This window comes from Corvus cornix, chromosome Z, assembly GCF_000738735.6.
Source record: "Corvus cornix cornix isolate S_Up_H32 chromosome Z, ASM73873v5, whole genome shotgun sequence".
NCBI lineage: Eukaryota > Metazoa > Chordata > Aves > Passeriformes > Corvidae > Corvus > Corvus cornix.
The window spans coordinates 12,425,531-12,713,888 of NC_046357.1; the positions used below are offsets into that span (position 1 = coordinate 12,425,531).

The 288,358-nt window shown below is 38.9% G+C and overlaps 6 protein-coding genes and 2 long non-coding RNA genes across 14 annotated transcripts in view; 6 read left to right on the top strand and 2 right to left on the bottom strand.

The window, feature by feature from the left end:
• Window positions 1-579: 579 nt before the first annotated feature.
• SLC1A3 (solute carrier family 1 member 3) lies at window positions 580-62,453 on the bottom strand. The gene is made up of 10 exons (XM_010395169.4): window positions 62,281-62,453; window positions 60,270-60,544; window positions 42,915-43,052; window positions 17,176-17,380; window positions 15,729-15,771; window positions 8,468-8,763; window positions 6,200-6,433; window positions 4,035-4,229; window positions 2,510-2,644; window positions 580-1,252 (listed from the first exon to the last, which is right to left on the bottom strand). The coding sequence occupies exons 2-10, from the start codon at window positions 60,448-60,450 to the stop codon at window positions 1,048-1,050; spliced, it is 1,632 nt and encodes a 543-aa protein (XP_010393471.1). The 5' UTR covers window positions 60,451-60,544; window positions 62,281-62,453; the 3' UTR covers window positions 580-1,047.
• Window positions 1,246-6,302, top strand: LOC120411506. Its single transcript, XR_005603842.1, has 2 exons — window positions 1,246-1,339; window positions 4,665-6,302. It is a non-coding gene; the product is annotated as an uncharacterized LOC120411506 (long non-coding RNA).
• LOC104686610 lies at window positions 10,795-132,669 on the top strand. 2 transcript variants are annotated; one of them, XR_002044583.2, is made up of 13 exons: window positions 10,795-10,950; window positions 11,790-11,897; window positions 37,403-37,476; window positions 38,123-38,186; window positions 39,493-39,580; window positions 75,409-75,516; window positions 80,546-80,649; window positions 88,532-88,638; window positions 90,652-90,773; window positions 100,493-100,632; window positions 123,485-123,797; window positions 124,220-124,348; window positions 129,635-132,669. It is a non-coding gene; the product is annotated as an uncharacterized LOC104686610 (long non-coding RNA). The 2 variants fall into 2 exon arrangements; XR_002044582.2 differs by lacking the exons at window positions 75,409-75,516; window positions 80,546-80,649.
• Window positions 132,670-154,301: 21,632 nt separating this feature from the next.
• Window positions 154,302-185,037, top strand: RANBP3L (RAN binding protein 3 like). 3 transcript variants are annotated; one of them, XM_010395165.4, is made up of 16 exons: window positions 154,302-154,757; window positions 163,901-163,959; window positions 164,220-164,256; window positions 164,856-164,933; window positions 165,953-166,027; window positions 167,821-167,895; window positions 168,542-168,666; window positions 169,179-169,282; window positions 171,906-172,026; window positions 173,430-173,529; window positions 174,645-174,775; window positions 175,703-175,823; window positions 176,368-176,510; window positions 177,877-178,069; window positions 182,107-182,171; window positions 182,522-185,037. In XM_010395165.4, exons 1-15 carry the CDS (start codon window positions 154,505-154,507, stop codon window positions 182,151-182,153), a joined length of 1,662 nt encoding a protein of 553 aa, XP_010393467.1. In that variant the 5' UTR covers window positions 154,302-154,504; the 3' UTR covers window positions 182,154-182,171; window positions 182,522-185,037. The 3 variants fall into 3 exon arrangements, with proteins under 3 accessions (XP_010393467.1, XP_010393469.1, XP_010393470.1); XM_010395167.4 differs by lacking the exon at window positions 182,107-182,171; XM_010395168.4 differs by lacking the exons at window positions 182,107-182,171; window positions 182,522-185,037 and adding an exon at window positions 181,194-182,100.
• A 6,672-nt stretch (window positions 185,038-191,709) lies between these two features.
• NADK2 (NAD kinase 2, mitochondrial) lies at window positions 191,710-224,345 on the top strand. 2 transcript variants are annotated; one of them, XM_039567552.1, is made up of 12 exons: window positions 191,710-192,192; window positions 207,775-207,863; window positions 208,216-208,304; window positions 209,809-209,890; window positions 211,205-211,288; window positions 213,538-213,674; window positions 214,469-214,547; window positions 216,716-216,859; window positions 218,958-219,013; window positions 219,097-219,150; window positions 219,604-219,727; window positions 221,563-224,345. In XM_039567552.1, the coding sequence occupies exons 1-12, from the start codon at window positions 191,845-191,847 to the stop codon at window positions 221,699-221,701; spliced, it is 1,425 nt and encodes a 474-aa protein (XP_039423486.1). In that variant the 5' UTR covers window positions 191,710-191,844; the 3' UTR covers window positions 221,702-224,345. The 2 variants fall into 2 exon arrangements, with proteins under 2 accessions (XP_039423486.1, XP_039423487.1); XM_039567553.1 differs by having other exon boundaries at window positions 216,764-216,859.
• Window positions 224,346-224,879: 534 nt separating this feature from the next.
• Window positions 224,880-237,582, bottom strand: SKP2 (S-phase kinase associated protein 2). 2 transcript variants are annotated; one of them, XM_039567555.1, is made up of 10 exons: window positions 237,489-237,582; window positions 236,498-236,754; window positions 234,831-234,942; window positions 234,412-234,555; window positions 233,780-233,914; window positions 232,464-232,562; window positions 230,866-230,993; window positions 229,216-229,267; window positions 227,958-228,065; window positions 225,172-226,836 (listed from the first exon to the last, which is right to left on the bottom strand). In XM_039567555.1, the coding sequence occupies exons 1-10, from the start codon at window positions 237,494-237,496 to the stop codon at window positions 226,626-226,628; spliced, it is 1,254 nt and encodes a 417-aa protein (XP_039423489.1). In that variant the 5' UTR covers window positions 237,497-237,582; the 3' UTR covers window positions 225,172-226,625. The 2 variants fall into 2 exon arrangements, with proteins under 2 accessions (XP_039423488.1, XP_039423489.1); XM_039567554.1 differs by lacking the exon at window positions 237,489-237,582 and having other exon boundaries at window positions 224,880-226,836; window positions 236,498-237,041.
• A 77-nt stretch (window positions 237,583-237,659) lies between these two features.
• On the top strand, window positions 237,660-264,019 carry LMBRD2 (LMBR1 domain containing 2). The gene is made up of 18 exons (XM_039567551.1): window positions 237,660-237,810; window positions 244,307-244,533; window positions 244,972-245,051; window positions 247,188-247,283; window positions 248,099-248,266; window positions 249,086-249,296; window positions 250,740-250,814; window positions 251,156-251,269; window positions 251,844-252,027; window positions 252,350-252,531; window positions 253,326-253,459; window positions 253,666-253,771; window positions 254,450-254,547; window positions 256,342-256,445; window positions 258,692-258,738; window positions 259,879-259,981; window positions 261,182-261,311; window positions 263,788-264,019. Exons 2-18 carry the CDS (start codon window positions 244,360-244,362, stop codon window positions 263,846-263,848), a joined length of 2,067 nt encoding a protein of 688 aa, XP_039423485.1. The 5' UTR covers window positions 237,660-237,810; window positions 244,307-244,359; the 3' UTR covers window positions 263,849-264,019.
• A 22,723-nt stretch (window positions 264,020-286,742) lies between these two features.
• Window positions 286,743-288,358, top strand: part of CAPSL (calcyphosine like) — a 10,620-nt gene continuing 9,004 nt past the window's right edge. Inside the window, exon 1 of one of the 2 annotated variants that reach the window (XM_010395160.3) lies at window positions 286,743-286,990. The gene's annotated coding sequence lies outside the window, so the exon portion shown is untranslated. The remainder of the gene's footprint in view (window positions 286,991-288,358) is intronic. The other variant, XM_010395159.4, reaches the window with a different exon arrangement.

Below are 288,358 nucleotides of genomic sequence, written 5' to 3' on the forward strand. Positions count from 1 at the left end.
AGTGGATCAAGAATTTGGGATGTTTCCAATCAGAAAACCTCTGCTGGTCTCAGGAATTCAGATTCAGAATCCAGCCCATTTAGGATCTGAACATCTCACCCTCTGCACCTTCTGCAGAAGGCTGGCATTGCCTTCTTACAATTGCTTATTAAGTAGCTCATTAGTGCATCCAAAGTGTGCAAATTTTTTTATCCAGACACGGATGACGACACAGCTTCTGTCCCAGACCAGGGCCTTGCTCTTACAAACACTTACACACACAGATTGTTTAACTGGGTTGTGATGTTGAAATTAAGGGAGCAAATCCAGATTGGAAATACATACATGCATATGTAAATGTTTGAGAGCCAGTGGGAGCCAACTAGGCTAAATTTTATAAAGATCAGCTGAAACTAATTTGAAAAACTGTCTAGATAAAATAACTTTCTCAGAAATATTTCATCTCAGCTGGTAAAAGTGCTGATTTGGGGGTATTTTCTTTATTTATATATCTTCCCCCTTTTTATCCCCTCAATTAATCTCCTGCTTTTTGTTGTCCTGCTAGTATTTGAACAATAATATAACACTAGAGAAAGAAAATCAGATAAAATAGCAAAAGTCCTGTTAATTTACTTAGCTGGATGCAATTATCAAGTTAGAAGTGTTGATTGTGTGTTTATAGATGTTTAGTATGTTGCAACAGGTGTTTAAAAAAATAAAACCATTTTCAGGCTCTGTTATCTTTTTTGCTTTCCAGTTCATAAAAAAAAAAAGAAAAAAAAAAAGATTCACAGGACTGAGTAACATATACACAATCTCTTTTTTTATCCCCAGTTAGCATATGTCTAGCAGGACCAGTGTTGTTGCCTGTTAATTTTTTTTTAAGTGGGAAGCCAACATGTACCATGATCACTGCTAGTTTGGAATATATTTTCATTAATTCTTTCCAGTGCGAGCATAAAGGGAGAAATCAAGGAATAGTTGAAGCTGGTGAATTCAAGATATAAATTGCCGGAAAAAGTGTGTGTTTTCTCACACTTGTAGCATTGAACTCACGCTTTCTCTAGCCTACATCTTGGTTTCACTATCTACTGGTTTCTCATTCTCATTTTCTTGCGAGATCAGTTGGTATGGTTTCTTCATTTCATTCTCCTCTATCACAGAATTACCCATTTCAGCATCCCTGTTCTTCAGCTCATGCCGTGATAAATGTTCAACAATTCCTGCTCCAATGGAGTCTCCCAAGACGTTGGTAGTGGTACGGAGACGATCCCTAAGGAAAAAGTAGTGAGTTAATTTCATCCCTTGCTCAAGGAAGCATGCAGACTAGCTGCTAAATTGGCCCTTAAGCAGCCACTAGGTGAGTCACCTGTTTTATGTGCATTCACTTATCTGAACTGTTAATACCACGATTTCTTCTATGGAAATTAACAAATATAGTGGGATGTGGAGTCACAAAATATGTTAATACTCTTAGCAACTTCACAGCAAGAAACAGTCACATGATGAGGATGGCAAAGGGAGCTTATGGCTTCTTGGATGCATTTTGATGTTCTTGGGTATCAAGAGCAAGAGTATCCTCTGAACATGTAAGCCAGCAAGAATCTACCTTGTTAGGTTTGTTTGTCTGCTGACCACAAACTATGATGTGTAATTTAGGGTGGAATTGTGCAGGAATTACTCAAATTAAACTACAAAAATTCATCCCTCTCAGAGGGCTCTGCCCAGGAGATGCAGGAGGCATCTTGACGAGGAGTGACTGGCAGCGTCAGTAGGTAAGCAGCTACATCAGGTGGTTAGATAATAACTTGAAGACATTATGATCTGATAACAACACAGGCAACTTCTTTCAAGGAACAGTTGAGAAGACTGAAGGGTAAAAGCCCCGAAAAAGCTAAATAATAAGTGTTAATTGAAATAGGGGCTGGAGGGACCCTTCCTTTGGTTTATTTCCTGGACCTAGGGGAATATCTATATATCTATATATCTATATATCTATATATCTATATATCTATATCTAAAGGTGTATGTCTACAGATAGATGAATGGAAAAACTGAGGGGCAATACTTTATGGTGGCAGTAACACAATTATTTTTCATTTCTGTGTTCATGGGGTAGACAGATGAGCCTTTCCTCGGTTAGATAGTCAGCAAGGCTGCAATGAATTGGTTGGATCTGATCCAATTCTGAGCCTGATTGATTGAAAAGTTTTCATTGCCATCCTACAAAAAATAAAAGACTAAAGCAATTCTTTGCTTATTTAATTGCAGTGTATCTGAAAGATTTCTTAGTATCCTAACAATACAGGTTTCTAAGTAAACTTTTTACATGCAAAAGGAACCATCATTAAGCAATGCCCTTCATCATCTGCTCTAAGAAAATACCTTAATAGCAAGAAATAGTGATTCTTTTTAGTATTTGTATCCAACTTCCCTCTACAGCAAAACATTGTATTATAGCCAGAATGCCCCAGGCTATTTCACTGCTAAATATGGTCTAAGCCTTTAGCGACTCCATAAAAATACTTACAAGAACCAGTCCACTGCAATGATAAGAGTGATATCATCTGTAGGCAAACCTACTGATGTGAGCACGATGACCATGGTGACCAGTCCAGCTTGAGGAATGCCTGCAGCCCCAATACTGGCAGCTGTAGCAGTGATGCTGTGCAAAGAGATGGCAAGAGCAATTAACAGTAAAAAAGCCTCTCCTTATCATCTGTCAAACTTTAAAATCAGATGTAAAACAAGAAGGTATTTGCTTAGTAGTAAATAAAGACATGAGCCTAGTCCCTTATCTGAACACCCTATAGCTGCAGGGGAGTATGACTCTTGATTCGAAGTGTTTCAGTAAACCTTTATCCAGAAACCTTGAAACATGATTTTGTTAGGTGGTAAAATCCATACTAGATGCCAAGGGCCAGACAAAAACATTTAAGTTACATGTCCCCACCCATTGAGAAAACTCACTCCACAAGCTCAAACACGTTAAAAGAAAAAGCTGAGGAGGTAGTTCTGTCCTGGCAGATCTAACACAAGAACTTCTGCTCTCTGTCCATCTCACTGTAACTTCATGCCAGGTGAAGTCTCTGTCCTCCAGCAGTTGGCGTTCTGCCATCAGAAAACAGAAAACTGCCAGAAAACCTGAGTCATACAGTCGACTGACTTAGTAAAAATATGCTTGTTCACACCCGGTTTAGGAAGATTTTGTTTTCTCAGGTGGTTTTTCAGGGAGCAGCTCTAGTAATAATGAGTATGAAACAATTGCCTCAGAGGGTGAAGGCAGAGCTTTGCCTTATGTTAATGAATATTGAAATAAACTGGAGGGTTTTATGGAGAGAAGAACTGTATATGAACTTTCAGTGTTGCTGAGTGGTAGGTATGTGTCTTTGTCCCACAGTGCCCTCATGTCTCCTTGCTGACTTTCCTTTCTGCACATGTACCCATCACCCTTTTTCCTTAAACCGTGATAAACATACTGAAATTAAAGCAGATCAGTTATCATTGAATGCTAACTAGTGAGTTGTTTGCTGTTCTATTTCAAACAAGAAGGCTTGTGTGCTTGAAAACATACCTGTCTTCACCACTTCTATCAGCTGATGCAATAAAAATGTATTACTGCTCCTTACACAGCTAGCTCTGTTTGTATCCTGACACCTGGAAAACACTACCTCTCCTAGCAGTAACATTGTGACGATTTTATGCTTCAGCTTTGTACATGCATTATAAACTACCTGATACTCATTATAGGACTGTAGGTCCCAATAGCTGCATGAGTTCTTAAGAAAGAAAAATTTGAAATGAATTAAAACCTGTTCTTGTTGTCTTTATTAAGTGCAGTAATGGGTGTGTCATGTTACAGTTTTGTTAAAAAAATTATCTGAAGGACTATACATGCTGGGGGTCCTTTTGTGTGCAGAAGATGTAGAGGTAATCTGATACTGTAACAGTTCTTGTTTTTAGCTCTAGATACTTATGTTTAATCCCACATAAACCAGCAAGGGGTCATCACAAAGGTCCTTTTTATCAAATGTAGGTAACAGTGGTTTCCATACCTGATTGTGATAATCTGCCCAAAGTTCAGATCAAAGTTGTTGACCTGTGCAATGAAAATTGCAGCCAAAGCCTCATATAAAGCAGTTCCATCCATATTAATTGTAGCACCAACTGGGAGTACAAATCTTGTAACTCGTTTGTCTACTCCATTTATTTCTTCCAGACACTTAAATGTAACAGGTAGTGTTGCAGAACTGAAACAAAAAGAAAGAGGATAATATACGATATAAGTTCTACAGGGAGGGAAAGAGAGGAGTGTCACACATTATAATGACAAGAGAGACTGTTCTGTCTTAGTTTTTATGTGATCTACCAGAACAATTTTTAAATGCAAATCATGAATTTAAGCATTTCTAATGATGAGGGTTCTCCTAATGCTCTTAGAAACTTTTTCCAGCTGTTAGTTACTGCCATTTTCTATGTAATCCCTAGTCTGAAAATGTCTAAATTCAGTGTTATGACACAAGGTTCTTCTGCCAGGCACAGGGATCTATTTAAAATTCCTGCTTCTCACTTTTGAGTCATGGAGCTGTGATTGAATCATCCCTAAACGTTGTTTCCTTGAAGGTATACAGAATGGGCTATTCAAACCTTCAGTAAAAAGCATGTTTTCTCTTATTTATTTGCAGGCTTCCCTGGAAACAGCAATTTGATAAATGGTTGCATTATTTTTGCACCTCTGGGTTAACACCACTAGGCAGCTAAGCACCACACAGCCACTCGCTTGCCTCCACACCTAGATGGGATAGGCAAAACCGAAAGGAACAGTAAAAACAAGAATATGGAAGGGTTGAGAATAAAAATGTTTAATAAGTGAGGGAGAAGTTTGGAAGAAGAGCAGAAGAAAACGAAACAATGCAAGTGATACATAAGCACCACTCACCACCTCCCACAGATAGACCAGTGGCCAGCAAGTTCTGAAGTAATAGATGGCCAGCCTTCCTAAAGTCCTCTTTCCCCTTTCATTGCCGAGCATGATGTATGTGGCATGGAATATCTCTTTACCTAGTTTGGTTCATCTGCCTGGCTGTGTTCCCTCCCAGCCCACTGTGAACTCCTCAACTCACTTTGGGGGCAGAGTGAGAGGCAAAGAAGGTCCTGATACTGTGCAAATACTGTTCAGCAACAGCTAAAATGTCAGTGTGTGATCATTGTTGCTTTGGCCACAAATCTAAAACATGTCACTATATGAGCTGCTATGAAGAAAGTTAACTCTGTCCAAGCCAGGCCTGTATCTCTGCATCTGATCTCACCAAAGTAAAGAGGTTTTTCAAGACACAGCAAATCAGGTTACTTGATCCCAGTGAAACCTTCATTACTAACTACTTAACAGACTTTGTAGTCTTTGAAAACTCTATCAGTATCTATAAAATACTGGCAAAAAATAAAGAGGCACTGTGGAATATTGTGTTAGAAAAATATCTTTGCTGACTGTCATCTTACGGTTGAATTTTAAATGGTTTTTAAATCCACTTGCAGTACAGTATGCTGTCTTGCATCAGCCTAGGTTTTTACTTCAAAATAATCTCAAACACCAAGGACTCAAATTTAGCATTACAGAATCTCCAACTGAAATCCCCCATCTGTAGGAGACATTTTTAAAATCTATTAAAATGGAAGCTGTTTTACAAAAGGTCAAATGGTATAGAAACATACACTTTATCGTAATAATGTTTCCTTCTGTCACACATGCAAACAGTTTTTTAAATTCCTATGACATATCTATGACCATCTCCAAAGAGAAAAAGTGACATTTCTGTTGTGGGTTCTGTATCCATAATTTTCTATCAGGATTTTGGGCACAGAATGTCAGCTGCCGATAGGAATCCCCTCTGGACTTTTCTTTGCTGCTCCATTAGGCCATGCATATCCTTTTCCAGCTCTATCCTTCATTATCAAGCCATTACAAACTACTTAAAATAGCAAACACCAAGATTGACCAAAGTTACAACGGTTCTGGCCATACAGTCTGCATCACCAAACAGAATAACTTCATCCTGTTCAGGGTTTCTTACAGAAAACAGAGTTCAAGTCAGTATCAGAGAGCAGCAGAACTGAAATACAGTGCCCAAGTGAATACAGAGTTCACCAAACATTAGGCAAAATTGTTTCTTAAACCAGTAATACTATAAAAACAATATGGCTTTAAGATACTGTTTTATACCTGGAAGATGTTCCCAAAGCTGTGACTAATGCTTGGATTAAGCCTCCAATAAATACCCATGGATTCTTACGAGTGATCACAAAGTAGAGAAGAGGTAGGACAATGACAGCATGAATTAGCAAACCGATGATAACTGTTACAGTATACATGGCAAGCTGACCACCGATCACACCCATATCTTCCATCTCAACAATTTTTCCAGCAATCAAGAAGAGAATTCCAAGTGGAGCATACCTGCAAACAAGAAATCAAAATAGGATTACAAAACAAAGTAGAGATTTGGTCCCCCATCCATACTGTTTGTGTTTATATGCATAAATGCAGAATTTCACTGTTAGGATGCTCCTCTTCAGAAGCAGTTCAAGAACTTTTCAACTCTGAACAGCTCAACCTGGATTAAACCACAGCAGTGAATGTTTCTGGTGGGATTCAATGGATTCAACATCTGGTAAGGATTTCAAGATGTATAAAATCTTGAAATAGCATCACCTTTTAGACAGGCAGGGAAATGAACTCTCCTTGGAATTCAGGTGTAGTTTAAAAGCTATTTTAGCCAATTCTGTTACAATTCTGCCTGTGTGAATGAAGACTCTACCAACATATGTGTAGACTATGCCAAGCACCCAGTTCTATTCTAGTGCTGTTTCCCATGCTGTTGGGGAAGGAACCTGCACATAAGTCTGATAACTTCTGAAGGTTTCAAGCGGCTTCTGATGCCCAAGATATTTAGATTTTTATATTTTCCATATATTCGTAGCTTTGTAGATTGCTAAAGCATGGTTGTAGCTTTTAGTATTTTTCCTATCTTTCTTCCCTACATTTAGGAGCAAGAAGCTTACCTCATTAAAGCATTCCTAAATATTGTTCAGTCTTATTCCAAGAAGACAACCAACTACAAGGATGCTCTGTTTTCCAACCAGAATCTGGACCAGATATAACAACAGTGGGGTAAAAGAAACCTCTGGACTTCTTTTAGTGGGGCAGGACCCCAGGAGTTATTACCTAGCCAACTAACCTGTTAATTGAACGGTGTATGATAGGTATACTAATTGACTAACCTTATAAAAATTGTGTATACCAAGTGTGATTTTTGCCATATTGTGTACCTGAAAGGTTTCAACTAGAGGTTTGTTTTTATATTCACTCTAATGTTGTTGGGAAGATCTCTTCTATTTTCCAGGCATCACTTCTGGCTGTGTTACATTCCATCCAGTGGGGCACTGAATAAATATATTCATCAGCACGAAGAAATCTGTATGACAAATGTTGGCTGCATTGTGGGACAGCAGCACAGATGGGATGAACTGGTTTTCCCTATCAGGAAGCACAGCTAGAGGTGAAAAAAGAGCTGGTGCTGGGCATAAAACTTGAACATAATTCTGCTGCAGCACTGCTTTAGGTACAGCCTTATTACTATAAATGTTCACTTGTCTTCTCACGGTAAGATACCACAGAACAGAATCTATTCACTGTATCTCAGCTCCCCTTTACGCCATCACGTCCATGCAGAAATTTATCTGAATCCTCTGCTTTATAATTTTAAATGTGCTTGTGAAGGAGAAAAGATTTTAGTTATTGGAGTTCATATCTAGTGTTTGCTCCTGGATAGACTCTTCGAGTTGATTTGGTTTTTTTCTGTAGTAAAGAAGGCAAGAAGACGTTACTTCTTTTCATAGTTAACCTTCTACCTGGAGAATAATGAAAAGAATTTGAAAAGATTTCATACCTTGAGGGAAAAGGTATTTATTTTATTTACCTAATGAACACGATAAAGAAAGCAGGAAAATTATGTGTATGTGTGAGCAGTGCAGCTACAATGCAAGGACATATGGATACACCCCACAACTACAGGAACTAGCTGTGCTGGAAAATTATGATAACGAGGTTTTGCTGTGTAGAAATAAGATTATGGGAGAGGTTTGTTGGTTTTCTTTAATGAATTCAGATTAAGATATAATGAAACTTCAACATCTTACGCTGTGATTGCTATCTTTATGAAGACATATAATACCTCTGTAAAAGGGTAGAAACTTCTGCCATAGACCCTGATTCTTCTCATGTCAAAAGCAAAACCCACTGAAAGAGCTGGTGTGTTTGGGCAAATTATTGTCACAGAGAGTTACAGCTCTAGAGCTCACTCATGAAAAAAGCTACAAGGTAGATACAATCTTATTGTCTGACTTTCCGCCAAACAGTGCCCAGTGCCGAACTGTGATGAAAAAATATTGTTTAGTAGCTTAGAAAGGAATTTATCGAAGAGGCACTTACCACATGATTAGAGCTACCAATCTCATGATAGCCTCATTAAGGCTATCAAAGAAGTCTTTCAATGCCTGACCTTGCTCCCTCATGCTCCCAATCACCAGGCCAAAGCTGATTGAGAACACCACCAAGCCAAGGGCATTCACTCCGTTCACAGAACCTGGAACAGGAACTATTTCCTCTTTCATTCGGGTGAGAGCTTCCATTGCTTCTGACACGTTGCTGATTATGGAAGTCACCGTGGATGTGTCATTGGATGGAATAGTTACTTTAAACTTTCTCTTTTCATAATTGGTTTTGAACTGTTAAAACAAAAATAAAAGAAAGATAGAAATTCGGTGAATCATAGCAAACAAAGTTACTGTTTTTATTATTATTAAATCATCACAATTTAAATAAGTTATTTACTATTGTAGGACATTTGAATTTTTTGCTTAATATTTTTAGGTAAAATGTGCTATGATGAAAATTTGGATTTCCTGAAAGCAACAAAAATTCGTAATAACTTCTAACACTAAATGTTTAGTTTCAGCTTCTAGAAATCATTTTCTCATAAACAGGCCAAAGTCATCTGCAAAAGATTCAGATTTGTCATGCTCCTGTATCTGGTAATAAAACTATTGATTCTTAGTTTGTGTTTTATATAAATTGCTATTTTTCCCTGCAACAAAATTCCAACCTTTTATAGTCTTTTTTTGGCTAGTGAAAAATATTTTTTTGTGCTCTGTAGTTTCTTTATTTCTTCATCTTTTTATATTAAAAAAAATTAGACTGAAGCTAACTTGAATACAGCATACCTCTTTTTTCCTTTGTTATGGCAAAGTCATTAGTTTACTCTGCAGTACAAGTCACCACACTTCTTAATTAAGGAAATGATTATACTTCAAATGGTTCCATTATGGAACAGACAAATGGATTTCTAAATATCAATATGGTCCTAAATGTGTGCTTTGAAAACCAGTCTTTCACCCCCTAATGTTTTCCCAAAGAGAAATTTACATCCCAAATATTTCTATCTGGGCTCAAAAAGCCCTGCTGTCCTGTCCAAAGCATAAAGCATGCTGAATATCACTAGTATAATGTTTCTTATGTATCTCAGGATGCTAATTAGTCCATTAAAGCAGCAGCACACTGGCATCAAGGTTTGGATTTTTATTGTTTCGGAGCTACCAAGAAAAGAGAACTATGTCCCCAAGTTTAAGTATCACTACTGATATCTGGAGACTGTTGAACACTTCAGAAGTACTTGAGTGAAATGAATTAATTATGACCAGGATGGGAAACCTAAGTATCATCATCTTTCAACACTAGTCTGATTTGATGTTGCTTTCTGCACCTCAATAGTTTCATGCACCCCTTCCAAAATATTTGAGGTATCCCTCCAAAGGCTCTAAGTTTTTCAGAATGTCAAATAAAACCTGCTGCAGGATACTTATAGAAAGTTTCTGAATAATATGTAGCAGAACAAACCTACATGAAGGTCAGATACTCTCGAGTCTTGAATAAAATTTGTTAAAATCTTTTACAATTTGGGCTGTGCAGAATTCAGCTGAGAGCACTATGAGCAGTTGGCTGACATGGAAAAGCCCACTACCACTGCCTCACCAACTCACATCCAAACTGTGATAGTTCTTGTTTGATCTCTTAGTGAGATAATTCTACTTTTCAAAGTGGCAGAAATCTTACCAAGCAAAAAAAGTCACCATTTTTTGGGTAAAACCTGTGGAGGTGAATCAGTTCTCACTGACTGACAGGGAAGAACCAGGGAAGGTGGGATGGGGTTATCTCTTTAAGTAACAGAGTGTAAATGGAAATGTAATATAATGTGCTCACTGAAGTGCTTTTTATTCTGTCTTGTCAGCAATGTTAAAATACCGCCTAACACTTTACACCAAACACAAAGATTCTTGCCTTCAAAAACCTGTGTTAGAAAGAATTTGACATGGTAATATGAATAGGCCTTAATTTTGGGCTCATTCTTTAATTTTGTTGCAGCAGGAACATGCTTTTAATTCTGTGTTATTTAAGTTTCTTTAGAAATATAATGTGGATTTTAGGAACTCACTCAGCAAAGTCCTTTTCCATTTCGTCTACTATACTGGGCCACAGAGATGTAGGTCTTACCTGATCGCTCACCTTATTCACCAGACTTAAGTATTCAGAAATATTGCTAGGGAGAATAGTCTTTATGGAACCCCTGCTAGAGCAGTGGAGAAACATCTTATTTAGAGTGTGATTCAAAATGATAAGCTAAGCAATGGGAAGCAGAGCAACTTTATTTGCTCTGGAATATTTACTTGAGCTGCTCTTACTTTCGTTATAGCTGGCTCAGCCCCAGGACATCCCTGTGGATATGCCTTCTGTGGATCTTACGCCCAAAGTTGTCTATCAAAAGTAATGAGAAGTTTCCTGGTGAAGCAAAAGAAATCAAGGAAGACCAGATACAGGAAACACAAGGGATGTATCTACTAAGGAAAACAGTGTAGAGTGTAGGTTGAGCTTTATTCTTAGTATTGCTTTTTTAAATTACATTAAAGGCAAAACACCACCACAAAACGTATTTTCTGTGTGTGAAATGGTGAAAAAGCCAACTGCTTATAGGAAGTGACTGGATGAAGAACCACCTTCAAAATGTTAGAGAGTGTTTTGAAATAGATGAGTTAATAGCAGGGTTGATTATTTCTGCTGTGCAGAGTAACTGGTGGCAAGAAATAATTTTTTGAGTTTTTATAACATTCCTATTTTCATCAGATCTCTATCTCAGTGGCAATCAGAGTTACCAGCTTTTAATGTAGCTCAAACTGACAGTTTAATATCACATTTTGATTTGGCTGATTCCTGTTCCTTTGCAACTTTCAGAAATAGAAGAAATTAGACAAAATAAAACTGCTAATTGTAGGCTTAAGGGTCTCAGGAGAGAGACCAGAGGTCCATTCACTGATAATATGTGATGGGCTAGGCAACATCACTGAAGTCCTGTCATTTCTGAGGATACTTGGAGCATTATGTCTCCAGGAAGAGGTATTTTTGCCCAGTAAGATTTTAGATGCAAAATACTCATAATTTTTCCTTAAGTTCATGTATCGAGAACAGTTGAGGAGCAAGATAAGTGATATTTGAATGCATTAATTTGAACAGCTTTCTATAAAAAATCGTCTGCAAGTGAAATGCAAAAATAATGCATTTTTACAAGACATGGTGGTAATGAACAACTGGAAAATTAATTTTAATTAACTTAGCACACTATGAAATAGACAATATAGTTGCTGTATTGAATAATGCATTGAATCAGTTGTTTACGCTTTCATTATTATTTTGTTTTTATTAGTGATTCAAGATACACATAGTCATTTGACTTGGATCTATTGAAGGACTTCAAGGATGAAACATTGTAATCTGGCAGCAGCACATCCTGGTGGCTTATCTTGCTGAAAAGGTAACTATTCTGGAAATTCATAATTCACTGTCATAATTTACTCTGAGATAATGTAATTAGTACTGTCTTTGCTAAGTCTGTATGATGATGCTGCATTTAGACAATACTGACTTTAAAAGCAACAAGTTTGCTTAAATGCAACCCTAAAAATTTAAAAGAAATTAAGACAGAGATATTCCATCTTAAGTGGTTTTTTTCTTTGTTTTCCATATGGATATGTGCAAAAGCATTCTAAATTTTCTGCCTAAGAGCTGATGACACAAGCCATAATATATATTAACTAGCCCAAATTATCATGAGGAATAGACACCATATATTGGTAGTATTAATTTCTGGATGTATGATTAACACTTCCAATTCCTTTGATAATGACGAGTTCAGGAAAGAATATGTAGTCAAAAATATCTCAGAAGGAATGCAGTTCTTTAAGCTTCAGCTGGCATCAAGTTCTACCTATTCACTCCAGAATGACCCTCCCCAAATTTTTAGATTGATTCTGTCTCTTAATTCCACAAGTTTGCTTGCGTTTCTTCTGCTCTTTGATAGACCCCCAGAGCACAGCACAAAGAACAAGTAGCTAAGAAGCAGTATCTGCTTAATAAGGAGACTGCTCACTACTGCTCAGCCCCAGGCTAGACATAATTTCTTAATTTAGCAAAGAAAGAAAAACTAAGAGATAGTGGCCAGAGCAGCAAGGTAAACCCAAAGATTTCTTCAGATATCCTTAAACTGGGGGTGAATGCAGGGGCATTGAGAAAATTTTGAACAAAGTAATCTAATTTTAGGTATATGTGGAGTATCTAGTTGCAGTCAATATATTCAGATTCTCTCGTTACTCATAAAAGTCACGAAAACCTCAAATGATCTGTGCATAGTGAAGGTCATATGGAAATATAACCACAAGTCATATGGAAATCACCAGCACCAGAAGACATGTTATTTAGATTAATAATCTGCTGTTTAAGAATCAGCCTGAGAAGGCTGAGGTACTCAATGAGTTCTCTGTCTTGGTCTTCATTGTCTGGCAGTCAGGCTTTCCATCTCTCAAGTCCCTGAATGTTCAGGTGGAATTTGGAGGAGCAAAGTCCCTCCTGCTGTAAGCAAAGGCTTGGAATCACCTGATGAAACTGAATGGAGGTCTATTGGACATGACAAATGCATCCCAGGGTCCTGAGGGAAGCAAACCACTCTCCATCATACTTGAAAATTCTTGTCAGTCAAGTGTCAAGATGAAAAAATCTACTGGGAAATAAAATGTGCAAAGAAGGAGGATGAGGAGGAGTAAAAGAAAGGGGAGGCAGCTTTGCCTCACAGTCTAGTTGGAAAGAAACACTAAACGGAATCCAAAGGACTAATCTGAAAGGAGAACAGTAGGAAATATAGGAAGATATTTCCTGGATAGGTCCTAAGGTTCCAGTCTCCCTTCTGGACTCTTCATCTCCCAGCAGCAATCCTGTAAAAGCTTTCCCAACTCCTCCTAACAGCACTCCTGCTTTGGTTATGCTCCTCACGCAGTTTCATTTCTTTTCACACCTTCCAGTGAGTTCCAGTATAAACTAGGAAAGAAACCTGCCTAAAGATGCTGTGAGACAGAATGTGCACATCTGATCTATCCAAAGATGTGATTTAAATGTTCAGTGCATATTCCAGTGATTATTTTCAGGTGTGTAAAGCTGTGGGTCAGTATTACACTGTTGAGTGTGGACAGCTACGGGTAGTTTTGTGTGTTTTGTGTTTGGGCATCAAACACAGTGTTACAGAAACAGATTTGTGCCAGATGGATCATTCTTGTTCATAAATCTTCTGAGAAATGCATGACCGAATGGATGGAACTTTCTTTTTGAAAAGAAAGTTACGGGGTCGGATATAAAAAATCATCTGGATACCTATTAATATTACACATACTTGCAAGTTCAGATCTTAATTTAATGAATCTACTACCACAAAATAACTTTTAGATAAAAATCTAGGGTTTGGTACCAAGTTGAAAAAGTAATAGTATGACAAATTTAAAATCCTGGTACTTCACTAATCCTGGTACTTTTCAGTTGCTGCTGAAAGTCAGTAAAAGCTTTCACTAAATATGTCCTGGATTTTTGAATTGTTTTCTAGAAACCCCTTAAGAAGTAAAGCACATGAGAAATACAATAAATTTAATGTTAACAGAATCTACAGGACATCTTTAATTAAGAACATGGGTTTAGAACTGCTAGTCACTGAGCCAAGTTTCCTGTTGCTATGGAATACTTTATCAAAAGAATTTTTTAATCTGTATTGGAAAACTGCTGAAGTGTTCCTATAACTCCTAAATGAAGATGCTTTCAGGAATTCAACTTTTAAGTAACGTAGGGTTAAAAACTACTAATTTCCAGTTCAAATTCAGGAATAGTGATTTCATCTTCTTTTTGTATGTTTTTATCTTATTTACCTCCATACAAACTATGTTTCAGAAACCTTTGTGGTTTTTCTAATTTGTTTGCTTTATGTACTTTTCATTTTTGTTTATTATGAAGTCTTTACTTTTTCCTTTAAGGCATTTATATACTTCAATACAACTGAGATCAAATGAATGGCTTGTTATCTGCTTAAATAATTTCCCAAATCTTTTTGAAACTGCAATCTGGAAGGCACTTTGATTGCTCTCAAGACCTCTAGATAATAACTTCCAAATTTGAGAGATTTATGAAGAATACTTGCTGCTACGTCTATAACTTTATGCCCTAATTATTTCACTACTTTGAGATAAAGATCATATCATTCCTGTACTTTATTACATTAAATTCTTTGAATCTATTTCTAGTTTAGATATAGAGGTTTTCATTTCTGTACTGCTCTTCTGCATCAGTGTACTGAGTTCATCAACATCCTTGCTGAAGACAGAGGCATGGCATTTGTTAGTCTTGGACCTGGGTCTAGTTTGCTTTTTTAATTTTAATCTAGAAATCTTTAATGCAGAAAGTCACTCCTTTTTATTGGTTTCTGTTTATATAACTAGAGAGAATGTTACAATTTCTTTTCAATTCTTCTGCAAGATGTAACTCAGCTGGCTTTGGTAAGTTTATACTTTATGCTCTTCTTGACCTTCACATTTCAGCTTTTTTTATTGCTACAGCAGTAGCTGGTAAGTAATATCAGTTCAAGATCGTCTGTGAGGTCAACGTGAAGCAATTAGATTATGGAAACATACATTCTAGGTTTCACTGAATCTATAATGTCTTCCTTTAAAAAAAAAGAATGTAACTAGTTATTGTTATTTTCTCTGTAGGACAGCTGAGGTTAAGACCAAGCTAACAATAGAGGCTTTTGAGAAGCAATATAAAAACGTACTCCTATGGACTTCTACCACAGGTGACAGGAAGTTCTTAATTTGCCTTTTTTTTGATAATGTCCACAAATTTTTTTCTTCTCTTTCGAACCTTTTTGTCACATGACATTCTTGAAATTCTTCCAGTCTTTGCACAGATGGTGAATATCTCAGTATCTCCCAGTTTAACATAACACTGTTTTAGAAAGGCAAATCCTGAGTTCATTTTAATGAACCTTGCTGTCAACATCTGAATTTGACATTTTGAAAAAAATAATTTTTTGACTTGCCAAGCCTGGTTTTCTTCACTTCTCATAGTAAATATTGTTGTCTCAATATGATTGAAAACAGAGCATAGATTTGATTAGTTTAGTTCAGGAGTTTTTGAGACAGCTGGCAGCATATATAAGTTATGTTTCTGCTGTAAGTGGTATTAACAAGAATGTGATATTCCTAAGGCAAATGTGGTTACATTTAATTTCTTACCTCTTCATGTTTTATTTGGAAACAAAAAAAAATATTTTTACCTGTTTAAAGCAAGCTTCCACCAGATTTGGAGGGAACATATTTCTGTGAAAGAGAAAGAAAGTAACATGAGAAGCAATAATAAGCTAATAATTCCTTTAGTAAGGACACAGCTAATAAAAGAATTGACCAGCTAATTTTTGAAGGAATCCTAAGACAAATATGTGATAACATATACAGTGAGTAGACCGTTGCACATAGCATTGGCCTGGTTAGCTTTACTGGGATGAAAATTAGGATTGGATGGTTCCTGGCAATTGGAATCTCTGTATTTGTATTGTATCGCAAGTCCGGTTATGGAGCAGTACATTAACTAAATTACTAAATGTACAAAGCTCTATGGGACAAGACTCACTTTTAATTTTGTACTTATTAATGCTTTATGAATCTAGATTAATAAATAATTTAATAATACTTAATGTATTTTGAGTTCTCAAATAGTTTTTGCTCTTATGTAGCCTAGTACTTCATGATATTTATCACTTGATTATTATTTATCACTTGATTTGTTGTGACTAAACCCCAAATCTTTCTGATGTTTGAATATTCTATAATAATAATAATACATACATACACGTGTGTGTACATTTGTTGCAGATGGGGGTTTGTTTCTTTGTTTTCTTTGATTTGTGCATTTCTGAGGGATTTAGAAGCAGCCTAATTGAATAAATCTTGAGGAATCTGAGCACAGACCTCTTAATGGAGGTTACTGTAGTCCCCCTTCCTGGCAGCATGATCCTTGGAGGCCTTTCTCTGTGTCTCTGGATTCTCCAAATGGGTTAGCGGAACAAAAAACTTTGGTGGTTTTACCTGTGGAAAAGCTCCTGAGTTCAAAACCTCAGCTTCCCTACTCCCTAGAATACTTCTGTGGCATACTATCTCTATAGAAGAGTTATTGCAGAGTCTCTGAGCAAGGAGAAAACAAGGTTTTCTGTGCCCTCTATTTCAAGCATGTTACTTGCCTGTTCCTGGAAGTTATTTCCCATTCATATAATTGAATAAATTGAGTAGATGCACCCAGATTGGTGGCTACAAATCAAAATTAAAACGAGTAACTAAATCAGGGGTTCAAGTGAAGTGAGAAAACTGTTGCAAGTTAGAAGAAAAGTGGAGGAATTTGGTAGTAAGGTCTGTGCTTTGGAAGAAGGAAAAAAGACCCATGCAGATAGCAAAACAGAGGTCTTTCTTTTGTGCATGAAAGAAAGAAAGAATCGGTCTTTCTTTCAGTATTAAAAGCAGTTTCTTCCCCTGCAACAGCTTGATTTGGAAATAAATCCGTGTATCCTTTTGTAGCACTGTAAGGGTTAGAGATATTGATATCACACAGTTGAAAGAAATTTGGCAACTTTATGCAGTCACTGTTTAAAATTCTCTACATTTTTTCTCTGTGAATCTAAATATTACCATCATAGCTATTGGTACAGAAAATGTGCAATATCATAGCCATACCTGATTAAATCAAGAAAGGCATCTGCTGCTGTCACTTGCACAATTTTGCCTTCTCTGTGCATGTTTTCCTTTGTACCTTTCCCGGGGTGGATGATGACCACAATGATTATGCCAATCAGTACAGCAATGATAGTAGTGCTCATGTAGTAGACTACTGCTCGGACTCCCATCTTCCCTGAGGCTTTACTATCCAGGGCAGCAATTCCTAGTAAATTTAAGCACAACAACATGCAACTGATATAGTTGTGAGTAAAGGGTATGACCTAAGCATAATGAAAATAGTTCTGTGGGAAGAGTTTTGATGACCAGGACACTTAAAGCTACCCAAGGCAAGATGTCCCTCTTTTGCAGCTCATTCTGTCACTGTCTTCCCACTCCACCCCTAGTTACATAATTTTCTATAACAAGAGTTACAGCTTTCTGTGCTTTCTTAACACTTCATTAAATGCAAAGATCATTGGTCTGATGCAGTGTGGCACTCCCTATATATTCCAGTGAGACAATTCATGCTTTCTGATTAGTGTAGTTACAACAGTCTGAAAAATGTGCTGCACATAATTTGTAAGATAGAAAATAGAGTACTCTTGAGTGATGTTGATGATTGCTACAATTAATATATATGAACAGTTTTCTTTAATCCCCAATGGGCTACCTCAGTTTACCTCTGTCCCAAGCCACGGGACTTTAAAACAGATTAAATGCTGCTAACCTGTTTCGGAAAATCCTTACCATAAAGGTATGAATAAACCTTTATTGCCTCCCATAAACTTGCAGGGCTTGCAACATTAATCCTAATTCTTGGCTCTGTTTGGATCTACTGTGAATATTAGGGTGCTCCCTATGGCATCTTCTATAGTATTTTTTTCATGAGATTGCACTGATGAATAGCTGCAATATGTTTTTTAAAAGAAGGTGCCGTTCTGTCAGGGAAAGAGTTCTGAGTCTCTGAGAAGGAACGTCTCATGAGGACTGTCAGAAATGGAAATGCTCTTTCTCTTTCCAGCAGTCGCAGCTACGTCTTGCTAGTTCTTCTCCTCAAAATGTCCCACTGTTCCTTCTCCTCAATATTTGCCCATACTCCATCTGGAGGCCTGTGCCATCTGTCTCAAACCAGGGCTCAGGCTTCTTGTTGCAATCAAGCTTTCAAAGTGCTAAATGAAAAAAGGAGTTTTGAAAGGATCTTTTAGCTTTATTATTTCCTCCTATATGGAATTGCCTAACCCATACTTCCATGGACTGCCTACACATTTATATAGATGCCGCCTTTGAACATATAAAAAAATTTGACCACCTTCTGTTCTGGCTGTCTGTCTCAGAGGAGAAAGCATTTAGAATAAGGCAAGAGGACTGCAGGAATATAAATAATATGGAAATATAAAATTTGAATCATTGCCTGGCAAAACTAAATGTTCTTCAAATCATTGTAGATAGAACATCTTTCTGTCTGTCTTCTAAAGGAGGAGATACATTCTATTGGAGCTACAGTGAAAGTACTCTAGTCCCTGATGCAGCAGAGATCAAGGATGTGTCCCAGGCTCTAATCAAATCTTCAAAGTATTACACCAATCACATGCTTCATACTTACCCTTTCAGTTCACCTTTCTTCATTTTCTGCCCTTTTGGCAGAAATCATTAGAGCCAGTAAGATTCATACACACAAAAGGAATTCCATCACTAGATTCACACACTAAATTTCTTGGCTTATGTGTGCCATTGTAGTGGAAGGAAAAATGTTATTGGTACAGCAAGAAACTGAACATGGAAATCCAACATTTGAAGCATTTGATCCTTCATTTCTCTACTCAGATTTTCCACCTGCAAAACTGTATTATAATTTTCATGGTAAGTTTACATTTATGTTCTGAAATTCTGTGAGGAAGATGGTAAACACTAGCAAGTAACAAAGAGCTTTCTTAACTTTACAAATGGGAAGTCCTGTAGCCCTCTTACTCATGAATGGAAGATTGGTTATTTTTTTGGAGTCCACAAGTAAGGTAAATATAAAATAATGCAAATATGGTTAGCCAAGGCAAGAAATAATGTTAATAATTTTTTGAGAATTTCAGATCTGCTATTGAATTGTACAGCATTTATCTCAGACAGCATTTATTACAAATTTTATTTTTAAAGTATGAATAAGAAACTTAAAACATAACTTAGAAAGTGAAAAATGAATGTTCACATATTAGTCAGTCAATTTAATTTTTGTATGTGTTAATTGGGGTTTTTTAAATGTTCTTTTTCTTTCTCAAGTAACAACAAAGGTCTATCTATTTTTTCATTTTGCATAAGACCATTTTTATACTTTTTTTACAACATGAGCAAACCTATACAGTTTGGTAGGAATGTTTGGAAATGCAGAGATTTTGAATCAGTTGGTTCCCAGCATTCTGCCCTTTACAGATAATAGATTCAACACCAGATGCTAAGCACTGTCAGTCTTAGAGGATTTCCCGCCATACCTGCCTGTGCTTTAACCAAACCTGACAGTTTATTTGTACTTCACCCTTGAGTCTCCTATACTCCAGAAATCACTAAGAGTCAGTGTAGGGCATACCTTACCAGTAAAGATTGCTGTTTTGAAGGATTAGATTTTGTGATCCTGTTTTTTTCTTGGACTGATTCTGGGACTGAGTGGTGAACCATGTGAAAGTGGTATGTCAGGGAAGCAAGAGTCATGCTCTTGTCTTTGTAAGCTGCTTTCCAGCCTGGTCTCCTGGTGTGTACTCTGGCTGGGACTACATGGCTCCTTATTTTAGGTCACTCAGTCTCATTCCTGCTCTTGCTATCATATAAATTATTTCTCAGCTTTAACACAGGGACAGCAATTCCTTTCTTCTTGAGCTGTAGCTGCTCATGGCACATATAGCAGAAAGCATTCAAAGCAGAAGGATGACAGGCCTAAGTATGAACAAAAGCTGTATGAGGAGGAAGCAAGTGCTCACCTCTGAGAGCCCTTACTGGGGACTTTCTGGGTCGTCTCCCCTCCCACTGCAATTATTGGGAACTCAGAGAACTGCAAAAGTTTCCAGCATACCAGCAACAACAGTTGCCTAAAATAATATTTTAAATCTGTTTTTAAAGAATGAGAAAATGAAAGGGGCTGTTTTCTTTGCATTTTAAGATGTTGACAAGATTTCTTAGAACTGAATGGGACTCTGGAAAGGTCTCCAAAGCTTTCATGTGTCATAAAGCATTGTATCCTCAGTGTGTCTTTTCACAGTCAGCCAGCAAAACCCCCATTGTCCTGCAGGAGATGTATGTGCCCCTTTCATCCTGCTCGCTGCTCTCTCCTCCACACGCTACTGGCTCCAGCACCTCTGACTCCTCTCTTCCTCTCCCTCCCCTTCCCCAGGGGGCCTGGGAAACTTTGCTGTGCCACCAGTCCCCACGCACAGGGATGCCTTGAAGTTGTCAAGGTGATCTGGAGCAGAGCCCCCGTAATTTCTCCTAGCGTGTGCACTCACACAACATGAATGGGAATGATTTTTTAAGTATTGATGGGGAAGGAGGGAGGCCGGGGAGAAGGAAGGGAAGAAAAGACAGAAAGGGGTAGGCCTAAATCTGTAAAACTGCAAGCAAACCCAAGCCTTCAGCCCTGTCTTCTTCCTTCACCTACCCCTTCCCTCTCTTGAGAAATACCACTGTGTATAAAATAAAGACATGACAAGGAGTTCTCCAGAGTGTCACAAAGCAAAATGCTACGTTGTTCTTTAACAAAGATGTTAAGAGAAGAAATGAAAATATTTTAAAATATAGGAAAGGCAAGGAGAAGGTAAATATATAATTACAAGAGGAGAAAGAGAGAGAAAAGATAAAGAGAAAAGGAGAAAAAAAGTCTAGTTAGGATGACTTTAAAAATTCTGAGTTGCTAATCTGGTAGCTCCGATTGCTCACCTGACTTGATTACTGTTCAGTAAATTGGCATGAGCTATTGATTCTATGAATCTTCATGAAATAGCTACTATATTGTGACTAATTTTGTGTCAATTACATTGTACTTATGATTTTATATTACACAGAATTCTAAAATTTACCAAATCTAGACTTGTTGCTGTTTTTAATTTTCTAGATCTTGAAAGCATGCTGCACATAATCCATGTGTAATCTTGGACTATACTAGGGCACACTAATGTGGAGGGGTGGTACTACACTCCTGGAAGATCAAACGTAAAATAAACTGAGCATGTTTTCTTTAGATAATGCTTAAGTAAATAGCAGCTTTGAATCTGCTTGTTCAAGAATAAGTCCCAAGGAATTGTTTTAAAAGCTGAAATGTAAAACCTATGCAAAAAGTCCTACAGCTTCAGAACACTTTCTCCCTTTAATTAGCACAACTGAAGAAAATGATTTTTTCAGAACACTCCAATGTTCTCAGTGAGCTATTTCAGTCTGAGATTTGAGTTTATGCCTGATTTTCCTATTACACTAGTTAAGAGTTTATACCTGAAGGTTTGGGTTTTTTTGAAAGAAGGAATATACATATTACACAATCAGATGCACAATGCATTTTTCCCACAACAGTAGCTGGTCAGCAGCTGGTATGACTGTAGCCCTATTTCTGCGTGTAAACTCCTAGTCAGCAAAGCTTACATTGGCTTATATTTGGCCCCAGCATTAATCACTAACTAACAAATGAGAGCCCATAAATATCAATTTTAAAATAGAATATATTTTCTTACACTCCAGAGTAAAGAGCAACCCTCTGAGGAAAAATAGTCATTATATAGTGTTGATTCTAGTACTTTTGGTGATTTTATCTTTCCTCAGAGCAAGCAAGACTGTCACTGGGAGTAGAGGGTGTGCAAGTGAGCATATGCATTTATGCATGACTGTAATTTCAGTTTGAAAACTGTTAAAGTGCTCAGCTACTGCTTATCATATTGAAAGTCCCTGCTTCGGAGTATTTTTCTGCCCTTTAAGAACCTTTGAAAAAACTATGTGTTTGCTTTCCTACACTAAAATTCTTGTGGTTTTAAGCTTTTTCCCCTGATGTTTTAAAATTTTTGTTTCTTTAAAATCCCTTTTGATGTATAATGATGACCATTTGAAATAAAGAACAGTTCAGCTGCGGCTTAAGTGACCATCTAGGCCAATTTGACTTCAGGGCTGACCAAAAATTAAAGTTATTAAAGGCGTTGACCTCTTTGACACTGACAGGTTGGGGTTATTGGCCACCTCTCTGGGAAGGCAGTTCCAGTGTGCTACCTCCACCTCTGGAAAGAAATGTTTCTTAAGATCCAGTCTGAATCTTTCCTGATATAGTTTGAACCATTCCCACTGGTTCTGTAACTTGATCCAGGGAGGAGAGATCAGCATCACCCTCTCCCCATCCTGTCCTCAGGAAGCTGCAGAGAGCAGTGAGGTCACCCCTCAGCCTCCGTTTCTCCAAACTGGACAAGCCCAAAGTCCTCAGCTGCTCCTCACAGAATAGTGGTAATTCTGCTCAGTAGAGGAGAGACTCTGTGCTCAGAGCCCTAGTGCAGGCTCTTGACTGAGGTTCCCATCTGTGGGCACAGGACCGAACACCTCCAGGTCAGGATTCTGCCGAGATGCAGCAATATGTTGATAAAAATGCATAAAATAATCCAGCAGTTCTGACGATGTAGAACAAACTGTCCATTCTGGTCCTTATACATATTGACTTACTGAAACAAAAAAAAGAGGATTTCTATGACCGCGATTAATTCTTTCCTTATTCAGCATGTTACAGCTGAATTAATGGCACTTCCTTGTCAGTGGAGAGATTTTTATATAAATTCCCTGTGGATGTTTTATACTTAGTCTTTAAATACAAAACATTAGGAACGGAACATCTTTTTATTCCTAATTATTTTCCTGTTTACTTTTTACGGTCTCTTCATTAGGAAATTGCAGTTGCTTGTTAAGGACTCCTATGGTGGAACAGCAATAATGGCAACTGTTGACTCAGGAGTGTTGCCCTAATTTTGTTTCTTTAAGGTTGTCTTTCACTCTCCTAATGAAGCAGTCTCAAATGGGCTACTCCCACCCCCTACATCCACTAAGCGCTGTGTGATGAGTAAACTCACAGTGTGAGACCATGAGAACAATCCCTTTTGTGTATGTTGATGAGGATTTGTGAACATGAATAACACTGTGCAAGGTCACAGTAAAATATGCTGACAGAAAATTTGTAAGGAAAAGCAAGTTAGGTAAAGACAGTGGAGGTATTGCCCAAGTTTAATTAACATGATTAAGCTCTAAAGCTTTATTCTAATTGCAGCTGAACATGTTCTCTGGGTTGCTGAGCATTCCCAGAAAACAGAAGTTAAATTTAGGCTTTGACAATTGAGCCTTTCACAAGATCAGGTACAAATTTTATCCAAATTCTAGATTATGATTTTTATTAACAGTAACAGTAAAATAACGTTTTCAAAGAACTGTAAGTATTGGTGAAGTTAATTAATGCTGTATCAATACAGATAATGACTTCCTGGAGCCACATAAATTGCATGTCTGAAATATAGCCCTGTATGCCTTTTTACATGAACTGATGAGACAAGTTTCTCCCAAATCTCAATTTAACTTATCTTTGCTTAAATATGAATGTTTAGAAAATGAAATTAGATATTATATTATTTTTCTCCAGTTCTGTTAAGATATCTGGGCAAATATCTCAGAGGAAAATTAGCAGTTGTATTTGAACCAAAATTATGTGACCGTGATTAAGCCAAGCTGACTACTGAAACCCACGGCTGAGATATAGTAATGCAATTCAAAGAGCCAATTAAATGTCTAAGAGTGGCTCCTAAATGACTACCCTTGCCCCACAGTTTTTTAATCCTGCCCCATCCTTGCCACCAGAAAACTACCAACTTTGGGTCTTGTAGGGGTAGTTGTTTCTGACAGTTTGTCATTTTGAATCATCCCAGAATTGTGTCATGTGAACCCCAGAATTTTACACGAGAAGCAGAAGGAAAGAATGTTTAGGGCAGAAAACTAGCAAACACCTCCTGGTTTAGCTACAGTTTAGTCCTTAGAAGGAGAATTTTTGTGAAACCATGGCACAATAACACCTGAACATCGAGTGATGTAAATGGAAGGGGCCCAAATAATCTCTTGTGGCTTTACAGTGATTTTTACCTTTCAGTTAACCATGAATAGTGAAAGACCATTCTGTTGTGGTTCATCACTGATAGTGCTCTTTCAGTAGAATAGCTTACTTTATGAAACTTATTCTTTGGTGTCAGTGCATTTTAATTGTTATAAAAAATATGACAGTGATCCATGCTGGAAAGTATTTTCTGGGACATCAAGTTTAGCCTTCTGATACAGCAGGGAAATATAGTCTAAAGTATTGGTTAAAAATTTACTAAGCTTGAGGTTTAAACCGACAGCAATTTTTATCCTAACAATTTCCATGTTTGGGTATTCCGCTGCCTTGCTCTCATCTTAGTTTGCTTGTTTCAGTGCACAAATAATTTGATTGGTTAATGGCTCAATGTCCAGATGAGATCAGTGATGAGTGAGGTCCCTCAGGAATCTGTGGGGGGATCAGCACTGTTTGATATCTTCATCAATGATGCAGACAGTGGGATTGAGTGTACCCTCAGCAGGTTTGCAGATGACACCAAGGAGAGAGGTGTTTGACCTGCCTGAGGGACTGGATGCCATCCAGAGGGACCTGGACAACCTCAAGGAGTGGGTCCATGGGAGCACCATGAGGTTTAATAAGACCAAGTGCTGGTGCTGCACCTGGGTCAGGGCAACCCCTGATATCAGCACAGGCTGGGCATGAACAGAACAAGAGCAGCCCTGCCCAGAAGGACTTGGGGGTGCTGTGGGTGAGAGGCTGGACATGAGCCAGCAAAAGAAGCATAACCAGCAGGTCAAGAGAGGTGATTTTCCCCCTCCACTCTGCTCTCATGAAACCCACCTGTGGGGGGGTTGGAGCACTGCATCCACCTGTTGCGTCCTCAGCACAAGAAAGACGTGGCGCTGTTAGACCAGGTCCAGAGGCCACAAAGGTATTGGAGGGATGGACCACCTCCTGTTTGAGGACAAGCTGAGAGAGTTGGGGTTGTTCAGTCTGGAGAGCAGAAGGCTGTGGGGAGACCATTTAGCACCTTCTAGAACATGAAGAAGGCCTGTAAGAAAGATGGGGACTAACTTTTTAGTAGAGTCTGTTGTTACAGGACAAGTGGTAATAGTTTTAAAGAGATTGAGACTGAACATAAAGAATAACTTTTTTAAAATGAGGGAGTTGAAACACTCTCAGCCAGAGAGTTGGTGGCTCTCCTGTCTGTGGAAACTGTCAAGGTCAGGCTGGAGAGGGCTCTGAGCACCCTGATCTAGCTGAAGCAGTCCCAGCTGATTGCAAGGTGTTGGACTAGATGACTTTAAAGGTCCATTCCAACGCAAAATGTTCTGTGTTTCTTCCCTTTAAATTCTTCTCTCTGTCAGTATGAGTCACTGAGGGCAAGGAAGAATTTCATAAACCACCCCACACTCTGCTTGTTGTTGCTAAAATATTTATAAACACCTCCTGGTAAAATGAAGTAAGTCAATATGGTACACTTGGTGCATCTACTGAATGTCAGTGATGCTTACATTACTACATGAAAACTCCTGCAGGATTACGCTCTTCTGTTCTGAAAAGTAGAGTTGGCTTGCAATGTAACAGGATACATTTGAAGAGCCAGTAGGAAAGTACATTTCCTGAAACACATCTGCCTCAGAAGGACCCTGCTGTGGGGCTGTTGAGATACTCATTTAACTCTTCGCATTATTCTGTCTTTTCCTCACAGTATTGGAATGTGACAAACAATATGCTTTTTGAAGGGAAACTAGGGAGTAATTTATCTTCTTTATGTGTGTTAAGCAGAGCAGGAGGGAGATGCAAGCAGGGATTCACAGCAAGCCATGGAGCAGTGATTAGTAACAGCTGACAGTCTCAAACCAAGACTCTCTTTCTTTGGTTACCTCATTGTAATAACAGAGTACAAAGAACCGACTGTCTTCAAGCCAAGAATCAGAGACCCAGGAACACAGAAATTTTTTTTTTTGGTAACAAAACACTACTGCTACCTGCACAGCGGAATTCTAAAAAGACATCCTTTTATGTCCAGACACTTGGACTAAGCTTTCCTGGAAATGGGATTCTTATGTTGAGCATAAAGCTGATTATTTTCTTTATATGGAGGGAAAGAAATAACTATATTTGTTTATGAAAAGGCATAATGTAGTGTGGTAAATTATTTCAGTTCAATCAGGGAACAAGTTTATTTTGGTAGCTGATAAGCCAAAGCACATTAAATTAGTTTAAATCCTAAAGCGCATGTTGTTGCAAGACTGAAATAAATATGCTAGTAGTTGTAAGACTTTTATCCTATTCCCAGAGGATGAAATAATAGTCTTCATTTATTCTGACTATGTTGCCAAAAATACTTTCATGCTTTAAGCATGAAATGCACTGCATCCTATCAAGATACAAGCGATACAGTTACATTTACCTTCTGGATGGTGTTGAGCACACTACTCAGTGGTCCATAAAAATCCATAATGCAATTTCTCAAAACACATGTGCAAACTTTCAATTTGGTAAAATGCTGGTCTGAGTTTTGGCAGGCTGTGCCTGGAGTTCTTCACAGACATGTTTTTGTATGTGCAGCACTTATTAAACAACATTCCACAAATGTACGGTGCTTCTGTTATCTGGCTGGCTCTATACAGTGCGGCAAAGCTGTAAACTATTTACTATACTAAATCACTTGGGATGCACATTAGTTGCTACTGAAAAAATAATGGGAGATTAGAGGTGTCCGTAAGGGAACAGTAGCTAGTAGTGCAGTCTAGTGCAAAAAATAATCTTCTTTTACATCTTGAATATGTAACAAGTGCCTGAAGAGACACTTATATGAATTAATTTTATAGAGTTCATGCAGCAACCATCGTTTGGAAGGAAGCTTTGCTCAGTTGGATTCGTGACTTGATACATACTTGAACCAATAGTAGTGTGTGACTAATGGATCTGGCAACAACCTGGCCTTTGGATTTCTGCTTGGATTTTTAATTCTAGCACAATTTTTAAAACCTTAAGATCATTCCTTGTTAATTCAGCAATGCTAAGAAAATTTGGAAACAGAGTAACATTGCCTTCAGGTATGTATAGTGAGACTTCCTTTTTTGGGTAATCTGAAGTTGCACTAGTAACTGTTCACTCACTGAAGAACCCTCCATGTTTTCTGTTGTTGCAGTAGCTACTATCTATTCTTGCACCAGTTTATTAATAATCGCAATAGCTCTGCTTTGTTGTTGTTGGTTTTTTTAAATAAATCTTGTCAGCAATACAACACTGATTTGTGCATCTGTGTCCAACTTAAAAGTTCTAAGTGTTCCTTTTGCTTTCAATCTGGCAGTTCATTCATCCGCTGCTGTTTTACTCACTGATCTTCCATGAGCTGCTCATGGAGCTAGTGCTTTCCTTTTGTCTGTGTTGCACACACTCTGCTGGTGTTTACATGTCCTCATAATCCTTTTAGTTTATTACATTCCTCCCCATGTGCCATGCTTTTTTTTCAGTTTGTTCTATTTTGCAGCACTATGTATGATTACATGTGCTGTTCTTGATGGATTCACACTTCGTTTGCTGACTTTTCTCCTTTCACACTTCAAGTATAATTTTAACTTCCACCAAGTTGAGGTGCTATCTGCATCATAGCAACATAAATCTCTTTGAGTGAAACTCCATTGTGCCACTGCTATTTTGCTCTCCATAGCAATAAGTTATCTGAGTTACCTCTCTATGACAGGGATCTTGGTATAACATCTTCTCAGTCTGGGGAGGTTTGTCCTGAAAGACATTATGCCCAAGTGTGTACTGACATTCATGCAGGACCTCATATAGTGATGCCTCAGTTCCCCTGAGAGTTCAGGCACAAATAAGATGCACCACTACACAATATCTATCCGTGTCAAAAGGAAATACACAGAGCTCTTTCATGCATCTAAGTCATTATTTGAACTAGAAACTGCAGAGCAATAACTAATCAGACAATACAGACTACGTTTTGGATTCTTATTTTTAAAGAATCACAAGAACTTGCATTTGGTAAATCATCCACATAAAGTTTTTTATCAAAAACTGAATCCTGTGTTGATAAAGAATCTAGAAACAATCTGAGACTTCCTTTATCACATATAACCAAGTCTATTTAAAGAGAATGGGATCTGATGCAGAAATTATTTGAAAAAAATTGTATAGACATTATTAAATTTATGAACTAATAGCATTTTAAAACCCCACTTATAATCCATTAGCTAATACATTAAATAATAAACGAGAATATCTTAATGCATAACATGATAACATTTTCCCTTTTTCTAATAGGAGTAAATCAGAACTTAATTACACTCAAAATTCCCCCCAAGAATTTAACGAGTAACAATCAAATCAAGTTTAAGAAAAAAATAGTTTCTATTTGTGAATTTAAGGTCCTCTGGTAATATGCTATACGAATACTAAGGAGTCATTACTTTAGCTGCAGTTAGTCTATTGTGTTTTAAATTGTCATTATAATTTGGTGGGGCTTTTTCACGATTCAGTAATGATGTTAAGGCTCTTCTGAGAACTCATTAAGAAAGTGTGGAATTGGAGTTTCATGTGAACAGGCTTTTGTTTTCTTTCTTTTCTCTCTTTTGTTTCAATGACCTCTTGAACTTTGGGCCACTGATTCAGTTACAGCCTTGCAACATCAAAGATGTACCTTTTTTTTCTTTGTATTTCTTCACCTTACAGACTTGTAGGAAGCAAAGGAAAGAAGTTAATACTTTCTCTGGAATGCCTGACAGTAGCAATCAGTACTTTTTAATAATATTATTAAACTTTTTTCAGGATGCTGCAGTGCTAAGTACAGCTGAAGCAGAGGGTTTGGCTTCCACAATTCAAGCGCTATACAGTTGCCATCTGGGCATTATCTGGTTGTTGGCAAGATTCAGAATATGAATTTCTGTGAGAGGTCAGAGGTATCAAAGAAAATTAATAGCTGATTTCAAACTAAACAGGTGAAAGAGAAAAGAGAGTTTTTAAAAATTACTCTTATTACTGGACTGTGATGTTCTGTAGAACAGAAAACTAGCCTATTTTTTTTTTAACAAACTAGTTATCATCCTATCTTGAATTTGAAAGATTTATTTTCTTAATGGATGATGGTCCTTTGCACAGGTTCATTAGCCATGAGACAGATGTTAGCCAGACTTAGTAAGCATATGTTCTCTAACTTGGTTTTCAGACTTTGGGGAATTAGGACATACTGAAATTTTAAAATCTGGACAAAGCTAGTTTTCAGTGCAAGAATGTATTCATTAATGAAATAGCCATTCATTAGATGAACTCTTGACCAAAACCTACTTTCTCCCTAGCTCTGAAAAGAAACTACATTCACTGGAGAAGCTCAGATATTATCTAAGTATTCAGAAATAACTTAGAAGTGGGTGGGAAACAACAGAATAAAGTATTTAGCTTTTCATGTGAGTAAAGAGAAAATTCTAGTACTGAGAGAGCTGTTTATGAAGGAAAGAAACAGAATTATTTTTTTAACTGTGGTGCAGATAGTATATTTCTAGTGCTATGCTGTACTTATTTTTTTCTTATCTACCACCAGTAAGGAGCTACTTGTATCATTGTCTGAGAATGAAGAAACACATTTACCTGAAAAAGAGTTAATCCTGTTTAAGTATACAATTATAACAAACCAAAGTCTGATTCTGAAAATGTGATGAACTGAGGCATCTAAATAAATATTTGTGTTAATGTACTTAGTCCAAAAACTTCTTCACAACTTGTGTGCACTTGAAGCCCTTCAATCTCTTCAGTGAAGTAAAGATGAATATTGCTGGAAGATTAGTACCAGATCTGATCAATCAGGAACCAGAAGTCATGTTCTCCAAATACTGGAATATGGTAAACCCCAAAATTTTTTCAAACAAATGCTCTTTGTTGAGTGACTCTTGAGTTTTCTGAATATAGTTAGGATCTATTTGTGAGATTCTTTTTACAACCAGGAGGTCTGGAGTTTAGTTTGCTTTGATTTTTGACTTCCAGAGATGATGTTTCTTTAAGAACAGCATTAAGATCTGAAAGCTTCTGTTGGCACAAATGTTAAATTTTCTTTATTTGCATGTTAATCCCTCAGTATTAGAACTGAATTGCTATTCAGCTGTGAGACACTGTAAAGGACTATCTTTTCTTTTCTGCATGATAGTTCTTTTTCCTTTTTTTTTTTCTTTTTTTTGCACAAGTCTCTGTATTCCAATAGTTTTTACTTGTCTTTGTAGATTGTCATTAGTATATCTTCTTTTGATAGACTCCTGCAGAGAAAAAGGTCTTTTCAAGATACTGTTGATAGAAGGAATACACAGAACTTCTGTATCTGGTGACCCAATGAACCAAAATTTATGAGCTTGCTGTTCCAGGTGATTTTCTTGCTAGTTTGCAATGTATGACTGTGCCCACACTACCTGGAGCTGAAAGTTTGGGAAGTACCAAACTGCTTTTTTTTACTAAGTGTGCAAACCTCTGAGGAATCAGTGTTTGTACTGCTTGGACATATCCCTCTTTCCTTTGGAAGTGCAATGTGCGTTTGTCCAAGATCAAAAACACTAAAAATGCAAGCTCTGTTGACCTGAGAAACAGACAGACAACTCAAGAAAGGACTACCTTGAGGACAGGTAAAGACCTGTAAAATTTCTTTTTCTCCATTTCTGGAATCCAGATGGCACTTGCTGCCTTGCAGAGAGTAATAGATTGGAGTTTAGGTAAATTTATGTAGCTTTGCTGCAGTGTGTATCAGTGGCATCATTCAGTCAAATCAAGTCAGATCTCTCTGGGAAGAGAGAGAATCAAAGGAAAAAGGCCTTGTGACATGGAGAAATGTGCCATCAGGGAGGGCCAAGTGAGTTACCTGATGCAGTGCATAAAAGTGGCAGAGTCTGCCCAGACTTAGTCCAAACTGCTGCTTTCTGGCATAAGCCACCATCACAAAACCCCACTCCTTTCTGGGACTGGTGTTATGTCACAAGAGTTTTTCATCAAACTTCAGCAGTGTAACAGCTGAACCCTAGACTCACCTGTGAGATGAAAAAAAGATCTGACTGTGTGAGTCTGAAAATGTTTACACCAAGATACTTTCCACCCAATTAAAAAAGACTGTCAATTCTGTGAGGAGATTCTAGGCTGCGGCAAATATTTTGCCATGTTCGTGACTGTCTCAGGCATTCATTCGGAGACAACATGGCAACAAAGAAATAAGGAAAAGATATTCTACCCTGTGCTGCCATGTCTCTGTGAAAGGTTAACAACCATAAAAATGAACTTTGAACTAGAAAGCAATCCTATCGATAAGGTCAGCTCTTATATATTTGCAATGATTATCTTTTGAGAAATTCTCCACACCATATACAACAGTATCATTTATATTTTGTTGCGTTCATTCCTTAAGATCTGGGTATAGAATATATTCAGGAACAACCTGTAAGTAAAGAAAAAAATAATGCACTACCAGGAGTGTCTGGATGAAAAGAATTCTAGCAGATGCAGGAACTGCTTTGTGACTCTCTGACATATAACTCAAATCCCAGATATTGCTAGTCCTTAGTTATATCTGTAGTCTCAACAAATTTTTAGAAATTTTTGTTCTGAATATTTCCGTTTTCTCCTTCTTATTCTCCACCATTGAGAGCTGTGACATGTGGCTGGAATATTAGGATGAACAATTGTCTGGGAAGCCTTCCTCCTCTTCCAGACAATCCAACATCTTACTGGAATCCAGACCCAAGGCTTGAGTCATGTAGGTCCTGTAGTCCACAGCGACTCTCCTCATTTTCCATTGCTCAGAATTCAGGTGGAATTTCCACCAATGCTGTCAAGACACTGGCTTTCAGCACCTCTGCCTCCAGTAATGATGATAATGATGGATCTGCCTTACAGAAGTTTATAATCCAGATACATGTCTGAAGGAGAGTAGGTAGGAGATACAGCAATTAGCTTTGAGAATTAAGTGGAAATAATATGTTATAGGTCAACAACTATCCATCATCAAAAAACAGAAAAAAAATTCAGAGCGAAAACAAGGTTAGAGACGATAGTATCACAGAACCTTGTTTCTGAAAGTGACAACCTTCTGCGTGTTCTACAATGACCTGTGTAGCTGATGCAGTTATTCAGAAAGTACTTCGTACTTTGTCACATTTCACAGTGCTGAAGAAACAATGATACATGTTAATTCTTCTGCTGTGCAAGTACTTCCAGTAATGTTCCTGGTGTTCCCAAAATCCAGCCTGAGGAACTTTCTTCATTAGATTCTTCCAGTTTTCACAAACAGTTACAGCAAAGGCAGACTGACAAGGAAGAAAATAAGATAGAATTGTGCTGTATTTGCATGTCGGAAATGAGGATGCAGATCATGGTGTTCAAGGAAGAGCTAGGGGGATGAAAGGAGTAGGAAAGTGTAAGCTGATAAAGCTGGAAAGGAACCTTTGTGTACCTAACTATGTGGAACTCTTCACAATCTTCTGGCTGTTTTTTGTCACATTTTGATAGTGGCTCTTACACTGTTGCTATTTGTAAATTTCCCTAGAGTGGGACAATTAAGAGCTGTTGATATTGTTGTGCTTATTTCTTTCCCTCTTCCTTGACCTATGTCTTGCTTTAGCTCTTTTATTTTGAAGTCTAATTTCATGCCAATGGAGTGAGTTAATGTCTGTTGACAAGTGAGATGATTCTTAAATCCTGGAATGGTTTTTCCCTTGGTTTTGAACTGGTTCTTGAAGAGCTGTGTGTCAGAAAGAAAGCTGAAACTGTAGACAGTAGTCAATGCCTCAGAGTAATTTGTCAGTGAAATCTTAGCAAGTGAAAACAGAGAGATCCCGTCAATCTGATATGAAATTCTAAAGAAAGCGAAACCAACACAAAACTGGGAAATAAATTAATCCGATGATCTGCCAACTCGTTTGTCTTCACATTTATCTGACAATAGGTTCTTCTGAAAGACTGTGAGGAACATAAAAAGATAGAGTTAATTGCCCTTGTTTGCCCTCCCTGCAACTAGGGAGCAGTGGGATCTAGGGCCTTGCTAAATTGCTAGTTCCACAAATTTAATAGCCAGTGATTACTGTATCTGTGAAGCCTCTAACTTTAGTTTCAAACTATAAACTTCTGGCTTGTGGTGCTATACAACATGATTGAATTTTGTCTTGTGTGAAGAAGTACTTCCTTTTCTTTGATATAAATGCATGCTCTTGTTATTTCAATGGACACGCTATTTTTCCTATATTATGAAAAATATTTAGGATATATAAATATAAGTAGTTACTCCATCTTACCCTCTACAAAGGATTCATGATTTCTGTGGACTTTTGCAGCAACTTCTGTGGTTGTATCTTTATTAAGCCAAAAAATGAAGTCTGCTTAATTCCTCCTTGTGTTTTACTAGAACTTAATTCCAGTAATAAGCTCTGTCACCCTCTCTGGACTGTTCACAGTGAGTCTGAGAACTCTTGCCTGTACTAGTGCCCATCCGAGAACTTGTGATTAGGTGTGCTATAGGTGTAGCCTGTTCCCCTTTCCCAGGTGTACTACTTTGCACTTGGCACCATCCTAGTTCACCTGTCATGTTATCACAGACTCATTCATTATTGAAGACATACAATGTCTTCATTTTACAGTTTCAATCTGCAATATCCTGAACAAAATGCTTGTCCTAATTCTCAAAAGGCTGAGAGTTGGTTTTGCGTTTTGGGCATTTTACTGTACAAAATGTAAAACCAAGTCTTTTCCATTTTCAAACTAATCTAGCTGGTTTTACATTTTGTAGTATTTTTGAGTTTTTTCATTTTCAGGTCTGCTGTTTTTCTGTAACCAACACATATTTGTATTAAACTCAAAAAAGTGTTTTGAGTTTTCCTTAATATATTTTCAGTCCTTCTGCCCTCCACTAAAATGTTAAGAAGGAGACTGTGGTTTTACAATGGTCCACCAGTGCTCAGGCAAGATGCTTTAATTCTTATGTGTTCGTTCAACAGTTTTTGATTTTTGTTTTGTCAGGAAGCAAAGTATTGATGTTATGCACTTGAACTAAGACATAAAAGCAAAACTAAATCTTTGTGGGTGGGAGGTTGCTCCCTATTGTCAATTCAGCTGGAATCGCATGCAGAATGCAAACTGAATAAAAGTATAACAACCTGTTACTCAATACTTTGGGCAGCAGCTGGAGTTATACTTGCAATGAAGTTTAAATCAGCCTTCAGTTAAGGACCACTAGCAAAATTGAATTATTTTAGAGGAGTTTTCTAGTTTCACTATCTTTAGTTATTGCAGACTTTGTTCTTGAACACCCCTGCTGCTTGTGCACTGCTGCTCACAGAGCCTAAGACTTCAAAAACCACACTGCTGTGTATTTTCTGCTTTTGGATGCTCTTTGTCTTCTTAAGTTTTCTTTTTTATGGTATAATCAAATGTTATCTTATACAGACTGTCATTTTATGCAGGAATTTAATCTCTGCTGCTATTGCATTTTAATTCTTAGTCAGATCTGACTAAGAATTCACTTAGAATTGTTCTCTTATGCTCTTGTGAAGATAGATTTCTGTGTATCCCCTATTGCCAAATTGCTTCAGAAATGGTTCAGAAATAATGAGTTATAATTTAATTTTATGAACCTTTCTGAAGTCCTTGCTTTTAGTATTGGCACAGATTAAGATACATAGCAGTTTTTGAGGAAGAGGTTCCACCCAAAGATATATTTTTTGTACAAATACTCATGACATTTCATTATGATTTTCTAACATCCATGCCTTGCAAAATGCTGGGTATAGTTTGTTTCCTAACTGATTATCAGCATGCTCAGAATCTGCACATCATTTCTTCTGTGTTTTGACATGAAAGTTGATGTTTCTAGGTGCTGAATGCTTCCTAAACTACCTGGTTTCCTTCTTCTTTTTTTTTTTTAATGTAGCTGCCTGCTATTTAAACTCAGTTTTTTAACTTTGAAAATATTTGTCCAAAATATTTCAGAAATGCGTGGCATAATTACGAAACATATATTGCCCACATTCCCTTAAAGGCTGTGGAATATAACAGTATAAAAAGGTTCCAATTTCTTCACCTTTGAGTGCCTATACAAATAATTATTTTTGAAAGTTATATGCCAGACCTTTTTTTTACACAGAAATACAGGTACTGAAGGGAAGGTCTTTATAATAGTTATGTTACTGTTTTGTGTTTGTATATTTTTAGCTGCCGTTGGCCTGAATCTACCATAAAGATTCTAGTCTGAGGTGAATTGTTTCTGAACATGGATCAATATTTGTAATGTTTCTTCAATTGGCCAAACCCAACAGGTTATTCTGTTTACAAGATAACTGGATCCCTACTAACTTAGCAATTTATATGCCCACATTTTAAGAGGGTCTCTATTTTGGACACACACAAATATAGCATGAGTTTTCCTTTATTTGGGTGAAAAAGTAGGTGGATGTTCAAATTAAATAACTGTGTCATCCAGTTATGTAAATTGCATATGCAAATACCTACATGAATGCATGAACTCATGTGTGCATGAAATGTACAAGTGCATAAAATTAAAGCTGCTGTGCGATTCAGCTTTTACAATGTCGACATGCTTATAAAGCTTTGGGTGGGAGAAGGGAGAGGGAAGAGTTGCCTAAAAAGAAGGTAAGTTACTTTTAAAATAATATTTTATTTATTAAAAGAAAGTCATAAATGAAAAAATAATACACTCCTGGGATGTCCATGGATTGGTTACTCATAGAGGCTTAATACTACTCATAGAGGCTTAATACTACTCATAGAGGCTTAATCTACAGGATTCCTCTGCAGAGAGATCCTAATACAAGCACATAGACAGCTCAAATGCACTGACAATCTAGGGAGTGCTTTGTTCAGAGAGAATTTGTTAATTCTTTCCCCTATAACTGGAGTCAGCTGAGATCAGTGTAAAACTTTTTATTGACTTGGTGACTATTTATTATTCTGACTTCTAAAATTCTTTCTTTAGACCTTGCCAAAATCAGAATTTTGGGAAAATCAGAAAATATGCCAATTTTTAGAATTTGGAAAATGGATTCATTGCTCTGGTTCAGCTAAACTGACCAAACAACTGCTTAACTGCTTGGATTTTGTGTATGAACTGTATGAACTGAATCAGGAACACTGTGTTTCTTAAACTTTTCTTAAACATAGCAGCGTAAGACTGAATTTTATTAATGCTTTCACCTTCCAGCTTAACTGTAAGTAGTAAGAGGTTTCAGAGGCACTGGTTATCTGTCTGTTCTGGCAGAATGGATTAAAGGGAATTACTGCTAGGTCTCTCCTTTTCTTTTTTTCCTGAGATAACGATAACTGGCTCCACAGGTCTGTTCTGCCTGAATGAGAGACTTTCCATCTGTTGAAATTACCATAAATATTGTAGCTGATAGGAGACAGCACCTGGGACCTTGTAGTAGGTGACAGCCTTTTTTCCACAGTACACTTCTCAGCCAGTAGACAGGAGAACACAGGAGCTACTTAGAAGCTTCAAGCACTACTGATTCACAAACCTAGACACATGTTGGTTTCACAGCCTCTTTTTTGAAGAGGTAATGCACAAGTCTCTTTATGCCAGACACCTCTGTTGTGCTCTGATGTGAGGGGTTAAGAGAGTAAAAGAGAAATTCTGGCTCTTTATGTTTACTGCTACTAATTTAATATGTTAATAAAGGAGATTGCCATTGCCAAAATGAAAAAAACTACTAGAGGATAGGGGTTTGATATGATTGATAGCATTTGCATCTAGTTACACTTGATGGATTGTTTACTGTCTCATTTCAATGTTAGAAAGGCAAATACAAAACTTAATTTCTTAACTGTAATAACATTAGACTGTTTTCTAGAATTATGTCTTTACAGAAGGCAGTGTACATCTGCTATCTGGATGTGGGAGGCTGAGCCATTGTATCACAGTCCCCTGTCATACAACCTAGTTTAAATCCTAAATATATATAACTAAAATAGCTATATGCATCTGCTGAGTTTTCCATCACATGTAGTCATATTCTTTTCTGCCTAGTAGCTATAAAAAAACCCCAAACAACACTTCACCAGCACTACATCTGAAGGAAGAAAAAAAGCAGAGATACAAAAGGAAAACATGATTTGCCTAAGGTTACACAACATCTCACAACACTGACTTTCCACATTTTGCATCCACAGGTAGCACTGGGAAAAAACTGCCTTTCTGCAATTGAATATGTTAATGTCCAGATGCTGCATTTTTCCTGACTTAGGTAAGGGAGTGACCTGGAGAATACCTCAAGTTCAGTTGTTTGAACATTACAGTTGTTTCATTGTAGGCAATTTTAAGCAACTGCAGCTACAACTTGTCTGTTAGTTGTGAACCCTGAGAGTGCTTTGTTATATTACTTGAGTGACTTTGCGTGCCTTTATTTTATCTCATTGAGGGGATAGCCTTTATTCCTTACTGAATGCTTTTAGCAAGCACCGTTCATTGCATTCCTTCGATAGCTGAAATCAAAAGCATCGTATGCACATCTGAGGCTAGTTAGGAAGCATCCATTCATGGAAATTCCCGCTTTCTGCTCTTTGTCAATACTTTCTATAGTTTTTGTGGCAGTAACTACTATGAACATTTTGATAAAGTTTCGGGGCAAAACCTTATGTCTCTGAGTCTGCCCCAAGCAAAATCACTTGTGTCTCCTGCAGTACTCAGTGTTGTCAACAGTTATTGAAACCCCATAGAGGCAGGGAAGCTTCTGTGTCTTCCAGAACCCATTAGCAAAAGTTACGTTATTATTTGAATTAGAAAGAGGAGTGAATATAAACAAAGACATTATGCAATCTGCATGTTAAAATGCTCTTCCTCTTTGAAGTAAATCTTCTCTGCTCATCCTTTTACACTGTTTTTCCATACAGCCTTCTTTTTTTGGAAGGAGACTCACCATCTGTGTTTGTACAGAATCTTGCACACAAAATCCTGGTAAGTGGTTAAGACTCATTTGCACCACGTTAGTGTTACTCCCATCAACAGTTTGGACAAGCGGTATTGTCTAGTGCACAGTGTGTTGTATTGGTATTCACAAATGGAATCTTTGCTTGATTCTATAATTGCTGTGTAATCCTTGGTGAGCCAGCAGACCTCAGTTTCACTGTTTCTATACTCCTATTCTCCTTCACTATCTGGATGTGTGTTACTAAATAAACTGTAGACTTAATGTCTCTGCAATGTGCAGGAAAAATTAGTGTCAGGCCTTGAATGGGCTTTTAATGCTTTGTTACAATTTACCAGACAAAGATATTTGAAAGAATAGCACAGAATTTAATCCCTGTTCACTTGCATTTAAAAATAGTGGTCTCTGTAAAAACTAAATTCCAAGCTCTCACAATTTTGTGGAAGGAAAAGCAACCTGTCTGTTAAACTGAACTGTGACTAGAATTGTGAAAATATTTGCACATAACCCTTATAAAATTTCTCTAGCTTTAATATTTCTCATAAATGTTATGTTCAAACTGTGCTCTTTATAAAGACTGGCTGTGAATCTTTCTTGTGGAAGGGATTTCAGGAAATAAATGTTTTTGTTAGGAAAAGATACTTCATTGTGACAACATTATATTCAGTGAATACCTGAAACTCACAGAAAAAAAATTGTGGGCTAGTTTTAAGGACTGGAATTTCAATTTCATTATCATCTTGCTATAACAGCTCAAAAAATACTAATGCATAGTACTCTTATTGCTGATGCAATTTTCTCCAGCTTTGCCAATTTCATGATGAGTTGAATTGTTATCATATGCATACATATTTATTTTATATACCTTTTAGGGACAATGTGTGTTTTAAAATAACTGTGTCAATTTTAATGTCAGATGCTTCAAGCTGTAAAGAAATGAGAAAGCATAAAATATTTTTTCTTGTATAACTGCTGCAAATTCAAAACAGAGCAAAATTTTCAGTCCTCTGTTTGTATAAGAATTCATATTTAAATTAATATTAAAGACTTGGCAATAATACAATCCAAATGGGAATTTAATCTATTTATTTGGTTATTTATATTGCCTCTCATACACCATGTTTTAATTTTGCTTTTGACTTTATATGAGATCCCAATTGGGAATGCTGACTTAGGAGTTCTCTCATTTTAAAGACTGTAGACAATAAAGCCCAACAGCTGAATTTATGTCTAGACCACAAAAATAAATAATAGACATGCATATAATCATATTTTCCTATAAACATTAAAAGATAGTGAATGGTATGCAAGTAACCTCCATTTTCTCCCAAGTAGATGTTAGTACATGCCTGGTAACACACACATCAGAAGATAGAATCTCATGGAGAAAGCTGCATACCTGCTTGAACCGTGTGCAATGATGGTAAGTCATAAGGCAAAGGTGACTAAAAGCCTCTGAATGATCCTACATTGCTTCTTTCATTAAATACAAAAACAAGGGGTAAAGAAATATTACTAGGTTGACTTCACCTTGGATAGTTTATTTTCCTGAGGTCTGTGAATAACCATCAGAACTGTTCACCTGTATAGCAGAAGTCTTCATTTTCACAATTTATCTTTTATTAATATAATAGTCCATTAACTATTAGTTTGATTTTATTCTTATTTCTTTGACATTCACAAAATTCGCAAGGGAATGTAACCATCCCCAGCCTATTTCTAATACCACAGAGACCATAGGTTATGGTTTTGCCACAGTTACATCCATCACTCTTGCATAAATACAAAAGGAAACCCAGAATATCATGTCTAGGAGACACAGCAAAGTATTATTCAAATAATTGACAATTGGAAGAAGCAAGTATGTTATCAGCATGAAGACCTGGAGGAGTCACTTCTAAATTAGTTAAGAGGCATCCACTATGCTTTGCCAAACAAAATACAGGAAATAAGGGATTTGGCTTAAGGATACTGAATGGTCTTAAGACTGACTTGAGAAGTATTAGACTTTTATCCAATTAATTATATAATGTGTAAAAAAAGAATCCAACCATACATCAAATGGCACAGTAGTACACCTATATAGGTTATATTTAATTATTATTTAGATATTCAGTAATGCCTGTATGTTCATTTGTGTATGAGAGTTCTGCAGCAAAAACGTAAAAACATCCCTTTTAAAAAACAGTTTGTATGCTAAATGAGGTATTGTTCAGGGTAGAAAACAGGTTTTTTTCCACAGTTTTTAGAATAAACTTGGAAAAGTATTTTATTCCCATGAAAAAGGGCATAGTCTTGCTGTACTGAATGATTTTAAAAAAGAAATTATATCTGCTATTAGTGAATTGCATTGAGTTTTCTTTGATTGTTCCCTACCCAACTCAAGAAGTTTAAAATGTTGTTATTCACCTTGAAAATTACTGTCTCTACTTCAAAGGGAAACTCTAAGTATAATCCATTTAATATTACAAGGCACTTGTATGATAATAGGACAAATCTTACCGATGGATAAGATTTCTCTTTGCCAAATGCCTGTCTATAATAAAGGAATTGATTGTTACGGAAAAAAAGGCTTAAAAAAGGATAAAGGGTTTTAAAGGGAAAGAAAAAACACATCAAAAAGAGGGGTATTGTTTGAATCCAGAGAATGAAGATTCTTTTCAGAATAGGATTACTTGGAAACTTTTTTTTCTGATGTTTCACAAAATCTCTACTGAGACCTGGTGACACAGCAAATGAACTTGTTTTATCAAAAGTCCAGCTCCTTGTGATGCTTGTGAGTCTCTAAGGTAATTTCCTGATCTTTACCTGTGTTTCTACTTAGATTGTTAAAAATCATTCAAATCCTCGTATAGGGTGATCTACCTAGTTTCCTAATTTACCTTGAGCTCTCTGAGAGAACCAGTATGATTGCAGAGTTATAAGGAATTGAGAATTCAACAGTTAAATTCTCCTGCAAGAATTCATCCTGCAAAATTGAGCAGCAGTGCCAGTCTCAGTTGGCATCGAAAAAGGGTAAAAGTCTCTCCTTTGCTACTTTTAATGGTTCTTCTATCAGTGTCCCGCCAACCCAGGGAGTTCTACAGGTGAAAGGGACAAGAAGATGGGAGAAAGTATGACATGTAACAGAATTATGCCCTGGTTGGGAATAAAACCTGCCATCATTTCCCCTACAAAACTTACAAATCACTCCCTAGTTTCAGGGTTCATTTAATTTTCAGTATCCATATAATGTGTGTGTACAGAAACAAACTTCACTTTTTCTTTGGAATATGAGAAGGCAAACAGTTTTGTTACTGTGAATACCCTAGTTTCCTGCTGTTGCATTAACACCTTATACTCATACACACACTTTTGGTTTCTGTGAAGATATGAGTCTGTGCTCATTTGCATTTTTAAGAGATCTTAATATTAACATATTTGACAATCAATTAAATAGAAAACAACTTATAGTCTCTGGATCCTCTGTCAATCAAGGTAGTGTATTTGCTGTTTTAGATCCTAGGACTGCACGGTGGGTGATTTTGATTAAGTTCTCCAAGCTGATTTGTTGATAGACTAAAATCCATGCCTTCTTTTCTTCAGGTAATTGATAAAATAAATACATCACAGATACATCCTGAACATTCATAACAAATCTGAGAGGTCTTCCATGAACCTTGGGTGGAATGCCAAGGCATATATGATCATAAGAAATTAAATATATCACTAGTTAGAGGAACAACTTGGTAAAGAGTGCTCAAAGCTTAATAGAGTTGCTGACCAGAAGATAACGAAACAGAACTGATGGAATTAAGTTTCTTCCAAACTTTCCATTCTATCCCATCTATCACCAATAGACATGGACTCATTGGAGTGGGTCCAGAGGAAGTCGTGAAAATGATCAGAGGGCTGAAGTACCTCTCTCATGAGGACAGGCTGAGAGCATTGGGGTTGCTCAGCCTGGAAGAGAAGGTTCCAGGGAGACCTTAGAACACCTTCCAGTACCTGAAGGGCCTATAAGAGGGCTTGTAGTGATAGAAGAGGAGATGGCTTAAACTAAAAGAAGGTGGGTTTAGATTAGATCTCAGGAATAAAATCTTTACTAAGTGTGATGGGGCACTGGCAGAGGTTGCCCAGAGAAGCTGCGCATGCCCCATCCCTGGCAGTGTTCAAGAACAGGTTGGATGTGGCTCTGAGCAATCTGGTCTACTGGAAGGTGTCCCTGCCCGTGGCAGGACGGTTGGAACCAGATGCCCTTTAAGGCCCCTTCCAACCCAAGCCATTCTATGATAGGATTCCATTTTTTCTAATCTGTTGCTGGAACACGAGGAGGCAGACAGATGTTTTACATATCTGTGGTTACAGGCATGTGTTATTGCCCACAATAAACAGTTTCAACTTTCTTGGGTTTTGGCAGTGTGTTTTTGAGATATGTTATCTTTGATAACAATAGGACATTGCGGAGGAAATATCTGTTCAGAAAGTAAGGGAAGAGAGTGGAGTACAGAGTCAGTTTCATAGCAGCCACATATAGTAACTTGTACAGTTAGTCTGTCTTGGAATTCAGAAAAACATCTTTCAGTTTCTCTGTGTATTAATTCAAATGTCTTATTACATTGTCTCTAAACCAGCAATAGCAATGCAGTGTCCTTCTGCAGGTAATAGCACTTATAGGATATAGAATGGTTACTTTTTAGATTTTGGTGTGTGCATCTTTATAAAATTATTTAAAAGAAGAGAAAAATATGGGTGTGTTTTGTTTTGTTTTTGTTTACCTGTGACTAAACTGGAGACAATTAGTGGCAGGACCAGCATCTGCAGCATTCTCATGAGTAGTTCTCCTGGAAACGAAAAGTACTTCACTTCCCGATAGCTCATCTTATATGATCGAAGAGAAAATCCCAGGATTACACCTGAAGGGAGGAAAAAGATATCATTACTCGGTCTTTTAAAGTAGTAGTAACATCTGAACATGACCATCTGTAGAGTACTTACTTGACATATCTAATTGTAACAGTTTTTACTACACTGATTTACTTTCTCCAGTATCATCTACTACTATGAGTAGTCCTAATGAAAACTTGAAATTATTGTCATGGTTTCGGAACAGTGTTCCCAATTTAGTGCTCCCAGTGAAACACTGCAAACCATGGGTAGCTTGCTCAGTTCCCTGCTCCCTCCCCTGTGGTGGGATAGAGAGGAGAACTGGAGGCACAACATGTAGACATCATGCCTTGAGATAAGAACAATTACTAGAGACAGCAATGAAATAAGAAAAAGAACAGTAATAATTTTAATAACAAAGTGTACAAGAGGCGAACGATTCACACACAAGTGCTCACCATGCAGAAATCCCCAACGTGCTCCAAGACCCGGAAGGGGCCCCTTCCCCTCGCCCCAAAAATGATGTTGGGTGGTATAGAATAACGTCTGGGTCCTAGCCAAGACCCCTCCTGGCTACTGCAAAAACTAACCCTCTCCTGGCCAGAATCAGAACAGTTATTCAGAAGGATTTTTGTGCTGCTATTTTTTAAAATCAGGATTACTGTCAAAGGTATATATCTTGAGTGCTAATGAAAAGGAAACAATCCCAGCTACTGTGGCCAAGTGTCTTGAATTCTGGGATTTTGACTGTAGTCATATACACAATGCATACACATACTAACTAGCAGTCTTCAGAAGTCTTGTCCGTGCCTGTTTACTCTGTGGGGCCTGGTCCTGCAGATGTGCTTCAGATTGAAAGGGATAACCAGGACAGACATATTTGAGAATCCCTTTGTGGTTTGGTCTTTTTGTAGTCAAAAAGAAGTGGGAGGTAAGCAGCTCCGCACACGCTTACCTTCAGGAATACTGATACTTGCAAAGAAGAAGATGATCAGCATTGGAAGGCCTTACTGGATAATTAAGTGGTGGGTTTCAATGCCTGAGGGACAGGAGCAAGGGAATGCCTGGATCCATTTATCTTGCGGGGAACAGATAAATGATGCTTGAAATACATTTACAAATGGAAGCCTTAGATGGGCTGACGTGTGGCAGCCTAAATTTCCCAGCTACAACTTTGAAGATTTTGCCCTGTACTTGCCACCAGCAGCTTTGTTTGCATATTTATTTAGTTACTTGGTCAGCTGGCATGACTAGTTGCAATTTGCAATTGTTAAATGGCTTGGCGCCTGTCTGATGTAGGTCTTCTATACCCAGCCAAATAACTCATGGCTTTATCTGGAACACATTAACCATACAGATGGTGAAACGCAACTATCTCTCCGTTCATGACTCCATGGTCTTCCCAGCTGTCTAGGACTGGCATTTTGGTTAACTGTGACTGTGTAGAAAGCTGGATCAGAATTTATTTTACTGGGTCAATTTTTAGCCAGGTCAATTCCTTGAGGCAACTATTTTGTATGGCTACACAGGTATTGGTATTTCACTGATAGAAATGCACTTTGGCGAAGACTGGGATTGCCCTTTTTGAAAGATAGGCAGACTCAGATTTCCTAAAATGTTTTATGAAACTGCTCCTCAGTAATAGGCAGCAGAGCATTCTAGCTCAATTCTAGATCTTGTTAGAACTTTAGTACATCCTGAAAGAGCTGTAACATTCAACAGTTTTGACAACTCTAGTTCCAATTCTTAATCACTTTGTGGTTTTGCTTTAATTTAAAGATTTTTTGATTGGTAGTTCCGTAGAGTGGATAATGTCTTCATGTCAAATTTTGCTAGCTAAAATATGCTGTCATGCCTCCTACACTAGATTATTGACATATGCTGGTGAAAGAAAACAGCTGTGACTCTCAATTCAGTGACCTCTGCTTGTCTTATCATGATTTAGGGACTTCAGCAGGTTGGTTAAGCTAGAGGAGTTGAGAAATATCTTGCACAGAACAGAAAATAGAACAGTATTACAGGACAGGGAGAAAAGTGATTAAAATGCAAATGGCACCAAGCATAGAGTTCACATTATGGAAGAGAGTGGCAGGACTGGAAGGCATTTAGTTTAGTCTCATTTATGTTCAGGTAGCTAAAGTGCATTTTGCATAAGTTGTTATTTTTTAGGTAAAATTACATCATAAAATGCGTAGAAGAAGGGCATCTGAATTACTCTTGTTTAAGAGACCTGCCTAAGAGTTTCTCTTCTTTTCAACAAAGTTTTAAGTTCTGCTGCTGAGATACTCATTATTTTCTTTTTGTATGAGAAACACATTTCTCAGATATAAAGAATCCATCTGGATCTTTTGTTTCTGCACTTAATGAGCACTACATTTTGACAACTGGGTAACAAGCAAATAGAGCTAGACCGGTTTCTTACTTAGGCCACAGTCCTGCAATTAGTTCCACATGAATTAATCCCTGCACTAGTACAAAGCCTCACTGGGGTTGGTAAGGGTTTCTGAGGCTGCTATAAGAACTAGTCCTTATGCTATGCTATAGGGGCTTGATTATCTGTTCCACTGCCATCCAAGCAGTACATCCAAGTGACCTAAGTTGGCTGTTTGAATGAATATTATTGGTAGTGAGAGTGAGTTTTTGAAGTGCCATGTAAACCTGTTGAGCCAAAAATTATTGGTTATCCTAACATGCTCTATGCATAATTACAGGGTTGCCCAGCACTGCAGTTTACAGAAGGAATTTCTGCAATGTGAAAAAAATGTGCCCTGGTAGTGCATTATGTTGAAATGGGTCAACACACAACAGCTACTAATTCTTCAGCCTCAATCTTAGCACTGCTATTGATTTGTATGCAGTCATGTCCGAGACATGAGAACTTTTCTCTGACTCAGTTTACCTGCTTGAAATATAGACACAGTAGCAGTTGTTTCACAGATATTTCTGAAAATTGATTGTATTCACACAGTCGTCTTAGTAGCTCAAGAAGAAATTTAAGCAAATTATTTCCTTTTTGTAGCGTTTGATAATCAATGCAGAGCAGCATGATTTTACCAGTCCCTCTCGATCTTAGAATAAATTAAGATTGAACTTCATTTTCTGTTCCGAGTTTGAATAACTAGATAGTGGGTATAATATCCCATCTGATAAAGTTGAATTAACAAAATTCTTGAAACAGTAAAGTTAAATTTGGCAAGGTAGCTTTGTCTTCTTTGAATTAGCTTCTTGGAACCAACATTCACAGGCTTGAAATAGTGAGATAGCAGCATATAATGATGATTTAAAAATAGGAGCAATGACAAAGCATCAAAATAAAGTCCTGAACCAAGGCCTTGCGGGAGGCACTAAACCTTTGGGAGGTGTGCAGTATTCCATCAACTATCTGCTTTGTGTGTGGCAGGAGTTTTAGTGCTTAGTACCGTTCATGACCAAGACTGGGAAGGCTAAATATTGGAAGCGGTTTTTCTCAGTAAAAGTTTCAAGTTTCAGGTTAATTCTGAAAATTGTAATGAGACAAAGCCTTGTGTGAAACAAGCTCTCACAACCTGTTGTGCAGGTTTCTGTCTACCCTTTGTAACAGAAAAAATCAGCTAATCAACACTATCAGAGCCTGACTTCTCAAATGGTTAATAGTGTACCATTTTTGCACTGCAGGAAAGAGTAGATTTATCAACAGAATTTAGGCTTTTTCTGGACAAAAATTAGTAGTGCCTGTTTAACTTAACAAGCTGAATTCTATACGTATGTACAGTGTATAACAGAAACATTGTTAAATAATGTACACAGTTCATAATGAAAAAGCAAATCAGTTTAGAGTTATAAATGGGTTTTTGAGCTATTCTTGTCAGTGATACAGTTAAGTTTATGGAAAAATTTATTTGTAGATAATCCTGATGACAATCAGAACAATCTAACAAGATAAACCATTTTATTGCATTGATTTTATACCAGTGTAGATGTTCAAAATAAAATTCAATATGTATGACTACAGTGAAGAGAGTATTTAAAACTTGCAAGGAGCAGAAGGTGAAAATAATTCTGGCAGTTAGGGTAATGGCATGGAAATTGCAAAATTGTAGGTATGTTTTGGAATTCCTTATTCCAAAAATAGGAACACACTGATGAATGGCCTACAGTCTTCAGTTCTAGATGCTGGGTACCAGAAAGGAAAAAATAAAGCCTTCGTGTCAGGCTTTAAAAACTATGGATATACTTGTATGTCTAAGAAACACACAACCTTCCATGAAAAATGTCTTAAACGGATTAACATCAAAGTGTGATGAAGTAAGCAATAAAATCAGGGTCTGAAGTAGCAAGACAAAAATTGTTCTGTAATATTTTTTGGAACAGATATGTTATGGAGATAGCTGGTTTTTAAAAAAAAAAAAAATTTCACACAATTTCCTTAATTGAATTTGAAAATGAGGTTCAAAATCGTCCTTGGATAAAATGAAGTCCTCAATTGTGTCACAAAAATGCCCTGGTGTCACAATAGTGGAGGCTCCTTCACATGACTCTTTGTGTTGCATATATGAAATGGGTGGCAGACCTACCTATGAGTTTAAACAACACATCAATTAAAAAAACCCCCGAACCATAACTCTTAGAAGAAGGAAGATGGGACTTTACTTACATCTAAACATTCATGCAAGAACTTTAGGGAAGCTTAAGTCTATACTTCTGGCCCACTTAGAAGAATTATATATAAAAAATTAATAAAGAGAAAGTATTGCCTTTTTCATTACTTCAAATAATTCATTATTTTAAGACTAAGTTATTGAAATGAAATCTTATGAGCTTCTGGTCTCTATCTTATTTCAGAATCACACAGGAATTAAGACCATACAATTATTTCAAACTTACATTTTTTACAATGCCCACACTCTCTGCTGTGTTTTCAAGCAAGCAGTACAAAATTCTGACAGTTGCCATTCTCAATTGACCAAATATCACTTAAACATATTTCAAGAGGAAATTACTATGTGTTATATCAATGATGGGGCAAGAAGTGCTTTTTCTTTATCAATGCTTGCCAGTTCAATCAGAACACACCACTGAGAGTTATATACACTTCTGCTTTTTACTGTAAATCTCAGAACACTATAAAATGAGGTCCATATCAATACCCTTTTCTTTAGTATATGAGGTACAGAATTACCTTTGCTTTTTCAGCAGGAAATAGAAAACTTCAAAAATAATTGGAAAAAAGAATACCTTACACTGAGTTAAAGGCTGTTCTAGACTAACAGCTGTTAATGGTCCAGTTCCAGAAAATCTTGTAACCAGCAAGCAGATAACATTTTGTTCTATAACAACAATTGGGCAAGAGCCATGAAGGGAATCAAGCTTCTACCAGTTTAATGGGGCATTGTATATTTTTGTTAGCTGCGCAGCCATTTCATTCCTGTGTTCCTGCAGAGCTCTGGAATGACTGCTTTTGTTCTTTGGGTCATTTGTTTCTGGTTAATTTACCATTTTGTTCTGACACCTTTCTTCTAACAGCCAGTTTCAGATAAGTCTACAACTGTATTTACTTGAGACAAACAGGTAAATTACTTCTCTAGTGATAAGAAATACTTCAAGTTGCCGACAAAATCCATTTCTTAATTTCTTTCCTTGCTTGCCACAAGAATCACACAATTTGCTCAGCATGACTTTGATTTTCATAGTTTTTGTTTCGTAATTTTATATTGAATCTTCACCCCCTGGTATATCTGATATATCACCCCTCCTTCCTTACTTTCTGGTTTTTCTTATGTAGGTAGGAAGGTATGTTCCCTTTGAAACTATTTTGTTGAACATAAATACCAGGTTTTAACTGCATTATGACATTGTAGCAGAGAGCTTAAGGACCTGTGCTCCAAGCTACTCTATTAGAATCTTTATTAAGGTGGAATATGGGTTAATTTGAACACAAGCAGCTACCTCTCCTTTGCCTGAGACATACTGTGAGAGGAGTCACGGGAGAAATAGTGTGGAAGAGCTAGATATCCTAGACATGACTGGGATCTGGAAAAGATCTGGGATCTGCAAAAAGGGACATGTCCAGAGAAAAGCAAGTGTATAGCAAAGTAAGAGTCACGTTGATGTCAGAGAATTGCCCACTGGACCAGAAGAGAAGTCCTTGTGTTACCTTTGCTCAGGGGCCACAGGAGTGCCATGGTGCTCACAGCTGTGCTGGGGAGATACAGAGCCACAGCCCTGCAGACACAGTACCTCAAGAACACCTGCTCCCTGAACTTGGCCCCAAGGGTTTGCTTTATCCTGTAAGAGAGATTATTTTCCCAGAAGACCCATACCAGGCTTTTAACACCAGTATTCAGTTACAATTTGCAAAGACGCAGAGGCATTTTATAATAAATGTGTATTGGGGGCATTCAGAGCTAGATTTACAGATGTACATGGGCACTTAATTCCCAACTCAAAATTAGTAAAACACTCTGCCTGCCACCTTCTGCCCCACTCTGGAGGAGCCTGAATTCCCAAAACAAATTCACAGCTACGGCTGGGCACTTGCATGATGCTTTTGCTTGCAGCCACAGAATCTTCTTGGATTTTGTGGCCAGAAGGCATGCAAGTGGAAAGGAGAGTCTGAAGCTGTAAGAACTGATGTAACTAAGCAATGAGTAAAGCCACAATTGGATCAGATACTGCCTAAAATGGACACCAAATCTGAGGCTATAACAGCTTCTGAGTGTTGTTAAAAAGGCTTTTTAGAAATCATTGGAATTTGTCCTTTGCTATTTCTTTGCCCTAGTGTTAGACATACACTTTTTCCCTTTTGTCTCTAGTTGTTTGGCTCATTTGCCTGTCTTCCCCAATTAGGAGGTAATTTTCTTCCTTTGAGAACATGTCCAAAAAATTGGTCTCTTTTTATCCAACTTCAACTTCTCTGTTTGCCTTTAAATGTTTTAATTTTTTTTTTCACTTGTTTTCCTTGAACTGTTTCTGTATTTATCCCTTGTTTGTCATCTCTGATTTCTCTCCTTTTTCTTTTTTTCAAATTTTATTTTTAAGACAAGTAATTGCAGGGCATTAGTAGAGGATTTGGAACGAAGAGGAGTTTTCACTGCTGGCACTGAAGCAGACTGTTCTTAATGGAATAGGGACATTATTCCTGATTTCATCCTCAGACAAGAGACTTCATTGAAAGACAAACTATGCCTAGTTTATGTACTCTTGTTAGTCTCTGAACTACATTAAAAAATACTTTTGATGCAAAAAATAACAAAGAATTCCATGAAAATATAGGAATAATTTCTTACTATGCATATACAAAAGCTCAGGCATTCACAATATATGTCAGATTCTATTTTATAAAGTAGTATTTAGTGTTATGGTACTACTTGGTACTTTACAAAGTTACTATAATAACTATTTCTTTTATGCCTGCTTTACTTTGCTGCTTCACATTCTTGACTAAAGTTTTTTTTAAAAGTTGTATTTACTCCCACAAAATATAGATCAAAACAGATAAAAAGCTGTGCTCTGAAAGTTTATAGGGTACATTTCCTGCCTTTACATTTCTTTCTTTCCTGTTTTTCCTCAGCTGGAAGCTGACACCTTACCAGCACTGAATTTTACTTTTCCCTACTATGGTTTCAGCTGCCCATCCATGTTATTTTGTCTTTTTTACAGTATAGTAGCACTAAGGACTCGCAGACAGTGAGACTGAGATCACTCGGGTCCAAGAACTTTGTGCAAACATGCACAGAAAACAGAGCTCTACTCTGAGGAACTTCTGGTGTAGCTTGACAGAGACCTTGAAGTTAGATATGGAGAGCTGCTTTTGTTTTTTTAATTCTGGCTTGCACACACACTACAGAGAGTTCATTTTAAGTTGGACTGTCTCGATATGCAGTTTTGTATCATCATTAGCAGGACATTCAAATTATGCAGTTATATCTCTATGGAACTAGTCCAACTCTTAATTCCTACAAAAACACCTGTTAATTTAGCTTAGTGCTGATAGTCTAAATCTGTAAATGACTTGTTTGACACTGAGGTTTAAGTATTTTGTTGAATCAAGATATGCCCATGCCAGACCTATTTGGATCATGGAACGTATCACATGGCAGACTTTGTTAAAAGATTTCAAAGGATCTTTTTTGTCCAGTATTTTGCTGAGAAAAACAACCTGGATAGACTGAGAGGGAACATTTCCTGTTGTAGAATACAAGACTTTTGCCAAATCAGGTGTAAGCTTTACCCTAACACCTCTTTTAATGTTTGATTTGTTGTTCAGTGAATTCTTTCCATAAGAAAATTGGGTCCATGGCTTAAATTCATGGAATCATGTTACCATCTTTTTAAAAGATAACTAGGATGCTTTCAGTCCCTAGATGTTTGATTATGAGCCACTTCATCCCTAAAATCCTCAGTATGGCTGTGAAACTATTCCCAAATAGAACCTTTCATCTATTTCTTTACTTGCCAACAGCCTCTTACAACACATGAATTTCAAGAAATGTTTTATTTCAGTTGATTAAAAAGAGATATCATGCCTTACTTCTTGTGAGTTAACTCATCTGAAAGATATGTTGTAGCACAGATGATTAATTTACATGTAGTCTCTGTATAGGTAATGACACCTCTCTTCTCACTGTTAGGAGTTATTCAGAGTGGTAGAATTTTCCTATCTTAAAGGTCACAAAAATGGCAAATGGAAATTTGCACCTGGAATAATACTTAATTACACAGTAAGCACCTGAGTCCAAACTGTGACCTTTAAAGTCCCTCCAGATAAAAAAAGCTTAGTTCTGGAAATCTATAAAGTTAATGGGCACTGCTCGATTTGATTTGGAAAACTCCTCAGTTCTCACCATTCTGCTTGTGTTTTTCTCAGAACTGTCATGACCCAAACACCTATTTGCCTAATTCCAGGCTAAGTCCTGAGGGACTAACAAATAAACACAACTGTCACACAGAATGCGCACAATTATCTGGACTTGGGATACCCTGTGTCCCTGTTCTTGCTCCCAGGTTCATTTCACAGCCTGGGGCTTCCTGTTATAGGTGAGCATTTTAGTCATTAGGTTAAACACAATGCTGCGTTTTGCTCTCTCGGCATATGTATTTGTCTTTAGAAGCCTTGCGTTTCCCTCTGCCCAATAACACAGCTTCGAAAGGAATGGTGGAATTCCCTCTTCCTGTAACTTGCCTTTTGAGAGGAAAAGAATAACATAACTCCTCAAGTGCTGCTGACACCATTCCCAAGGTGAGGACTCTCTGGCTTCTGGATCTCCACTGGGTGAAAATGTCTGGCATGGTCCTGACTCAGAAAGGAGTGGGAGTAAGAATGCAAACCTGTTTGTTTGTTTGTCTGTCTGTGTATCTCCTGGCAAGTTTTAGGCAGTTACATGCTTAGGTTGTGGACTCGTGTGGTTATCCTGTTCAGTCTCCTAGATCTAGCGCATGCAAAGGCACAGAGCTCTGAGATTTGGTTTCCATACGTAGCTTTCTTTGCTTGCATTTTAGGCTTTGAAGGACTTGATTGCACATTCATGTCTGTTTAATGTATGGATTCTCAAGTCAAAAAATTTTTTAAAGACATCAGAATATATGTAGTAGACTTATTTGTCCACTACCTTTGGTCAGTATTCCTAGAATTCTCTGATTATTGGTGGTGTAATACAAAGGTAATTCTACTCTTTTTTTTTTCATTTATCCCTTGTGCATGGTAAAACCAAAGCATTTTAGTAAATGCCAGTTTGAGGGGCCAGATTATGTTGCAGTGTAAATAATGCTTAAAACTTCAGCCCCATCTTTTATAGACTTTATTTTGGATAAATTAATTTTCAGTTATGCCAAGTTACAGTAAAACGTGAAAAACAAGCACACACTTTGTAACTCTCAAGCCATTTCTATTTATGGTCTTCTATCCATGCCAATAGAAAATATACACATGTCAAATTTCAAGCAATATATTGCATTTTTTTTTAATGTAGAGAATTGAACAAGAATTTAAAAGGTGACTATAACTGGTGTTATAAGAAAGGACATGGGAGAACAACCAGGGAATATGAGTAGCAGTAATATTTTGTTGCTGTCCTGACTCTCCTGGTATCCTTCTGGTTTTCTTTGCCTCTTTTCCAGCATTTACTTATTTTCCTTTTCACTGTTGTACAGCTCATCAAACCTATTATTTGACTTTTTGATTTTAAAACATCTCACGAAATCTATAGTCAAAATAAATTCCTCTTGTATGGATTTTAAGTGGTTACACACACTGTGATTTCATTGTGTTGATTGAAAGTGCAAACACTATCAATACAGGTTCAAGTCTGATGGGTCGATATAATAAATACAATAATCCATATTTTAGCAAAATTTCTCTGAAATAATTTCCATTTATTCTTTTGCTGTCTTCCATACTTTCTTCCTCACTCCAACCACATTTGTTGTATCCATAACTAATTTAAAACTTCTTGGTGAGGAACCTAGCTGTTCTCTAATATACTTTGTAGACACCATAGCATATTCTATGAACAACAGAGATGGAGAAATTAGTATGGGAGGGGGAAATTTCTTAGCTCCTTACTAAGTATTTTTTTATCATCACTTGCATTTCCTCATTGCTCAAAAGCTGCAGTTAAACTGAATTGTAAATATGCTGCAAAAAACCCTATTACGAAATATGCTAAATCCCATCAAATTATAGAACCATCAAGGCTGGAAAAGACCTCTAAGATCACTGGCCTGTAAGATCTCAAGTCCAACCTTTAACTCAGCACTGCCAAGTCCACCACTAAACCACATCCCTAAGTGCCACATCTATACATCTTTTAAATATCTCCCGGGGTGATGACTCCATTGCTTCCCAGGGCAGACTGTTTCAGTGTTTGACAACCCTTTCAAATGAAAAAATTTTTCCTGGTATCTGAACTGAACATCCTCTGGCACAATTTCAGGCCTTTTCCTCTTGTCCTGTCCTGTGTTACCTGGAAGAAGGGGCTGATCCCCACCTGGCTACACCCTCCTTTCAGGGAATTGTAGAGAGTGATAAGGTCTCCCCTGAGCCTCCTCTTCTCCAGGCTAAAAACCATCAGCTCATTCAGCTGCTCCTCACAGGCCTTGTGCTTCAGACTCTTCACCAGCTCCATTGTCTGTCTCTGGACTCGCTCCAGCACCTCAGTGTCTGCCTTGTTGTAAGTTTACTTACCATAAGGTTACTGGGTTGTAATCGAAAATGAAATGAAATACAAAATCTTAAGGAAATGCACAGTAAACAAAAGGAATTGGGAGGATGGTTGGAGGATTTACACAACTAATGTGACTATATGTATTATTTATATTATTTTGGTGGTTCCAAAATGTCTGATTTTCCTTTAACAAGGCATTAAAAAATAAAGTCAGTATGTCTCAGCTACTGATCTAGAAGTCTGTGCTACAGTAGGGTACAAATTATCCCGATGCATGCATTTATTTTTTTGTAGCAGCCTTGTTAACATCTAAGATATGTAGCCCATTTGTTTATTTCTCTTTGATATTGGATTTATTTGTACAGTTTTTCAAATGTGCTTAAAAAGATAAGGATTTTGTAAAACCATTTTTTTCTATGGTATAACATTAATCCCTTGAACCTTTCAGATGCCTGGCTATTTCAAGAAATTGTGTGAGAAGTTTAAGCCAAATGAATGAAATTTTCAGGAATTCATGAACAACTGAACATACCATCTTCAACCACACCTTCATTGCGGCCAGCTTAAAAGCATTTAATCTCCAATGACAGCTTGTTCTAGCTTTACAAGTGCTAGTAAGGATCTAACAATTTTAAATATTTACTCAGCATACAAATCATTGGCATCTTGCTTATGGTTTTGTGCTGCTTTTCACAAAATATATAGTCCCTGTCCACTGAAAAATGGAAAGGGTTGGCAAGCCCTAAAACTAGTTTATTTCATGTTGAAATGTCTTTTCAGTCCCCTTTCAGGGTCACCACAAAAGTTTTCTTGAGAATCTTTGAGATAACTACTGTTTCAATTATAACATATCTTCTCCTAGCATGATGGCCATACTCTAATGGCATTCAGAGAATTTTCTTGTAAACTCTCTGAGAAACTACATCCTAAATGTCTCACGCAGTTACTGCCATGCATTTTGCCTAGGATAGCCTTAAAATAGGATAGCCTTTTAAGAAGCAGTATTACATAAATACAATTATTTTTAACTTCTAGAGATAATTTTGAGAATCTCAACTGCCTTCTGACAATCTGTATGAAAAGTGCAGTGAATGTATGTTTCTCTGGACTGTTTTATGACCATCCAGACATACTATTTTTGAACACCACTTATCAAGTCCACTGATTAGACAATTTAGAGCGTTAGGATAGAAGTAAGTCAATATTTGGCAGATTTTGCATTTTTGCTGTGCATTTATGCACAGCTGCTCTCTCCAGAATGCTTAATTGTTATTCACAAGGTAGCCAAGTTTATTGTTGTTACTCTGTGCCATGTATGGCAGTCCAACAATCATTGCTGTTTCATTTCAGTAACAGCAGAATGAATGGTAAGAAATGTGGATTGTGATAATGTATTAACATTATTTTATTTTGCAAGTAACTGTTAAACTAGAATACTGTTCATATTTCACAGTCTTTTACCACTGTCTTCTTAATAGCAGAGTTAAACTTCTTTGGATTTCTCTACATTTTCTTCCTTTTGAAAAGAATCATCTCTTCTGAAGTTTTAAGTGTCACTCTGAGTTTTATGGTGTCTGTTTATGTTTTTTTCTCCTTCCGAAATTATAACTATTTTATACTAAAAAAAAAAAAGGTTTTGATAGCAAATATTTCAGAGTATTACTTAGGAAGGTTTCTTCACTCAAGTGAGAAATCAATTGCACTAGGTAGATTCTTTAGGAGAGCTCTGAGACAGACAGCCTCTGAGTTCAGCATAAAAATAATTTCTCCTTTGCTTTAGCCAACCATCTTGATTTTCTTGCATATAACTTATTTTTTTTCTTTGTATAATCTCTCCCTTTATATTTTAATATATTCTTTCACCTAAAACTCAGGTCCCCCAACTGTTTCTCCTTCAGTGATGGGTCCTCACTTTGTTCTCCTGCAAATTTTACCAAGGCTGCCTTAGAATTGTCACAGTGTTTAATGTCAATATACAGTGGGGTCAAATACCCTTCTCTGGGTACATCAGCCTCACCCTTAAGTAGATACAGAGATCTGCTAATAGCAGAAAAGATGTTGCTTCAACATTCCTTTTTGTGGGCATTATCCCAAGTTTTGTCTACCTGCATATCACAGACTTGTAGCTCTTAAGTCTTTAAACTGTTGTTCAGACAGGGAGTGTTGCAGAGATAGGAGAATCTGCTTCTCTGCACATCTTTTCACTGTTCAGATACTGTAAGGGCCTTGTGGGTTTTTTGCTTTCTGTGTCATGAAGGATCCTTTCAAGGCTTTATTCATCTCTATGATTTTTTTCTTCAGGGACAAGGTGCATTGACAAGGCCTTCATCTCACCTGTCTTCTTCCTGTACTTTTAACTAGATTTTTTGTAAACATGCTGGGAAGTTTTGGAATCTTCCACAAAGTGCATGCTGTTGCAGAATAGAGGTTGTATGGGCTTATCTACATTTCACACCTATTGTGAGATTGCTGGCAATTACAGAAGCCTGGCTTCAAAGACACAGCCAGGGCTGCATTCCCTCTTCCCTTTGGGGAAACAGGTAGTCAGAAAACAGAATTGGCTCCATCCCCTCCCCCTTGAATGTGCCAGCAGACAACTGCAACATACACCTCTGGCAAAAGGATTTTAGCTAGCTAATTGGAGCTTAATATTCAGAAACTGCTTTTCATAGCACTTGCTTCACAACCTGACTCTATTTCACTGAGCCCCTCAATTAAAACAACATTTCTCTGCAGACAGCTTCTGAGGATCTTTGCTCAGCATCTCTCTGCATCTCGGTCTTTCCTTCAAGCTCAGAACCCACAGGAGATTCTTTGACATTTAGAGTCCTGTTGGAGTCTGAGTTCCTGCGCCATTTTTCAGAAAATGGGATGTAACAATGAAGACATGCTGATAAAGGATGATGATTCTAAGTACTGTGGGAGAGAGGGCACTGCCTGAGATCTTGCTGGTAATTTGGCTAGCACTTCAAAGTTTGTGAGACTTCTGATTTTCCATGAGCAACCATGATCCCTACCCTACCTTAAATTGCTCCTGGCCATCGGGATATTCTCAATTTGCCCGTGGTCAGCCTCACAAATTTGTCTCACATGATTGTTCTCATCTATTGGGTCTTGACAAGATTGACTGCAGAAAACTAATTTATAATATCTTTATGTGTACAAGAAGAATGTGAAAAATTGTATCATAATTCACTTACTAACTATGTTTTTCTTAAAGTTTCTTGAAGGGCTTGGAAAAAGCTTAAATTTCACTAAAAATAAAAACAATGATTATGACAATGTGTTAGACAGCCCCTACCTATGCAGAAGGTGTAATCTGAAGGACATTACATGCATTTTTTTAGGAAATAGAGAATAGTTCTAAGTATTTCTCAATATGAATTATAGCTTCTTGCAACTTCATCAATAGGTTTTTAATGAGTAATTGGCTTGGTATTGTAGCAGCTAGTGAATTTAGTTTAGAATTCAGTTTAGAATCAGAGCAACAACAGAGGTTAGTGTAAAGGCTATATTTCACCTTGCCATGTGAATGCCAGAAGAACCTCATTCTGTTTGCAAAATATCCGTATACATCAGAAAGAACTTCATGTTGTAGTTACCCATTTCATAACAAAGTGCAACACAGACACAAGCCCAAATCCCCATTATAAAGTACAGTACTGGAACTAAGATCCTACGCGCTTAACCTCTACCAGAATCAATCCTCCTTAGCAAAGAAATAGGAAATGCTCTATTAAAAAAGGCTTTTTCATGTCTATCCCTTGATAAAAGAGGTGTGAAAGAAATGTGTCTGAAGAAACGTTGCTCTCTCTGAGTAAAATCTTCCTTTTCTTGGGTTTGGTCTCTATGAAAACTTCTGGACTGACAGCTCTAAAAAATGTCAGATTACAGAGCATTAAGCGTTATTTCTTGTAAAAGATTCAACCCTGGCCTGAATACAGTTTGGTTTCCACCTGGACTCACATCTAAGCATCTCAAATGGGAGAGACAGTAGTGCTAATTGGTGGGTTAATTCTGCAACATTGATTACTGTCTGCTAGGAAAGGGATCAAGCCTACCATCTGGTTTTCCACAGATCACCAAACAACTAAGTGATTATAACAACTTAGTCCTTGCCAAGCTAGACAGACGGAGTTCAACCAGTGAGTGTTTTCCAAACTCTTGAGCCATCTGTTCCCTACTTCTGGGTATTTCCACAACAGCAAAAAACTCTCAAAAGCCCCAAATCTTACATTTTTATGAGGTATTAACCATGAAATTACTGTTTTAATCATACATATGTACCGCAAAATTTCACCACAAATAATAAATGTAAGAAAACTTTTGAGCATTCTTTGGTAGTAATGAGACTTTTTCTTCCACATGTTACACTGAATATGTCTACAGGTTCATGAGCAGAACTGGAGCAGCCAGCTCATCCTAGGCTGCACATTTTCTTTAGTTCTCCAACTTGTGTTTCAGTGTCTACTGATCCTCTGCCATTACTGTAGGTGGTAGTGGAGAAGTGGGCAGAGTGTCACCAGTTATCCAAAGTTAATTGGAACCATCAATAACTGCAAAAACACTTGTGCAGTCTACATTTCATTTCCCACATTGACAAGTTTGTGGGAACCACACTGGAGGTAGATGATAGAGAAAAAATTGCAAAAACAGAAAAATTTGTCACATGCTGTATAGAAAAGTAAAAACCAAAGAACTGCATTCTTTGAGGTTGGATAGTGTTTCAAAACTTCCTTAATTTGCTCTCCCTTTTCTGACCATTGTAGATAAAACACCTAATTTTTAACCCCTGATATTAATAGGTCTTCTACACTGAGAAAATCCTTAATTAGGAATTAAAACCACTTACTATCAAGTACTGTTTATAAATATCAGAAACTGACATTACTGCTTTAGCAACAAAGTACTTTATTTTACCAATAGGCAAATTAATATAAATGTCTCCCAGCAAAAGACCGTCAAACCTGAAATTAATTTAAAGTAACACTGCTGATGTGGCATCAAGCAACAATCATGTCAAAACCCTAAAATTTCAATTCCTGAAGAGCTGTAGAAACACAGCAAGCAGATCTGTACAGAGCACTATTATGAAGGACATTAGGCCCTACATAAGCAAAGGATATATACCATTATCTTTAGGTCCTTACATATGGTTTTTCATCATCATGAGCAGATTCACAATTTTATATTTTAAACTAGTGAGAAAAGTGAAAGCCATACAGTAAAGCCATAAAGTTCTTGCTCACCCTGTAAAGAGTGGTTATTTCATGAAACATGGAGCCACTTTGAAAATCTCTAGTTAAAGAAAAATTATCATAAGTGATCATGTAATCATTTAAAGTAAAACTAGTTTTAAAAAATTGCATGTTTTTCTCATCAAGTTCTCTTTCCAATGCTAATTCAAAGTATGTAGCAATATTTTGAATTTACATTTTGGTGCATTCCAAATTTAAAGGCTGTTTGCTGTACTGGATTCCTCCCCATATACTCTTAAAAGGCATTTAATCAGGTGCTATCTTTCAGTCCTTTGAATAAGTAACATTGCCATTGTTGCCCAAATTGCATCTGAAAGATGCTTGTGTAAGATTGTGAGTGACTGAGAGAGAATGAACTTAGATTTGCATTTATCAAGGGAAAACTGGAAAGATTGAGGCTCTATTTATTATATGCCTTTGCTTAGAAATATCTCTTCATTTCATTCATTGCTAATTTCTATTCATCATTGCAAGGTGTTCATTTTTTGATACTTTAGGTAAATAAAAGTTACTTCCTGAGCATTTTGCTGCACCTGGCTTTGGTTGGAAAAGATACAATTGAAAACACTCAATTCAGTTATTTTATCTGAATCTTTAAGAGAAGAATTCATAAAACAGCCATTCTGGTTGGTTTTTTTCAGCAAAATTTTTCTTATGAATAACTAGAATAATTTAATGGCTCTTCCTTAAACTTCATGCAGCTGTCAAAGCCAAAACTCTCCAAGCCAGAACATTCTTATCAGTGCAGAAGAATTTGGGAACTCATTTGTAATGCAAATCACCCAGTCACATCGTCATTGTCAAATGCACTTGAGAACAGAATATTCCTATTGAACGAATTACTCACCAAGAATCACAGCAACGACAGTGAAGAGCACAAAGGCATTCCTCATTAAATAACTTTTAACATCGTCCTTTGTTATGCTCTGCACTTTTTTTTTTGCCAAAAGTGTACGTTTCCGGACTCCTTGTTGAATTCGTTCCATCCTACTTCCAGGTTTTGGATCTTCTCCGTTACCTTTAGTCATTTATCTTGCTGAAAGCTTTCTTTTATAATTAACTTCTGTCAGTATCCCTTCAGAAAAGTGGAGGACTCTTTTCAGTGGGAGGCACTGGAGAAACCTGCAAGACAAGAAGTATCAAACATTGCAGTAAGATTTTAGAGGAATGATTAGCTATGTATTTACATAGAAGAAAATACTCTTCGTGTTTCAGTAAAACTTGTATTTTTCGTAATATCTAACCAGTTTTTGATGCAAAGCCTCTGTGTCTTTGAAAGAAGGATTATATGGACTGATCAGATAAATGTCCTGTGCCTTCAGAGATTAACCTGTACTGTTGTCATGCTGTAAAACCCAGGAGAAACTTTTTAAAATATTTGCTATTGATATACAAATGTAAAATCAGTACAAATCATAGCAACTTAAGGCATTATAACATTTAAAACTGTCAGGCTTGCTTTCGTTCTTTTTATCAGGCCATTGTTATTTGAAAAAAAAAATCTAGCTCACCTTCACATTATGCATTGAAGAAAAATATTTTGCTCAAACTGAAACATTTAACTTGTTCTACAGTTCACATTTTTAAAAATGATTGAATGCATTGGCTCAAATCCTTCTTTTCATGTGGAAAAAGGCAGCAGCAATAGTTTATTTATCCCTCAACCACTTTTTAGAAGATATGCCTTTACAATTTTATGTTGATAACATTCATCTTTTAGCTGTATAAACTACTCCAAGCACATCTGTAAAACATTAGAAGTAATATCCCACTTTACTTGTTTCTTCAGACTGTAATACCAACTCACATTGCAGAGTAATGTTTAGCTTGTCCTGACAGCAATTATAAGCATATATCATAGAATCACAGAACATACTAAATTGGAAGGGACACATCAGGATCATTGAGTCCAAATCCTGGCCCTGTGCAGGACAACCCAAGAATCACACCATGTCTGATTTTAAGAAATTACACACTGAATCAACCTTAAACTGTTCTAATATTAAATGTTTTTCATTACGATGTTACCTTTTACTTTAGTTGGTAGTTTGGTTTTTTTTTGTTTTGATGACTGCTGGGTATGAGTTTGTTTAATAATGAAGCCTCCTCAAAGGTATTTTCCAGACTGAGAATCCCATTTTCTGAAGTCTTAGTTAATATACACTGGCATGGCTTTTAAAGAAATTAGAAATGAATAAATGGATAAAGTTAGGTGCTTCTGCTGAAATTTGTCTTTGTTTATAGGCAGTTCAACTCTAACATCTAATTTTCAACAAATTTAGTGCGAAAACAACTTTTTTCTTTTTAGGACGCACCTAAAATATAAATACACAGGGGTTTCAGCCAGGATGTTTTAAACAAAATCGCACGCTGTAACAAGTTTATTTTGGTAGATTTTGATCACTGCTTTTACCATATGTTTCAAGACTGGCACTTTAGCGCAATATCCTCCCTGAATTTCAACAGAACACTGTAAACTTTGCTGCATTACGGAGTGGAAACATTCTGAGACCGAGCTAAATATTTAAATTACTAGGTGGTCTACCGTGGACAAGACTGCTGTGTGGAAGCAGGATTTTTTTTTTTTTTTTCCTGACCGATTAATGTAAGCATTTTGTAAAAAAAAAAAAAAAAGGGAAAAAAAAAAAAAAGGAAAAAAAAAAAATGAGATCGTTCACAGTGCCTTTCTTTCCAGGATGTTTAATGCAGCTAATCTGTCCTGTGCAATTTACATCAAGATCAAGAAAGAATATGGGTGCAGCCCAAAGGATCATTACATTAATTAAGACACAAAGGCAGAGAGTGAAAAATGAACACTTCGCACTTAAACCCGCACGGGAAGGACAGGATGGACTCACCTCTTCGGACCTTCCGTACTTTTAGCGTACTTTTAGGAGCGCGGTGGATAAAGCGGGGGCTTCCCGGCGGAGACCACGGAGCTGCGGAGCGGAGCGAGCGCCAGGGAGAAAACTGACATCTGCATGTGCTCTGGAATACGGCAACTTACTATCATTGTAACTTAAGGAAAGGGGAGGAGACTGCGAGCCCGGCTCTGGGAAAAAAAAAAAAGACAAAACCAACCCACCCCAAACCACACATCGGCAGAGAGGGGAGAGCGGGGCTTCTGGAATATTGATTAGTCTTGGCGCAGTGAAAGCAGGGTCACTTTCTTTGTTTTTCCCTTTAGACCACTTTCACGCTTTGTCAGTTCAGCTTCGTTAGAAATGCAAAATCAGGATCCGGGAAGAACTGAAGGATCGCACACACACAGACAGGGGAGGCTGGAGCGCTTCTTTATTAGGCATTCCAGACTGGACATCCGAAAAGCCTGAACATAATTATATAACACTATCCCTGTGCTTTTATAAATAAGTGATAAAATATCTGAGCATGCTGCTTTGTTCTAAAAATGGGCACGGTGTGAAGCTATCGCGTATTTTCTAATTCTTAAAGACAGCTATTCAAGATCTACTCTTCCCAGGGTGGGGAACCAGACCTATCTTCCAGAAGCAACTGGAGCATTATCAAGGAAAGAGTTTTCTCTCTAACATGATCAGTTACAATTCTTTGTATGTTTCTTGTAGATATTCAAAATACATAGTAAAACTTGCCTCTTGTTTGGCAATTTAAACTCACTGATAGCAAGTCGCGTTCCACCTGTTTCAATAGCAGAGAATGAATGAATGAATGAATGAATGAATGAATGAATGAATGAAAAGTGTAAAATATACACTTTTGAGAAACAAGTGGCTTTCAGTTTTTCTAGCATTTCAAAGTATGCATTATTGAAAAGGAATTTGCTGATGGGAGTCAGGGGAATTCCCAAAGAACTTTCCTTTTTAGAAGAACACTTTCATTTTAAACATTGGTAAAGTCAGCTTAAAATATTCCATAATTGTATTTCAGTGCATCTTCCATGGGATTTAAAGTATTTTCTTGTAAGACAAATATTGTAAATTGAAAATTATATAAACTTATCCTAAATATATAATTCATCTATATATATTAATCTGTAAAGATTTGTTTATAGATTATGTTTAAATTCTTTCCAGAGAAGTCATTTTAGGTATACAGGGAAAAGAGCTATGTACTAGACACACAAAGAATAGTTAGGTACAAAGAAAATTAACAGCAGATTTGCTTCCACACAGTCAGTGTAGATGGTTTTGCTAAAGTGTTTTCCAGTTTGAATGTGAGGCAAATAATGAAGTATAATGTAGAGAAAAATAATATAACAGTCATTTCAAATTTCCTTATGATTAATGTAGGTTTGAGATTGATCTGTGTACCATAGAATCTTGATCTTTGGTATCTAACTTAAGAGAGGAAACATCTAAATTAACTTATTAATTGACTTTAAAAATGAAGAAAAAATGTTGACAGCGTGTCTTGCAAAGACAGAAACACATGCTGTATTTTCTTGCACCTTGTATTTTCTGGCATCTTAAATGTCTATCTCATTTTTATTTTTTGTGGTGCAGTTTTTAAATACTTTCACCATTTTTTCTGTAGATGGGGACTGACCTTTTAACTAACCTTTGGCCTCTAGCAATCTGCTCGTTTGATCTTTCTTTTTGGAGTATGTCTTGCCTTCTGCAAAACCTCCCAGATAGTTCTGCCCTCTGCTCATATGAATAGTAATGATCCACTTGACTTAATGGGACAGGGTCAGGCCCCAAGTGAGGTGATCCAAAAGTATGTCATCATTTAATGCTTTCATTAATACTGGAGTCAATGGGAAATGAGGATAATCCTGTGAGAGAATTAGCTATTCAGTGAGACAAAATGAAAATAAACAATAATCAGTAGGACAACTCAGCTTAACCTCAGCAGTGATACTATACTATCTCTAAGAGAATAACAGATATTAATACACAGCTCGTAGAAAAACAAAATATTAAGAGCTTTTATGGCAATATGTTAAAATTTTTCTGTCTTTTTTCCTCTCTCCTTCGTTTTCTGATATTCATTTATTTTATTGATTTCAACTTCCAAGAGTATTATCCCTTATATTATAAAACGCCATGTATTTTAGATACCCCTGGATAGCAAAAATAAAGAGTCAAATAAGTTCAAAGCATGGTGGCACCCTGCAAGACATGACATGTAATTCAAATGTACTGGAATTTCCCTTAATAGATACAATAGATTTAACAGGTTTAGTATGCAGCATTTAATAGTAGGACAAATTTTAAATGTTATTGGCTATGTTCTTCTACCTGTAGCATTTTCAGCAGCGTTAGTTTCTAAGAAGACCAATTTAGAAATTAGACACATTGTAGACTTTAGTTTGGATTAGCCAAGGCAAAGAATATACAAAAACATTGTTAAGTTTCGTAGACTAACACGAAGTACCAGCCATAAGTGCAAACGCCAATTTTACGTAGATGAAATAATCTCTACGTGATTCAGGGTGGTATTTTTTTTCCATAAAAATTGACAAGGAGTGACCTAAGGCCTGGATGAGCCTGTCTGTGTTGACATACTAGCTCAGCACACTAATGCGTGCTTTGGGTTCCAGTTTCAGCCCTTCTTTGATAATGCCTGAGGTGGCTTGCAAAGCAGCGAAGTGCAAGTATAGGGCAAGGACTGGCTATGACTTGAACTTCATCCTCCCAAGCAGTGTGGATTCAGCCAGCTGAAATCATGTGTAGTGGCAAACCCAAGCCCTGTTTGGTTGTGCCCAACAAAGTCAGTCAGTAGATGTACTTTGCACAGTATCTGAGTGCCTTTGTGAAATAAGTAAAGGTATTAGAGTGGAAGCTGCTGTTCCAACACAAAGTATTGTTATTTCCAGCTGACAAGAGCTATCAAACAAAAACCCAGGGAAGCCAGCTGTAGCAAATGCAAAAAGTGGAAATGAAGCAGCAAATCCTTTAATTTCCCAGATAGCAATAAATGTGGAATACAACTGCATGGATTCCAGCTGAAATAAACATTACCATTCAAAGTAACACAGGTTTCACATTAATAAGCCAGCACTATAAATTAATATTGGCTTAAAATCTGAAGTGTTGGACTTTCAGTTGGAAGCTCAGAGAAATACTGTTGATAACACAGTGGTAAAACTGGAATAAAATTCTTGTGAAAGAATATGTTTATTCATGGTAAATGGCCTGTCAGTATGTCCCCAGACTTCAAGTTGAACAAAATAAGAAAATATATGACTCCCTTTCAAGCTCCAATCCATCTTAGAACTCTTTATTACGATTATACACTGTTGTATCAGTGAAGAAGCTGACTCTCTAAGAGGTTGAATTTAATCCATACGAGTTAGCAAATATTTGGCAGAACTAAGCCTTAGGCTCCTGAATATTTCCACAGGACTATGGCATGGTTTTCTTTCTGAGGTACTTGGTTGGCTTTTTTGAGCATGCTGAGTAGGAGAAATTGAGGTTTAGAGTTTTCTTCTTTTCAAATATCAGAGGGGAATTTGATTTTGGCCAGCCAAGCATGAAAAATGTACTGTATTTTCTATTAAGATTTGATGTACAGAAAGCTATTACACGGCTTTATTGAAGACATTGTACTGTGATTTATATACCTGCATGTGCATTACATTCATCAAAAAGGACACAGGCTATGTTCAGTTAGCAAGTATGAAGAACTGCAGGAAAAGATCTGCAGATCCATAGCTGGTTCTGAGCATGACGTTTGCAGAATCTGCACAGTAGGAGTGTTACACTGAATTGCTTCTAACATTGTTTTGTGCCCCAAACACTTTTTAGTGCTTAGACTGTATGATCTGGTTTTGTTTCTACTAAAGGAATCCAGTTCACACCTTCTAAGACCACTCCAGGGAATGCATCAAGCATGTCTTGGTCATTTTTAGGGGAAGCTTCCTCTACTGGTCATGCTGAACTTCAGTTTATCTTTGATATGTTGCAAACCACTGGGCAAGATCATCTACACAAAAAAAAAAAAAAAAAAGTGTTAAGATGTTCTGTTGATGGTAAGGATTAAATTATTTTAGAAAATGCTAGTATTCCATCACAAGAACACTTCAAAGGCAAAGTTTTTTGTGTAAGATTAGGATGAATGACTTGTAGTACAGGCCAATCTAACCAGCAGGACTTTGATTTTTCAGGGATCTTTTTCTGTGTTTCTATTTAGTGTCCCATTACAGTCTTAACACTGCTCACTCAAGCCAGCCAACAAATCCTCTTGGTCATTTTTATTCGTACATTTCAAGGTCTTGTGCCGTGAGAATAAATGTGATTTTACGCTTTTGAGCTCTGTCAGTAGTCAGTCGGAAGTTACAAACAAAAAAGACGGCATTCCTTTTCTGCTCTGTGAAAATTCCCAGCAGAGAAACATGAAGCTTTAGTATCTCTACCCAGCATCATGGGCTGTCTGGGCCTTAACACACACTGTATGTCTGACTGCAGCTGAATAGACAACCTTGTTTCCTTTCAACACAGGGAGTCAGATCAGCACTCACTCTTGGGAGGAGGGGGAAGGGAAATGAAGTTATACCAGCAGAGGATGTGGCTCATGAACTTTTCCCCTAACTGTCTTATTGAGGATGTGAATGTCTGTATGTACAGTGGGGCGATTCTCACTGAAGAATAGGCAAGGTTGTCTAGGAAGAATTGGGGAGAGGATAGGACTGTGTCATTGTAAGAAATCTAATGGGATCTCGTCGGTAGCTAATAGCATTTCAGATGCAAAAGGCTCTACAGTAGGCTTCACTGGCTTTTCCACAGCCAGTGGCAATCACTTGAAAGGGTGTTGAGGGAGAGGCAGGTTCATTTGAAAAGTTAATACAGTATTGTGGCTAGTTACAGCATTGGAGCCAGAAATTTGCTGCTCCCTGTCACTCAGGTCCCTCTTAGTTTCCTCTTCCCGATTTCTTTTTTTTTAAAAAAACCTTTTCTCTGATCAGCTGCTAAACTTTGGTAGCTTGTGAATCGACAGAGCTACTGAGAGTGCCCTGGGGAAGCTCTGGCAGAGAGCACGCACTGCCATGGGTACTTTAAATCATGACCTCCAATCCTTGCCTGTCATGGTAGCAACAGAACAGTGATCCCACATGGGTCCTGATTTGGGATAAGAGCACCATTTGTGGGTGTCCCACTGGCTGAACGGTTTTCTGTCTTAATTCCCAGACCTGTTGTTGAAGAAGATCCATTTCTTGGGTCTTGTGTTGTTGGATATTCTTTAAACAAGGTACAGGCTTATCACTTGCACATGTGCTAGCCTGTACAACAGATTGGTCTCCGATTATTTTTTCCTTTTCCACTGCTTTCTTTTTTCTTGACATGACTTCCTTACAAAGAAAAGGCAGATAGGTTAGAAACAACACTAAAGAGGAATGGACATTCCTGAATTAGAATACGGTATTATCTGCATGAAGCACTTTTCATATAAAATACTGCTTTTCATTTGACATCTTTGTCCGTAGCTATTTTTATAACAAAACAGTGATTTATCAGCTGTTTAATACATCCTAGTTTGTTGTTAGCATAGCAAGTAAGATAAATACAGAGAAAACCACTCATTTGTATGAAGTACATTTAAGGAAACAAATTTATCTGGAGCAGTAAGCTAACGTGACTTTTTAAATAGACATTTACTACTATGGACCAGAATTACTGCAATCAAGACTCACAAAAATCTTTTGTAAAAATAATTATAATTTAAAGGCACACAGCTCAAAGTTGCTGCTATAATAATGACTATAATAGCAACTGTTTAGCATTTGGACATTTTTTTGGCAGGAGGGTTTTGCATTGTTTATTGTGAGAAAGAAACAGGCTCTGAGAAAAACATGCAAATTTTCAGCAGAGGAAAAAGCAGCATCAGGTTTGCAAAACAGAGTGGCAGAAAGTCTATTTTGCTTCTATGTCTTTAGTTCACATAGGCTAGGATGATTTAAAGTAAATAGGTTATTTTGGAGGATCTCTGTTTAATACGCATGGAAGATCTCAAAATATCTGTTTCATAGTATCCCTGGCATCCAGACAGTCAGGCTGTGTGGTGGTCAGCATTTATTTTCTTGCTGTGTTTTTCATTCTGAAATTCCATTCCCTGTTGGGATCCAGAGCTCACAGAACTCATTGCTAATCAGCAATTTGCTTAAAACAAGAATTGTCTTTTAATATTTATTACTCATTGTTCTTCTTGAAATGTGATCAAATGCCTGTCATCATATATATAGAAAAATTAAGGATTAGATAATTAGATTGTGAACAATTTAGTAGATTAAGATTGTGAACAAGTATGTTTCAAAGGAAAGATGGGATATCACTGGTGTGATATATTACCTCAATTTGTTCTGTCAGCACTCATTTCTTCACCCAGCTTCTGAAAGGATATGGATATTATTGTTGTACAAAAGAAATTCAGATCATTGTAATCAAAAATTAATTACAATAATGAAAAAAGATACACTGAGTCCACATTTTAATGCTGTCTTTCTGTAACAAGACGAAGGGTTGATACACTGTAGATTGCTTTTATTTCGATTTGCGTGTCATACAATGAAAGCTTTTCTGACATATATTGTAAATGCATCTATAGAAAGAAAACAAAGAGTAGTCCTTTCATTCAAACCAGAAATTGTTAAAAGGAAGATGTAAATCAAATATCTCTCCCATAATATGGCATCCTATCCCTCATTTACGGATTCACTACACATTACGCATCAGATTTGTTTTCATGCTGTCACTTACTCCACCCATACTGTTCCTTTCTGAACTTGTATGCCAATACATATTAATTTAATGTCCTTATCTCCCCTTGCCCTCTTTTCCTTGGTAAAGCAACTACTCTCCATGCTTTCACAGGTTCACTGCTCTTCTTCTCCCTTTACTTCCACTAACTCTATCTCCACTTTTACTCTTTACTCCACCACTTGTTTCCTTTGAGTTAGAGAAAAATGGCTCAGGACAGGTCTTGTCTTCATTTGAATCAATGAATCCAGGTTTTGAGGGAAGGTTAGACCTTGGCCCTACTTGATTCTTAGACGCCTATTCCATTCCTTATTTTATGAGCTTTTTGTAGTCTGTAATACTCCTTTTCTCTCTGGTCTCTCATGTTACTTTTTTTGTCCTGCCATCTTGTTCTTTTTCTTTGGTTCACTGTATCTTCTTTTTCTCCTTTAGTTTTCACTTGTGTTCTTCTTATACCAGCTCTCAGTGGTTTGGGAAGCAGGACTGAAGGTCTTGCTCATACTGACATGGATTCATGGACAAGTTTGTATCATCAGCATGTAGCCTGGGATGTCTCTACAGACAGTGGATATGCACTCACACAGCTGCATGCTGAAAACTGGCTAGTGAGAAACCTCTCCCTCCTCCAACTAAACAGTGATAGAGGCTATGGACAGTGGAACAGATTTCGTTTTTTAAACTGCAAGGGTGTCAATTCTTCCCTTCCAAACAGGGACATCTCTTCCGCCTACAAACTACATGCAAAAAGGATTTTAATTAATTTGTTAAACCAAAGGGAATGTCGGAATGAACAGCCAGATACCTTTCAAAACAAAAACATTTAGGCCAAAATAAGGGGAAATAAGAGACAATGAGTTTGAAATGCTGCTTTATACAAGTCTTTCACATGGCTCCAAAAATGTCTGTGTTTCTTCCAGTTATGTCTACCACCTAGTGTTAACTTCAGAATGGTGATGTATTGGGTGCTTTGCTCAGCCACTCTGTGAATGGCTCCCATTCACCAGAAGTCTCAGCTCACTCCATATGCCGGCAAAACTCCCAGTGAGGACAATGCGAGTCCAGGTCCCCTGACTCACATTTTGCTCAGGCAAAACCCCCATTGTCCAGTGATTGCTTTGCTCAATGAGCAGTGATTCAGAAGTGCTGAATAGGAGCCCAGTCAGCTGTGCTTTGATATTATTTTCCTGATGATTCATTAATTCTGTAAAATCATTATAAATTTCTTTGTAGAATTACTCAGTAATTTTGGTTTAGGCTAAATGTTAAAAACATATCACCTATGAGAAGAGGGCACTCTGGGAAAAGTATCACTAAACCAGGATTTTTTCTGAGATCTGAATACTTCTTATAAATTATTTGTAATTCCTGACTTCCTCTGGGCCCAGCAATATGAGAGCATTGAAGTCTTTGATCAGGTTCCTGAAAAATTATTACAGAGCGAGTTCCAGTGATTCAATGACACAAAATAGGAGAATAAAATGAGAGATGAGTGAAATGAGATGATCGCATTCAATTACTTTTGTCATGCTCTATTCAAACAGTTTAAAACAAGTTATGAGAACTTTTTAAAATCACAAGCTATTAAACCCTACAGTGGTTCAGTAACAAATGAGACTCAGAACTCCTGTTTGCACAAAAAACATAATCAGTTGAAGTCTTGTTTGATTGTAGGAATAACATTTTACTTTGATGGACCTATGTGAATACCATGAAAATCAAATATGCTTTGTCTCAGATTAAAATTTTTGGGTTTCTATTTCCTCTATATTATCAGGGATGTGTGAGGAGCTTCATTCCTTTCTTTCCTGATGCCTAAGGGCTTTCTTGATGTAGTATAAAATAAGTGTAAAATGCTACTAATTTCACTTCCCCCTAATTTCACTGCTGTGAATTGTACAACAATGTACTACAGAATTATGCTTTAAATAGATATGTAGCATAACCCTCAATGTATTTTTGATTTTCATTATCAGAAACCCCAGGAACCCTCTCTCACTGTGAGTCCCATCTTCCACAGACAAGTCCCTGCTCTGTAAAATGTGGACCAGTGATCCAGAAAGTACAGCTCTCTGCCCATCACAGAACTTTTCCTCATTCACATTAAAAATATTTAGCAGATATTTATTAAAAGCCCCTCAAAGCCTCAAAAAAGCCAGTGTAGTGCAGAGGTCATGAATCACACTGTTTGTGTTTCAGATGAATGTATTAATAGAGAATGTATTAAATAGGAATATCTAGATAATCCTGGAAATCCATTTTGCCCAGTAATCCAAGATGGATGCCATCTAGGTACCCAATTTCCATCACCTGTAGCTTTGCTTTCACTTGGATTTTTGTACGAGAACAGTTAAGACATAGTATTCATATAGAATATTTCAACACTCTTCATCCTGCTTCATAAACTCTCTGCTGATGATTCTTTTCATTGGAGTGCTTTTACTTATTTTAACAGCTTTTTGAGGTGCTTTTTTTAACCCCAGATGTAATCTTTTCCTACTAGACTCTTGTAGTTGATGCAGTTTAATGCTCACAGGCCTTCTTCCCATCCCAAATATTGTTTTCCTCAAGTTTCTTCAAGTAAACAAAAACTAAGCTTGCAAATATCCATACAAGTTTGAAAAGTAAAAATAAACTCAGAATTTTTTTTTCGACTGTGTCAGACTGTTTTCTGAACTTTTTCCTCTGAAGCCACATGTAAAAGAACCTATCATGTCCCTTTTTATGAATCATCTCTGTGTTGAAGTTCTTAAATTATTCTCCTTTGCTATTAAGTAGATTACTGTAAAAAAGTTGTCTCAGGAGGAGCGCCAGAAATCTTTTAGCATCCTCTTGAATTTTTAATTTTTAAAAAAAATTTACTACTAAACTGCTTTTCAGAGTCAGCTTTCAGCTCTGGTTTCCTAAGCACTGTTAGAGCAATTTACAGTCCTATTCATTGTCTGAGAGCTTCACATAAGGTCCCTGGAGGAGGAGCGAATTCAGTTCCTGCAGTAGGGCATCAGGTCGTGATAATATCCCCTCTCAGTCTCACCACCTCAGAACTATTCTCATCATTCTGGTACTTTCAACAGAGTACCATATAATAGGATACTCATACTTCACACCTAGATGAGGTCTTAGCACCCAGAATAAATAGCAATCTTCAAGCAGCAAGATTATTTTAGCCACCTTTTCTTTCCTTTTTCCTTTTCCTTTTTCCTTTTCCTTTTCCTTTTCCTTTTCCTTTTCCTTTTCCTTTTCCTTTTCCTTTTCCTTTTCCTTTTCCTTTTCCTGTCCTTCTTTTCTTTCAAAATAAACATAACCTTTCAGTTATTTTTACATTTTTAATATGGATTCCACCAGATCCCAAATTAACTCTGAGTCAGAAGGTTCTGAGGTAATTCTTAATCACCATAAAAAATAGCAGAAATTGTCCATTCTTCTAGTAGAGAATAATCAACATATTTCTACACTCTAATGTTAAGGTCACTTGTAGATAAAAGTTTATTTTACTCGGCATTAGTATAAGTCAGCATCTTTGACTGTGTTGAAAGCTAGATGTTTTGAGAAGATCCTCCACTGTGGAGGAAAATTCTGCTAAGCAGGTGATTTCAGTCTTGCTCACAAGATATTCTTCAATCTGAGAAAACATGTTAAGGTATCCACTGATTTCTTTCGGCATTTCTTAAGCAAAGATCTTTCAAAATTACTTTAGCCCTCATGAATATTCTGTAGGTGGCCATTTGATCACATTACTTGCCAGGAAAAGTCCTCAGAAGAAAGAACTTTCCTAAAATCTGTATTTGCCTTTTATGAGCCTGCAAAATCTAGTTTTGTTTTAAGACCTATATGTGGCTTTTGAATGAATCCTTGACCAACCAGTGAGATTACTGGAATAAAACCTGGGCTGCAAAGTCATCTACAAGTCATTTAGGAGCTTCTCTATTTTAAAACTTCTCATTGCTTTGTAACTTGGACCAAATCACAAAAGGATCCAGCAAGCATCAGAGACAGGTGACAATAAAAGACAGGAAAGTTCAGCTGGCGATAGAAATGTGGTCAGAGCTGAGAGAAGACAACTCTTTGGAAGAGCTGTGGTCTTTGCCGGTCTCAACCAGCACTTCAACTCAGCTGGCATAGGATATAAAATTATTTCCAGAGAACCAAAGATGGCTCTTCATGTTTACTTGCCCCTTCTTCCCACTATTAACAAATCAAAATTCCTGAATGAAACATCAGTGAAATCTGGATGCTGACATAGAGTGAGTGCAGTGTTGTGATTCTAAACCCTGACTTCAATATTTGAAGAACCTATATGTGTTAACCTTAAAACTACTCTTCTCATGCTAAGGTCTTTGAAGTCTTTCACTCTCTGGACAGGAATGTTAGTTCTACCACAGGGCAGAGAAAGCAGACACAGTTTTACTTGGAATTAATGAGAGCAGCCAGACCTGAGGAGGTTATGTACTGCCAATATTGCAATACTAATAATGTCCTTCTATTCCTGAATTTGTTCCAAAACAAACAATCAAAAAAGAGCCTTGCCCTTACTAACGTTGCTTTTTCCTTTTCTAACAATGTATGTAAGATCATTCCCTGACTTTTTTTCTATACTCAAGCATGTGAAAGTCGGTACTTGCACTCATTTTTGAATCACAGGAGCTCGGTGTAAACCACAAAACCAGTCAGCAATTACACAAAGAAAAAAGTTCTGGACTGATGGATTTGTAGCAGAAAAATCTTAAAAGGGATCATCAAAGAATAAATGCACTAATACCACATTTATATATTATTTCTCTGGTTTTACTGCCACTGTGGTTTACTCACTTAAGTTGACTTGATCATGACATTTGGAAAATGTTTCTTACAGTATTTTGAGGCTCTCAATGTAGCATTCTGTAGAATATTTGAACAAGAGTCTTGCAGACAGGAAAACATTAACTTCTCCCTCTAGGCACTCCTGCATTTTGACACTGTAAATTTTAATAAGAGTGAAACAAAATTGTTATTAGAAAGTTTAATATTGCAATACTTTTGCCATAGATACTCTCACAACATTTTTGGAGAGACTGTTCAGAATAGCTACAGCACCACTTTTAAACTAGACATTCTCCTGAGTTCAGAAAAGCTTCCAAACCTCTCACTTCCAGCATGTTAATCCATCAATGATTATATTTCACACGTGAAACTTGAGGGAGAAATCTCTCAGTTGCATTTTTCAACCTCATTATTGTCATTCTGCCTTTCCTTTTTATGCTTGCTTCTCCCTTTTGGTCACAAATGTGGTAATGAGTGAAATCTTCTTGGTATGAATGTACAATGACTTTGCATAGTTAAAGTGGTTTTGTTTTCCTATTCTTCATTGTTTTCTTGATAAATATGTGCTTTGATCTTGAAGCTGCCTTACCCCTGGCACAGCTCTCATTCTGGTGGTGCCTGTGGATTCTTTGTGAATGAAGAGTAAAATGTTGAGTTTCTAAACACATGAAAATGCGAGAGTTATGATTCAGATGAAGTATAGAAATTTTGCTGGTTTGTTTCCAGAAAAATGTGTATCCTCTGAGCAAAATCAGAGAAAAAAACATTATATATCACACAGCTTGCAGTAAGAGCTATGAATTTCTTCCCAGGGGTATTGCGAAGAAATTTCATGTAAGACCTAGGTGCAAATTAGCTGAAAGAGTGAAACTGGATTGAAACAGCAATCCCAGTATTTCTCATCATTATGATATCTTCTATCAAAGGTTAAAAACAGGACAATAAAAACAACTTTAGAAAAACATCTATTTTCCTCAGATCTGTTTCAAATTACATAACAATGAAAACAGACAATTCAAATTACTAGAATTTCTTTTGCCACACAGGTTTTATGTGAAATTCTATTCCTACAGAATGCAGCCTGCTCAGTGCAGGGAGCTGGTGACTGAGGGTTCAGGGAGAGCTGTTTTTCTGGAACACAGCATTACGGGGGTATACTTTAGATATATTTTAATAACTATCAATGATTTCAGATACACCATAATGAGAAAATAAAAACTGAAAAGGCAGCAAGAAAAAAAAATTTAAACTAGATTTCTCCTTGTAAGATCTTTATACAAGTTGAGAAAAAATATTCCCATCAGATGTTGTGGGTTTAGAAATGCATAATTTTAGAGGGAAAAGGCAGTGGACCCCCAGAAAGATATTTTTATTCAGAGCATTTGCACTAGAATAATAAATACAGCATGTACCTATGGCATGATATGGTTGTGCTGCTTCTTATTTTTCATTCCATATTTGTGTTTACAAAGGTTGATATGTTGGCTCAGCAGGAATCTTATGTTTGCCCTCTAGCCATATACACTCCTGGGTCATACAGGCAGACACACTGGGAGCTCCCTGGTACCCTGCCAAAAACCTCAATCCTGCAATCAAAAGCAATATTTTCTTCAGGGACAACAGGTAATTCGGTCTCTGTGTGTGTTTGGTTTGGTCCTAATGTGATGAGCAGTTTAGAAAACACTCTGTATTTGCATGGTGATTTTGTAACTCCATATGGGCAGCAGAGTCAGAATGCTCACAGGGGTTTGTGTTCCAGGTACTTACTGCCATGCCTATGGCATCTGCAAATTCTGCATGTTCAAAAATCCACATTTGACTGTGTATATTGGGATGTTTCGTTTCTGACTATCAGGCCAGATTATACTGGGCTGTAAACAACTACAGGGTCCTGTGTGTTGGTAAACTGTGCCCAGATTCGGCCACAGCTTCATTGTGCTGAGACTGACATACTGGGAGACTAAGGACAAGGAGTTCTTTTAAAAGAAATAGAGGAAATGTACCTTCATTTTTATATGGATTTAATGTCTGATGACAACTGTTGAAGAGCCTCAGCAGACCAATCATCAGCCTGATGATATCTTGTTGGGATGGCCTGATGATGAAGGGAGATAAAGCATCTCTTAGAATCCAGATAGCACCCAGGTCCCCAGGGCGGGCTGGGCCTTTTGTGTCTTTTAACCACAGAAAAGAGACACACTGTGCCCTGAAGCGCTTTCTGTCTGAAGACATAGGATAAAGTAGGTTGTACTAAACAAATCAGTTTGTTGGGGAATTGGGTCTGCTGTAACATTTGTATGGAATGCACTCTCTGTCTTTTCTTCTGAGTCTGGAGACTGGGGAGGAAGTACCTTTAAAAGGAATACAGGGACTGAAAACAGCCACAAAATCTTTATAGCTGGAAATTTGCCCGGGGGCGGGGGGGGGAGGCCTTATGGAGGGTTTTGGTGGAAGATAAAGATATGTCTGGTTATTTATTGCAATTATAAGATGCAGGCTTTTCAAACCATGATTATCATGATAGAGGAAGTTTTAATTTTGTTTAGGATTTTGGTGATAAAAGGAAATGAGATACAAGATTCTTACAGCAACAGGTATTACTTACGGCGTCATTACTTTATCAATTTCAATTACTATAAATTAGCCTGGACATATGCTTTGAATTGTTAGAATTTATTATTTAAACTATACATACATGTAAGTTTCCCACTGAATCCTGTAAATTTGACTCAATTTGCCTGAAATGTTTTAGGAGGTGCTTACAGGAAAGCTCTGCTGGCAGGAGAGAAAGCGTGGCAAACACTGCAAGGGGTGCACCAGTGAGTAGCCAAGGATGAATAGGAGTTGTAGCAGTGAGAGCTGGCACAGCTGCAAGCAGAAAGGACACACAGCCCATGTGTGCCCTAAAATACATTCTAGTACAAGCAGGTATCTCTAGTGGAGCATGCCAGCTCAGCCGAGAACATGTGGAAAAAGCAACAGCAAAAGACCCGAACAATCTCCTTGCCTGCCCAGTCGTACAAATGACATCGTTTGGCTTGAATGTAAACTGATCCTGTCTGTATGTCTTCCAGGCAGGGCTCAACATCTTCATATAGTCACACTGAGTAAAAAGCTGGGCAGATCTGGCTGGCATTTGTACTGTGCAGGAATTTACGATCATATGGCTGTACTGCTGGGGTTCAAAATTTATCTGCTTTCGGCATTCTGCTATGTTTAACAAACAGAACAGAGAACATTCCCTTACTGTTTTGTGGAGAGACAAATTTCAAGTGCAGTTTGCTAATATCTCTATAAGAGACTCAGGATTGGAGATAAATGGAGTGCTAATAATTTTTTTTTCAGTTTTTGGAATTTTTGATCTCTTCATTGTACTATGGAAAAAAGTACTTTTCTTCAGTACTTATGATATTGTAATTCATTTTTAGTAATAAAGATAATTTAATTTCCTTTTTGTTGGTTTCTGCTATGCAAACACAATAACTTTTACATAATTTTATGATGGTGACTAACGAATAAATGTAACGTTCTCATCTTTGTTAAGCTGTTACAGTTGAATGTCTTCATTCTTTTTTTTTTTCACACTGCTGTGACTTTGGGACAGCTGCTGAGCATTTTTTGGTTCCATTGATAGGTTTGCACACCATCTCCACCTGCATTAGCCTCCAGGGCTGACTGTAAAATGCTTATAAAAGGCAATTAAGCAGACTGGGCATGTGAAAGCTTCAATAATAAACTCTGCTGACCTTTCTAGATGGTGCATCTTTGATCATTTTGATTTTCTCAACAGCTCTTTTTCTCAGAGTTGTTTTTTCTTGGCTCTTCTCTTGGCAGAACAGCTGCTTCTCTCTGGCCACTGGGTATGGCCTTATTTTATTTATTCTTGCCTTTAACTTTTGTAGGGCAGCCAGATACATGGGGATGGGTGTTATATAACAAATACAATAAATAAATAAAGCCCAATTTGCAACGTTTTTGCTGTCCACAGTGAAAGCAGTGGTCATGGAGAAAGGAGTTCATTTCACAAAAATGCCCTGTTTGATCCTGTTGGGGCAAATGGCTAAAAAAATGGGAGGGCAGTTTGAATAAAAAACTCGAAAGCTGAAAAGCAAAAAATTAACAGAAAATCAACTGGTTTAGGAACTGTTGCTAGACTTGTTGAGTGATTTTGTTAAAAAATAAATTTGAAGCACAGAATGTCTCTTTAGGCCAAACCAGTCCCTGAATTTAGATTTAAATCCTTCCAAATTTAAAATGGTTGAAACTCAGGTTGCTGCTGGCACTGGCCACTGAGGAGCAATGCCAGAGTCTTAGTGTACTGTGGAAAGTTGATTATGCAGAGCCAAAGGACTGATCAAGGATTCACGCACTGCAAGCAGTCACTGAGTTTATTTGAAACACTAGGATAGATTTTATAGTGTTTAGAACTTTAAAAGGGTTTGAAAGAGGAGGTCAGCAGGGTCTGTTTTTGCAGTAGGCTCTGGGGCTTGAGAAGAGGCCTTTGCTAGTGTTGCCAGACTTTCCAGATGCTTTTAAAGACTAAAGACTATTTCTTCCCAGCTTTCACCGCTACAATAATTCTCTTGCCCTTTCCCCTACCATTTCTCATTTTGCCCTTTCATTAGTTCCTCTTTCTTTCTTCCCATGTCATTACTTCTCCCTGTTCCTTCTCATTACCTCTCTTCCCTTGAACCAGTTTTTCCTATTACGCTCTTCAGTCTTTGGGATCAAATACTGTTTGTATTATTTTTCCCTTAGGGAGTAAGAGCTAAGTTGCCATCTTGAGTGGAGAATATCTCCTAAGGTGGATGATAAAGTATAAGAGATCCATGACTGTTTTGTTTGAAATCAGAGTAAGAAAGGCCTGATGATAAAATTTAAGTGTACAGTCCAAACAGAAGCTTTGTTGTTGCTGGCCTTGTAACTCAGCGTCAGTACCATAGGTACCTTTATCTCTGCTAGGAGCAGCATATTTTCACAAGATATGTTAGTGCGCCCTTGCAGAAGGCCAACCACATTAACAAGATGACTTTTAGAGTGCAGCCAGTAGGTCAAAGGAGCCTATTATTCTCCTTTATTTGGCACTAGTTAAACCTCAGTCGGACTACAGTGTCAAGCCTTGCACTCCCAAGTGCAAGAAAGACATTGACATGCTGGAGAAGTCCAGCAGAGAGCTGTGAAGCTGATCATGGGGCTGGAGCACATGTGAGATGGGAGGAGAGAACTGGGGTGGTTCTGCCTTCAAAAGAGAAGGAAAAAAAGAGGCAGATCTTACTGCTCTCTTCAAGTATTTCCCATGTGGGAGGGGCTACAGAAGACAGACACAATCTCTTCTCAGAGGTACCCAGTGGAAGGACAGAGGGCAATGAACATAAATTGGAACAAGGGACTTCATATGAGATGTTTTTTTTAATGAGACGGTGATAGACTTTGAAATAGGGACCAGAGAGGTTGTGGACTCCCTATCACTGGAGATATTCAAAATTTCGCTGGATCTTGTGCAGCAAGGCCTTAAATCAAACAGATCTGTCATTGTGTTGATATATGTTTGTCTTGAGGGCATTACCTTGAAAGACATAACAGGTTGTAATTTGGGCAGCAGCATACTACAGATAAAGGGGGGGAATCAGAACTATTTTCAGCTGCCAAACTTATTGATATTTTCCTGAAGTGAAAGTAATGTTCTTTAAACATGGCCTGAGACGTGCATCATCACAAAGTAAACTCAAGGTCTCCTTCCAGTCTCTGTTATGAAATCCAGCAGGGCAGACTTAGGCATTAGGGTGTAGCACACAGGGGATGTATTTGTGCTGGAAGCGAATTTCTCACATAGCCACACAGTCCTTTTGGAAAGTGTAAAAAGTGACATAAGGAATACAGAGGCAAGGGTATTGCTGACACAGGGATAAAAAATACTTAGGTCTTGCAGGACACTGGTGCATTACTTCTTGCATTCCAGATGTCAAGATTACTGTAATTCAATCACTATTAATAGTATCTCTTCACCCAAACACAAGTATTTGATGAAGGAAAACAGTGAATCCGTTTGGATGTGAAGTCACAAAAGAAGAGGTTTGGGAGTACTACATGCAATTCATAAACATCAGAATTGGGCCCACATAATTAAAAATTTGTAAAGAGACAAATCCTAAATGTATACAAAATTGATGCTCTGAACAAGATCAGTTTCAACAGACTTTAATTAGAAGACTTTTGCTACTTTATTTCCCTTATGGTTACTGTAGAATATTTAGCTTTAGGAGACAGAATTAGAGAGAGTGTTCCATTCTGTTTTTGTAATTGTGTAAACTTACACTTTATTAGGGAACAACTTAGGAAAAATCTGGTTTTATGAATAAAAGTGGCTACAAAACTAGTCATGCCAGCTACAGGAATAATTTGGTGTTAAGATATCCTAGTGAAGTGGTCTAGAAGGAATTCAAATTACTGGGCAAATTTGGAGAAGATAAGAATGAGATCATTTACACCCACTTCTGTGCTGCATAAACCCTCAGGACAAATTCTTCTCTTCACTCAGAGTTTCCATCTCCAAGTAAATATTAGCTTCACTTTCTCTACTGCAGAGGACCCCTCTTTTTTTTTTTTTCCCCCCCTTTTCTCCTCTTTTTTATTTTTTTATTTTTTTTCTAAGGTCTTAGGCACAGGGATGAGTTGCTGTGGGTTCCAAGTGGCCTCAGGTGAGAGCTGCATAGCTGACAGTGCATCTGGAATGCAGAGCATGTCAAGTTTGGACAGGTAAATAATTTTGGTTTAAAACATTTGGTACTGCAGATGTTGCTTATCACAAATGAAAGCATTCAAGTTCTGCAAAAATTACACTTTGAGTGCCTGATTTTGATCTTCTTTTGATTTTGCCAAAGATGGGGACTAAGAACAAAAGAGTTCTTTTGAATGAAAGATGAAAAAAAGAAAACAGGGCTTATTTAATTAAGGTTTGAAATTTATTTCTACTCTGCTTCATCTTGTTCTGAAGGGGTAAAATAAGAAATTGTAGCAGCCGTGACTTCAGTATCTGCATAACATGATTAAAGCATTAGCAATGACTACACACTCATTTTACTTACACATGAATTGTTTCAGCTGAGAGATGTGTGTGAAAATGCAGGAAATGCCATTACTAGAACTGAATTACTAGAAATCACATCCTCAGTGACATTTAGAGAATCTTGAACAAATATTTCTTTTCATGCTTTTCCTTTGGTCTGAAGTTTTCCTCTGGCAACATGAAAAACAGGTTCTTTTATTCTGCATTTGTTAGCACTTGGATGTCTATAAAGACTCCTAACAATAAGTAGGCAATGGACTGAATGCCTTAAAACCTGGAGAAACTTTTTAAGGCTAACTAATGTTGCATATAAAGTTCTGAAACTGAGGAAGAGTAAAGAAAGAGATGCTATTTTGTACTCACTATTCAGGGATTTGTGTATCCAGACTAAAGTAAGAGTCCAAAGAAGAGGAAGATAAGGACATAGCTATACTCCATGGAGTGGACAGAGTTAAAAAAAAAGTCTGTTAAAATATATCTGCTCTTGTGTTGGGACAGATTGTATTTCTAGACAGAACAAGCATTAAAACATTACAGACAGCAACACAAAGGGTAATAATTTTATAGAAGGTGGGTTTATATTTACAGAATTAACTGCATATATATTTTTTTTAAAATCTCATTTCTGTTTCCCACACTATTTTGTAATTACCTCATTTATCCTGTGATGAAAAACAGAATGCTTTCTATCTTTACTGACATCTTTACTCACTCTACAAAACCCAAAATACTCCAAACATTTCATGTGCTCACATTTCACAGTTGTACTTCATATGTGATGTAACACCAAAATACACCCCCTCTCTGAAAATAGAACACAACCAGCATTTCCCAATGACAAGGAAAGTGTTCAAATCAGTAGATTTCTGTGCTAAAGATAAAACTACTGGTCTTAACTTACATAATTTTACACTTTTAGGAGAAAACAATGATCTTTGTGTCAGTATTGAAATTCTCGACTTTGGTTTTTGCTGTTAATAGCTGGTGAGATCTACTGCAAACAGTTCTGACATTCCAGCAGCAAGTCCAGCCTGTCTCCTCTTCACTCCCTGTATATGCTGTCCTTGCCTCGCTTCTCTGACTCCTGTTGCCCTCCTCAGTGTTTTGCACGGTATGGAGGTGGATGCACAGACAGTGGGATGATCTGATGGGAATGCAGCTTTTCTCCCGCTATAACATTGTTTTAAGTCAGTTTAGCTTCCTGACTGGGGTGACTGAAGTGCCAAAGAAGCACCATTGCTAATGCAAGGGAAGGAACAAACACCCACAGGCCAAGCGGAGAGCTGTTCTGCCTGTTAGCAGCATTCAGCTGTAGTTGCCCTTAGCTGTACCGTTATACCATACCCTTATGCTGCAGTTCCTTGATTTCTGTAAGCCTTTGCTCAACTTGCTGTCCAATGTCTTATTTGCCAGAATGAATTCTAGCCAAGCGAAACAGTTGGCCAATTTGAGGGACTGATCTGGCTGAGAATTAACTTGTGGCATCAATAACAAAATAGCAGTTTCAGCTCAATCACCTCCTTGACTGGGAAGTGTCCCCAGGTGTCAGCACCACATGTGTCAGCACCACATGTGTCCAAGGTCTCTGAGTTCTGAAGTTTCATCACTGCAGTTTTCAGGTGGGCAAGCCACAGAATTCTGGGATTTCTTTTTCCTTAGCATTTCCTGCCACCTGGGTGTATTGCCTCCTTTTTAGACTGGATGCTACCTAGATATGTCACTTCTTCTCAGTCACTGTATAGGTAATTTCTCAGCACCTTGGGTTTTTCCTTTTTGGCACTGAAGCATTAAGCATTGTAATACCAAACTAATTTTTTGGATCTCACCTGATGAATGAAATTAGAAAACAGCTCAGAAAAGATTGTAGAAAGCATCTCAAAGATTTAGTGACTCATTTTATTGGGGAGAAAGGGGTGGAGAAAAAGAGTGAAATATTTCTATCTTATTACTTTTGTCTGTAAAGAAGTTCAGGTAATTTGTCAGCTCAGACCTGACATCCCTTAAAGACGTTTTTCAGAGAATGGTTTTTGAAGTAAGCCCATGTTTTCAAACAATGCTAGCTGATAGCAGAATGTGGCATCTTCTCATAAAATACAGTCTTTAGACATAATGTATAAAAAAGAAGATTATCTGATTTTCCTTGCTGAATATATTACTTTCTCAGCTACATTTTCATTGGTTTGTTTGGTTGTTAACAGTATATTATAAAACTATGGGGAATAAAAGGCTTCCCTGTGTGTTAGACATAAATTCTGAGTTTAGACTCCTGTTTACAAATATACTTATATAGAAAATTATCTTCTTAGTCACAGTGCTTTGAAAAAAAAATGAAAATTTGATGTGAATACCTTACATCGGCATTTGTATGCAAATCAAGCATTCTGCAAAGCTGGGTATTTGCTAGTAATTCTGTGACTCCTTATATTTTATAATTCCATTGCCAAATATTGTTAATTGTGATTGTGAGTAGTTAAATTGCTTACTTTCTTTACTTCGCAATGGCTTCTTCTTTCCACAGAAGATGACTGAGATTTACTAAATAATTGTGCTGTTTTTGACTGGGTGAAAGTTAATTTCTCCCGTAGCATCTTCTATGGCTCTGTGGTTTAGATTTGGGCTGAAATAAATGCTGATAATTCAAGGATGGTTTTGTTATTGTTGAGAAGTGCTTGCACAAGGGCAAGGCCTCTTCTCACATCACCCCACCAGGCTGACGAAGCACAAGAAGTTTGTTTGGGGGGAGATACAGCCGGGATGGCTGACCACAAGTGACCACAAGGACATTCCATACCATGTGGTGTCATCTTCAGAATACAAAGCTGGGGGAAGAAGAAGGAAGCGGGGGACACTTGGCATTTGTCACCATTACAAGTCACCATTACATGTGATGGAACCCAGTTTTCCTGGGGTTGACTGAACATCTGCCTGCCCATGGGAAGCAGTGAATTAATTCCTTACTTTGCTTTGCTTACGTGCACAGCTTTTGCATCTCCTATTAAACTGCCTTTATCTTAATCTGTGAGTTTTCTTACTTTCACCCGTCCAATTTTCTTCACCATCATGCTGCTGGGGGGAAGTGAGTGCATGGCTGTGTGGCTTGGATATTGGCTAGGGTTGGAACATAAAAATAACACACTAGCAAAACAGATACTTTTAATAGTTGCATTAATTACTTCTAGGAACAGATACTCCTGGGCTGCTTATTCTGCAGGCCAGATAGAGACTTCTTGAAAATGATTATGAGAAGAGAAAAAGTTGCCTTTTCTTGGCTTTTGTTTTGGCAGATCTTGGTTATTGGTTTGGCAGATTAAAAACCCCACTAGCTGTATCCCAGAGAGGTCATACATTGCTGACTCTCTGGAGGAGGGTTTCAGAGTTAAGGTACTTTCCCTTCTGTCACACTGATGTCTAAGAACCTCTGCTCTACTTACCTAAAGTCTGCCTTTCATGTTACAGCCTATCTTCTAAGCGTTACAAAACTCCTGCCCATGCAGGAAGCTGTAGTATCCCATTACTTCATGGACACCCTTAAGATGTTCACAGAGATACTGTGTGCTCTCAGAAAGGTCACACCTTCCAGTTTTCTTGCGGTGCTCTGTCCTCGAACTGTCTTCTTACTCAGGCTGAATCTGCACCCTTCTCTTCTGAACTTAGGATTCTGTTAACCTAATAAGGATGTTGACTCACTTCTACATAAAGTATAAAAAACCTAAAGTCAGAAATGCCTATTTAGGTTGAAAAATCTTCAGTCCAAAAACCAGATATAACCTGTTAAGAGGTGTCAATTTTTCAAATGAGTAGAATACTATTTTCCACCCTGTGACCTGGAATTTAATTTGAAACTTAAAGCCTAAATTGAAACTTAGAATATTTATAAATATGGCCATGCTGGTAGCTCTTTATTTATGAACAAAAATAACATATTCAGGTTGTTTTGAGCCTTCTGAGACTGAACATAGTAGTGACAAAATATTCCTGTAATAGATTTGGGTTTCATGTCTTTTAACTTAGGATTTAAGATAACTTGAACGCTCTTATAGAGCATTTCTGAACCTATAAGGCAATGACTTCTTTTTTCACCTTTGCCATGGCTAGGACCAAGCATAAGATGGTATCATGCTTTTGCTCTCAACTGCAATTCATGACACTACATGCACTGAATGTCTGTATCTCTAAGTGAGGTTTCTGTATCTCAGTCTTCCCTCTGCAAAATGTTTGCCCAGCTCATTAGACTGTCTGTACAGAAGTTTTTTGAAGCTAAATACACTAAGAAATATCTGGTACTTACAACGTGAATGATTCATGTAACTTGTAAAAACAGTGATGGTGACGGATTTTAAATTAAGGTCTGTTTAAAAGAAGCGTTTTTTTTGTCAGCAGTATAGTGAGAATTAAAAAGAGCTCTGCGGAAGTGGGAAACTTAACCTCATGGGGTAAATTAGGATAGTCTGATTCATTCTGTTAGCTTTTTTCTCTTTAATCAGGTCTGTGCCTTCACTTACTGAGTGAGAAAGGGGATTGGAATCTGGTCCTGCAACAAGCGAGCTGAAGTAAAAATGTTTTATCCTCCTGCAATTTAGCGCAAGATGTGTTCTCTTTTATTCCTTTCCTCTTTTCTTTTCTTTTATCTTTTCTTTCGTAGTGTCAGTTTATTAAGTGTTGCCATAGCAGTCAGCGTTGCCATAGTAATTGTAAACAAGTGAATTATATGACTAAAAGTTGGAAGAGGTAGAGCACATCAACAGCAGCCCTGTGGGCAGTTCCTGTCACTACCAGAGAGCAAAGGGAGCATTTAAAACAACCCAAAACCTATGAGTACTCACCATCCATAAGTGGCACATAAAAATAAACAGAAGTTTCTGTTGAACTGGATTCAGTTACAAGTGATGGGTCTCACTTTATTGAAGTCGAAGATGCAGGTATTCTACAACTCCCCCACACTTTCTGCTGTTGCTTTTCTCTGGAATTGCATTCAGGCCCATTTGTAATGCACCAGTGCACAGAGGAAAATAAAAGTTATTAGAACCCGCTTCGTGATTTTGTTCTTCCTTTTTGCTGGGTCACAGGGTACATAAGCCCGCATGCTTCCATGAACGATTTTTCCTTTTTTTTTTTTCTTCTCCTTGAGAATTCTGAATTTCTCATTCAGAAGCTGCAATTTTTATCAACATGAAAAACAACTAAAAAGGTCTAGTATTTTCTTAGTAATTTAGCTGGACTTCATGCCCGGGTTTTTATCATAACAAAGATGTAATGTGTTAAAATAACACTCATTATGAAACAAGCAGTGTTCATTTGAATCAAAAAAAAAAAAAAAAAAGAAAGAAAAGAAAACCAGACACAATACATCCTCCCTCATCTTTCTGATATGCTGGGGCTGGAAGGGAGATGTGGAACTGCTCAGTTTGGATGGTCTTTGTGAAATGGAAGAGATGTATGAACCAGGCACCTTATAATTCCTCTTTGTGGATTCTTGTGCTTGCTTTACCAGCAAAAATGCAAAGTATGTCTGCATGGAAGTGTGTTTTAAAAGAAACCACAAATCATTGTAGTATGCCAGGAACAAGAGCTATGGCTCTCAGAAGTAAATACCATTGATAAAAGGGAAACTGACTGTATTTTTTCCACGATCTATTATTTCAAGCACCAGTGCTACATATGGAGATTACTCCAGTCTCTGTTTTTCTCCTGCTACTGAAAGTAAAATTTAAATATTAAACTATTAAAGAAACCAAACATGAGGCTGATATTGCACAGAAATTTGCAGAATACTGCAACAAAGTTACAGTCAAAAAAGTCAGGATACAACTGGGAGGCATGCTCTGACTTGCCAGAACTAATAGTTTTATAAAGAGAAATTTGGAGAATTTGAACACAGGCAAGACTTTCCATAGCTAGTTCTATCTGAGAGACTTTTGCAACCTTAATGTTTTGAAACTAAGATCTGAGAAAAAGCCCAGTTATTTAAAAGGGAAACTAAAAGGAGAAAATCATCAAATTTAGTAGGGTGAAACAAATATAGTTCTTTCAAAATAATTTCAAAATAAGTAAATACAAGGATAACAGTTGCTTGTTTTTTCCGACTTTATTACTTGGTCAAAAAAAGACCAGCTTCCTCTTTCTATACACCTTCCTCGCCCATTGCTTCAACCATTTTTATCCAAGGTTTCAAGGCCTTCTATAACAATATAAAATTCTGTAAAACTCCATCAGGGAGATGCCCAAAACCCACACAAGTGACTTATACTGAATATAACACTTTTAATATAATAATTGACTACTTAGATAACTAATAGGCAGTAGGTGTAAGTTACCGGTTTTGTACTGCTGGAGGACACAAATTCTAATGCTTGTCACTGTTGTTTGTTTACTAAAATGTTGGTGCAGCAAAATTTACCGGAGGACATCCCCACCCTTCTGTTGGTATTTGTTGTACTTCAGAGCACAAAGGGAAGATGCATACCTTTCTCAGTTTCCTCTATAATTTTGCCTGCCTTTTATGGCTTTTCAGTCATGTTTAGAAGCTGCAGGCAACCCAACTCCATTGGCTGAATTCCTGCAGAAATTTTATATAATAAGTGTTGGTCTGCCATAGGACAGCTTCAGACAGCATGTTGCTGTTCTCTGTTTAGGTTTGTTCCTAAGCTTTGCTGGCACAGTCCACTAGTAAAATAAATGGCAGGGAACTGCTGTATTTCTATTTCATTCTAAGCAGGCTTGCACAAAACAATATCACAAAATATGCAGCAGATATGGAAGATATCTGGAAGGTAGTTTTTACATTTGTCATGAAGTACTGTTTGCTTGGACAGGAACATGAAATGTATTTTTCCTTTGTTCATCAGAAAAATTTGAAAAAAAAGACAGTAATAAGAAGTATTCTTATATATATATATATATATATATATGGACTCATATCAGTCTAATTTTTCCCCAGTATATATGTCCCCAAACATTAATGAAGTTTCCTAAAGGCATTTCTGTAGAAGAGATATCCATCCAGAAATGATGCAGTATTTTATCTACCAACCAGTAATAAAAATTATTCTAGTGAAGAAATATTAGAAGGATGTAGAATAACAGTGAAATCTGTAATTTTATAAACAACTGAGCAGTTAATATCAGAAATCACAAAGAAGTCTGTTACTATCTTATTGTTCACAGGTAATTCTTGCAGGAAATGCTTGAGCTGCATTGTGTTTTTTGCCGTAGGTTCTTCAACTATGTAGTCAGAAATATTGCCTTCTCAAATGGAAAAACAGTCTTGATTTTTCAGAAAGAACAAAGCATGAATCATGTTTAATGCATTTAATGAAATAAATCTAAATTTAACTGTAATCTGAATCTGCAATTGAATCTGAATCTCGAATAAGGTTTAATGTTATTTATAGTTTCTCATTTGATTTAAAGAGAATAGTTTATGCACATTCAGACAGAAGTATGTTCAGTAAATTTATAGAATGGCTTAAAAATGCTTAAGGCAAGGGTAGTGGTTTTGACATCTTTAAAGAGATGGAATGGATGAAACCTTGTGAATGAATTAAAATGTTTTGATTTATATTTTGGTTTCAGACGTGATCCTGAGGGAGCATGCCTGCACAGTAGCCAACTACTTGAAACCTGCAACAAACCCACAGCTGACTCTTCATGGAATTTATAGCTTCCAGTCCCAGTAAAGGGTATACATTTTCTGGTTTATTCACTGCTTTCGTAGGCCACAGTTTCATGGGGCACTATCCATGGATTAGTGTCATTGTGGAGGAAAGAATTAGGCAAAAGAATGGACTGTGAATTACCTATAACCCAAGTGATGCTTCTTTTCTTTTGTCCAAATAGGTAAAATCAAGACACCGAAGCAAAATACCAACACCCCCCCGCCCCCCCCCAAGAAAATCTGTTATTCACTATGTTAACAACCTGAAGAATGATGATATGTTAATATTCATAAATTAGCATTCCCACAAAGAGATACATTCTGGTGTAGAGATTAATATTACTCACTTCATTACAACAGCAAAGCAGTATTTTATTCTGTAGGTCAGATACAAAAATGAAAATTACCTCTAATAAAAGGTGGGCTGAACTAAATAAACAGTTTTGATATCTGAACAAAGGAAAAGACATAACATTTTGGGTTGATGCTGGCCAGATGCCAGGCCCCCACCCAAGCTGCTCTCCCTCCTCTCTGCAGCTGGACAAAGGGGAGAAAATTTAACGAATGGTTCATGGTTTGAGATAAGGACCAGGAGAGATCACTCACCAAATATCGTTGTGGGCAAAACGGGATCAACTTAGAGATGTGAAGGGAATTTATTACTAAAAAAATCAGATGATAATGAGAATTAACATAAGCCCTTAAAAACGCCTTTCCCACCCTGTTCCCTCCTTCCCAGCTCTACCTCCTACCCCAGCAGTGCAATGAGACAGGGAATGAGGGTTGTGGTCAGTTCATCACCCAGGGCTTCTCTCACCAGTGAGGGAGAGGAGTCATTCCCCTGCTGCACTGTGGGGTCCCTCCCACTGGAGACAGTTCTCCATGAATTTCTCCAGCATGGCTCCATCCCACAAGCAACAGCTCCCTGCAAATGCTGCAATGTGAGTCCATCCCATGGGCACCAGTCCCCCTCACACTGCTGCAGCAGTGGGTCACTGTTCCACAGGTGCAGTCCCTCAAGGACAGGCTGCTCCAGCCTGGGAGCTGGGCCCCTCTCCCTGGGTCTCCTGTGGGCTCTCAGGCACCCACCTGCTCTGGGGTGGGGCTCATCCCCGGGCTGCAGGGGCACAGCTGCCTCACCATGGGCATCTCCTCCCCCTCCTACCTCACTGGCCTTGGTGACTGCAGAGTTGTTCTTCTTACTTGGTCTCATTCCACTCTTCTCTACTCAGAATTACTACTACGCCACAACTTTTGAGTTGATTTCTTCTTACATACGTTATCACACAGACATTACCACCATTTCCAATCAGCCCAGCCTTGGCCAGCAGCACCTCCCTCTTTGGAGCCACCAGGGATTGGCTCTGCTGGGCATGGAAGAAGCTTCTGGCAGCTTCTCAGAGAAACCACCCCTGTAGCCCACCCCCGTGCTACCAAAAACCAGGCCATGCAAACCCAATACACATGAAAAGAGTTTTCCTGGAATATTTTAAGTACGGTTAAACCCATGTCTATTGGAAGGCTACATTATCTATGGAAAACTGGAAACTTTTATTAGACCCTCATTTTCAATTCTTAAGGCCAAGAGTGATGTCAGAGGACATGTGTAGAGTGAAAAAGTATATACTGGTTGCATGCATTATCCAGATTATCATGAACATTTTCCCTAAGGTTTCAAATTTTCAGGCCTGTCTTTTCAGACTGTCTAATGTTGTTTGTTACACATCCAGAATCCTGTCTCCTATTAGACTCTGAAAGGAAAGTACGGTATGTATGAGTTTGTGAAATACTGACTTGCTGTACAGCTGCTTGGATGAAAAGAAATATAAATATATATTTACGTTTAATCTGCATCTCTATAAGGGTGTCTAAATTAGCAAAAGTTCTATGTGTAAGCTAGTTTCCCAAAATGTAGATTTTACTCAATATTGCTAATGTTAGTTATAATAAATAATATCTGGTTCCCATGCAGAGATTCCCATCTGCAGATTTGAAAATATTTCACACAGTAACTCATTATCTTTTCTTTATTTTATAGATGGAGAAACCATAGCGAGAGGACAAGACAAGACCTTGGGTTGATTGTTTCTTAATATTTCTGTATGTTCTCTACCATGGATGGCTTCAGTTATTTTATGTCACGAGTATTGGTTTTGCTGTGTAAGTGGAAGAACAAGTTTCAAATTATCAAACAACATATCACAAATAGTATTTATACAATGAGAAGAATTATGGAAAAAAGGCATTCCTCTTCTAAAATTTTGACTTCAGTAAACAGAGTAAGAGGGTGTGTATGCTTATGGTGATGGGTTTTTTTAAGGTGACTTTTTTTTAAAAATGAACCATTCACAGCTATTTGGGAATGTTTTAACAATGCTATCTTTCTGTGCCTTATTATTTAACAAAATAGAAGTGGAGCTCCTTCACCTTTGCTCACAATTCTTTGAACAGCTCTTAGCTCTCCTTCAATGGGAAGTGACAGATACATGTGTGTCATTCTTTCTCATGAATTAGATACTTGAACTATTAGCAAGTAATCCAAACACATTGTCTAAGTCACCTCAAACATTTGAAGACTGAAGGTAAGGAACATCAAACAGGAAAATTGACAACACCATCAAAATATGCATATGTATATGTATATGTATATGTATATGTATATGTATATGTATATCTTCCAGGGTAATAATCCAACCTTTTTTTTCTCAAATCTGTTGAACAGGATGACAAGGGGTAAAATTCTTGATGTGCAATCCTCAAACATGATACATAAATATGACTTTTAAAATCAAGCGCTTACAATCTTTCAGTGTTTCAACTCACTATCTTTCAATCAGGTTGAAAAACTCTGTCCTTGTTCCAGACTTTTTTCCTCATTTTTAGTTACACACAATTGTCACAATATACATTAAGCATAAGGGAAAGAATCATAGGTCATTATTTATGACTCAATTCAACTCCAGATATGTGCACAAAGTAGAGCTCTGCCAAGCCTCTGTCACATGACAGTATCACATTTCTAAAGATAAATAATCAAGAACCTTGAAAACTTAAGGTCCAGTAAAGTTTCAAGACTCTATTTACATTTGCCAGAATTTATAAATAATGATGGTTTAGTTGTCTGTGCCTTGAAAGCAGAGATAGAAGAAAGAAGGATCAATAACTTTTTTCAAGCCTACCACAGATTTTCCAGTAACACAGTTTAAAGTGTCATCTTGCAGCTTCTCAGATCTTTCTAATCAGAGAAAATGCTGTAGGTGTTGATAGACTAACCACATCCTATGTCAGTCTTCAATCTAAACAGGTCCCTCAAATTATTCTGAAAGATTCAACAGTTGTATGTCATAGCCTGCGAAGTGTTTGCTGCTGCCACGTTAGCATTTCGGCTTGTAGTAGTTTCTCTGAGCTAATCTGACACATGATCTCAGTGATGCTACTTGAATGAAATATGACATCAAGCCCTTGCCCTCCTCTGAACAGTGAAAATATTTACAGCACTATTCTTAAAAGCAGGGTTATTAGGTTTGTGTCTTTGCCAAAGTTGAAAGGGAAAAGAATGAAAAGACCAGCCAGTCCAGTTACCATCTTTGCACTCTTCACCGAGTTGCTGCACATTGTGAAACAACTCTTCACAGGCCATGGGGCTGAGGGGCAGGTCTGCACTTCTGCAGGGGGAGCATTCATTCAAGAAAATTACAGAGATTTCAGTGTGTTCTGGGAGTTAAAAAGCAGAGTGCACTACTGCTTACATCTTTCACAGAGATTTTAAATCTATTGCTTATCATATATTAAAACCCATCCAATGTTTGCAGATTTCAACCAAGGCTTACTGTTTTTAAGAATTTCATTAAAATACACTGCTAAAATATTTTTAAATTAATTTCTTAATTTAAAAGCAGCACTTGCAACCAGGATTTTACTTTTATGATCTGAATTTGAGATAAAATTTGAGGGTTTTGTGGGTTTTTTGTTGTTTGTTTGTTTGAGGGTTTTGTTTGTTTTTGTTTTTTGAGCATTATACTTTATGTCTTCATTTTGGTTTTGTTCATTCATTTATTCCAAGCACTTTAAACTACTTCACTGCTGTTGGAAGCATCACAGGTTATTCCATGGCTGACAACATGAGGACTGTACTCCATGGGATGGAAACACAATTGTTTGATGTTCTGAGAGCAGAAGGACTTAAGCTTGCTTGGCAAGGTTAAATACAGAGTGGACCAAATAACTTCTCACACATAACCTAGAGTGTACTGTTTGGCTGCCATAGTTCTCACTATATTTTTCTGACCTTGCAGTCCCGTAACATTAGAAATTTTACTTTCATCATGGGTAACTGCACATCTGGTAAACATTGAAATAGAAGAATTCCATCAACTCTGCCTGGATAATATTTTGAAGTGGAAAAATGAAGCCAGACTCTGGAAGAGTAGGCATGCAGTCCTGTGGTCTTTAGAGTGGATCTTGTTTCTGAGTTATGTGACAATTCCTGTATTTTGTGTAGATCAAGATGATCCTCAATTTTTACTGAAAAAATTATGATCTTGTTATTGGACCACAGGGTGGAAATGACACATACAGTGTCTGCTACCAGCTTTGCAAAAGGGGCTTAGTGTGACCCAGGATAAGTTACCTAAATCCTTTAAGCCTGAGGGTCTCTTCATCTACTAATATGGTCTAAGAAGAGAGATCTTTTCTAGATCCATAAAGTGCTCTGAGATTCAGGAACAGAAGCTAGCTATTATTATTTCACAGTGCACTTCAGCAAGACAGATCCCAAAATATTTAACAAGCCATGTAGTTTAAATTTGTTTTCTCCAAGAGGAAATCGCTTCTCAGAAGATACAGACTAGGTTGCACCAGAGGAACATCCACATCTGCAGTCAGGCAAGGTGGACTCCGTATTCCCTGCCAGCCCTCAGCTTTGTTCCACAGCCATCATAACAAGATATACTTTAAAGTACAAACTGAAGCCATGTGGTGACTTTTGATAAATAAGACTGGTTTTCCAAAATGAAATTTGTCAGAATACCTAGTCCTGTTTTTGCAAGAAATGCTAAAAGGGGAGATTCTCAAATGCTGAGGGCAATGACAGAGATATACCTCTGATTAAATTCTGTCAACTTTTGAAAATGCTTTCTTATACCATCATCTCATTTACAGTACATACTATAAAGCCTTCAAAAAAAAAAAAAGCTTAAGCCATTAACATAACTAAAATACCAAAAGGCAATTTTCTGTGAGAAAGCCTTACTTCTCTGAGCATAAATCTAATTCTGATAAAATAAACAGTTTTAAAAAATAACTGTACTTCATGAAAGTGCGTGTTTAGAGTCCCAAGTACTGTTTGATTTTGTACAAGCAATTTAAAGTACAATTAGCAGTAAAATAGCCAGTTGTTAAGGCCACCAATAAATTAAAGCCAGAATACAATGGTGACTTGTGCTTAGTATGCAGATCATATAAACCCCAACTGCAGAGCCCAGCATTAGGATTCTGGACACCTGGTCTGCTCTGGTGGTGAATAAAGAGCAGGGCTGAATGTTGGGCTTCAGTTGTACACTTCTAGTGGTTAATCCTCTTTGTAATGGTCGATTTACATGTTAGAAGATCTAAAAGACAGGAAGCACAGTGTCTGGCTTTGAGTCTTGGTTCAAGAGATTTCTGTTCATCTTCCTATGGCGGGAATTGCAATTTATTACCCTCTATTTTGTAACTTGCTTTGAAAAATTTTTGTATTTTATACACTGATTTGGCAATCAACAACCATGAATATAGTTCAGATTGTTTGTATGCTGTGTTTTTTACAGCTGAAAATAGGGCTGTTCATGGTATATATATTAGAAACTGAATATTGTCTATGTAGTGTAACAGCACTACTGACTATGAATCAAATATGGAAAAAGGAGGGATCTCAAGCAACTTCATTCATAATACATAATATACTCATGCCTGAATGAAGTTACTTTGTTTTTCAAATTTTTGAAAATGTTACTAAGCCAGTTACAAACCTGCTTGAAGTGCAGCAGTCAGCAGTCAGTCACCATGGGTCACAGAACAGGCGAAAATTTATCAAGGTAGCCAAACACATGAACATGCCCTCCATGTGTCAGAGGGTCCACAGTCCTTAAATGAAGCCTGTGAGCAAAAGAAGTACAAATCTCAGTGCCCCCCACGATCACCAGACTGTCCCCTGTGATGTCTGTGCTGGCCTGACTGGACTTTAGAGCAGGGGGGTTGGAAATAGATAATCCTTAAGGCTCCTTTTCCATACAAACCATTCTATGAGCTATGAGTCTGTGTCTTTTCTTCTGGATCAAATTGTGGCCTGATGAAGGATAGGGAAGTCACTTGAGAAAGCACCATGCTGGCCAGCCCAGCTTCTGTCCCGGGCTGTGCCATGGCTTCTGCACGAGGTGCAAGTGGTGGCACTTGTTGACATTCAACTACAAGTGTGTGGCTGAACATGCTGTGGTATCTGAGCCCATTTAGTCACTTCAGTCTCAACATCAGTTTGGTCTCAGACAGACTCAGACTGGTGCTTCTGTTTTGATATTTTCATTTTCTCCCCAGATATTTTGTGCCCCTCTGGGTCTCTCCTTCTCACAGCAAGTTCTTTTGGAGAGCACTTTAATTACTCCCATCAGTTTGAGTCTGCATTTCTGTCAGGTATTTACTGTGACTCTTACCTTTTCCAGTACAGCCAAATACGCAGATGAGATTTTGTTTGTAGCTCATTAGTGAAAAAATATGGCATGTTATGCTAGATGCTGAATGGCTGCTAGTGAATGCATTTTTGATCTAAGGAGTCTTCAGACTGCACTCAAGCTGATAGGTATGTTAGCTGCTGCCCACTCAGTCAAAATGTGGAAACAAGTACATTTATTGTTCTTTGATTGATGGCTGAAACAGTGACACATCATCCAAACACAAAACCTGGAGAATGGTTTGGACTCATCTGTAAACAAGGCTATGCTGGTTTCCCCAATTAGGAAAGAAATGTTTGCCAGAAATTTTTGAAGCATAAAGGCTGCTAACATATGATACTGACTCCAGCTTCCCTTGCTGCTTCTCAGTGTTCCCAAGCTTTGCAATGTGAGCAGATGAAGGACGATGACTGAGTTGCCTTTTTAGTATCTAAAGACTCAGCTGTTTGTAGATCAGTGTCTGAGATTTTTGGTTCTTGCTGTGTCTTGCAGAATATCTACAAAAGAGAAGACGAGGACATAGGTGTGTGTATGTATTAAAAGTATCTAAAGAGTGGAGGAATGGTGGAAACATTCATGTACTGAGATACTAGCAAACAGAGAGGGTAAGAGGCGTCTTTTCTGTGTGCTGTCTGGAAAGACAACCTTGGGCTTGTGAGCAAGGAATTCCCCGAAGTATTCTGATCTTACCACAGTCAATAAAAAGAGAGTTCTTATCAATTATGTTAAAAAAAAAATAAAACCAACTTAAAAAACAAACAAGCCAGCAACATTCCATCGTGTTTCTTTTCTTTAATTGGAATGCAAAATAATCTGGACAGTGTTTATATTCTGGCCACAATGGATAATAGTAATTTTCTCTGTTAATGAAGAATTGGACTAGCTTATACATGCTTATTTTCTGATCAAATTCTTGACCAACAGCATTACAAGGATACAGGTTTTAGTTTTATCACCAAAAAAATCTAGTTCAGCAATATAGTGCTGTCTACTTTTCAGATCCAGTGCCTACTACTATTGATCTTTGCTAGCTTTCTTCATTCATAATTTTTTTCTTTTTTTGAGAGATACGCAGAACTCAGGTGATCAATATAATAAAAGGTTTTATGGTAATTTGGCATCTTTGGGAATTTTCTTGTTTTCTTTTGCTGTTTTGGACTGCATCTGCTACATTTATCACAGGCAAACAAAATTCATAAAACTGCAAAAGAAGTTACTGTTTACTATTTTCCCCAATATAGTTAATTTAAATAATTTCAAATAATCACAATCAATCATTTGACCAAACTAAAACAGAAGTGAACAAATGGATAGAGGTTGGAAAAATTAGAAAATGAAGTGTAAGTGAGAAATTAATCTCAGTGAAAACTTGTCCAACTCAATAAATAATTTCAGGTATTTTGATATAGAGATTTTTATGAGCATATTTCATATTTTTGTTATAGTTTTGAAATAATTTTCCTACATTTAACTGAAAAGAGACAAAACACATGAAAGCAAGGGGCAGCATCTTATTTTAGGCAACAAATTATCTAGCTCTTTATTAGGTGAACTGAAGGATCAGTTATTCACTCAGTTCCACAGAGTGACTTCATGCCATGCTGATGTACAGCTCTGCCAGAATGGTAGGAAAAAAAACATTCAGAAGTGAAAACAATTTGGCAGAGATTTCCAGAATTAGTTAACATTGGCCTTACTTTATTTTGCTTCTAATTGTCTTATCCAAAGCTTTAGAGATATATCAGTGGAATCCTCCTTTCATTTATGCCTATCCAAAAAATATTGTCATTGGTGTTAAGTTGCCATTAACTCAATCTCTAAGGATAAACAAACCTGTATTAACAAGAGGTTCAAGAGTGAGGTAACCTTCAGCTATTAAAAATTAGAGGAAGGTCTGATTTTAAGGAAGTCTAAATGTATGGTATACATTTAGCTCTAATGTATGTTGTAAATGTAAACTATAAAGTGCTTTAAGATAAATTTCTTTAGCAGAAAATGAGCCTTTTAAGTACATAAATTATAGCCCCTTACAATTTCTGAAGCAATTAATGAAGTATTTCTAGTCTACCATCTGACTGCATTGCTTACCTTGTGGAATAATATCATAAACTAACTTCTGTCCCTGGTCTACAGTTCTTATCCTTGCATTTCAAGTCTTTGATAATCTCATAATCTCAAAAACTTCCTGTTTGCCCACACACTTACATCATATTGTCCCATTTAAAGTGCTGATAAACTTGACTTCTGCTGTGAATTTGACTGTTGTTTAAAACATCATGACTGTCGTTGGGTTTTTTTTAGTGGATTTTGTTTCTTTGTTGTTTTTTGTTGCTGTTGCTTTTTTTCTTACTTGTCTGAATGTACTGCCTAAACTAATTCCTGTGAAATTATTTTCTCCTATCAGATAATTCCACAAGACCCACTTCCTTGAACTTGCAAGAAATAAGCTGTAACTTGTATAAACTAGGAGCAGAACACATGGATCTGTAGCTGTACATATACAACAATAATTAAAGTTAGGGCTGGTAGCAGTCTTTTATGAAAGCTCTGACTTTTTTTTAGGAATCTATCATTGGTTGCTTATAAATCTTTCAAGGTTTTACTCACACTTCAGACTGAATTTCTGTTTTAATTGGGCATTTGGAGGCATGTTTTTGTATGTAATTCTTCCATTCAGATAGAAGAAAACTTTCAAATTAAGAAAGATATCCATCAACCTCTTCTTTGAACAGCCCTGCCATCTCTTTACTATGGTATTTGCAGCTTGGCAGAGTGCTTATAGCTATTCCCATGGAGCTCCACCCACACACAGCCAAGTTACGCTTTGAATTACTTCACTTGGAATATGCTGCAAGACTTCAGAAGAGTTCAGCACCTTAATCTCGAGATGGATGGAGACGGCCTCTCGCGCTGGCCAGCCTCTACACGTCACTCTGAAAACACAGCTGTGCGTGCTGTGCAGTAGCCAAGGCACAAAACTTCTCTCAGCACAGTCACTCCCAGCTGCTTGTGGGCCAGCTCTGCTCCAGGCAAGCAGCTGCTGGGAGAAGCAGGGTCTATCCTGCACCCCAGCTGTGCAGGCAGTGCTGGGGCAGGAGATACCTGACTGGAATGCAGTGGAGAAAAGGACTGACCCAGGGAAAGCATGGGGACTGGAATGTTGGCTTGCAGGGGGCAGATGGGCAAGGAGAATAGAGCACTGAATTGGGGGTGGTGCATGGGATACACACACACACACAGAGTACAATATTATGGACAGGGAACTGACAAGAAATGGAGCTGATAAATGCTTAGCAAGACAGATAAAGAAAACATTTAGGCTGCAGTTCCTTATGAAAGCTAGGAAACCAAGATGTGCCGTGTCCCTTAATCCCCACTCCCTTCCTGCTTGCCTCCCTTCCCCTTCTTGCATTTGGTATATTATCCTACTTCTTGCTGTGACACTGGTAATTAACAGCTGCCTCAGTGCACCACACCCAGCAGAAACTACCCAGCCTTTTCCACTCAGTTTGTCTTAAGCAACATTAAGAGACTAAAGTGTCTGTTCAAGGGCTCCAGCAGGAGCCAATTCCAACATGAAGTACATTGGAGGAGGATATAGCCCACAGCACAGAAGAGAGTACAGTAAAGTGCCATCGCTGAGAAAGTCTACCTTTTTGAGGCACTCTGTTCAGTGTAATTCATGGAACAGAGTTCCAAGAGGGAATTGATAGATGCCTAAAATGGCAGGTAATGGTGGGGCCATGGGCTGAAGGTCAAGGAAGAGAAAAACTGACAAGATTCCCTATGGAAGCAAGATGGGTTTGAATGGAACAAAAGAACAGAGATAAGGTCTGAAAATGGATTTGACTTATACAAAGGAATGTTGCTGGTAACGGTAAAGTGAATGGTAAACCATGAGCGTGAATTTATTCCCTTTTAGTTTTTATCGCTGTATACTTAGGGACTACAAGTCTAAACATGGATAAAATCGGAAGGGGAGAACAAAAGATGGACCCATTTGTTCTGTGGTAGACTGCTTAGGTAAGGGGAATGGGACCGAAACTAGGATAACATAGATCTTAAGAACTGTAGACCCCCTCGAAGGGTGGAGGCAATATAGACTGATGTTTGGAAGACCTGTGAGTGTCAATGCATGACACATTCTTCACAGCACTTTAGAACCCTTTAGCGTAACGAAATACAGAGAAGAGAGGAGGAGATGTGAAAAAGGGTACATAAAAGTGCACTTATGACCCAGTTTTCTGCATTCCACTGCTCATGTGTGAGCTAGTATATCTGTGCCTGGCCAAGTGGTAATTTTTCCTGGTGCATCTCAGGGCCTTGCTGAGGACAGCAGCTGCTACTGATGGGTTACTCCTTTAGCACAGTTGCTGTGTTTGTAGCTTAAAATTCTTCTCTTAGTTTACAAAACCTAAAAGAACAAACTTTTAAAAATGTAACAATGAAAAAAAAAAGGAAAACCAGAGAGAATAAAAAGGACAAACCTCATAGCCTGGGGGCTTTTTTTGGTTGGTTGGTTCTTGTTTCTCATTTGCTTTTCAGGGAAAGCCTAGAAAATAATGCAAACTTCAGAGTAATTGCCTAGAATATATAAGTATGTACTCAACAACTCTAATGTATCTGAAAGGTGGTATGTCCCCTTCATTCCATATCAGTGTCATAAAAGTTAAATTAACAAGAATGAACAACTCAGATATTGTATTAATAAATGTTAGAGAAAAACAAGGAAAGCAAAAATTCTTGTTGTCAGACAGGATTTTAACAGTATATAGTCAATTTCTAGAGCTACTTCTAAGGGAGAAACACTGCCATTATAACTTGAATGAGCATAAAAATTTCTTTGATATATAAACAATGCAATATCATGCCTGTATATGACAAATGTTTCTTGCAAGTAAAATTGTTACCACTGATAGCATTAAGAAGAAGGAAAAAATGCCAAGTTGTCATGTCAGTGATGGTCTTGGGGACTCATTGGCTTAGCATGATTCCCACCCACAAAACACTGTTTTGCAGTTTAGGCATTAGCTGAGACCCTGGTGATCTGGGATCATGTCTTGGCTAAGTTACAGATGTTGTATGAAACTATAGTTAACTCATATAGACTCAGTGGCCTTAGTTCTTATCTAATTTCTCATTTTATTTTTTTTCTCTTTTACATAATAATTTCAGGCCACGAACTCAAGACAAGAGCCATAATGCCTGTATGCGCTGCCATAGCATTGGGAGGCACCTGGTGTTAATTGCGGTCACAGAGAAAGATTTGAATGGTCTTGAGACTGGAGTAACAGCATGATAGTATGAAGTGCAAGGTAATGTATTTCTAGATAATTGAAAACCTTCTTAGGAGCTTAACCGTTGGGAAAGCTCTCTGCAACAGATGAAAAAGAATTTAATGTGCTACTCTAACATATGTACTGAGTCCAGATTTACAGGCATGGTTCCAAATAGGACTGCACAAAATGCAGACAGGCCCTTTTTGGTTAATGTCAGCTTATTTGGGTATATGCACTTCAAAATATATTGGGTTTTCTTTGCACACTTACATGTTATTTCTCATGTGTTACTACTGGCTGTGATGCCAAAATGTTATTGGGACATTTGTCTGTCTTTCCACTCATTCCTCTTTAAGTTTATCCTGCATTTGTGGATATAGGACTATGCTTACATGGGTTCTGTGTGTTTTTATAGAAGGTATATAACAATGTATATGTGTGAGATGCTGAATTACTTCTATAGCAGATTCGATTTTACTTTCCACAAGCAGATCCTATTTTGCTATCATGCTTATGTTTTATCAGTGTCCCTGGCTTTTGCTTGCTTGACACCTTTCATGTTTTAATTTCTTGCAAAATACAGTATCCCAGTTGGTTCTCTTCCTCTGTAGGTTAGTAAATGAGGGGCACTTTGCTCCCCTCTTTACAGACTGGATGGGGAATTTAAGCAGCAAAATATTAGTTTTATAGCACAAGGATTGCTTTCTATTCTCTCTTTGGACACATATAACACAGTGCCATTGTTCATTAAAAACACTGATAAAGATGTGCTTCAGAAAGTAATGGAACACTTACATTGCAGAAGAAAATGCAGAAATAACGAGATACTAATCAGTCATTGACTCTTTTTTAACAAATGGACACAGTTTTGCAATCAATGCACAAATCAAATAGGCAGGACTCCTACTGTCTAGATAAAGGGGTTATTTTGATTATATTAGTGTTTCATATCAATATTAAACAGAAAGAAAGTCACTGGTACGTCAGTTACCAATTTAGCCAAACCTCCCTCAGTAAGTAACTTCAAACTGTGCTGTTTAGTCTTCATGCTTTATATCCCTTTTTTTCATTTTCTAATGTTGTTAAAGATATGTACTTTCACTTCTATAGCAGCCAAAGAAATGTGATACTGCACACATGACACATCTTTTAAAGTACACAGAGCCATGGGAACTGAGCTGTGGAGTCTTTGGGGGCAGCAAATGTTTGCAATAGAAGCAATTCAAATACATCATTTAAACAAATGGTAGAAGTCCCACACAAGTGATGCAAGACAAAGACTGAGGGTCTGTGCTGCTGTAGGATCCTTCAGATATTTCCTTTTATTGCTTGTGGCCTGGGAATTTTAGGCATTCTAGTCAGAGAGATGGAACGCTATGATCCCTTTGCAATGGAAATATCTTTCTAAACCCACCAGTAATCTGGGTGTTGTGACTATATTTTTTTTACAATACTTACCTTTCTATAACTTCCCATAGTCTTCTGTTTGGTTATGCTCTTTAATTTACTTTCATTAAGCATCTCTGATTTGGACATTGTGTAATATGTTATTGCAGATAACTTTGAATGTCTACAGATGCATCTCAACTCTATGCCAATGACTATGTAGACAAAGAGATCAAATATTTTAGAAGTTTCAGCAGAAAAAGTCAGTCTGTAAGCCATGGGTTTGGGAACTATTCAGACCTTCTTACTTAGGATCAACTTAAAATTCTTCCTCTTTAATTATAGCTGTTTTCCTATTTTATGCTGAGTTTGTAGACACCTAGAAGATAAAGGGGGTAATGTGTAGGTATCCAGGCATATCTACTAATAGCTGGATAGCTGTGGAGCCAGCTAAGGTTGTTGGTAATTCCAGTCAAAGATTGTTGGTAAGAACATGCTGTGAGAAAGAACAGGATGTGACTGCAGAAGGAGACATACACAGCAAGGGCAGCACTTTGGGACAAATGTCCTTGTTCTGGCTCCTGGAGATAAGCACAACACAGCACAGCACAGCAGGAATGAGGCCATAATGTGGACTGTACGGGGGATCAGGACCACCCAAGACCCCCAAAGCCCCTGACCCATTTCCAGAAAGGTCGGAAAGAGTGAACTGCTCATGAGAACTGATTTGCATAGAAAGAGAGAAATTTATCTCCAGGGTGGGGAAAACTTATCTGTAAAAAGGCACCACCACCAATCTGGGTGCACGTGGGCCCCAGGACACTGGAGCACCCAGCTGGGTCAGCTCTGGAGCCAGGACTGTGATCTCTTTTTCTCTCTTTCTTCCTTTTTCTCTCTCTCACTGACTGCTTCATCTCTCTCTTTCTCTCTTTACTTTTGCCATCCTGTGCCACACCAAAAATGTCTGTCAAACTCTTTCCGGCAGCAGTGGTCATAAATGAAAGCCAGGAGAATGGAAAGAGCAGACAAATGTTACCTGTATTTTCACTCAGTTCTTTTCACTTCAGACTTGCTGTGTCTCTTTGGGTGTTATGGGTGCAGTTGAAGAGGAATAGTTGTGTAAAAGAATTCTACTGATAAACGAAGTGTTTCTTTTCCTCAAATATGTGCCCAGTGTCTAAAGTAAGACTTGTGGTCTAAAGGGATAGCATGTGTGTTCATTCACCAAATCAGGGAGATAATTCTAAATAATAGAATATGAACTTCAATTGTACTTACTCAATCAGTAAATGCACACTGGAGCTACCTCTACAAACAACTAAAGTTACCTTACCAGAGTGAATAGCTGCTCTCGCTGAATCAATTGATTTCACAGGAACTGTGATTCATCCTCAAAAAAGCTATTTCCTTCCTTTATAGATAAATTGCTTAAACTGCCTCCTTTCATTCCCAGCCTTATCATCTGGTGTTTTGCAAGACCTTTTGAACTATGTGGCATAGAAATGTAACACTGCAGCATCCCAGTTACCTGTAAATAAATCTTGCATCTATTATTTAATCCTTCTAACCTCCTGAAGGTGGGGGAGTGTCCATCCTCAGGGGACTGCCTGCATTGATGCTGAGAAGGGGAACAGGAGCCCTTCAGGGTCATTCTGAGGACAGAAATATGACCAGCACACTGGAACTAGTGCTGCTACTGTGATCCTCCTGAATTAAACTTCAAATGAGCCCTGCTATTCTCTTCAATTACTGTTGACTAGTAATAGCTATTGCTTGTTCTCATGTCTGAAGGAGAACATGATCCTTTTTGTCAGGACCTGCTTGATAGCAGATATGTGATTTTAGCCTTTTCTTAGGCAATCACTAAATGTGTCCTTAAAAAAATCAGTTGAGCATACAGTAACTGCTTTCACATTTAAATCAAATGCAAATTAGAGACCACCCAAATTAGAGACCACCAAAATAAAGGAGGAAGCATAAGCCTTCAGTTATTTGCAAGATGCAGCACTGCTAGAGTACTTCCAAGTGACTCACCATGAAAGAGAGAGCAGTACCCTGAGAAAGGGAGCACTTTGAAATGAAGAAGAAAAGACAGTACAATTCCTTACAAAAAAAATGTGAATACTGCATTGTGCAGATTGGTGCATGATGAAAGTCTCCCTGGTCTAAATTGAAAAAAAAAGCATTACACCATATCCAAAAGAATTTAAGTGTTGCCATTAAAATCAGGTTGTCTGGATGCTACCTACAGTACAAGTTTATGTTATGGATGCTTCACAAATTCTTTTAAAAATTGCAAATTATACCTTTGCATATTTTAATAGCATTGTAGCTGTTAGAATGGCACAAAGTTTCTGTAGTATTTTTGCCAGTCTGGACTAGTTCTGTATATACATCTGTGCCTGCAGCTGTGTGTACATTACATATTTGTTATTAATAAATTTACCTCCCATTTCTAGTAAAACTTTATAAAAGCTTATTTTCCAATTGTTAGACTTTTGTGCAAATCTGAGTGTCTTGGGCTGGAGTTTTTTTGTAGGAGTATCAGCTTGGCTGTTGCTAAAATGACACTAGAAGAAGCTATCTTTTCCTAACAAAAACTCAAAAAACTTTTTGGGTCAGGAACATGTAATTTGTTGGAGCAGGATATTCAGTGTGAAAAATGCAGTGAAATTGTGAAAGCCAAGGTTGCAGAGGGTATTTCCTAATTTTTCAATGCTTGAATTTTGCAACATCAGTGAAGATTTTATGGCTATTTCCTAAATACAAAACTATCCAACCAATTAGTTTGTCGCTTAGGTATTGTCTCTAAGTCTTTAAAGTGTCTTGTCCTCAAGAACACAGAATATGTTCTCAAGCAGTAAACAGGGCTCTATCATGGTCTTGTACATGCAGAATTGTACTCATGTACCTGCCCTTATAGGTGCTCTTGAACTTACATTATGTGAGAGGATAAATTTTTACTCTCTGCTGGTGACAGCAGAAGGAGTAGCAGTTTATACAGGATTTGAAATCTTAAATTCTTCCACAGCACCTGGTTGTATATCTGTTAACCAAACTTTAAAATGTGGTAGCAGTGGAGATCAGATAATTGTGGTTCCTTATCAGGACAATAAATGAGTAACAGTTTAAAAAAAAATTAAAATTTCATCTAAACAGTTTGCAAATCTATCTCGGTTTCTAGGATTGGCATTTTAAGGAGGAAAGAATTTAGTCTGAGTAGGCAAAACACAGTTTTAATTCTGCATTAATTTCCTTGCTGACTTAATGAAATATGAACCATTTTGGACCTTAGTATTTTAAAGCAGTAATTAATCTGTTTCAAGAATTCTTTCCATGCATCCAATGTATAATGTATCAATCAATGCCTGTGGCACTGTCAGTCCAGCAGTTTTGTAAACCAAAGTAATTCAGGTCTCATGATACAGATTTCTCTCTCATTCCCTTGTGGAAAAAAACAGTAGCTAACACTAAGAATTATTCCTAAAAAGAGTTTCAGTGTGATTTCTACTCTGAGATACAAAAGGGCTTTCAACCTTAAAATGTGTTCTGCTTTTGCACAGGTGATCTACTTGACTAGGTGTTTTGTTGAAGTTATTTTGATGCTGTGATTTCCCTGCATTTTTCACTTCTGTTTTAGTTGCTCATGCTTAATTTTGAAAGCAGATCTTGGACAGTCACCAGGAAAGCAGCACTCTTATTTTTTCGGAGATATTTCAGGAGAGATTTCTGTGTGTGTAAGAAATGTTATTTAAGCTATCTAGCTGGAATTTATGGTCATTATTGTGTAGGAGAGAGGAATATGAAAGGAAGCTAGAAACAATAACATTAGTAAGTTTTGGGTGATGTGCTGTCTTAAAAGGAAAGTGAAGAAACATTAAATAAAGACAATTTGGGAACACCGTATATGTACTACATTTTGCTCATGCTGAGGAATGTGACAGTTCTGAGCAGGAGTTGAGTATGAAGGTATGAGTGGTTTATAGTATGGTATATTCATTACAGTAATGAAAGCTTAAACACAATTTGTCTTCTACAATGGTTTTTAAAATGTCTGATTGGAACCACAGGAGCGTGCCTGAGATTTGGGAATGTCAGTGCACAGGTACATAAAAAATCGTTCTATCAGCAGATGGCAGCAGATGCAGGTACAGAGAAAACCAATCTCTTTCTCTTTACAGTAATGTTTATGTTCTTCACTATTACCACATTTATTTTCAGGGCTTTTTTTTTTTTTTTTTTTTTTAGTATTCTGTCTAGGTAATGTGTCCAAGATTTCTGAAAATCCCGTGATTCTATTAGAGTTTGCCCAGTGGATCTAAGCCTTTCTTGAAGGGCAGTGCCTCACACTGGATGCCCTATCCTGCACACCGTGTGGTTTTATCAGTGCTGATCCGACCAGACAGATTACATCACTTGTTTTGTGGTATATATCCTGTTTATATAACCTAGTCTGAGTCTTTGCTTCTTCTGTAAGAGCAAGCCTGTCTTGGCTCACTTTCAGCTTCTGATTTACCCCTAGGTCCTCCTTAGCCAGCTGTTCTGTAGATGGTATTTGTATAGTTGGTAGATTACCCCTGCTATTCTACTTTTATGCATGCCTGCTGGGCTTCATTCAGGTCATGGCGTCACTCAATACTGCCTTCCATTTTGACAGCTGAATATAAACAAGCACACTGTGGATATGGATTTCCAACAAGTTATCCTTTCTATGTTAAGAGAGTCAAAAAAAGCTTCTGTAAGCTGTTGAAGAGGATGTCTTATGGGACATTTGTGTAAAGCCTGTATAGTGTCTGGAAACATGGAATTATCTGCTGCATCCTCATCTGCAAGTCCTGGTACTTTATAGAAAAGGCTTGACATGATTTCATAGAATCGTAGAATGTCTTGAGTTGGAGGGGACCCATAAGGCTCACCAAGTCCAACTCCCTGCTCCCCACAGGAATACCTAAAACATTATTCTTGACTATGTTTGCTAGTTGTTCATTTGCTAGTGGGATTTTCTCAGTCATTGAACACTTTATCTTTCTTTCTATCTCTCCAAATTAAGTTATTTATTGTATTTTCCCTTTGCAGAGGCTTCTTACCCCTGTTTTCTTTCACAAGTGCTCAGAGGACTGCTTATGTCCTGAGGTTTTATCAGGCATTTTGCTAAGAAAATTTTGATAATGGGTCAAATTGATATGAAAGCTACTTTGAGTTGTTTTCACATATAACATATTTAAAAATTGCCTAGCTTGTTCTTTCTTCATAAGTTCAAGTCTTATATTTTAGCACTCAATGAAGTGTGTTAGCTTCGTGTTCTCAAGTGATCTCTTTAGTGGTTTCTGAAGTCCTGTAGTTTTGCCTCTCTCCTATTATTCTTGCTCTATTATTCTTGCTTTGCTTATTGTTGCTAATGTAATTATTGCTTATATATTTCTTTCTTGTTCTTCTTTGTCTTCCTTGCTAATTGCAGCTCTTTGTGCCTTGGCCCGAGTTTTGTATCTTCTGAAAAATACTTGTCCCCAGCAGTGTAACCTAATTTCCACTTTCTCTGTGCTCTCTTCCTGTGTTTGGGGCTAATAACAAGCTCATGACTTAGCCAGGCTGGTCTCTTTCTACGCTTTCCATCCTTCCTCTGCGTTGGGCCAGTTTGTACTTGTGCCTCAATACCATTTCTTTGAGGAATTGCCAGATCTCTTTAAGTCCTTTCCCCCATGAACTTGCTTGCCATAAATTCTTAACTAATGTCTCCCCGAGTTTACTGGAATCTACCTTCCTGAAGTATATTGCTTTTATTTTGCCTTCCTCTCTTTGGTTTCACTGCTCTTTACTGTTATGCTCTTAACAGATTTCTCTGTGGTGAGTAGTCCTGGTACTCCAAGGGAGCAGTGGAAGGCTTCTGAAGCTTTAGAAGTACACAAAAATCACATTCAGAATCCAAGATTTATCCAAGAATCCTCCCCATGCTCTTTCAGCACTGCATGGTCCCTTCAGTTTTATCCACTTAGACCATGTAATGGGAAAGTATTTAGTACATCTTTGTAGTGTCTTTTATTTCTGTTTACAAGGTTACAGCCAGCACCGTGTGACAAGCCAGCTCTCCGTGGATGACTGCAAACAATAGTTTGAAAACTACTGATTTAGAGTACAGGAGTTGCTCTATTGGAGCAAGTCCTTGGTCCATGCAAAACAATGTAGAAAAAACCCCTTAATGATTTAGAATGCAAAGCATGCATGTGAAGATTACTCAGGATAAAGTTCAAGAAAGAATTACAGGGAGACCATAATTGCAGAGAGTATTCAAAGATTGACTCAGCCCTTAAAATTCAAGCACTTCATTTTCCAGACTAATCCAAGTTTTATAACCAAAAGAAAATTGACATTCCCACTGAGAACTTAATGTTATTAGAATAGGCAGGGGGTTTTTTCTCAGCTTTCAAACTTTTCTTTGAATTAGCTTTGTTTCATTTTCTCCTCAAGCATGTGAATTCTCTGAAAATCCTTTCCTCCTCAAAGAGGTCTCCTGCATCAAACCATCTGTTTTTGAAAAGTTAATCTAATCCATTTTGTCTGAGCTCAAGTCATAATTTCAGAAAATCTTATGATTTTGTCTATCCTGATTAACCAGTCCTTTCTCTCTTTTAACCCCATATTCATCTTTCTTACCTCTGAAGAAAACATCATATGTACTAGGTGAGAGAATTAACCTATTTCTTCAATATGCGGTGCTTTTAAATACTAAGTATTTTGTACAAGATGATGCACATACAACAGTGACCTTTAAAAAGAAATCTTTGACTATACATGACATATGTCACCAGGGTTGCATAGGTCTTAGTTTTTTTCTTAGAGATTCATTTCCTAAATCCTCTAGTCCCTTTGCAATGACAACCTCTCCTCAAAAACCCTTTTATTAGTTTGCATCCAGGAAGAAAGCCTGATCAAATTTTTTTTCAGTGTACTGTAAATTTCCACTGCAGTAGAATCAAGGGTTTGACGTGCATGTCAGGGAAGTTGGTGCTTTAAGACATGAACTTAGCACTGTAGCAGCAACTCTTCAGCTGGTCCTATAACATTTCTGGGAGGGGGAGAAATAACAAGTAGTAGTGAAGCGATTAATCAAGAGGTTTATGTTAATGTATGCAGAGTGCTTGAAGATGAAAAGGAAATTTAAGAGTACTGGGCAAACACAATATTACTAAGTGTTAGAAGTCAGTAAAAGATATATAAAATACCATGTAAACATGCAAAGTGGGTGTGTGACAAACTAGGATTGTCTAACATAGGGTAGTCCTGTAAACTTCATGCTGCTACTGCATGGATGTATAGCACTATTAATCCTCTTGTAACTACTGGTGAAATAATCCTGAAAAAACTTTACAAGTTAAAAAAAAAAATAGTGTTTTAATTTAATTTGACTAATGAGGGTACATTAGGATGGAAAAATCCTTACTTTGTAAAATACTGCATTTTATTTAAAGGGAAGGTTGTGACTTTGGGTTTGGTGAACAGTCTGTGCATACTCTTGTGAAAATCAAGATCTGTGGTTCAGATCTTTCTTTCGAAAGGACCCCAGTTTGCCCCCACATGTGATGCAGCAAGCCTCAGCTCTGTGTGGGCTGAATAACTCCACATCCAGTGTAGTCATGCCTGTGCTCTTCTTGTCTGGGACAGTTCTGCAGCAACCATCCTGCAGTACCTTACACCAGCCTCCAGGACTGAGGTTTTGGCTCTGCTGGCTGAGGGGTGCTCAGCAGTTCCTCTTGGAAACCTGGAGTAAAAAGTGTATTTCTGCCAGCTCAAGCTTTTAAAGAGCTCATAATGCTTCAATCCTATTATGTTGAGAGATCAAGTAGTGATCAAGCACTGTGAGGGCAGTGACTACACAGGCCATACTTCCTGGGAAACTCTGGGAAAGAAATACCTACAGTGCGGCTGTTGAAGGATTTCCAGGCACCAGGAGGAAGAGTGAGGTGAGAGGCAGCTTTACATCCCTGTTGGAGATACTGGACTGACTAGTTGGAGTAAGAAGTGGTTCAGTGAATGCTGGGCTAAGTGAAGCCTGGTTTCCTGTATGCGCTGTGTAAGTGCTTAACCAAAACATGCTGAGGTAACGCCTTCAGCCCAGCCCTTATCAAAGCTCTGACTTCTTCAGTTTCTAATGGAAGAATCTACCTGTAGCTGGTTAAAGTAGCTTCAAGAAAAGAGAAACTCATCTCTGGTTCTTTCTGGAAGTCTGGAGATGTTTGACTCAGACTCCCCATTCCTGATTCTAAAGGTGATAAACCATCAGGGCCCCGAACTTTGGCTAACTTTTTAACTCACTAGTAGTATGAAGTTGACAGGCTCTGTCAAGGAAGCAGATAGTGTAATGATTTTCCAAATTTGCGTACTTAAATTAATCAGCCATTTCCCTTTGGCTGCAATTCTGATTTGGTTTTGTGGTGTTTTTGGGGTTTTGTTTTGTTTTGGTTTGGTTTTTGTTTGTTTGTTTTGTTTGGTTTTGGTTTGGTTTGTTTTGTTGGGTTTTTTGTTGTTGTTGTTGTTGTTGGTTTTGTTTTGTTTTGTTTTGAATTATTATATTGGTTCAGGTTCACAAAAGAATTGTCATACCATGAAGCTAACAATACAGACAGACACTACCCTACCAAGAGTCTCCAGTCAGATATCTGCCTGATTCAATACAGTTACCAACCAACCCATAAACTCATATAAATGCCTTTACCCAGCAGAGAACTTGAGCAAGACACAGGTCTGCAATGAAGGCTGCATGTTTATGGGGCGTGAACCAGGTCATGTGGCCAGGAAACTCTGTGGTGACTGTAGCACTTCAGCATTTTAGGTATCAGAATAGTTTGTGTTTCTGGGGAGATGATGTGCTCTGGGTTAACAGTGAATTTATGGAGGTACAGACACTACATAAGAGCAACTTCTGGTCTCCTGTGCCTTCAGTTCCTGTAGGAAATCAGTGACTGAGGCCATCTGTTCAACCTTGTCTAAGCAGAGGTTCAGACTGGAACAGATAAGTTTTCAAGTACTTACAAACAGCTGATAACAGAAGTAAAGGATGCAATCCTCACCTCTTCAAATTGGCTTTTGAAATAGAACTTATGAAATTCTAGATATTATATACCAAAGCCTCTAAAATAATTTCTGTGTTCCTGTTGCATGAAAAATATTGCATAAATTAAAATGCTGGTTTTTTAAAATAAATTAGGGGTTTTATGGATTCTTTTGACACTCAGACACTTCATAGTTTAATGCCAAAGAAATTCTTTTGAGCTTATTTTTGTGAAAATATTTTTATCTTCACTTTCTGGCTTTACAAAAACATTTTCTTAATTCAAAGTAGTAAAAACCAGTTATTAAAATTGCAGCAAGATAGTGAAGATCAGTTATCAAAACTGCAGCTTCTTGCCAGATATATGTTTGTACAAAATTAAATAACCCATGCTTACATGTTCTTATCTTTTAACAAAAAATTATAAATTATTTCTTATTGTTTTGGGCATGGACTAATGTTCAACACCAGCCAAAACCTATTTCACTGTCAGTGCATGTAAAATGACAAGAGAGCATGTTTTAGAAAACTTGGAAAAGTCATTTCTGTGGAAGAAAGATACCTGTTTGTTATCTTGACAGTTCAGTCAGTCTTTTCAAAATGAAGAACTGAAGTCAGGAACGATCGTTAATTTTATGTTCAATCATGTGAGGATCTTGCCTGAAATTGGAGGACTGCGGTGTGGTTTTCATTTAGTGGCACAGAAGCACCACCTTCTGGGGAAAGCCAGTACTTCCCAATGGTTTATAGGAGTAGAGTAGATCCCATTTGTTTACTAGTGAAAGGATGTATTTGAATTTTTATTGCTCTGTGATATTGTCAGTTTTTACACTATAACAAGATGAAAAGCTTAAATAAATGTATTTATATTGTTAATAATAGTCTTCATAATTATTATTCTTACCCAATTACTATTGTTACTATTGTTAGTCACATTACCTCATAGGATAATAACAGCATTACTTTAATGGCAATAAATCTGATTCATGGACCAGAAGTTCACAGAGTGATTCCTTTGGGTCAAAAATCTAATAGTAGAAAACAAATGACATTAGATACCATCAGCTAAGCCCAAGGAGACATTAAGATACCATTTGTTTGCATGACAAGCAAACCACAAACTCAATTATCATCCTTTTGTTGGCAGTCCACTGAAGAATCATTTAGAGTGCTGCTTGTAAGGAACCAGGATATTTCAGGAGAAGGTAGTTGATTAAACACTGAAGTCAGTATGTCAGTAAAAATTGGAAATAGTACACAGGGCTGTGGGCCCAAAAGTCTTTGAAATGGAGAAAGAGGACAGTGGCTTGTATTTTCTAGAGAAGAAGAATATTGTGCCAGTGAAAAACCACCTGGAAGATTATATAAGGAACAAACAAGTTGAAAAATGCTTTCTTCTTCATACATATGAGCAGAAGAACATACCATCTGTCAAAGGCAGAAAAACCCTAATAGAAATGTGAAAATAAAGTTTGGAGAGCTTTCTTATGCAAGTGAAAAGGGATCTTGCATCTCAGAAAAAAAAAGGTATCAGTGTCAATCAAGCACAGCCTCACTGTGAGACTGTGAAACCTTGAACAAAGTGTGACCGTAGTGCAATGGCCAGGTTACACAGTAATTCTGGTGCTCTGAACTTGCCACCAGCCAGGGGTTAGAGGGGCAGGAATGAATGGGCTTTTCAACCCCTTTTGTTGTTCCATCCCAAGGAAGAGGCAAAATGACTGTTTGTTATATTGGTCCCTTTGTAGCTCTGTGTGCAGATGGCGATTCCTTATGGGAGAAAGCTGCACCAATGCTGAGTTTTCTGGATGGCAAGGGAAGTGTTTTAATGCTCTTTTGAAGCTGCCCAATACCCAACAGAACAAAAAGGAAATGGGCCATATTAGACATGAGGACTATCGGTGCAATAAAGGCAGGCCCATGTGTTTCTGGGATTCACTTCCTGAGAAATATCTGGCTCACTCAGGGCAAGATAAAATAATAAACAATATTAATCACTAATGTCATAAAAATGCTGTACTTTGCCTGGTATGTCTTTGAACTACAAGCAAGGAGAGAAACACTGGCAAGACAAAACAGACTTCAAGAACTTCAGCAAAAAACTGCACAACAGGGAGTAGTTTTTAAAGGCCCCAGCCACGAAAGAATTGGGCAACTTGTCAGACTGCTTCAAGATTATATTGTTAGACAGCATTTTTATTACAAAGTCTTCAGTTTGTTTTTTCAAACTTGCTCACAAAAAGCAGATGTTTTAAATTATTTGGTGTTGTTTATTCAGTTAATATTTTGCAGGTGGTAATAATTCTTCAGCCTTTGAAAACCAGCTTATCAGAGAAAGTAGAAAACCCTCCTTTTCCAAGTGTCCTACTAGGGAAACATGAGAAAAAGCATCTAGATAAGTACAGAGTGTAATTGAATCAGTCATTGGAATTCTCTGTAGATTGTCGTGTTATGTTTTATTAACATACAAGATAGGAGGGTCCCTGTTTAGAGGAATTTATGGGGTGAATTAAACGGTAGAATCACTGAAGATTGGAGGCTGAAAGGGACCTCCAGAGAATGCTTAGTCCAACCTGCATTCTCAGAGCAGGGTCTGTGAGGACAGGCAGCCCAGGGCTGGGCCCTTTCATGTTTTGAATATTGCCATGGATAGAGACCCTATAACTTGTCTGGGCAACCTGGTTTTGTGTTCCATCACTATATATTAAAAAAAAAGCTATAGTGTTTAAACTGAGTTTCCTGTATTTCGGTTTCTTCCCAGTACCTCTTGTCACTGCCTCCTGTCACTGGGCATCAATGAGCAGAGCCTGGCTCCATCTTCTTTAGTCTGCCAGCCCCATGCTCCTGGTATTTATACTCATTGATAACAACTCCCTGAGCTTTCTCTTCTCCAGGCTGAGCAGACCCAGCTCTCTCAGCTTCTCCTTGTATTCAGGCACTCCAATCACTTAATTGTCTTCATGGCCTCTTAGCAGATTCACTCCAGTATCGATGCCAGTACTGGCCCCTAAGGTCAAGTGACTGGCTTCCAGCTGGATTTGTGCCACTTAAGACAGGGTTTTGAGCCTGAAGTTCAGCCACCTTTCCATTCACTTCTCTGTCTACTCACCTGGTCTGTGCTTCATCAGTTTGTCTATAAGGATGTCTCAAGAGACTGTGTCAAAAGCCTTACTGAAATTGAAATAAACACCACCCACTACTTCCTCACCGTCACCAAGCCCTCTGGTTGTTTAGTGAATAGCAAACCATGCAAAGAGAAATATATGAGAGATGGTTGTAGTCATAGCATACATTAATTTGACTAAAACAGTACACTACCTGGCTGCCATTCTTTTCTAGAAAGGTTTAGAATGTGTAATTTGAGGATGTGTGATCATATCAGAAATTGAGAACATCAGTGCTACTGAAACAAACCTTGAATAATCACCACAGTGAAGACATGGTCAGATTCTAAGAGATTTAAGCCCCTTTTGTAATTATTTCTGGTAAATCAGATAGAAACTTGTATTCTTTTAAAAGCTGTGAGTCGGAGGTGTAAGCTTTAAAGGCATTTTTGTAATAATTTAAGTCTCTAAGAGACTCAAAAATTCTAGTCCAAAGTAGCCATATTTTTTATCTTCAAGTATTTAGCCTTTCTCATCACCACAAGTGGCGTAGTGCTTCTAATACGCCCCAGCTTCAGATATTCTGTTGCTTCTGTCCTTTTGATAAACAGGTCAGCATGAACTAGAATTTTTTACTGCACATCTATTAAGGTGTTAATTTTTAAAACTAATTTAAAACTTTGTTTCTGAGAGGGACTTTAAATTTTTTTCTGATTGTTAACTGTGTCTTTTCTGACAAGTATCTGCCATGATCTCAGTTATATTTATTATAGTAGGAGATGTTTTTAGAAAACCTCAGTTCAGAAGAAGATAATGTAAAGGACTTAATGCCTCACTATCAAGGTGAAAAGAGAAATGTGTCTGAAGTTTCCAGACACCAGCGACTCATAACAAATTTTTTGTTCTTGTCTCAATTCCCAAAATACAAACCTGTCATTTTTAGCTAAAAGTAACTGATACCAATGATGTTGCTTTTCAAAATAATTTCATTTCTCTTCTTCTGACATCAGAAATATGTGAAATCTAATGTTGTCTTCTGATCTGTCATCAGTTCAGAAAAGTTTTTATGATTTAATAGTAGCATTCGCCAAAAAAACATATTTCTTGCATTTTGCTGCATTTCTGCCTTATTTTTCTTAACCTCACTAACATATTACTTTAGAAAAAGTTTATCAAACTCTAGATGAGCTGCAGGTATACAGTTTTCTTAAGAAGTCTGACAGCAGCATTGCTGTGTCTGAGCAGAAACCTTACTGTGCCTGTGCAGTTTGGTTGGCAAAAGTAATGCAGTGTGGCACCATACAATGCAGCACTTCCAAGGGGAACCACCTGCATGAGTCAAGGAGCAGCACTTGGGAGCTTCCCTTTATCTCCTGCTTTATTTCTTCATTGTGACAATTCATTCCTTGCCATATGCCTAACTAAGATCGCCACCAATTCTGTTTGAGAAATATGCTCCCGTATTTTATCTCATTAAAAGAACTAAGGCCGAGCAGATTTACCTCCCTTCCAAGTTACATAGTTCTGGCCAATTTCCTTGGAAATTTGCTTGCAGCAGAGAGCATTTGGTCTGTTTTTGTCCATATGTCTGACTGTGTGTCTTGGGTGTGATTGTTGCATGTTTTCAATTTCCCTTAGGCTAAATTATAGGTGTCCTGTGTCTTAAATGCTCTTCTTCACATATGGATGGGAGTCATCTGGAAAGACAGGGGACACATGATACCCCATAAGGAACACGACTCCATCACTTGTGACAGTTTTAATTTCAACCCCAGAAGTATGATCCTTTGTTCATTGAGTGATGGCAGCTTCATGATCCCATATTTTGTTGGGATTTTGTACACTTTTCATTTTAAACCCCACTTTGATGATAGTAAGTTTTCTATTTTCTAGCCTTCCTTTAAACTGGGAGGTGACAAACCAGATTTCATTAGTGCTGCTCCTGATTTAACAATACTAAGAATGGATAAGGGTCAGACTTTTCATCCTCAGTGAGTAGTTTATTTATTTTTTTAACATTGCTTTCAGTAGCCAGCAGTGGCTTCAATACATCCACTTCAATGAAACTGAAACTCATTTGGATTGAACTTAATAAAAATTGTTCAAATGCATACCCATGAACCCCTTGTTAGATACAGGGTATAAGGTATCTATCAAAAGCATCTGTCTTGTTTTGCTACTGCTTGCTTAAAATTGATGCGCAACACTTTGAAAGTCTTTCAATCCAGTCTAACCTTGCCTTGATCCAAGCAGCCAGCTCTTTTAGCACTAGACTGTGTATTTCTGCTTCGCTTGGCCTGTAATTCTGGTGTGTCGATCAAAACTTCATAATTTGTTGCTACTGACACAAGTCTGGCTTAAAACATTTCTCACCATTCCACTAGATTTGATTCCAAATGAAATTTATAGCTCCTCTTAATGTATTAGGCACCTTTGTGCAACACAGGGAATCACTACTGCCTACAAATATAATTCCACAGAGGAATGATATTGCCCCCTCAAACACATACTTGGAGTGTTATCCACTTGATATTACTTGACATCCTGAACTACTGCTTTAGCTATTACAGTCCATGTTTCTTCTGTGAGCAAACTGGATTTTTGTCAAAGCTGTACGCTTGGTTCCTCTGTATTTTTGCAGAAAAATGAATTCTCTCTAGTTTGCAACAGCAGTGATGGTTGGGTCTGTGTTTCACACCTCACTTCAGCGCAAGTGGAAGCATTGTGCCAGAAGATGAAAGCTCTGTGTCAAAGTTGGTTTGAAACCTGTGAATCCTTTCTCACGTCAGTATTCTAAGGCTACTAGCTGTTGTAAAGTGTAGTTGAACATGCAGTTATTTTTTCCAGTAAAAAGGTGTCTGGAAGATCTGGTATTCTTGTCCCGGCAATTGGAAGAATTAATCTGACAAGTTTGATGGCTTATTTAATCTGTGTGTGAGGATACAGGGTGAATTTTGGTTTTTAAAATCTCCATTGGTAATACTTTTGGCTAATTAATGTTTTTAAAGGCAGATGTAAAATTAGTTAAAAAACCTTTGGGCCAGATTCAAATTTTCCTGTGAAACAGAGTTTCTGAGCTCTGTGTGGCTTCAGAATGATGACCACTACATTCTATAAAGATGAAGACTTCACAAAACAGCAAAACAAATTATGAGAGAAAGTGGCTGAAACAGTAATAAAACTTCACATTTTTCTTTGTATCTTCACCTAAAAATGCTTGATCAGCATAAAAAGGAATTAATAATTCACACAGTGTATAGTAAAGCATACAGCAATAACAATAGCTTAGTACTTGAACTAATAACAACTTCATACTTATAATAACAGCAGCCACATATCACAGTACCTTAGAGTTGTAAATTACTGTAAATGCTCCAAGTTTCAGCAGAGTTGTCAAACTGAAGCAGAACACACCAAACATTTTTTCCCTTTATGAAGGATAGCTGTGACACATAAGCTTTGTAAATCAGTGATAGAAAATTGACTTAGAAATAAAAATAGGCAGTAATAGGAGTTGGTGATCATTCCCAAGAAAAGATACAACTCTTTTTGGAACAGATGGTGATTAATTCACAGCAGGCATAACATAAAATGCAAGCAAATGCATCTAAATGACTTCTTTGATTTTCGAATACTTCTTATTCAAAATATATCCCAAGACAGGAGAAAACAAAAAATTAGGATTGTCAAATTGGAACCACTTCTTATTATAATCTATGTTAATATGCAATGAATTCTAACATTGGACAAGAAACCACGAGGAAACATTAATGGATTACTGCATTCTGCATTGACTGATCTCCTTAAAGAAGCAAAAAAAAAATCATTGACAGACATTAAGTTTCAAATTTAAAGAAAATTAAAAAGCTTCATAAGAAAAAATCAAACTTTTTTTTAATACTAAAGCAAGCCATTTTGCCTGCTGCCATTTTGCCTTACTACATTTTGTAGTTTCTTTTCCCTAAAATTAATTAAATGTGTAAATGTATATCCTGAGAATGAATCAGAGACATATGGTTAACTGTTTATGTTTTTCTCTTTCATGTTGAGAAATGAGCTTACTTCTATTGAGTTGATGTTCATTCTATAAACTGCATGACCAATTGTTGTACAAAGATCTGGTATAATTACCTTGATATTCTCCTAGGTCAGTTCAAAAGTCCATCTAGCCCAGAATCCTGTTCTTGCCAATGGCCAAAAGCAGCTGCTAAAGGGAAGAGTTTTCAAGCAATACAGGAACATAGTGGTGTTTCCTTTGATGTGCCCATTCTAGCCTGAGGCAATATGGGACTTGTGAATGGAATTTATAAATGTGGGGGTTTTGTTTAGAAGCTTTTACTTGTGGTTTTTTTTCTTCCATTATTTTGCCTAATTGATTTTTAGCTTACATTTATAGTGTTTATATTCAGAGAACCCTGTGACAGTATCATCATTTAATTATTCACTGTGTGGAATACAGTCCTATCCAAACCACCCCTGGCACAGCTCTGAATCATTCCCATGCATCCTGTCACTGAGTAACAGGGAGAAGAGCTCAGCATGTCTCTGTCCCCTCCCTCATGAAGCTGCAGAGAGCAATGAGGTCATCCTTCAGCCTCCTTTTCTTCTGAACAACCCAAAGTGCTCAGCTGCTCCTCACAGGACATTCCTTTCAGGCTTTCTCACCAGCTTTTTTGCCCTCCTCAGGATGCATTAAAGGACCTTCACATCAACACTTCACACAGTGCCCGCACTGAGGCCGCCCCAAGGCTGAGCCCAGCGGGACCATCCCCTCTCTGTGCCGGCTGTGCTGTGCTTGGTGCTCTGGGATGGGGTTTGCCCTTGGGGCTGCCCAGGCACTGCTGACCCACACGGAGCCCAGCACCAGCCAGCTCCACATCCATCTCTGCAGGGTGAACAGTCACCAGCCAGATGTAGTCCCATTCACTACAGCACTCTGAGCACTGTTGTTCATTCACTTTCGTTACAAATGTCTCGGTTTCACAGGTTTTAGATGTTGGTGTCAGGTTATTGTTAAATGTGGCATTTTGTGTGTACATTTAGTGTCAAGAACATTTATTTGTCATGTTAGGAAATCCCCAAGTTTTGTCTCATCTCAGAATTTTCCTTCTAGTATGGCTCCACTGAAGGTTCTTGTGGAAGACTCAAAGACAGAGAGCTAACACTCTGCTTGGGCATCCTTTTCCGGAGTATTTTCTGAGTGAGCAGCTGCAAAGCTTCACCACTGCTCGTGGGATTCACTGCATTTTGTCACTTTTCTTTTGAAGCCCTTAAAATACTGACTACCACAACACTTTACAGCAACAAATGCCTCAGTGAACTGTGTTACCCTCACAAACGGTTCTACCGTGAGAGGATCAGTTTTTCTGCTGGGTGATCTCATTGGTGCCCTCTAGTGTTCAAAGAGAGATAAATATTTAATAAGCATTTACTTAATATAGGTGACAGTCCAGCTTTACTGGACCTGTCAGTCACCAATCCAAGCGAGCTAATCAGTGACATGACTGGAGGCAGTCAGGGCTGCAGTGATCATGCACTGGTGAAGTTCACAGTCCTGAGGGGTATGAGTCAGCAGAAGAGTGAAGTCAGGACACCAAATTTTAAGAACGCAAACTTTGAGTTGTTTAAGGAGTTTTCCAGTGGTGTCCCCTGAGGAACTGCCTTCAGAGACAAGGGCCTGGAACAGAGCTGGCAGATATTGAAGGGTGTGTTCCAGGGAGCACCAGAGCTCTTGTTCCTCATAAGTAAAAAATCAGGAAAGGGAATGACATGGCTGCTTGAACTAAAGGGCAAGAAGGAAATGCTCAGTGGAAGCAGGGATGGGTATCCAGCGAAGAGTATAGGGACACTATCCAGTTGTGTAGGGATGGAAAGAATTGACTACAGCTGAACTTCACAAAGGACACCAAGAATCAAGGGAAAGGTCAGAGAAAATGTAGCCCCCTGATGAGCACAACTGAGAAATTGGTGACAGCAGATGAGAAAGCTGAGGTACTCAACAATATTTTTCCTCAGTCTTCACTGGCAACCTCTCTTCCCACATCTCCCAAATTGATGGAGCTTCATCCAGGAACTGGGAGAGTAAAGTCCCTCCCACTGTAAGAGAAGATCAGGTTAAAGACTCCTAAAGAATCTGAACAGATGTGAGTCTACAGTACCTGACACACATCCCAGAGATCTGAGGGTATCAGCTGATGTAGTTCCCAAGGTGCTGTCCATCATATTTGAAAAGTCATGGCAGTCAGGTAATGTCCCAGGTGACTGGAAAAGAGGAAACATTGTACTCATCTTTGAAAAGGGAAGAAAGTAGGGTTCCTGGGAATTATCTGTCACCCTCCCCTCTGTGCCTGGGAAGATCATGAAACAGATTCTCCTAGAGAGTGTGCTACAGCACTTGGAGGACGGGGATGTGATTGGGGAGAACCAGCACAGCTTCACCAAGGCTAAGTCGTGCCTGACCAGCCCAGTCATCTTCTATGATCAAGTGACTACTACCTCAGTGGACAAGGGAAGGGCTACAGATGTCATTTTTCTGGACTTCTGTAAAGCCTTTGACATGGTCACCTACAAGATCCTTCTCTCTAAATTGGAGAGACATGGGTTTGATGGGTGGAATGGTCAGTGGACAAGGAATTAGTTGGATGGTCCTATCCAGAGGTTAGTGGTGAATGGCTCAGAGTCCTGATGGACATCTGTGCCAAGTGGTGCCCTCAGGGGTCTGTATTGGGACCAGTGTTATTTAATATTTATGTTAATGACATAGATGAAGGATTGAGTGCAAATTTGCAAATGACACCAAGCTGAGTTGTACAGCTGACATGTCTGAATGACAGGATGCCATCCAGAGGGACCTGGACCTCGAGAAGTGGCCCACAGGAATGTCATGAGATGCAATAAGACGAAGTGCTGGTGCTTCATCTGGGTTGGGGCGACGCCCGGAATCAACCCAGCCTGGGGATGGAGAGACCAAGAGCAGCCCTCCCCAGAAGGACTTGGGGGTGCTGTGGGTGAGAGGCTGGACATGCCCCAGCCATGGCACTCACAGCCCAGAGAGCCAAATGTGTCCTGGGCTGCACCCAGAGCCCCGTGGGCAGCAGGGGAGGGAGGGGATTGTGCCCCTCTGCTCCGCTCTGCTGAGACCCACCTGGAGCACTGCATCCAGCTCTGGGGTCCCAGCACAGGAGGTGATGCCTTTTTCCTGATCTTAGAATTAAGAGTCAGACACAGTTAAGAGATTAAAGGGTTTTTACTTTGGTATTTAATAGGGATCTTTATGGTGCAACAGTTTGTCAAGGTGGAACACACCAAAATGCACACACCCCATATATTGCATATACAATTTATAGACTTTGCAAATTAGCATATCTGACAAAGATTCCCCAATGAGAGGCTTAAATGAATGGTGTGACATCTCCCTATTCGAAAGTATTCCCCCCCAGATGGGCCTAATCTTAGTTTACAGAATACGTTCTAGAGAGGGCCTTAGTTTTTCAAGATAGCACAAGGCTTTCTGGCCTCCAGCTGTGAGGCCTTCAGGATGTGTGGTGTTCTGGCCTAGCAGAATTCCAGGACTATGCTAAGATATCAGGCTTAAAGAATTACAAGTATGTGTGCTAAGGACACTGAGAATACATGAAAGGTATGTAAAAGGAAAAGGCAAAAAAATCATCATGGTATCAGAGAGACATGGACCTGTTGGAGTGAGCCCAGAGGAGAGACACAAGAAGATCAGAGCACCTCTCTTATAAGGAAAGGCTAAAAGAATTGGGGTTGTTCTGCCTTAACAAGAGAAGGCTACAAGGACACCCTATTGTGGCCTTTCAGTATTTAAAAGTGGCCTACAAGAAAGATGGGGACAGACCATTTAGCTGTGTCTGTTGCAACAGGACAAAGTGTAATGACTCTAAACAAAAAGAGGGTAGATTGAGCCTAGATGTAAGGAAGAACTTTTTAAACAATGAGGGTGGTGAGACAATGGAATAGGTCGCCTGAAGAGGTGATGGATACCCCATCCCTGGAAACATCCAAGGCCAGGTTGGACAAGGCTCTGAGCAACCTGATCTAGCTGAAGATGTCTCTGCTCATTAGGTCACATATTAGCTGGGCATGACCTACAGAACATCCCTACCCATTATCCCCCAAGTCATTAACTGGGCATAAACTTACCCAGCCTTTGCAAGATTTTCAGATCAAACCCAAAGAAATCTGTATTTCTGAATAACTTTCATTTGCTATAGGTGAAATATTTTAATAATATTTTTGGTTTTTTTGGTTTTTTTGGTTTTTTTAAAGGTATATGTTATTTTTTTTTATAGGTAATTTGTTATAATTGTTCCAAGTGATGGGAGTGCTTGGAGGGTTCCTCATGAGATCTAAACTTTCACCTAGTCACAAGATCACAGAATTATAGAATAGTTTAGGCTGGAAGAGATCTTTGAAGATCATCTAAATCCAACCACCCTGACATGGGCAGGGATATATTTCACCAGATCAGATTGCTCAAATCCCCATCCAATCTGGCCTTAAACACCTCCAGGGTAGCCACTAGATGACCTTTAAAGGTCCTTTCCAACACAAACCATTCTATTATTCTGTGATCTGTTGTCTATTTACTCTCAGTCAAATAATGATTTTGAGTAATTTTGATATATTTCTTTTTTTAAGAAGAAAAGTCCTTCTTTGCTCAGGTTCTTTTCATGAGAAAACCATATCTCTCTGTCATTCATTTCTTTATACCTTTTCAGTTTCCAACATATTCAATTTGGCAGTGAGAAAGGAACTGTGATCAAAATTCAGGATTTATTATCAAGATGGATTTATAAAGAGGCCTAACCATCTATTTTTCTTTTTTCCTTTCATCGTAATTCACAGGGTTGTGTTATGTTCTGATTCCCACTTTTGGACAACTATTCACATTGACTAAAGTTTTATTACTTATGCCAAAAACTTAATTAAGCCCATATCTGTACATCTACATAGTGACTTCTTAAAATTCTGTTAACCCTTTCCTATCTTGTGTTTGTCCTTTCAACGCACAAACATTGTGTATTTTAGCAGTTCCTTCGCAGTTCCTTTAATCTTGACTGTTACAAATATCAATGCTGCACAATCTGCTGCTTCACTACATAAGACCTTTTCCAGATCATTGACAAATAAATTGAACACCTTGGGTTCCAGTACTGAGCTTTTTTGACCTTCTAGGTAACTTCTCTCCAAGTATTCCTAACTTCCCTCTTGTATCCTCTAACCAATTACTAGTTTAGAAGCAGAGTAACTACTGTTGTACAGACAGAAGAACAGGTTTTGTCCTTACACTTTTTCCCATACCCATAATTATGTATTTGCTTTACAGAGTTTGAAAAAAGACGGTGTTACATTCAATAATGAAAAGGGTGACTGAGTGAATGGGTGACAAAGATTGGAGAATGCTACAGGGAGTGCAGTGCACCAGCATGAGAAAACAGTGGAGGAGCCTGATACGATCCTGCAGTTTGTCCTCAGGAATATGTCCCTCAGGTTTTAGTGGATCAGTGTGCATTGTGACCCTGGAAAACTCAGGGGGACCAAAACCAAAAACTGGTGAGAAAACTGGAAGGAAAAATATCGTGACACAGCATTCCAATGTGTTTATGAAGAGACCACACTCCCAGCCCCCCTTACCATGGGTAAGGCTCATTCCTCTGCCAATAAAGCATGCAGTGGAAATTTCCACTGCAAGTTACAGCACATTTCCACCCTTTAACCCTACACACACTGAAGTTTTGCAATTCTTTATGGTAGTTGAAATATATAACCTTTACTTTACTGAAGATAACCAATCTGCTTTTTTCTAACCTAACCTAATCTAATCCTGTTTAATAAAAAAAAAATTTTTTTACAGTTCTAGTGAGAAATATGAGGATGTAATAATTTGAATGATGAGCAGACATGTTACCAAAAGCATAAATATTTGTTTTAAATTGAAATAATTTCACTTAGGCATATTTGTAAATGAGATTGGTAGTCATATGTATGGCAAATATCAGTATTTTTTGTTTTATTAGTTAATAGTTGTTAATATGTAATAAATCGTTTCTTTTATTCACAGCAAATTGTTTTTATCCTGAACGTGCTGATTAGCAGGCTGCTTTGTGATCAGAAGACATCTCCGTTGCTGTTTGATGGGCAGAGGTTTTTAACCTGTACAACTCATGATTGCAAACCAAAATGCATGCCAGTAAGCATTTGTGAATCACTCAATAAGATCATGTTAATGATCCTTAAAGTATTATTATTTAAAGCAGATACAATTAAAAGAATGCAGCAGATCAGCAGAGAAGTAGCAAAGAGAAATAAGCAGTAAAAGGGCATGAAGCATTTCCAGGAAAATGTTTTTTAAGGCAAAATTTTGAGAAATAAGAGAACAAAAGCTCTAGAAATGAGGATGGTTAGAAAAACAACAGTGTCTTGGAGTTGCTAAGTATGAAGAAAAAAATTATATATGGCTTGGGAGTATGAGAAAAGGGAAAAGGAAAGACTGCTTAAGATACAATGGAGACATGATAAAATTTCCCAAGATTCCTTCACCTTTGTTTGTGTTTTTTTCCCCCCAATATTCTGCTATGAAAATTCCTGGACAAGCTACACAGGCCTCCCACACCATCCTGAAAGGCTTTCATGTCGTGGTTTTGACTGTTACTTCTGTGACTCTGATTCTGTTGTTGCCTTCCTCCACCGTGCTGCATAAACACAAAACAGTAAGGGAGGAAGGAGAAAGTGGCAAGGATGGTCATGCAGGGCCTTAATGTTCCAAAACAAGAGTCCTTTTTCCTGTGAGTCTTTGATAGCAGGATTAATTTTGTTCAGATCTGAACTATGAAGACTTGACCAAGATTTGCAAGCTGTCCACTCCTCAGACATCACCAGTTTGTCTTTATTTTATCTGAACACTCGTGATAGTATTATGTCCCTGCCCAGGGTTATGCATTCAGTGCTTTTTAGTAGAAAATATTTCCTTTTTCTTGAAGTAGGATCTCAGTATTGGTTGACCTTTAAGCCTTCTACACCTCAACTTTTCCATTTTAGTGCAAACTGGGAGATTTATATTTCTCCTTCCTTGTCTCATGTATTTAAGCTACTTTTAGTGTTTATGGTTACTTCTACTTGTTTGACACCCCTTTTTGTTAACATTCACAATTGTATGTCTTGATATCAAGCCTCATTACCTCTGCAACATCATTTGCTTGAGCAAATCCCTTAAAGATGCTGACACTGAAAGCCATGTTTCCGTCCCTCTATTTGACCATGGTCTTCCCATATTGGCAAACTTTCCACCTGCCATCTCATCAGATTAAAGTTTCTTGTCCACAATTTCTTCAATTTCTTATAATTCTTTTTTCTTTTTTTTTTTTTCCCTAGCATAAAGGGATTTTCCTATTTTCCCATGTCAGGAACAACCTTCAGGCACAAGGAATTGACTGACTCTTGTATTAAAATCTCAGCTCTTGCTCCCATTCTGTCCTAGTGACCCATCCGGACTGTTGCTTACCAGTCCTCCAAACTGTGTCATCTACAGGTTTTAACAATGATAATTTTACCTTTCTTCCAGGTAACTGGCTGAGATAACTCTGAGTACAGAGTCAGTTGTCATACACAAGGGTGAGAAAGGAACTCCAATCTTGGCATCTTAGTAAAAAAAGTCACTTGTGTAGTCAGGCTTTATTTTCCTTATGGTTATATTGACAGACATTTTTAGTACCATCTGAAAATTCTCTATTAATTAATTTGCATTGTGATTGATTTTGTAAGAATCAGTTTCAAGTGGATAAATACGCAATTATCTGGACTGCCAACCTTTTAAATGCATGTGAAGCATTAGTTTTCTTTCCTGATTTCTGGAACTTTTCCAGTGTTCCAACAGTTACTGAAAATCAACAGTTATGGTTCAGATAACTCTGAACTCTCTAGCCTGTTAAAACTTTAAGTGCAAATTACACTGATCGTCTGACTTCTCCCCTGCTTCATTTGTATGATATCCTTTCCTAGGTTTTGCATGAAAATTGTATCATTATCTCCAGATTTTAGTTTATTTTTCTTGCTGACAGTTTCCTGTTCCTTTCATTAGAGTATATATTTTTGTATATAGATACAGATGTACATACAGATCATTGCTGCTGCCACATTTATCAGAAAATTGGGGTTTTTTTCCAGATTTTTCATTCACTGATTTTTTGGCAATACAAAATTAGCCTTTTAAAAAGCCAATAGGTATGCATATTTGTAACTTCAGTTTTCTTCTGTTTGACTATGTAATCTGCTCAAATTAGAGTTCCTTGCCACTTAACTGGTGCGGTTGTCTTTGAAGTTACAAATTTTTAATTGATAATTACTGTTATTGCTACTTCATTACTGATACCCAGGAATTACAAAGTTGGAAGAATAAGCATAGATACCTTCTGCTAACACTACGAGTGGGTATAGTCCATCACCTGCATTTAGGGTTTGTGCCATTATTTATTTGCTTCTCAGACTAAGTGACTTTTGATAATACAGCTTTCTAGTCTACACATGATGGCCTGGTTCTTACAGTGTTGTCTCATGCTCTCTAGTGTGATAGGTACCCAGCCCCACACAGTATGTTGCTTTGTTTATCCTTCTGGACATTGATTTGTGAGCACTCAAGAGCTCTATTTCTAACCTCCCAGTGACTTGTGAAGAAGCAATACCATTTTTCATGTAGGCTGAGACTCTCCTTTCACATATTGCCCCCTCAGCTCTTCCCAAGTAGTTGAGACTGAGTGTGAAGTGGAAAGTTACAGGTATGCCTGAGAGTAAACCTTCCAAATTACTGGCTGAGGTCAGGCAAACTGTGAGCAGTATCCTAACAGTTCTTTCAAATGAGAGCAAACAAAGCTTCAGACCTTGTAAAATATTTAAAGCTGTGTGAAACTCAGCAGTTTTTGCTGGCAAGGGTTCTGACTTCGGTCTGGCTGCAGTTTGCATAAGGTTTGCATACACTGAGAATTCAAACAAAAATGCAAGAGGAAACTCACTTAAAAGTATCACGGTTTTGATAAAAACCTCAAAGCAAATAATCCTGATGACTTTCACTAAAAATCCAATCATGGTATAAAAACTGTTCATACCTTGGGTCTGGGTTTATTCAAAAGCTAAGAGTTGCATTTTCCCTGTCCCTGTTGTAAGGCCAAAATTCAAGTTGTATGGAAAACAGATGAATCCTATTGAATTGTATAATTATAGAAAAATTCCCAGCTCTCAAAATATTGTTGTTATTTCCTCTGGAAATGTGGGTTCCCTGATAACCCTCATAGTACCATGGTGGAGATTCTTCAGTCTCATATCAGCTCTTAGTTTGATCTGTAGGAAACAAAATCATAGCATTAAATTTTTCTAGAAGTGCATTTATCTGACTTTGCAAAAGGATAGAGAAAGGAATATCAGCTTCCTCTAACTCAGTACAACAGTTTTAAACTGGTGAAAAGGTAAAATTGAACTATGTCTTCTGATTTCAGACCAGAGAGTTTCATTTATTGCAGTGAGTGTGGAACATGTAAGATCACTAAATTCAGCAATCTTGGAAACAAAATCAATTTAAATTTTTTGTCAGTTCTTAGAACAGTGTAGGGCTTGTTGTCATGTGCTTTCTTGCATTCTCAAACACAAATTTACATTTGACAGAAATGAAACAAAGTGGGAATGTGGAGGCACATACTGTATACAGCTTCTTTCTACACATATTAACACATATTTTATAGAGCCAGGCTGCTTTGGGTTCAGCCTTAAAAGAGCTGTGTGGTTCAGAATGTTAGAATACAATCATTATCACCTTCATAATAACAGGTGTAGAACCAATATAGAATACCTACCCTGCCTGCTCCAGCTGGTGTAACAGGTAAAATTTATTTCAGTGAGACCATAGGCATAGAATCATTGAATGACCTGGGTTGGAAGGTACCTTAAAGATTATCTTGTTCCAATCCCCTGCCATGGGCAGGGACACCTTCCAGTACACCACGTTGCTCAGAGCTCCATCCAACATGGCCTTGAACACTCACAGTGATAGGGCATCCACATCTTCTCTGGGCAACCTGTGCCAGTTCCTTACCACCCTCACAGTAAAGAACTTCTTTCTAATATCTAAGCTAAACTTGTCCTATTTCAGTTTAAGGCCACTCCCCCTTGTCCTATCACTACCTGTCCCTGTAAAAAGTCCCTCTCCAGCTTTCCTATGGGCCCCCTCTGAGTACTGGAATCAGCTCTAAGGTCTCATCAGAACCTTCTCTTCTCCAGCTGAAGCACCAACTCTCCCAGCCTGTCCTTGTAGGAGAGGTTCTCCAGCCCCCTGAACATCTTCGTGGCCTCCTCTGAACTTGCTCCAAGAGGTCCATGTCCTCCATATGTTGGAGGTCTGAGATCTGGACACAGTACTGCAGGTGGGGTCCTACTAGAGCGGAGAAGTGGAGAATAATATGTATCTTGAAACTAAAAAATAAATGGTGGCATCTTTCAGAACGACTTTCCAATGCTCAGATATTTTATTAGATGTTCTCTCTGTGCAGTTGGAACAGTTAATCACCAGATACAAAATCTACTGCCTGCATGTCTGAATGCTATCTTTTTTCCTGTACACCAGTAGAAGACAAATTTTCAAGGAATCTCAGCAGCAGTTATGGAGTGGTTGTGGTATCTTTTCTTTCTGGTTGAAGGTCTCTGGATGGTTGGGGGATAGATAACAATCTCCTTTGGGTTTTGCAAATAAATTATTGCTAAGGCTGACTAGAAAAGCTCCAACATGGCAATATCATGGCAAAATGTCTCTTTTTGTATAGCAGATAAATTCTCCATCGTTAAAAAATTTTCACATAAATTAGGAAAATGGCCATAACTTAGATATTAAAACACAGTTCCATTTATAAACCACTCCACCCTCAGTTTCCTGAAGGAAAACTGAATGGGAAATCCAGGATGTTTTTCATACAAGATTGTAATACTTCTTAATGTTAAGGAAGAGACACTTGACATCGTGTTGGTCCCTTCTTGAAACTATTAATATTATAACAAACCAGTTTCTGTCATTAAGCAGTTAAAAATTCAGTCGGTTCCTCGCTTCTCTCATGATTTTCCTACCCAGTTTACATTCTCTAACTAATCTGGACTTTGTCTATAAATTTTAAAAGATATTTGTGGACATTAAAATAACACCTGATTAATAGAATGCTGTAAAGAAAAAGAACTTTGTCTAAAGAGAGACATTTACAGTTTTTTAGCAGCTCATAGGCTGTTCTTAGAGCGTTTTAAGATTCTAAGGGACAAGATTATTGTCAGATGAACAAGGGACCCAGATGGATTAAAGTATTACAATTAGAAAGGCTCTTAAGCATCTTGTAATAATTGCAAAAGAGTCTAATTTTTGTAAGGCTTGAAATAGGGTATAAAGGAAGTACTTATTATATGTTCTCAAATTTTATCATTTTTAAGTTTGTTTTTTTTTAATTGTAATTAGTGGTGTTGCAGAAGCCTGGAAGATAAGGGGATATATCTCAAACATGGTTAACTGGATAGCTGTGGGGCCAACCAAGGATTGTTGGTAAGAACATGCTGTGAGAAAGAACAGGATGTGGCTGCAGAAGGAGACATACACAGCAAGGGCAGAACTTCCGCAACAAATGTCCTTGTTCTGGCTCCTGGAGATAAGCACAACACAGCACAGCACAGCAGGAATGAGGCCAAGATGTGGCCATGGACTGTACGGGGGATCCGGACCACCCAAGACCCCCAAAGCCCCTGACCCATTTCCAGAAAGGTCGGAAAGAGTGAACTGCTCATGAGAACTGATTTGCATAGAAAGAGAGAAATTTATCTCCAGGGTGGGGAAAACTTATCTGTAAAAAGGCACCACCACCAATCTGGGTGTACATGGGTCCCAGGACACTGGAGCACCCAGCTGGGTCAGCTCTGGAGCTGGGATTGGTGATCTCTCTCTCGCATTCTTCCTTTTCTTCTCTCTCCAACTCTTTAATCCATCTGTCTCTCTTCCCTTTCACCCCACCCTTTTGTTCAAAACCCACTTCTGTGTGCTTAGACAAGGAGATCAGGGACAGATTTTTAGCAATGCCCATGCCCAGTGTGTAATATACTAATAAAACTTCTTAAGTTTCTATGGATCCTCTGAATTCTTTTCCTTTCTACCACCAGCATCTACGAATCTTTGATGCTTCCTTTCCCCTTAAGGGTGGGGCACCACAGTTGGATGTCACTGTATTTAAATGGATATATTAAAATTGTATAGAAATCATGGCATCATATTGGTATGTTTATATTGATAGACTCAAAGTCTTAAACAAAAAATTGCAGAAGTTGCAGGAAACATAAGTATAATTTATAAATAGATATTACGACGTTCAATAAAGTAAACTTCATTATTGCACAGGAATTTTAAAAGGTCCACCTTTTCAACATGTCCATTAAAACTAGATTTGGGTAAAAATTATCTGGTGAATATTGGCTACATGTTCTGCTTTCGTCCTTTCTGAGCTTTAAAGGACAAAGGCACCAAGGAATTGGTTCTTATACGAAGCTATGTTGAGGTTTCACTGTTTATCATAATTACTGTGGAAAGGCTCTCCCTTCCCATCTAGACAAATGTGCAACTGTTCTTCATAAGGCTCTTCTTGCTTCTGTTATCATTTCCCCATGGGTGTGTGCTCAGTTGTACCCTCTCACTCCATCCATCCATAATTTAGGAGTAGAACCCACAACTGCATCTTGAAGTCTTTTGTTGCCCCTATCGTAGCTCTCTTGCCTGCAGTGACTGAGGGTTTCCTGTACATTTCTTTTCTCCCTTCCACACTTTCAGTCTACTGAAACTACTCTTCCCCCCATCTTAGAGTGTTCAAGTCCCTTTTCTTCACTTTTCCTGGTGTCAGTGTATGGTTTGTTTTCCATCCCACTTCAGCTGATTCAGGCTGGGTTTTAGACTCAAAGCTGACCTTCTGCTCATTTGTGTATGTAGATAAGTACAGCTTTTATCTCTCCCAGAAGCTAAGTTGTGTTTTTCTCACACAGGTCTAGGAAAAAAGACGCTGACTTTAATCTAAGCAGAGAACAAACAGATTAAATGTTCTTTTGGTCAGAGTGGGAACTTTAGTCAAATCTTCAATAACAACTGGCTATAGAACTGTTGTTTTAAATTGTGTAGACAAAATTACATCACAAGTATTGTTGGAGCCATTCGTGTGTTTTGAAATTTGGGGAAGGAACAAACTATACAAAAAGAAAACCAAATGCACATATTTATGGCAGAAGGGAGAGCTGAAGTTCAAAGTTCTGACAGTGCATCGGAAGGGGAGAAACCTATTTAGAGATTGAAAGGTTGAAGATAATAAACTTACCATTATTTTAAAAGGAAAAAATTCACTAACAGTCAATGTCTGAGCAGTTAAGTTTTTTTCATTAGGGCTAAAACTTGTTACTTCAAAGGTGCTTTTGATAATAGATTTTCCTTTGTGTTCTAACTTGTACTTTTTGAAGGCCTTGAAAAATTAGACATAATATTACTTTAAACAGTCAAGAATACTAAACCAGGATGCTAAAAACGTGCATGAAACATAGCAAAGAGATAAAAAGAATCTCTCAAAACTGTTATAGACCCTGCAGTTAATACATTTGAAGCCTTGTAGATGCATTACATATGTACAATTAGTTACCTTATGTGTACAAGGGACAGGAACCAGGAGTCATATTGTCCCAGAAATATCATCTAGTCTGGAAGAAAGCCATTATGACTGAAATCCAGTAGGGCCTGACACTCTCAGCCAGGTTTTGACCCATTACTTGTGATTTTAAGGAATGGTACTGCCCAACTGGACTGAACCACATGCAGCACGCTCCAGCACAGCAAACGCTGACTTCAAGAGTGAGCACTTCACAGTGCAGCCAGAATATGCATCTGATCTTTTAAAAAAAATTCATTTAAAATGGATCTAATTAAATAGCAGGCTGGAAATATCCAAGCTTACTAAATACAACTTTTGAATTTTAAGTGTCAAATACAACAGGCTGTAGAAGATCAAAATAATCAACTTGACCACATTGTAGCATTAGATTTTACGCAAGTACATTTTCTGAAATTCAATAAATGAAATTTTTTTATTAAATTTTCAGTGTTAATGAGATGATGTAAATTTTTCTCAATTCTAAATTCTTACCTGTTTAAGGGTATGTAATACTATGTTCCTGCTTCTTTGTATCCTTTACTTTCATATTCCCTCCTGAAAGAACTTAAGTGAATTGAAGCAATGGAATAGAAAACCTTTAAAAAGTTTTGAAGTAAAATTAAAATTCTGAAGAATCAAAGTAGAAAAAATACACTTAACAGTTACACATAAAGAAGATGTGGAAAATAAGTATGCATGTGTATTAAGACTTTTGAACTTTCTTTATATGTGAATTTCACTGGCAATTATAACAAACAAGAAGCTCAGTTTTTAGATGGATAAATAGATGTGACTTCAACAATCTGTGGAATAATTCTCCCAGCAATATACAGAATGTGTGAGGTATGAAAACTTGAAAATAAAGCTGGCTTAAAAATACATGCAAACTATTATTGTCTATCTTGCTCTTTGTAGCAGACTGTAAGAAGTACTCCAAAGAAACTTTGATGGAACATTCTCAGCTAATATTGGGGATTTGACAGAAAGAAACTAGATTTCTATCCAGTCACTCAGAAGGATCTCATGGTTTGTCACTTTATAAAGCTTTTTAATGAGTTAGAATTATTAAACTCCTTTCCATACATCATTATCCTTTAAATTGCTGATAACAACAACCGTGTTTCAACTTAGTCACAAGTGTCAGCAGAAAATTAAGGGAATCCTCAATTCTTTTAAGGATGAACTTTGGAAGTGAAATTGATGAGGAAAGCTGAAATCATAATGTCAGTTACTTTATATTATATGGTATTTTGGCTTTACACACCAGCTGTACTGGGACTGTAATTGAGCAAAGAACTTAAGCGTATGCTTAAATCTTGTTGAAATAAATGGGATTTAAGCATGAGCTTGTGCTATGGATATAGATATATATGCATTGAAAAGCTTTGTCACATAGGGGCAGGTTGTTCAACTAGAACTAAATCAACATTCTTTTCTTGTATTTTCCAAGTCTTCATTTAAATTACACTTTTTTCTGACTTGAATTTTGCAAATTATTTTTAGGATGGGCAGTCTGCTGGCAATAAGAGTTAGAATCTGATACCTTTACTTGCACTTAATAGTATCTTCCCTGTGTTTTTTATTTTATGTATTTAAGATGAAAAATAAAAAGTCAGGCTAGACTAGAAATACTTTTTGTATGATTTAAGATTGCTGTATATTTATCCAAATTAATTGTACGATTGATTTTTCTTTCAAAAAAAGCCCTGTGTAGCCTATAAAAAATGATATGTAGTATAAACCTGCTGCATGCAGAGAAAGAATATATACTTGCCATCAGAAAAAAAAATAAGAATGCTTGTAAGAGTGTAAATATATGACAAGTAATCTTCAGTAATTTAGTAATGAATACTGCTTCCATCTTTTATTTTTGTGATCTGCATTCAGAAGGCATTTCATGTAAACTTTTATATTTGAGGGTGAGAGGGAGACTAAGTCTCAAACATTTACACCCATAAGATGTCCTGTGTTTAATATTATTTTGTAAGAAAGGTTTCTGATACCGGAAGCCCTAACCCTGGATTTTAAAAAAACATAATACAGTCTCAGTAAATGAGAAAAATCTTTTCATTCCACAATGAGATTATAGCTCTAATTAGTAGTATTAGAACTGACATTTGTAACACATCAAACTACATTTTTGCATTAGCTTCTATAAATAAAATATTTTCATCAACTTTACATTTGCCTGTGTGGCAGATGTACTGATTATTCTGCACTTGTCTGGAAAACACTTCAGAATCTTGATATGGAGCCAAAATATGCATGGAGACAAGTAAAGTGCCAATTGCAACATTTTTTTGCCAGCAGCTTCCTTAGTCAAGCAAATCACGTACCATTCTATCAGCACTAAAATCAGACAGCTTGAGACTCTGCTACCATTTTAAAACTTTCCCTTAGCAAAGACACTGTAGTGGAAAATCCCCAGCTCAGAGGTGGGGATAGAGAAAATGTAATCATTTACTTGTCACTATGTGTGCCTGTAACCAGGACCAGCTTTCCAGGTATTCCAACCCCCAATTACAGGGCTCAAGCGTGGAAAAGGATCAGAAATATATTAAATAGATTAGAAATGAGACTGTTTTTCATAAAAGCACATAGCTACAGCACAGCTACATAGTAACCCTCAACAAACATGGTTTGTTAAGTTCTGTGCAAGCAGGGGAATAATGATGTTTTTGCATGTTCACCTTTCATTCCCCTCTCTGATGGAACCTTTGGGCCCTCTGAAATAGCTGAGACAGAAAGACAACACTTTTGGACAAATATCACAGGGTAAGGCCAGGGCATGGCTGATCTCTGAGGTGCATTTCTGTGACAATGTAGCCTAAACACCTGAATGACCCATGTGTCATATAGCTACCTGTCCCCTCTTTCCAAGTATGTACTTTCCCGCTGCTGATGGTCAGTTAGTCTCTATGTTCTAGTAAAATAATGATAACAGCAAACAAAACTGGATCCTGGAGAGAAATTTTTTCATATCACAGTCTCCGTTATTTCCAGAATTAAATCCCAATAAGCATTCTCTTGAGTGACATTTTGCCTCCCCCAGTTTAATTTTATAGCAGAGTTCATTAGACTCACAATGTGAGTGCTTTTCCTGCTTTTAACCCATTCACTCAAAAACCCCAACTCTTCTTTCAGCTCAGGCTGGCTGTATGCTCTGGGTTGAACTATGGCTCAAACCAGCACAACCCACCAGCAGCTAACACAGCCTTTCTGAGGAAGAGTTACTGATTCCATTGAACACTGCTAGGCCTCCATCAATAAAGGCACAGAAGATCTTCCATGTCTCTCTAGGAAGGATTGTGGCAGGTGATTTGCTTAGCTGTGGTGACAAAAACCCAGCAGGTTGTTTCTAGAAGGATAATTCCTACACAACATGGTAATACCAGCACAGACAGAGTAACCCAAGGGTTCCGACAACGGTCACAGCCAAACTCAGATCTGCCAGCTCAAGTGATTGGAATTACCAGTCTTCTGGTCTGCTGGGCCACCAGAAAGCACTTTCTTAGTAGCAGAAATGTTGTTTGTTGCTGAATGGAACTGTTTTGTTTTTTAGCTGCACCAGTCCATAGGCCACTACATTAAAACCAACAATGACCAACTCAGTTCTGCATTATTTTGAGATCTCTAGGCTGTAGTTGCCATGTTCAAATACCAGTTGGTGGCGTCCTGCACAAGAATCGGGTTGCTAGAAGGAGTGTTGACCATAGCTGGCAAATCCCTCTGCAGTTGTCTGCAGCACACCTGAGGTAAACCTACCACTGATTTTAATTTGTTGTAGAGCACTGTACTGACATCAAGTCAGGTGTTTCACAAAACATCTGTTCCATGAACAGCTCAGCCACCACTGTATGAGGAATGGGCCAAACTGAAGACGGAGATAAGATTTGTCAGGTGTTCATTGATTTGGAACCTAAGGCAGATGAGTTAACCTGAGAAGATGATCTCATTCTTTTAATCACCCTCTATAAGACAAACATAGTGATTGTGTCTGAGATTGAACTTTTCAAAATATGGCCCCTCTTAGCTGTGAGAATTTGCAGACTTGATTGCAATGCTGGAGATGATGTAAGAGCTAAAGAACTGCTGGATTTCCCCTGGTGGCATTTCAAGTTTTGCATACACATGGCTACAGTTAGGATAAAGCCACTGGAAAATTAAAGTCATTAAGCTGATACTAAGGTTTTCAGCTGAACCTGTCCCCATTACATGTTACACACATGCATTATGGAGAAAAAAGAAGTAAGAAAAGAGAACTATCAGTAAGCCTGACTTGTTATCAGAAGTTGCTGATTGGGTTTACAAAAACCATTTGTAAGTGGGTTATTATACGGCATTTCCTTCCCAGCTTCCCAGCATCTCAGTCATCACAGCCTTATGGATGCTTAGGACTGATTAATTAGTTAATGACATAGATTAATCAGGTGAGCACAAGAGAAGCTTCACATCTTTCACTTTCTTTTCTTCTGCTACGTTATGCAGTACGTCCTATAATCTATCAGATAAGCCTGCCATTTTCTAGCAAGCAAAATTTCTCAAGTTTCTCAGGAAGAACCCACAGAGTGGTCCCATATTTAAAAAAAAAAAAAAAAAAAAGCTGTCATACAGAAGTCATATAGAAAAAAAAAGCTTTAGAAATGTTTTCTCAGTTTAGCTAAGGCAGGTTGAACAATAAAAGAACCATTGCACATGAGAACCATGAATACATAAATAATAAAATTGCTACAGAATTAATAATAGATTTTTTTCAATTTCTTTTAACTTTTAATTCAAACTGGGCACATTTCTATGACCTTTGTGTAGTTTAAGCAAATGTTTAAATTTTGGTGCAGAAATTGGCAGCTGCCAGAATAATTTTTATGGCCATTATTCAGCATGGCTGGCTATATTATTATAATATTGTAAGCATGTTGATTCTGGGAAGCTAACAAAGACCTTCCATTTCTTAAAATGGCAGCTTGACTGTGAAATTAGGTAAAGAAAGTACATCAGCAAAGACGGTACTTTAAGCCACATATCGCTATTTCACAAATGTATGTTGTGATTTATTTTGCGTTTGCATCATACATACCCTCTCAGTTTATTTCTCCTTTGCAGAAACTTCCATGGAAACATTGTTTGTAACTGTAAATAGCATTACAAAACTCTATTTTCACTTAGTCCTGGCTCTTAGCCTGAAGACAGATGAAGACTTCAGTGAAAGAAGTGCTGAAGCAGATACAATTTTTCTAAAGAAACCAAATGACAAAGTCCACAGAGAGCATGACATTGAACAGTTTCAAGATGCTAAAATTTCCCGTGGGAGTGCCAAACCCACACAATCTACCATGATGTCTTCAGCATGGCATGCAGGTGACACAACTGTAACTATATTACAAAGGCACAAAATAGATCAGGTCAGATAAAACTGGTGGATTTAGTGAAATTTCAATTATTGATTTAGGAGGAATATTATATAGATCAAATTCCTGATTGGCAACTGCAAATTCATTAATTGCTGTAGTAACTTGTGCCAGCTACTTTAGATAGATAGATAGATAGATATGCCTACTTCACCAACACACTTGAATAAGGTAATACTTGGCACCTTCTGATCTCCATAGTAAGGAAAACAGGCAATCCACTAATTCACTAACATAAATTGCATATTGCTTCTTTGATCTGCTTAGCAATTCTCAGTCAGGTATTCCTGCACACTTCTAAACAGGGGCTGACTGTAAGATAATCCCATGATCTATTACAAACCAATATTTATTTGTGACCTTTTTGTTAACAGATTGGATTTGTGTATGTGTTTGAACAAGAACAACTGTCAAAGGACTTATACTTGGAATGAGTCAGCACTGAGTGTAATTCATGTGGTGCCTTCTTATTTTTAAAAACACACATCTAGATTTTTCAGTATCTGAGGCAGTGTGCTGAGGCAGCACAAATAATCTATTTTTCCTAGCAATGTACATTTTGTCACAATATAGGTGTATCAAGAGCATTGTATTTCTTTGTTTCTCTGTCTTTGAGAACATGATTTATTAAAGGAAAGCCTGATTTTACAGATACCCAGGACTTTGGGCAGTGGAAGGACACAAATCAATACATTAAACCACTGCAAGCTAAGAAGAGATCTGAGACTGCAAAGTCACAGTTATTTATAATAGAACAGTAGTAAAAGAACATTATTAAAATAGATGCTTTTTGACTTAAATGCATGGGGAGATCATGTATCTAAAGTTATGCAATAATCTTATTGTGAAACAGTGGATCATCCTGAATTCAAACAAGACTTGCAAGAAGCAGAAGAAAGTAAATCTGGCATCAGTTTCTCTCTGTCACGCAAGCATTTATATATGAAAAATGAGAAGTACCCCAGAAGAAAATAGGGAAACATTGGAGACCATGGCTGTCTTTATGACTGGCATTCTCTGGAGTAAACAAAGTCACTATAACTACTGATATGATTAATATATATGTGTATATATATTTAATATTCACATTTATTGAGCACTCCAGAACTGAAATGTGTTTAATCAAAAAAGTGAGATATTCTTGATAAATTTATGCTTGAGAATGATAATTTACATTCAGTCTTTTAGCTAAACTTGATCAACACTGACAGGTAACTGATTCTCCTTATAAAGGAAGCATGAGAGAGAGGGAGAATCTATCCTAAGTGATTTGGTTTGTCTGTGATAGTTGCTACTGGAGAACCTAAATGAACAGGTAATGTTTATAACCTGAGTGTGTGAACTGGCACAGGCAAGACTAAGGAACAACCACAGATGAAATGCAAAGAGTAAATTTAATTTTATTACCCCACCAGCCAGGGTATCCCTGATGAAGCAACCTGGCAGAGGCACCAAAAAGCTTGGTCCATGCAGAGGATTAACTAAACTGCTGTTTCCACCTGCTCTTCAGGGATTCATGCAGGTGTAGTTTATTACTCTGCTTGGATCTTTCCCACAGCAGAGTAGAAAGAAAGAAAGAGAGAGAGAGAGAGAGAGAGAGAGAGAGAGAGAGATCACCAGTCCTGGTTCCAGCATCAGTGTCAGGCCAGAAACTGGGATGTCCAGGATCCAGGGGCATACACTTTGGTTTCACGGGGGTACTGTCCCAGAGGTATAAGGCTCTTGCATTTTCTTAAGTCTCATACACAGAGCAAAGTGGCCTTGAATGCCCTTGGGTGATAAATTTCATCCAAAAGTCATTGCATGACCTCATCCAGGCCCTTAAATAACCACTTTGACCCCACTTCTTATGTACATTTGAAAGGTGATTTACTTTATCATATATAAAAGATGCTGTCTCGCTCCATTCATCTACCAGACTGATGCAGCAAAAATCAGAAGGACTGGCTTCTCTGAGAAATCAGAATTCTACATTCTGCCCCATCTCAATACTGTCTGTCATGACAGCCCACATAAGGTAGGACACAACCTCACGAGAGAAAATCTCTATTATTTAAGACCACACTGCTTACTGATGAATCCCAAAAAGCCATACAAAGGCCGAAGGATTTTTGTTTTCCTTCTAACAGCGCCTACAGTAAGAGCAGAACAGGCTCCCAAACATGTAAAACAGGGACCAAAGACAAGCATTTCCAATGCTCTCACTTGAAGCTGGTCTCCAGAGAAGATAAAAGGCTGTCTGAGAGCAGTCCAGTTTAGGAAAAACAGTAACCAGTCTCTAGAAGAAAAATTTCGAAGTTAAAACCAAATCCTACTGGATGGAGGATTTCACTAGGCTTTCTCCCTTGCCCAGAACTCACTGTGCATGAGAGTGTCAAATTAGGTCTACAAAGAAGTTTTTGATCATTCATTTCAGTCATTCCCAAGTCTTCATATTTCAATTGACTTGGTTAGGAGAGACACAGCTCCCAAATTCCTCACAGGACCCCCAATATCTCTCAGTATACATCATTCTCAATTCTTTTGTGTTGTGCTTTGGGAAGACACAGGGCAGTAAGGCACGGGCAAGAGCTTCTCAGTGAAGACAGAGCCCATGAATGTATGGGCTGAAGTGGCTGCTTATGAATAGAAGAAAATAGATGGATAAATAAGCCTCAGCATGAAGGCTAGCTCCATCTTGTAAGCACCTGTGGAGGGGGGCATCTGTAGTGAGTCCACAGACCATGAAATCACTTCAGCAAGGCTGAAGTTTTACCTCTGAGAGTGCCCAAAGAGGAGCAGTGACCTGGCTTGCAATATGAGCAGGACCGTGAAAGGGCACTCACAGAGTATCTTCTGCCCAAGTTTATTATCCCTCCTCCAGCTCCACTCTCACAATGGACATGGCTATTCCCGGGCAACCTGGAGGATAGGGGATACTTTCACCTAAAGGTGCTTGAATAAACATGTAAGAGGTTTTACACTCCTGCTCACAGTCTGCTCTTATTATCTCATCCCTTAGTTACTTTTATTGCTTTTATATTTTCTTCTTTTACTTCTTCTTTATCTTTTTAGCTGTTCTTCCTAACAATATTCCTTTGTTCTATCTAACATAGGTATAAATATGGTTGGTCTATCAAATATGAATAATTGTCATTTATGATAATGCAGAATTATAAAATTCAATAATATAGATCCTGCATTACTGTGAAAGTGTATCGATTTCCATATTTCATACTTTTTTTATATAGAAAATATTTCATATTTATATATTTATATAAATAATCAGAAAATTATCTGAATAGATTCTAATATCTGGGACAATTCTTGGAAGTGATCTAATACAAACCTAATGGAGATATAAAACACATTCAGCTCTGGATCTTTGAGAGTTTTAAAAAGTGTATTTCTACATATTTAGCCTCATACCTGCCTTCGTGGTTTTTGGGTTGTTGTTGTTTTTGTTTTTTTTTTTAACTAGGTCCACAATGTATTGTCTAGGAAAACAAATCCTTTGCAAATCTATGAAATTTCTGCCCAGTTTTAATTTATCTTTCATCTTCTTTGAGGTAAACTCCCAAAACAAATCTGCTGGACTCTTGGCAGAAGGTCATGTCCTTTGATTAGCTACTAAATTTTGACTTAGGACCAAAGCTTCAGGAAATACATTTTTAGAAGTTTATTTAATGAGATTTTATTTACATTAAAATGAACAGAAGGAACACACACTATGAATTGCTTAAAAAACTAGAGAGGAAAGATGTCTCATACTTGTATATCCTTCACTGAGACAAGCATAATCTCATTTCCAAATCCTAAAAGTGAAATACAAGCCAAGTTATTCTGAATCAAGTAATTGTGTCTGTATTTAACACTAGGGAATTCCTGAGAAGAATAAAACTAATTAAGCTTAGGAATTTAATGGCCAATAAATACCTTTTCTTCTTGGGTCTCCTTCGGCTTTTGTGTATCAGCTCACTGTAAATTCCAAGGCTGAGCACTAGATGGTTAATTAATTCTGCAAAGAGCAGTTTTAGCCAGCCTTTCAGAAAGTAAGGCTAGGATTTCAAAGGAGCCTAACCATTTATGTACTCATCACCTAATGGATGTCAAAGGGGGTTAAATCCCTTAAAGATTCCTACAGGGAGCGGAGAAACAGTAGGTCTTTTTGATACAATAGTAATAATAAAAGTCTTGTTCCAGGCAGATATACAAACACAAAATATTTATTAGTCACCAGTGATAAGTTTTTTGCTAAAACTGCAAGCAAAATGAATTCTGATTCTTTTAATATTTTACTGGGGAACTAAGAAATCCCTTGTAGACAACAAGGAGCTCTCCTGGATACCATTAAAAACATTCATACGAATAGAGTTTGAAAATTTTAATTCAATAAAAAAGTAAAACAATATGCACAGCACTACACAGAATGAAAATAGATCTTTCCTGACCTTTCAGAAGCAAGGACAGAAGTCTTCTGGATGGCTGTAATACACTCCCATCACACCATAAATCAAGACCACCTTGCCAGACTTACTCTTCCCATTTTGATCTACAGAGGCATGCAAATTTTTTTAATACTTAAACCTGAAAAAACCTAAAAGAGGAAGGATCCTGAATGTACTTTAAAAAATCTGAGTATTTGAACAGTCCCTTTTGGTTTTGGTAGTGAGATCTGACAATACTGACAATCTGAATTCCCTGCCTTGCACAACTCCGAAAAAAGAAACAGGCCATGCTACTTTATTGTCTGTCTGTGAAGTTGACATTTCTTTTTACATTTTATTTTGTTCTTGACTGTTCAGTTATTTGTGTTAGGAGAAAAATGGTATCATTTCTATTTACAGGCAATTCATTTTCAATGGAAAAAAGATAGTGAGATTACAGCATGAAAGAAGTAGGCAATTTCAAATTAAAATGCATTTGAACTGAAATGTTTCTCTAGCTATGGAAAGGTTTTTTACCATTAACATTGATGAGAAAGGAACATATCTATAGATACAGGTTCCATCTGAATGAACTGACACAATATAGGTACACCACAGCAAATTCTAAGCCAGCACGTTTGCATAATAAAAACACTTTAGCTGTATCATAGATCTTCGCTGTTGTTGCCATCTCACTGGAACATACTGGCAATATACTTCAACATTTCATGTAGACACTCTCACAAAAGCTTCACAAAGTCAAGAAATTGAATCTTGCACTGACTGTCAGAAGGTGATGAAGATTCTTGAAACAGTAACAGCAGCTACTGGGTTTTTTCTATTCCAGAAATCCTAAACACAAATTCTGATGTTAAAAAGGTAGTCAATAATGATGTGTAAAGAACAGTGCAAAGGACACTTCTACAAGTATCTAACAAGTGTCTAACAGCTAACTGGAATGTAAATACAGTTAGGGTTTTTAATATCCTTAAAAAAATGTCTGGAAGGATTCCACGCTTGTAAGTACCCTAAGCCATTGTGCTTTCCATCACATAGATGGCTCTGCTTCAGTACCTGTGACTTTGCACATGTTGCCTTTGGTCAGCATTCCATTGGACAGCCTTCAGGTGCTGGCCAGCTTTGGACTTTGGACGTTTTTAGTCATGACAGACTATGACATACCAAAACCCTGTTTTTTTTAATATTCATTACACTGCTAACTTTAGTCTGCTGCAGATGAATATTTTCATGGGCTCACCCTTGTACACCTCACTTCTGCAGAGTGTGTGTGGCATTGGATCCGAGCAGTCTTCCATATTTAGAGCAGATGCAACACTATAGATTGAGCTCTTTATATAACTTGAGCTCGTAATCCTGTGTCCAGATGTGAAATTGATAGTCAAGATAACTTTCTTTGAAGAAGTAAGCCTTCGAGTTCTGAGTACAGTTCTACTTCTGCCTCAGAGCAGAAGTAAAAAAGTCAGAGAAGGACCTAGGCAAGAAAAAGTGCATATTCTAGTCCAAGTGAGGAACCAGAGTTGTAGCCTCAAAAGAGGAAGAAGATGCACACCTAAGGAGATATAGTAAAAGGGTATGATTTATTTGAACTAGGGAGGTAAAGAAAGTACCTCCCTGTGTCCTTATTAGGGTTCTGTATGTACTCTTTTCTAGGACTAGATATGACTTCCAGATAAACCCCTGGAAATCATAAAGTCCCATTTATTTCTGTGGAAGTCTTGCCAGTTGACAAAGTACTAATTCAGGGCTTTTACATTATGGGGCACTGTTCCACAGTGTAGCAAACTAGAAGTGGTCCCTAGCAGATGGATTTCTATCCCTGCCCTTGGCCTGGATCCTTTGCCTTGTAAGCATCTAGTTTTCATTAACTTGTTATGTCTCAAATTGTTGGTTTTCTTCTTCCTCCAAATCTTTATTTATTTCAACAACTTCTTCCTGTCCCCCTACCCTTATATGCGAATCAATTTTGAGGAGGAATGTTTGTGCAGATGATTTCCTCAGTTGTTTGGCTTCCTCCATCTCTTCCCAATCTACTTTGTTATTTTATCCTTTTACCTAATTATTATCAGAGTATGCTCAGGTCTTTAGCAAAAGTCACGTGATAAATGAAGTCAGGAAATGAGTATTAACAAAATCACACAATCAGAAAACTTACGTTTTGATAGAAAGCAGAAACAGTTTCTTTGAGGAAAGACATTGTGTGACTAACATATGACAGTTCCTAACATGCAGGGAAGTGACACAGCTTTCCAAATCAAAAGAAGTCCAGTGTTTCACAAAAGGTTTCACACAAATCTAAATGCAGGACTTAAAAAAATCCAGATCCTGCTTTTATTTTTAGACACATATGAGATAAATGGTTGGTCATTCTGTCCATGAAGGTAGCTTGAGTGAACTTCAGAGGAATGTGCAATACCATAACACCTCAATTCGGTATTTCTTCCCACCTCTTGCAGATGCATTGGTGATCCATGCCTTGAGTCGTAAGAATTTATCCCTTACTCATTTATGACTCGATATAATTGTTATTCCTATATATAGTACTTTTACACACTTACTAATGTCTTGCCAGAAGTTTGTCTTGTGGCAGAGTGTTCCAAGTTGTCTTTATCCATTCTGTTAATAATGTTTTTGCTCAGTTTTAGGGTTTTTATTGTGCAGTTTCAGGATAAGCAGCTGTTATCTGAGCTGGGGCCTGGTGCAGGAACACTCAGCTCTCTATTATACACAGATGTAGTTATTCTCAGGACAAATGTTGAACAGTAAATTGGTTTGTTGAATTGCTTAATAGAGTTGTGCAATAGTGTATAACACTGGCTAGCTCTCATTTCTCACTAGTTTTACATAAGTAAAGTATCTCAAACTTAATTTTCAATGAAGTTAAGTACAGTTGTGGAGAAACAAAGGTATGTAGTTACTTATGTTTTAAGACTGTGGAAAGACATTTTATTTTATAGGTCAGACACAAAGGGAGATATCTGTCATTATATTTCCTGGGGAAAAACCCACAATAATGTATTTTACAATGCTGCCTTTTTACCTTTTATCATTTAACCTCAGTAGCTGTGGGTTTTATCGTTTTCATTTCCCTGGCAATTTATGTCCAGTCATATGGAGGAACTCTGTGAACACTATTAAAAAATGAAACCTTTCTGGATTACAGTGAAATTTGTTATTATCCATTATTCTTGTTATTATATATATTATATATATAATTATATATATTATATATATAATTTTATATATATAGTATAATCTCCATGCAATCAAAGAAGAAACTGACAAAGCATCTGTGATTAGGAGAGACAAAACTACTTGAGTTTACCTCCTAATTTGTTCTGTCTAGTTTTCTCGTAAAAGAACATAAGTGCTTCTCTTTCTCCTTGATTTTCTTTTCACTTGCTGATGTCTTACACAAAAGACCAATGTCTTAATCCCCATATTTGCCATAGTCCCAGTGACCCAAATCAGGCTTTTGACTCTAGCCTTGAGCAATAGCTTTTGATTTCAGCCCTTACTTTGTGTATTAGCCTGCTTGGTACTCTGATTTTTTTGGAATAAAGGATAATAAAAATACAGCATTTGTAACTTAGTTCCTGTTTGTGTTTGGCTAATGATGAAAAACTAATCTGATAGTAAGATAATAGTTTCCACAGTAGCAACATTAATTATAGTAATTTTAATATACTGTATCACACCTATCACATAAAAACATATTCATGCAGAAATGCTCTCTTTAGTTCTTTTTTACTCTAAAATGAGCTGGCAGCTGTGAGTAGTTAGTTACTTGTACACACAAAGGTAAAGTAATATAAAGATATTGACACTGAAAACCAAAACAAATTATTCACTTATAGGGAGATTGTATCAGCACAGTAGCTTTCATGAGGCTTGATGAAGTTTCTCTGCTCAATAATTTAGTTCATTAAGAGGAAATTCAGGGCAACAAAATGCAGCCTTGCCATGTCTGTGTCAGCAAGGTCCAACAGCCACTTTAGGATGTGGGAAGTGATTCTTCTCTCCTTTGTGCTGAACACTGAGAAATCATTCACAGACAAGCAGAGGATCTGGGCTTAAAAACTGGCAGTCCTGCAGTACCCCTGGCAGCTGCAGGATAGGGTCTGCCAAGGAAGGAATCCTTCTTGGGTCTAGTGCCTGCCAGCATGATACAGCAGCAGCTGAAATTCCATTTTCTTCAACTGGGACCTTCCCATTTGTTCAACATACAAACTACAGCAGCACACTCTTGAAACTGAGCCTAAACAGGAGGCAAATGAGGGAGATTTCAGTGTTTATCAGAGATGTGTGATATATGACACCTGCATTCCACAGGGCTTTTTTCATCATTTCACTTAATGTACACTTTAACAACCCATGGTTTGCTTTGAATATCAGCTTCCAATGAACTCCAAAGGGTTCAGACTCCAAAAATATTAAAATATGTTTTGATATGAATATGAATTCCATATAAGGAAACCTAGTCCACAGAATAAGCCTGGATAATTTAATGAGACAGGAAGTAATAAAAAACCAGTGACTGGATTGTGTATACCTGTTTTATACTAAAAGGACTATACACTTAATCTCTATTTAAGCAAGGTGAAAGAGTGACATAAATAAAACTTCATGTTTCATATCACAAAACTGTCAGGTTGCCTGCTTCAAGGATTAGAGCTTAGTATGTTTAATAGGATTTATTAAGGGTTTGAACAGTCTCGTGTTGAAATAAAAAGTATTTCCCAGACTTCATAAAGTTTATATGGTTCTGGCCTTTAGATGCCTCAAGTTCTAGTCATAATTTTTGTGAAACATGTTGACCATGGCTAGCTAACTGATTTCATGTACTGTGTTACCGACAGACAATTCTGCTTAAAAAAATTACTAATTAATCACCTTTGAAGCGGGGAGGTGTTTTGCCAACACTCTTAGAGAAATACTGTTTCATTTAGTTAGGCTCTTTGTTATATTGTAGAATTAAGGCTTTGTTTTTACCCAGGTTTTGTAGCATAGCATCAGATTTGGCCAGAGACACTATATATTTTTGGTTTGATCATACCAAGTTTAACTTAATTGCAGCAGTAGAAAGGGACCTTACGGTTATGTTCCTCTCCCAATTCTTAGGTAAATGAGAATTGAGTTGAAGAATGTGATTTCCTTCCCAGCAGGGGAAAAATACTACTTTTAGCCATTTGAATAGTTACAGTGATACAACTTTTGCACTCAGAAAAGGACTAAAGAATTTCCTCTGCATGTCTCCAGAAGCAAAAGAAGTGAGAAGGGATTGTTCTGCATGCAATTAAACACTAATGAGTCCTAACAGCTGAAGCAGCTTTTCCTATTCATTGATTTACAGATTAATACAGATTATTGCTAAAAGGGGTAATCCTGAACATTTCATGACCTCCTGCATAGTTCAGGCAAAGAATTTCAGTTATTCTTGCCCTGTGCTCTGGGAAGTCACTTCGTACTTGCAAAGAACCAAAAGAAAACACATAAAAATGTATTATTATGGGACCACAAGCAACTGAATGATTCTTACAATTCAGTCATCTAATTTGCAAATGTTTGAAAGATAAACCAATGGATAATAAAACCTAGTTTTGCCTGAAGTCTGAAGTAGTCATCAAAAATGTCTGTTCTACTGCACAATAATCTGCTGACAGCTCTTGCTAACTGAGTTGCCAAATGCAAACCCTTCCAGGACCAAAAAGGCCTGCAGCTTTTTTTGGTTGGTTGGTTGGTTGGTAGGGGTTTTTTTGGGTTTGTTTGTTTTGTTTTGTTTTGTTTTGTTTTGTTTTCCCCAACAAATATGAAGAGTGTAATTGTCTTTCATCTGATGGGTGGGAATCTTTTGGGAAATTGCTCCTCTGACATAACACCATAGTACAATAGAAAATAATTTTTCTATCAAAATCATCCATTTGCTCTTGTCCTGACAGATAACCAAAGTGATAGGGATCCTACTCTCTAATTCTTGTCCTTAAAATATCTGCATTTTCAAGGCATAATTGTATTAGTAGCATAACTTCATCCATTATTAACCAGCATTATTTTTTGTGATGCTAAACTAAATTTTCTTGCCTATTAGCATTTACTCAAATGCTACACACAGCTTGGCGTCCTCAGAAAAGTTGCTGAGGGTGCCCTCTACACCAGTGTTCAAGCTGCTAACAAAGATGTGAAACATTGCTGATGGAAGAAGGGAAAACACAAACCATTGGTAGAGAAGAAGCAAACCTACTGCAAAGAGTGTAGTGGTTTCAGTTTAAGACACGTTCTTCATAATATGCGTCGTTAAACCTAAGTGGCCTGTTAATCAGTGAATTTTCTGCCACTCAAAAGCAGCTTTGCACTACAAAAAAAAATTTGACAGATATTTGAAATATTTGAAACACATATATAAATTACAGCACAAAAATGAGATTTATATGTAAGTCTCGTAGACCATTGTGCTTCTGTATTTGATTACAGATCTGATGGTAATGAGTCCATTTCCTATCCCAGGAGGAATGAGAGTTCAATGCCAACAGAGAATATAATGGAAACTCAGTGAAAAAGGGGTGTATTAAGACTCAGACACCAAAAGAGAATACAGTATTTGTTAAAAGCAAGGCAAAAAACCCCCAGTTATTCCTAAGCAAAAGCAGGTTTTCATTACAACTTTCAAGGCCTTAAGCTTCTGTGCACCACAAGACCTAATGGCATGTTCATTTCTTTTGTTTTAATGAGTAATATCTTGCTTTCCTAGCTGTCTCTTCTTCATTCCTTTTCATTCTTTCAGTTCCATCTCTCTACTAGCTCCTAGAGAAATCTTTGAGGTGGCTGTTAAAATGGCTTGAGATCAGCAGATAGAGCAGACAGAGGACCTTTTCCTGTCCTCTCCTTCTCTTGAAGAGCAAACAAGACAGTCCATGCTCTGATCCTGTCCTGCTGAGCACAGCAGGAGTATATTTATGTCCTAGTTCTCCTTCAATTTTCTTTCAATAATTATACGAGGCAGGTTAATTAAAACCAAGCCTTTTGTACATAGCATTAAGTAATGTCAATGATGTCCAAGCATATCTATTACAGAAACACTGGAAAGTTGCCAGGATATCACATGGAGCTAATTTAATGTGTCACTTACAGAGAACGAGTAGTATTGTCATAGCAACAATGCAGCACAGTATCAGATTTGACATTTTGCAATGCCATGATGCTGTTAATACCCTGTGAAACACATCAGTTGGATAGGGAAGGTAGTTGAAGAATAACAAGAAGTTATTCTTTACACCTGTGTATTTTTTGAATACAAAGATATTCCAAATGACTAACAAATAAAAAAAAAAAAGCCTAAGAAGGAGGCCCGTCTACTGTCTTTTATAATAAGTGGTGGTAAGAATTTTAATGTATATGAAAAGCAGGTATGATTCTACAAATACTTAAAGCTTTTGGCTTTTAATGTATTTATTTTTATGCACAAGCTATAGTAAAGTATTCCACAGAGTTCAGAGGGACAGTTCTCTCAGTGTGGACTATACAAGAAATTACTCATCTTTCTCACTTGGAAGTTTTCTGAAGGGAATCCTTGAGAGTCCATGCTCCTTCCACAGTCAGTGGAGGGACGGTGTCTGTCCAGAGGCAGCTCAGATCACTGGAATCACTCAGATCACAGTAGCAAAACAGTTGCATCCTGCAGATAAATTTTGCCTTAAACAAGCTGGTTTTGAACTAAAAGACAAGCTGCCATTAAGCAATAGATCCTGCAGAGGCAGGGTAGAGGTTTTTTCTCTGCTGGTCTCTTTCCCACACCGTGATCCACCACTGTGCCGACGCACAACTCAGGAAGTTTACTGAGGAGCTTTGTCCAGGCACACACAGATGCACAGACAGTCACACTCTCACCCCCTCCTCTTGGTGCTGCCACTCTTCTAGAATCTTCCAGAAATAAGACTCTGCATGGCCAGAACTCCTAGTGGAGTTCTGGGGCATTTATGGGGAGAACCAGGGTTATAAAACCCCAATTTCCGATCTGTATCTGGGTCCCCACCCCCAATAGACCAGGGCTGAATATCACAACCACACACCACGATCACCCACAAACGACTGGAGCCATGGGTAGGGATATCTCTTCCCTTCTCTCTCTTTCCCTCTTTTTCTCTTTCCAATTTTCCTCTTTTAGGGTGATCACACCCTCCAGAACAGCTATATGCCCCTTTCTATTTTTTCCAGTTATGATTTCAATGGAGCTGTTCATTGTTATATCAGTTATTCAATGCTGTTTTGCTTTAATACACCCCAAAGGATCTGTTAACAAGGAACCTGGTTGCCCTGCCTTGGAGGCAAATCTCAGCAGTCACCCTCTCTGAGGTACAGAGTAGAAGCAGAGCAATGGGTCTCTTAATTTAGATGCCTGACTTGGGTGTCTAAAATTAGAAAGGTGTAACTTCAGAAAACAGGGATTTGGATACAGGAAACAGGAATGTGTTTTCCTGGAGGCCTTAACATATCTTACAGTATTTGTTGACGATTCTTTTTTTAATTCCTGTTTGAAATCCAGAAATATCAGAAGTATTTTTCTAGGTTTTTACTGCGTTGAATGACTTGTTGAATACTCACTCATGATGTACTCCAAAGTGTTAGGTCAAAGTAAGTACTGTTCTCTTGCAAATTGCCATGAATGATTTAAAATAAAGGTCCAAATAATTCAAATTTAATCATAGAATTAGGCTCTGGAGTAACAGTTGTTCTGTACATGTGTGTTTGCATTAATGATATGGGCCTTACATATTTCAGATAAAGTTTTACAAGTCTTTTGATTTAGTACTGCATCGTCCTGATTAAATAGTTGCATACTCTACAATACAGAGCTCATGTAGAATGAGTCAAAAATTGGCTGGTGTTGCTCAAAAAGTAGCTGTCTTTGGGGAAGTCATCTTTGGGAAAATCACCAGTGAACATGTCTGGGTTTTCTAGAGATTGGAAGCCTGCAGCTGTTCTGCATTTACACCAACAGTGTACAGATGGCATAATGATTTTGGAGTGGGTTGTCTAGCTGGCTTTGTGACTCAGGCTTATTTAAAGAATAAATGCTATAATAAGGAAACATACAGCGTTAAAAATCTAGCAGTGGGAGCTTGTGCATCTGCTGAGAGTGGAGAAATGTATTGGGAACAGCCCTGCCTCTGGGAGGACTATGTGTGCACTTATGTGCACTTGAGTGCAGTGTTACAGCAGCATTGCTCTCCTGACCTGCAGGTTCAGAGGATGTGCTGTGGGGAAATACAGGTTTTGTCTGCTTAGATTTTCATGCCATGAAAATAGATCATATAGGGCGTAGAGAGTGTGAAGAAAGGCATTTAAAGAACAATATAACCATCAGGCATAGGCATCATGAGTTCACAGAGGGAAATTTATGGTCATTTAATTTGGTGTCTTTCTAAAAGAAGTTCACCTGTGTAGTGGGTGGAGGGAAGGCAGTGGATGTAGTTTTTCTGGGTTTTAGTAAGGCTTTGGATACTGTCCTTCATAGCATCCTACTGGGCGAGCTGTCCAGCAGTGGGATGAGCAGGTTCATGGTGTGCCAAGTGAAGAACAGGCTGGATGGTAGGGCTATGTTTTGGATTTGTGCTGAACACAGGGCAGATAATATAGAGATGTTTTTGTTATTGCTGATCAGAGCTTACACAGAGACAAGGCCTTTTCTGCTTTTGTACTGCGATGCTGGCAGGGAGGCTGGGAGGGCCTGGGAGGTTGGGGGGAGACAAAAAATGGACAGGTGGACCCAAATTGACCAAAGAGGTATTCCAGACCATATGACATCATACTCAGGATATAAAGTGTGGGGAAGAAGAAGAGGGGGGGATTATTTGGAGTGATGGGGTCTGTCTTACCAAGTCATTGTTACATTTGATGGGACCCTGCTCTTCTGGAGATGGCTGAACAGCTGCCTGCCCATGGGAAGTGGTGACTTAATTCCTTGTTTTGCTTTGCTTTTGCTTTCCTTATTATACTTTCTTTATCTCAACCCATGAGTTTTGTAGCTTTTACCATTCCAATTCTCTCCCTGATCCTGGGGAATGGGGGACAGAGTGAGAGGCTGCTTGGGGCCTGGTTGTTGGCTGGGGTTAAACTACAACAGCACTGTTATCAAGTTTGATATGAATTATATTCCCTCCTAAAATTTTAATAAGTGGAGAGTGCTCACATCAAGGGTTTGGTTGAGTGATTAATGTATCTGTAAATTAAAATGAATGTATTGTGCTTGCTTTATTCATGTTAAATAAGGAATTCTCAGATGTTATTTTTGGATAAATAGGAGTAATGTGAGTGCATCATGCTGGCATTCCCAAAACCTGTGCTGTCCTTGGAGGTTCTGTTGATAGAAACAGGTCTGCAGGGAAGATTGCCAGAGACATCCACGACAGCAGGACACATGCAGGCATTTTCAGGATTTTGTCAGAACACTAGTTGCAAATGCTTGGTTTTGTTTATCATAATTGAGTGTTCACAAAAGTGTTAGACTCATAATTAAATTATAATGACTTTGATCTAGGGTTCATAGTTACTTTGCCTATCAAAGAACCTTGCACCATTTGGAGCTTGAACTAATAAGGAATTTATCTTGTGACCTACCCAGGAGTAGACCCAGATAACTACTCTGCTTTTTACTTTTCTCTCTCTTATCCAAAATTAATTTCATCATGATGTAATGGAAAAACTACTTATGGAGAAGTCAACTGTTGGTTAATTTCCATATTCATAGTTGAAATGTCAAAATAATAGGTATGTGTGTTTTGTGATTTTCATATTATTTTGCCTTTGTTTTACTTTTAGTTTACAGTTTCAGATGATGTTGTGCACTTACTTGGCTGTCACAGCGTATTAAATTAAATTTAACTGATATTTAAATTCATATTAAATTAAATTAAATTAAATATTTTATTATTTAAAGAAGTTGGCAAGGAAAATGAATACAGTATTAGGGCAAGGATATAAGAATGGCGATGCTGAATTGCACCACAGGATCCTCTCTTGAGCAGGGGCTAGCAAGGGATGCTGAGGCTGAGAACAGGATAGGATAATGTGATTTTTCCACAGAATACTTTCTCTTTCTCCAGCAGCTGTTATTACGGTATCTATTGATCCCCCATGACTCTATAAAGACTGTCATAGGGAGTTAAAAGGGTTAATTTCAAATGTCTATATCTGTTGTCAGACACTGCAGCTGGTTTCACTGGAGAAATAGACATAGCTCTGTGCCATTACCTTTTCTGCAACTGCCCATGGGCCACCTCCTTCTGGAGCAGGGTGTTTGTGAATTCAAAAGGAATAATGACTGAAAAATTTTGAACAGTGATCTCAGAAGATGACTAGAATATATGACAAAAGTATAAAACAATGAAATGTTGTTCGGAAGCTAGAATAGGACTGTTGCACATAATAGCAACAAGGCAGTATTCAACTTAAACTGAAAACTTGCAAAGCAAAAATTGCAAACTTCATGCAGTACTGTGACTGTGGAACGTGATGACAAAGTGCACACCTCAAATCAAGGACATATTAAGGTTTATACAGAGGTAGCATATACAATTGGAGGTCACAAAAATACCAAGTTATAACAGTAAAGGCTGAGGGTTCTGCACCCCAAATGCTATGTTCAGTTTTGGGACTCTCACTACAAGACAATGAGGTGCTGGAGCATGTCCAGAGAAGGAGATTGTAGCCAGGTGGAGCTTGGCCTCTTCTTCCAGGTAACAAGCAAAAAGACAAGAGGAAATGGCCTCAAGTTGCTCCAGGAGAGATTTAGATTGTATATTAGGGAAAATTCCTTCACCAAAAGGGTTGTCAGGCACTGGAAAAGGCTGCTGAAGGAAGTGGTGGAGTCACCATTCCTGAAGATGTTTAAAAGATGTATAGATGTGGTACTTGGGGTAGTGGGTTTAGTGGGGGACTTGGCAGCGCTGAGTTAGGGGTTGGAGTTTGATCTTAGACGTCTTTTCCAGTCTAAAAGTTTCTCTGATTCTACTGCAGAAGAGTTAAATGGTACACTTCAGAAATTATGCCAACACACATTGGGGCTCTAATGAGGGAAAGTCACTGAGCATCTGTGTGCTCTTGGACTTCTTGCACCTTTTTTCTCCGAAACATCTGATATTGGCTGTGCGAAGACACTAGATTAGACTAGACATATGATTTTCATGAATTTACAGCAAATTCCTGCCTTTTTGTCTTGAACTGTTATGATTACAGGCAGTTTGACACCAGGCCAGCAATATATAATGGCCAGAAATCGCTTACACTTGAAGAATTTGGGGCTGTTGCCATTTAAGAGAACAGCAGGAGGCACGGGCGAAGCTTTAGAACTTGCAGCACAGCGCGTCTGGAAGGAGGGATCGAAACACCTATTTGTGCAGACGCTGCACTTGGTTCACGTCAGCCTGGAAACAATCACAGTGCTCTGCTGCCTTGCTTGATAGTTCAGCTTCTTTTTGAAAACAAAAAGCCAAAAAACCCCCATAGCGGGCACAGGAGCCCAGCCGTGACGGAGCAGCTCGCAGCCCGCCCTCTCTCCCTCCCCACGTTCCCGTGCTCGGCTTTTCATGTCCCCTCCCATGGCCCGCCCCTCGGGCGAGGAGCCGGCCCCGGCCCCATCCCCGAGCTGTCTCCGCCGGCCGCCGCCGCCGCTCCATCCCTGCCTGGCTGCGGGAAGCGCTGCCCGGAGCCCGGGCTGGCTGGCTCGAAGGGTGGCAGGTTTCTAGACCCAGCTACGGCGTATATATAACATATATGATCACATATAGAGAGAGATAGATGTATATAAAAGGGTACTTAGGCTGACCTCATAATGAGAAACGAGCCAATTCCTGCTTGCAAAGGGAATGTTTTCTGTGCAGGCACGCGATGCTCCTGTGCTGACTGTGAACTCTCAGTCAGACCCCGGCGGGGCGCGAAGGTGCCCGACCTCCCCAAAAGAAGAGACTGGCCCGGTGGTCCCTGGCCTATGCACCAAGCTGCTCACCTGCAAGAACGGACCATGCTCAGGCCCTGCCGGGTCTCCCGTGGCAGCATATTAGATCCCAAGGAGGAATGCTTTACAGGTAGGTTTTGTTAGCTATTATCTTTTGCATGTCTCTTTCCTGGGGAATGGGATAAACACAAAGGATGTGCCTGGTTAGTAACAGTGTTGTGCATAATGCAAAACAACAGCTTGGCTGGCTGTGCATTTTTATTGCATCGTTTTTACTGGTAATCTGTCGGAAATCTCCAATTTGTATTTCACTTGAGGAAAGGACACTATCAGATGTATCTTTGCGGTCTCTCTATGTTTCTGACAGTGTTAACTCCCCTGCCATTTGAGCTTTCTGCTGGCTTCCTAAATGCTGGGCCTGGCAATGGGTGGGAATAGCACTTGCATTCCTGGCCATACCTGGAAGCAACACTCGTTTTCCAGGACATTCATGCCCTGACGTGGCCTGCACCTTGAGAGCAAAACTGTCCTGCTCTAGCTCCTCAGATAGATGCCTGACTACAGAGGTGGACAGTAAAATCCCTTATTGAGGTAGCGAGGTGAGCTATGAATTAAGAGTGATTTATCAGTATCATTAAAAACTGATGAGGATGCATAATGAAACAAGCGCTAACATTAAGGACCTTTTGCAGATGATGCCACCAGCGATTTTTTACCACAGGGGTTGATAATGAACCCAGATTACCTAGAGGAAATGCGCACTGTCAAGGTCTAAGCCTGATACTATGACTGATAGATTTTAGAGCAGTTGGGCCAATTTATCGGTGACCAGCCTTTCAGGTGACAACCTTTTCAGCCTGTGCTTAATATTGAGCACACAGTCCAGTTTAGTCACTGAAATTTAAGGGTGCGTGAGTGTTGTTGGATCATGACCTTAATACCTGTATAGTTCAATTCCCGCACAAAGCCCCTGAGGGTTACTTCTATGCTACCTCATAGGGATTTATGAAATTTAAATTTGGTACAACGCCCTGAAAAGGATAACATTTTTTATGCCTATGAATTTTATTGCCCTTGCATAGGGTATTTTACAGGTTTTTACAACAGATAAGACTTCTTAGTCAGAAGTTTCAGTGTTTCTAAAATGATTTTTTGGTTATACTCTTTGTCACAGTCCTGCTCGTCTAGTGACACAGTTACTTCTGGTATTGTATCATTTCTATTACACTCCAGTGATGAAACTCTTAAAAATATTTTCTTCACTCTAATCTTTGAAATAAAGCCAACTGGGTTACATTTCTCTCAGAAATTATGTTATAGTATTTCTGAGATAGGGTGATTTTTATTGCTGTTTTAAAGCCTGTTTATGTTTTGCCCATATAAAGATGAGGACTGTCCTCTACAAAGGTGAGTGAGTGTGTCATATGCTGTATTTATAGACACTTCCACAGGCTGTCAGCTGAGTTGCCATGGCTGAAGAGATGTTAAATTTTAAATCTCATATCTTATGTGGAATGCTAGAAACCACAGTGGGAGCTAGGAGTATTAGATGGAATTTTTTGGATAGAAGAACCCATTCCACCCTGATCCCTATCTGTGTTTAGAATCTGTAGCATCGAGAAGAGTGACTTAAGAGAGGGTGAACATGTCTTAAAATGTTAAGAGTCTGATTATGCAGGACTGTGCCTGCATGAAGAATCCTTGGTCTCATAACTGGTGTCACTGATGACAGGGAAATTATTTATGTGGGTTATGAACTATTTGTATAACAAAGAGTGTACAGTATTGGAGTCCCAACAATGTGGTAAAGCTGTCCTAGGAAAAATTCCTTCAGAAATTTTATTTTGCAATAGTCAATTAGATGACTTTTTTCTTTCTGAGTGCAATGAAACAGAAACTCCCTTCTTTGATGATGTACTCTCTGCTGATCCAAACAAGGAGGTGTGAAATTATTTATTGGTTCCTCAGCCTGTGTTTACAGGACACTGTCTGAACCCAAGATAAGTGATGGGCGCCTCATGTTCAGTACAGGGTGTTTATACAGCACACAGTGCTGTGTCCAGCAGTCTCTTCGTGGGCCACAGTCACTTCTGCAGCAAGCGCAGCCAGTGGCCTAATATCAGTGATACATGTTTAAGTTCTCTAGAAATAAAATTCTCAACAATGGGTGGTTTCTTTTTTTTCAAATAATAAAAACTTTGTCAAAGATTTCATCTCAATAGGTTGAAGTATTTTTTCACATAAAACACTTCAGCATGGTTTTGGACCAACTATTTAGAAAAATTTCTATTGAACATATTTGGAAAATCAGAATTTGTGGGAAATTGTTGCAAATTTATTGATTCACTGACATTTAGAAGATTTTTATAAAAGAAAAAAATCCATTAGCATTCACGTTTGGAATTACAATTAAGACACTGGACGTGCATGTTGCTGTATAGCAACATGCTCGTACCCTTTGTGTATGGAAAACTCTTCTGGTTAACTTTGGAGATTTCACCAGATTAGAACTTCATTTGATTTATGACCCTATTTTATTTTCTCATTTTGTTTTGAGTGTTTACAGATTAAATAAAATGCGTTATGTACATATAATTAGATGCAAATGAATGAATCAATCTTACATTTCAATGTCTTAGCAAAAAAAAAAAGTAAAAGTAACTTTCTTTGGAAAATCCCCAGTCTTGTCATTAAAACTGATCAAAAGTATGGAGGGTAATAAATGAGAATCTGAAAGTAGGTTTCCAAGTCCATATTTAGAGCTTTAATTAGTGACCTGGTTTTCAAAGGTGCTGAGCAGCTGTGTATGTGAATTCCACCAGAACGCTCAGCTGCCCAGTGCTTCCAGAAACACACCCGTTACTCAGGATCAGCAATGGGAAATTTTATAAACCCTTTCCCAAAATTATTTTAAGTTGATCCATTTTATTAGGTTGGTTACATGAAGTACTGTTGTAGGACATCCACATTTTGGCTCATGTCATCTGTCATAGATATCTAAGTTTTGGCAGAGGAAAGCCTGGCTTATGTAGTGAGGTCGCTGAGGGACCCAAGATGTTGGCTGGCAGCATTGTGGCACTTTCTCTTGGCTGTGAACTGACTCTATTTTATGTTGTGAAGTTCAGTGAGTATTTTTTAAACAGAAACTGTGGTTTTGTTGCAGGTTTGGAAAATCCTGTTCTTAGCCAGAAGGTTTTTGTTATTTTCCACCTCATTTTAGATTAAAATGGTCTATCACTGGAAATACTGACAGATGTCTTTGTGTCAAAAGCCAGAAACAATATTTAAACATGATCTAAACAAGCTTAGCGAGCAAAGTATTTTGTTAATTTATCTTATTTCTTGTTTGCACTATATGTATTTCTCTTCTGCCTCCTGCAGTTTTGGAAAGTAGTTGGTAGTTTTCTATGTTTTTGCAGCATTTTGAACAAAAATTGGTCTTACTATTCCATAGTTTAACTCTGGTGCTCCTTGAGGCCACTAATTTACACATCATCACCTAGCAGAGTGCAAATAATTTTTTACTAATTTCTTTTATCAGTGGTTTTCTCAATCCATGTCTCCTGCTTAAATGCTAGTCCTTGTAGCTTTCTTTTTCTTCATGTATATTGCCAAAAATACCACAGAATTTGTCTTAGAGGTTTTTCGAGTAACAGCTCTACACAGTGTATATTCATTAGTCAAAGCTTTCCCTTGTGGTTTGGTTTTTTTTTTTACTATTTTAGAGATATAAAACTACTTCTGGGGATGTAGCAACCAAAGTTACATTAAATCTACTTTTCTTCTCCACATCTTCCCAAATTACATGTTTTCATTGAGCTAATTTAGATGTGAAACAATCAAAATGGCAGTTGTATGTGCAAGGATTTGTTATTATTGATTAACTTTGGTTAGAGTTCTGTGGGAACCAGCAATCTAAGCTGTAACATCAAAATACAGCAGTGTTTCTGCTTCTGTTTTAAAAATTATAGCAGTAACGTGCAAAGCTACCAAAATATGCTATAGCATATTAGAGCACAGAGACTTCATAATTCTATGTCATGGCTTCATTGTTTGATAGGATGAAATTCTAAGCTGATTATAAATTTTCATGTAGTCTTTGTGTGTTGTGTAGCACTTCCTAGGATGTTGTGAAGGAAAGCTGGATGTAGTTAAAGGTTTTGTAACTCAGTGACATTATTTGGACATCATACAATTTTCAAGTATCATGTTCTGTTTGAGAAAAATTATTTCTGATTAAGATGGGTGTTTCTGTTTGGTTTTGGTTTTGTGCAGGTTTTTTTCCTTTTTGCTTGTTTGTTTTGTTTTGTTTATTTAATGTTGTGGTATGTTGACCCTGGCTGCTTTCTAGGTGCCCACCAAAACCACTCATTCACTTCCCTCCTCAGCTGGACAGGGGAGAGAAAATTATGGAAGGCTCATGGGTTGAAATAAGGACAGGGAGAGAACACTCAGCAATTACCATCACAGACAAAACAGACTGGACTTGGGGGAATCAGTTTAGTTTAATACCAATCAAATTAGAATATGGTAGTGAGAACTAAACCTAAATCTTAAAAAAAACCCCTCTTCCCACCCACTTCTCCCTTCTTCACAGCTTTAACTTCACTCCCTCCTTTCTCTATCTCCTCTTGCTGAGCAGAGCAGGGGCATGGGGAATGGGAGTTGTGGTCAGTTCATCACACATCGTCTCTGCCACTTCTTCCTCCTTAATGGGGAGGACTCCTCACACTCTTCCCCTGCTCCAGTGTGGGGTCTCTCCCATGGGAGACAGTCCTCTATGAACTTCTACGACTTGAGTCCCTACCACAGTCTGTTGTTCTCCATTAATTCATCCAGTGTGGGTCCCCAATGGGCTCACAAGTCCTGCCAGCAAACCTGCTCCAGTGTGGGCTCCTCTCTGCACAGGCCACAGGTCCTGCCAGGAGCCTGCTCCAGCACAGGCTTCCCATGGGGTCACAGCCTCCTTTGATGGCATCCCCCTGCTTCTGTTTGGGGTCCTTCAGGGGCTGCAGGTGAATCTCTGTTCCCCCATGGACCTCCAAGGGCTGCAGGGGCACAGCTGCCTCACCATTCACCTTCTTTCTCTCCTCCTTCACTGACCTTGGTGTCTGCAGAGCTGTTCCTCTTTCACATTCTCACTCCTCTCTCACAGCTGCGATTGCCCTTGTGTAGTATTTTTTTCCCCTTCTTAAATCCATTATCCCCAGAGGTGCTTCCACTGTTGCTGGTGGGCTCAGCCTTGCCAAGCAGCTGGTCTGTCTTTATATAAAAAAATGTGAAAGTTTTTGCTACGGCTATGAATTAAAGCATTTTCAGACTTCTGGCCAGTTTGGTAATGGTGAAGATGCAACAGATTTATTTTTTTTTTTAATTGAAAATATAAAAATTATCTATTTCAACATCAGAAATAAAAAACTTTTATTGAGACCACAATTCCTATCTTACCTTCTGAAAGATCTGAGGGGTTTTTTTGGCATCTCTTTGAGAGGAATAGAGACAAAATACTGTGACCACTTTTGACATGATTTCAGGCATAGGATTGCCTGAAAAGTAGAAACAGATATGGGCTTATATTCTCTCCACTGTGTCCTTAGCCCTCAAAGGTTAAGGATCATTTATGTGTCTTTAGGGCAAGATGGAAAAATAGTAATAATAACTCTAAAATTTTCCAAACCATCATTGTCCCACTTATTTTTTTAATGTATGTATTTTGTAAAGTCTCAATAGCTTTAGAAAAAGCAATAGCAATGGAAGTGAAGAGTGGCATGTCACAGCAAGGACAGAGGGACCATTACATCTCATGGACAATGCTGGCTTTCGGGATACAAGCAAATCAAAAAAACATACAAAAACCCAGTTTTACGTTATTTCTTGTATGTTATCCTGGCAAGTGCTTCCAAGGCATCAGCCAGCAGTTACTTTTCCCAAAATGCTCTTTCAAATAGAATGCAGTCTCCATCCTGTGTGCAGGCACCAACCTGGGTGTCTTGCCTGTCAGGTACCTGAGGTATGAACACATTTGATAGTGCTTCTGTGCAGGACAGGAGGCTGGAGCCAGGAGACCCTCCAGGTGAGATCTCAGACAAAGGAACTGGATGTTCCTAATGCATCTTCCAGGCAAGGGCCTGTTTTGATCTTTGAATATAGTGAACATTAAGCCAACACATTTCTAATTCAACAGCTTCAGGGGAACTGTAGCAAGGAAAAAGAGAGCCCGATCTGTGGTGATTATTCATGGGCAGACAGACAGGTTCTGTGTCTGGAGTCTTGGCTGAGGCTGGTGGATTATTCCAGTCCCTGCAGCCAGAGGCAGCTCATTTGGCATTATTTTCTGGTAACTTTTCCAACAAACTCTTTTATCCACAAGTGCCAAGCTGCTGAGGACTGGAGTGGCCCAGTCTGAACCAGGCACTAGCCAGCCCGTGTCTGTCTGTGTCCTGGTAGTGATGATAAGGGGGAATGGCTCCGGCCCACCTGCTCCTGTTCCTCTGTCTGCATCTGCCATTCCTCTTGGCTGCTGCTGCCTGTTCTGGGACAGAGTCTGGCACTGTGTGGCTGGGTGCCCCCAGTGCTGCTTGGAGCAGAGGGTGCAGGAGCACTTCTCTTTTGCCCAGAACAGCCTCCCTGGCAGTGGCAGACTTCGTGCAGAAAATGATGGGGAGAGATGCAGAGGTACTGACCGGTGTTAAAATTATCACGTCAACATGACTGGTAACTCCTTGATGGCCTTGTGTTACATCCACAATAAGTTCTGGGTGTCTTTTTATGTGGGCATCAGCTCCAGATATTTTGTGCCTGAATATCTGAGAAGCTGACAATGTAAATGGAAATTTATGCTTAGGATACATATATAGTTAACACAAATATATTTTTTAAACCCTGTTATGAAAAGCCTGATTGAGGAGTGAAGATCTTACTGATAAGCTTTGTGGAGTACCCTTCAGGAATTACAAAAAGGTTTTCTTGATTTGAGTAGAAGCATTGGAGAACTGTAAAAACTATAAATAACTTTGGCAACCTCAGAAAACTGACTAATCTACCGGCAGCTCTTTGGCTCAAGAGCAGTAGGTGGGATATATTCTTTATATTTACTGCAATATTAAAATATGCATATTTATCTTTGAAGGGTGCCATTATACTGTAGCTTCATGTGTTTCTGTTGGTAATCAACCAGTTATGGTTTTTTCTTCAGGAACTTCTGGGTTTTAAGATATTATTGGAATCTTCTTGCTGTTTCAGACGTAGTGAGCATTTTTAATTCCTTCAAATCCCCTAGCTCTCACAAAAGTTAATTCTGATAGAAAGCCAGTTCCTTTTTTGCAGCAGTTCACCCTTTGCTAATTCTGTTCTTTGGAGTAGAAAATGTACCTTTAAAAATACTGCAAGCTTCTGAGCTTGAGGATTACTGGCAATATGAAGGTTTCTACAGTCACTCTTTACTTTTTGTATTTTTCCTTAATTCAATAAGAATGGCAGTTTAAGGGAACAGAAAAAAGCCTATTTTCTTAAAAAAATCATATTTAAGTGAAATACTATTGTTAATGTGTGCCACTTCCCTCTAGTGAATAGAAGTGGAATTGCTCCATCTCATGCCACGCCATTGAGCCCCTAGCTGCAACCAGGTTACGGAATTTTTCTTCAAATTTCAATAACAGAGTTGGCTTTTCTGCAATGGAAAACAATGTGAACTTTTTTCTGCTTTTTCTATTAAGGAAGAACTAGGCTTTCACTGCAAAGCATGCTAGATTTGCTAAATCTTGTCCTTTGCACACACATAATGCCCAAGTAAATATAAAATTAACAACAGCAAAACTGTATAGTTATTACTCCTGTTTCTGTATATCCCTGAGTTTGAGTAATAGTTTCATGCTCCTTGTCCCTGTTTGCATACATGAAGCATTTATTTTAACAATGTTTACTTTTTCCTTGATAGTTGAATACATTTTTGTGTAGTAATCTTAACTCCTCCATGATGGGCTGATGTTTGCTTTATTAAACCTTTAAGTAATTGATACCAAAGCTTGAGTTGTTTGGTCACAGATAGGTGTGCAATTCTAGATAAAAATATCTAGCCACATATTTTCACTTGGATGTTTTTGTTGAAGAGGTAACAGAGGAAAAGAGTGTTACAAAAATGTTGTGTATGTGATAAATATTCTGTCAAATGTCAGCCAACAAGGCATCAAGTGTGAGATTTCTCTGGCTAGAGGCCAGTCAAATAGCTCAGCAGTCACCCTAGTCTGTACTCTGTACTTATGAGCCATGGAGAGAAATACATGCATTTAGCTTTCCATTTATCATCTAAAGTACACAGCTAAAATATTCTCATGGTCAGAAGCTGATTGTTTCTATTTACTGCACATGAAAGATGTATCAAGCTAGCATGAGATGAATCCTGTATGGAGTGGTCTTTAAAAAAGATCTATTTGTGTCTGCTTCTTTGCTCATTAATTGTGCCATTAATTAGTGTAATAAATGTGCCATTAATCAGTGGTGCTGGTGAAAACAGCTTTTTTCTTGTACGCTGACAACCAAATTTAGTCCATTAGAGTTGCACAGGCTGTGAAGGTCACAAGCCTAACAAAGTAAACAGCTTGAAGAAGTTGTATGACTCGCAGAAGGACTGAACCTTAAATCAGTATGAAATCTGATGTGAGGCAAATGTATGCAGAAAAATGTTTCATAGAAAAAAAGAGCATAGATCCAAGATATTTTTAGTAATGCCTAAGAGATGCAGAGGTATGCTGAGACTAGAATTTGCTCTGCAGAGCTCTGTATGTTTATTTATTGTACTCACACATTAAAGCTGACACTAGACATCCACCTACCTGAAGCTTAAAGAGCAGAATGTGTGAATGTAGCTGAAAGGCCAAGTGTAACACATTCCCTTGTTTTCCTTCCTTTAGGGATATTTTACATTTCACATCCATGCTCTTTTCTGCTACCCAAAGATGCAATTCACCCTTGTTCTTAAAGGATGGCAGATGTTTTTTGTAATGGCTAAAAGAACTTTTTTTTTTTACCAAAAGAAGTATTAAAAATATGAGGCCAAATCCCATGGCATCTAGTTAGGCAAAACTCACACTCAGATTTGAGGATTATAGCTTTTTTTTTTTTATGTACTGTGCTGTACATCACTGCATCTGTATATTTTCTTCCTTTGTAACAAAAGGATAAATTCCTGTTTGTTATTGCACAGCATTTTCAAAGCTCTGGTTGAGAAATACTATTACAGAATTGTTATTAAAAATTATCTCTCCTCTTTTCCAGAGAAATCAGTGCTTGCCCAGCCAACATTTGTTTTTGAAAAGAAAGACCACTCTTTGAAGGTAAAAAGCCTTTTTTTCCCTTTTTCATTATTGATAAAAAGTGCTGAGAAATAGAGATTCTATACACAGTTATCCTAGTAGTAGTATGAGATTTTAGCCCCAGTTAAGACTTGTAATAAGTGGTCTCAAAATAGAGCAAGGAAGAATAGAAAACAGAAGCAAGACTTAATGCATATATGCTGGATTTTATACTTCGTGTCTCTGTCTAGAAAATGACTCTTCTATTTTCCTTGACCTTTCCATGCTTATTTTTTTTCCAGCGGCCTGCAGAAGACCCAGTTTGCAAAGCTGAAAATGGTAATGACCACCTCCCTGAAACAGCATAATATAACTGGGTTATTCATAGGTCTGCCTGTTGCCTATGGAAACGGTGTTTGGACTCTTTCCATGAGCAGGGGCAAATCCGAGTTACCAGACTAAGATTTTGTGGACTGTAGAGCCACCTACTCTGTCCTAATATGTATGTCCCTCTCTTACCTCAAGAGTTCCTCTACCTCTCATATTTACCAGAAAGACAAACTCCAGAAGCTCTGAAAATTGCCCAAGCATATTCATCAGCTGTATGAACTCCTAACTGCCTTTTTCTATTTGCTCAGGCAATGTTATAATGTAGCTCCTCATTCTTAATGGTTTCTGAGCCCATGGGCTGTGAACTGATTTTAAGTGCTTACTTTAGGTTCCCTGAACTTGGTAGAAATAAAGAAGACTCCCCAGGGCTTTGTGACAGGTGTTGACTGAGATTCCAAAGCCCTCTTGCTCTTAGGTACCACCTTAACGCTGTTCTGTAAGTCACTCCTGGAATTTACTGTGTTCAGATCTTAATTCTGTATCATAACATCGTGCTGATGCCGCCTGCCAACCTGTCCCTGCATAACATCATATTTTCTTTTCTCCAGATTTCATGAGTTGCTCTAGAAAACGTGCAAGATCATCATCTTTGACTTTGCAGAAGTCTGACTCTCAGTCTAACACTGGTATGACATTTAGCTCTAGTCATGTTTTAATTGTTGTAGTTCTGTGTTCTCATCTGGTGAAGGAAAGAATGAATTCTCCTGTCTAAAAAGTGTTTCTGCATTGTAGGCATGCTGCAAGTCATGAAAACTTAAACATTGATACTTGCTGGTAATTTCCAGTAAATACCTTTTTAATTAAAAATATATTATTTTTTCCATACTTACATAATATTACATATAGTGAAAAATCTATAAATTTCATATCATTTTCTTGAATTGCTCACACAGTCAAGGGAGGATGAGGGCTGGAAAGGAATTATACTCTCTGGCTTTTTGAAGAGATCAGTGTCCCCTGGGCAATCTTTTAAAATGTAAAGCAGTTTCCAGAAGGGCCCCCCCTTCTATCCAGCCAAGAGCTGACTGGGAGGGCCCATTAAAGACTGTGTATTGCTTCCATGGGAAATGAACACAAATCACTGAGGCTACTGTGCAGAAGGACTGATCTGTTTTTCACAATATTTATTTAACATGTGGATGGTACCAGAAAGGTACTTCTGAATTGAGGCATTAATATGTGTCCAGTGTATTTTTTTTAATGTAGTCCTGTGACACATCTGAATGTACCTAAGAGGACATAAGATAAGCTAGGTTTGGTTTACTCTGAAAGTTATATGCTAGAAATTTTAGGGCATGCCTATACCAAAAAATAAAGCAGAATGCAGGAGGAAGCTGGAGTTGATTGCCCACACTGTTTAAGTGATAGGTCCCTCTCTGGTTCTGTTTTGAACCTCTCCACCTGGTGGTCTCCAGGACAGAGCTGCCACAGAGGGGATTAGCTGTGTGCCTGAGCCAGGCTGTGCTGCTTGGCCTGAGAGACCTCCAGGGACCAGCAGCACAACAGTCTGCTTCAGAAAGATGGTAGGTAGCAGATAATAATTTATTCTACTGTCAATGAAAGCATGACATCAGCCTAGCTAACCCTAAAACTGGTCTTTTTTATTCTCCAAACAAGTGATAATTTCAGTCTCTTATTCTTTTAGATACAGCTCTCACTCAGAAAAGAGGGAGATCATCTTCATTTAACATCCTTCCTACTTTCCCTCCCTCCCAGACAGGTAATTAAAAATAAATATTTATGTAGAAAAGCAAGTATTAGCTAAAATAAAGATGCATGCAGAAATGCATTTTGTGCAAGACAGAGCTGAAGTGTGTTGGATTAGTCTGGTATTTAGATGGGAGAAAGGAATGTTTTATAAGGAGGATTGGTAGTTCAATACAAGAAATGTTTTTTGCATTTGTAGTTGGGGAATCCTCTGGGGCAGGGGTGCACTTTACAGAGTGTGATACAAGCTATACTTGAAAAAATAAAAGCTACAGTAATTACATGAATATTTTGCTTGCAATTTAATGGTGATTGTTCCTACACGAATATAATTTTCTATCCTAGAAGCCTGTTTTCCGCCTAACCAGGGACCCAGGGAATATCCTCACTCCTAGTGCTAGCAGGAACAATGGAGTGGTCTCAAATCCTAGTCTATGTCTCTTACCAGAGACAGGTTCTTGACAGACACTGGCGTAGAGGATTTCTAAACAATGTTAAGAGTTCACAGCACTGTAATAGCAGCAAAACATACTCTTGCAATGAAAAAGTGGTGACTGTAGGTAGTGTATCAGCGTGCCATTTCAGAGGATGTGGTACACGTGTGGCATCCCACCCTTAAGGGGAAGGGAGCACCCAAGATTTGTAGGTGGTCATGGTGGAAAGGAATGACAGAAGTCAGAGGTTCTGCAAAAGCTTACAAAGTTTTACTGGTACATTACACACTTGGCATAAAAACTGGTATAAGTCCGCCCCTGATCTATTATAAGCACATAGAAGTGGGTTTTGGAGGAAGGGGTAAGGTGAAAGGGAAGAGAGAGAATTAAAGAGAAGAGAGAAAGCAAGAAAAAGAGAAAGAGATCACCAATCCTGATTCCAGCATCAGCATTGTTCTGGCTGAAGGCATGGCCAGGATCCTGGGGCACACACCTGGGCTTCATGGGGTACCCTTACATAGAAAGGTTTCCCCACCCTGGGGATAAGTTTCTCTCTTTCTATGCAAATCAGTTCTCATGTGCAGCTCCTTCTTTCTGGAAATGGGTCAGAGGCTTTGGAGGTCTTGGTTGGTCTTGATGCCCCTACAGTCCATGGCCACATCTTGGCCTCATTCCTGCTGTGCTGAGCCATGTTGCGCTTACAGTTGTCCTGGAAAAGTGCTGCCCTACCTCTGTGTGGCCCCTTCTCCAGCCACATCCTGCACTTTCTCACAGTGCATTACTACCAGCAGTCCTTGGTTGGCTCCACAGCTATCCGGATGTCAGTGAACACACATTACCCTCTTACCTTCTAGGCTTTTACAACATGGTTGCCATCACCTTCTCACTGGTGTTTGATATCTTTATTAAAACAGTGAAAGCATCAATAGTGCACTGCCATCATTCTAGAAAGTTATGAAGGCCTTTTTAGCAGAACAGGGCAGGGTACATTTACTTATTTATTCCTATATACTTGGATCTCATTTAATAATCTTAAAAAGACCTAAAAGTCGAACAGGTAACATTGCCATTTCAATGATTTCTACAAAACAGGAACACCTACTTTTAAAAGCTGAAGAAAGATTTTTCCTTTAAAACATTCATTAATATCCAAAAGACTGTGACAAAGCCAGAAAACCTCTGGTGCTTTCTGTGCCAAAGTCTGTCCAGCTGTTAAAACTGAGATAGTAACAGTTTTCTTGAAGATCTTTTTCAAATGGTTATGTTGGAATATTGTCAAGCACTACCAAAACAGAGAGGAATTACAGAAACATGAATTAATGGTTAAAATTTGGGTTTACTCATTATTCAATTTTAAATTCCTTTTCTGTAGTAAAGAAGAATAACATATTCATGACCTCAGCTCTTCTTCAAAGAAATCCTGACTTCACCAAAAGTACAAGAGAAGGTAACTGTCATTGTAGTATTTAGTTGCTATAGTTCCATAAAGACATTCTTTAGAGATATGGAAAACATAAAAATAGCAGCTCTTTTCCAGAATGAATGATAGGCTAGGTATCTTTATGCAGTTCATAACTTACTCGTTTGACTGTGTAAATGTCCTATGAACTCTGGTCTGAGGATCTACTCTGACTGCTTATTTCCTGAGTGGACTAAATATAACCTTGCATAGTGAAATTTCACATTTTGAGTACCCCTGCTCCTGGAGAAGGTAATGAAGAAACCTCCTGGCATCTGCAGATGCAGAATTAAATCTGAAACGACAGAAGACATATCTAAACAAAGCAATAAATATAAGTATAAAGATATACTTAAATATATAAATATAAATATATTTTGTAAGTACAAAAGAGTATGTTTATGTATATAACACATTACTTTTTTAATCCTGATAGGATAACGCATTGGTTTCACTTCAGAGTTGTGTATTTTAGAAACCATTACAATTTTTCAGAATATGAAGCAAGTAAACAACAGCAAATGTTAGTTAAAAATATTTTAAAACTTTCAGTTAAGGAGGCAAGACATATAGGTATGAAATAGATGTGAAGAAAAAGTATATGTTTAAATATTTTGTCTTTGTATTTTGCAAGGATCCTTGTCACCAAGTCAATTGTGGAATGTCATTAGACCTGCCACTTTACAGCCCCCACAAGCCCTGACCTGTCCTGAAATTCCTGTAGTATCTCTAGTGACTAAGAAAGAAGCATGTGTTCAGGTAAAAAGAAAAATAATTTTACTGGACCTCAAATTAAGGAAAAAAAACAACCAAACAAAAACACCCAAAACAACCAAAACCAAACAAACCAGTGCTGTTTTAAAGCAATTAATTATTCCACTGTGTGATTTTCAAGAAACTTCCCATATGAGTTTCAGTGGAATTGATGTATCACTGACGTGATTTGAAATGTTAAACTCATACTGTTTGTGTTTGAAAAATCATCTCTTCTCTGCAGGCTGTCTTACCTTTCTGATATCAGGGTTCTATGGGCAAATCAGCTTTGGGTGTTTTGGATTTTGTTTATTTAGAAAGTGAGATTTTAGTATTTTAATTGAGGGCACTGGCTTAGTACACAGCTGGAGGAAGCTCTGCCAACTACCACATCTATATCTGTAACAATCTATCTCTGTCTGTCTGTCTATACCTCAGTGACTTTGGATTCTAGCAGATCTGTTAATAGCAGAAAATATAGCAGTTCTAATTAATCCATTTGATTTTATTATTCCTAGCTATCTGAAGACAGCTCTTATTCATCAGCTGAGAATTCAGTAAATTCCAAAACAGCAGTGGGGTCATCTACTACTGTGAGTTTTTCCAGCTCTCAAAAAACGCAGTAAGATTTTATTTATTACATTTCTACATCATTTTGTCACTTGGCTGATGGCATGCCCTTTTGTCCTGCATGTCTAACATGGTACTAAGCCCATGCTATCTGCACCCACACAGGGCTCAGTCGTGTCTTTGTGTGGTGCCAAGATCTTTGTGTGCGGACATGAGCTTCATATACCATAAAAAATGGACTCCTAACTGTAATTAATCTCTGTGGGATAGGCAGTTTCTCACTGGCAACCACCAAGCCAGAAGCTATTTTGGTTTGCCATCTCTCTTATGACTGCATGTCTGCTGCATCTCATAAAAAAGATGCAGAGAAGCTCAGGAAATTTCATTCTTTTGAGGAATTACCAATATATGTCAGCATATTGGACATGAGGCATAAATAAAAAAATACAGGATATTGGAAGACCAGGTGAATGCTGCAATTGATGCTCTACTGTCCTTCACAAAGCAGAATTTCTGGCACAAAAAGCTTTCTGTGGTGACTGTGATAGGCTGGCATTTTTGTGCAGCACAGACTTCAGAATTTTTGTATGAGGAAGCTGACTTCCTTGGACTAGGATGTTTCCCCATCATCTCAACACTGTATGTGATGGAAAGAGCCCCATTCTTGGAGATTAATCAAATTCTGACTAAAAGCTTGGAAGGCTTGTGTCATAAGTGACAGAAATACAACAGTGGGAAAACTCAGGCTTGCAGTCATGTGTTCAACTTTGCACAAGATTTGCCTGGAAAACTGAAAGGGTTCAAGGCCAGCACTGGTACTGGTGGCTACTCAGACCTTTCTGGACACACTGAGAAGGCCACTATCTGAATCTATTCCCCTTCCATAATCCCATACCAGTACCTTAACCACATTTCTCCTCCCATTGTTCCTTGTTAGTGATCATTCCCTGATATCAGTGACTGTGTTTTGTATTTCCATGACAATGCCATCCCTGGTACACTTTGTTCTTGTCATGCAGCAACATAAGGCTATTGAGGCTATAATAACATTTTAAGGCTGGTACTTCCAGTTAACTTTCTCTTAAAAGAAAGATCCTGCACTGATTAATTTTTCTTACATTTCTGAATATAATCAAAATATTTTCCCACATTTTTTCTTAGAAATTAGCCTCTAGCTCTTGTGTTTTAGCTCTTTTGATGTGCTGTCCTTAAGAAATTGCTACTGGAGCAGCCTAGAAGTAGCAGATGAAATGTCAGTATGGAAATTGATCATAATTCAGTGAATTTTAGTGAGGGGTGTGTTTAAGGTTAAAAAACTCATTAATACGCTTCATATTCCCTGTTCATGGCCCAAAACATGCATAGAAGCTTTCAAGGCTGACAAGTATTTTCTAATTTCTCTTTTTTGCTCCTAGTCTTAGCAACACATCAAGCATGAGAATGTTACGGAATATTTTTCTCATTAAGTGTAAGACTGAGATAGGTGGTACTTGGTAAGCCCTTCATCCTTGAAGAGATTTAAAGCACAGTGTAGTTGTGAACAGAGAAACTGTGTTTTAGAGGCAATCATCAAGGTTCTGCCAACAAGCCCAGCTAATTAACAGGAATATCCTCTGCATGACATATGTTATGTTAAGCTCTTCCAAGGGTGATAAATACTGTGAAAGAAAAGTAAGTGGTGCTGAAGTATGCAGTTTGTGACACAGTATCATGTTGCCTTCCTGCCAAGTCATTCTTCTGGAATAGAAAGTGAAAAGAACTTGCATCGTTTTGCCTATGCCAGCAAGACATGTAGGATTAAGCTCTACAGAAAGCATAAACAACCCATAACCCTTTTGTAAAAAAAACCCAAACAAACGAAAACCAAAACCAAATCAGCAGCAGGAACAACTTCCACATAAAGGAGTTTACAAAGACTTTTGTAGTGACTTTTACAAAAAATGGACCTGTTAATTTAAAGTGGCTATGTAATTAGTAGGTCAAATCACAATTCTACTTATATTAGAGTATTCTTGAGTGTAATCTCCAAAATATAGTTGTCCAGTACCAAAGGATTGCAAATATTTAGTTTTCTTCTCATTTTAAGTATATCTATGGAACAGGTAATTGAGAAATGGAAACACTTTTTTCTCCCGTTTTACTTATACCTCATCTTAAGCCATCTGCTATCATATCTTTATATGTTTTCAGTATTTGTGTGTGTATGTGAACACACTGCTTTCCTGCCCTTCCAAGATGTAAGCAGGATGACCAAGGAGTGCCTGTAAGGCACCGGGGTGTACATTATTCTGCAGGGTACCACAGCTTCACCAACATGAAAGGATAGCTGTTAATTGTTGGTAGTCCTTTGGAGAAGCAAAAGGAAACAGGGAAATGAAAGTAGCTCATTAAATTTTCTTGAGTAAGACATTTCGCTGAGGAGGAAGTGGCATGTTGTTTTGCTGCTTGTTCTTTGGTCTTAAGGAACATCCTCACTAATTGTAATAAAATACAGTGTGATACTCTTTGTTCCTTTTGTGAAATGTTGCATAGAGAATATTCTCAGATTCTCTTAAAGAATTCGCCCAATTACTTACATGATTGTTTTTTGCTTTTCTTTAATGTTAGATGTGGTGAATCTTTAAAATGCTTTAAATAGTTCTAAATCACAGTCTTATATTATCTTGTTCCCACAGAAGTCAGTTGCTCAAAGAAAGAAGTGTACAAAACAGCAGCAATTCTGATTTTGTGTTTGGGGAAAACATGGTTGAAAGAGTTTTGGTTGGATCTGCACATGCTGGTAGACTTTTTATCAAGGTTAGTATACTTAAGAGTATAATTATTTTTTCAGATATTGATTCTTTTTAGGTCCTCTTTCTTTTAAAGATGGGAGTAAATATGGTTCAATGACTCTTGAGGAGAAAATATCTAAGAATGTGCTGCTGGAGGTGTAGGCATTCTTACCTTCACCACCTGAGACAGGTTCTTTAATTACTAATGCATACCATTACGCGCTTCTGGTTTGCTCATTTTTTGACTTGAAAAAGTTTTTTATCTAATCCATGTAAAGTGGTACAGCCACAACATAAGATAAAAGAACGTGGGTCCTATTGCTCTAATAACTTCCATCATAACTTTGAAGGGATCAGGTACCTGAAGGGAGCCTAAGAAAGCTGGATAGAGACTATTTACAGGAGCATGGAGTGACAGGAGAAGGGGAAATGGCTTCAAACTGAAGGACAGCAGGTTTAGATTTGATATTAGGAAGAAATTCTTCTCTTTGAGGGTGGTGACACCACTGGAACACATCGCCTAGAGATGCTGTGGATGCCCCATCCCTGGAGGTCATCCAGGGTGACCATCCAAGGCCAGGCTGGATGGGACTGTGAGCAACCTGGTCTAATGAAAAGTGTCCCTGCCCATGGCAGAGGGGCTGGAACCAGATGATCATTAAGGTCTCTTTCAACCCAAACCATTCTGTGATTCTGTAATAAATAAGTATGAGGGAAAAATTGGACACCCACCGTAGAGAGTGTCCATGTTAAAGCATATTGTGCATGCCCGCAAAACAGCTTAAGTCCTGAAGGACTCTAGGTCAAAAAGTTGGTTCCCAAGCTGAGGACTACACCCTTGAAAATGGAATTAAAATTCAGTTTTCAATAGAAGAAGGATGAAAACTGTATGCTTATCTACCAGGTAAAAAGCTTGGCAACCACAGGTTTGGGCTATGACTTCTGGCCAGGATTTATATATAAGGAATGAGTTGTGCCACTGAGCATTGTCAGAAGCCACAAGCATTTATTTAGACACACCTAAGAAAATTTATCTGCAAAACTGAAGGTGATAGAAATTTTTAAGTCCTCTGAGGTTAAATTTGTGCTGACTGAGTTTTAAACTACTCTTCTGGGAACTATGGCCTTGAACTGGAAATGAACTGGTACCTTAACATCTAAGTACTTTGGTGGATTTAAATATCACTCAAGGATCCATACAAAGAGCCCATTCTTCTTGGAGGAAGAATGGTGTTCTGATTCTACAATAATAATATTAGTTCCTCTAGAGACTGAAATTGTATCATCTGGGCCAGTTTTTACTCCGAAGCTATTAAAATTGCTAATCTTCAGCCTAGCATGCATTAAATGATTCAATGTTCTGTTTGATATAAAGTTACATACCATTTTATTTAAATAGGAATTGTTATTTCCCCCGTGTTTCTCTAGAGTCCTGAGAAGCATCCCAAGCTGTGTAATGAAGCTGATTTACACAAAGGAGAAATAACATCCATGTCCATAGGATCTTGTCATGTTGGGCCACAAACAAGTAAGCATACTAAGCAAACAAACACAGTTAGCTTTATTGTTATGTTTCACTGTATTTTAGAGGATGTCAAATAAGTGGTGGTCAATAATTTTCATCTATTCTCAAGCTATCCAGTCACGAGTACACTTAAAGTATGTGCCAAAATCTATATTCAGAAAGCAGCTACAGCTTGGTTTATGACATGTGAACTGGACTAACTTCAGAAAGTATGATCTAAATTACTCATAAGCACAAGAGTTTCTGGTTTGCTCATAAGCACAGAATTTTACAGATTTTTATTTATTGTTTGAAATAAATGCAGCAACTTTTATGAATGCCTTGTGGACCACATTTTTGAACTACAATTTTAAGCTGTCTGCTGCTTGCACTTTGCAAATTCTCATATAAATGACTTTGTTATTTGGGATGCTAATTGTGAGACTCAAAGTTCTATGCAGACAGATTTCAGGGCTTGTTGGTGACTGGTGTGAGATTTTCTACTAAACAAGCCATGTAAACCTAGGCTGTGAGGAAATCCCCAAGAGACCCCTATCGTGAGCCTTCTTTACAAATTTTACACTCCTCTTTACTAACAGATGTATTAGAGCCTATGATTTGTGTAAGCATTCTTACAAGTAAAAAAATTATAAAAATAAAGCCTTTGGAACATGTGTATAGATTATGCAAATGTACAAAGCTTTGTAATAATGCTATTCCTTTTAAATCTTGTCCTTCTGTGTTACTGTTAAATATTAATTGTATATGTATTATTATACTGAATATTGGGATATGTATTACTCTGAATAGCAATATAACACATGAGTTTAATTTGGAAAATCAGCTTCTAAATATTTAGGCCTTGTTTCTGCTTGTTTCTGTTTGTCCCTTGGGATGAACCTCTGCAACTATAAACAGCCCTGTTCAATTCTGTATGAGCCTTTTTAGTGAGGTATTTTGCATTTCTGCCTTTTCTTTTCCTATTCTGTTTATTTCTTTGGCCAAAAACTTACTAATAACACTAAACCATGTCAGATATCACAGGTATTACTGAGGTCACAGGTCATCCTCTGTACTAGTTTTGTGATCCTAAAAATATTCCCCGTACAGAAAGAATTTCTTTTTTTTTTTCCCTACAGAAAGAGCTTTGTTGAGGAATGCAACACTAATTGAATCAGCAGCTGCTTGTATTTCCAAGCCAGTGGAGAAAATCCTGTTAGATAAAGTTGAAGTTATAACTGGAGAAGAAGCAGAACACAATGTATTGCAGGTGTGTACTTCATAAAACCCTGATGATGACTAGTTTTTTTCTTGAAAAGAACATCTAGATCTGTTGCAGATGCAATAATCTGAAAATTACTTCAATTTATATTTTAAATTTTTGCTTTTTTTAAGCTATGCCTCAGCTAACCTATTTTTCTGTAGGTTGGTATTTTCTTTTTCATATTATATTTGTTCATTTTATAGTCCCTTTCGATCAGTGTCTTTTTCAGAATGTCCTTCTATAGTGGTATTTTATAAGCATCTACACAGTATACCAGTGTAACCAAAACCTCAGAATTGGAAGTGATTTGAGTAAAGATGGGGTTTATGAAAAAACTTTTTTGTGGAAAATAGCAATGTGTTGTTAAATTAATTTGTTTTATAGTTCAGCTAAAATACCAATTATCTTTCCAACCTGGAAGGGCATATCTTGCTATTCTTGATCTTCAGAATGTTATTTTCTCAGCAAATAGCAATTATGATTTTAAAAATCTTAACACTATTTTATCTTTGATTAATTCTTCTGTCTTGGCAGAACACAAAAGTTTTACTTGGAGCAGTACCCTTCTAGTAGTGGTACTGGCATCCTGGGCTGCATAACATTTGTAATGAGTGAGAAAATAAGGTTGTACAACTTCTGCAACAAATTCAGCTTCACTGGTGGATATCATAGATGAAGAGTTAATGAAGAGGAAATAATTGAAAAAGTCAACTGGGATTCATGCTGAATGTTTTCTATGATGTGAAAAGAGTTGAGCACAGATCTAGGAGCCATTTCATTTTAAGTAATAATGGTGATGTATCTATATATCTACTGTTCTACATGTGCATATGGATGTATAAAAAGTCATACCAGAAGTTTTAGAACCATAAAGCTTTAGAGCAAATAAAACTAGCATTGGCTGGCAGTTTTCGTCATGTATTTCTCTTTCAGATTAACTGCAAGCTCTTCGTATTTAATAAGCTTTCTTTAACCTGGACTGAAAGAGGCAGAGGATCCCTGAGGCTTAATGACACTTCTAGCAATAAGCATGGATTGTTGCGGTCAAGGCTAAGTAAGAATTAAATAATGAAATATCCCATACAGAAAACACCAAATAACCTGTATTATTGTTGGCCAGAGTTTATTTCAGAACAGTTAAATCTGAGAAGATAATTATATTTAAGTCAAGTTGCTGAGAATCTTTTTACCTGATAAAATTCTCTGTTACAGACTGAGGAACTAGGCTCACATACGTCATTACGTTCTGTGTACTTCTCTGCTGCACTGTGTCTTCAGCTCAGTCACCAATCTGACAATTTGCTCTTTGTTGGTTCTGCTTTTTCAGCAGCACTGTTTAAAGACACTTTTGGAATGTTTTTTTTTACTGTGCTGTCATTTTTTGTACTGTATTGCACAGTTGCAGCAGATTATTTCCTTTGTGTGCCAGACATATTGAAAGAAACGAATATATATGGATACTAAAAAAAAAAAAGATCTCACTATTATCAGGGTTTTAGACCAAATTAAAAAGAATAATTGAAGGAAATTGAAAATATTAGTTGTATACAAATGCTGGAGAAATGCTGCAGCGTATCTTATTAACCTTCTTATTTGAGTTATGCGAAATCAAGGTAGCTTGAGGCTGATTCTCAACACCCGACTCTGGGAACAAATGGTTATAAAGAGAGCAAACAGAAAGAGTCTGTGCTTCACTGCGACAGATCAAGAGGACCACTCTGTTCAAGTGTTTTTAACTCAGGTGAGTAGAAGCCAACAGCTCCAGCCAAATCCCCACTTCATCTAGAATTCTGAGGAGTTGCTGAAGGTTAGTTTTGGCAAATGGCCTTCATGCTCTGTCAGACTATGCTCAGCTTAGATGTTACATGGGTTTTATTATGGAATGCATTAGAATGATATTCCAAAAAAACAGGTGATGATGTGATATGGCCTTAGGACATTTCCAGACTGGTTCACATACCACCAATGGAATGGATATCATTGCAGTAATATGCAGAAATGGCTTTTTTATGGAAGCAGTACAGTCAGAATTTCTTCACAGGTAGTTACAATTTTTTAAGATACTCTGGTAAAAGGCAGCAGCTTTTTGCCATGGTTCTCAACACAGCACTTGCAATAAATCTATCCAGTGTAGGACCTGTGTTTCTCAGTTGAGAAGAATACAGAGTTTCAATATTGCCTTATGTAAGACAATAGTCTTGGGAACTCTGGTTTTCTCCAGCAAGGGCTAAATTGGAAATGGAAATGACATAGACTTATTTGCAAATAAACAGCACATATGTCCCAAGTTGGAAAGTGAGAGCATCCGCATGAGTTTAAGGATGTTTACAGTTTCCCCAGTAGATACTTCTAGAAAGGATTCAGCTTGCTGGGAAAGAAAAATAAATCATCATTTCCAGGAAGTGTCACATGTCTTACACAAGCAAAGCACCATGCACTGTATATGCAAGTACTGTAAGTCTGTCACTTCCTAACAGGGATTGACTTAACTATGGCTGTGCTGGACTGCTGGTCTGCATGTGAGAATTAAAAATGTCCTGATTTCCAGATGTGCTGCCCTGTTTTCCTAGAGTGTATAATTTACATTCTGTAAATTACGTCTTGGCACTACTGGGCAGTAAAAATAGACATGTATGAGGAAACCACGATATATGAGAGCTGTGTGGGTGTGGCAGAGGTTGCAAGAAGCTGCTTTTGCAGTCGTTGAAGAGGCTGGTGTGCATCCCTACAGTATCCACCTGGCGACTGTATATGTTAATGTTAGTGCTTTCTTACTTCTAGAGTCATACTCAGGAGTCATCCAGAATATCAAGTGCTCCGTACAAACTGACCTATTCTTCAGGGAAAGTAATTTTTAAGCTTATGTTTCTTGTAACTATAAAGAAAATAATCAACAGCTGCACATAAAACTCAGACTACATAAGGAAACTTTACATTATTTGTATTTACATTAATATTTGGATGTTAATTATTACGTGTGAATCTTAAATTGATTGTTTTGATTAGAAAGGACAAAATACAACTATTTCATTATTTTTTTAAAATAAATTTTAAAAATAGAGATTTTTCTCAGTTGGTTTGGATTGTATGCATTTTATTTTCTGCAGGCAAGCTCAAAAGACACTGAACACCTGTTTGCAGCAATACATCATCGCCTTGTGGCCTTGCGAAGCTTTGCTGAGCAAGAGCCAGATGCTCATCAAGTAGACACAGAGTCAGAAACAGCTTTTCAGCCATTAAACTGTGATAGTGATGATGAAGATGATGAAGAACTAACTCAAGTGAGCAGCACTGGATCTGGTAAGCAGAAGTTTTCCTGGAAATACTGTAATCCTTTCAGGCTATTTGCTTAAAGTAATGAAAATTGGATTTTTCTTTTTTTAATTTTTTTTTATGCTGACCATAACTTTTATCTGATACAGATACCCCTTTTTCAGGTAGAATAGGATAATTCCTTTCAGTATTTTGACTTACTGTTATTAAAATGTACGGTTTTGCCAGCTTAAGCATCTACACATATTTATAGCCATGGTATACCCTTGACAAAAGCTTGAGGTTTAAGAAATTTTATATTATCAAGCATTACCTAAATGTTTTTTCAGTATATTTCAGTAGAAATTACTAGAGATGTTGAGATACTGATTTTACCTTGAGTAAGTGAAGGATAAGTCCGTTCACATCAGAGACTAGCTTGTTACTAAAAGCCTAGAGTACAGTGTGTTTACTAAGATATTTATTATGTCATGGTTAACGTTATTTAAAACACTGATTCTTGATCAGCTGTAACAACTACCTCAACTAGGAAATCTGCAGGGCAACATTTACACACCAGTTTTGCCAGCTTTCTTCACCATAACAAAAATGTAGGTTCCTCAGAGGGAAAAATGCCACTAAAATAAGATATAAGATATTAAGGACTTAACACTTCTGTTAGTGCAACTCACAACAGAACTGCGGTCACATCTGCAGAAAGCAAGGCAGAAACAGCTGTTAGACTTAAAAGCTCTTCTATCTTAGCAAAAGACAAGTCACATTTCTGGGGCAAATTCACTGCTTGTGTCAAACTGCTACAGTGGATACAGGAGCTGCCAATTATGTGTGAATTTCCAACAGATGGACTACATGAGACAACTTTTGAGTTGTTGCTCACGGGATTAGTTTCCCTCTGCAGCTAAGTAACATACTGTCCTTATATTATAAATCTTCCTTTCAACACCTATTTATAAAGAATCAAGTAATGAACAGTAACAGCTATAAGTACTGTTTCCTTAAGGAAACAAATATTTTCCCCTTTATCATAGAACCATAGAATATCCTGAGTTGGAAGGGACCCTTAAGGATAATTGAGTCCAACTCCCGCACAGGACACACCAAGAGTCCCACCCTGTGCCTGAGAGCATTGTCCGAATGCTTGCTGAGCTCTGTCAGGCTGTGACCTGGGGACCCTGTTCCAGTGCTCAACCACCCTCTAGGTGAAGAACCTTTCCCTGATATCCAGCCTAAATCTCTCCTGACACAACTTCAGGCCATTCCCTTGGGTCCTGTCACTAGTCACCCCAGTCTCTGCCACTCCTCTTCCCCTCAAGAGGAAGTCGAAGATGCCAGTGGGGTCTCCCCTCAATCTCCTCTTCTCCAGGGACAACAAGCCAAGTGACCTCAGCTGCTCCTCATACATCTGCACCTCAAGGCCCTTCACCATCTTGGTTGTCCTCCTCCTGATAGACTCCAATACCTTTATATCCTTCTTATATTGAGGTGACCTAAAACTGCACACAGTTGCTAGTGACTTAGAAGCTTTGGATGGAGCTTGATTCCTTTCCAGAATTGCTAATGATAAGAACTCTTTCTTCTTTTAGAAAAGAAAAAAAAAAGAGGGGAAAGGGAATGTCAAAGCAATGTAGGAACACAGATATACAAGTTAGATATTTAGATTTCCAGAGACTTCTGATACAAATATTCAGATGGCAGACAGCAAACAGTTTCTGAAATGTGTGAGGTGCTGTTTTTTCTTGTCCTTTCAGTTTAAGCATCTGTCCCTCATTTATGTCCAGTTTGTAACAACAGTTTTAACAATCCCTTTCAAATGGTTTTTTAATGGCTTCTGGCATTTCCTGCCTATCTTAATCTCTTCTCAGAGCCACAAGGTTTTAATTCACACACATTTCAGTTACTGGTATCCAAGTCGCTCTTTACCTTCAGACATTCAATCTCAGTCATGATTGTCCCTGGAACTCCCATTTACAAAAATGGAACAAAAATAGGCCTTATGGGTTTTGAACAGGAAGAGGTCAGTTTTAAATTTCAGCATAGAAATGTCCATTTAGATGCAAGAGAACAGATCCTGTTTTTTAAGAGCACTTGTTTAAATCTTTTAATTTTCATTCTTTCATTTTCATTGAAGGGCGTATGTGAATAAGTCATCTTCTTTTTATTGATGTAACTCAGTTTCGAAGATTATCTCTCCTTAAGAGTATAATGTTAATATAAATGTTAAGAAGCGTAAGTCCTCAAGGAGTGTTTCTTTACAAGAAATACAATTTACAAAACATGCCTGCATTTTATTTCGTTCCATTCTATTTGTTTTGTCTCAACCCCCACAAAAAAAGTTTTCTTTTCTTAATATAGCAATTTCCTTCTTATTAAACTGAACTCACACAGTTGCCTAGATGATGCTATGTATTTCATGACACTGTAAAAGACATAAAAAATTGGATATTTATCTTTATAGTATCTTTATAATAATTGTCTTTAGTGCTTAAAACTGAAGAAGAAAGCAAGTATGATATACATAGTAAGTGACACATTACAGATGTTGAAGTGATTCTGTATATTTGCAAGACTGTTGTAAGCATTTTTTATAGAAAATTCTTAATCTACAGTATCTTAATGCTGTATACAGACAATGTATAAGGTAGTAGAGATATTTCTAAGATTTTATGAGTTCACTATAGACATTTATTCCAATATTTTAAAAATTCTTTGTTGAATTGCTTTACTTTCAAGTGGCGATAATAATTTCATAAAGTCCATAAAAAAAAACTTGCTGTGCCTGATATTTTTACCAGATCATATTTCACCAGTTACAGCCTGAATATTTTTACCAACAAATTGCTCTGTAAATCTAAGTGGAGAGAAATAGAACAATTCATTTTTAAATAGATTTTGAGAGTGGATGAGATCAATAACTCTTTGGAAAGTATTCATCTTTTCCCTCTGACTATAAAGTGAGCTGAGGAAATGAATTTAGACTAAACAGTAAACTTCTAGACTGACCAAAGTCAAACAAGTAAAGTACATGGGAGGTACAAGGACGACAGTGTCACTAGGCAAAGAAAAGTTTTATGCATTACTCCTTATACTGCACCTCACCCATCTGAAATCTCCTAACTTCATTCTTATTGAGGCATCCTCTCTTTTGATTGAGGTGTCTTCTCTGGAATTTTATCTTAGAAGCTATTAGAATGAATTCAAAGATTCTGGAATCTAGGACTAGGTAAGTCTCAAGAAGTGTCTCCATACACAGCCATAGACCTTAAGAGAAAATCACAGTGTGCGAAGACGTAAGAGTGTATCCCATATGGATTTACAAAGAATTGCATGGACTTTGGAGACTACTGGTATTGAGAGCCAGTAGTCTCCAAACACCAGTACTGTGTTGTTCTGAGAGCCAGATAGCATCATACCACAGAAATGCAAAAGGAAATGCATTTGCAGAAATGAAAAATGTTTTATTTTAGAGACATTTTTTGGTCCACTATATATGCACTTCCCATCTCAGCTTCATTAGGACTCTCTCATCTGCTGGAGTTTATCAAGATTTAAAATGTTGAAAGAGCTTGCTTTCTATTTTGAAGTAAAGCACTTTTAAAATTCTTAAAGGAACTACTCTTCAGCAACACCACAGTGACTCGTGAAAAACTGCCATCTTTGTCATTTCTTGTCAATTTCATTTAAATTCTTATCAGTTGTTAAGGATTCCAAACCATAAAGCTAACACACACACACCTGTTAGTGATTAAAAATGAGGAAAAAGGAAAAGTTAAGAATTAACTTCTTTGTTTGAGTGTCTGTATTCTTTTCAGCAGGCATCAGTAATATCTAAAGCAGAGAAAAATGACATTCTGTGATTGGTTTTAAATGCTCTCGTATCAGGAAAGAGAAGGGGGAAAATCAGATTTAATTTCTGACAAACAGTCTTTCATTTCACCTGTAAGAGATTTAAAACTCTTAGTAAGTATTTAGGGGTGGCCAGATGGTAGCAGCAATTTTTAAGCAGATACTGTGATAGTGATATTATGTGTCGGGTATTATTAGTCAGCTCTACCTACTTTCTGCAGATGAGTCAGAGTCACAGAGATTACGCGCCAAAACCACTTTGTCATAACCAATGAGCTGTCTGAAGGTATGTTGGATTTCTCACAGTTTTCTGAGCATCTGTAATGAAGTCTTAAGACAGTGTATCCTCCATAGAGTGAGATAATTTGCATCCCAGGTACACTGCCCTACTAGACATCAGATTCCTTAGTGTTTATGTGCTTGTCTTTATTGACATGGAGGGTCATAGGCTTCATTCACGATTCACATGCTCAAATATTTGTCAATAATCCTGTGTTATCTAGTTAGCTATTTACCTAAACCAGGAACTGATCATATCCAAACTTTAACCTACTGCCTTGGTATTATGAAATGCTTGATTGTTTCAAAACATGAAATGCTCAAATAAGCAAGATTTTTTTAAAAATTCTTTTTCAGATCATTCTAGATGGAACCGCAGGCAGTCTGTTGTCTGCTCATGATATCTGCCAGAGGTTACACCAGCTCAGTTGGGAACTCATCTTCTCAAAATGTCTAAATTGACTCATCAGCCCCTGGGGGGAGGAAATCAGATGCATGTTACTTTATGACTTTTAAGTAGAGATTAATTTTAGAGACCGTTTAAGTTTAACACATTGAGAAAGAACTTCAGATGCACTATTGAGGATTTCAGGCAGCCTGCTTTGCACTGAGCTGTGAATAATACCATGGCTTCCAACAGTCAAGAACTGTTACAAAGACTTCCAATTTTAGAATTAAATATATTTAGACACATTATTAGAGTAAGGAATTTTATAGGGAATAAGTACTTATTCATCATATTGATGCATAATACCACATAAGCATGAACTAATAATATATGTGAACAGATATTTGTTACTTTTAATCTGTTATTTAAAAGATACATTTGGAAAGCTTTAAATTGGGCTTCACTGAAAACATTTATTTAAAATTGTGTGGTAAAGTTCAGCATCCTGTTTGTAAGAACATACAAGCAAAACCTGGGCTGGCAGTTTAGCCTGACCAAGGCCTAGAGAAACCAGCCTTCCTACAAGACATTTTATTTAATGTTTGTTTTGGAAATATCTGGAGTCGTATACTGGCTGTAGAATTTTGTTTAAGGGAAAAGAACCATGATCTACATTTTTCAGCTGTACGCACCAAAAGAATTCACCATGAAGAAGTACAAGGCAGTTCTAAGGGGCATATGAGCTTTAAAATAAAAAAGTATATCTTCTTGCTCATGAACACCTTTCTAGCTGCAAAACAAGCACCTGCACTATTAATTGTCCATTTGATATACACAAATAAATGCATGCACAGTACAATAGGATAGCTGCATTAAAAAAATCTCTTAAATGTGTGAGATTATTTGAGATTACTTCTGCCTTAGCTGTCGCTATTCCTAAGAGCATCATTCATTGATATATATATGTTACACATCCTCATGCGCACAATAATCCCAACAGTGGCCAAGACACAGTTGGTCTGTAAAAGTCATTCCATAAATTACTGCCTTCTACCTAAACATTTTTGTGAGAAAAAAACCCCAATTCTCTCTAACACCACCTGTGAATCAAGATTCGCAGGGTCATTCATATGCCCATGCACAGTAAAACCCACCACGTATGTTCCGTGTTTTCATCCTATCAAAAGACAGAGAGAGTATGTCTGCAATCTCTCCACTGCCACTTCCCTGCTGCCTTGTATATTGTTTGTCATCCTCAGAGCTGAAACAATGTTCTGACATATCTCAAGTCCTTTTAATTAAGGTAATTGCAACGATTTCTCAATCTAAAAAGTTGCATCACACCTGAACAGTCAAGTTAAATTCAGTTTCCCCATCTGAACATGTGTATGAAGTTGGAACAATACTGGCTTCTTCCTGCATTCTCAGTGCACTGCCAAGATTAGCATCCAGCTGAAGCTGAACTAGTTACCTGGATTATGCTGAATCCTAAATGGCCCGCCAAAATTAGCACTTGTCTGACACTGATTTGGCATCTGGATGACAGTAAGTTTAAATGGAACTTGATTTTTGCCTTCAGAAAAAAAGGAGTGCTTCCCAACAGAGCACCTGTGTCAAACAGTGAAGCACTGGGGTTCTCTTTGACTCCAGTCTGCCAATAACAAAAATACTCTTTCCATAACGAGCTGTACATTGTGTCCTTTGTTATCAGCCACACTCATGACCACAACAATATTTACATCACTGACCTTCATATTTCATTGCTGCAACTCATCGTCAGGGACAAAGCTCCATGTTATAAAAACTGAGGCAGTTGTAAAACACAGCAGCCCTATGTATTTAGCAACAGGTCATGGTGGTAAGTTTGCCCTGGAGTTCAGCTGGCTATGGACTGAATGCAGAGTTTGATTTCAAAGTCTGTCCTGATAATCAGAGCTTTCTGTGAAACAGGATTGAAGCACCTGAGTGTCATGATACCCCTCTAAATGCTGCTACAGCTGTAAAATCCTTGGCAAATGAGGGAGGGTTCCAGGGCAGGGACAACAGAACTTTTTCCAGACACAGGACTCACACTTTGTAATTTGCTCCCACAGCATACAGAACAAGGTTTATAAATAAATGCTCTTTTGATCTGCCTCTTCCCAAGATCGTTAAATATATACACAAGTATACATATAAACACATGCACTCATGTACACACACACTCAAACATGAAGCTTTATCTCCTAAAAGCTGAGGAGGAAAAGAGATGTTTATTTTAAAGAGATCGGATGCTTTGGTAATAGAGGACAAATTTTTGCTCTTAAGAACCTAATTATGTGTTCTCTTTAGTCTCACTGCATTAAAATTCACTCTTCTCAAGACTGAAAAGTACACCATTACGTAATATATTAACTTGGTTTTAAAAATGTAAAGTTTGTCATTTTATGACACTTGGAGAGCAATTTCTATGCCTCAACAATAAACAATTTTCTTACCACTTAAATTTCTGTGTAACTAGTAGTCTTATTTTGTGTCCCAGTTAGAGCTTCTACAGTTCCCTGCTGCAGAATCTCAAGTCTTCTTTCCTAAGGAAACAAGATGTAAGCAGTCGTGTACTCCATCCACCCATCTGTCAGATCCACGTTGAGTCCACTGTTCAGTTTCAAAAAATTGGACAGGAGCTAGAATGCTCTAAGGCAATTTAAATTCTTCTTCAAAATTGGCAGTTGCTGAGTGACAGAAATCAGAGAAAGGCATCCTTTGAGGAAAAAGTTTCAGGGTAAGCTTGGTATTTTCTGCGATGGTGATGGGGCTGAACATTCCTGCTTCTGTACAAGCTGCAGCATTTTCTGGGAGGGAGGAGAAACAGACCATGGAAGGATGAGTCCCTGTGGCCTGAAGAGAGGTGTAGGGACATGACCCAAACTCATATGAAACCAGAAATCATTAGTTTTTTTTTCCCAGATAAGCATTTATTTATGACAAACTCCAGTGACTGATTTATAAAGGGATGTAGAGCTGGAAGATCTTGGTATTTATTCATGCAGTAGTAATTTCCCCAAGGAGGGAGAACTAACTGTTCATAATAATAATTATATATATACAAATATTTTCTACTAAGATTATGAATTTCTAGCAAAATCTACTTGGATGGCACAGACTGATTGTCCTACTTCACATTCTGGAGGTGTTTGTATCTCGATGTTGTGGTGAGCCATGATCAGCCGAATCAAGTGAACCAAAAGGTCCATTGGTTTGATGCTTCCACAGCCCAAAAGCCTTAACCATTCAAAAGGCTGTGAAAAATATATAAATCTGTGCCTTACTATTGGCTGCAGCCCTCCCCTCCCCTTATTTCTCATATTTGGTTGTCTTTCCAGAGAGTTCTATGTTCCTCGGTAGCTAATTGGCTCTTGTTACACTTCCCCGCCTGCCCCTTCTCCCACTTGCTGTAATTCCATCTCCCCGCCTTGGTAGCCCCCCCGGGTGATGTTCCATTGGTTACTGTGTGTTTTCCACGCCCATATTGTGGGGGTACAAGACCCCCTGCAAGCCACGCTTTTTCGGTTTTCTGCGTGGATTTTTATCTCCAATAAAGCCCTTCCTGCCCAGGAAGAAGTCCCTCCGCTTCTTTTCTCCTTCCTCCTTTCCGTGCCCTCGCCATCGGTGGGCAAGGCGAACCCGAGCAGGAGCTTTGCCTGCCCTCCCGCGCCCCCGCTCGGAGCAGGCAGAAGATTGCCCGGTGCCAGGACAGCATGCTAGCCGGACGGCACCGCGTCTTCTCTTCATAAATCTTGTCCTTCAGGTTTTTGTGTCATGCTCTTCAGTGACCTCTGAAACAGTTTTGGGAGACCGTATGAAGTTTAAAGTCAGGTAATGTCTCTATTAAGTGAATGAAAATAGGAAAAACGAATAGCACATTTGCTTTCACTGTTAGTGACACCCAGTACAACATGGACACGGAGGGAAAGAGCATCCTCATTTCCTTTAGCTGGGTTTGAGAGGCCTTTGTGCTGACCTCTGTAGCGGATTTGGTTTGTAACCAGGCGGAAACACCAATTTAGTGTAGTGGTTTGGTCCAAAATACTCATTGCTATTTACCTTCTGTGAGATAAGAATTAGGAGAAATGCAAAGCAGGCACGAAACTTGAAAGAATATAAAGAAGTTTATTAACAGACCTAAAAGAGGGAAAAAAAATTATACCACACCTTCAGAACTCTCTTCCTCCCCCACCTTCCTCCCTTCTCCCACTGGCAATGTAAAAAGACACCCCTTAAGATGTTCAGTCTGTTTATCACTTCCATAATAACTTTGTTCAGTCCATTTAGGAAGAGAAGTCTCTTCTTCCTCATGCTATGAAAACATTATCACAACGAGACAGCTGCCCACTTCCAAATAACTCTGTTCAGTCCATTGGAAGAGGAGTCTCTCTGCTCGTATGTGAGTCCCTTCCCCCGACTTGCAGCTTTTCCCACAACTGCTTTCGAGGGTCCACTCTTGAAGTTTTTTGGGGTACAATTTTAAGGTTGAGCCCTTCAGAAACAAAAGTTCTCTTCACCCATCTCTGGGAGCATTTCATCTCTAAGAACAGAGGCCCTTCTCCTTCCCTGGGAGCAAAGGGTCCTCCTCATCTTCATCGTTAGGACTATCTCTGGGAGCATCTCTAGGAACTGAGGTTTTCTCCTTTCCCATTTGGAGCAAAAGTCCTCATCGCTTCCATCTCTCCCTGTCCAACTTCTTATGAAATTACAGCTGTGTCAGCATCTGCCTATCTCAGCACAGGTGCTTTTGCTTACGAGCTGAACACTCCACCCCCCCATATCTTCATGCAATTGCAGTGGGTACTCTGATATATCATAGCTTCACAACAGAATTTCAGCTTTAAGCATTTCCTCTTTCTCATCCCTCAGGCTTTCAGCTCTTCACAGCAATAAAAGGGTTAATTTCACCTTGGCCTTGCAGCTGGAATGTGGCTTATCGAAGTGGAGAGGGGGAAGAGCCAAACTGCTCCGACTGCCCACAGCAAGGCAGTGGGGGTGGGGGGGGTTCCACGGCTGGAACAGGTCCATCGGCTCCAGGATGGCCGTGGCCCGGCCTGGCCTGGCCCGAGCAGGGCCTGCACTGGGCCCACTGGCCCTCACACAGGGCCTGCAGCCACCTGTCCCAGCACCGGAAATGAGAGAGAGCTTAGGGGGGAAGTTTGTCTATTCTTAAATGTGGATCACAGAATGATTTTAAGTGGCTTAAAGAATTGTCCATATTCAAACTGGCCATCTGATAGGTTCTGTCAGGTCATGGGGAAAACTGTAAGCACTCCTTTGCGAGAACATCACTTCTGAGACTAGGCTAGCTAACCCATGACAACCTCACAATTCCCCTGCTCAAACAGCATGCCTGCGGGGGTGTGCTGGCAGGAAAATCTAGAAGAAGCAAGCATGGCCCATTCTACAGCAGTTGTCTATCTAAAAAGTGGAGTTCAAATCAGAACAGTTTGTGTTTCACAAACACGAAAGTTATTAATACAAAATAATGTGTCTGCAGCTGTTTGAGCATATTCAAATTGCTTCTGAAATTTGAAGTCAATTGTATTATACTAGGGACGGTGTAAGTTTGCTTTGCACAAGTAAAGAGTGGGAAGAAAAGTAGAAAAGTAAAGTATGTTCTAATGAAAGTGTGGACAAGAAAGCTTGCTCATCTCATTGGTTTTGTGTAAAAAAATTCAGTAATTTGCGTTCATAAGAATAGCTGCACTTATTATGCTTTTTCTTAAGCTTCTTCCTTGATTTTGTAATTTGGAATTTATGAAACAAATTATATGACTCAACTATGTAATCAGCGATGAGGGTACATACTTTGCAAGCAAAGTGCAAGCACACAGGATCTGGGATCAGAAATTCAATCGGACTACACCTGCTAATGCATTCATCTATGCGCCTTGTAAGACTCTGACATGTCACATGAATGACATGTTCTCTAAGCATTAGTCTGGAGTTTTCCTCTGGATTATCAGAATTAACAGCTGTGGTCAGCTGGCCTCAAAATCCAAGGACTTGGGTTCACGAAATGTTACAGTGATGGTGTGTTTGCCTCCTCCCCTGTGAATGCAGCTAACACTGATAGCATTACCATTTTAAACACAAATTAACCACAATCATTTTCTGTTACCAGTAGCACTGAGGGTCACCTAGATGCACCACAATGCAAATAATTGGAAAAGTTAATTATATGCCTGTTATTAATTAAAATATCACAAGAAGGCATTATTCACAGACTTCAAGAAAGAGTAGAAATGAATAGTTGTCTTAGATTGTAACGGCACTAGAAGCAACATATACATTCTTTTGGGTGGAAATAGGCTACATGTGGAGATCATCTTACGTAAAACAGCTGGCGCAGTCGTGCACTACCAGTTTTGCAGCTAGTGAAATAATTTAAGGAACCATTTATTGTTTATGTACAAATTTTTTCAGTTACTTTGTTACACAGAATAGATTATCTTGTGTATTATGTAGGGATTTTTTAAACTTTACTATATAATTTGAAGCATATAGAAGAGCTATGGGTGCCTGGTTTTCTATGGATTTGTGTCTTGAAATTTACATAATGTATTTTAGACACTCCTTGGTGCCTAAAATGGGCATTTTCTGAAGCATTTTTCTAACTGAAGGCAGTATTGAGTATCCATTTCCATGAATAATTTTTAAGTACTCTGTACCCAAACCAAAGCTGGTTGTGGTCAGCCAGGGGTTCCGTAAGTTATTACAATGGGAATTCACTCCTAGTCCATATTTGTGTCATATAAGGATACAAGGTTTAAATGCTTATATTTATTAGTTTAATTTTGTATGAATGAATCTGTCTCTTAATCCACTGGGTATATTGTTTTAAAGTCATTGAAAATGGGGCATGAAGACATGTCATATGTCACAAACTGAATATATCTCAAAATAAGTAAAGGGTCATTTGACAGATATGCGTGTCTTCTTCCTGTTTATATGTTCAAATCAAGAATTGTAGTATGGGAAGGATTAGTGTCTAATGAACATTTTTTAAGTAGGTCCATTTCCAAATTAAGATGCAAACTGTAAGTAACATTCCACAAACTTTATTTTATATGTTATAGAAAGTTTAAATCCTTTTCTGCAAAGACAATGGGGTATCAGAAAATCTGTGTACTCTGACAAAGAGCTAGTCTGTCAGAGACTTCCTTCGGGGAACTATGGATTAATCACTTCATGCCCCATGCTTCAGCATTGTTTCCAGAACTTTAAGGTATCATCTACTGATCTAAATTTACATTTTAAAATAGATATTTCATATTTTATGCTTACAAGCTTGCTGTGGGAATTAATTCAAAAGACCATAACATGATAATTGCATGACTTCAGAATAAAATACTGTTCCATATTCAAACTTAGTGGTTGAAGCTGATTTGTTTTTCAAAGATCAAAACAATTCAATATAAATAGATAATACATGAAACACAGAATCTTAGAGGAGCAGCTAAGTGGTCAAACAAGTTATAAAATAGATACTATTCAGAACAGAGTCATAAATTTTCAAAATCTCCTATATCTTTTTGGTCTCCAAGATCTTGTATTTCCTACTGCTTTGTGCAACCTAAAAGTTAATGGTTATACAGAATGAGGCATTTTCTGGTTAGCAAGGGAATTAGTTGTGTTTAACTGGTCTCCTGGTAATCTGTTTTATGACAGTATCCTTCAAGGCTAAGCTAATCAGTAGATAGAGAATCCTCCTACCCACCAGCAAGGAGAGAGCCTTTGTCTTGTGAGAAGGGCTGAATGGCTGCAGCTACGGTCATTTCCTTAGACCCTTGGCAAAGCACTGTAGAGGAGTGCTGCATTGACAGGCAAGAGCTGCTGCTTCAATCCCTTCCCCCAGGGAAGATCAGGAACAAGGTGAGTAATGAGAAATGCGTGTCTAAGTGAAGGCTTCAGTGCAGGAGGACCGTCTGTGGCAGTCGATGCCTGTGCAGGCAGTTATTAATAATGATGCAAACCCCCACAGAAATTCTGGACAGCTTGCTTACAGTATTAAAAAGTAACTCAGGATCGATTTTTTTTTTTTTTTTTTTTTTTTTTTACCTGCACTCGCCAGACGCTGTCTCGCGGCGCTGCGGTCTTTCTGCCCTTCCTGACACTAGCAAATGTCACAAAGACCAGAACAGGCACGGATAACAGAAAGACCTTTTAAGCTACATGTTTCTCACCAGCTCTCTGGCCCAGATGCAGCATTTAGCCCTTCTAAAACACAGCACGTGCTGTATTTTCCCACCTTTCAGAGTTCTTTTCCGAAATCCCCCTGCCCCAGTTTCCCAGGGAAGCAGGCAGCCCCCCAGCGAGGCAATCCCACCTGATTTCCACAGTCTGCGTGGTGCCGACCCCACGATCCCCCTGCTCAAACAGGGCATTATTTCACAAGTAATGGGGCATTCTCACTGTCCCGCGGGGTGGGGGGACACTGTTTAGGAACACTGTTTAGTCTCAGAATTCCTGTAGATTCCCCAAAGCTATGTGAAGTTTTCCTAATATACTATTATCAATTCGTATTTGCCTTCCTGCCGTGCTGTAAAACTACCACAAACACCGACAACAAAAGCGGCAACACGATTACGTGAGATTTCCACACACACGGTCAAACACCAAGTTATTTGTTACTCTTTATGCGTTTAACACTATCGCTATCTCCCAAGGCACTGGAAGTACTGGGGGCATGGGTGGCACTATCGCTGTCCCCTGGGACATAGGGGTGCACCGAGGAGTACTAGGAACACTGTGGGGCACTGAAGTACTGGGGGCACTGTCGCTGTGCCCTGGGACCCTTGGGGGCACTGGGGACACTGTCGCTGTCCCCTCACGGCGCCCCAGGGCGCCGGGCGCGAGCACATCCGCCGCGCACCGCCTACGTGCCTCGCGCCCCGTCCGGCGCACCGGGCCCAGCCAGGAGTCGAGGCGGGGCCCCGCAGGGGCGGGCGGGGAGCGGGCCCTCTGCGCTGCGCATGCGCAGCCGGCGCTCCCCGGGGCGCGGGGTGGGGCACGCGCTCGCCGCGCGCTGTGCCGCGGTTGGCCGGGGAGGGCGCACGCGCCGGGGAGACCTTCCGGGCCCCGCCCCCTCGAGGGGCGGGTGCCCCGCGGCGCCGCTGGCCATTGGCGGGAGCGGCGGCTGCGCGCGGGGAGGGTGGGGCGGCGGGCGCGGCCGGGCCATGTGTGCCGGGCGCCGCCGCAGAGCGGCCGCAGCCGCCGCCGGCAGCGCTGCGCCCGCCCCGGGGAGCGGCGCAGAGCCCGGGAGATGTTCTCCGCGTGGGGCTTCCCCTGCGGCCGCCTCCGCCTCGTCGGCCGGGCGGCTGCTCGCCGCTCCGCGCTACTCTGCCAGCGGGCGGCGGCTTCCCCCTCCCCGCCGTGGCTGCCGCTGCTCGGCGGCGCCCACCGGCGCCTATTCGCCCTCGGTGGGCTGAGCCCCTCCGCGGCGGCGGCGCCCGGGCGGGGGGTGGCGGGGGCCGCTCCGTGCGGATCGGGGGCGGCGGGGGGCGGGTTCCGGCCGTCGCGAGTGGCGGTGGTGGTGAAGACGACGCGGTACGAGTTCGAGCAGCAGCGGTACCGCTACGCCGGGCTCTCCGAGGAGGACCTCAAGCAGCTGGTGAGCGGCGGGAGGGGCCGGCGGTCCCGGCCACCGAGGGCGTTGCCGCCAGGGCTGCAGCGGGGGGGGGGTCCCCAGGGTGATGCACGGCTCCGGCGAGGGATGGCCGGGGTGGTGCCCGGCTTCGGGGGGGTTCCCAGGGTGATGCCCGGCTCCTTGGGGCCGCCGGGCCGCTGTGTCCGAGTGTCCCCGGGGCTTCCCCGGGCCCTGGTGGGGCGGAGCCGGCGGCCGGGGAGGTGAGCGGAAGTCGCGGCCGCTGTCCCCGCGCTCTGCCCCTGCTGCCGGAGGCTCTGCCCTCTCGCCGCGTCCCTCCCCGCGCCCCCGATCCCCCGATTCCGATGGAGCCACCGAGCAGCACCGCCTGGGAGAGGGGCATGAGCGGCGCCGCTGGTCCGCCCTTCATTCATCGCTTGCAGGCTGCCGAGAGATTTGTGTAGTAAGCGTGCTTGGGTTTTGCCCTCGGAGGGGTTTCAGCAGCCCTCAGCAAACTGCGGGCTTTTTCTTTCAGTGTGTAGTATAAACATTGGAGAAGTACATGCGGAGGAAAGCTCAGTGTTGCGAACAATTCCCTCTAAGTCTTAGAGTGGACTGATTCGCATTTCCTCCGTTTTGTTGCCTCACATCCTCGCTTCATCCTTACGTATTTTCCTCCGTTTGGACAGCCAAATCTCTCTCAAATACGCTCTGCTTGTTACAGTTCTTAGAAAAGCCTTTTTCTTTAGTGTCTAAGAAACCTTTAAGGTAAAGGTCCATTAATGAAGGTATACTAAGGAAAGCAAGCGTCTCTGAGAGTTGGTATGTGCACCCAGTGTCTTGTGTCTTCATCACCATCATGCTCAGTGACTTCACCCAGTTCTCCCTTTACCCTGTGGCTGTCTCCTTCCAGTGTTCATCTGCCACCGGTGGATTGAAGGGTGTACCTGAAGGAGTTACTTTGGCTGCCAGCAGTCTGTACAGTCCCTGTCACGAGCTCATATTATTATGCCTTTATTCTGAATAAGTCTATTACAGTAATTGGTCCACAGATTAGTTTGTGTCTGTCAGGTCTTCAGTCTCTTACAACTGGAAATATTTTAGGCCTCTGTTAGTTTGCAGTGTTTGGATTAAACTTGTACATGTGCTTAACTTACGTAGCAACGACAAATGGCTGCATAGCCATGCTGTGTAAAGAATTTGGATAAAGTGTACAGTATCTACAGCAATGTCTGTGTGCTTCAGTTGGTCATCTGCCTCCTATGGAATTCCTGTCCAGGCATTTTTTACACGTTTTGTATAGCTTTCTAGTCACAGTTCAGCAAGTTTAATGACAGTCTGTGTTGATTCTCATGTAGGTTCCTGTTGGCTGAGGTGTCCCTGTACTTCCTTTCATATGCTGGTGAGGGGAAAGAAGGGTCTCTCACAGCTCATCTGTAAGACTTTTTCTCATCATTTAGCTTCTCTTGACGAATCATTTCGTGTTGTTGGGTATAGAGGTTGTCCTCAGTGTGCAGCTAAACCCAGGAGAAGCAGTGTTTGGTTGCTTTTCCCTAACCGCTTGTGTACAGGCGGTGACTCAGTGAGCAGCATTGCACATCCTTAAGGTGCTCATGACTGAATGTAGTGGTAGATGCAGTTTCTTTTCTCATGTGAATGCATATTTTGCATGATTGGTAACCTGTATCACTCTGAATGCGCATTTTTTAAAAAGTAACTGTGAACTCAGTGATTGTAATAGTTGCAGAAATGCCTCGGAGTCCTTTTGGAGAAACTTACAGGTACACAGTAATTCTTGGTATTTGTGACAATTCTAGAATTTCTGTTCTAGGACTGGTGCTTTTTTAAAATCTATCTTTCCCCTTAAAATAGTGCCTTGTGAGGAATTGCAGCAATAAAACTTGGTGTCGCCAGGTAGACAAAGCCCAACTTGCCTAACTATGTGTGTAGCAATATTGAGTTAACCTCTCCCTGTATGGGTGGGAATACAAAGATTTGTGCAAGAACACATTTGAAAGGTCTTCCAGAATTCTGGTTTTGAAACAGAAAATAAGAGAGTGAAGAAATTATCCTTGCTGCCCATTTCTTACCATTTTGTAGCTAACCTGTAAAAACTTGTGTATTTGCATTCTGCTGTGACTCTGATCTCAGACCGTTTTTGCTCAGACTGAGTTAATGGCAGCCTCACTGAATATGTTATGTGAGGGTTCAGAAGACTCTTACCCTCTCTGGTGGGGACAGAGATCACTTTGTAGCAGAGTGATTGCTGCGAAGTGTCCTTCCCCCACAGTGCCACTGTGGGCAGCTTGGGAACACGATGCATTTTGCTTCCTGGTGCTAGCTGCACTACATGCTCCCTGTGTCTCTGTTTCTCCTGGGGAGACTTGGGAAGCTGCTCCAAGGCAGCTGGTCTTAGAAATGAGCCCAGACACACTGTCTGTGGGTTTGCAGCTTAGTTGCATTGAAGGGCCACACAGAAGGCAGGGTGGGAGTTGAGTTTGTGTGAAAGCCTTGTTTTGGGATACAGGCAAAGAGTGAAAGCAAAAGAGCCCAGGAGAGGTTTGGCTGCCTTGGTGGTCAGAGCTACTGGCTGACCCAGATGTACTGGTGGTGAGGATTGTTACATTGCAGGGGCTCAGGTTTGGGTGATCCTGGAGGAGGCTTGTGGTGTGAGGGAGCCTATGCCAGAGGAGGAGTACAGTGCTGTCATCCTCTGTCACGGACCTTCAGATGTGCAGATGCTGGCTATCTGAAATACAGAAATTCATTTTCAAGGTAATGTTGGAGGCTTAGATTTGAGCAGCCATACCTGGGCTTGTTGCCTGCCAGTTGTGAGCAGAGGAGATGTTTGCAAGTTTCTAGAAGACAACTGATGTCTCTGCTTGGAAGCTTCAGATATCAGTAAAGTACAATTAATGAGAATTGTGGGCTTAAGCAGTTCTGCATGATCACCAAGACAGGAGAGAAGTCCTTGAACGTAGCTGTTGCAATCAATGTGTTTATATATTAAGACTGAATATGCAGTAAGTAGCTTAATGTGGAAATGGTGGTGCCTTTAGGCACACATTCTAATGAGATGGGATTTGTTCCATATTTAAGGAGGCTGAAGATGAATCATTGGTATACACCAATACATAGAGATACATGATACAGATCGTAGCATATATCATATCTGTGATATACACAGTATAAATCACAGTATCCTCCAAGAAGCAGAATATCAGTAATGAAGGTGACTGGCTGACATTTCTAATAAGCCATGAAGGCCCTGGGCATCTGTAGCTTAAACCCTTCTGTGGCCTTTCTTTTGGACACCAAGTGAGTCGTATTATACAAACACTATGAAATGTTTCAAAGTCAAAGCTACAAGGTCACAATTCCAGAATTCTTTCTCTGTGCAAACAGAGATACGAAAGGTGAAGAAGCGCTCTAGACAGCAGAAGGGCAAAACATCTGGAGGAGAGATGGAGAGCAAGGGCAGATACTCTTTGGAGTGTCTAGTAGATCTGTGAAAGATGAAATCTTCCACTGGCTCTCTACATGCATGTTGTGCATGCCTGCTCCAGGTTGTTGTTTTTACCTACCTTGTGGCAGATACTCTTACATGCTTATAAATAAATTGTTAAAAATCTGTTCTTAACCATACATAAACACGTCTGACCATCATAATTAGTGTTCTAATTCTGACTTAGTCTGAAAAGTGTAATTAAGTGCTGTGTGTGCCGTTGTACAGGGGAGGGTTTCAGAGTCTTTAGTTCAGAAGGGAAATTAGAGACCTATAAAAATGGATTCCTAATACCACAAAACAAAAATGTCCCAGAATGACCCAGCAATTTAAAAAAAAGTGTTACATCAGTAAATTTTGTGCTTCATATCATGCAAGAAATACTTTTCTTTGCCCTTACGAAATTTAAAGGGACTGTTGAGTTTCTAAAACTTGCAGTTGCCAACTTTAAGTTAGATGAAAAATAGTAATCTTTCTCCCAAGTCGATACAAACATTTTGCTTACCAGAAGTGCTAGCAATTTGCAGTTCTTCTGATGTGGTTTACTGGGATTAGCATCTAAATACGACTAGTTACAAAAATGCATGATCTGGTCAACTAATGCTGAAGGCTACTGCATGTTCTGTTTATTTCATTATCAGTAAATCCATGCAGAAGAAGCTCTGCTGTTGTCCTTACGTAAACTAAGAGAATATAATACCCCAGTAATAGATAAAGCTAATTTCCTGACTTCTGGTTTTTGTTTTGTTTGATAGTGCAGATGTGATAAGCTGCTGACTTCTCACAGCTGTAAGGGAAGATGAACAATTTACCTGTCCAAACAAATTTCATAAACAGTTCTAGTTATCTCTGAAAATGTCTTGTCATATGAAAAATTATGTTTGTCTTGGTCTTAATTGGAAGGAAGTTATTCAGTGTGGACTAGAATTGATATTCTGTTGTGGCTGGCTTTTGTGTCTTTATTTGCAGCAGGGAGGGAGAGCACAGGAGGTTTGGAACACTTTTTGGCTCTTTTGGACTACTGCAGCTAATTGCTAGGGGTGGTAATCTCAGCGATGTGACGTTCACACCGCGTAATGGAAACTTGTATCTGGTTAGAGAAGAGGTAACCTGTTGTCACGATATTGCCTCCCCTGAAAGAGGCCAGTGTGAATTCGCACAGGTGGTGCATGGTGCACCAACAACATCATGAGCAGGGCTGGTCAGGAAGGAAGGAAGAATTGTTACCCAGCAGGTAGGCGAGCTTCAGCTGGGGCTCCTATGCTGTGCCAAAAAAAACCCACAGAACTGTAGATGGGGTGTGTGTAGCAGAACACTACCTTCCCACCCTCCAGCTTCTACTCTGGATGTGTACAGCACCAGTTGTTGCTAGCCTGTGCATTAAAGTTTTCATGTCTCTTAGAAAATTTCCTCTTGTGGGAAATGTACTGTTTTACCCATAACTTGATAGGTGATGGATTTTTGTTTTTAATGACAGAAAAATTCTTTGCTATTTTTTACATTAAATGATGAAAGATACCATTTTAGTATCACTTTTAAATTATTTTTCCTAGGTACTAGTGTTACAGGCTTGTAACACTCATACCACCACCTGAAGATAGCCTTTTGGAAAATAGCCAAGTATTTTGGTCTTAGATTTCTGTTTTAGAGGACTGCACTTCAATACTGATGCTCGTGATCCTTTCAAGCACTTATTTAGAAAATGCCACTCAAATATTTTCAGAACACTGGGATTTTTGCAAGTGCAAAGAAGGTAGCAGAAGGAAAAAGTAATATGCAAACTTCAAAGTTCAACTGAATTCTAATTTTAAAATGAAGTCTGATAATTTAGCAGACAATTTTAAAAAAGTTGCTTTTCTGAAAATCAGTAAGTATTAGGGCATTTAACCCTGTGTCCTCTTGTGGATCTAGGTGTACAGGGTATATTTGAAGGTAGTATCTTTAAATAGAAACTTAATTAATTAATGAGGTGATACTGCAAAATTTTTCATTGTTCTGTTGAATTCAAACTACCCATCTCTTCTTACCTGGTAATGTGAATTTTTTCAGTGGATGTTCTTTTAGGGAGCACATAAAGTGTTTTAAAGCTGTTAAGACTGTACTATTCTGTATCTTATCCTGAAAAGAGGGAGAAATACTAACTCAGTTTAGTGAATTGAAGCATACAGAATTCAAGACACAGGTTATATTCCACTAGGATTTTATAAAGCTAAAGACACTTTTTTTTGAGAAATAAAATTTTTGAGCTAATCCACTGGAAACTGAGATGGGTGTAAATGCTTTTCAAGTTATACAACCATGGTGTGCATTTGTTTATCGTTACCTTTGAAATTTGATATACCTGCATCAGTGTTAAGTAACTTTACTTGCATCTGCTTTTTTAAAAAGTTCCTCATATGTTGTTGTTCCAAGAGGAATCTGGAAAATGATAGAAACAATTAAATGGTATGTAGTAATTATTTTTTCAGTAAGATTTGTTTTTCCAGTACACCATTCAAGAATACTCGGTCATTTATATCAAATAGAGCATTTCAGTGTAATTCACCTAAATTAAACTTCTGAGACTATATCACCAAGCATCTGATGCTGTATACAGCTGAAGAAGGCTGCTTCTAGGACGTGACTTTAATACTGGTTTTAAGTACTTCATTAGTTGTGATTTACAACATCATGTTGTGCTGAATTAATGAGAATGTTTGAATTGCCTGGATTGCACAGGTTTTCTAGAAATCTGTTAGTGCAGTAAGCAGTTACCACTGTTTATAGTTAACAAAACAATTTGCTCTTCATTAGCTTTTGAATTGCAACTATTGTGTATTCTTCAGATGTGATTGAAATGACAATAGTGCTTTAATGTGGTGGATGAAGAGTTAGAAAACAGTTTATGGCATTTTTACTTTTGTTCATGTATGCATCAAACTCTTGCCCTAAAGCAGCATTTCTGTAAACTTCAGACCATAATGTTGCCAGTGAAGTCAGCTAGTACTGAAGTAATGGTATACAAAATGCTACAGTATCTATACTTCACAGTCATTGGTGTACAGAAGGTACATTAGTCTACAGCAGCATTTGAAGGCCTGCCCTGACTGTGTAATGAAAGTGACGAGTCTAAATTATTGAAGAAAAAAAGTGAGGAAAATATAAGGAAAAAAATATTCCTAGCTAAAGCAGCCTACTGGACTTCTGCAGTATGAGGGGTGATGCAGCAAACTGGTAGAAACAAAGCAAGTAGCCAGGAACAATACTGGGAAAAATTCTGAGCAACTGACAGCAAGTTAGTAAATCAGTCAGTGGTGCTGGTCAGGTAAGTCCAGCCTTCTTGCTGTTCTTGTGTGGTAGGTACTGACTTACTGCATTGGTTAACCTAGCATATTTTTTTTAAAAGCAGGTTTAAAAGAGGCTTGTGTAATATGTAATAATCCAGACTGGGAAGGGAGGAGGAACTTTATTTAATGCCATAACTTGCAACTCAACAGTAGTTTGTAATGGCAAACTTGATTCATGTTCAAGGCTTTATGGAAAACTTAAACCTAAGCCTTGATACTTCTCATCCTCAGTCAGAGTTTGTTTCAGGAACCTGCTTAGGTTTCTCTGCTACTTTAGTTAAAGCAAATACTCATTATCAAAGCCATCCTGTAAGCAATGCATTGCCTTTGTGGATTGGATTTTTTAGCTATTAAATTGTCAGAAGCCAGTGCATTTTAAGTTCACTCAGGACCTGCAGCTGCTCACTGAGACTGGTTTTAAGGTTCACTTTAGAGAAGGTTTCAGAGCACTTGTGCAAGTCTGAATGAGCTGGACTGCAGGTTCTTAAAGGTGTCCCAAAATGGGTTAATCCAGTGGTAGCAGTTGTTAGCAAAAGATTGAGTGTACTGGGTTTGTGTGGCCAGGTTTTGGTAGTGGGGAGGACTACAGGTGTGGCTTCTGTAAGAGGCTGCCAGAAGCTTCCCCCATGTCTGACAGCTGATGCTAGATGGATCCAAGATGGACCCTCAGTGACCCAGGTCAAGCCAATCAGAGGTGGTAGTGTCATCTCTGTGATAACATATTTAAGAGAGAAGAAATGTTACTGTGGAAATGTAATTGCTCTCAGAGAGGAGAAGAGTGTGAATGTATGAGAGGAATAGCTCTGCAGACACAAGGTCAGTGAAGGAGGAAGGACAGGAGGTGCTCCAGGTACCAGAGCAGAGATTCCCCTGCAGCCCATGGTGAGGCAGCTGTGCCCCTGCAGCTCTTGGAGGTCCATGGGGGAACAGAGATTCACCTGCAGCCCTTGGAGGACCCCAAACTGGAGCAGGGGGATGCCATCAAAGGAGGCTGTGACCCCATGGGAAGCCTGTGCTGGAGCAGGCTCCTGGCAGGACCTGTGGCCCATGGAGGGAAGAGCCCACACTGGAGCAGGTTTGCTGGCAGGACTTGTGAGCCCACAAGGGGTGCACAGTGGAGCAGCCTTCCTGAGGGACTGTACCCTGTAGAGGGGCCTGTGCTGGAGCAGTTTGTGGAGAACTGCAGCCCATGGGAAAGACTCATGCTGGAGAGTCCTTAAAAAATTATCTCCCGTGGGAGAGCCCCCAGGCTGGGGCAGGGGAAGGGCTCCTCTACCTGAGCAGTGTCAGAAACAACTTAAGATGAACTGACTGTACCCCATGCCCATGTCCGTGTTCTGCTGAGGGGGAGGAGGGAGAGCTGGGAAAAATGGAGGGATGGAGGGAAGGTGTTGTTAAGATTTGTTTTACTTCTCATTATCCTGCCCTGATTTTGATTCATAGTAAGTTCAGTTCATTTCCCCAAGCTGAGTGTTTAATCTCTGATGGTAACTGATCAGTGATCTCTCCCTGTCTTTATCTCAACTTGTGAACCTTTCCTTATATTTTTCTCTTCCCTATCTCATTGTGAAGGGGTGTGATAGAGCAGCTTTGGTGGGCACCTGGCATCCAGTCAGGGTTGACATGTCACATTAAGCCAGTGACTTATCAAACAGTATTATTCAATAAGCCTGGGATTTTTCAGTAAATACTTAAATTTGACTAGCTTTTTTTTTCTAAATGTCATGGCAATACTGTCTTGAGTCTTTATCTGTAGCCAGACCATATGAGATCAGATGATGCATTTACTATTTCTAGTGCAAAAGCAATTAGGAGACCACATTTCCCCTTTTAAGAAGTCAAGCAACTTCTGTGAAAGGAGGGATATTAAAGATCTCTCTCAGCCTGTCTTCACAGGAGAGGTTCTCCAGCCCTCTGATCACCCCTGTGGCCCTTCTGTGTACTCACTCCAACAGGTCCCTGTCCTTCCTGTGCAGGGACCCCAGAGCTGGATGCAGTGCTTCAGGTGGGTCTCAGCAGAGCGGAGAATCCTCTCCCTCCCCTGCTGCCACCCAGACATTCTGGGTGCAGCCTGGGGTATCTTCCTGGGCTGTGAGCTCACATTGCTGAGCCATGTCCAGCTGTTCATTCACCAACACCTTCCAGTCCTTCTCCATAGCTGCTCTCTATCCCTTCGTCCCACAGCCCAATATTGATAGTGGGACTTGCCCCCAGCCCAGGTGCAGCACTGTGCATTTGGCCTTGCTCAATTTTATGAGGTTTATACAGACCCACCTCTCAAACCTGTCAAGGTCCCATGACTGACACCTTCACCCTCCAGTGTATCAACTGCACCACACGTCTTGGTGTTGTCAGCAAACTTGATGTCATTGCTGTGAATACAGCAATTGGAGCTCACAAATGATACTTGTTTTCTACTATACATCGAGGGTAGGTGTGCTGTCCTGTACTTACCATGAAAGTTAGTGCCCTGTCCAAACCTGGGTATCTGTTGTGTACAACCATCTAATTCAGCTCTCTCATCAATTCCAGCTGATGGCTGGTAGAAACACCATTCAGAGTTGTGGTTCAAGCTTGCTGTGCCTACCCTAGCAGACCCTTTTGTCTGGGATACTTGAAACGTGTCTCCAAGTTACAGATATCTATTGGGCAAGTTCTGCTATGGCTAGCTGCTCAGTTTATTTATCTATTTTGTTGTCAGTATTTTATTATCTAATATTCAGAAGCTGAACCATGCTTTAATCCCGTGTACTTATATGTGGATTATTTTTACATCGTGAAATAGAAAAGCTCAAATATGTCATTTGAGCTCCTTAGAAATCCGAAAGTTTAGTGTGTGCCTGACCTGTGAGGAAAATTGCATTTGTTTTTAGCATGACAGATTGAGCTTTACCTTAACTAGTAGTTAACACCAGAACATAGGATAATTACTTGCATATAGATTGACAGACTTTGGTAATTAAGTAAGTTTTGAGTCAAAGTCAAGTTCTGTCAGGAAGGCTAAGACATGTTTATGGCTTGAAGCATGTCCTATATTCAAAACTGTTTCTAGTTCAAAACTTAATGTATTGAGGAAAATATTTTTTCTATAAGCCTGTCAAAATCTCAGGTTTTTTTTTAAACAGAACAAAGCTGAACACTAACTTTGACTATACTTGGGACATGTGGCTAAATCTCAAGAGACAATTTCTGAAAGTACAGGACTTAAGTGCTGTACTCTTCTTAGAAACAGATTGTTATATCTATAGCGCTCAGAGTATTTTTGACTTTAGCTTAAAATTCATATTTTTTGTATTCAGCTGTTGCTCCCTAAATCCATTTGTATTGTATGGTGGTTCTTTCTGTAGAAGTTGGGTAGACTGGAAAGCAGTGATCTGCTCTTGTTTTCCAGATGGGGTGCATGTGTGGGCAAGTTCATTGTGGAAATTTGAGAGAGTAATTGTTTCTAGATCTATGCTTTTTGTTGTTGTTAGCTTCCCCCCTGTGCCCCCTTTCTCATCAGATATTTAGTTTAACTCCTGAATGAACAGCAGTTATAAAACAAGTGACTGATACACCGAGGCATTAACTCCCCCCTGGTGCAGTGGCAGTTTAAGGCTGCATGAAGGTTAGTGCTGTAAATTCAGGATAAGCCCAGTAATGAGAATATATATGTATTCATAGAAGGCCAAAGTGCATCTGAAAAGTTTCATTTAGTCTTACTGGACAAGTCCAGGGGAGGGCCACAAAGATGTTCATGGGGCTGGAGCACCTCTTCTGTGAGGACAAGACAGTTTGAGCTGTTCAGCCTCGAGAAGAGAAGGCTCTGAGGAGAGCTTATAGCGCCTGAAGGGGCTCCACAAGAAAGCTCAAGAAGGACCTTTTATGAGTCCCTCTGAGTGTATTGATGGATGAATGGAATGGCTTTAAGTTGAAAGAGGGGATATGGTTTAGCTGTTAGGAAGAAATCATTTACTGTGAAGGTGGTGAAGCTCTGGCAAAGGTTGCCCAGAGAACTTGTGAATGCACCATCCCTCAAAGTGTCCAAGTCCAGATTGGACAGAACTCTGGGCAGCCTGGTCTAGTGGAAGGTGTCCAGAATAGGGTGGCTGTAGCTGGATGATCTTTAAGGTCCCTTCAAACCAGATCATTTTGTGATTCTACTAGGATGAGATGCAGAAGGTGCTCAGTTGACAGATTCACTCCAGACAATATCCATATTGCTGTATTGAGAGAACATACTCTTTTATCCTAATGCTTAGATTAGCAATGCCATAGGACTCAGCTGTCGCTTTCTTTTTCCCATTGTCTAAATCAAGGGTCATAATCCACATATGTAGACAACATTGGGTTGCTGGGCTTCATGTTGCTTCTGTATTTGTGTCTAGAAGCCATGTCCTTGTTGTGCAGCAGTGTTCCTGCAGGGCCAACATTACTAAAGGACAGCAGATCCACAGTTTAAACCAAATGAGGTGGGACTTGCCAGAGGTGCAGGCTGAGACTACAGAAGGAAGGCAGTCAAGCAAAAGTTCCTTGCTTAAGTGGTTATTAGAGGAGCTTTGTGAAAAATTATCCTTTCTTTCAAGAAGGATCAGGCCAGAATATTCAAGAGCTATTCTTAGATATTTGATTTAGATCTTTTCTCCTTCAGTCTAAGGGAAAAATAGCTCCATTCACAGGAAGTGTTCTACTCCCCTGAGTATGTTTTTCACCACAAGCTCTTCTGGAAGTCTACTTTGCGTTGCATTTCTGCTGTGAGGTTTAAGACTACTACTGAAGTTGTGCCCGAATGTATTTTTGTCCAATTTGTCTTTGTTTTCATATGCTAATGCACTTTTTGATAGAATAGCTCTTGTATATATATTCATGCATTTTGCATGGTAATGAGGTCAGATTACTAGGCCTACTTGTAAATCAGAGCTTCCTCCAAAGGAAGAAGAGCTTGAAAGTTGTCTTCATGCAGAGTTTAATACCTCTGTGCCTTTTTGAGGAGTCAGTTGACAAAACCCAAACCTGGCATAGGTTTGGGGGCCTGTCTGATGATTGGGCTCAGGACCCAGGCTGTCCTTTTGTTGTCTGTACGTCCCAAGTTCCTTCAAGGCTCTTAAGGAGGTAGTCATGCACACAGCAATTGGACTGCCTGATCTTTGCCTTCATCTCTTTTAAAGTAAAAAGCAGGTGGTAGTCTCGGTTTGGTCTTACACTTTATCCTAAGTGCAAAACTCTTTCCAGCAGCAGCATTTGTCATAGTTTTCATGTGGCAGTCAGGTGCTGGATATGAGGCAGGAGCAGAGGCAGTGAAATACGAGTGTATCTGTCTGAACATTGGGAGACACTTTTTCACTTTGAGGATGACTGGGCACTGGCACAGTTTGTCCAGAGATGTGGTAGGGACTCCATCTGTGAAGATCTTCTAAAGCCATCTGGATGTGGTACTGGACAGGTGGCTTCAGGTGGCCCTGCCTGAGCTTGGGGTTGGACCAGAGGACTTCCAGAGGTCCATTCTAGCTCAACCACTCTGTGATTCTGTGGCCTCTGACCACAAGGACTGTGAGCACTTCTCTGGTTCTTTGGAGTAGTTGAGTGAGAGCAGCTGATGATTAGCATTCCTGTTGGATAATACTTGACTGCGGTTAGGCTCAGTCAGGCTTCCCCTTTGTGTGTTCTTAGATGAATGAACTTGCGAGTTATTAATCTCTGAACTAGAGAGATGAGGCTGGAGATGAACAGACTGTTGTAGTCTCTGGAGCCTTCTGCAAATCAGGACAATTTGTTAATTCCCTAGACGTAGCACAGCCATTTAAACTCAAGGCCCTAACTTTTCATTTTTCTTGTTGTTTAGTAATACTTGCTTTCTTGTTCTAGAGCTAAATTCGAAGAGGAGATCTACACATTCAATGCCTTTCTGGAGTGCTGCTGAAAAGGTTCATCCAGTTGTCAGAATACTGATAGTTTATTTGCTGAATGACCTCTTCTGTTTTCTGAAGCTGTTGATGAAATAATTTAACTCAGCTGTGGCAAATGGAAGTTACAGAACAGACTCTGTTCTGTAGCAAGGGCACTACCCATACCTCTCCTTCCTGGTGATGCCAGGGAAATGTTAGCTGTAGGCTCACCACTGATGTTGGTGGCTCAAAAACCTGCAAATGATCATGCAGAGAATTACTACATTCTTATTGTTCTGAGATAAAAGCTCTCTTCCACCAAGCTGAAAGATAGCGTGCTGACAAATTAGCCAAATAAATGAAGTACATAAAATTGTAATGTGGAATTTGTGGTTTCTATTTTCTGTGGAAACAGCAGCCTGGAAAATGTGTGCTGCTGCAGCAGTCTGCTGGTCAGGTGCTTGTTTCATTTCCAGCGGATATTTCTAGAGGAACCCTGATTTTAGTAACAGTTGGTGTTTTTTGGAAATTGTTTGGTTGTGGATTTCTTGTTCTTATTGTAAAGAAAGATCAATTTATGCTTTGAATGTGCAATTGAAAATTCTTCTAGCAAAGTAGACCTGGGGTGCTCAGCGGCAGATATCTGAGGGAGGCAAGTACCTCCTTCTTCCCTTTCTACCTTTTCCTTTCCCATCCAAATGGATCATGAGAGGCTGACAGCAGACCCAGCAATGGGCAGTGCTGTAACTAGCATAGCCCTGTGTACTCTTTCCCTCCTCAAAGCCCACAGGGGCACTGTTCAAGTTCCCAGTGCAACACCATGGACTCTGCACGACTAAGAGGGGTCCAGGGTGCACAGCATTGTAGCTCAGGAATAGAAACAAAAGATTTAAGTGTGTGAGGCAGTTAATGGGGCAAAACACCCTGTACCCCAGTAAACCAATGCGAGCAAGCTTTGTAAAAATAACCTTCAATAATTGTCTGGATGTTTCCTGATCATCCACATGCCTGTGTTTGTGTGTGATCCTGCATAGCTGGCAGGCAGCTACTCCCACTGTCTGCTTTTAGTGCCTTGATGCATCCAGACACCCTGTGAGTCTGTTGGAAGTGGTTTCCTGATCCCAGCTATAAGATGACTGAAGATTTTGTTCCTGCAAGTTACTTGCCAGTTGTAAACACACTGAGTGGAACAGCCATGCTGTTCCAGAGCAGCCAAGTACATACTTTTCTGTAACTTCTTCGGTGCTCAGTCTGTCTTATGTGCTTAGCTCATGGTTGGATTTCTTGACGTGAATGGGTGTCAGATGCATAAAGATTGCATTTCCTGGGTATTGGATTGTGGTTGACTTCAGTCATATCCCAACAGTGCTCTTCCCTTCTCTCAGGAGTTGTGTAGTATGTGAGTCTATAAAAATGGGATTAGATGAGGCTGTCTGGCACAACTTTCTCTTGGAATGGTATAAAACATTGAACTTGAATAAATTGCCGGAAGTGCCTGTTTAGAGCTTCTGGCACAGATGAATTCCTCTACACAAACTCTAGGAGAAGTTCTGTTTCTCTGCTGATAAATTGGTTTTAACTGTTCAGGGAAAAGGAAGCAGTGACAGTGTAATTGTAGGTTAATTCAGGCTAGAAGGAGCATGAGGATCCTGCTGCTCAAAGCAGGATCACTTTCACTATGAATGTATTTATAGACTTCTTTTGCTTAACATCCTTTGCACCCTCTTTCTTTCACTTTCTTTATCTCCATGCACACACATATTTGGCGGTATCAGCCCCAGATGAGGGCCCCCCTTGCTAAATAAGATAAAGAACAAATGGTGACTGAATTACTCGCACCAAAACTTGTTGAAAGACTAATCTGCAGTCAGTAGTCTCACCTGCCTGCTCGTAAGAGTCTATCTGTATAAACTGCAAAATATTTCCATGGTCTGAAGATTGTGTTGAGATTAAATATTCAAATTCTCCAGTTTCCAGGAGAGATGAGACTAGAACGCACCTGCACAGTTTGTCTTGTTATTGTTTGTTACCAACTTGTTTAAAAAATGTGGCATATAATCCAGGGAATGATATCAAAGGTAGTAGGTAAATTGTCCTTAAGCTTTTTTTTGATGCAGAGAAAATGTCACCTTTGTCAGCACTTGGCAGTCTTCCATTTTAGCTCAAATACAATTTGAAGGGTAATGCTGTAGGCATTTCAGGCTCTGTTTTCTTAATTGTCATTCCTGTTGCTTTTTCTGTTCTCTGTCTTCTCTACAGCACAACCTTGAGCTTTTAGCACATGGCAGAAGCACAGTTAGTGTAACTTTATGTACAGTTTAAATCAGTTGGCAGATTCAGGAGGAGCAAAATGTCGGAAGTTGCATGGAAGTTAATGTAGTATGCTTGTTTGCATATTTGTGTAGTCTGTGATTATTGACTGTTGTGGCCATGTGATTCATTTAATGAATTAGTCAATATAAGCTGACTGCTATGTATATAGAGATGTAATTAATGGAGTGCTTATAAAAACGGATCTCTGCTGAGAGAAAAGACATACTTTTTTATAGCTTGTATTTGCACTGCTCAAGAGCACTTACTGTAGTGATGAATTGTTACAGTGGGGATACTGCAACACGTGTATCAGACAATGAGGCCCATGGAAAAGAATATATATATGGACTGATTCTTGATAGATGTTTCAGAGATGTTTATTTCTCCAGCCACATGGCTGGGATCTGCCGAGGAACTGCTGCACTCACAGGACCCGAGGGTCCCTGCCCGTGCAGGGGAACACAAAACAACCCATGGGGAACGAGGCTGAGCAGGGGCAGGGAAACCCCGTGCCTCCCCCCAGGGCCCCTCTCCCAGGACCACATGGCAGGGGGAGAGACCCCAGCAATTAACTTCTACAAAAACCATTTGTGTTTTACAGCTTGCCTTGAAGGGATCTAACTATGCTGGTCTGCTGGAACGGCATCGCATTCACACAAAAAATGTGGAGCATGTTGTAGACAGCTTACGGTAAGAATGTATGGCTATTGAGGATTTCAGACACAGTGCAAATATCCATGGATTGTGTGAAACAAAAGGAAGCCTTGTTACCAGCACCAATAAAACAGGAGTACTGAAAAGAGAGTGATGCAGTTGAACAGGCATTCCTGAAAGAACCATCATGTGAACTGGCTCAGTTCAGTTGACTAATATGCTTTATTATCATCTTGAAAATAAATGAGAAAGTTGTACGGGATTTGTGTGTCAAGTGTTTGTAAGCCAAATAGGAGTGTCATTACTCCTTAGCTGCATGACAGCTTTTTGGAAGGCTGTGACAAAGAACAGTACAGGACAGAATTCAGACTTTTTCTGAACTTTACAGGAACGAGAGGATAGAAGTTCGTCTTGTTAAGCGTCGAGAATATAATGAAGAGACAGTTCGGTGGGCAGATGCTGTTATATCAGCAGGAGGTATGACTTTATTGGAGGAAAGTATTTGCTTCAGTATGTTTTCATAGATACGTTTCTCAAAAATAACTTTGCAGTTGTGAAGCAATTGGAAGTGTGCACGTTCTGAAAACAAATTGCTAATCTAATTGTCAGAAAATCTGACAAAATGCAGTGGTTGTGACCATCTTGTACTACCTCTAGTATCTAAAATTGAAGCCCATGGAAATGAGTCCCAGTACATGGCCACTAGAAAAGTTTGGCATGTGTGAAACAGTATAAACTGTGGAATTTACTGTAGTTTTCAACTAAAGAGGATAAAATGCTTGATGTCGTGATTTTATGTAGCCCTAAAAAACTACTCGTTTTTTGGGATATGAGGTGTAGAGCAATGTACTACCTCACGGTCCCCTTGCTCAAACTGTCTTTCTTGCTTTCACACTTAATCCAGTGACTGGCGTATCAAGTTGGATGGTACAGGTAAAAGTCTGCAACTTCTGAGCATCTTGTGCCACTGATAAGTGTTTTTCAGATGAACAACAGAGCAACTAACCTGACTGTTTATTTTTAATATTGGATTGCAGCTGTTCATTCAGTGGGTTTTTTTGGGATATGCTGCAAATACAGCATTGTGTTGCTGGGCTCACTCATCTGTGGCAAATAGGCTTGACCACAGCTTTCTCTCTTCCCACTAGTCGAGTTTGCCCTTAGGTACTGGTCACTGTGAAGGATGGGTAGAAAGGCTTATGTATATATTTCTGAAGCATTCTAATACACTCTTGTAGATTTCAAAGAACTTCTCTAAAGTGCCAGTTTGTCTGTGGCAAAATTTTTTATGGTTGAGGGAAGCAGCTGGGAAGTGATACATGATCTGAGGTTTTCAGAGCTTATGTCTTTGTGCTTTTCAGAGCTTATATCTTTGTGCAAAGAGTGGATGAGGTTATAGTTGTCTTCTGTTTAACAGACAGGGAAAAATACCGATATCTGGAGAAGCCAGTACATTTAAAGATTTCTACTTCCAAGATTTCTACATACCTAAGACTTCTTTTCCAAGTATCCCTATTTGGGGCCAAATAAGACCTTTAAATTGCCTTCTAGGAGGGCAGCTGGGGTGAAGCTGAAGTCATTGTTTTTATGTGATTCACAGTAACATTTGGTTTTGTTTCCTGTCTCCTGTGGCTTTGTTTAGCAATACTTTCTAAATTTACTTTTGTTAAAGAATTTCTCTTACCTGCTGGTAAAAGTACAGAAATTTCCATAAATCTCTTTTAAAGCTTGCTTCTGCCACATTCAATTGCCTGGGCATGTATAGCTATCAGATAAGTTGTACTTCTTCCAGTTATGTTTGCCATCTTGAATTCAGTTGTCACTACTCCTATTTGAAAGGTGTCAGTAGTTTTGTCTCATTGTATTTTTGTCCAGCTTGCCTGATTTGTTGTTAATATAAAAGCACATAATGATAATGCTGGAGTATGTTCTGGTACTAGAATGTGAAGTGAAACTAACTTTTGGTCTGTCTTTTCTGTAGGTGATGGTACGATGTTGTTGGCAGCCAGTAAGGTCTTCGATAAATTTAAACCAGTCATTGGCATAAATACTGATCCTGAAAGGTAAAAACATACTTGGGAAAGCAAAGCTTTATTTAATATTAGGCACACTGTGCATCTGTTTCCATGGTACATGAGGCATACCTGTAGCGTTTGGCAGCATAAATGTCTGTTTTGGTGGGTTGTAGATACCAAGGCAACCTGTTGGTTTTTCAGAAAAGTTTCCACAACAAGTTATCCTGTCTCATCTGAGAGGACATTTAGTATTGGGTAAGCATAACTGTTACACTGCCATAACTGTTCTCACACCAGTGTAACAGCACTTGCAGCTAGCTAAGTTGAATTACTAACCAGAAATTTGAGGCTAGGGATGGCAGTATAGAACTTGGACAGGAAGCAGGACTTCATAAAAGCAGCTAAGTGTGGTGCCTGAACACGCAGAAACATAATTTCTTTGTGAAGAGGGTGGATCCAGTAGAGCCTCAGATGAAGTTTGCTGTGGTTTCTTCGTGTAAACCATGTGATACCTCAGAAAACACAGTCTCCTGAGCCAATTGTTGGCACTTAGTTGTCCTATTATAAACTCTGCACAAGCTGCACCCACCTGCCCATATCAATCTTACAGCTCAGTGGATGCAGTGTGTTAGTACTGCCTGGTTGGTATAACCTTCAAATGGATGGCAGATGAAACTCCGAATTCACAAGGCTCTGCCTGCTGAGAAATCTACATTTAGATTTCTGCTTTTGATACTGACAGTTTATTCCCAGTACATAAAGTGGTCGTCAAAAGGTTTAATTCCTTTCATACCTTACTTTTCTTCCAAAACTTTTCAAATGCTCTGAGTAGCTATTCTGTATTATCAAGCCTGACTAGCAGGGTTCAAATAACAAGTACCTTTAAATTGTCGCATATTACTCAAGGAAGGGAGCAGTGTTTAGTCTTCTGGTTTTGACATGAGATTCTTTTCATCTTAGGCATGTTGCTTAGCTGTTTGTGTTGCTAACTTGTTTGTAAATGGAGGAAATTTTCTCACCTGCCAGGTTTATTAAGCTCAAATAGCTTTCCAAGAATGGTGACAGGAACTATATTAGTGTTTACGTATTCCTGCAGGATTACTAGCTGAACAGACAGTTTTTAGGGGAAGTGTGGGAGAAATATCCTGTCTCAGACCCACAGACTTCAGGAGCTGAAAGCAGTGTATGGTTGCTGATGTGCTACTGTGCAAGAATAGTACAGATTCATAAAGGTCTCAAAAGTGTAGCATAGCTAGATGTAACACAAAGGGAGACCTACTTTGTTTTGTTTTGTTTTGTTTTCCAAAGGTACCAAATCTGAACAGTAATACTGTCATTTTCATTGTCATTTTTTGCTACCAGATCAGAGGGTCACTTGTGCTTGCCTGTGAGATATACGCATTCATTTCCTGAAGCTCTACAGAAGCTTTATCGTGGTGAGTTCAGGTAGGATTCACTGATCTTTGGTTTTCAAAAACATAGAGGGATTGGAAAACACCTAATCATGTGCAATTCCTAAGGACCAGGTGCAGCTTAGTAAAATCTTAATGGCTCAGATTGTGAATTCTCTGTAGATGTTTAAAATGTTGAAAAATGAGTTTGTGGTCAAGAGTGAGATTGGAATACAAATGATAAAACTAGTTCCAGCAAAAAATCTTCTGGTATGACCTGCAGTAATAGATTTTCACTTCTGATTTAGTAAATTCACAAATAAGGAACTGCATCCTTGTAAGGAGTATATTGGTTTGCATATTTTTTAGGATTCAAAAACATACAATACATAAGAATAGAAGCTAGTGAAACACATTCAGTTAGGAAATGGTCAGTATGTTGCTTGTGGGGTTTTGGTGATTGAGATAAAGTGGCTTAAATTTAGTTAACAGATTAGTGTAAGGCAGAACTTCTCTTCATGCTGAATATAGCTTGATGTTTTCAGTACCAGATATTCTTAAATAGAACAATCTTACTTGATTTAAAAAGAAGCAAGCTGAATTTTAAAGGACAGACTAGGGAAGAGTTTTTAATAACTACTTAAAAAGGGACATTGTTCTGTGTATATAATAACTTTCCGGAATACTTTTATGATGGCAAACCATCAAACAGAAATCAGTTACTCATGTGAAAGTATATAGCAATTGATTTTTGTTTATACTTCTAGCGTATTAAATTTGTAGCTTGAAATGTAGCTGTATTTGTGCCATAGGAAAGTTCTGAAATGAGATGAGTACAGTTGCCAGGATAAATAACTGAAGGAGTTTCAATATGTTGAAAAATATGTTGCTAAAAGAACAGGAACTTTCCACTCACGTACTCTAAGATTTAGAAAACAGAAACTTTTTAGTCTCCATCATTCTAAGTTGCTTAAATAAAGCTTTCAGTGTTTATGCAGATAAACTCCCTTGACATTTGGCAGTTTTGATGTTTTGCTGGAAACAAAATTGTATTTTTGTTGCTGGAACTCCTGTTATTGCTCATTATGGAGCTGAAACCTCACCAGAGTGAAACAGAAAGGATTTCCCTAATTGTTTTTCTGAAATAATAGAAACTTTATTCTTAAGCAAGGACACAAGCAGGTGTTTGATTTGACAGTTCTTAGTTTTGTTTGGCCCTAAGCAAACTTCGAAATAGGTGAGTAACTGAATCCTTGTCTGGAAGGGCTTCTGGTGTTTCTTTTCTTGGTGGTCAGTGGTGTAGTAGGTTCTCTGAATAGGGGTATAATAGAGGTACAGTCCCATTTTCTAATTTTGTAGGGAATGTGACATGTTCTAGCCATGAACACTGTAAGGAGGCTAGTATAGTGATACTCACTGCATGCTTTCTGCATGACTACCTAAAATCGTATTTGGAATTTAAGGGCAGATAGGTTGTGTAAATGAGGCTCTATAAAGATGACAATGAGGAAAAACTAGCAGTGTAGTCATATAAAGCATAAGTCTCATGTAATTTCAGGAAAAACTGGTTACTGTCACATGGATATCAACAGTATGAACAGGGAAAAGATGTGCTTGTAACACTCACTTGTGATTTGCTTTCTTAGTCAAAACTATTGCTATTTTGTTTTATGACATCTCTTAGGTTGTAAGAGGAAAAAGGAATTGATTAGGGGAAAGTAAAAAAATCTGAGTGTTGTAACATGGCTTTTATATCCTTCTCTTGCTTCAAATGAATTCCTCTTTAACACCCTAAATTCCTAGGCCAGGAGCATTTGTTAAAATGAGAGGATACTTGGGGCCTTATTTATAAACGGATGCATAGAGCTGCTTTTCTGGACAAATACAAACAAAAGATGTTAAAAGTATGGCACGTACTGCTGTATAAATTCTTGAGAGCTCTTTATTCTCAAAGCATTGCATCAGTCATTCATTCACAAGTTAGGGTCACATGCCTAAAAAGGAGAGTTGTTACATACAATTTTATAGACTACTTTTGGCCTGTGTCCTCTTATTTTGCACATTTTACACATGCAAGAAACATTAGGTAGCAAATTCGTAAGTGTGAAGAGTTGACTATTTAGTACAATTAACTTTTTAAATTTAGAAGTCATAGTGGAAACTCTAAAACTTGAAATATGATTTTGAATATATTTAGCTTCTGATCTTAAGACATTCTGCTTTGAAAGTGGAGACTTTCAGATCCTATTTAATTTTGTAATTAATATTTCAGCTGCTCATATGGGCTTCTTTCTCCTCTCTTAGGTGGCAGTGGCGGCAAAGAATCCGACTGTATCTTGAAGGAACTGGAATTAACACAACCCCTGTGGATTTACATGAACAGCAGCTAAGCCAAGAGCAACACAGCAGGGCTCACATAAATGAAAGATTCCAGGATCAAAGTAGGTTAAAATCTGACAAGATTGGAATCACTTTGCGATGATAACTTGGAATAGAAGATAAAGATTTGTGAAAGTTTCAGTATTTGAAATACCTTCTGTCAAAGTACCTGATCTTAGTACTGTACTACTATCAAAGTACTGTAACTACTTGAGTATGTGTGTGTATGTGTGTACACATGCTAACTTTTAAGTTAGGTTAATTCAGAGTTGTAAAAGCTGGTCTTGGGCTACCAGCAAGCAAAGAAGACATTGGAAGTGAGAATCTGTCTGTAGGTAATTCTTGAACACTTTCACCTCTTTTCTTTATGGTGCGTTGAAGATGCATGGTTCTGTGCCTAACCTGTGTCCAGTACTGCATTTGCTCACTAAGAAGTCCTTGTCAACATGAACAGTTTGTTAATCCACTTTAACTACCTTGTGGTATGACGTCTAATTCTCTGAACTTCCTCAGAAATGTCTGTTAAGTCACTGCCGGTGAGTTTAACTTGGCTGGAAGAGTGACTGACAGAAGAGGAGACTTCATTCTGCCTGGCTGCCCATGACTTTTCAGGGAAAGCAGTGTCTGAACTTAAGTGTCATTGCTGACCTTGGTTTAAATGTTTATTGTCTCCAGTAAAGGACAGTGACTGATCACAGAGTAAAACAGTGAAAAAATAAGTTTGAAGAAAATGGAGCATGAGGTCTAGAAAACAAACCCAGGCAGCAGAATCTGTCCTCCAATAAATTGTGAGCATTTTTTTAAAATTTTGTATTTTTAATCCATGATTCAAAACTCTTATTTTCGATATCTGCAGGGTCTGATATTTCTGGTCCGCATCTTTTACCAGTGAGAGCACTCAATGAAGTCTTCATTGGGGAATCTCTTTCATCCAGGTGTGTTTTAATTGTTGTTTCAGCAAGGCACAATTGACTTAATTTCTTGTTATGACATTGCAATAGACAGTCAGTGATGAGATTTTACTGTCAAATTTCAGTTATACTCTATAAATATTTAACACTGATTGTATTATTGCTGATTACAAAGTGTATTTTCAGAGATGTAAGTGCTGTAATGTTAATTTCTGGTTTTCTACTTCCTGTCTCATCATTCTTTCATTTTTCCTGTTTTCTTTCCCTTTTACTGATGATTTAAATAGTTCTTAAACTACCTCCTCTCCTGCATATCTTCTTAAGTATCTCTTCATAAGCTTTTAGCATGACCAAGTAGAAATAAGTTTTACCATGATTCCTTTTTCTGCCTTTCTGTCTTTAGAGGCAAAGGTATCAGCCTGCCTTTGGCAGAAACCTTGTTATTGATGGAAAATACATCTTTTCTTTTAAGAAATGAGTTTGTATCAAATCATGGTACTGCCTTATTCAGGATACATTTGACTGTCCTTTCTGTCCTGAAGATCAATGCATTTTTGGCAGCCAAACAATAAGAGGAACATGGGGAATATGACTGGGGCCGCAGTAAAAGTCATGGTCCTTAGTCAGGATTTCACCAAACTTTTACTGTATTTTATATCTCTTTTCACTTTATTGTTTATCTTAAAAAACATAAACAACAACAACAGAAAAGCCACTTTAGACTTTAACAGCTTGTGTTTGTACAGTGCCTGGGACACTGATTGCTGCTGGAAACAGTATAAATATTCTGTGAGTGCTTTATTTTTTGTCTGGACTTCAGCATGTGGCAAAAGGAATTAATCTCAAAGAGATAAAAATCCTGCTTTCTACTAAATCAAACCTAATTTTATCAATGTTTTAAAGAATTTCTTTAATGTGCAGTGACAGAGGAACACAAAGCTGTTTTCCAGTGCTATCTATGAGTGTCACAAGTACATTGTGCTCTTGGCTCCAGTGTATTTGAGAACCATTGAGGAACACAATACCTGTAGAAACAAACCTCTAGAAATTATTACGGCGTTAATAGGACCTTACACTTGAAGACTTAAATGTCATAGACGAATGTTCTGTCAGTGTCAAATACACAGGTTTGCTGTTTATTTAGACAAAATAATTTCAGGAGATTCTTCTAAGATCTTATTCTGCATGTCAGTGATGAAAAGAGGTAAATTGAAGAAAAAAACCCCAGAAAACCTGTTCTACCCAGCTTGCAAAAGTTACATTAAACTGACTCAAGCTGTGCACCTGTGTACTAATCTACTTCCAGTTCTCTAATCTCCCCATCTTCTCAAGAGTGATTACACAACATGCCCTAAGTTACTGAGAGTATAAACTGACACCAAACAGCCAAGAGCTGTGTTTCTAGTGGATCCAGACTGAAATAATAGCTCAGTAAGTTCTGTTTACTAAGAAAGGTGAAACTCAGTCACGCATAAAACAGTGAATGTGGTATTTCTGAGAGGGCATCTATTAATCTGAAGCCTGTATCACATTGTTTGAATTAGTCACTATGAATATCAACAAGTTTAGTTCATAAATATACTCTTGTATGTTCTTGTAGAGCTTGGAGAGGGAAACTTTGGTCTCTAGGCCTAACACTTGGAATCCCCTGATAGATGAACAGTAACGTGCAGGAGATGATTGTACATCAAGACCTAGTACATTTGAGTTTTAGGATTAATTTGCCCTGGAGAGAAATGTAAGCCTGCTGATTGTGTAAAGCTATTCATGAAGAATCACTGGATTTTTGATTGCTGAAGTGATCAAGAATTCAGGCTCAATCATGCTATTACTTACTGATGTTGAAATGTTTAGTGTTCCTTGACATAATTTAATGAGACCCAATCATAGCATAACCACAGTTTTTGTGCAACAGTTATGACAGGAAGGTAATTGTTTATAGTTTTATTTGTAAGTCTAACAAGCCCTGCAGATGAACCACAGAGCATAAATTAATATGAGAAGCGACTGCAGAAAAAGTGCCTTAAAATGCTGCAAATCATTTTAGTCCATTATAAAAACTGCTATAAAATAGTAAACCAGAAGTGGCTGTCAAATTGGAAACACTGTACAAAGCCTGTGAAACTGTGATCCAGATATGAAAGTCTAAATTGTTATGTGCCTGATAAGGCTGTGTGTTCTGTCTTATTCAGGGAGAACTTTAAGTCCTGCAAACCCAGTTTTAAATTCTCGCTTCATAGGGCCTCCTATTATGAAATATCAGTTGATGATGGTCCTTGGGAAAAACAGAAGAGTTCAGGGCTTAATGTGTGTACTGGAACAGGATCAAAAGCATGGTGAGTACATGTTGCTGCTTTGATATAAAATATAATTTCAGATAAGCTAGATGAGCCTATTTTGCTCATTCATTTTGTCCTTGCTGAGACTCTGTTGGACTATGGGTAAGTCAGTCAAATATTCTCACTGTCAGTATGGCTCAAGGCTGTTACAAGTATATGAGAAGAGCAGAGCACTCACTGCTTATGGGTATGGAGAGAAGCCTTGAAAGGGTGAGGAGCTGTTGCACTGAGACAGAAGTTTGCCTTAGGTGTAATTTCAGTGAAAGATGAATGCCACATGTGAAGATGAATGGTTGGGAATTGTGAGGGAAAGAGATTCTGCTCTGACTTGCAGAGAGCATTCATAGTGATCTGTGAACTACTCTTGTTGGCTAAAATTAGAGTGCTTAGATGATATAGCTCAGTAAACTTATAAAATCTAAGCTCTAAGAAGAATGGGAAAACATGTACTTGGAAGCAGTGTTAAGTGTTCTCTGGCACATCTACTGCCAGTTCTCCTTTCAAGCCTCTTGTTTCTTTCATACTTAATTGACAGGGGACAATCTCTGCCAAAATACTCCCCTTAAACAAAGATGGCCATATCTACACAGAACTGTGCTAGCTTAATCAGAGGGATAAATTATATAAACTTCAGTTTAAATGTGCCACAGTACTGCATGTAAGTCTAATCAATTTAGTTTTGAGATGTGAGAGATGTGTTTGTGCTCGCAGTTAAAAGTTGTACAATAGGCACTGGGTTTATGTGGCAGGCTAAGATGAACTAAAACAGAAGCTTTTAATGAAATTCAAAAATGAGTAGTCATGCTGTAACCATGGTTACTGGGTTTTACTCTTCATTGTAATTCAGAATTTCGTATTCAGGCAGCATAGCTTAGTCCTGGAGCCTGCCAAGGTTGAAATTGGCAGAGTGCTAGGGAAACTTCCCTAGTGTTCAATACCTTGGGAAAGTACAGTCTTATTTCACTGCTGTTCTTACACATCTCATTTGCTTATACATGGTGCTGAGCAAACCCAGAACCAGGAACCAAACTCCAGGATTGCCTCTCTCCATTGCAGCAATCAGTATGAGCTGCTGGACTTCTCTAAACTGAGGCCAAGCCTCAGTGGAGTGATCTTCCTTAACCGGTTGTCTAGGCGCTCTCCTGGAACTTCAGACTTTCTGGGACTGAGAGACATTTAAATGTCCAGGTACTTTCTGTAGCTGCCAAAACTTGGGTAAAAGGATATCTTGATAGCATCTGCTCAGGCTTGCAGGTAGGCAGTAAGTGTAAGAGACAGAGCCTTGGACAACCATGGTCAGCAGCTCTGTGGTCTGATAGGTGTGTAGAGGATCTGTATTGCAGTCTGAGGCATTTTACTGCCATGACAGTGCTGGACTGAGGATTTTGAGCTGTATTGAGACCTGGGCATCTGAGGTGTTCACCGTACTGCTGCGTAGTGGCTGTGATTTAGCACCTACTCCCTTTTGAGCCTGGGCAGAGGTGGAAGACATTTTTTGGGGTTTTGACTTAGTCCAGACTGAGGCTATGTTAACTTGCTCATCCAAATGTGTCAAATGCAGAAGTGTCTGATCTGACTGCTCCTTTTCTATATACACCAGTTCTGTGATATTCAAGGCCACACCTTAGGGTATAAATACACACATAAAATATTTATAAAGAAGTGTTGGGTTCATAAATGAGAGCTAACAGAAAATTAATTAGCAGGGGTTGGATAGACCTTTGGATAAGAACACAATCTCTAGAACTGTCATGCTTCAGTTTTTTAATGCAGGCTTTATTCAGCCGTTACTGGGGTTTTAAGGCAGGAAGGTTATTGATAAGGAGACTACATCCCATGCTCTTCTTTCCTGACGACTTGACTTAATGGGTTTTTAAGGTTTACAAGGTCACAGGTAGATGCCAAATCAAGAGTTGATTTAAGACTTGTTTTTTAAAATAAACTGGTATCAGCTCACACTTAATACCATTCTTTTTCCTCCCCAGATGTTGAATTTAGTTTTTCATCAGTGTGCAAGATTTTCTGTTTTGTTTTTGCTTGGCTTTTCTCGTAAGTTGTACTGCTTAGTAAACAAGACTTCTACTTCTCTGTCTAGGTCCTATAATATTAACAAGGTTGCACATCAAGCTATTGAAGAGATCCTTAAGATGGGTGAGTGAACAACGTGGCATTAGTAGCCAAGTTTATATAAAGATACATCTATCTAATCGGGGCTCTTTCTCTTGGCTCAACAGCGAAAAAGCATGGAAGTTTGAATATGCCATTGAACATGGAACTGGTACACAAAGGTTAGTGAAGAAGGCAAGATTTCTTTTAAACTATCTTTGGCCAGTTCATTTTGTTTGTATTCTGTACTACTCAGCTTTCAGTATTTTAGCACTCTTGCAGTAACAGTCTTTCTTGCAGACATTAATTAGGCACAGTTAGCAAGAAATGCTTTACTTGATATGAAAGCACTTATTTAGACTTCTGTATATCCTCTTCAGGAGAATTTCAGTTCTCCTAAGATTTGAAACAGTTAATATTTAATCACCTGAAGAGAACTTTTGAGTGTTCATCATTCAGTAGAACTGAAAGCCTTCTTCTCTAAAAGTAATTTTTTTGCATGTGAAGGCTGTTAAACATCTGTCATGACTTCATGTTCCTTCTTGGTGGAGAAGCCACTCTTCCATGGAGGAATGTGTTTCTGAGAGTAACTAATTTTCTCTGGAAAAGCTAATGGCTGATTCCTCTACTTACAGTAACAAATGATTACAATGAGTCTCTGCTCTACAGTCCAGAGGAACCAAAGATGTTTTTCAGTGTTCGAGAGCCTATTGTAAACAGAGTTTTCTCAAGTAGCCGTCAGCGTGGCTTCTCTTCAAAGTAAGTGTTGGCCGCAATAGTGAAGAGTTACTTCATTCTGTGTATCTGTCAAAGTATGGGCAGGACTTTCCCTTGAAGTGTTTCAACATCCAGTTAGTTCTTTGAGTGACTTGAGTATTGTTCTCATAACAGCAGGAAGAAAATGTTTCCTAGTTGTGTTATGGCTTTTTAATGTTTGATCCCTGCACAATCTCACAGAATAAAAGAATCTCACTGTGCCCAGTTCTGGATATATGCCATTCCCCTCAGTATGAGACACAGACATTGACAAACTGGAGTGAATTCAGGGAAGGGCCACTGGGGGAATGAGGGGGCCAGAACACGTGGTTTGTAAAGGAAAGACTCAAACAGTGCTTTTGTTCATCCTGGAGGAGACAAGACTAAGGGGGAATTCAGTTGCTGCCTTCAGCTACCAAAGGATGGTTACAGAGGAGACTTAAGTTAAACTCCTTTCCGAGCAGAGTATAAGAAAACACCCATGATATTATGGGATGTAGGATTCTGATTAAAAAAAAGAAGAAATTTTCACAGTGAGAATAGCCAGGCAGTCAACCAGGTTGCCAGGTTGTCTCTATAGACTGTCTTATCACTGTTCTTGGAGAGACTCAAAACTTGCCTGGGCAAGGCCTTAAGCAAGCTAACCCGTCTTTGAAGTAAGGTCTGCTTTGAGCAGAAGGTTAGACTAAATGCATTTCCAAATGGAATTATTTGGTAATTCATCATTTTAACTTAGGGCACTTGTGCCAGTGGAGATTTAGATTGAATATTAAGAAAATTTTCGTCATGGAAAGGGTTGTAAAGCAGTGGAACAGGCTGCCTGTGGAAGTGGTGGAATCATCATTCCTGAAGGTATTTAAAATACTTGTAAGGCATGGTACTTAGGGATATAGTTTAGTGGTGGGCTTGGTAGTGCTCGTTTAATAGTTGAGCTCAATGATACTGCGTATCCTTCCCAATCTAAACGAATCTATGATGTATGGAGCTTGCCACAATTAAGTATAAACACATACAGCCATTAGTTATATGATCAGAATAACTGAACATGCAAACAATAACATAGAAACTATTGAAAGCAATACAGTATTTCAGTTTTATTTAAATGTGAATTCAACCTTTTGTATCAAAACAAATGTTTAAAGGAGCTCTGAGCCAAATTCTTTATTCTGTCTTGTCCAGCTCTAAAAGAGATGCCTTAAATTTTATAAGCTTAGATTTAAACTTCTTAGCTTAAATATGATATAGTCAGACTCTTAATATTGCAGTAATATGCTGCAGTTCTTGAAGTTTCCTGGCAAGCATCCTGACCTTCAGCTTTGTGTTTGTTAATGCTTTCCCTTCTCTCTGATGATTAATGTAACAAAATAGACTATATTAATGTCCAAATTATTTGAATCTCAAGCATTGCTACTTGAAAATGTATATTTCACATAACATGAAGACCACTTATTAGAATCTTAATTGTCAGCTTTTCTGTGGAGATGAAGTAAATCACAGTTAAATGAGATCATCAGTAGCTTTCATTAAAACTTGCATCTAAGCTTCAACACCAAGTATTATATTATAGGCTGTTCTCAGACTCTGGGAGCAGTAGGCTCCATTGAGTACATCCTTCAGTCCTCTCTGGACTCTTTGCTTAGTCCATACAAAGCACTGAGGCACACAGGGGGTTCGAGTATTTAGTACAATGTTAAATGGTGGTTAAGCATTTACTGGCCCAAGCAAAAGAAAGTCCCAGAACCAGTTTTATTTTTTATTTTTTTATTTTTTAAGTGCTTGTGTGAAATGCCTGAAGTTTTAAGCTGTCTTGTGATAACTTACTTGTTGGGCTTCTGCAGGGTCTGTGTCCGTTCCCGTTGCTGGGATGCTTGTATGGTTGTAGATGGAGGAACATCTTTTGAATTCAATGATGGGGCAATAGCTTCGATACTGATTGACACAGAGGATTCACTGTGCACTGTTCTGCTGGAAGAATGAAGGACCCTGATGTCTTTTGCTGTAACATTTATGGATCCATAGAGGGAAACCATGGGGATATCACAATGCTGCATTATATTGGAAGCTGGCCTTTTTGGATGCAAGAGCATTTGGAGGAGGCTTGAAATGCTTTTCATTCCTTTGGGTTGGGGAAACATTAGCCTGATATTTAAGCTCTTTTTGCATCTAGTGTAAAACATGTCTGAAGTGTTACCTCTAACTTCAGTGAAAATTGACATTTTAACCTGTAAGGCAAACATGAAAGCTTTGTAAACACAGGTGAATGGGTTCAAGTATTAAGTCAGTAGCATTAAATATTCAGATGTACAGTTTTTTTAGTAACAGTCTGGGACTGATGAAACTAAATACTTCGTACATACACTTTTGTAGAAAAGTTGACTGTCAATCTAGCAATTTGATGCAAGGATATATAGATTTTGGTAAACCATGATGTTGATGTAAAAGAAATGATAATACAAACCTTTTGTATGCTTTTCAAAAATTGTACAACTTTGTAGTTTCATACAACTTGTGGCAATTTTTTTTGTTCTTCCAATATTTTTTTCTACTTTGTAGACTTACATCAAGAGTAAAAGTCTGGTTTAATACATCTTGAATGACGTAGCTTTTACTTTTTGTTTGGCTAGATAGGGACTTGAAACCCAAAGGGTTTTTTGAGCCCTTCATCAGGAATATACAAATTATAGAAATCATGTTGGAGTAAGATAAATTCCTTCACTGAATGGATTAGCTGGCAAGGAGATTATCAGTGACACTAGTATATGAAAGTGGCTATCATTAAGAAATATATTTGGCCTTATTAAGTTGAATGGTTTGGAATTTAGGGTTCTGAATTTCTTATAATTAAAGAAGAATGAGATACACTGGGTATTAGGAGTTGGACCACAAGCTAATACCTACGTCTTCCAGTTTTCCCAGCATGGTTTTTTTTTACCTTCTCCAGAAAACTTAAATTTCCAGTCCTATGCTGAATTCTACTGGTATGTAAATGACAACAAATTAATTTCACTTATCTCTGCTCATATTAGGTAATCAAGTTGATACAGAAAAAAAAAAAAGCTCTGATTAAAGAAAAGCAAGTCACCTTTTAAATATTTTAGAGAAACTGTGAACTGTGACTGCCTTTTGAAGTCTGTGCTGATAATTGCAGAGATAAGGAAGCAGAATTTGACAACACAAATATTCCTACAGCAGGAACTCTTCTGCTACGTGACTTGAAAATAGTATGTTTTGTTTACTACAGATTGGTTTCCAAGAGTGAGTTTTCTTCAAATGACTTTTGAACGAAGAGACTTCTGTAACAGATGTCCTCAGGTCTAATGGAAATGTTCTCCCATGTGGCCAATCAGTTTATTTATTGCCATTTGCAGAATGTAAACTGCTTTTTATTGGTGGAGGAAATGGACAAAGGGTTTTTTCCTTCTAGACTTAGAGTTAATAGAACTCAAAACATAATTTAGAGCCTATTGATTTGACCAGACCATTCAGTTTTATGAAAATATGAAATTGATGGAGATTTCTGAGTAATCTATCACTGTGTACATTTCACCTTCTAAGTGTGCTGCAGAGTTATTTACACTGTCTGGTTATCGTGACTGCAGACCCAGAGGGGAAAATCAAAGTAGCCAAGTAAGCTTTCAAAAGTTGGTAAGCTCAGGAACTACCAGAATAAAGCCCTTATTGTCTAAAATAACTTGCAAAGCTTGTCTAACGGTAAAGACACAAAAGCCTAATCTTTATAAAAGTTGTGTGCACACAGACTAGGGTGTTCTAGTTATTCTCAATCCATCTGTTACCAGTTAAGGATTGTTTATTATGTGCCTGTGTCAAGTACATAGTCAATATGCTGTTAGGATTCAAAAAAACCCCAACCCCACCAATGCCATTAACACTAATTTATTACTTCCTAGGACTCCACCACTCTTTGATCAGATTTAGGTATTGAACACCTGCACAGCAAATCTATGGCAGAAATCTTATCCCCTGCTTATTTAAACATTTGTGTGCTGAAATGTTTTAATGGAGACTGATTAGTCTGATCAGTAAGCATACCTCTAAAATATGCCTGTCATTCCTTATTATGAATGTCAAGACTAAAAGGCAATGTTTTCAGACCCAAAGTATGTTCGATATTAGGACTTAATAAATTTTCAGTCAGATTCCTAACTTAGCAAAATGGAAGCCTGACCTACTCATGAGTGGCCTCTACTGGTTTTGTCTCTATTTAATTCCAGTTCTGTCAAAGCATTTACTGGTGAACACTTAAATTGATTAGGATGATTCAGAAATCTATAATTAATAGTAAGCCGCTACCTTTTTTTATTAAAGAGCTGTAGGACCCTTTTTAAGGATCCTTTATTACAAAGTGTTGCAGTACAGACAACTTACTTGGTAGACAGTATTCCAGGACAGGACTGAGTATTGGTTTAACACTGATTTAATCTGCATAGACTGGCAGTGATCTTTGCACCCGTTCTACCTGCTGAGTCAAGTCCATGGTATTTTCATCTAGTGCCAGTCTACACTGTGTTCTGCTAGACTAGACCTGTTATTCTTTGCTGCTTTTTTTTTCCAAGTGGTGTTTATACATTATGTAATAAAAATTAAAAGGTTAATTGATAAATGAAGCTGTCCTGTGCCTTATTTCAATCTTCAAAAGTGTTTCATGTGCTCAGTTTCTTCTCACTTACTGTTTCAGGTTGTTTTAATGGTTTGGAAGCCTTCATGCATTTACATGTAGTACAGAGACTTACCAGTGTAGCAGGTTTTGTTATGGATTGCTTAGGGCTACAAAAAAGTTATTCCCCTTGGGAAAAGGTCAGTTGTGCACACCTTATCCAGAAGACTTTCATTTTATGTCTACTACAGCTGCCATCATAACCAGACAGGCAACAGTAATGTTGATCCCCTTCCAACACTGGACTTGGTATGTAAAACTATTCCTTCTAGCCAAAGGCCTAATACTGTTCCTGTTCTGCACAGGGTTTTAAAGCATAGTCTAATAAATGCTGAAAGTATTCATGATAACACCCTGTCCTCTAAACCACCATTGCTGACACACTGCTAGGAGAAATTTCTCTTTTTAACCCATGACCCAAAGCTGGTGGCAAATCAGGGAAAGCATTCTCCCAGCCATCAGTCATTTTGTACAATCTAGCACTTTCTTAGATCTTTATTAAATGCAAGAGAAGCTGCATGGAGTTACATTGTGCATAGGGAGAAGAAGAATTTACAGTAATGCTATGCTCCAAAGATTTACTTTTTTTTCTTGAAGTAATTTAAAGCGTAATTCTAAGGCAGCAAACTGAGGCAATAGAATATCCAGTGTCCTCCAACCTCCCCTCACTCCTCCAGCTTTCACAAGGTATGCTGCCCATTAACTCCTTTATAAGAGATAGAAGCCCATTATAAACTCCTTACACTGTTAAATTTAATAAGAACAAACCAACTTAGATTACAAGATAATGCTTTATTTACTATACTCTAGAAAGTCAAGTTAAATATCAAATTCTAGTACTCATACAATCTTTCCACAGTAATTAATCTGTTCTGCACCAGGTATTCATTCCTGAATGCTTTTTCTCAAGACTGCAATGGGAAAAGCTATGTCCATGCAAAGCCCTACAGTAATATGTCAGCTACTCTTAGAAACATCCATGAATAAATTCAGCTGCTTGCTTACTGCATTCATGGGAAAAACAGCACTATGTTTATGCCCTACACAGGGTCCAAGTTTTGCCCTATAAATTATCAGCTAAAACACCTGCTGGAACGTTCTAGGCTTATGCATGAGGACCCTGATAACAGATGCAGATAAAAGTTTCATTTAAAGTCATTACCTGTCCCTATCCTTTATTTGGTTTTCTTTTTTCTTTCTGGACAGTTACTCAGCTTCTCCTGGGACTTTTAAAAAAAAAAATCAACACTAGACAATAGTGGTTAGTGATACAAATACAAGAACTGAAGTGCTACTACATACAAACTATTATAAAAGACAAACTTAAGTCTCTTGATAGCACCAAAGCATCTCTTCCTTTTAGCATTCTTACACTGCAGTCCCAGGTTCTCATTTTTGGTCATATCTAGAACCCTTTGAGCCCTCCTCCTGCAAGACTTCTACCAATTTATCAGTTGCAGTTGAAAGATCTTATTCTTTACAGAAAGTTTTAACTATGATTAGGCTCATAGAAGCTACATTAAGGTTCTGTAATATGTAATCAGAAAACCTAGGACCACAACATGAAATAATGGATAACCAACATCTATTTTTACAGATGCTAATTCTGAATGGGCTTTTCAGACTATTTGGCCAAAAAAAAAGGCTACTGAAGACAAACATTTCCTTTATGGCCTCCTAAAAAAAACTTCACTGTAGCTCCTTTATGCTGCTTAACTGGTATGGTATTGAGCTGTCTCTTAGCTGCTTCTGTGTAGATATCCCCAATTTACTGTTTTCAAGTTTAATTCATTCATCCTACTGTACCTTTTTCTCAGTTACGTAGTTGAATAGATTTAATATCTAAGTATTCATTTTGAATTCTGCAAATTCCTTAATAAACCTTATAAAGATACCTAGCACCTCTGCAAGCTGTTCCAGAAATTGCAGACAGTTGCTAGAGGCTGACATTACTTAATTATGTTGATTTGTTTCATAGTATTTTTTTTTCAAAGATCCCCTGTAAAAAAGAAAGACTGAAAGAAATATTCTGTAATTGCTCACAGATTATCAGATTTCTTAAAGGCTTTAAGTACAAAAAACTAATATAAAATATTATGAAACAACATTAAGGAGTGAGACCAAGTTAGACAGTAACAGTACTATGATAAAAGGTGCTCCAGCACTTTTTTTCCTAAGGAGCTTCAACGCAGAATGTGTCCATGGCACCCGGTGCATTGTACGTGATCACAAACTAGGATTCCTCAGCGTCAATCTGCATTTGATGCCCCAAATCTCATGGCTCTTTTTAGTGCCAACAGTTGGCCTTGCAATGCTGGTGAAGTGTGAACCATTGATCTTCATGTCAGGCAGTGCTTCCTCAAGGAGCTGCAGGGAGCTATCAGTCACTATTCCAAATACCTGAAGAGTCTTCAGTGTTCGAATTTCACCAAGCTCTCTGGGAAAAGAAAAATATGAAATTAATCATGAAACAGAAAAAACTTTTTTTTTTTCCCCGCCTGTACCCAAGCTAGGTAACTCCATTTCAGTAATTTTTTAGAAGAGGGTAAACTACCTAAGCATGTATTTAATTGAAACAAGTATGCTGTACTGATACTTCAGGAAACTGGCTGAATAAATTACTTCTTTGCTAATCTCTCTCACAGACTGAAAACAAATTGATCCTTTCCCTTTCATATCCCTGGACTTAAAAACCTAGAACAAGTGGAAGAAATTGCCCAGATGAAGTGCCAGGATGTGTCTCAGAGGACACAAGCCCTTGAGTACTATCAGTCAGTCTCCAATTTGTAGCAATATTTTGGTGAGTAGCCAGACCCAGCTTCTTGATTGTTTTACATTTTCCCAGTCATCATCTGAACTTTGTACCTTATAAGCAAGTACTGGACAAAATCTAAAGGCTGAGGCACATGCTGCTACAGAGAAGGTTCTTCAGATCCTCATCTTCAATAGTCCTGTTCCTCTCACAACCTTTCTTCTTATTGTTGACCATTTCCTTTGGGTTGACATCCTTCCTGAAACTATTAGGACTGAAAGCTTCTATACTAGTAAAAGGCAGAATGGCCTCATGAACAAGTCACTCTAAGCCATGTTTCAGTCACAATCAATAACTGATAAAGGTGCATACAAAAGCAAACATACACAGCTTACTAGGCCAGCCAGTATTGTCAACTCTGCCAACTTTTCCAATCCTTGCTGCACACTCAGAAGTCTGGTACTGATATTGATACTGGTCACTGGCAGGACTGCAACCTCCCGTTCCAGCAATGAGTACCACTGGTATAATGCCACTAACAGGAGACACCAGGCATGCATGGAGCAGCCAGTTCCATGAGTACAGACTGACACCACTGAAAGATTATCTCAGCTTTGATTCCAGTCTGGATTCTCAAAAGGTACAGGTTCTAGCAGTCAGGTTATTTTATCTTGGTTTTATTCCCAATTCCTCATACCAGTAAGTTTTGTGAAACAGTTTGCAATTCTAAACCTAAAATAAAGCAAATTTAAATTAACTTACCCTCTGCATGAACAGCAAAACAAAGCTATTTAGAGGTTACTTACACTAAGGCAGCAGGTGATATCTGGTAACATCGGCTAAGGCACAGATGTTGTAGGAACATGAGTTGTTTAAAATACTGAAAGCACTCAGGCTTTAACATCATGCTGTCACTGTTGAGAGAACACATTAAATTAAGGTTTAAGTATAAAGCAGCAGTAAATCTGGTATTTCCAAAATTCAGGCAGAGAAATTTATTAAACATCTACTTTTTCTGCCACTGAAGTATGTTTTTGCTGAATATGGAAGCAACTCATCTCTAGTAAGTATGTATTGTTGGGGGAGGAATTTTGATTTTCACTGAAGGGCAAGTGAAGCAGAAGTTTCTCTTCACAGAGATACTCTGCAGCAGAACTTATGCCATGAATAGGCAAGTTCTTCACACAGATTTCAAATTACTGTGATGCCATGATGATTTTTTTTTGCCTTTTCCTTTTACATACCTTTCATGTATTCTCAGTGTCCTTAGCACACATACTTGCAATCTTTAAGCCTGATATCTTAGCATAGTCCTGGAATTCTGCTAGGCCAGAACACCACACATCCTGAAGGCCTCACAGCTGGAGGCCAGAAAGCCTTGTGCTATCTTGAAAAGCCAAGGCCCTCTCTAGAACGTATTCTGTAAACTAAGATTAGGCCCATCTGGGGGGGAATACTTTCGAATAGGGAGATGTCACACCATTCATTTAAGCCTCTCATTGGGGAATCTTTGTCAGATATGCTAATTTGCAAGGTCTATAAAATTGTATATGTGATATATGGGGTGTGTGCATTTTGGTGTGTTCCACCTTGACAAACTGTTGCACATAAAGATCCCTATTAAATACCAAAGTAAAAACCCTTTTATCCCTTAACCATGTCTGACTTAATTCTAGGACTAGGGATAAGGCATCAACTGTAACTGACTAGGTCAAAACCAAAATACACCTTTTTTTACAGTTACATGGCCAAGCAACAAATTTGTATCAGAGATGACTTAAACCCTCTCTAGGGTGCTAGGCTAAACAACTCTAGGCATCCTTCCATTCTACCTATCAACTACTATCTCTTGTTAGTTAACAAATCCTTTAAGTATTTATGCTGGGGTAACAAAGACATCTTCAGGTTACTTACCTTCTCCAGATTAGGTCATGCCAAATAGCAAACCTTTTGTAGGTTTAGTTTGAGTGGTACTTCCTGGATGTGCAGTACTACACAACCTTGCCTCAATGCTAATCCCTTGAACCATAAGGATTTAAGGACTGGCTGCACAGGTCTTCTTACCTGAGATCTAAATGGACAAGCAAAGGACACCTCTCCACCAGTGTTTTCACATCTGAAAAGAGGTCACACAGAGACAGTCCCTCTTTCAGTAACAAGATGAACATGTTTTACACAGCCTACTCACTTTCCACACATGTTCATTTCTATCTTCTCTATTGAAACTCCACAACTAAATCACAATTTTTAAACTAAAAGATACATGCTTAAGACTTAACAGCATATGATTATGCCTATCAAGATACCTTACATGGGCTTCTTTTAACCCTCAGCAATACAGAAACATTTAGTTCAGCAAATTGTCCCTAGAAGTCAGCTACACCAACCATCAACTTAGCAAGAGATTAATTCAAATGGTATTTCTGTGAAATCTACTGAAACATAGTAATGGTGAGCTGCTGCCTGAAATACTTACGTGTAGTGAAAAAGTAACAAAAACTTTCCATACATCAAACACCCTTTCACAGCACCAAATCCTTTAGGCATCTCCATTTTTACCCCCAAAGAGTTCTTTCCTCATAACAAAACGTTATGGTTTTCCTGATTTAAACTAGATTTTTTGAGACTTTCTTTTCATTTTCTGCAAGTAGCACTGAATCATCTGTGGTTCAGGTATCACCTAAAAGCCATTGCAAGGTGCTCAACAACATGCAAGAGAATTTTGCTATTTCAGAATTCATGTGCAGAAATTAAACAAAACAATACCTTAATTATGATCACTAATTCAAGTCTTTTGCCTGATAAATTCCACTAAAACAGAGTAAAGTCACTCAGAGAAAGTGTCTGACAAACAGAAGAGGTCAGCACATGGTATCTAACGGCCCAATTAGAGGCCCCAAGGTTCAAATTCCTGATGTGGATAAGATTATGTAGCATATTTGTTTATCGGTTTGGGGCTGAGATAAGAAGATTTACCTATTTCCCAACAAAGGGAATGCGTGAAGGGGTCTGTGTGATGCTAAACAGAAATGAGAGGTCACCCCCTGTATGTCATCCAATGTCCTACTGTCATATTTCACTCATTGCGAAAATTAAATTCTCTTTACCACAAAAGGACTTTCACCCTTTAGCTATGCACTTGTTCGTTTTGATGTACCCTCCCCCAAATCTAGATTTATCTGCCTTTTCTATTACCCTCCAACTTAACACAACTTTTCTTCCCAGACCTATTAGCAAGTAAATGGTTAAACGTTGATTACTGAGATTATGTGCCTTCCAAATTAACTGGTATATGGATGTCAGTCAAACTCAAGCAGTTACTACAACTGTTCTCCTTCAGAAGATGCTTTCAGCAGCCACAACAGCAGAAGCTTTAAGAAAGCCTTCCAGATACTGTTCCTGGAACTAAATCATAGCACACAAAGTCCTGCTTCCAGGACTTACTTCAGAATTAAGTCTGTTCCTTTCAGCTGAAGAAGAAATGAGCTTTCACTTGACTGTTCTTAAATTCAGAAGAAAAATCATCTCACCCTTCATGACTGAGACAGAAATATGAGTAAGAGTCTCTGACAGCAAGAACTTCAAGCTATACAGAGCACAAAAAGTCACTGTTAGTACATGATTCTTCTATACAGTGAATGCCAACCAGAAGAAACTGTAAAGCCTGATGCTTTATCCCATACTGGGATAAAGGTTTGTCACACTGCTGTTTACCTGCTATTTGTAGATTCTCTCTGTATCCACTTAAATTTAACTGGGTGACTTTCGAAGTAACATGACTGACTGCTGCTTTCACATGAGTAGCTGTGAATTCACACCAGGACAAGTTCAGCTCCTCCAGCCTACAGACAAATGAACAGAGTTGTTAACAAGAATGGCTGAAATGCAGTTCATGTTCTGGTATTTTCTACTACAGTTTGTACTTTTAAAGCAAATACTCGTATCATGCCTACTGCCAACTTCCTGTATTCGTGACTGGAAATCCTAGTATGACAATAATTAAGCACTAATGAACGATCCAGGAGAATCTGTCTTTTAAGATTTTTAAGATCCAAACAGAGAAAATCCTTATCCAACAGGACAGCGCTGATTTTAGACCCTGATTAGGGAAAGGGGTTAAACTGACTTCCCAAAGCCACTTTCAACTGGAGGGATTCGGTAATATCTTAGGAAGTGAAGGTTCTCTCCAGGAACTGCAACAAGGAGACACTGTCTTTTCATCGGGTTTGTGACCTGAATCTGTTACAACTGAACAGATGGTCACATTGAGAGGAAAAACCACCACCCATTATTAGCATTGGTCAGATGACCAATTAATCCTAATTAGCATAAAATAATTCACCGTTTTATATAAACACTGGTCATGCTGTGAGCTTAACTCTCTTTACGTGCTTGATTACCTATAGCCTGTCACCATGGGGCTGGGACAAAGTATTGTTCTGTGTGCAGGTGTTGTAGCTGTAACCAAGGGACAAAAACACAGTGAACGCACAACCAGAGCATTTAGCACTCTCTACATAAAATGAAAAAACAGTTAAATTGCCACTAGCATTCCTGGGATCAGGTTTGCCATCTGCTATTCACCGTGCACTGCACAGACTGCCATCCTCTAAAGAGCTCATGATCTGAGTAATCAGACCAAGCAACAGAAAGATTAAGGCTCTGGCTGCCCACTAATTCGCAATTTGATTAAAAAACATGCTTTTGCAGAAGGAAAGATTACATATGTAGTCCTGCAGGTCACAGGAAGTCAGCAGAAAGATTGGGATATAAATCCCAAACTCAGTGGGGCCCAGTTCAATGATGTGCTGCCAGCAGATGGTTTAATCACTGGAGCTGTGAATCTGAACACAGCCTTTCATAAACTAGAAGGTTACGGAAGGATTATTCTATCATGGAAAGGCACAGTGTTCTCTGCCACTCATGCCGTACTCTGATTGCAAAGGGAGGTCTGGAACTTCACTTTCCAGTTTCAAAACACACACTTCATCTTTGTGAGAATCACATACTGTTTTCATAAAGAAAATCAAATTTACATTATATCAAAGGAACATAAATGGTGTTTACCCACCCAAAAAGATGATTCGCAAAACTCATGAAAAACTACAGAAGTACATCTTTGCTATTAAATGAAAAAATTGCTTGACGGAAAGAAATTACCTGACTGTTTAGGTAATAATCAACTGTTAGGCATTTAGGAACAGAAACAAGCACATTGAAAAAGAGTATTACATAAAAGTATAACTGGGATGCCTAAGGGAAAAAAAATAAATCCTTTTTTCAGGAATAGCAAAAAACTGGTTTTGTCTTACATAGAACAGCTGCTCAACATCAGCTCCAAGGTTTCTGCAGAAAACCCTGAGCACCCACAGAGATTTAGTCGTATCAAATTGGGATTCCTAGCAATGCTCCTGTAGAGAGAAAAAAAAGAAAAATCTCACAAAATTTAAATGTTGTAACATTGCTTACTTTGCTAGGATGTGACTATTTTTAAGACCTAATTTCCTGTGCAGGGACTTGTTCATTAAACATGAAGTACTGCATCTTTAATCAATTGACCAACCTGAGTCACTAAGGGTCTCAACTCTACTTGCTGCATCAGGGCAAAACCTTGAAAGGGATACCTGTCCATTTACTTGACATTGCTGACAAGTCTGCCTATTTATAAACTACTAAGTTTACAAGGAAATGGTTTCTTTTCACCTTTTCGTGTTGTATGCCAATAAATATACACCACAGCTTATCAGAGATGACTACACCTTTAACAAAGACAAAGCAACCATCCCATTTCTGGTATCACCCCTCTGCAAGACAGCTTATTCCAGAACAAAATACATGTCCAAATAGCATCTCTGAATGCATTTGTCTGCAAGACTAGAGCACACATGCAGTTAGCAAAACCTGGAAGAACCCTTACACTCAGTATCTACATTTGTTCAGAAGGCAATAAAATTCCATCATTAGTGCCTGATTAGTACCCAATTTTCAGACAGTTTTTACCCAGTATCAAAAGCCAAGCCATACTGATTTATTTGTGTTCTGGTTCCCCCCTCCCTGGAGTGAGGAAAGCATCAGAAAGCAGAACAGACAGAATCTCTGCCACCTGACCTATGGCCACTAGCACCTCCACAGTCACCGGGTGTGACTGAACAGGAGGTTGACTGCACACCCATTAGTGTCTTTGCAATCCAACCAAGAAACACCTTGTCTGCTTGACAGAATCTGTAATATTCCAGGACTTCAGAGTGAAATTCAACAAAAAAGTGAGCAATAGTGCAGAAGCACAATGAGCATCTGGTGGAAGAGCCACTGAGAGCCCTTGGAATGGAAAAGAACCTGCACACCAAACACAGCGCTCTCTTGGGAGCACAAAAATGGAAAAATAAAAGTAGCTCTGCTGTACATCTTACATAGACACATAAACCCTAGAGAGACGAGCAGTTTCTCCAACCTCCTGTTACTCTGGGGAATTGGCAGGGAGAAAAGAAGGAAAGAAAAAAAAGGCACCTGGCCATTTCAAGAGACTCCCACAATGAACAACTTTCCACTGCATTCTTTCATCAGCCTGCACAAAATGATGGCACCAAACAGAAGGTATTTACTGAATATTCCGACACATGTCACTCACTTGATGATGCTGTCAGAAAGCACTAGACCCTCCAAGCTGAGGTTCAGCAGCTTTTCACACAGACAGAGAATACTGTGGAGATCTGCAACAGACACTGTGCAGTTCGACAAATCCAGGTGCTGAATTTTAAGAAGACTAAAAAAAAAAAAAAAAATAAAAATACGAAGAAAGTGACGTTTCTAAAATTGCATTAAAACCTGCTCCATAAATTCCCCATATCACAAATATATCCCATACACTAAAAGCATGCAGAATGTGCAGAAAATATTTCTACTGATTCCTCATAACACCTGAAAGTCTATCCTGCTGAAGTTAAATTATTTTTTTGAGTGTACCATAAAAGAACACTGGAGATGATACTTCTTGGGTCTACAAGATACAAACTGCAAGTGCCTTATGGTGCTTGATACTTAAAAAAAAAAAAAAATCACATCAACTTGGTTTTAAATAACTGACAGGTGAGTGCAGATCATCCTGTTTCAACACATGCCTAACCACTGATGAGCTCTTCCACACTCCAGAGACAGCAGAAACACTGCTGCTGGTTACGACTACCTTAAAACCAAAAACACACAGAAAGACTGTGAATATTTGAGACATGGTTTCTGCAGAACATGCAGAAAAAGCCTTACTTGCTTGTTTTAAACAATGGATCCCCAATGCAAGATCTTGGGCAGCGGAAGACACTAACTCCTGCAGGCAACAAGTGTCCAAGCACTCCTGGCAGCAGATTCCCACCAGTCAAATCAAGAGTCTGCCAGAGAGATTCATCAAACCTAAGGCATAGAATTTTACTTATTAGTGAGCTCAAACGGGTCCAAGGTATGAGTACAACCACAGCAAGTTTTCAGTGTCAAAAACAGACAGAGAAGGGAAAGCTATTTAATAGATTACAATAATATTAAAATACATGAGTCATCTTTTGGTTATACATATCCACATATGGCACAAATTCAATTATATATGTATAAATAAGGTGAGAACCAGACCACTTAATCGTCTATGGAAACAAAGGTTTTCCTCAGTACTAAATGACAGAAGTAACACTTACGAAAGTCGATGCCATCTCTTGCAAATCATAGAAACTTTCAGCAAGTCCCTTAGGGGCAAATAGGCAAAGATTGCCAAGAGCAATTCATCTGGAAGTGCATCCAAAGAAATACCTTTAGGGAAAGAACGAAACACGTTCTAGTTAAAGCTGGTTCATTTTTGCCTGCTGGTCAGATGCCTTGTTTGGTTTGGTTGTTAAAAGCACCTCTACAGTTTCTCTACAGAAAAATATATACATCAGCCTACATCAGACATCAGCCCACTATTCATAACCCTTGCAGCTCATCATTGTAGGATTTTACCATCTTTGCCTAGGCACGACTGGCAAATGCAAGGGTTTGTGTAATATCAAGTTTGTATACATACTAAAGCCATGGACATTACTCATATACTCATTTGGGAAACAAGAGCATCTTAGTTGCTGCCTCCGTAATCTAAGGCTTGTATGATTCTCTGGTGTTTTCCCCCCACCCCCCGCTAAAATGCTCACTCTTCCTATGCATACAAAGGTCCCAGAAGGGAGCCCAATGTAAGCTATGCTTCCGTGTGATACACAGGAAAAATGAGATGCTACAAACTGCTTACTAAAACATGCGTGCTATCACCACTCCAAGAATTATCTGAAACGATACGGTGCAATTGCAGCTTCTCTCAGGGCTCCAGAAGATGTCGTGATTCACATGAGAGATTTCTGGGTGGTGGAGCTCAGTAACAGCTGCCTCTGACCCAGCACTCTGTCTTATATAAAAACAGGATTGTCTGAAGGCATGCTCACCCTTCTGTGTGACAGCACAATGTCTGGAAAGAGCTGCTTATTTATTTTGCATCCCATACTCAGACTAAAACCACATCTTGACACCAGGGAAAGGAACCCAGCATTCGATAAGCCCCTCTTCAAGTGTCCAAGAGCCCTGCTCTTTCCCTGTCAGTCCCTTTCCAGCCCAACAGCCTTCCATCCTTTGGTGTACTTTCCCTGTAGCTCTCTGGCACAGTCACTCACATCGCTCAGTGGTTGCCTCCACCGGCAGCTGAGACACAGCCCTGCCGGTACACCTCAGCCTGCACTCCTTACCCCTCCCTTCCCGCCTCCAAACAGATAATTTTCAGATTGAATTTGGTTTTAGACTGATGGATTTCAGCTTTCTTTTTCTCTGTGTGCTTTAACCATCTACTAACTAGAGTGAACATTGCAAACAAACTTTGTCATACTTTCGCTTTTACATTAAACCTCATTTTGCTGTTACCTTTGCTGATGATTCTTTGAACGACCTTAAAACACTGATTCACAAAAGGGCCCCTGCTGGGCCAAGGTGCCACCCATGTCCCACACAGATAGACAAGAGCAGACGGACAGAGGGACGTGCAGCACAATCCCCCCCCCTCCCCCCCCCCCCCCCCAGCACACACGCACAGGAGGTCGCAGGGGTAGGCAGCAGAGAACCATGCTTTTTGTGGACCTCAAATCTGGAGCCAGACACACCACCCCCGTTTAAATGGATACATAAAATAGAATTTATCATCCCAAGCCTGAAAGCCACTAGATCTAAAAGTGACATTCTGCTGGGTAAGAGCAAAAAAAAAAGTAAACAATGAAGCAGGGTGGACTTGTAATGCCCACTCTCCACCTCTACTGAAGGGCGAGCAGAACCTGGAGCAGGGTGACGGTACCTGACTCTGTCTCTCGGAGCAGCCACGGCCGGCGCAGGATAACAAAGTCCTTTTCATTGTCCTTCACCTTCTGCCGTTTTGGAGGAAGACAGGGTGACGACACCAGCAGGTCCTGTGGTGTGTTTTCATTGCCCAGCTTGTCTTTCTTAAGGGCCGACACTCCCATGCCCGAGAGAAGCTCCGAGGACTTGCCGGAGTCCCATTCCAGGCTGGTGGAAACATTAGTGCTAGAGGATGGGATCTCCTGGAGGTGTTTTCTGCAGACACAGCAAAACCCAGAGGATCTGAGGGTACTGCCAGACTGACACCAAACACAGGGTGGGGATCCTTGAAGCATTTCAGTCACTCGTACTCCACATCCACACGCAGAGCGACTAAGTGCGGGAGCTGCGGGCGCTGGAAGCACAAGCAGCGGCCACAGCGCAGGCGTGTGCTCCGTCTGGCAGACTTTGGGGGAAGATCCCGCCAGGGACTGAGCGCGCCCCGCTCCCGGATGGGGCGGGCGAGGGACCGGGGAGTGGAGCCAACGGAGGCGGCGGGATACGGCAGCCTCCCAGCACCACCAAACCCGGACGCAGCCGCGACAGCAGCGGGCGGGACCCTCGCACGGCGGGGCGGCAGCGCGGGCAGCGGGGCGGGATGCACGGGCAGGCGGGAGGAGCTCCACTCGCGGCCGCCGCCCGCTGCGGGCGGGAGAAAGGCGGCCCCCGCCCCGGCAGCTCCAAGGGCAGAGCTCCCCGCACTCCCGGGACCACCCGCGGGGCCACACATACACACGCACACAACGTTGTGATCCCCGCACCGCTCCCACGCCCGGGAGCCCATTCCCGCTCCCCAAGGACCGACACCCGCTCCCGGGGTTCCCACGCACAGCCACCCCCGAGCAGCCGGGGTACCGGCCGCGAGGCTTCCCTCGCAGCCCAGCAGCGGTACGGCCGTGTCCCTGCGCATCCGCGCATCCCGACGTTCCCGTGTTCCGGTGCCGCCGTACCTGTACATGGCGCTGGAAGGCCCGCGCGCCCCGCCGCGCGCCCCGCGCCTTTCAGCACCGCGCCATCCCGGCACCGGCCGGAAGCCGCAGCGGGGGTGGCCGCAGGGACTGTCGGGAGTTGTAGTTCGCAGCCGTGTGCCCGCCCGGGGGCGGGGCTGTGCCGGGCTGGCGGCGGCGGGCGGCGAATGGCGGCGGCTCCGACGCGGAAGAAGCCGGGAGCGGCCGCCGCTCTCTGCGCCACGCTCTAGAGCCCGGTGCCGGCCGGGATGGCGGGCGGCGGAGCCCCGCGGGGGACGCGGCGCTGAGCGGCGGCTCGGCCGTGGTGAGGCGGGACGCGGGGCCGGGCGGAACGGGGCCACAGTGCCGAGTCACGGCCGGACCGGTTCTCTTGAGCAGGGACGGGAGCCCGGTGGGAAGCGGCAGCGCCCGGGCACGTCCCCTGTGACAAGGACGCGGAGGGAAGGGTGGTTGCGGGGCCGTGCTGGGTGAGGGGGTCGGCGCGGTCGTTTCCCGGCTCTTAGCCGAGCAGGTAGCTCGGGTGTTGGCTCGGTGTCGGCGGAGCGCGGTCCTGTGCCGCACAGGCCTGTGCGCACACGGCCGGGCGGGGAGCGCCGGGGAGCGCCGGCACATTTCGCCGTGGAAGGTTTTCTCTGGGAAGACCTGAACCTGCCCGTGTGTGGCTGGTCCTGACCCTCTCCATGCTTGTTCAAACCCTGCAATCTTTTCAAACCGTGATTCACAGCCAGCGCGACTTTCAGCAATGCAGCTCTTCCCTGCGTTTTTTTCCCAAACTGCTTGTTTTGAAATTGGTGGGGATGGAGAACTAATTCTGAACACACCTAGAACCCCGCTCTTAGTCAACCACTTGCTTGCAAATGCTGTCCTTTGTTTACTGCATAACGATGGAGAGACGTGCCTGTAAAATTGAGGGTGGTAATGGAACCCGTGGCAAAGAGAACACAACTTCAAGTCACGTACAGAGAATGATGTGACTCAAATTAACATTCGTATAATCTTTAAAAAAATATTTTTTTAGCCGTTTCCAGTTTTAACTTAAGTCACGGAACGGTTGTTCAAAGGTTATTTAAGCAGATAATAAGATGAAAAAGAGGTGGAGTTTTGGTTTTAAAAAAACCCTGAATTTATTTCACCTTTTCTGCAGCCCCTTTTTTCTTTGTGAATCATGTCACTATTCTCTATTAATGTATGGGAAATCGAAAGATGATTTTGTGGAAAATCAATTATTTTTTACAATCTGGAAACGAACACATAATCTGTTTGCCTGAATGCAGTGTTGGGGAAGTAGTCATGTGACTGCCTTACTGACACCTGCTTTGTGAGAGTGCATTAGTCTGGTAGCCCAGATAGCGATTTCTATTCTTTTTTTAGATTCTGCTTGCAACTGTACAGCACTTGCATTTGATTCTATTTCAGTTCCTCTGATAAGCGAGTTATTTTCTTCTGAGTATTATTTTAAGCATACTTCCTAAACTGTTTGAAACCTTTGGCCTCTGTGGTACTTAATATATTAAAGGTTGGACTTGATGGTCTTGGAGGTCTTTTGCAACCTTAATGACTCTGTGGTCCTTCAGAAGAGGACAAGAGAGCACCATGTAAAGCAAATGAGCTCGCCATGGTTTTGTGCTGATGGTCCCTGCTTGCATTTGAACACAGAACTCTTAATGTTCCTTGGTCGAGCATTTGTCTTTCTTTTAGTGCTAATGTGCAGAACCTAGTCTCCTACAAAATTAGAGAGAACTGCTATTTTGAGTGGTGTCAGCACAGCATTTTATTTTTTCTTTTAATTAGAAGATACAAAACTTGTTTCCCTAAATGTCAATCTCTTACCAATTAAATGTTTAGTCAATTTAAAATTTTTCTTTGCTGCAAAATAGTTGAACTGACAGGTACTAATAAAATATCTCTCAGTACATACACTGACTAGTGGGTCTTAGAAGGACAAAGCCATGCAAATTGCTTTCTTCACTAATCTCAGAGGTTGTTTCTCTCAAATAGTGCAATCAGATAACTTCTCTGGTTGGTCGTCTTGGGCAGTTCGTGGCTATTTTCTTTCTTTAGATAGCCCTTTCACTGTGCTGAGATAAAGCAGCTCTTTGTTGTCTGTTTATAAATACACACTATTTCCCCCAAGCTGTAAGGGCCAGTGTGTGATAAAAAAGTAAACAGAAAAACCCAAACCAATCAACCATGCAAAACCCACAATGCCACCCCTTCCCTAAACCTGAAACCAACCAAAAAGAAATCCCCACAACACCCTCTGCAGACTTGGATATTAAAATAGCTGAAGGGACTATTTTTACTGTTGCTTTGCATCTCGTTCTTCTCTCTTTGTGTGTTCTGAAGTGTAACTTAGCCCATTTTGTTGTTTAAAGGTGGAAGTGTCAAGGGCTCTTAGTGTGGGGCAGTTCTACCAGTACTAAAGGCTTAATCATGTCTGTAGAGTGAAGTCTGTCTTTATGATCCTTCACAGCATAATTTTGCCGAGTAGGGCAGGCTTCAGAAACCAAACACTGGGTTGTCTTGCCGAGTGAAATGTGCTGGTAGAACCTCAGTAAGAACTAGCAGAAAGGCAAAAGCTCATCACTGAGCTGGCCATTGATACATTGCTGGAGATGGCAGCTTTTGTACTTGCAAGTGAGTTGTGAATTCAGCTTGAGGTGGGAAATGCTGTTGCCCAGATGTTTCTTTTGGTGTGTTGAGGCTCTCAGTTCTGTCCACGACTGTCTCTGATATCCCTTTCATAGTTTGGCGACTTTTTTGGTGACAGGTTCTTTTCAGATGTAATTATGATCTTTGAAAATACAGAGTAAGGCTTCTTGGTTTTCCAGGTGTTTAATCTGAAATATCCAGGATGTCTAGAAATGCAGCTTTTCCAAATCTTTTTGATCTCTACCTGAGAATGCTTCAAGAACAAGAAAAAAAAGACTTTAGTATTCTAGAAATGTCTGCAGTACCACAGACACAAAAAACAGAAGCATGGTGGCTGTCTTTATTATTAATGTTAGAAGGACAGGCAGAGCTATGGATTGGCAAACTCCTCTTCTTTTGAATTCCTGAAAAAAATTCTGGCACTAAAGCTGTTTGTCAGTATGTAGAATAAAATAGCTGAATTTGTCAAGGACAAATAGTTGAAGTAATCTAATCTGTCTCAGTAATGACTGATAGACCTACTGTATACAAGAGGATCAGTTGATAATCTTATATGTTGCTTAATAGGACTTTGATTCTGTTCCTTAGGATGTTTTTGGTTGGGAAAGAAAGCTGGGAAGAGTCACTGTTGTGACTAAGGAGGCCATTTCCTTGTCAACTACTTTCCATGGTTTTCAGTTTCCCTAATGAAATCATATGATGATTAAAACTATAGAAGCCACAAAACTATGAGAGATTTCATGTCTTTTTGAGTGTGGTAGTGTAAATCAAAATGCCTTAAAGATTTGGAAACCTAAGAGAGAGGAACGAGTACAAGTGAGTGGAGTTTTTTGCCTGTGTTTAAGAAGGAGCAATCAACCACAGAAATACAGGACAGAGAAGTAGTGCTGTGTTTCCTGGAGGGGAAGAATTTGGAGGCCTTAATAAAGCTGAATTTGTGAAGGAAACATCCTGCAATCTTATTTACACTTTTTAGTCAGGCATGTGAGGCTGAAGGTTACCCTCAGTTCAGGCCTTCTCAGGCATTTTTTGGGAGACTGGGGGAATCCTTCACAGATATGCTTTACTCTTTTTAGCCTTCTTTGAGAATATAATATTGGAATGTCTTTGTTAAATTTGGTGCTGTATAAAAACTCTAAGGAAAGTGTGGGGTTTTTCATTCTCTGCTGTTTCATTTAGTAACTTGAGATTTCTGTACCAGGCAGAGTAGTTAGTTCATTTGTAATGTAGATGTCATGAGTGCAGTTACTCTTAGGTTGGCAGAGTAATTTAATACTGTTGATAGCAGGGAGTCTATCATATAAAGGGAATTAAGCCTGAACTGAGCCCTTTATGATGCTTGCAGAGTTAGTAGCTGGGTAAAATTAAAGACTTAACTGATTTTGTCTGTGTCTGAAAAGAAGCAGGAAAATCCTAAGCTAACACAAGAGCATGTCCTTGTATTTTATTGGTTAAGGTGCACTTCCCGTGCCAGTGTTTCAGCTTTTAATCGTATTTATATTAATCTGGAGTTTCCTGGTTCTTCAGAAACTGAGTATGCCAATAAATACTTCTCCATTCTTGGTGAGGGCTCTTGTTACTTTGTCATTGCTTTAATAGGAGCATCTTCTAAGCCATTGAAGGTTGTACAGTACAAGAGAACTCTTCTGGAGTAGTTATTTCAGGCCAACATTTTTTTAGAGATTCCGGAATTTGAGCTAGCTGATACTAGGTAGCTGTATGCCAATAGTGAGATGGCAGTCTAAATAAAGTGAAGAAACACGATGATGGGTAAGGAGCTTACCTTTCATTGAGCTAACAATCAGGTTCAGGAAATCCTGCTTTCTAGAGGAAGTCATGGCTTCATAGCCTGCTGTAATATATTTTAAGGTCTAGTTCTAGTAACACAGGTCCCAGATAGGTCTGCACTGTTGGGTTGGATTTAGCTCACCAGAAGAGCTCCTCTCAAGCATTGCAATTCTCACTTTGTGGATTTTCTTCCATTTAATCTCTTTTATGTGGAGAGCTGGCTTTAAATGGTTTCTATCGAAAAATTTTAAACTGTTGAAAATGTTTGAAAATGTGTATACATTAATTCAAGACAGAGTGTTTTTAGTTGCAGTCTTGTGAAAAAATAGGCCTTTCTTTTTGTATTTTAAGATTAAAATAGGAACCAGGGAAGAACATAAAGATGTAGTTTACTGATAACTGCAAAGTCACTTTTGTCTTTGAAAGTGAGTTAAGTTGTGGTAGGACTCAAGTTGCTCTTTATTTTAGCATATTCAGTACATTTTTATAATATTTCTGGAAGTTCCCTAATAATAGTAGCTGAGTGCAGCATCTTGCACAAAAACTTTTCACCTTCTGTTTTGATAGCAGCTTTTTAGGTGTGACTGTAATAAAACTTGTGACTAATGAGTGTATGCTGTATAATTTTTTTGTTTACGTAGTAAAAGGTGTGGCTATAATGGGCACCAAAAGCTACCACTGCCAGAAAGCAGTGCCTTAATTAAGCTGATACATAATTGTTTTGTTATTTTTGCTTCTTTGGAATTTGCTGCTATACTGTAAATATGAAAGACTTCTCAGAGGAAACAGGAATGGTACAATAGAACAGTCAAGGACTTGCTTCAAATAAGTGATTGAGAAATGGATTAGATATCCTGGATTTTTAATGTACAAGTGATCTAGCTAAAGTAGAGTATAGACAGATGGTAAGGGGGTGCTTTGTCCTAATAGAAATGTTTGATAAACATGTTTGCTGAAAGGCAGAAAAGAAAAAGTATGCGCATCTTTGACAACAAACAGGAAGGTAACCTGAGTTATTTTCAGAATATAGAATGCTCTGTGTGTCGCAGCCAATATGGAGTAAACAGACTCCTCTTACTGTTTGAAATTCAAAGAAGAAAGTAGAAACTGAGGAGAAACAAATTTTTGAGGGGAAAAAAAAATCACAGAATAATTGTTCCTCTGTGTCCTCAAGGTAGTAACAGCATCACAAACTTCAGAGTTTTTTTTAGTGCAAATAAGAGAGTTTTCACTGCTTAGTGCCCTCAAGCATAACAGATCTGCTTAAGCAGTTTACTGAGAAATTAGTAGAAGAAACGGTTCACTTTACCAAATTCTAAAGGGATTTAAAAGTAAGTAGAGGGGAATTTTAGTAATAGCATTTCTTCTAAATCTCCAGAAAAGTGGAAGTACTGAAAGTCTTAACAGCAAAGCCATAGCAAAAACTATTTCACTTAAATCAAGCCACCTAAATGTTAATCTTGATGGAGGCAAGTCAGACTGGCCACAGTAATAAACTTCTTTTTTTCTTTATAATGCTTTAAATGCCAGTGGTAAAATGATGCTTATTAAAAGGTTTGAAGCAGTTTAAATAAAAGTGTAACAAGTCAGTGAAATTTTCTGTAAAGGATTTGTGCAGCTCACTGGCCCTTCACGTAATAGCTTGTCTGTATGAAGCTGTATGAACTTTCTAGCCACTTACAGCACTCCTGATTGTAACAGAGTAACTAAACACAGAAGGACGAGCAAAGCAAAAATACATCATGGCTAACTAATACCAAATGAATTGAGACCCTTGTTTCTCTGGAGAGCCCAAGAGGAGTAGGAAGGTGAATAGAAATTCCTGAAATTTCAAACCTAAGAGAAGTACATTACAAGTAGACTAACACATACTTTGCTGTGATTTTGCGCTCTGTTAACTCTTGTGTACAGACTTCAAATATGTATTTGAGGTACATTCCATTAAAAAAGTTGTTCATTAGCTATCCAGAAACATTTAATAGTAATATATAACCCTTTGTCCAAATTAGTTGATTACTTCTAAAAGGGAAAAAAAAGAGCAGGATAGATTTTCATCTTGAAGTTTGTACTGGACCTAAAGTTGGGCTAGGTAGTCTGTTCAGGGGCCAAGATTTGCTTCCTGAATCTACTGTATATCAAGGTGATGAACAGTAGTTGTTCTAATATGTTGCTGGAAATTTGATTTCTGCAGAGGTCTTCAGGGCACCTTGCTGAAAAACTTTGTCTTTTGTCTGATCAGGGTCCTGATCATGTGAAGTTTGAGAAGTCTGTTAAGACGTTTTAAAGTGTCCATTCAACAACTCTTCATGTAAGTATCTTCCAGAGATTTTAATGTCATTAAATGTCTTTTTGTCTTGCAGTTCTGATCTGCTTTCCCGAGCGAGTGCGGTGTGGCTGGAGCCAACATTTAACAATGAGTGGTGCAGCGTTGGGCCTCGAGATAGTGTTTGTCTTTTTCCTGGCCTTATTCCTACTTCACCGGTATGGAGACTTCAAGAAACAGCATAGGCTGGTGATCATAGCAACATTATTGGCTTGGTATCTCTGTTTCCTGATTGTATTCATACTGCCTCTGGATGTCAGTACGGTAAGAAACGTGCAAGACTTCCTGCTTAATTGCATCAAATGGGTATGGTGTTTCTCTAAACTAATGATTGCAAAAGACCATTGCTTAGAAACACCAAAGAAATCTGTGTAGTGTCTTAATAAATTAAACATGACAGTGTCTGTGTTTATAATTAATTTTACTTTTTGTTGATCTCATCAGGTAACAAATAGATTTCAAACATTTTAAAATTTCATTATATGGCTATAACAATTCTTTTTATTTGTTTAGGCAGCATAAGGACACTTTCAGCATTTTTCTTACTTGATTGCTGATTGCATGTTGATTTGAATGTTTATTAGTATAATTAATTCCAGATGTAAACCTGGAGTATAGGAAATGTCTTTAAAATAGGACTTATTACTTTTAAATAAGTATTATACCTCTGTGGTCACTGATATAAAATAAATTGTCTTTTAGACTATTTATAATCGGTGCAAACTTGCGGTTAACTCCAGTCCTGCAGAAAGTAATGGCTCCTATGTTACTCTTGCTCCAAGGTATGAGCTACATGTTTTTTTCTTTAGACTGTATTTTATGATTTTCTTTTTTAAAACTGATAAACAAGTGTTATCTGTGTGATGCAAAATTTGAAGTTTGTAAATATACAGGACAGTGAGGGAAGAGGTGAGGAAAAGTGAACCTGTATCTGCTGGGAGTAATTACACTGTAATTATGTAGTAGTTCTAGATTAGGAAACTATTCTTTTTTTGTGGCACTGGATTCCCTTTTTTTGTTAAAGCAACAGGACTAAGCTTTTTGAGCAATCCTGGTTATGAGGAGAGGCTTTGGTGAATGCTTATCCTTTGCAATCTTAAAGACTTTAAACCTGAAAATCTAATTTTATGCCTTATAAATGAAATTAGCATCTTATCTTATATGTAAGCAGCATATCTAATTGCTTATTATAATTACATATGTAATTGTAATAAGCAATTATATATATATGCTATTTGATATATGATAATTGGAGTTATCTGAAATCTACTGTATTCCACTAGAGTAATGATAACCTGCTAGTTTTGTCCTGGCAGGAAGAAAGGAATCCCTAAACTTGGAGATTTTTCCCTAAATGTGGGCTCTTTCCCGTGGCTGCTCATCTGTTAGCCTACAGTGGCTGCTTCCCTGTGTTGTTGATGTGTGCAGTGTAGTTATGTGTAAGATGATCAGAGCCTTTAAGATGTCAGCTGATGTATCAATGCAAAGTATTGCCAGTCTTGCTGCCCCAGAACAGGGCCTGGAAGCGTGGTGAAATGGTGAAATGACAGACTTAGTGCTGCAACATTGCACCCTAGACTTAAGACCACCCAGTCCATGTTAATTAAACCTAGTTAAGTATATACACAATTTAAAAACTATTCAGTAACCTTTCAATTTACCTATAGCTTCAGACAAACTTTTTTTCTTGGAATCACAGAATGGTTTGGGTTTGCAGGGACCTTAAAGGTCATCCAGTTCCAATCCTCTGCCAGGGGCAGGGACACCTTTCACTAGCCCCATCCAGCTTGGCCTTGAACACTGCCAGGAATGGAGCATCCACAGCATCTCTGGGCAACCTGTGCCAGTGCCTCACCACCCACGCAGTAAAGATTTTCTTCCTAATCTCTAATTTAAACCTGCCCTCTGTTGAAAACAATTGCCCCTTGTCCTGTCACTCTGCCCATATAAAATGTCCATTTCCCTCCTTCCTATAAGCCACCTTTAGGTAGTGGAAGGTGCTGTAAGGTCTCCTGGCACCTTCTCTTCTCCAGGCTGAACCGCCCCTGCTCTCTCAGCCTGTCTTCATAGGGGAGATGTTGAAACCTTTAGTCACACTACCTGTCATTCTATCTTAATTTGATAGTTTTGAAAATATTTAGGCTGTGCCCATAAAAACTTACAACTCAGGCTTAACTAGTTTGACCCTGGAAAACTCCAATTATTTCTCATTAGGTAATCCTATCTAAATTGACTTTATTGCCCTTTGACTCACCCTTGCTTCGTTATCCAGACAGGTGTGTCAAAAAAAATCGAACTGCCTTTGTGTAAGGTGGACACCTTGTCCTTTGTTTTTTGGGTTTTTTTTACTGCAATGGCTCATATGGCTTTTCTGGTCTTCTGAAGTGAGCACTACCTGTCAGAAGAGTATTGGCTTACTGAATCAAAATTTATATAAGACTGACTGAATCCAGCTGGGTGGCAGAAGAAACAATTAATGTGTTTTTTGTACAACTAAATTCTTTAGATGATGGTGTCCCTAGATATTTTTTTAAAACCTGCTCTACTAACTAAAGTTTAATGCTTCTTTGTCTGAAAAAGCGTTCTTTCTGTGCATGAAGTAATTACTACTAAAAACCAAAAATGTAACCTTAAAATTCTTTATTCAGTATTCCTCTTCAATGTTTGAGCTTCTGTTTTTTTCTCTAAGAAAGATGTCCTGTCTAGATACATTATTTGTGGTTAGGAAAATGATAAATAGTTCTAGGTGATCATTCAGTTTATGTATTTGGGAGGTGGTTGATTGTTGACTATGTACTTGAATAGTATTGTACTACTTCTATGCTCTTTCCAAAAACCTTTCTAGATAGGAATTTATAGAAAATGCTTTTCATACTCATGCTCTACAACTAACAGTAATCTTCTTTACATTGTAACAGCAAGCAAAAATGTTTCAAACCCTGGAGTTATATTCCTGATGGAATTATGCCAATTTTCTGGCGTGTTGTATATTGGACATCTCAGTTTTTAACATGGTAGGTAAGGCAAAAGAGTATGGTGACGACTATGATACAGTTTTTAAGTGCACCATTTTAACAGTCATAGCGTTCTTTAAAAATGTGTATCACTGCGGCAAAGAGCTTTTAAATTGTATATTATTTGCTAGTAGTGAAATTTCTGTAATAATTACTGTACTAACTTAGGCATGTTCTTTTCTCTTGCTTCTGTGGAAGCAAATTTCAGGTAGCAGTCATTTACCCTTGGTTCACTTTTGTAGTTGAAACTGAGCAATTTACACATGTGGGTGTTTATGGATAGATTATCTGAAAAAAATGAGGTTTTGGCAACCAGATACCAAAATAATTCCATGAGTAAGTTGGGTGATTTTTGAGTAATACCGTAAATTATTTGGCTTTATTGGATATATTATATAAAACTACAGAAAAAAGATTTGTCTATGGGGGTTTGGGTTGTCTGTGCTTTGTGTGGTTTCTGGTCAACCTGTCATCAAATACTTACTTTTGTAGTTACTCAAGGATATCAGGGTTGGTAGTTCATTCTTATTTATCGCAGTTTTTTCATAGTAAAGCTAACTGTATTGTTTTTATCTGCAGCTTGTTTAAGGTTTGCCATCAGACAGGTACATCTAGAATAAAAACACTTAAGTAGCTAATTTCTTAGAAGCTTGGGAGTCTTAAACTTTAACACCTCTGCCTCAGTAACCTGACACTGCTAAAGTACTCTTTTTGGGAGGGTTGTTGGTTTGGGTGTTTGGGAGATTTTTTTGGTGGGGGTTGGTGGGTTTTTTTGATTGGCTGATGTGGTTTTGGTTTGTTTCCTTTTGTCCTAGGATTCTGCTACCTTTCATGCAGTCATATGCTAGATCAGGCGGGTTCTCCATCACTGGAAAGATCAAAACTGCTTTGATTGAGAATGCTATCTATTATGGCACTTACTTACTGATTTTTGGAGCATTTCTAATATATGTGGCTGTAAACCCAAACTTCAATTTACAATGGTAAGAATAATGTTGTAAGCACTTGCATGAGTTCTTACAGAAATGGGTCTTTCTAAAAAGACTAGTTTTATTTACAATATTTTGCTAGGCAGTTAGAAAGTTATGTTAACTTTTTATATGAAAAGGTCTTTTTTGAGTACTTATACAAATTTGGTTTTTGGTTTTCTCATTTTTTAATGTACAGCAGAGGAATCCTCTTGTATTTGCAATGGTGCTTTTTTCTCCATACAAACACATTTACAAAGTTAGTGCAGAAACTTCCAGTGTTTTCAGAACAACATGTTTCAAAAAATCAGTATTTCCTGTGTAATGCATCTGAATGCTGTAGACTTTGAAGGTGAAAAGGAAAGTTAAAATAATTGACATCTGTAAATTGCTAGTAGTCTTCCATAGGAGATGGAATACAAATCTTAATGCAAATTTCTGAACACAATATTCTGAGTACAAATCCTGGGTTCTGAGGCTTCTTACAGCGACTGCCATTATGCTGTTTTGACCTCACTTTCAGTAAGTTTGATAAGTTCATGTTGTTTCCTAGGGGAACATATTCCCTTAGGAGAACAGTTTGTTTGAGAACAAACAAATTCTTGTCTTCCCTCCATAGTGGGCAGAAACATGGGAGATACAGGGAAATTGTGGCAGCTTTAAATATGGCCAAGTAGCAGGCTGCCTCCAGGCAAAAATTTAGGTGATAACAAGTCTGTTCCTGTAAACTTGAAAGCCATACTGGTTCATCTTGATACATCAAGGCTGGTTTCTTGCAGGCAGGATAGGAGGATGGTATTTGTTTGGGTTTTACATAATTTTTTGTTTCCTTAGGAACCAACTTCAGACTATTGGAATAGCTGCTGCAAACACATGGGGTCTGTTCCTTCTTGTGTTGCTTTTGGGTTATGGTTTGGTGGAAATCCCTCGTTCTCACTGGAATGGGGCCAAGAGGGGTTATCTACTCATGAAGACTTATTTCAAAGCTGCCAAACTGATGACTGAAAAAGCAGATGCAGAGGAGAATTTAGAGGATATTATGGAGGTAAGTAATGAGCTTTCCCTGTGAAAAAAGTGAAGACTGTTGTTAGTTGTGTCTGAATTTGCTGGTGTTGAACACTTGTAGCATGACCTTACTGTAAAATACCTGTAAACTCAGAAAATGATCATAGCGTCCCACTCGATAACACTCGACCCTGTGCAAAAGTCAAATCAAAAATAGTCCTTGCTGTGATGAACTTAAAAGTCATTGCAACTTGATAACCATTATTTGTTTGAGTCTATTCTTTTATTGACCCTTTTGGAGCAATACTGGTCACTAACAAATAACATTTCAGAGTGAGGTTGAACAGTCAGTGTACAGATGTTCCACTAGTGTTCAAATTGTGTGCTTCTTCTTTTATGCTCTGCTCACAGTGTATATCTGGAATCTTGAGAAGAGTTTCCACATTGTGGGGCCACACTTAAATGCTTTTTGATAAGAGAATAGATAATTGTTTTTTTCAAACTTTCTGTTGGGACTCTGTTGTTAAATGTCTGTGAGCAATAGGCTCTAATGTAGTTCAAGAACAGAGTGGAAGTCCAGCCCTTTGAATAGTTGTTCCTGGTTCTACTGCTGGGTTACCATGGCTTGGAATAATACGTGTGACCTGTTGTAGAGTAGGGTGGAAATTGTGTTATGTGTCACTATAAATAGTAGTAGAATCTTCATTCATCAGTAATAGCATTTTGAAGAAACTGCTAAAAACAGCTAAAAATGCCTAAGTGAGACGTAACTACAAAACTTACTAGAAAATGAGCAATGAAGACTTTTTTTTACGAGGATAGCACTTACAACAGAATATTTCCACTGGAAGGGACCAGCAAGAGTCACCTGATCCAGCTGTCTGACCACTTCTGTGCTGACTGAAAGTTGAAGGAAATTACTGAGAGCATTGTTCAAATGCCTGGAGAGGGAGATGCTCTGGTAGCCAGTGACAGGATGCATGTCAGCGGTTCAGAGACGTGTCTGGAGAGGTCCAGACTGGACGTAAGGAAGCATTTCCTTACCATAGGGGTGGTGGGTGGTCTCACACTGGAACAAGCTTCCTAAAGAGGTGGTCAATGCTTCGAGTCAGTTAGTGGGACTTCCTCTTTATCTCTTTTTTATCTATAACTTAAACATGAAAGTCTTCTCCATTTCAGCCTTCGTGCACAGAAACAAATCTTCCACACATTTGTATAGTAGTGTTGCACACTGATGTTTGTTTTTAAAGTAATACATAGGTGTTCTTTACAAATAATTCACTTAACCTTTTATGAGGTATTTAGTAAAGCTATGGCTTTTAGGAAGCTGTATTTTTCTTCAAGCTTTGATGGCTATCTTTTCCAGTTGGGAGGGCTGCAACCCTAGCTGACCAGTAAAAAGATATAATTTACAAAAAATTTATTTAATTCACATTTTAAATTTAGCAGCATTAAGCTACTCTGTTATTTTTTCTCTCAACAGGAAGTCCGTAAAGTAAGTGAGAGTATCAAATATAATCACCCCTTGAGGAAATGTGTTGATACAATACTGAAAAAGGTAACCAATTGCTCATCTTCAACCATAATTATTAAGCTGAGGGGAGGTGCTTCCTGCACATACAGAATACTTGTACATTACTCTCTCTTGCTTTTAATATAAAATCTGTAGTTGACATCTTGAGTTTCTGAGAGTCTGAGTTGAAATTCTTTGTGAAATGCTTTCTTATGGCGTATGTAATTATCAGATATATATTGTATAGAGAATGCTGTAGAAAGAGAAAAATGTATGCTTAGAGTGACCTTTTCAGTTGCATGAAGTGCCCCAAATTTTCACAAATAATAAGCAAAGACTGCTTGCTACTCCTTCATCTCCCAGTTAATTTTCCCTTTTCCTTCCAGTGCCCTACTGAGTACCAGGAAAGAATGGGTAGGAACATGGATGATTATGAAGATTTTGATGAAAGACAGAACAGTTATCCCAGTGAAAAAAGTTTGGCCAAACTTCACAAGCAGGTATACTAACAGACAGGAGAATGCCTCACTTATGCTAATGTAATGAGAGTAAATGATAGTCAAAGATTTTGAATGCGCTTTGTCTGGATGGTTGAGTATAGTGGGTGTAAGCTACTTAACAGAAACTTTCTTGGTGAAAGAAAGCACAGAAATTTAATATCCCAAGTGATCAAAGTTCTGGATGTGTAATAAGTGTCCTTCTTGTGTTACCTCTTGATAGTATTACAGCTGTCTGTGAATAAGCCTTGTAGTGGTTGATTGACAGTGCATTCTGAAAAAAAAATTTAGTAAAAGCTTGATATTCACTGAGATGCAAAAATAAAGTGGTAGGTTGGAAAAAGTAGGATTTAACTGCTACAAATGGTTTGTGATGAAAAAGCTACAAAACTCAGTAATCATGTATGTAGTGCTTCTATGACATACATTTAGAGAATTAACTACCTGTTTTTTTGAATATACGGAATTGTTCTTTGCAGTTCTGCAGTGCACACATTTTCAAGAGATTTTGCAAGGATTTTCTGCCGTTGTTTGAAATGAGTACCTTGTAACCCTGATTTCTTTCAATTTATTATAGGTAATCTATTCAGTACAGAGACATCGTCGTACACAGGTCCAGTGGCAAATTCTTTTAGAGCAAGCATTTTACCTAGAAGATGTGGCAAAAAATGAAAGCAGTGCAACTCGGCAGTTTGTTCATACCTTTCATTCCCAGGAACCAGAAAATAAAATTATTCAGTATTTCTACACACCAACGGTTGGTAAGTGCTGTCATGCAGATTTTGAGTATGTCAAGCCATAAACTGATACCATTCTGTAAAAAGAACCAATTTTATGTAAAAAGTTCAGCTGCAGTAGAGGGAAGCAAGTCTGCAATATTAATTCATTTATGTAATGGAATAGCTATCATATACTAATTTATGCTGCCATAAGCCTAAATTTTATTTACAAATTTGGTAGCAGCTGTGTGTTGCAATTAAGCATTAGCAAAGTTTGAAGCCTTTTGTGAGGGAGTTCTGTTTCTGGCTGTGTAATTTTCATTAACCTGTTCCGGATATGTGTGTGTGTGTTTGTTTTTTCCAGAGTGGTACTGGGAATGCCTTCTGCGACCATGGTTTTACAGAGTTCTCGCAGTTGTGCTGGCCACATTCTCTGTAATTGTTGTGTGGTCAGAGTGCACATTTTTCAGCACAAATCCAGTTCTGTCGCTATTTGCGGTTTTCATACAGCTGGCAGAAAAGACATATAATTACATATACATAGAGGTAAGTTGGAGATAATCACTTGACAAAAATATTTTCAGATAAATGGTTCTGATAACAGCGGTAGATAAAACAGATTTAAAAACAAATCTCTATATAATCTGTGAACTTTCAGAAGGTCTCTAAATGTATGGTAGCAAACTTTATATCTGTGGAGGAAGTCTGCCTTTTGCCACTTGTTAAAACTCTCAAATACCAGGTGAAGGCATGACCCTGAAGGCTGATGGCTGGCTTGAATATCATGTGTAATTTCTGAAACACTAGCTTGGAGCATAGGTGTTAATTAAACTTCCTGTGTAATCGGTCATGTGTGTGACCTCAGTTTCCTAAATGGGAATTTGCTGATGACCAGGAATCCAGTCACAGGTGTGGCTAGCATATGTGTGCACAAATTTATTTATCAGTAAAGATACTGAGCTGAAAAATTCCAGTATACTTAGGAAAAGTTGATTCAAAAACACTTGGGTTTATGCCTTTTTCTTGTAGGAAGAAATGCCAGATCAGTCATAGTAATTACTGAGGCAATTATAGCAATTTTATTTACGTAACAAGAAGTAGTAGAATGTTTCTAGGGTCAACTGTGTTAGCTTATGTGTAGAATGTTACAATTACCATTCCCAGTTTAAATTGTTCAGAAAAACTCCTGAAACTCTTCTTAGAGCTGGTGATGTTCTCGCATCTCAAAATGAAAAATTGTGGCTGGAGATGGTCTCTATATGTGACAGGCTATGTGCTGAATACACTGAAACCTTTAGTAGAGTTCTACATTTAAACAACAACACTTTTTTTTCCCCCAGATGGCCTGTTTTCTTACCATCTTTTTCCTAAGTATCTGTGTTTACTCTACTGTCTTCAGGATCCGTGTATTTAACTATTATTACTTAGCTTCACATCATCAGACAGATGCATACAGTCTCCTTTTCAGTGGCATGTGAGTATTTGGTATATGTTTTACAGGTGTTCTATCAAATACTGAATTGAAAATGTGCGTGAAACTTCCATTTACATTCTTTAATTTGTAATTTATGGGTTTAATTCCTAATGAGCTCTGCATCATTATTCTGTGATAGATCCAGTTATGATTTTGTAGTAAATGTAAGAAACTTCTAAATGCTGTTGCCTCTTGCATTTGTGCAGGTTATTTTGCCGTCTTACTCCACCATTGTGCTTGAACTTTCTGGGCTTGACCCATATGGATTCAACAATCTCTCACAAAAACACTCAGCCAACTGCTTATACATCTGTAAGTAAGAAAATGTGGATTTGAGCTTTGAATATGGTTTGGAGAATAGACCAAGTATTTTAAATCTGTCTTATAGTAAGATTCCAATATTCAAATCTTTTCAATCTTCTCAGCAGGGTGAAAGTACTTGGTTATAGACCAGGAGTTTGGTAATGATTTCTAGGAGTCATAATTTTTGCCTCTTTATCTTAAGAAAGTAAAGTATTATATTTTAGAGTTCAGGGTGCTCTTCATTTCCTAATACGAGCTCCTATTAGTTTTAGCTTCCACTGGCTTTAGCATGTGGGGCATCCCTATTGATTGGGAGCAATCCTAACTTCCTACTGAAAACTAGTGAGTTTGGTTTTATTGAAGAACTGGTTTCTGTTTCATCTCATATCTTTGTTGTTAGTAACTAAATTCTTAGTGTTGTCTAGAGACTCTTTTTCACAGCAGATGAAAAAATCCACCAGATTGGCCCTTGTTCTGGAGTAGGTAAGACTACAAAATCTAGCATTTTAGAAACCTCAAAGCGTTGGAGGTGACCTTTACATCTGCTTATTCTCAAGCAGGTCTGTGGTAATATTGCCTTTGTTTCAGTAACTGTAAAGGATTGTATATTTATGTGAGAAGGCACAATCTTCATGGGTTTATGTAGAATATAGCTAATTAGAGCTTGTTGTGGATTTTTTTTTCTAGATAATGGGATCCATGAGAGTGCTGTCCTTTGTTGCAGATGGATTCTATATATACTACCCAATGCTTGTTGTCATTCTCTGTATTGCTACATACTTCAGGTAAGTGATTTGCAAGACAGATCCTCCATGCTTCTTTACGTTAAAAAAATTTGTTTCTAACTCCAGAAGACATTCAGTACTCCTTTTTCCAGCAGTTGAGTTGTATCATTTTAATAAAAATGCAAACCTAAATCCATAGATTGCTGTTTATATAGGTGAAATGTGTACATTTTAAGAATATAGATTGTATTAACTCATAACTGAGTTAATTTAAACTTCATTCCTAGATTTTGAAGGATGATCTGTTCAAACTTTGGAGCCTGGGGACATTTAGATTCTGCTTTTGAGATTAAAATTACCATGAGGAAGCTGTTTTCAGCAAAGTTTTCTAATAAATTAAGAAGCACTAGCAGCAATATTAGGTATTGAACTTTCTAACAGACTCATAACAAGCTTCTGACGTGTTACCAAACTCCTGGTAACGCATACTGGTTTAAATAATTTGATCTTGTTTCCCTAAGCCACAGTTTGTTGGAGGCTGGGATGGTAATTGGCGAAAACATTGTTACATTCTTGCTTTATAATTCTAAAATGTCTGCTTTTGAACAGTGTAAGGAATGAGATACTCTTGGTCTGACCTTGCTGAACTACATTTATGTAATAGGTTCAATTTCGTATTACCATTCAATCAGAAGCAATGTATATGTTTCTAGTCAAGTACAACGTAGTGAAATGCCTTGGATGTCCATTAATACTGTATGTGCATCTATAGATATTAAGACAAGTATCTAGTTGTGAGTTCTTCCTGCTTACCTTTAGATTAAGTGACAAAAGTGGTGGTGGAGCTAAAAAAACAAACAAAACGAACAACACACAGGAAAGCCAAAGACAAGAAAAGAGAAATGAGTTTATGTTACTTCTTGTCCATGATGATTGTCCTGGGCCTTGAATGCCATAGTGAAAAGGAGGAATAGAAATTGAAACAGAGTTTCTTTCATGACCTCTGCTAATTCAGATATATGCAAAACTGAAGGTTGAATTAAAATCTATTGAGGAAAGCCATCTCCTGTGTTTGATCCAGCAGTCTTAAAGTTTAGGTAGTATAAGAAAAAGAATTTTCAGCCTAAATGTACAATAAAGCTGACTTTGAGCTTGATATCAATGCTCCAGTTTGGAGGAAGGAAAACAGTACAAAAACAGCAGTTGTGTTTTCTGGTATGAAGTTGAAAAGGTGAAAGTCGTTTCATGCTATGTAGTTCCAGGACTGGCTTAAAAAGGGTGGAGCAAGCTTGCTATCTGACTGCTGCCCAATGGCTATCCAAAAGGGCATCCAGCATCCCTACAGCTTAAAAATATGCCACATTTTCTTCCAAGTGAAATCTGAAGTGAAAGTGGCTTTCCTATGTTACTACTGTTTCAAAAACACAGAAATCATAATAAGCAGAATTTTTATAATAATTGTTTTCTGGCAAAAAAGAGTTGATGACATTTTACAGGTACAAATTCTGTTACATCTGAGAACATTCAAAGCAAGTGTCTTTTGCACTACTCTCAGACTATATGCGTTTCAATATCGCCATTTGAATAGGGTTATTCCATCACTTTCAGTTGTATTTAGGAATGCGTTACTGTTCTGGGTCACCTAGGTCACCCTACTGTTCTGGGTCACCAGTTATTATTCTGAGTTCTGAATTTTCTGTTTTCTCAGCTGGTATAATAATTTGTCTTCTGTGTTTTTCCTTTTTAGTTGGATTGTCCATACAGTTCTGAATGGTTTGTTTTACATTTTGTTTTGTAACATATCTAAACTACTAATTGTAAATTAACAAAGGAAATTGCTTCTTCTTTTACCAGTTTAGGAACTCGTTGTTTGAATCTTTTGGGATTCCAGCAGTTCATGGGGGATAGCGAAATGACCTCTGATTTGATTGATGAAGGAAAAGAGCTAATCAGAAGAGGTAAATTAGGTCCTCTGTCAGTCTTCCAACAAAATCATACTACCATAGAATTGTTAAGGCTGGAAAAGACCTCCAAGATTGAGTCCAACCCTTAACTCAGCACTGCCAAGTTCACCACTGACCAATGTCCCCAGGTGCCACACCTACACATCTTTTAAATATCTGCAGGGATTTTGACTCCAGACTTCCCCCAGCAGCCTATTCCAATGCCTGGCAACACTTCCAGTGAAGATTTTTTTTCCCTAATACCCAAATTTCCCTAGGACCATTTCCCTAGGCCATTTCCTCTTGTCTTGTTGTTTGTCACTTGGAAAGGGAGGCCAACCCCTACCTCACTACACCCTCCTTTCAGGGAGATGTAGAGTGATAAGGTCTCCCCTGAGCCTCCTCTTCTCCAGGCTAAACACCCCCAGCTCCTTCAGCTGTTCCTTATCAGACTTGTGCTCCAAATCCTTCCTCCGCACTAGTTGTACTTTGTCTGTGAAATATATCTCAAAGAGTTGTTCTTGACCTTGGTAGCCAGGAAGAACCAAGATGGGATGGGGGCCTTGTACCCCCCAGGGCTCGGAGCTCTGGAATTTGTTTTGTCTTTCTGCCTAGGGAAAGGCCACAGAAAATTACTGGAAAAACTAGCTACTAATACAAAAAGTTACAAATATATGTGTAAAGAATACAGAGAATATGTAAAGAAAAAAAGGCGAAAACTAAAATCAGTCACTGCCCTGGTCCTGCTGGCCAAACTGTTGCTAGTACAGGCCAGGTGCCACTGACCTTCTTGGCCACCTGAGCACACAGTGCTGTCAACCAGCACTCCCAGGTCGTTTTCCAGCAGGCTGCCTTCCAACTGCTCTGCCCCGAGCCTTTAGCATTGCATGGGGTTGTTGTGACCCAGGTGAAAATTTAAAGGGAGGTCGTTTGGTGAGCATTTCCACCAGCTCCCTCAGTGCTTTTGGGTTGGTCCCATCTGGCCCCACAGACCTGTGTGTGTCCAAGCAGTGTAGCAGGTCACTGACCATTTCCCCTTAGATTTTGGGGGCTTTATTCTGTTCCCCATCCCTGCCTTCCAGCTCAGGGAAACTGGTACCCAGACAACAACTTGTCTTAGTCTTAAAGACTGAGGCAAAGAAGGCATTAAGTACCTCAGCCTTTTCCTCATCATATGATATATTTCTGGATTAAATTTGTCTGAAATGTTGCAGGAAAAAAAAGCTTACTGTCTGTCAGTATTTTGAAAGCTATACTGAGGAAGGCCACAGCACAAACTGCAATAAACTTACAGCACTGTGGTCGCTATGTAAAGTCTACCAATGGACTTGATTTGACATCCTAAATGAAGTACCAGTTTTAGTACCTGAATTTTAGATACTTCTAAATATTTTACAGTGTGTTACTGATAATACCTTAGCAGGTGCTTGTGTAATCTGTCATAAAGGATGGTTAACATTTAAATTGTCTTTATCATCAACAAACTAATCTTCCTTTTTTAAGTGTATTGATTGAGCTGCACAAATTCAGTCATTTCCTTTTGTCTTTTTTGCTATGTCAGCTAGCAGTGTTTTATTAGAGAGAGCATGTTTTTGTGTAGAACTGGAATTATCTGCTGGCTTGGAGAGCTGCTTATTTTACATTAATTTTTATTTAAAGTGTTTCTTAGAAGTTGCTAAAAGCTTTTGTGATTTTTGAATAAATGTTTAGAAATTAAAATTTCTGGATACAGTGTTATATTATGGAATACTTTTATTCCCATAGTTGATGAAAAACAAAAGCTGTATTTACTTAGAGTAGTAGTATTTCCTTTTTTTGGAGAAAGATCAAAGTCCCTTATTCCCTTATACAAGAGGTTATGATGACATTGACACTGTGATGTTATACTTCCAACTTTATAACGGATATGGACACAAAGTATTTGGGTCATAGCCTGGGCCTCACAGAACTTCATCAAGGTCTTGATTCAAAAATGCTGAAGTTTTTTCTTAATGTCATAACTTTTCCAGTTATTTCTAAGGGTTTGGTTTTTTGGTTTATTTTTGCTTTGCCAGCTGGTATCCATATGTTATGCTATGACCCAGGATACCATCATGACAATAATTTTGATGGTTTTTGTTTTGTTTTTGTTTAATTGTAAGAGTCATGTATTTCAATAAGAATCTTTGCTAGTTAACTTTGGATTTTTATTGTTTGTTTAAAAAAAATTGCTAATGATTTTCCTAGTATGGTGCTCAGACAGTTTTGTTTTTTATTTTTAGAGAAAAGAAAACGACAGAGGCAGGAAGAAGGTGAAAACAGAAGAAGGGTATGACATTTTTTTAGCTAATTGTAATATTATACTGCAGTATGTGATAGGATTTACTATAGCTATTTAATTCAGAATGATCTATTTCACAAAGGAATTAGTCCCAAATAATTGATGGAATCAGTTTAATCTTGATGAATAGTCTTGGCTGAGGGTAATTGTAGATGGTAAGAGGACTATTTTAGTGATACTGCTTGTACAGTTTAGTAACTCAGTGTGCTGTGGTACATGACAATAGGTATAACAAGCGTTTAAAAAGTTCCTGATTTCTAGGACGCAGAATAATCTGAAATGGCATATTACCAGTCTCTTACACTGATACTGCTCTGCTTGAAATAACTGCAGTTGCAGGGTTGCTGTACTGAAATATGGACTCCTCATTTGACTTGTTTTGTGTGCTCATTGGAAAGTCATTGGCACAGGTTCTATTTTATTTTTTTCCACAAGAAGGAATTACATTTTTGGCAGAATTAATAGTTTCTGCTGAATAACAAACAGAATGTTTGATTCAAATCATGTTTTCTGTGCATACTGTATTGAAAGATTTTTGAAGTATCATTTTTCTTTAGTTTATAACAAAATCTAGTATAGGAAGTCACAATAAAAGACATAGATGAGAGAAAGGATGCATGCAAGATAATACTAGGACTAAAACCTCTTGACTTTTCAAGCTCAGGTGTAATTTAATCCTAGATGACAGCCAGTACTGTGTAGACCTTTCTTTTGATCCTTTCCTTCCATCTCATAATTTTAAAACTTGAACTTGTTGGGATGCAAAATAGCAAGTGTATGATACATTTAATACACACTGAAATGACTTGACACAAAGCTATGAATTTTTCTGCGCTATGTGCCTCTCGTTATTTTTCCATTTTGCCACTAGATGGAAGTAGTAATCAATAAAAGCAGCGGTTCCCACCATAACTTAGAGCAGTGGAGTGAACTCTTGAGTGCAGATTTGAGATGAAATTTGTTTTCTGGAAGTCTTGTTCTAAAGAACAGTTATGGTAACCAGTTTAGTGAAGGAACATGTTTTGCGTTTAAAACAAAACAAAAATTCTTTCTGTATCAAGACACTGAACAATTGTTGTGTTGCTTTTTCCTTACAACTTACTTTTTCCTTCATGGTCTTTTTTCCAGGAATGGAAGGAGCGGTATGGAAACAGAGAAGATTCTACCAGAAGCAGAGCTGTCCACACAGACCAGAAAGAATCCAGCTTCTCAGAGACCAGTGCCAATAGACGTACGCTCTGTGGGCTGGAGGGGAAGTTTGTTTTGTTTTTCAGTATCTTGTCTGCACACCACTGGCTATCAGAGTAGTTTCAAATATTTTCCTTTTTGTCTTAGATGATGTGTTGATAACATTCACTTCTGTGGCTCAGGGCTGCCTTGCCATTTAAGGCACTGGGAAGAGTTCTGTGTTTCTTTCCATCTCCAACTAGTTGGAATCAGAGATTCTGGCTACTCTTCCGACCAAGTGCTTGGTCTTATGGGGTATATAATGATTGCCATTAGAGTAGCAGTTGTCAACAAAGAAACTTCATGCTACATCTTGAAGTTGGGTGTTGTAAATCTTAAAATTTACCTCTTCTGCTTGCAAATGAACTGTCTCAGACTGGAATAATGAAGCAATCAGTTGACCAACAAATGTAAAACCATATAAGTGTATATACTTTTTATTAGTAATGTCTATTAGCAGAATGCTTTTTTTGTGGATACTTTAAACTTCCAAAAAGTTTGTCGGTGTTAATTTTTTTCCTGTATTTTTTGTGCTCTTGTAAGCTAACAAGTAAAATGAAACTGAAGAAAAAGGAGGAAAAAGGGGAGGAGGAGGGAAGCTTTGAATATGCTTTTAAGAAAACACTGGTAGATATCCCCCTCCTCTGTACAAAGTTGCAAACCCAGATTTTTAGTGGTACACTAACTGAAATTGCATTTTAATGTTCATCATGTGATTATGTAGCATTCCAACACTAAAGCAAGCCATAGGTACTGACCTAATGAAGGTCACAGAGTGAACTGCAAAACAACTGTATTTCATTAATTCATGAGATTGATTTTTTTTAAAAAACAAACAAAAGCAAACAAAAAACCTCTCCAGACAGTTTAATTAAAGCATGAAGCTGGGAGGATGAATGGGTGATTGTTTGATTTGAAAGTAATGCTTGCCTGTAGTTTTTCATTTTCTTCTGATTCTTTGCAAGGTAGTTTTCAACCTATTTGAGGGGCAAAAGTTGTAGTTGCATTTCTGTTGAGATACAAAATCAAAATACTACAAATTTGAGCAAGTTTGGTTTAATACTAAATCTACTCTAAATTATCTCACTTTTGCTTTGGATGAGGTAGCTTTGTTATTCTTACGGTTTTTTAAATTTGATGTCTCCATACATGCCAGGCTGTTCACAAAGCAAATAAGTGTCTTTCCTTCCTTTTACTTACCTAGCACTATCTAAGTATACCCGTTCAAATGGTAGGACTGAAAGAGATAGAATAGAACTCCTCCAGGATGCAGAACCTTTGGATTTTAATGCAGACTCTGTTAATGACGACCCCCTTGAATCGGACTCGGGAAGGTGAGGAATATTCTCTGTAATTTCCAGTTAAAAGTTTCTAATGTCTTCTGTTTTCTGACCTATGACAGCTGTATCAGATAGTTTCAAAGTAAGAGTTTTTTAAATGAAGCTTATAATTTAATCTAACTCTTTTCCTTTCTTCCTTTTCCCCTATGATAAGGGAATTCTTTTATAACCAATTAAAACCTGAAGGTGTTTCAGGCTTTTTAGAAATGTCAGAGTAAGATTGGAGCTGGATATAACTTTATATATGGCATAATCTGAAAAATGCTGCATATAAAACTGGTGAACCACCTGTGTGTTAAGGAAATGTCCCAGTGTGACCATTCAGGGGGCAGTCTGGTAGTCACACTCGTGCCACCCCAGACTTGCACTGCTGGGACTAAAGCCCCTTCACCACAGGTCGCTTCAGTGACCCAAGGGGACCCTTTCACTCCCTACTCACCCCACTCTCACAGTCAGAAAAGTTGTCCTTTCCATCTCAATCTCAGGTTTGCCATAGCAGAGTCCCAGATATCAGGTTCCCTTAATTTAATGATAGTGCAGTGATGGCATAACAACTCGAATTTGTGCCTCCAGGGAGGGACCCCAGACAAAAGAATCCTTGCGCTTTTACACCCTCACAGTCTATGTGCATCATAATCCAGGCTCTTCCAGGTGAGCCCTTGGCTCCTGCAGAGTCTCCAAGTGTCCAGTCCCCTGGCTGGGCCACAGGTCCCTGTGCCCTTTGTTAGTTGTTCGTGGCACCTTGCCTGGGGCTCCAATTTCTGGCCATCCAGGGCAAAACCTGCAGCTGCACACTGAGCTACCTAGTCTAGGTGTATGCCTCAACAAACAGATGTACAGTGTAAGGTTTTCAGTAATTTCCTACGAAGCTCAACTTCAGAAAGCTCACTTGATTTCCCAGTATAAAATCCATTATGAAAAGGCTGCAGGAAAGAAAACTGAGTGTTACAGCATTTGTTGCAGGAATACAGCTGGATATTAGATCTTGGAACTACTAAAGTAAATTAAAATATGAACTTCCTGGGCAGAGAGTACCAGGCTGCACTGTGTAGCTCTGTCTGTAATAGAGGATTTTGTGATTCTGTGGTTGTGACTCCAACACCAAATTTCCTCAGTCACAGAATACCTTATGTAACTGCTAAGCTCTGCTCATATTTAAGAAACAAACAATACATTGTATGGGTGCTTTTTTTTTTAGGTGGTTATTGTGTTGAACCACTTAATGATAAATAATTTAAAATTCACATGTAAAAATACTATCTGTTATTTTTCAGCTACAGCTAGTTTATCCAAACAAAAAGACTCACAAAAAGTCAATGTTTCAGAGGACTTCTAAATATAATGTCAATAAACAAATGCCAGCTCAGAAACATGAAATGAATGCTGTTAAATGGCACTGCCAGGTTTCACAGGTTGATTCAGACAACTGGTTTAGTCTCATGTCACCACATTTGAAAAGCTGGGGATTTTTAAGCACAATAGTTTAAAGAGGAACTAGCCTAGAATTTCTGTCAGCAGTTGGCTTCTGTGCAGTGTGAAAGGGATTTTCTACTAAAAATAAGAATATGCATTTGTAATTATTCTGGATCAAATAGTTTTCAAGCACAGTGTCTGAAGTCTTCAGGCATATATACATACTTTGCAAAGTGGAACATCCTAAACTTCTTCTTTAAAAAGAAAACCAGGAGCCACAAAGCGTAGTTGAGCTTCCCCTAGTAACCTTCATTTCATTTCTTGGAGGTAATAAATCAAGAGTAATTACATATGGAATTTCAAGTAGTTTAAAAGTAGCTTATGTAACATTGGTTTTCAAAACTAGAGTTCCTGAAATAGGTAGAACATTATAGGACAGTAAGGACAGTCAGCACACCAGGTTCTGGCTTTGTGTTTATTCAGATTTTAGTAAATGCTCCAGTGAGGAGCTACACTGTGCTTGTGTTGGACCCTATTTGTGCTTTTGAAGTGTTTCTAAAATATATTCGACTAACAGTTTGTGAAGTTTTATCTTTTCACACTAAGCATGCAGGCATTTGTTTTCATTATCTTTGATACTGTATTTCTTCTAAGAATACCCAATGATATGTACTGTTAAGCACCCAAAATACTTTTTCGATGCAATTGTTTGTTTGGGTTTATTGTTTTTGGGTTTTTGTTCATTTGTTTAGTTGTTGGCGTGGTTGGGATTTCTAAGAAAAAAGTCCTGCTCAGCCAAAATATCCAAGTTCTTTTTTTTGTATTAGGAGACATAGGTCTTTAAGATTCCCAGTATTCATATCACTGTTTCTCTTGGTCATATGAGGTTTAATTTAATGGTCTTTCAAATTCTCATGGAAACTAATTCAGTAGAACATCAAAACCTGTAAGTCACTGGAGTTAAGGAGAAAGATTGCAATGAGAGTTAGATGATTTCATGGGTCTTCATTTTTCTATCTCCTGTGACACTTTTTCATATTTAAAATTGATTCTACAGGTACCAGCCTGGTGGAAGATACCTGTCAATGTCTCGAAGCAAAATATTTGATGATGTCTAAGCTCATCAAAGCTAAAGAAAATTCAGTGGAAATCTAGCTCCTACTCATTGCTTGGAAAATACTGTATTTGTGATATATCACTGAACCGTCAAAGACTCTTTAAAAAACATATGAAGGAACAACTCTTTTGGAAATGCACGTGTATGATAACTTCACAACTTGTGATAGAAATATGCTTCTGCTATTGTAGATACTGTTGTGCATCAGTATGGGCTTTTGTGTCATGACCAAAAGGAGAAAACTATTTAAAGTTAATAGATGATAAACTCGTAAATATACCTAGGGCTCAACTTGAACTGTAACAGACTAAGTTTGGGGAAGAGATTTTTTCGGAATTTTTTTTTTTTTTTGTATTTTAACCGATGCTGTGAGGGCATATTGATACATCCAAAGTGCAGCTATATCAATTACTATAATAGACACTTTTTATAGTTTTTTAATTTTAACTTTATGCATAATCCAAAATCTGCTGAAGAAAACTAAGGCTTCTTTTGCCTTCAGTGGCATTTGAATCCGACCCCATATAAGGAGAAGGCCTGAATGGCAGGCTTTCTTAATAAAATCAGAAAATGTGAGTTCCAGTATTTAGAGGGTGGCTATGAAGGAGATGGTGACTTCCTTTTTTACAAGGAGTTACATGGAAAAGACGTGGGCACAAGTTACTCCTGATGAGATTCCAGTTGGACACAATTGGATATTTTTGCACAATTAGAACAATCAGGCACTGGAATAATCTCTCCAGAGAAGTGGTGGATTCCCCAGCACATTGGACACTTTTACATTTTGGCTGGACAAGGTGCTGGGTCATCTTGTCTACGCTATGCTTTTGCTGAGAAAGCTTGGACCATAAAACCATAGTCACAGAACGGTTTGGGGGTTGGAAGGAACCTTAAAGGTCATCTAATCCCATCCCCCTCTGCCCTGGGCAGGGACACCTTCTAGACCAGGTTGCTCAGCCCTCTATCCAACCTGGCCTTGAACACTCCCAGAGATGGGGCATCCACAAGTGCTGTGTGGCAACTTGTGCCAGTGCTTCACCACCCTCACAGTAAAGAATTTCTTCAGATACCTAATCTAAATCTGTCCTCTTCCAATTTGCACCCATTTCCCCTTGTCCTATCACTACAGTTCCTGATGAGTCCCACTCCAGCTTCCCTGTGGGCACTTTCAGACACTGGAAGGTTCCTATGAGGTCTCCACACAACTTTCTCTTCACCAGGCTGAACAGCACCAGCTTCCTCGGCCTGTCTTCATTGAGGGAGGTGCTCCAGTCCTCTCGTCAACTTGGTGGCCTCCTCTGGACTCACCCCAGCAGTCCCTGTCCTTCCTGTGCTGGGACCCCAGAGCTGGATGCACTGCTCCAGGTGGGTCTCAGCAGAGCGGAGCAGAGGGGCACAATCCCCTCCCTCCCCTGCTGCCCACGGGGCTCTGGGTGCAGCCCAGGACACGTTTGGCTCTCTGGGCTGTGAGTGCCATGGCTGGGGCATGTCCAGCCTCTCACCCACAGCACCCCCAAGTCCTTCTGGGCAGGGCTGCTCCCAATTCATTCTCCACCCAGCCTCTAAGGTGTGCGTGGGATTGCAATGACCCAGGTATAAGAACTTGCAGTTGCTTTGCACAGACCCCCCTCTCAAGCCTGTCCAGGTCCCTCTGGATGGCATCCCTTCCCTCCAGTATCGAAACCACCACACAGCTTGGTGTCAACAGATAATCCTTGAGGTTCTTTCCATCCTGGTATTCTATGATTCTATGAAATTTTTTGGCATAAATTTTGGAGCGATGCGTTTTGGTCTAGAAAGGCTGTATTTTTTCTTTTCCAGCATTATATGCAGATACATGATTTTAGCATATGTAAATAGTTGAAATTGAGTATGGACCCAAGTGTCACTTGTCATATGACCGTATGTGCAATAGCAAGAATACATTATTGGAGATACAACATCTGCTTAAGACGTTTACAGCTGTAATAATTCAAAATCTTGGCACACTAGTGTTTTTGTAACCGTAAAAGAAATAGACTGTGAAAATGGAGTTAAATACTGAAACATGATAATTTGCACGCACCTCAGGCACGGCTTCAAACTGTAGAGTATTTCTTTAAAAGAAGAGAAATACACAGCATGACTTGGTAATGGTAAACATTTTTAATATCCTAAATACCCTGGTTGTATTATGTATCCGTTTTTAAGGTGCCTGTATTTTGCAGTATGTTGTTGCAGAAAGAATAATACTTTGCCATTCAAAAATGCCAATTATTAACAGTGTAAAAAAGCTTCACATAAATTTCATTAGTGTAGGCATATTTTTAAACCACAGTTAGTTGAATGAATTTTCAAATGTAATCATAAGGTAAAAGATGTGGTCAAATTCATGATAACTTTGGTAATTTGAATAATTTAAAATGTTGCTTTTTTCCAGTTTGTCTGAAGTCTTTACCACTTGGGAGCTTTCTTATGGGCTTATTGCAAAGTTATGTTGAAAACTTAAAGAGGACATGTTTCTATCATACATTCTTTATCATGCTTAAAAAACACACATCCCTTAAAGCAGCTAGGAATGAGTTATTCTGAAAAGTAAGTTTTCATGAATGACATATTTTACTAATTTTTTTAAATAGTCTGTGTTTTCTCAAGTAATTGTTAATGGGGATCTAACTCTACCTCCTGTGATTTTAGTACATGTGTTCTAACAGTAGTGGTATTTGTAATACATTGATATGCCTGTTTTAAAACTGAATTGTTACTATGAAGAAGAAAAAGAATCTCTATTTGTATAGAAATAATTATGTTAATAAATTGGCAGACATACAATAATTGTCAGTTTTGTTCTTAGGTGAATACACTGAACGTCAGCCATGCCCACAGGCATTCAAGCTCATGCAATTTCCAGATTACTCATATGAGGCCGCTTTTTTAGTTTGAGTATTTTGTATTTTTAAAAGCTTGTTCCAAGTCTTTAGGCTGGAAACTTAATCAGGGACAGGAACTTGAAAAAATTAGTCTCTTTATTCGGATATTTCTTTAGCAATTCTATGTTAGCACCTATTTAATTTATTTTTGAGCTACTTAGTAGTGCTATCATGAATTCAGCCTTATATGAAAGGGGTTATATATGTTCTTGGGCACCCATCCACATGAATGTTCTTAGGCTCTATATTTCTGTTTTAAAAATTTGTATCTCATTTAATTGCTCAGCAGTTTATTTATAAAAATCTTTGATGGAAATAAAAGTCAAATTCTTTCTTTAACTCTTGAGATGTCACTGCAAAGGGATCTAATTCAGTGCCAGGAGAAAAGCTATAGAAGGAATGTCTGTTTTTCTGAACGTCTGTGAAGTAACCTTACCGATTCCCTGGTGACCAGACACTTGGATCGAGCCTTCTTCAGGCCTGGTTTTTTCCTTTTTTTGAGATGGCTGCAAACAGAATTTTCAGGGGGAAGCATGGTCAGGATTTTATACACAGCAGGTAACTAGTCCCTGGTGCAGTTTTCATTGGAATGCAGTAATTTCAAGAGTTGACTGTATACATTAGTGGCTCTGGGATTTCAGATTCTAACATAGACATTCTGAGCTCATTGAAGTAGGAATCTACTGACATTTTTGATGTTGCAGTGGAGTAAGGGAGTAACCAGCTCTTTTTTGAGCTCTGAAAAGCTCTATAGAGTTCTCTGTATTGTGCTTGGCAATACCAGGTGTCACCTCCTACCTGGATGCTGTTTGGTTAAACAAGGAGTTGATAAGTGAAGTCTGGTTTCATCCATAGTGTGCATTGCTGACCAGCAGTTATCCATGCTCTAATTACATGCAATTTGTTGCCTAATTAATTTAAAGTGTGTTTTGAGAACTCAGTGTCGGCTCATATGACTAAATCTGGAAGACTTTCAATAAAGAAATAGGGCATACAACTATAAAAGAAGATCGTAGAAATAAGGGATGTGCCTGCACAACATTGGCCATTCACTTGAGCTAGTTTCAAACAAGTTTGGTTACTGCTAGTACACATAATGCAGAACTTGTCTAGGGGCTATGTCCATAAAGACTTACCCCACTGCAGAGAGGTGTGGATGCCCTATCCCTGGAAACATTCAAAGTTTCAGTTCACACATCCAGGTTGGATGGGGCTCTGAGCATCCAGATCTGGTTGAAGATGTGCTGGCTGATTGCAGAAGGGTTGGACTTTACAGGTCCCTTCCAACCCAAACCCTTCTGGGATTCCATGGTGCTTCCCAGCCAGATTGTGGCAACTCTTGTGGGTTATTTGCTGCTATAGCTCCAGTCCCATCAGCACTGCAGCTAAATGAAATTAAAACCAGCTTTGATATGTATAAGCAGTGACTGTACGGTAGGTTAACGGTGTTCCTGCATCACATTTGATGGTCCAGATTAGGTGATTTTAAATACAATTCCCTTGCAAACTGTGCTTCTGGGAACTGAGTGTTAATATATTTTTATGTCACTGTACATACAGAGTCATATTTATTTGCAGCTAAAGAATGTCAATTATATATTTCTTTGTTATTTCACTTCCTGAATTACTGAGCAGTTAGTGTATACATTTTGCCATAATTTCTGCAGTTTTCTCTCCATCAGTGAACACCAAGACAACCCCCCAAAACACCAAAAATCCCACCCAATTTAAGTACAGATGTTTGAATGTCTTTCTGTTAAAGATTTAAATGAGTGAAAAGAATGCGTGCAAGTCTCAATGAACTTCAAAAAGCAGTGTGAAAACAATACCTAATCAGTGTTGGAGTTCATAGAAAGTATGGATAGCAAAAAGCTGAAGTCAGACTTACTACTCCTACTAGAGTTGTAGTTCTCCTTTTCTTTAATTCATGTTTTGATATGTATATTGGGAAATAAGTCCCCTACTCTGCTAAAGAGGGGTGGATCTCTCAGCTGTGAAGTGAGGGAGTCTTTTTATGAGGGAAAGTAAAGGATTAATAACTTCTAATCTGTGCTCACAGTGACACTTTGGGCAAACAATGACATCGCTTCTTATTTAACTACAGTAATGTGTTAAGAAAAAAATAAACTTTATTCTTCTATAAATTACACTACTGGAAGAATCATGGTAGATAATCTGCCTTTATTTTTCAATCAAGCGCTTGTAAAGTAGTCATTAACAGTATTAATAGGAATGGTGGAAAGCTGCTGTCTTTTCAATATTTATTTGTGCTATTTTAAAATATAACATGAACAATGATTTTTACATAGGAAGTATTAAAAAATTATTACTATGATTTTCAATAATTATGGTAATTTGTATTTTATTAAATTTGTCTTGGAATACTGTAAATACTATGTGAAAAATACTACACTTTGTTTCAGTTTTCATTGTTGCTTTAATTACTTGAAATCTGAGGGACATTCATAAGACCAAATAGAGATCACTTTATGAAGGAAAACTTTTTATGAGGCTTCTTAAAGAAATCTGACTGGTTCATTACAGACAAATAAATAGGTGTGTCTTAATTATTAACAAAAGCATTACTAAGGGGATATATTGTGTCCTAGCTTTTTAATTTTTCTTTGAAATTCAAAAAATTGGTACTTTTTTCAGAGCAGCTTAGTTGTGAATCTCGTAAACTTTCTGAAACTTTTACATTCCTTTTCCCTAATGGGCTCTGCAGGAATATGTACTGCTTCATTGCAGTTACCTAATACTAGCTGTGCCTCTAATTAAGTAGTCTAATCTGAAGCTGAGACACTCCTACACCATTTGATTATTTTAACAGAAATTCAGCATTCCTAGCAAAAAAAAAAAAAAAGGCAAAAAAAAAAAAGCACGTCGAACTAGATCCCTTTTAAATACATAATTGTCTTGTTGATTTTATTGCATTTTATTTGGTACCCTCTGTTTGGGTCATATTGGTAAGCCAGTTAGGTTTATTCTTTGTTTCTCTTTGAATGCATTGGAATGTAGTCTTCAGCATGCTTTTGTGTGCATGTGTGTGTTTTTATTGTAATTGACAGGCAATAATAATATGCAGCTTCAGTTATTTCCTCAGGATAATGTTATATTTGACATATTCCTGTGAACTATAGTAGTTGCAGAGTGATAGCTTAGCTGTCACTGTAGAAATAAATTATTTTCTATAGAAAAACATGGTGTTTCTGTAGAGGTATCTGGAAGGTAAGGGAATTCATTTTTAAGTATAGGTTTAGTAATAGACCTTCATTCTCCAGTGTGTATTAAGATAGGCTGTAGGAGTGCTGCTTATGGATAGACTATCTTCTTTTGCCTTATGATACAAGTTGTATACATAAGTACCTTGTTTTGAAATTCACTGAGTTATACATTTTTCTCTGTAGTGTTCTGGATTACTGTTGTGCTGGATAATATTTTTGAAATGTGTGTTACTATATATATAGTCAAATACTTAAGTTGGCATGAAATAAATCATTTCTGCAATACATTTTCCCTGGTGTATTTTAGATATTCATACTTCTCTGTGCTGTTTTTGAAAGTGGTCTTTTAGAGAAATTTGACATACTTCTTTTTTTCCAGGTAAGTTATGTTTATACTTTAGAAGACCACTAGAAAACCAACCTTGTTTTAGTTATCATTTTGAATCTTCTTGAAGGCAGATTTAAAAGGGAAATAGAAGAATATTGCATACCCTATGTTGTCAGGGAAGCCTGTGAGGACCCTGTGTGCTCCTGGGACTGACTGGGTGCTGGGTATTTCTGTGGGGTATAAGGTGGGATGAAAGGTAGGGTCCCTACATCTCTTCCTCTTTTCTGTAAGAACTCAAACTAGGACATAGTTCCTTCTAGTTGATCCAGACCACTGGTGAGAATAAAGGCAAGAGACTGATCCACTGCAGCTGTGAGGAGACGGGCACAGCAAAGGAGTTGACTCCATCTCTTCTTCTAATGCATACTTACTGCTTTTATTTTCCCTACAAAAAAAAAAAAAGGTAAAAGAAGAGGCTCTATATAGCTACAGAGTAAGTTGAGGGAGGTGATTCTGCCCTACTGCTCTGCTCTGGTGAGACCCACCAGCGCTGCATCCAGCTCTGTGGTCCCCAGCATAAGGCCATGGATCTGTTGGAGCATTTCCAGAGGAGAGACACAAAGATGATCAGGGGGCTGGAGCACCAGCCCTGTAAGGAAGAGGCTGTGTTGGGTTTGTTCAGCTTAGAGAGGAGGAGGCTCCAGGGAGATCTCACTGCAGCCTTTCAGAACATATGGGGGGGTTTGCAACAAAGAAGGGGCCCACAAGGGATAATGGTTTTAAACTGAAAGAGGGTGGATTGAGGCAAGATACAAGGAAGAATTTTACAATGAGGGCAGTGAGACACTGGCACCAGTTGCCCAGAGAGGTGGTGGATGCCCCATCCCTTGTAACTTTCAAGAACAGGCTGGAGGGGGCTCTGAGCACCTTGATCTAGCTGAAGATGTTCATGTTCATTGCAGTGAGGTTGGAATTAGATGACCTTTACAGTCTCTTCCAACCCAAACTATTCTGTGATTCTGTGAGTGATCTGTGTATGTTTATATTTTTTGTCCCAGAGGTGGTTTGAATAGTGAAGTGAATCATTCTCCAGATTAACCAGCCACACTTCTCCTCCAGACCTAGTGTGATAAGTGACTACTCTTGAATCTACCAATCCACCATCTATGCAGTTCAGATGATGGGGATTGTCCTTATTAAATACTAGCTTTCAGTTACCATTTTTTGTTGTCAGATGTTTATTTGCTCAGAGAGCAATATAAATTCTGGTGTTTAGTTGTTAGCAGTTGCTAATGAAACTACATTGACTGTTCAGTGGATTGTACATCTTCTGAAGTACCATCTGCCTGACTGAGAATTACCAGGCTTGTGAATTAACCCTACCCTTCCCTCTGGAGCTCCACCTGCACAGTGCTGTGGTGCTTGTTCATCCTGGTCTCTGTTCTGCATGCGGCGAGAAAGATCTTTATCCTTTCTCTCCATACATGTCCTGTCTTTCACACCTTGTTCTGCATTGGTTCATTACATGCCATTGCCTTCAGGATTTTTTGAGAGCTTTGTCAGAAAGACAAAATTGGTCAGGGCCCAGCTGGGAGAGAAGACAATTTCTCTTCCCTGCTCGGTCACCGTGACCTGGACTGCAGAGAGAGATTCAGCTCATGAACAGACGTCAGGTATTGGAGTGATTTATGAATGTGGGCTGTGTGCAAACACAAAAGAAGCTCTCGGGTTCCTCCCACAGAAACATCTGGTTAAAAGTGGAGTTGCTCAGTCAACATTAAAGCACGATGTTGTGCTGTAACTGAGGCGAGTGCCCCGGCATATCTGTGGAAACCTGCTAAGCCTTTGAAATCCAAGTGAATGCTGATAGTTAAACAATTCACTGTCAAAAAAATAATTTCCAAAGTTTAGGAAAGGTCATCTATTCTAAGTAAACTTTATAAGGGCCGGATGCTGGTGGGAATTTTTCTTGTGTATTCTCCATTCCTCTTTTCCCCCAGAGGCTGCTCCTTCCACAAGCATCTGCACTCCTATAAAAACATCATGCTTTTTATTTTGGAAGATTTTGCTGGTTTTAAATCTGTGGGAATCATGAAGAAAATGCAAAAGTGGTATATGACTCCCAACATGTTTCAGTGAGCAAGCAACAGCTTTCTAGCCCAGGTTTCACAAATAAATACCAGGTCTATGGCAAGAGGCCCGTGGCAGCCAGTGTGGCACAGCAGCACCCCCTCCAGAGACAGCCTGTGTGTCACAGCATGTGGGAAGAAATGAGGCGAAGCCAACCTAGGGCAGAGAGAGACAGGACAAAGGAAGTGGGCTGAGAGGCAAAGCAAAGCATGGGAGAGTACTTGAGCAGCGGTGGGAACGGAGGTGTGAGCTCTGCTGGCTCCTGGTGTGAGTTTATCACCTTTTGCTGCTCCCAGCTTCATTATGTATTTTCTGTAGGAAATCTGATAGCAACATGCTGATGGCTGGCCCCTGAGCCTTGAGAATATGTAGGTTTAGCTGCAGAGAAGTGACAAAAGCTTGTGTTGGGCTCAGTACTGTGCTACCACCTTGTAGCTTTTGCCTCTCATTTCTGGTATCAAACCCAAGCACAGTTCATGGCTTGAAGTTAGGAGTATCCTAACATAGGGAAATTGAGGAAGTGGTTGGGAGAGAGTGTGAGCAATCGCTGTGCAATTCAGACCACCAAAATAAAATACTTACCTTCTGTTTTTGCCTCTCAGTTCGGTGCTGGATTGGGAAGACATAGGCAGTGGGAGTCAGGCCTTCTGAACTAATGCTTAGAAGGGCTTCCCAAATAACGAGAAACTTGTTTTCTCTGAGCAATAAACACTGCAGAGACTGTGGTTAAAGGCTTGAGCACTGACAGGCTGTAAAGCAGTAGCCAAGGCCGTGCAGAACAGCAGGATTGGGATCTGCAGGGTCAGGGGAGCAAGTGGCTGGGCAGTGTCTGTCCCAGGTACCCACAGAGGTGGAGCTGTCTGCTAGAGGGAATGACAGCACGAATTATGGTGAGTGTACCCCTTTTGTCGGTTCTGAGTGATTTGGAACAAATTTAGATCTAGAAATAAATAAAAACCTTAAAAACACTTCCAGAAAATTGGATGAACTTGTTTCCTGTTGAAATGCTTCTGAAATATAATCAGATATTCAGTCGCAATTTACTGGGAACAATAACACTAATAAGCCTTAGGAATTGCCAGGAGCCATAATTACTAATGAGCTATAAGAATTAACAAGCTTGATTCTACTCTCATTGAAATGAAGGCCTTTGTCAGCAGCAGTAACCTATGTCTTATGTGGTTATTTCCCTGGGAACTGTTAATGGGCTTGACTGAGCTCCTTAGTATATTTGAATAAAGAACAAATATGAAACCAGTCGTTACATTAGCTATAGATTCTATCCATTGGAGCCCATAGCTTGTTGATCCTTCAGAGGGATCCAAGCTGTTCAGTGTGGCAACAGTGAAGGGCTGAGCTCTTAGCATGGGCAGGAGTTCAGTGTTTGCTCTGGTTTGGATCTGAGCTGTGACATTTCACAATTCATATGTCAGGAACCCTTAACACATTGTCCCTTTCCAGGAAACTTTTCTAGGAAAGTCCCTAGGCTAGAGAGTCAATGAATTAAGTGCTTTGTAAACTTTGCAAAAGAAGCCTCGTACCACCCTAGGGTTGCTCCAGTATGGTCCCTGACTTCTGAGTTACACATTAAGGCAGGGGACTAATGCATTATCCATTCCACATACAGGAGATTTCTCACGCTGATGACCAGGGATGTCCCAAGGAAACATCCAAAACCTTGAGAGAAAATGTCACACTACCCAAGAAAGAAATGTGTTGCTTTTTGTGCTTCCTTTTCTTCCCACATGCCTCAGTTTGGGTAGCAGGCATACACTGAAATGTTGGTGATAGATACAGAACTACACCGACCTGGATTTCATACCTAGAAATGTTTTGTATTTTATTCAAAGTACAAGGTCCACCAGGGAAATACCTGGGCTTGAAACTGCAGGACTTAACTCCCTGAATGTGTTTATCTAAAATCTGTTTTATGTGGCAGCATTAGCTTTGAGTAGGAATAACGTGGTAAAGGCTTGGAGGTGAATGGAGAAGGGAGAGGGAACTTCCACTTAACGAGTTTTGACGCCATACTTCATTATTTGAAGCCTGTTATTTAAAAAGCCTCTGTCTGGGACTGTGAGGAATGGAGATGGGCTTTGCAGATAACCCAAGCTGCTTAAGAACTGTACACAGAAATGACAAAGACAGTGTACCTGCCCTCCACAAACCTGTCAGTGCTGCTGGCAAACCCTCTTTTATATACAGCAGTGCAGTCCTGGCCATGACAGTACTTCTTGCCAGGGACTTGACTACTCCCATTTTGACTTCCATGATAGTTGCAGTATTTTCAAGTAGGAGATGTTTTAGCATACTGCTTTTAACTCAGCCTTCATTTCTTTTTCCTGTGGCTTCATCAGAGGTTAAAATTTGTTTCTTCACAAACAAGGAATAAGTAACAATAATAATAGTACATGCTTTTTCACCACTCTGGGATAAAAGGAGGCAAGGGGTTTACGGTTTGTTCTGATTTGAATCACATTTGTGACAATGTCAGTTGGAGAAGAGGTAGATGTCAGTCACCAAACCTCTCAGAAAGACCCACTGCCTGGGGACAAGTTAATCCTCCCGATTAACCCCCTTTGTCCCTAACTAAGTTAGGGACATTTAGTTCTTCTAAGAAACAAGCACTGCTTTGTGCCATGTAATGACAAATCCTCCAAGAAGAGCTTGGAGCTCCAAATTTTCCAAAGGTCCAGGGCCCTCTTGTTTTGTTTTAGATGAGGTCTTTTCCTTACAGGCAACGAGGGACTGGTATGACATTGCAGTTAGGAGTATTTACTTGACGTTTGTGCCAAAGCACTGCTGAAAGCAGCCAAAGCAGTCCCAGGATTCTGCTTCCATCTTCTTTCTCAGTGCTGAATACCACATTGGTGGTAGCAGGACAGGGTTGTGCCACATCAGGTAGTGCAGGCAGGGAGCCATGTCAGAGGAAAAGCTGGACTCAACTGTAGTTCTTACTCAGAGGAGCCTCTTACAGTCCAGGAAGCTGCATGTCATAGCATAGCATAGCACTGCAGCCTCTGTCCTTGGCAGAGACAACTGGTGGTGGACTGAATGTGCCACTCCTAGAGCTTGCATAATATTTACAATGGTAGTATAACTAGAATTAACATTTGTCTTGTAATATTCTATTCTAAGAAATGTTTTATTACTTTTTGTGAGCTGTTTTTTTTGTTTTGGTTGGGTGTTTTGATTTTTTTTTCTTCTTGGCATCATTGAAACAGCCATCTTTGGTGGCATCCGGGTGGTATGACTGTTTGCACAGAAACTTGTGAGGTTTCATCCATCAGAAGATAATGACTTCCCCTGCAGATAACAAACATGCCAGATTATACAATTTCTGGGTAGATAATGTTAGCAAATTCTTGTTAGCATTATCTGGCCTCAAATGCAGGAATGGTGTATTGAAAACATGGCAGTAATTGTAGTCTGGTTTCTTGTTCACATGGCTGCACTACATTTTTCACTAGCATGAATCCATTTGAGACAGTATGACTAATTTGTTTTTAAAAAGGATAAGTCTTCAGACAGAGAAGGTAATTTACAAACACTTAAATGCTGACTTGTGGCAGTATCCTAGACTTGATTCTGTGTAAATGATTGTGTCCTGGTAGCTGCTAGTGGCTTGTACTGTGGCAGGGTCCCCATCAACATCAGTGTCTGTAATGGAGATGCACAACAAGGCACGGGGCAAGAACATTCTCTTGTGTGAAGGGCTGTGGTTTGGGTGACTAACTCTAGGGAGCAGTACAGATAACCAGGCACTTCATTTCTGTTGCCTCAGGCCTAACCACACAGGTTAGATGCTACACTTCTAAAACCAGCAGGAACTTTGCTAGAGAGTAAAGTTATGACTTGACAAGTGAAAAGGACTGAACCACAGCAGGGTCTGTAACATGTTGTAACTTCGCAAATGGAGTTAGAAACCTTTGGAGAGTTCTGCTACCATTTCTGCAGCATGGGGTGTGCCTGCTTCTCTGCATTTCCCTGTCTGATGCCCTCTCCAGCATGTCCCTACAGACCTGTGCCACTGTCCCATGCTCCTTGGTCCCTTCCCACACAAGCCACACAGGTTTCTACTGCATTGTAGAGGTGGGGTCATGAATGATGGCCTGAGAACAATGCTCTCCTGCTCCTGGTGGCACTCCCACTCAACCTGCTGCTAGACAAGAACATCTGGTTTATAATAGAAAGCCTTGTGTGCCTTTGGGGAATTTAACATAGATTTTGTTGTTCCCAGCACTTCTTAGACTAGAAGTCAGACAGAAGGTTTCTTGCTGGTGTGCAAGAAAAAATATGTCACAGATGGAGCATGTTCCCTCACAGGCTGGACAGGAGGATCTATAGTGGATGATCCAAGTAACTGATGTCAAAAGCTGCTGGGCATCACCAAGACATACTATCACCTCTATTTTAAATCATTCTTGATTATCTTCTAAACAGGGTCAAGTAAGGGGCCTACACAAAGACATCACTGCCCTGCAGCCCACAGAAAGACATATCACCTACCTAACTTCCCAGCTAAGAAAACCACCATCCCATTTCAAGGAAAATGGTAGCAGGGTGGGGCAAAGCAATCTCACTGCTGAGACAGACCTCAGCTCTGTGGGTGTGAAAATAATGACACACAACACAACAGTCTAACTTCCCATTAAAGCAGTTTGCAGCTAGCAAAATATGTCAGGTACTTCAGAAAGAGCAGGAGAAGTGTTAGAGTGCCTTTTGGCTCCCTGCTAGGAGCTGAGTTTGAAGATTCCCCCATCCTCCTCTCTCCTGCCTTGCATTATGCTTGAGGTCTTGTTTATGGGCAAAAAGAAAGAACACCTTACATACAAGTAAAGCCAAGAATTTATTGTTAATTGAGATCTGCAGAGTATATTATCTCTAATCCAAATCTAACTGATTCAGAAAAATAAAGAATAACAAGGCAGTTAAAACTGCAATATGGTGAAGTGTCAATAGTAATATTAATAATACAATTACAGTACACTTACTTTTTATCCTTTTTTTTTTCAGGATTATGCTCACCCTTCCATTGTTCTTCTATGTCTTAAAGTCATACAATCATAGCACAGAATACGACGAGTTGGAAGGGACCCATCAGGATGATAAAATCCAGCTCCAGGACACCCCAAGAATCACACCGTGCCTGAGAGCATTGTCCAAATGCTTCTTGAACTCTGGCAGGCTTGGGGCTGTGACTACTGCCCTGGGGAGCCTGTGCCAGTGCCCATACACCCTCTGGGTGAAAAAACTTTTTCCTGATACCCAATCTAAACTTCCCCTGCCACAGCTCCAGGCCATTTCCTCAAGTCCTGTCACTGTCACCACAGAGAAGAGATCGGTGCCTGCCCCTGCATTTCCCCTCGTGAGGGAGCTGTAGCTGCAATGAGGTCTCCCCTCAGTCTCAGCCACTCCTCACACAGCTTCTCCTCCAGACCCTTCACCATCCTCCTGGCCATCATTTGGTTACTCTCTAATGGTTTAATGCCTTTCTTACACTGTGGCACCCAAAACTGCCCCAGCACTGGAGGTGAGGCTGCCCCAGCTCAGAGCAGAGCAGGACAATCCCCTCCCTTGCCCGGCTGGCGATGCTGTGCCTGATGCCCCCCAGGACAGGGTTGGCCCTCCTGGCTGCCAGGGCACTGCTGACTCGTGTTCAACTCGCCATCAACCAGGACCCAGAGGTCCCTTTCTGCAGTGCTACTCTCCAGCCTCTCATTCCCTAGTCTGTCAGTACACCCGGGGTTGCCCCATCCCAGGTGCAGAGTCCAGCACTTCCCATTGTTGAGCTTCATGCAGTTGGTGATTGCCCATCTCTGTGATTTGTCTCGGTCTCTCTCCAGGGCCTCTCTGCCTTCGAGGGAGCCAACAGTTCCTCCCACTGCTGTATCATCTGTGAACTTACTCAGTATCCCTTCCAGTCCTGTGTCCAAGTCATTTATGAAGATACTGAAGAGCACAGGGCTAAGGATGTGTAACCCCACAGGTGACAGGTCACCAGTCTGATGTCACCCCATTCACTGTAACCCTTTGTGCCCCACCTGTGAGCCAGCTGCTCACCCATCACATGATGTGTTTATCCAGCTGTGAGCTGGGCATTTTGTCCAGAAGGATCCTGTGAGAGACAGTATCAAAAGCTCTGCTAAACCCCAAAAAGGTTATATCAATTGGCTTCCCTTGATCAGCTAGATGGACTACCCTGTTGTAGAAGGAAACCATGTTCCACAAGCAGGACTTTCCCCTCATGAAGCTGTGTTGGCTGTGACTGATACCTGCAGTGTCCTTCAAGTGCTTTACAATACCTCCCAGAATAATATTTTCCATGATTTTACCAGGCACTGAAGTGAGACTGACAGGCCTGTAGTTTCCAGGGTTCTCCTTCTTGCCTGTCTTGAAAACTGGGACAATGTTGGCAGTCAGCCAGGATCTCTCTGGTTTCCCAAGACATTTATAAATCATCAAGAGAGGTCTTGTGGTGACATCAGCCAGCTCTTTGAGGATTCTCAAATGAATCCCATCAGCACCACAGCCTTGTAGGGATCCAGCTAGAGCAGCAGACCCCGCACAAATTCAGGGTCAACGGGGAGTTGATCATTCTCACAGTCATGGCCCTCCAGCTCAGAGCACTGAGACCCCCTGGTCCATCATGGATACTGAAGGCATAGACAAAGAATGCATTAAACAAGTCAGAATCTTCAGCCTGAAGACTTAAAACTGTAAATCTTCAGCTTCTGGTGTCCTTTTTTGAAAAATTATCACACTGATGCTCTAGGCTCTACTTGAGGTAGTTTGTCTGTGTTTCGTAAGATGCAATTACAGCTTTTTCTTTTTCACTGGTCTGCAGCTACATGTAACAGCTGAATTTACGGTATGTGCTTTATTCCACATACACCAAAGGCTCTTCCTTTCTTCTTCTTGTTACTCCTAAACCCAGTTTTGTCCAGCTTCAAGTCCATGTTTCTCTAACTGACCACGGATGGGGAGCTGCAGGGTCTCCACTGTCAAGCCTGTGCCCCAGATTTCATCATTTCATGCCCTGTGCTGCTCTAAGCTCCATGCTGTATCTCCATCCTGGTATTTTTCAACTCTGTATTGTATTACATGTCATAGAAGTACTAATTGTTACTTCTACTGATATAAATCTGCACCATACAAAGAAAAACAAAAATAAAATTAATTACTGTAGGTGACTCATCACTTAGAGAAATTGCTGTCATAGAAAGAAAACAAACCTCTGGGCAGATCAAGAAAAGCTCAGACAGAGCAAGCCTGCAGGCCCTTGTCCTGAAGCTCTGCAAAAGCTGGGTGCCTGTTGCTAGCAATGGCAATGCCAGGTTACAAGGCTACCCTGCTGCACTTCTTACCTGCCCTCTCACTAAATTAGGCAAGCTGTCATGTGGAGGAGGCCTTTAAGTGTTTATGAAGTAGTACATCCAGTCCAAGTCCATATGCCTCGAGTTGAATGTTCACTGATGAAAGAGATTATCCAGATTTTGGAAGTTTTAGAGATCAATAGCTATGAATGAAGAATCAAAGCAAGAACCTGCTCTTTTTAATTCTTAATTTCCAAATTAAACCTTTGGTGCACAAACATGTATTTCAGGACCTTCCCTACCACTAATACTTGCTGCCTAACTGGAATCAAAAATTTATGTCAAAGGCATGAGAAAATCTTCCTTGTCAGATAATTCCCTCAGCACTGATTTTTTCATTTCAGTGGTTTGTAATACACAAGGGGTAGTAAGCAGATGGAACTAGTTTACATTTGCCCATTCATGCGAATTCTTTTTAAAAAAGGATTTTTATAGTAAGATCTGTTTTGCTGAAGCCTTTAAAGCCATTGTAATAGACAGAGACAGAACAGTATAGAAAGACATCTATAATTGGATTCCCATAACTGCTGTGTGGGGATTTGGCAGTTTCTCCCAGTCAGCATTGACAAAGCCACAGTTCACGAGTTCTAGCTGGAGTCTCCTGGCTCAGTGGTCTGCTTCATCTGTGAAGAGCATGCCCAGACTGGATGCTGGAGGTTGATACTGGAAAAAACAATCCACAAGCAAAACTATAACGAGCCAGAGATGGTGGAGAAGGAGTCTGTGTTCATCTTTATGCCATATGCATGGCCTGTGAGAGCTGTGGGCTCAGGTCAGTACCCCATGCTGTGATGGCAGGTGGGAGACATTTGCTCCCTTGGAAACTTCCCTTGGGCTTGTCTGGAATGTGTCAAAGACACCTATACATGTCCACTGCTCAGGTAGGGAATGCATGCATGCATTTATTTTAGGAGAGGCACTTTCCCAGAGATCTACAATTTAGAGACTTATGAAACTGGACGAGGTGCTAAGCAATCTTAATTCCACCAAAGCTGAAAATTAGCATGCTCAGAAAGCCTAATGACCTAGCCTGGAATACAAACCTTTAAGTCTGACTTCTCTACCAGGCAAATGGGAAGAAATGAGGAGTTTGCCAGCTTTTGCCAAGAAGGCCAGTGGCTTTCTGGCCTGGATCAGCAATAGTGCGGCCAGCAGGACCAGACCAGCAAATATTCCTCTGTGCTGGGCACCACACCTCAAATTCTGGCTTCAGTTCTGGGCCCGTCACTTCAAAAAGGACATTGAGGTGCTGGAGAGTGTCCAGAGAAGGAGAATGGAACTGGAAGAGTCTGGAGCACAGGTCTGATGAAGAGCAGCAGAGGGATCTGGGTGTATTTATCCTGGAGAAAAGGAGGCTCAGGGAAGACCTTATCACTCTCTACAACTTCCTGAAAGGAGGATGTAGCCTCCTTGAGGATCTAGGTGGGAGTCAATCTCTTCTGCCATGTCTCAAGCCAAAGGGTGAGAAGAAATGGGGTTAAGTTATGCCAGGGAAGGGTCATACTAGATATTAGGAAAAATATTTTTCTCTGAAAGGGTGGTCAGGCATTGGAATAATTTGCCCAGAGAGATGGCGGAGTCACCTTCTCTGAAAATGTTTAGGAGGCATCTGGGCATTTGGGAATATGTTTAGGGTTAATTATTGTGGTGCTGGTTTGATAGCTGGACTCAATGATCTTGAAGGCCTCCTCCAACCTTGATGATTCTGTGATTCTGTCACTCTGAGGACCATGCTTAGACTTTTGTCTCCTGTTCTTCTTGTGCACGTGCATCTGTGCTATGCAGGCAACTTGGCCTGTTTGCCAGTAGTGCTGCTTCCAGTGCTGCAAAAGTGTTAGGCCCACCCCATACGTCTCCTTCTCCTCAGGCTTTGGTCATGAGTCCCAGCAAATGTGTTAAAGCCCTCGTCACAAGGCTGGCAAGCCTGCTGGCAGAGACACTCTTGCTGGACTTTTACAACCACATCACCTCTTTCCTTCCAACCCTTATTTATGAGTGACAATGCATTCATCTGTTTTGAGACCTGACAGTATCTTCAGTGTGCTGACTCATCCCTGAGTCTCAGCCTGAGTCAACCCTGAGTCAACTCAACCCTGAGTCCTCACAGCCAGAGAAAAGAGACCTTCACTGAGGCAACAGCAGCTCCTGTGCTAAGGTGGCACCATCTCGGGCCTGCTGTGCAGAGGAGCAGAGGCAATAACTCATCCTCTGCATGACAGAAGTCACTTCTGAAACGCAGAGGCCGTGGAGAGAGGGGCTCTGGGACATCACAAAGCTCTCTAGAGTGATGGTGTATCACCAGCCATGCTGATGAGTATCCCCAGCATGCTGAGTGCTGAATTGTGCTGCCATGTCAAGCACACCCTGGCCGGGAAAAGCATCCAGCTCACATACCACCGGTACATTTCCAGAGTCAGGAACCAAAACTGTTCCTGCTAATTTGGAGAGGAAGCTCCAGTGAATAACAAGAAAAGAACACATCCCATTTGTGGTTGTTTAAGGAATGACACCACACAGGCTGAAGTCATAGCTGCAGTGAGTTTGGCTCCACGGGCTGGCAAGAGCAGCGCTTCCCGCCCTGGCAGACAACACAGCTCCCCCCTCGCCGCCTCCTCCAGACACTCCTGCAGCAGTGCTTGGCCTGGCTCTGTCCTCCCCTGTATGACTACTGACATTGCTTCCCACTACCTTTTCCTCTCCTGCCTAGTGGTGCCTGCATGATCCCAGATACCTGTAGAAATCCACATTTCAGAGGACTGGGAGGGTTGTGAAAAAATGATCAAGACTCCCCCTATTGGCATATGCCTGTGCCAAGAGCAGAGACTTCACAACCACTCTTCCTTCCCCAGGCCATTCCAGCACTTTGTGATCGTCTTCAGGGAGGCCTCTCTGAGGAGCAGCATGCTGAAACCTTCTCCTCTCTGGTTTTGGCTCCCCCCTCTTTGCCCCCTTCAGTGAGGACAGATTGTTCTAGTTGTTGTTGAAGCAAGCTGCAGACTGTTCTTGTTCTATTCTTTGCTACTTCCCCCACTTTGCAATGATTAAGGACAGCTTTTCAGCATCAAAAGGTATTTGATCCCACTAAATGCTGGGTCCATTTAACTGTTTTCTTCTGTGGACAAAAGAGAGAGAGTACAGAAGTTTCTCATGCATGTCAGACTTTCATTGCATTGTTTCACTGTGGTTAACAGAAAGTTGCCAATATTTTTGAGAAATGTAGAATTAAAAAAACCGTAACACCCACAACATTGTTTGTTCCATTTGGCCTGAAATATTCAAGAACTTAAATTGTCATTATTCCAAGGCACAGGATAAAAATAATCAATTTTTAGTAAACATTAGTTGCTTAACTTCTTAAAAACGGAAATATCTAGTGTTTTCATTTTCCATTCTCCAACTGAAAACAGCTTTGTGGTAGATTTTGAAGACGAGAAAAATTGTAAAGATAACTGCATCTTTTTCTGCAATGCTCCTGGTCTCAAATCACCTTCAAAAAAACTTGTCAAGTGCATTTAGCACCTGACACAGCATTACAAAAACAAAAATATGCTTGTGCTTCCTGAGAGCAAGGGAAAAAGGCAGGTAAAGGTAAAGGTTAGGAATGCTGTAGTTGTGTAGCCAGGCAGAGCAATCCATCACACTGCTGCTGGCAGTGTGCACCCTTCAGGCTGGAAATGTTCCTCTGCCCAGAGGGGCAAGCTGAGGGTCACTCCTGTGGGGTCAGACCTACATGGAGACTGGGCTGGGGCTCTGTTACAGAGCAGGTCTGGGGACAGGACTCAACAGGCAGGTTGGTGGTGACCGCCGTCTTAGGAATTAGCTCAGTAGCATGAGCACAGTCTGCATGTGCCAGCTGGTCTCTGCTCTGGAGAGCAGACAATTAATTTCAGCTGGAAAACTACAACCACACAGGGAGACAGCATCTTTGGACATAAAATGATTTTATTTAGAGTCAGAGTTCAGCTGGGTTTGGAACTAGATTATCTGTAAGGTCCCTTCCAACACAAACCATTCCGTGATCCTGTAATTTAATTGGATTACAGCTTGGTTTAAAATCAGAATACTTTTCCCTTGACAACCTACTTACCACGGAGTTTCTTTTTCAGTGTATGTGAAACTGTCTTAATTTTAATGGCAGGAAAAAACCACAAAGGCTTCTCCTGTAAAATTAGTCCTCTTTGCTGCATAATGTTCTTCATAGTGGACTTCATGGTTGCTGGGGTTTTTTTAGCCTCTATTCCACACAAACAACCCTGCTGATTTCCCTACCAAGGACCAGCAGATATGCTCATATCTGTTCTTCTGATAGCTGAAGAACTTCTCCACAACAATGGTCACATGTAGCACCTAAAGGAGCAATAAACTAAACTGCAAAACAACCAGAGACTTTTTTTTTTGAGACACTTCTTATGAACTTTATAAGGCATTTCTTATACCTTCCCTCCTGCCTAAATTCAACAAGAAATCTGAATTTTTAGAAACGTCAATTGACTTAAATTGACTCTGTCATGAGTTTATAGATCATGTTAGGCTTCCTAGTATGCTTTTCTTAGTAGATTCAGTCCAGTGCTGAACTACAAACTGAGCAGACACTTCAGGCTGTTCAGACAAAACCAACAATCAAATAGGTGTGTATGTATTCAGAACTAGTTAGAAAATGATGCGGAAAAATTTCAGAGTTCTGATGAAATCTCTGTACCCTTTATGAAAAATTCTGGATTCACTGAATTCTGCTTACAGTTTTGTGGACAATAACAGAGCAGGTGCAACCGAAGAAATTTCATCACACCCTGATGTAATCTGAGACACCTGAAGGCCTGTTAAGAATTTTTCAGATTGGTAACTCATTAACCATCTCAGAAACGGCGCAGACCAGTTTCCAGAGGAGTGTAGAGTAAACATTCATGTGTGTCTGTATGTGCTGAGTGTTGTAAACGAGGCTGAGACTTTTAAAGGAAAAGTCAACTCGCTTATTTGTTAACTGCTGGGAGCGGGAACCCAGGATAAGCCCAGGCTCCGTGCGACAAGCCAGAACAAAACAATACTTGAAAAACGACAGTGAGACCCACTGGGTGCTCCCTTGGACCCCAAGTTCCGCAGGAGGACCCCTCCCCTGGGGGCAGGTAGCTTTTTAAAGTCTCTGGTGCCACCAGACTGGTGCATTTCTTAATCCTCATGCTGACTGGTCCCTTTCCTGTTCGCTGGTTGGTCTATACCTCCGTGCATACCTCAGCAACCATTTTCAAGTAAGTCCACTTCATTGGTTGGCTTGTTCTCCAATCACAGGCTAGGGCTTCGTCCTCATCCCTTGTACCCTACGAAGCAATGTACTAGAAAGTTCCTTCTATTAAACCCATTGGGTCCTTGTTATATCCCCATCCAGTGGTTACATTCCAGCATTACACCCGTACAGTCTCGCAAATTCCCTTCAATTAACATGTCCATCTATTCCACCCTCAACTCCCCTCTTTTACATCCCACCCAAACAGCAATAACCAACACCCTGAAACCAATTCATTTATTACACCAGGGCTCACTGGCAGGGGGAAGGAAAGGCAGCAGAAGGCATATGAATATTCAGATATTAATTTTTTTTTTTGCTTTCGAGAGCATCCCTGCTGTTTCAATCTGCTGCACCCCTCTGAAAGTCAATGCAAATTCTGCACCTGAAGAATTTCTTAACACGGGTGGGAGACTGAATTCCAAGGACAAACTTGTTTAGTGAAAACCATTTCTCCAGCCTTCAGTGCCTCTGTTTTGTCTTTGCAGAGTGCGTGAAAAGGGAGCAGCCCAGATAATGTTCATTGCCCTTTTTATCTTCTGCATTCCCAGGAGGTTTCTGAAGATCGATTCACAAAACAAAGGTAGTGGATGGCAGGATGTTACATTTTCACAAAGGCAGTATTTCTGAATCAGTAAATGATTAAATAAGCATTGTTCCCTGCTTGTGCATTAATGTGCAATCACCTGCCAGATGAGAGATATGAAAGTATATTCTAAATCTTGCACAAGCTTCTCTTTAGTACCAGGAAGTACCTGTCGATGAGAGATAAGCAGCCTGGCAGGATGCAAGTGGTATTAGTCTAGCAATTGCCTAAAAATAATTTTCTGCTTTTGCCAGGAAACAATGCACTTTTTCATTCTTGCTCAGTGTTTCATCCGTGGCCAGAACAGGACTCTCCCTGCATTTCCCACGTTCTCTTACACTGACTTGTACATGCTGCCTTTGCCATCAGCCTTGATCGTACATGTTCACCGAGCTGCTGGCCTACCCAGAGGGCCAGGGAACACACACAGGCTATCTCCTACCCCTAAGGAGTCTATCGACATCCTGACTCCCTACCAAAGTGTTACATTATCTTACTGACAATGCTTGTGACCTTCTGCAGATTGAGTTACTAATAGCTGTGTCTAGGCAGAGAGAAATTTTTCCTCATCATACAGATGTTTAACCTTTTCAGCTTTCTTCTTGCTGCAAATGAACAAAACCTCATCTCCCCAAAGGTTCTAACCACCAGCGGGTCTTTGAAGTGGCAACTAATCATCAGGAAAAATGTATGGTGGTGAGGGGTTTTTTCTTTGCGAATCACAACCAACAGTCTTTTACTTACATGCATCTATTATGTTTTGAGTAAACAATCGAACCAGAGAATTTTTTCAACGCTATCAACTATGAAAGCAGAGAAACGTGTTCTAAAACTGCAACTGTGCGCAAGGCCTCCAGGGCAATGCAGCACTTTCCCACAGCCACTTTTTCTCGGTCTTCTCACTCAGCAGCACAAGCAGTCTCCCATTCTCCAGCCTGTGTGGGCAGACATAAGAAGAAAAGGCAATATTTTTAAAAGAGGTAAAACAAAAAGGCTCTCGAAACCCTATGGCAATTGTCCAGGGAAGCAGCGTAACTGCAGGTTGTGCCAGCCGCAGGCTCCAGTGTCACCTTGGAGACCAGCCGGTAAGTTCCAGGCCTCCCAAAAGAGGGGGGCCAAGGCAGCCAAGTGTGTAAACAAACAAAACGAGATGAAGAAGGAAGCTTTGCAGTGAGGCCACAGCCCATTATCACCTAACTTGTTGCTTGAGCCCAGCAGTGGTGAAGAAAGTCAGGCACAACACCATCCCAGGTGCCTGAACACCTCCCCAGTCCTGAGTGGAAACTCCAGGTTCAGGATAGCATTGCAGGTAAAGGATTTTTTGTCCTTTTTGCTACCTCACAGTGAGTTTCTCTGATCAGGCAAGAGTAGTTATTTTTAATATAGATATATAATTATATACATATATTTATAAATAGATTATATATATTTATAAATATATTTTTATATATGTACATATATATACGTACACACACACATATATATATATATATATATATGAAAAAGAGCAATTGCAGTGATGTCCACCTGCCAGAAGGTTGAAACTGGATGATGCTGGTCACGATGGAAAGGGAGATGGGAGGCTGTTGCAGGGGGGTCAGTGGGGCTGGGAAGCCAGATTTTTAAGGAGGTGTTTAGATGGCTGTCAAGTACACCTGCAGTTTTCATGCTTTTAATAATTTAATGCAACTGTAACTAGTAAACTAAACATGTGCAATTGGTTTAGGCCACTTAATCTATTCTTAGATCTTGAGATCTTCTGCCCTGGGGTAGGTGGTGTGCCACTTGTGTCTTTGGCCATGAAGGGCTTTCAGGAGCCTGGGCAATCCAGAGGTAATTATGGGATTCTGCCTGTCATACTGCAGTGCTTTTTAGGATTTTCATAGGAGGCTATTGGGCTCATCTGAAGAATAACATCTAAAAAAATATTGCAGAGCTTAGACTGAATCTGACTCTTTCCAGGTTTAATCCTTAGGTGCAGAGGAATGTAAAGGGGTCCGGTTGTTGAACAGCCTAATATTCTGGAAAAATCCAACACAAAATTTAAGGTTCTGTATTTGTTAGGAATAAATGCAATCATTTCTGTTTGGCCTGTACAACACAACATCACCCATAGAAACAAACAATGCTGACAGCGTGTGGTATTGTAATTATTCATAGCCTAGGCTGTTAAGCAAAACAAAACTCTCTAGCATTCAAAATTAAAATAAACACTGCTGCTTAATTTCACTAAGGGAGACATCTGATAGTCTTGGATAAGACATACAAATTAAAACCATGTGGAATTATTGCTATGACCTGTTCTGGTTTTATTAATGGTATTAATATGTAACATATTTGTACACTATGCAGAGAACTGTTATATTCAACAAACCCTGATTGCATCTTTAATTACTTCACATTATCCAAAAAGAGGCAAGAGCAAAATGAAAGGAGAGGATAGAGTGTGTGAATGACTGTGATTCCTCCCTCCTTGCACTGGTTTGGAATCTCTTTTCTTACAATATGGCCTAGGAAGGGTTTACCTCTAACTTAAGCCTGCAGCCAACAGAAATAGGAAAGTGGTAGAAATGTCACCACGGATCAGGCTTGCATGTAGCAGGTTTTATATTTAACTGGTTTTCTGTATTTTCTGGATGTATAAAAAGGGTTCTCAAATGTCATGTGCTACAGGAAG

Bases quoted from the DNA above. Each gene is read 5' to 3' on its own strand.
- SLC1A3 (XM_010395169.4), bottom strand. From the start codon at position 60,450: ATGACTAAAGGTAACGGAGAAGATCCAAAACCTGGAAGTAGGATGGAA. The intron at 6,434-8,467 runs GTAAGTGCCTCT...TCTTGTTTGCAG, and splicing joins TTGGTAGCTCTAATCATGTG to GTATGCTCCACTTGGAATTC. The intron at 2,645-4,034 runs GTATGGAAACCA...CTCTTTGCACAG, and splicing joins GGGCAGATTATCACAATCAG to CATCACTGCTACAGCTGCCA.
- RANBP3L (XM_010395165.4), top strand. From the start codon at position 154,505: ATGAGAAACGAGCCAATTCCTGCTTGCAAAGGGAATGTTTTCTGTGCA. The intron at 166,028-167,820 runs GTAATTAAAAAT...CCTTTTCTGTAG, and splicing joins TTTCCCTCCCTCCCAGACAG to TAAAGAAGAATAACATATTC. The intron at 169,283-171,905 runs GTAAGATTTTAT...TTGTTCCCACAG, and splicing joins TCCAGCTCTCAAAAAACGCA to AAGTCAGTTGCTCAAAGAAA.
- NADK2 (XM_039567552.1), top strand. From the start codon at position 191,845: ATGTTCTCCGCGTGGGGCTTCCCCTGCGGCCGCCTCCGCCTCGTCGGC. The intron at 211,289-213,537 runs GTAGGATTCACT...CTCCTCTCTTAG, and splicing joins CTTTATCGTGGTGAGTTCAG to GTGGCAGTGGCGGCAAAGAA. The intron at 213,675-214,468 runs GTAGGTTAAAAT...CGATATCTGCAG, and splicing joins TGAAAGATTCCAGGATCAAA to GGTCTGATATTTCTGGTCCG.
- SKP2 (XM_039567554.1), bottom strand. From the start codon at position 236,834: ATGCTTCAAGGATCCCCACCCTGTGTTTGGTGTCAGTCTGGCAGTACC. The intron at 234,943-236,497 runs GTACCGTCACCC...CTTTCCCTAAAG, and splicing joins GCTCCGAGAGACAGAGTCAG to GTATTTCTTTGGATGCACTT. The intron at 226,837-227,957 runs GTAAGTAACCTC...TTCTTTTCCCAG, and splicing joins ATATCACCTGCTGCCTTAGT to AGAGCTTGGTGAAATTCGAA.
- LMBRD2 (XM_039567551.1), top strand. From the start codon at position 244,360: ATGAGTGGTGCAGCGTTGGGCCTCGAGATAGTGTTTGTCTTTTTCCTG. The intron at 245,052-247,187 runs GTATGAGCTACA...ACATTGTAACAG, and splicing joins TATGTTACTCTTGCTCCAAG to CAAGCAAAAATGTTTCAAAC. The intron at 256,446-258,691 runs GTAAATTAGGTC...TTTTATTTTTAG, and splicing joins AAAAGAGCTAATCAGAAGAG to AGAAAAGAAAACGACAGAGG.